We start from the raw sequence: 217,275 nt of genomic DNA on the forward strand, positions 1-217,275 counted from the left end.
TGTGTGTATTGCAGGATTTGCTGCCTGCTTACATTGCAATTTTGCTGTCTGAAACAGCATTTATATATTATGCCTGTCTGTTGCATGTCGTATAATAAACCAACTTTCTCTTTTTCTTTGGTGTGAAAACTTAACACTTCTAAGCAAAGAAGTTTTATCTCCTCCTATCAAGCATAATTTTTTTGCCCAGATGTGGGAGGAAAATACCAAAAGTATCCACTTCCTTTTGAAAAGAGATGTCTTTCTACTGAGTTTGTTTACCTGTGAGTAAATAAAATAGCAAGAAGTGTGCATGCATGCCATGAGACCAGTGCAATGTAGCCACAAGCCCTTTCTTCTGCGTTGTGGTGTCCCTGGTCGGAGCTTAGGCACAGCAACTGCAAAGGCCTTCTGCTCCGTTCCGTTCCCGGCCAATCTGAACCATCCAAGGCACACCTGATTTGATCTAGAGACCCCGATGGAAGAAGCTCAGCGCCTGAGGTCTGCCACCACAGGAGTCCCATTAGTGCTTAGCAGCATCCCTCAAGGTTTAGAACCTCCGCCCCCCAATCCTGTGCACAGAAACACCCCCTTTCACTCATCTCATTTTAAGGGAAGCATAATCACCTAGAGTCGGAAAGTTAGATCCCATGGTATGCACTTTTAGATTCCTATGTAAACCCCTCCTCAAGGTGTCCAAACCGAGGGATATGAATATATTTAGGTTCAAATTCTGTGGGGAGGACAAGGAAGAGCATACATGTCAGAGAACGGCCTGTGGGGTTATCGCCATGTTCATTGTTTCTCCTTCCACCCAATGTTCTATTTTAGATAACGTTATTTCAGAAAGAAAGAACCACAATTGGAGGCAAAGGCACATTCAAATGTTATTTTTTGATTTAAATTCTCTTTCAAAAATGCATATAATGCCCTTTGGGATCTGATAGTTTATCCATGGTTTTCACAGGAGTTTTATGTCTAACCTTACATGATAGGCTTGCGGAAAGCTAGGGTCTGCTAGGCTTGTCTATTCAAAAAAGAATTTATAAAAGAATATTCCTATTTTCTTAGCTGTGTTTCTTGTATAATTTCATTATTGGGTATGTTGCTCCAAGGGGACACGGGTGGCGCTGTGGTCTAAACCACAGAGCCTTGGGCTTGCCTATCGGAAGGTCGGCGATTCAAATTCCCGCAATGACGGGGTGAGCTCCCGTTGCTCGGTCCCTGCTCCTGCCAACCTAGCAGTTCGAAAGCACGTCAAAGTGCAAGTAGATAAATAGATACCGCTCCGGTGGGAAGGTAAACGGCGTTTCTGTGCACTGCTCTTGTTCGCCAGAAGCCGCTTAGTCATGCTGGCCACATGACCCAGAAGCTGTACACCGGCTTCCTCGGCCAGTAATGCGAGATGAGCGCCGCAACCCAAGAGTCGGACACGACTGGACCTAATGGTCAGGGGTCCCTTTACCTTTTACCATGGGGATTAGCAGCTGATAAAAGTTTGAGTTCTCTTTTGTTCGGCGCTTCCATCTTGTTTCACCTTGGAGCAGGTGGGAGACCTGTTGCAACAGAGGGTGCCTTGAGTGGGAATTTGATAACCCTGCAATGCCTGGAGGGCTACGGGTCCTCCATCCCCGGTGTAATAATAGTTAACAGGGGTCCTTCTCCGGGAGGGAGCCCGGACCTCCGGCAGAGCACAATTGGAAGCCCTTACCGGCTAGTAAAATGACAGAGACCAGACCAGAATTCTAGTGAAAAGCAAGCCTGATCTTTATTAAAAGCTTTTGCAACAGTAGGGACCCAGAGCCATGCGTGCAAGCCCTTATAGAGACATTTTATTTGCCCGCCCTGGAGTCCAAGACCACCACCAGAAACAACATACATACACCATAGAAAAGGCGATCTACAACAGAAATCTGAGTGCGTTGTTTATCTCCTGTCTGGCAAGTTACCTGTTTGCATTCTCTGGGTTTTGGCCACTCTTTTGTTATTATAACTACTTAATTCCTGAATGCAGGACACAGGTCACAGGCTCACCCCCTGTTCATATCTTGAATATGCCCTCAAGACAGGATTTGTGAGGAAAGAGACAATGGGGAGGTTTCCCACTTTGATCTTTCAGAGAAATATTTGAGGTCAATTTGTTCAGGGTCTAATCGGTGGGGTTTCAGGCATGTGGTTTATATATACAGTTATGAACATTTAATTTTTTATATGTATGACCTTAAAATTCTTATAACACAAAATGATCAGCAATCCTGTTTTGCCGACAGTTGGGCAGCTGCTTCCGGTCTCCGGAAGCTTCTAGGAGCATTCCAAGGCCTGAGGGGCAGAATTCTCCTCAGCCAGAGGCCGCTTTGGGGTGAATTTGTGGCCTCCAGGCTGCACAGCTGAATGCCCCATAGCCGTCACCCCACCCACTTGACACTTGCTCCCCTCTGAGGCTGAGCTGCCCAAATGGGAGACTTCTGAGGAGATGGGTTTGCTTCTGTAATGGTGCCGGAAGATTCCGTGATCAGGGATTATTTTACACTCCCATGATGCAACTGGGTGCTACTGTTTAAACTTTGGGTTTTCGTTTTGCATTGTAGAAACAGACTTGTTTTATTGCCTCCCCCCCCAAAAAGGTGCTATTATTAAAACAAGGTGTTTGAATCCCTATCGGTTTTGGCTGTTTTTCGTTAAATATATTTTCCTTTCCTTTTTTTTTTAAAAAAAAACATTTATTTACATACAAACAAACATAAACACACAAACGCTACATACCAAGAAAAAATAATAGAAACATTGAACAACATACAAAAAATTAAATTTACCTATACCCATGTGACTTCCCTCCACCAGTGCTCATCTTCACTTAGCCTATAATTTTGTTATTCACACTGCAATTTTTATCTCTGATCCTTAAACCGCTTCTTTTACTATTGTTTCTTTCTTTACGGACTTAATCTAAACAGATCAATGTGTTCTTTTTGGAGCAGTGTTTGCTCTTATAGTCTTCAAACCATTTCCATTGTAGCCTAAAGTTCTGGTTTGTTTGATATCTTATTGCTGCAGTTAGTTTTGCCATTTTGATGAATTCTGTTAATTTGTTTAGCCAATCTTTCCTTGCCCAGTATACTCAATAAAATAGAGATTTTGAGCATCTGTATCAATTGCTCATGAATGCAACCCCCAATTTTTTCAACTCTTCCGCAGCCCCACCATGAGTGCATCACAGTACCCTCCGCCTCCTTACATTTCCAACAAAGATTGGATTTTGACTTGTATATTTTGGCAAGCTTCGTTAAATTTATTTCCTTCGCCACGCGGTCCGAGGGGAGGTTACAACAATATAAAAATGCAAGCTTGAAATAAGTGAGAACAATTTACAGTCGGAAGAATAGGTAGCACCTGGTTCCAGCCTATCAGGAGAGGGGCGTTGACCTGCAAAGTGGGACACCTGCTATGGAGACCCTCTCTGAAGGTAGAGGCCTCCTGCTCTGGCTGCCCTGCTAGCAGTGAGGGCACAAAGGAGCCATTCTGGGGGGTTGCCAGGCGTGGAGGGCAAAAGGCTTTGGTTCCACCAGGATGCCCAGAAAGCCTTGGAACTGGGGTGGTTGTCTTGCTGAGATAGCCCCCACCCCACCCCTCCATCCTTTGGCATCGGGGTGGGTGGGTGGGGGCTCTGAGCAAACTGACATTTCAACTAATGAACCAACGAAGGCCGAGGAAGAGAAACCAGTGGAGTGCTGTCCCCAAATCTATGAGGGAATCAGTGGAGTTGGAGAAATACTGAGTCTATGCAGCTAACTGAAGATGGATCCCAAACTCCTGCCCAATTCGTCATCTCCCACGGACCAGGTGGAAAAATGGCCTTGTGGGCCAAAGTTAAGCAGACCGCTGGAGAGGTTTTCTTTGACCCACGAAATGGAGGATCCCCGTTTGGCTGCCTGGGATTTGCAGCCATTTGTGTCACAGGGCCTGGGTTCCAGTGTCCCTGGAGACGCCACAGAATTCCAATGCGATGCTTCAGAAAAAAAGAATGTTGAGGCAATTGAGCCGACGCTGCGATGATGGAGGTATGCATTATAAACACATCACCTCAAAATTAGCATTTTCCCTAGGACAGGGGTCCCCAAACTAAGGCAAAGGGGCCAGATGTGGCCCAGTCGCCTTCTCAATCTGGCCCGTGGACGGTCCGGGAATCAGCGTGTTTTTACATGAGTCGAATGTGTCCCTTTAAAATCTTTGGGTTATTTGTGGGGCATAGGAATTTGTTCAATATAGTCCGGCCCCATACAAGGTCTAGGATGTCCCTATTTTCACTGGAGATTTTATAATAATAATAATAATAATAATAATAATAATAATAATAATAATAATAATAATAATAATAATTTTTATTACTTTTCATTTGCAGACCAATAATAGTCTCATGATAACAATACCAATATATATCATACAATTATTACCAATCATTCAAATATCCAATTATATAATTTAGATAAAGTGGGGCCCCGTGTGCTAGATTTGATATTTGGATGGTCTTCCACACTCCAAAATCTTATTCATTTCAATTACATCCTGGTCATATTAATAAGGTCTATTTGTGCTTTTGTCTTCTCCTAGTCTGAGACCATCCAGGGGGCAGAGCCCCCAAGAGTCGCTGCCTCGTGGGGAAGCCTTGGGCTGCAGGTGAGTTGATCCTGAGTGGTGCAGGGAGGGGAGACAGGTTACGGGATTCCATAGAAACATATCACCTGTAGTTTCCCAGGGCACCAGGGCATTTCTTCTCTCTGCGCTCCTCCTCCGGTCACTTCTGTGGATACATGACTGCTAGTTTTCCATGCGCTGCAACCCAGTTCACCTCAGGGCTCTCCATAGCCAATTGGTGCGGGACACAGAGTCACAAAGCCTTAATCGGATGAGGAACAACCCCTGTCCATTGGAAGAGAGGGCGTCAGTGGGAGCTGCAAAAGCATTTCCTCCTCCTCCTTACATTCTAGATGTTGACTTTGGTGTTTCCTGGTCACAATCCCGCATTTGCATCCAAGCGAGGGACAGGTAGCACACCAGTTCAGCTCAGGTTCTGAGACGATAACAATTGTGGGGGTTAAGGTAGCCATTATTTCTCCTTTGGTCCATTGACCGAGAGGTGGATGCACCGGCAGGCCACAGTCAAAACAAAATAAAAAATAAAAAAATTCTTTCCAGTAGCGCCTTAGAGACCAACTACCGGTAAGTTTGTTATTGGGATGAGCTTTTGTGTGCATGCACACTTCTGCATGCGCACGAAAGCTCATACCAAGAACAAGCTTAAGTTGGTCTCCAAGGTGCTACTGGAAGGATTTTTATTTTTATTTTTTATTTTGTTTTGATTATGGCAGACCAGCACGGCTACCTACCTGTAACTGCAGGCCACCGAGAGGGATGTCTGAAGAAGTGGGGATCCTCTCTTGAGGTTCAGCCAAGGCAGAAAGGAGGCTGGGGAAACCCAGCCAGGTGGGCAGGGTATAGATAATAAAAATAAAATGCCAGGAGATGGTCAGGGCTGGATTTGGGAAGCGGGAAGCAGGCATAGGCAAAGTCAGGATCCAGGCATGCTTCTAGCTGCAGAGATTTTACCCCAGAAATACTCAAAGGGTGTGTTTCCCCCCCTCTGTCCCTTCTGCTTTCCACAGGAAAATACAGCATGGAATTGCCCGGAAACCCTCCATGAACATGTCTCCCTCCCCCCTCCCTGAATATATCCCCTCCCCCCAAGTCCAGAAGATATCCCCCTCCCCCCCAGCCCTAAGGATATCCCCCTCCCCCAGCCCCCCAAATCCTGAGGATATCCCCCTCCAACCAGCCCCCCAAATCCTGAAGATATCCCCCTCCCCCCAAAGTCCCCCTCCACAATTATTCAACCCTTCTGCTCCTTAACTCTTCAGCCCACCCCTGAATTTGCCCCCTACCCCCCTGAAATCACCCCTGAATTTGCCCCTACCCCCTGAAATTACCCCTGAATTTGTCCCTACCCCCTGAAATCACCCCTGAATTCGCCCCCTACCCCCTGAAATCCTACCCCTCCCCCAATGTGCCCCCTCCCTCCCTGAAGCTTTCCCACCATATGCCCCCTTGCCCCTGATAACCTCCCTCAATCCACCCCCTTGCTCCCTCAAACGTTCCCGCCCAATGCCCCCTCCCCTTAATCCCTCCCCATTCTGCCCCCTCCCTCTCTCAAACGTCCCTGCCCAATGCCCCCTCCCCCCTCACTCCCTCCCCCAGCCTGGCCCCTCCGCCCCCCATTCACATAATCCGTCTCCCCCCCAACCACCAGCCGGAACATTGGGCCGAATACGGTGAGTTTCAACAGTAAGCTGGCAGAAGTTCTGCCAGGGGAAAAGAGGAGCCAGGAGGGGTATTTTCAGGAGAGAAAATCCTTAAGCGCTTCTCTCCAAGGGGTATGGATTTCACCTGCAGCACCCTGTCATGTGAAATAATCAAAGGGTGTGTTTCCCCCCCCCCCCTCTGTCCCTTCTGCTTTACACAGGAAAATACAGCAAGGAATTGCCGGCACCTTCCCCCATCCCCCCTCCCTGAAGATATCCCCCTCCCCCCAGCCCCCCAAATCCTGAGGATATCCCCCTCCCCCCAGAGTCCCCCTCCACAATTGTCCACCTCTCCCTTCAGCCCACGCCCGAATATGCCCCCTACCCCAGCCTGCCCCCTCCCAACCTCAAACGTCCCTGCCCAATGCCCGCCCCCCTCCCCCCCTCACTCCCTCCCCCAGCCTGCCCCCTCCGCCCCCCATTCACATCATCCGTCTCCCCTCCAACCACAAGCCTGAACATTGGGCTGAATACGGTGAGTTTCAACAGTAAGCTGGCAGAAGTTCTGCCAGGGGAAAAGAAGAGCAAACTCTTCTGCTCCCTCTCCCTTCAGCCCACGCCCGAATATGCCCCCTACCCCCCTGAAATCATACCCCAATATGCTCCCTTTCCCCCAGAAATCCTCTCCCAATATGCCCCCTTTCCCCCAGAAATCCTCTCCCAATATGCCCCCTTCCACCCCGGAAATCCTACCCAAATATGCCCCCTACCCCCTGAAATCATACCTGAATTCGCCCCTACCCCCCTGAAATCATACCTGAATTCGCCCCCTACCCTCCTGAAATCATACCTGAATTCGCCCCTACCCCCTGAAATCATACCTGAATTTGCCCCCTGCCCCCTGAAATCATACCTGAATTCGCCCCCTACCCACTTGAAATCATACCCGAATTCGCCCCCCACCCCCTGAAATCATACCCCAATATGCCCCCTTCCCCCCAGAAATCCTCCCCCAATATGCCCCCTTCCCTCCCGCAAATCCTCCCCCAATATGTCGCCTTCACTCCGGAAATCCTCCCCGAATATGCCCCCCCAGAAATCCTCCCCGAATATGCCCCCTTCCCCCCAGCAATCCTCCCAGAAAATATCCCCCTCCCCGCTGAGTCCCCCTCAGAAATTGCCCCACTCCTCTGCTCCCTCTCTCTTCAGCCCAACACGGAATATGCCCCTCTCCCCCCTGAAACCCTCCGCAAATATGCTTCTTGGCCCCTTGAATCCCTCCCCAAATATGCCCCCCTGCCCCTTGAAATTCTCCCCAAATATACCCCCCTGCCCCTGATACCCTCCCAGAATATGTCCACTTCCCCCTTAAACTCTCATCGATCCTGCGTTTAAGCGCAAATGGGACTCTATGGGCCTTGACGCGGATGGGTTGCACCGTGGGGTTGAGCAGTCGGGAAATTGGGGGTCCGTTGTACAGGCCCAGGGTTCCTGCAAAGATCGATTCCAATTCTGTCCCTGGGGAAATCTGATTAAGCCCTGAAACGCCTAAGCCTAACAGCCCCAACCATGCTAGGCCTGGAAGGCTAGTGAATGGGCCTTCAGGTACGATGAGGTTCAAATTCTTGGTGTACTTCTTAAACTGGACCTTGAAGGTGCCCATACTCTTCAGCTGGATTCTCTTTCTCCGGAAGTCCCGCAGCGCTATGGGGGCAGGGCGGGGAGGAGGACCCCCATCAGGGCAAAGCTCTTTCAGAGTCTTAGCAGATATTATGGAGTAGATTGAGCCGGGATCCAGCTCCATAGTACACGGGGTTCCCTCCATCTTGAGTTGCACCCGAAGCTTATTGGACCCTGGGGACGGAAGTTGCAGTACCCTGGCTGAAGAGGTGGACTGTAACTCCTCCTCTTCGTAGGCCTCGTGGTCACATTGCTTGGGTCGTGCTCCGCAGGTCTGGGATGTGCGCAGTCTTCCCACAGCGGCGACATGTGGCGTCCCGAAACCTGCATGTCCAACGCTCATAGTTTTCTCTGCAGCTGGCGCAGGTCCCTCGAGGTGCGTCAGACGATCGCTGGTTCGATGATGCGCTCCTAGCTTGGGAGCGGTGGTGTCGGTCGGATGGGTCCAAAGTTCGTGGACATTCTCATTGTGGGAATCTATGGAAGACGACCGGCCTCGCTGGATGTGGTGCGTTCTCCTTCATGGGAGTCATCCTTCTCGAAGGCCGTGGCCATATTCATTGCTTCCATCATCGTGATGTCGTCTTTTGCCAGCTGCTTGCGGCGGAGATGTCTGTCTTGCACGCCAATGATCAACCTTTCAAGAAGTTGTTCCTCCATGTCAGGGAATTGGCAATACGTTGCAATCGCCCGGAGCGCTGTGATGTATTCACTCGCTGACTCTTGTGCTTGCTCTCTGTGCACAAAGTCGTAGCGGCGGTGGTTCTCAGTTGGCTGAGGTGCGAGGTGTCTTGTCACAGCCTGCGCCAGCTCATCGAAAGTGCAGGCCTCTATGTCCCTGGGTGCCATTAGACCTTCCAGTAGGGTGATGGCGGAACTTCCCAGCACCATCAGGAGCACATCCACCTTGTCTGCCTCCCTAGTGAAGCCTTGTAGTCGGGCGCAGCTTCTTATTCGGCGGAGCCACTGTGGCCGTTCTGCAGGATGGCTCATATCAAAGTCTGGTGGTGGCCGACTATGGCTGGTGGCCATCCTTGGACCTGAGGCAGTCGCTTGTGTGATTATGGGTGGTTGCGAAGACACGGCAGGCGCGGTCTCGTTTCCGGGGCTTCTTGCTGGGTCCAGCGTGGCGGGGAGGTCGCGTTTACTGCCAGGCAGCAGGCGGCGGTTCTGCGGTTCTGCAGTGTGGCCTCGGGCCTCTGGTAGCCGGTGGGAGCTCATGCATCCCAACCTCGTTGCCAGTGATAAATGTTCAGAAAAAGTCGGAAGCCCAAGGCAGGAGAAGTTCCTCAACTATGTTTATTCAACATTTGTCCAGGGACAACAGCTCACTCCTAGAAAAACAAGAACGTAACCCAGTGCAACAAGAGGACGCACACACTAGAAACCCCAGTAAGAACTGGCAGTTGGCAGTTGGCAGTTGGCAGTGCCTGCCTGCGCTTACTTGCCACTAGAACGTTCGTCTACCAAGGCTTATGCGATTGGTTAGAACGCGCCTGGCAACATAAAGTGTGTTAAACCCAGTACATAACAACTGATTTCCCAAAATTCCCCATGGACGCCAATTCTGTCACAGGGATCCTGGGCATGTCTGGGAAAATCTGGAACGTACCAATCAATGTATGGCAATGTATGGCATATGGCAGGGGTCAGCAAACTTTTTAGGCAGGGGGCTGGTCCACTGTCCCTCAGACCTTGTGGGGGGCTGGACCATATTTTCAACAAAAAAAAATGAACAAATTCGTATGCCCCACAAATAACCCAGAGATACATTTTAAATGAAAGGACACATTCGACTCATGTAAAAACACGCTGATTCCCGGACCGTCCGTGGGCCGCATTTAGAAGGCGATGGGGCCACATCCGGCCCCTGGACTTTAGTTTGGGGACCCCTGGAGTACGGCAACCCCATTATACATCACAAGCTGCCATGTGCTCCCCTGTTAATACAGTAATCTTCTTGGAACTACTGGTTTACGGGGTGCCCGCTATAGCCAAGGGAGTTCAGCAGAATATGGAATGGGCAGAGAGAGGCAGGTCCCTGCCCCACAGAGCATACAGTATTAATTTCAACATTGGGGAGATAGGAAAAGAAAAGAAGGCCAAAAGAATAATAATGGCTGAATGTGTGTTTCTCTCCCAAGGAGGTTCCAGGGGCTGACCCTGTCTCTCCCCCCTCCTGCCCCCCAGTGCTAAGGAAGGACTTAGCTCTTTTCTTGCATCCTTTTGCTATACAGTAGATCCTGCCTTCCATGGCAAGTTTATCACTTTTTCTCCTGCTACCTACACCAGAAACCCTCCCCCAATATGCCACCCTGAAACTTTCCCACCATATGCCCTCTTGCCTCTGATAACCTCCCGTAATATGCCCCCTCCCTCCCTCAATCCCTCCCGCAATATTCCCCCTCCCTCCCTCAAACATTCCCGTAATATACCCCCCTTAATCCCTCCCTGAATATGCCCCCCTTCCTCAAATGTTTCCGCAATCTGCCCCCTCCCCCTTAATCCCTCCCGCAATCTTCCCCTCCCCCCCTTAATCACATCCTCAATCTCCCCATGATTATACCCCCAGAATATTCTAATCACTCCTCCTCTTCTCTGCCCAGTGGCCACCCATCTGATTGTGCAGCACATCCAGGACATTCGGAACGGAGGCCTCGGCAAGCGCCAGTCCCAACGGCTGCCTGAATGGCTACACTCCTGCCCGCCTGCAGCAGCACTCAGAAGCAAGCAGCCGGCCACATTGACCTCAGGGCTGCTGCCTTAGGAACTGAATGCCCTTGCTTCCTGCCCTGTATTTACAGCCCCATGTCCAAACACACTTGCTGGGCTCGATGGCTTCTTTTCTGTCTGATGGATAGATGGAGGAGTCTGTGCCGAGGACTCTTGCTTCCGTGCTCAGATTTTGCTGGCTCTGCTCCAAACTCCAACATGAACATGAGCACAGAATTTGGCATGGAGCTACACAGAGTGGAGTTGTGGAGGGCTGCTTTCTCTGGGCCATGTATATGAATAGGTATATGAATATGGATATGTTTTACATGGATTACTATATTATACAGATAAGATTGGATTGTTATAAATGTACAAAATATAATCTAAAATGTACTGCAAAATTAATGATAAGAATAATATATATATATATATTGTACCAATGAATAAGAGACACGAAAGTACTCTAATATAATGTTCTTTATTATTGTAAATAATTGTATATTATTGTATATAATTGTATATATTCTTTATTATTGTATATAATTGTATATTGTATATAAGTTTAATCAATAATAATAACAAATTATAAAACATAAATCAAAGCTCTGATAATGCTACCAAAGTACTCCCTTCGGGGGGAAGGGGGGAGGGGGGGAAAGAAAATAAGAAATAAAAAAGGGGGGAAGGGGAGGGAAAGTACTCCCTTCGGAATAAGTATAATTCTGAATATAAAATTATATTTTATACACATGCACACACATATATATGCATATGTGTGTAATCTATTTTGTCGGAGAACCTGCTCCAACAACTGAGAATAGGTCGTGAGGGTGAAAGAAACGGAGGTCGTGAGGGTAAAAGAACGGGAGACTTGAGAGTGAAAAAACAGGAGACTGCAGCCGGGTATCTGGTGCACACAAAGAACAGCGGACGAATCCTCCCGCTCACACCAAGGTGGGGACTTTTATTTTTTACCCTCTTGCCTACGTAGCCACATAGGTCATACACAGTCAACCAATAATAACAGGACACATACAGGCATTTCCTGGCGGGAACAACTCTGTACATGCGCAGCACCGTATCTGACAGATCGTGCCGCGTCTACTTCCGTCACTCGCGGCAGATGCAGCAGGCTCGTTTCCCGCCAATGGCGGTCGTGCGCAGCAGCGCCAACATGAACATAATCCTACACTATTTATTCGTCTAATTATTTTGAGTATATATATATGTGTGTAGAACCTATTATCTTTACTATTTATTACTTTCTGATTCAATAATATAGAAGTAACCAGTATTGATATTGCCCACAGTCCTGGGCAAACAATGCAATTAAAAGCCAGGTGCTAATTGCTATAAACACGCATTGATTTGCCCCACAGTAAATGCACTTGCAGCGGGCAGTAAAAGAAGGAAAGATGGTTCACCCAGGTCACGGAAGGGGTGGAACAGAGCATGCAAGCTGAAGCCATGTGGCGGCCCAATGGGCGGTTACTATTTTTTTACCTTACGTATTTATTATGTGGTGTCAATTCTGCCCTTATAGCAGCTGCCCACCGATACCATGTGGCTCACACCAAAACAGCGATTTCCACAGGACCACGTGCAACCAAAAGACACTGGGCTGGAAAAGAAGAAAATAAGGCAACCAATAAGAAATAAAACAACATGCGCTGTGGGTTGCTTATTCTTGGCAGGCATTGTGAATGATAAGCCCACCACTGAACAAGACTTAAAACCAGCTGGGTCACTAATCAAATAGAAGAACCAGGTAGCAAGGACACCAACTCCCAAGCAGTTAGCAGTTAGCCAGTAAATCAGTTAAATGCAGTATAGGGCCAACGCTGTAGTGATTTATCAAAGAAAGTGATGGAGCTGACTCTCAATTCCCAATTTACCGCTAATTAAATTTAATTAAATGTGAAATAAGAAAGCAGGCGGTAAGTAATTAATCAAGTGCTATGTTGTTGTCGTTTAGTGGTGTCCAACTGTTCGGGACCCCATGGACCAGAGCACGCCAGGCTGTCTTCCACTGCCTCCCGCGGTTTGGTCAGACTCATGTTAGTATGCAAAGCTCAAGATGAGTTGTCCGATGAGTTCTTGTGGAAATCACCTTAGGGCCAGGCAGTAAGCTCACTACCCACCCCCTAGCCCCGCAGTGAGAAAACAAGCAGCTCAAAAGAGTTTCAAAAGTAAAATTTTCTAACAAAATCTGTTTGAATCTGTTTGCAAACATTTTTGTTTCGTTTGAGCAAGTTTACACCCCTAAGCAAGCCCCATTGGTTGGGCTGAAGGAGACGCGGCCGGGGACCCTGCTGACCTGAGTGGCTTACCTCTGCCCACTCCAGGGTCGCTAGGGAGATCCGGTTCCCGCCCTCAAAGCAGCCCCTCCCTCGTGGGATCCTGCAGATCCACAATGCAAAGTGGAAGCTTATCAGGTTCCTGGATGAGAAGAGAAGCGGTGGACGGCAAACCATCTTTTCTGGCAGACAGCTTGTCAACATTATCTTCCTTCAGATAGAGATGATAGAGCTTTAGCCCTTTCCATGTTGTCCCAGACAGCCTAATCAGTAACGATGGATGATGGGAGCTGCTGGAGTTGGAATGCAACAACATCTGGAGGGCTCTACAATAGGGAGACTTGTTTCCTAGAACCATATTGTAAGTAAGAAGTGATCCCAAGGGTCATCTGGTCCAACCCCCTGCAATGCAGAATCTCAGCTAAAGAATCCATGACCGATGCACCCAATCTCTGCTTAAAAACCTCCAACAAAGGAGAGTGCACAACCTCCTGAGACCAGTCCACTGTCAAACAGCTCTTTCCCGGTGCTTAGTCGGAATCTCCACTGGTTCGGGTCCTAGTCTCCAGAGCAGGAGACTAAGAGACTTGCTCCATCTTCCATGTGATAGCTCTCGAGATAAGGTAAGCTTGACCTTAGTACAGCTGAAGTGTTTGAAATGCACAATATACTATAGAGGTCTCTCTACATCAAATGCCAACAGTGCCCTTCAGCTCTCCATATTGGACAAACAGGCCAAACCCTACGCCAAAGGATAAATGGATCTCCCAGGACATTCTATGCAAGATCTCAAAGTAGCTGTCTTATTAAAAAGGAATTTCAGAAATAGACTGGAAAGAGAAGTTGCTGAATTGCAACTCATTACCAAACTTAAAACCATGGAGAGACCTGGTCTGAATAGAGACATTGGATTCTTATCTCATTATACACGACAAGGCTATTTTTAACCTTCTCACCCCTTGCTTTTTCCTGTAAGACCAATTGCAGTCGCTAAGTGTTGTCAACAGGTTTACCACAGTTATCAGCCTATCACCCATTCCTGCCACCCTTCTGAGTAATACCCCTCCCCACTGGCATGAGTTTGGCCAAACTGCGGGAGGCAGTGCAAGATAGGCGTGCCTGGCGTGCTCTGGTCCATGGGGTCACGAAGAGTCAGACACGACTGAACAACTGAACAACAACAACAATGTGATTCTAGGCTGCATCAGCCGATGTCTAGTGTCTAGATCAAGGGAGTATTACCCCACCTGCCTTGGTCAGACCCCAGCTGGACTACTGGGTCCAGTTCTGGGAGCCTCAAGTTGAGAAGGAAGCTGGATCAGAAAGATAAAGGGTCTGGAAACCAAGCCTTATGATGAACAGCTGAGGAAGTTGGGTATCTTTAGCCTGGGTAAGAGGAGACGGAGAGGAGAGGTGGCAGCTATCTTCTAATATCTTCCAGCCTCTGGGCAGCTGTCCACAGCTCTAGGCTCTGCGGAGCAGTTGCAGCAACAGAGGGACCCTGATGGGTTGTGCACCCATAACCTGAGACCTCCTGAACGGAAGGCACCACTGCTCTTCCCGCTTCAAGCCCCTCCTGGTTTTAGTAGACAAGTGGGGCAGGGAAAGGCGAGGCACCTGTCAGCTGAACCACCTCTTCTTCTTCTGCAGGATCTGGTGCGCCCTCCTCTGTCTCAGACTGCCCTGACTCTGCCCCTTCCCCTGGTTCCTGGCTTGCGGGCGGCATCAACCCCCCCCCATCACTGGCCCCTTCTCCTGGGTCACTCTCCTGGCCCCATGCCTCTGCCCCACAGAGTGCTGTCAGTGTATTCCAGGACTGGTATCCACATGTCATCTTGTCCCGCTGCTTCCCCGCCCCCTGGAAAACTGCTCTTTAGTGCTCAGTCGGAGCGAACAGCAATCAGTTTTCCCGTTTAAAATGAAAGAGCATGTTTTCCTTGGCAAAGAAGCAAAGCAAAGGGCAGGGCCGTCTTAAAGGGATCGGCCGCCCTGGCGCTACGATCCCTCGGTGCCCCCGGTGGGCCACCTCTCTGCCCACCTCCCTGCCGCGCTGGCCGCCCCTCGGGAGGGGGGGTGGGGGAACGGGGTATGAGGGGTGTGGTGCTGCAAGCCGGCTGCCCTCCGGAGCCCCAGCTGGAGTGCTGGGAAGGGCGCGCAAAGCCCCGCGCCGCTCCAGTGCCATGCCCCTCATCCCCCGAGGGGCGGCCAGCGCAGGAAGGAGGTGGGCGAGCGGGGGCTGAGGGGCGTGGCGCTGGAGCGGCGCGGGGCTTTGCGCACCCTTCCCAGCGCTCCAGCTGGGGCTCCGGAGGGCAGCTGGCTTGCACTTCGCCTGCCAGCACGGGGGCGGGCGCGGGTTGGGGTGGGGGCGCCCGGTATGCCGGCGGGCTCGCGGGGGTGCCCTTGGGGGCCTGGCGCCCTGGTGTACCACGCCACCCAGCCCCTATGACGAGACGGCCCTGGCAAAGGGGAAACCGCTCGGATCCATGCCTAGAGAGTGCGAGTTGAGCAGAAAACCTCTTGGACTTGTGCTTCCTCTAAGCACGGGAAAAGTATAGAAGTGTGGAGGAGCCCTGAATCAAGACTGAAAGCAGGTTCTTGAGGACAAACAGGAATGATTCCAGATTGGAAAAGAACTGCATCTTTGTGTTACAAATGGCTTCCTCAAACTTGGCCCGCCAGATTTTTTGGCCTACAACTCCCATGATCCCTAGCTAGCAGGACCAGTGGTCAGGGATGATGGGAATTGAAGTCTTGTTATAAGGAAAATCTGCTCCTTTCCCTTATGGGGTACCCAAGAGCCCATCTAGAGTCCTCTTTTTAGGTTCTCTATCGGTAGGAGAAAATAACAGGCAAAACAGAGAATACTGAGAAGCAAAGCAGCTAGTAAGCCTGATCTTTGTTAAAGCTGTTGCAACAGGGTGCTCCCCCCACACGCAGGAGGGGGGGGAGGAGACCTTGAACAAAGGTGCGCAAGCAAGCCCTTTTACAGACGTTTTCAATTGCCCACCCTGGAGCCCAAGACCACTCCCAGAATCATCATACATACATCACAGAAGGAAGGGGTGTAGCCCAAGACCACCCCCTAATACAACATACAAACATCCATATGTCAGAGAAGGAGCGGTTCTACAGCAGAAATCTGAGTGTTTTGTTTTCTCCTGATTGGATTACCTGGGCATCCTGGCCACTCATTTGGGTGGAAAAGCAGTATATACATTTAATAAATAACAATAATGCTGGGGTCTTTTGCCTGGCAGGTTTTCAAATGATTCTTCACATCCATGAGGGCTAGAAACCTTCCTTGAAACAGAAAGAAATCTACAGCTCTTAGGAATTATGGTTTGGAGATGCCTTGCTAGAAAAATATTAAAGCAACAAAGACTAGTGGCCACTTCTATGGGGCACGATTCTCTCTGGGGGCAGAGCAGCTTCACTGTATAGGCAACAACCAATTCCAATTTAAACTGGAAGTGGCAACCAATGGCTCTGAACGTGTTCTGTCCCTATAGTGCAAATATAATTTAGAAATAATACAGTGCCATGTATCCAGCACAAGGTGTCCCTGTGTTCTCACCTAATCTTTAAAGCACAAAGGATGTCAGTTTGCAGAAGGGCCACCTGGAGGCGCCGCAAACCCACGGACAGTTTTACGACTGCTCTGTCCTTTTTAGGTCAGCTTTGTATTGTTCTTATGGAAGGTCATGCTTCATCTCTCTCGTTCGCCAGCAAAGCATTTCTCCTTCCCAGTGCTGGACGACCCAACTGGCAGGCTAGGCACATGACTGGGGCACCAGCAAAGCAGGAGCACAAAAATGCTGAGAGATTTTTAACCAAATAAACTAAAACAAAACTGCTGTCACCGTTTTTACTGGCTCTGCTCTTGTGCCTTTAAGAACAGCCAGGAAATCTATACCATGCTGTTAAAGGCACAGGAAGAAGAAAAAGGAGGAAGAGGAGACCCTACTTAGACATACTATTTGGTAGGACTGTTCAAAGTGTGGAGACAGGAGAGGTTGCGGCTCAAAGATGCCATCACAAGTAGGAGTCAGAAGGGAAAATGACAGCATGGAAAAGCTCATTTGAGACATTTGGGTCTGGCGATTGTGAAGATATTGCTTAACAGGAAGTAGAATAGTGAATGTTTTGAGTAATTTCTTTTACATACAGGCAGCAATCATTTTGTGTCTCCACTTGACACACGACTGCCGAGTGGGGGTCCTTTTAAAAACTTCCTGATACGGGACTCTTTCATCTTATTGTATTATGACGAAGCTTCAGTCAAACCTTGAGCCTGGCTCAATAGCATATAGGCACCCATCTGTAGCTCTCAGGGGGTTCACAGCATAAAAATACAAGATAAAAACACAAAACACACAATAAAAAAGAACAAGAACAAAACGATAGAAAAGGCCTTCCCCACTCCCAGAAACGTATTTAAGAGGATATAGGATGTTGTAAGGGACGCGGGTGGCGCTGTGGGTTAAACCACAGAGCCCAGGGATTGTCAATCAGAAGGTCGGCAGTTCAGACGGGGTGAGCTCCCGTTGCTCGGTCCCAGCTCCTGCCCACCTAGCAGTTCGAAAGCACGTCAAAGTGCAGGTAGATAAATAGGAATTGCTCCGGCAGGAAGGTAAACGGCGTTTCCGTGCGCTGCTCTGGTTCGCCAGAAGCGGCTTTGTCATGCTGGCCATATGACCCGGAAGCTGTACGCCGGCTCCTTCGGCCAGTAAAGCGAGATGAGCGCCGCAACCCCAGAGTCGTCCGTGACTGGACCTAATGGTCAGGGGTCCCTTTACCTTAGGATGTTGTAAGCCAAAGCTCTGGTTGAAGAGGAATGTGCCTAAAGGTGTATCACGAAGGTGCCGGGCACGTCCCGAAAACATGAACCCGCAAGACAGATCAGAATACAGTTTCAAGAAACTTTCCACCTTCCCCCAACCAAACTGACCAAGAACTTGCACAGCTGATTCATATGTTGCAGAAAAAGAGTTCCGTGCCCTCAGCATGCTGAGAACACCCTGCCCAAGCCCAAAGCCCATGGTTTCCTATAGATATGGAAGAGTCCTGGGAACAACTGGCTTGGTGTGCTATTTCAGGGTGTGCAAGCCTGCTTGGAGCTGATGGTGATCTTGAGTACCATGATCTGTTGTACAGAAGTATTCTTTCCTTTCTTTTGGAGGGTCATGGCATCCTTTACTCGGCCCCAAACCCGTGCACTCAGGGCTATGGTTTCATCATAGCCTGCCCCTGTAGCGAACGCTGCATGGTCTTTTTGTGTCCGAATATCTCCTGGAGATATGCCCTCCCTCGCTCCTCAAAGGTTCCTGGAATATGTCACTTCCCTCCCTTAATCCCTCCCTGAATATGCCCCCTCCATATGCACGCTCCTGGAATATGCCCTTCCTCCCTCAAAGGTTCCTGGAATAGGCCCTCCACCCCTCAAACATTCCTGGAATATGCCACCTCCCTCCCTTTATCCCTCCCTGAATATGCCCCCTCCACCACTAAAATTTTCCTGGAATATGCCCTCCCTCCTTCAAACGTTCCTGGAATATGCCAACTCCCTCCCTTAATCTCTCCCTGAATATGCCCCCTCCACCACTGAAACGTTCCTGGAATATGCCCTCCCTCCCTCAAACGTTCCCAGAATATGCCCCCTCCCTCCCTTAATCCCTCCCTGAATATGCCTCCTACCTCTGTCAAACATTCCTGGAATATTCCCTTCCTCCCTCAAACGTTCCCAGAATATGCCCCTGTAACGGAAAATCCCAGGTGTGGAACTGCCCAGGCACCTGGCCCTTGGGGATAAGCCCATTGGTTTCTGCGGAGTTAAATAAAAGAAGTCCAGCCACTGGAGCAAGGACAAGACAGGGTTTATTGCACAATAGGTTACAGTAAAACTGCACACCGAGAGCAGCGTCACAAGAAATTTTAAAAACTCCTACCATATCGCAGAATACAGTTTAGAAACATCATCACTACATCACGAAAGGGGAGGGTTATACATGATTAACGTATAGGAAAAACAAGATTAACATATGTGGAAAATGGAGCAATATCAGGGAGATAGCCCTGGGCCAATGTGAATGGGTGTTAAGTATTGGCAAGGATACCTTGAGCACTTATCTGGGAGAGAACAATGGGATTCCAGCTGAGGGATATTAGCCCAGTGGCTTCCTGAAGCATCCAGAGATTACCTGCTGAGGCATTTCCCTGTGTGCGTGGTCTCTCGCCTACTGGGTCATGGCAGAGAGATGGGTTCCCTTAAGGGCAGCACTTCGTACCCCAATGACTTTACTTGGGAGGAGACTTTGCTTAGGTGACCCCTCCTGTAATTTCCGTAACAGTTCCCCCCTTCGGAGATAGATTTGCATCAGGTTCTGAAAGAACCGCAAATCCTTTCTCCACACTTAACTATGGTTCAGAGATAGACATATTTCCCACCCCCCTTTTGTCCCGCATGTTATATACACTAAATATTATCATGGCATCCACCATCCCAGGTGTGGGTGTATGTAACCTGAAAGGGACTTGCATGTCACGCCTCTTAAGGCCATTTGGAAGTGTATCAGTGTACCTAGCTAGACATAGGGTATTTCGTAAAAATAACATATGCTGCATTTTGTTACCAAATTACTATTCTAGCACTTTGGGAGAATCATTTCCAATGGTGTTTTATGCTTATTTACCAGAAAGGTCCGCCTGTGACTGAAAATGCAGTTTGTTTTGTTTTTGTCTTTTTTCTGTTCCCAGGTGTCAAATCTAGCTTTCCTATGGTCTCATGGCACAGAAGCAACAATTCCTGGGGAATCCCCCTTGGGGCTTTCCTGTTGACCAGTCGCCTAGCACTCGCCATAGCCGGCAATGGTTTGGACATGTCATGAGAGAGATGCCCTTGCCTTGGCCTTCCTATGGAATTTTATTCTTATTTTTGGCGTTGGTCTTGCACTCTAGGAAAGTTGCTCAGTTGTTCTAACGGGAGCAGAGAAAGTTCATTGCACCTGGGATAGAATGCCCAATCAGAACTGAGCTCAATTAGAATTTATTTAGCCCTATGGTTGTTAACTTTCCAAACTATCTGTTAATAAACCATTCTTAAAAGGGCATGTGTCCAAATTAATCAATTTTAACATATGAGGAACCATTCCTGGTAAATCAAGGCATATAAATATTCATGTATCTGCTTGTTTAATGGATCCTGAAGCTTCTTCTTGGTAAAACAAGTTAAAACAACTTTCCAACAAAGGTTGGAAAACCAGGTGGGCCAAGGAAATGACGTCATAAATTAGTCTAACCTAAATATTAGACTACAAACTAATAGATCTATTAGAAGCATAAAACGCATGAAAATCCTCCATTGGGGTGCAAGCAAAAATACACTATACACTGTAGATTAAAACACTATACATTAGTCATAAGAACAATTCATACAAAAAATCCCTTTTGCGGAAATCACATATACTCCGATATAGTTCAATGTTTCTGCATGATATCACACAACATAAAACATAATGATTATATATCAGTTGCATATCTTGTTGCATATCTTGGAGCAATTGTGACTTTTGAGACTACCGAGGTCAAAAAGAGAGAAAACGTCCTTACAATTCAACTCCCCCTCGCCTTCTCAGCAGCCGCCCCCCCCCATCAGTCCATATCCTTTTGGAGTGAGATAGATCTGGCCACTTTTGATGCTGTTCAACTGCTGAAGAGTTGGACTGTAGGTTCATTGTCCAGTTTTCATAAACACATCCTTTGAATGAATAGCCTGTAAGGGAATAAGAGTAACAGCTCCCTCCCTCCCTTAATCCTTCCCTCAATATGCCCCGTCTGCCACTGAAATTTTCCTGGAATATGCCCTTCCTCCCTCAAACGTTCCCAGAATTTGCCCCTCCCTCCCTTAATCCCTCCCTCAATATGCTCCCTACCCCCCTGAAATCACCCCCGAATTCGCCCCTCCCTCCCTTAATCCCTCCCTCAATATGCCCCCTACCCCCTGAAATCACCCCCGAATTCGCCCCTCCCTCCCTTAATCCCTCCCTCAATATGCTCCCTACCCCCCTGAAATCACCCCGAATTCGCCCCTCCCTCCCTTAATCCCTCCCTCAATATGCCCCCTACCCCCCTGAAATCACCCCCGAATTCGCCCCTCCCTCCCTTAATCCCTCCCTCAATATGCCCCCTACCCCCCTGAAATCACCCCCGAATTCGCCCCTCCCTCCCTTAATCCCTCCCTCAATATGCCCCCTACCCCCCTGAAATCACCCCCGAATTCGCCCCTCCCTCCCTTAATCCCTCCCTCAATATGCCCCCTACCCCCCTGAAATCACCCCCGAATTCGCCCCTCCCTCCCTTAATCCCTCCCTCAATATGCCCCCTACCCCCCTGAAATCACCCCCGAATTCGCCCCTCCCTCCCTTAATCACTCCCTCAATATGCCCCCTACCCCCCTGAAATCACCCCCGAATTCGCCCCTCCCTCCCTTAATCCCTCCCTCAATATGCCCCCTACCCCCTTGAAATCACCCCCGAATTCGCCCCTCCCTCCCTTAATCCCTCCCTCAATATGCCCCCTACCCCCTGAAATCATCCTTGAATTCGCCCATACCCCCTGAAATCACTCCTGAATTCGCCCCTACCCCCTGAAATCACTCCTGAATTCGCCCCTACCCCCTGAAATCACTCCTGAATTCGCCCCTACCCCCTGAAATCATACCCCAGTACGCCCCCTACTCCCTGAAATCCTCCCCCTCCCCCAATGTGCCCCCTCCCTCCCTGAAACTTTCTCACCATATGCCTCCTTGCCCCTGATAACCTCCCTCAATCCGCCCCCTGCCCCCCTTAACCCGTCCCTCCCTCAAACGTTCCTGCCCAATGCCCCCTCCGCCCCCCATTCACACCCTCCGTCTCCCCCCCCCCCCCCGGATTACAAGCCAGAACATTGGCATGAATATGGTGAGTTCCAACATTAAGGAGAACATGTTAAAGATCCAACACAGGTGGTATCTCACTCCTTTAAGATTATCCACCTCTTCTGCTCCCTCTCCCTTCAGTTCAGCCCCGAATATGCCCCCTACCCCCCCTGAAATCATACCTGAATTTGCCCCATACCCCCCTGAAATCATACGCCAATATGCCCCCTTCCCCCCAGAAATCCTCTCCCAATATGCCCCCTTCCACCCCGGAAATCCTACCCAAATACGCCCCCTACCCCCCTGAAACTCCTGGCAGATCGATTCCAATTCTGCCCCTGGGGAAATCTGATTAAGCCCTGAAACGCCTAAGCCTAACAGCCCCAACCATGCTAGGCCTAGCAGGCTAGTGAATGGGCCTTCAGGTACGATGAGGTTCAAATTCTTGGTGTACTTCTTAAACTGGACCTTGAAGGTGCCCATACTCTTCAGCTGGATTCTCTTTCTCCGGAAGTCCCGCAGCACGATGGGGGCCGGGCGGAGAGGAGGACCCCCATCAGGGCAAAGCTCTTTCAGAGTCTTAGCAGATATTATGGAGTAGGATGAGCCGGGATCCAGCTCCATAGTACACGGGGTTCCCTCCATCTTGAGTTGCACCCGAAGCTTATTGGACCCCGGGGACGGAAGTTGAAGTACCCTGGCTGAAGAGGTGGACTGTAACTCCTCCTCTTCGTAGGCCTCGTGGTCACATTGCTTGGGTCGTGCTCCGCAGGTCTGGGAGTGGCCGACTCGCCCAATGTGCGCAGTCTTCCCACAGCGGCGACATGTGGCGTCCCGAAACCTGCATGTCCAACGCTCATAGTTTTCTCTGCAGCTGGCGCAGGTCCCTCGAGGTGCGTCAGACGATCGCTGGTTTGATGATGCGCTCCTAGCTTGGGAGCGGTGGTGTCGGTCGGATGGGTCCAAAGTTTGTGGACATTCTCATTGTGGGAATCTATGGAAGACGACCGGCCTCGCTGGATGTGGTGCGTTCTCCTTCATGGGAGCTATCCTTCTCAAAGGCCGTGGCCATATTCATTGCTTCCATCATCGTGATGTCGTCTTTTGCCAGCAGCTTGCGGCGGAGATGGCTGTCTTGCACGCCAATGATGAACCTTTCAAGAAGTATCTGAAGAAGTGTGCATGCACACGAAAGCTCATACCAGGAACAAACTCAGTTGGTCTCTAAGGTGCTACTAGAAAGAATTTTCGATTTTCTTTCAAGAAGTTGTTCCTCCATGTCAGGGAATTGGCAATACGTTGCAATCACCCGGAGCGCTGTGATGTATTCACTCGCTGACTCTTGCGCTTGTTGCTCTCTGTGCACAAAGTCGTAGCGGCGGTGGTTCTCAGTTGGCTGAGGCGCGAGGTGTCTTGTCACAGCCTGCGCCAGCTCATCGAAAGTGCAGGCCTCTATGTCCCTGGGTGCCATTAGACCTTCCAGTAGGGTGATGGCGGAACTTCCCAGCACCATCAGGAGCACATCCACCTTGTCTGCCTCCCTAGTGAAGCCTTGTAGTTGGACGTAGCTTCTTATTCAGCGGAGCCACTGCGGCCGTTCTGCAGGATGGCGCATATCAAAGTCTGGTGGTGGCCATCCTTGGACCTGAGGCAGTCGCTTGTGTGATTATGGGTGGTTGCGAAGACACGGCAGGCGCGGTCTCGTTTTCCGGAGCTTCTTGCTGGGTCCAGCGTGGCGGGGAGGTCGCGTTTACTGCGAGGCAGCAGGCGGCGGTTCTGCGGTGTGGCCTCGGGCCTCTGGTAGCCGGTGGGAGCTCATGCATCCCAACCTCGTTGCCAGTGATAAATGTTCAGAAAAAGTCAGAAGCCCAAGGCAGTCGAAGTTCCTCCACTATGTTTATTCAACATTTGTCCAGGGACAACAGCTCACTCCTAGAAAAACAAGAACGTAACCCAGTGCAACAAGAGGACGCACACACTAGAAACCCCAGTAAGAACTGCCAGTTGGCAGTTGGCAGTTGGCAGTGCCTGCGCTTACTTGCCACTAGAACGTTCGTCTACCAAGGCTTATGCGATTGGTCAGAACGCGCCTGGCAACATAAAATGTGTTAAACCCAATACATAACAACTGATTTCCCAAAATTCCCCATGGACGCCAATTCTGTCACAGGGATCCTGGGCATGTCTGGGAAAATCTGGAACGTACCAATCAATGTATGGCAATGTATGGCATATGGCAGGGGTCAGCAAACCTTTTGAGCAGGGGGCTGGTCCACTCTCCCTCAGACCTTGTGGGGGGCTGGACCATATTTTCAACAAAAAAAAAAATGAACAAATTGGTATGCCCCACAAATAACCCAGAGATGCATTTTAAATAAAAGGACACATTCGACTCATGTAAAAACACGCTGATTCCCGGACTGTCCGCGGGCCGCATTTAGAAGGCGATGGGGCCCCTGGGCTTTAGTTTGGGGACCCCTGGTGTACAGCAACCATATTATCTGCCGTTAATAATCCAAGAAGATTATTAACAGGGGAGCTGCCATGTGCTCCCCTGTTAATACAGTAATCTTCTTGGAACTACTGGTTTACGGGGTGCCGGCTATAGCCAAGGGAGTTCAGCAGAATATGGAATGGGCAGAGAGAGGCAGGTCCCTGCCCCACAGAGCATACAGTATTAATTTCAACATTGGAGAGATATGAAAAGAAAAGAAGGCCAAAAGAATAATAATGGCTGAATGTGTGTTTCTCCCCCAAGGAGGTTCCAGGGACTGACCCTATCTCTCCCCCCTCCTGCCCCCCAGTGCTAAGGAAGGACTTGGCTCTTTTCTAGCATCCTTTCCCTCTAGATCCTGCTTCGATGGCAAGTTTATCAATTTTTCTCCTGCTACCTGCACCTTCCCTCTTTGTGGTCCTTTGCAGGTGATAAGAGTTTGGCCAGCGGGCTCCTGGGGGAGAGAATAGCCTCATTGCACTTTTATTATTAGCTGCAATTATTTATTAAAAATGGTTTTAGACTGCTCTCCCTGCACTCCAGGGGGTTGGACCCGATGACCCTCGACCCCCTCCCAACTCTACAATTCTATGATTCTATACTGTACAGTACTAGTAATAGGCAGTAAGTAACTCAGGGTGCGCGATGGGAGCGGAAGAATTACGGCCGGGAGCTGCGAAACCAAAAAGCAAAACTAATCCGTAAAGGATTGTCTCTGAGGTTGGCGCGCGAGGGACGGCTGGCAAAAGCGGAGCGGGCGGGCGGCTCCAGGAGCCATGGCGACCTACGTGAGCGAGCTGGAAGCGGCCAAGAAGAACCTGAGCGAGGCTTTGGGCGAGAACGTGAAGCAGTGAGTGAGGAGCGGGGCCCTTTCACCTTCTGTCTTTCGGCCCCTCCGGCCGCTTAGCCGCCGCGCCGCGCCCTGCGCGAGGGGCCTAGTAGGCCGTGCCCGGGCGCCGGCCTCGATTTATCTCTCGCACCCGCGGGGCGGGCGCTGCTGGGGCGGCTCACAAATAGGTGGGTGGCTGGGTGGACGGGCGGCTGCTGCCAGAGTCCTTTCGCGCCTCCCGACCTCACTTCGCTTCTGGGCGCGCCTCCCCACATTTCCAATTATTTGTGGACCCCGAATCTCTGCTCGCCGATGTATCGCTCCAGAAACGCCCTTCGTTGCTGTGGGGATACAAGTGCTGCCGACGTTTGGGTGGCAGGAGCGGTCTTTCGTTTTATGTTCTCATTTTATTTATTTCATAAAATTCATATACCGTTTACCGTACAAAAAGCAAACAAACCAAACCTCCAAGCGGTCTACCTACGGAAGAGAGAGTGAAATCGAGGGAAATTCACAACCCCACTTACTTAAAAGTTAAAATACCAACACAATGGATTAAAACTCACTTCAGCATTTCTAGTTACAGGTGGGTAGCCGTGTTGGTCTGCCATAGTCGAAACAAAATAGGAAATTCTTTCCAGTAGCACCTTAGAGACCAACTGAGTTTGTTCTTGGTATGAGCTTTTGTGTGCATGCACACGAAAGCTCATACCAAGAACAAACTCAGTTGGTCTCTAAGGTGCTACTGGAAAGAATTTCCTATTTTGTTTCAGCATTTCTAAACGTTTGGGTCTAAACTTGCCCAAACAGGTATGCTTTGAGCAGGTGGCAGAAGAGCGCAGCCTGCTAGGTCTCCAGAGGCAGGGAGTTCCAAAGTGTGGCCGCCACGCTCAACCATCAGGTTCCTACAAATCCGGAATGGGTCTTATGGGGGCACCTACAGTCGTGCCAATTCCACCAGCTGAAGTGGGCAAGCAGGTGCACGTGAAGTAAGGCAAAATTGTATTTCGTAAAATTTATATGCTGTTTGATGGGACTCTCAAGGTGGTTTAACAAAAGAAAGGTGAAAACAATAAAAATCAGCACTTACTTTTTTTTTACCACCCTAATTAAAAACACACCAAGGGGGGGCAGAGAACTAAAATGGAATAGCATTCCCCTATGAAACTCACATAAACATCAAACAAAGTCAGTTATGGCTTGTAATGTAGATCAGTTGTTGAAAGACCACCTACCTGTTTTATTTTTCTCCTGTGGAGGTGAGGCGAGCAGGCAAAGAAGAGACGTCCTCCCCTCTAAAAAATGGCCAACAAGTTCCAGCACCTCTTTTTCTTTTTTAAAAAAAGCCTTTAATACAACCCCGGTTTAATTGCAAAGAGTACAATTTTTAATTACCCCAAGGGAAGCATTGAAAAAAGCCAGCATAAATTGAATCGCTTCCATGGCAATTTCCAACTGCTTTCTAAGGATTGTCTAATTAGTACACATAGGATTACTGTATGCTGGAACCAGGCACTTGAGGTGTAAAATTCGACTTTATTTATTATTTTCAGATTGAATATTGCAGTTACATAATTTTCCAAAGTGCTATCTTCTGTTTCCAGGCTCTGATATTCAACAGAGAGTCCTGATGGTCAAATTGTTCCTTAAATTTATTAACTCTTGTTTTAAGTTCTGCTCGTCTTTGGACTAGATAACCCCTGAGGTTCCTCTAATGTATGAAACTGCATGGTAGTCTCTCCTAAAGGGTTGAAGAGGGAAGGAGTAGATTGTTGAGAAGCGAAGGCTAGTATTGAGGGTACATTATTTATATATTTCACAGATACTGGGCTAATTTGAAGCTGTGGTTTAAGCAAAAGATCAGCAAAGAAGAGTTTGACCTAGAAGCGCGGAGGCTCCTCACACAAGACAATGGTAAGAAAACTATATGTGAGTTGCTCTATGTGGCTTCCATGAATCTCACCCTGAACTTGGGGGTTAGCTGCAATACTGTGCAGTAATGAAATGATTCAGCTATGAGCAGGCCATGGGGTGGGTTGAACTATAGGGCACTGAGATTGCACCATGATCAATGAAGGCAGTGTTTAGCCACCCCTTTCGTTTTGGAGATTGAATCAGACATTGTGCAAGCACCTCTAGTTCTGAATTTACTGTGTAGACTCAAGGGGCATCTTCTATGCTACTATATGATGCTGAGGCAAGTGCATGTTTTCTCGCAAGATGGCCTGCTGACATCTTTATGTGAACTTCTTTTCTTTTGGCAGTCCATTCTCACAATGACTTCCTGTTGGCTATTCTCACACGATGCCAGATCTTGGTTTCTGCACCTGGTAAGTCGACTGTAAAAACGCTGATGCACCTGGACTTTAGGAGAAAGAGCTGTAGTGTGTTTACTTCAGCAGCAGTTCTAATATTCATTTCATTGTGTCTTACATATTGCCACACGTTTTAGTATTTGTATGGCTGACATTTTACCGTGTTTCTCCGAAAATAAGACACCGTCTTATATTTATTTTACTCAAGAAAATAAGCCTATGGCTTATTTTCAGGGGTGTCTTTTTTTTAAAAAAATTAAGTATGGTTCTGGGCGCCTGCCTCCTCCTGCCGCGGCTGGCTTTGCTGCTGCTGGGTCCAGCTGTCTCAGGGCGCGCGACGCGGCAGGCCTCCTCCTGTTGGCTCCCAGAGGCTTGGGGCACTCCGTGCGGCGCTGTTGGGCACCGACCTGGCAAGCCTCCTCCTCTTCCTGTCGCGGCTCGGCGCCCGGAACTGGCCCCCCCACCCCAGAAGAAGCTGGAGACTTTCATCCTCTCATCAGCCCCACACTTGCTAAGTGCAAACTATCTGGGTTGATTTCTCGTTTAGCTAATTGTGAGCAGCCTGCCAGCTTCATCATAACCCTGTACAGGTTTGAGCAGCATACTTACTTTGTAGGAACAGGTTGAAATGCCCATATTTTGCTTGTCTTAAGATTAAATAAACCTTATGTTGAGCATAACCTACACAGTAAAGGGGAAGTCTGGATAGTGGAAGCAATTCTGTTTCATCAGACCTACAACCACAAATCTGATTCCAAATGTGTTGGGAAATAAGACTTGTCTTGATCCTGTCTAATTGGGTAGATTTGTGAGCTGCCACACACAGAACATTTTCCAGAAGTCCTTCAGGGAGTGAGGTAGAAGACCTATTGTGGAAGTGATTAAAATACCGTTTGGAGCTTGCAAGAGAAGATGACAATTTGCTCTTCTTTGACTCACAAGAGAGTATCATAAGTCAAGGGGGTCTATTTTTATCTCCCTTAAAAAATGCTTTTGTTATGCCCTGAAGCAGCGCACAGTATCACTGAGATCCATGTTCTATCTCTGTGTTATCATTGCTCTTCCATGTCCATGGAGTTTTTGCCACAATATGGTGCTGTAGGGAGCCCTGGTGGTCTTGTGTTTCCCCTGGTTCTCCTCACCCCAGCTTTCTAGCAGTTGCACTCTCATCAGGGTCACCCTGCTGTGTTCCTCATTTTGCCAAACTTTGTGCTGGACTTCAAACTTTATGCTGCAAAGTGTTGTTTTAAAGTATGCTGTTCTTCAGTATTACAACCAGTTAAGTGCCCCACTGATGTAAGTAATGTATAAACACATAATAAAAAGGAGTCTTTTTTCTCCAGAGAGCACACTATAAAATATATTGACAGTAGCTCAGAGACATGAGTGTGATGCTGGGTGTGAGTAGCAGAAAATAGCTCAGCCCAGAAAAGTGGAAACTGTAGTTTGGGAAGCTGAGGCTGCTGGAGCAGAGCTTAAGCAACCTCTGGCACTCGTGATAGACGGTGATGACCAGGATATTAAAATTGGACAGGGTGCAATGGAGGTTTAGATCATTGCCAAATCTAAGACTTAACTGTTTTCTTCTTTTTCCATTTCCAGAGGGTGCTGGCTCTTTGCCATGGACAGGAGGTTCTGCAACAAAACCAGGGAAGCCCAAGGGAAAGAAAAAGTTTTCTTCCGTTCGGCAGAAGTTTGATGTAAGTTTGTCCATTCTTACATGCATTAGAAAGAGGAAAACTAAGCCTAGATGCTGGAAACCAGCATGTTAAGAAATGCAGAGCTGCCATCATAAATAGCAGCCCCATCTCAAGTTCCCGACACACTCTCCAAAACTTTCAGTACAGTTTACCAGGCGCATCACTACACTATGCATTTCCACACCTCCACCAGTGGTAGCCACTGAGGTGGTTTAGCAGAGTGGAAATGTTTCAGATAATGATGTTGGGAGAGCAGAAGGGAAGAACTCGACCTGGGACTGAAATTTAGGCCAACAGTTACTTGGCAGACTTCTTAGGAAAAAATGTTAAAATATGAATACCCCACTTTTTGCCATTCACAAAGGAGTTGCTCAAAGTGGCATACAAATGAAATGCAAACACAAAAGCAACAATGACCCAGCTATTAGAATACAAATTATGAAGCCAGAAACAGCAGCTGAAAGCAAACACCAAAAGAGCAGCACCAGCAACCAATACAGTTGAGCAGCAGTAAAATCAAAAGTGGAACAGGCCCTGTTATAGGTGCCACTTCATAACCATTCTGCATTTGTAAGAACTCAGTCTTTTAGTATGGCAGCACCTGCTCTCTGGAACTCCCTGCCTGTTGATATCAGGCAGGTGCTTTCACTGTTCTCTTTTGGGTGCTTGCCAAAACATTTTTTTTAGACAATCCTACCTAGATGCTTAGAAAATTGATGCAAGTTTTAATCTGTTTTTAGTCTATTGATATTTTAAAAGTTTAGGAAAGTCTTAAATAATTGTTGTTAACTTTTCTTACTGATTTATCTTTTTTTGTAAACCATTTTGATATTATTTTACAATCAAGTGGTGTATAAATTGTATGAAATAAATTAAATAAATAAATAAACGCTTGTTTTAAAAGGAAAGTTTTCAGTTGCTGGCCGAACACAAATAAAGGTCTTGGGTCAGGGAGTTCTATATATGAGGTGCCGCTACAGCAGAAGCCCTCAGAAGGCCGTCAGTGGCACACATAAAGAGAGATGCAATAGCCAACCTTAAAGGACAGGCAGATTTGCATAACGTAATTTCAAAGGCTTTTGCATGAGCTTGGATGGAGGAGGAAAAGGGAAGGAGAAGAGCAGAATAGCTTCGGGAGCCAGTAGATGTCACTATTAGCAGCAGTTCTAAAGATGTATGGGGTATTAAAGATGCACGTTCCAACATGCCAAGTCATGCTTTGCCCCTTCTGGTTTTTGAGGTGTCTTCTGATACAGTTTTAATATTATCAATCTCTTCTCCACTAGCATGAAGGCTAGGGACTCTTAAAAGTGCAAGAGAAACAATATTCTCTGCTTTTGGTGCAAAGAATGGGCGCTCAACTATGGAGAGTCTTATGTCAATTCAAAAGTAGAAACATTACAATATTTTTTGTTTTATTTATTCCTTTTTAAAAACAAACAAACAAACAAACAAACAAACACTAAAAGTAGCCTACAAACCAGCATAACCATCCATATGGTTAAAATTGGTAGAGTTCTATCTCATACTCAAATAAGTGGAAAAAATGCTCAAGAGGCCTCTTGTCTTTCATAACTTGCAACTAATAAGTTTATTTAATGTGCAAATATATAAAAGAGGCTTAGACAGAAGATTGTTTTGAGAATTAGTAACAGCTGAATAGACTAAACTCGTGTATAGTACATGCTAGTGATAAAATTGCAAAAACATAATAAGAATGCATATATAAATAAACAGGGTAAGAATAATTGTGAAAAGCCCAGTAAGAAGTTGGATACCACACTGTTTTTGTGTATTTCTGTGGAGCTGCAGGATACAGAGTCCTAATTAATGTGATCTATATCCTTAAGGGGACGTGGGTGGTGTTGTGGGTTAAACCACAGAGCCTAGGGCTTGCCGATCAGAAGGTTGGCGATTCAGATCCCCGTGACGGAGTGAGCTCCCATTGTTTGGTCCCAGCTCCTGCCCACCTAGCAGTTCGAAAGCATGAAGTGCAAGTAGATAAATAGGTACCGCTCTGGCGGGAAGGCAAATGGAGTTTCCATGCGCCGCTCTGGTTCGCCAGAAGTGGCTTAGTCATGCTGGCCACATGACCTGGAAGCTGTACACCGGCTCCCTCGGTCAGTAAAGCAAGATGAGCGCCGCAACCCCAGAGTCGTCTGCGACTGGACCTAATAGTCAGGGGTCCATTTACCTTTACTATATCCTTGAGACTTCAATCCTATATGCACTTATCCCAGAGTGTGTGCTGTTGAACTCTGTAGGGCTTTCTTCATGTATAGGATTGCAGTTTAGGGGGCTACTACGATAAAATAATGTGTTTAATTTCTCTTATCTCTCTGAAGTCTTAAGAAATGGCAGGTTATGTGTCCAAATGGAGCATTATTTAATCTTGCTCAGGGTTTTAGCCTAGACAGCTGAAATGTATTGTTATACTTAACAGCACCGATTCCAGCCTCAGAATCCATTATCTGGAGCTCAGCAGTTTGTGGCCAAGGACCCCCAAGAAGATGATGATCTGAAGCTCTGTTCACATACAATGATGCTTCCCACTTGGGGCCAACTGGAGGGAAGGATGATTGTCACTGCTTATGAGCACGGACTGGATAATGTCACTGAAGAGGCGGTGACAGTTGTTGTCTATGCTGTGGAGGTGAGATAACACAGAAGGACAAATGTTGTCCTGGTTTTGCTGCAGGCAGAAAACGTATTTTGTGTATGGTATGGAATTAAAACTAGCTACCACTATAGAAATAAACAAAACAAAACCAGCCCTTGCAAGCATATATGATATCACTTTTGGTGTTATTTCTCAATGTATGAGTAAGGCAGGCTGAGCTTTTTTTTTTTGCAAATCTGCTGGCATACAAACTTGTACTTTATAAAGCATTTAATACTGTCTTAAGTGCTGAATAAAAGAAAACCAAGCCATGTCTGGTTCTGATAAAAATCTGACTCCCTGCCTTGGATTTCTAAGCATCTCAAACTTTTTGTTTTCTCTCTCCCTTTTTTAGCTTAGTTGTACATATGTGCACTGGCCATGATCCAAAGATCAACCAGGCTCTACCACACTCACAAGTACAGGGACTGACTTGCCTTCTGTTTTTCCGTGATGTGTGAATACAGAGAAGAGGCAGCGCCTACGTGTGCATTAGGCCTGTGATTTGCAAAAAGTGTCTGCAGAATTCAGGACCTTATGCTTGTTTCTCACATGCCTACCCCATTCAGATATAAAACAGAGAATGAAGGGGCTTGCATCCTGCATCAGACTGTGGGTGAGGTTAATTGAACCCTTCTCCACCTGAGGTTCCCATTCTCTTTGCTTCAGGCACCTCTGGAAGTGAGCTGGGCTGGAGGGTAAAAGAGTGTGGGTAACATTGTGAGGGAGTGAATTTGGGGAAGTAAAGATGGGGATGCCTCTCCCCTAGTTTATTATCTGCTTTTGATGTTAACCTTGGGGCCACTATTTCTTCTGCTCCTCTCCGCCTTTATAGTGGAACACGACAAACATGAATTAGCAAAAGTTCCTAAGATCCCTCAATCTAAAGGGCTTATGTCAGTTTCCAGCAACTCTAGTTCCAGTGCCGCCAGTCCAGTAACTCTGACTCATAACTGAAATGAGGAGGGATGGCCAGAGTCCCTGTTGCTGCTTAGAGTGGGGTTCCTGACACCAAGTCTGCCAGAGTCTTCTTCTCAGAAGATAAGTTGTGGAGATTTGGATCAGGCTGATGTGTGGCTACGCTGATGAGATGCATTGATTCCCTAGGTTGCTTCTGGGTAACAATTCAGTCTGTAATTTCTTTGGCAGACTTGATAGTGCAGGGCATAAAGCTCTGCAGCCTGACTAGTGGGCGTTCTGGTTTCAGGCTTGGGGGTCATGCAAAGTATTTACAATGTCATAATCACAGGACGCGAACTAGAAATTGTTCTTGGGAACATTTTGCATTTTCCAAAGTACTCATCATGAGCAGTAAATATGAGTTCTATCTCTGCAGAAGCATCTTAAAGATATCCTTGCATCTATAATCTCAAGGAGAAAGGCCTACCGTCTCAGAGATGGTCACTTCAAGTATGCCTTTGGAAGCAATGTGAATCCACAGCCTTATCTGAAGAATAGCGTTATTGCTTACAACAACTTAACTGAGTGGTAAGAAAGTACCTATTTTAATGTGATGCAGGACAGAACATTAGAATATGAAACTAATGTTTTTCATTCAAAACTCCTATTCCTGTTCCTTGGAGACCACACAGTTTCTCTCCCAACCTCCTCTGCCTCACTTTGATGGCTCGTTGTAGCAGCTACATGAGAAGACGAGAGCAATTAGAAATATGGAAGATTGCTGGTGCAATCCCTGCCCAGTTCCTCTTGGTTGGCTCTTTGACATTCTTAATTTAAGGCTGCCACTTCTTCTTCTTTTGTCACCTCCATGTATAGCTCTGGTATGCTTTACCACACATTGCCACACCAGCACCTCACCTTTCAATTGGCTCCCAGCCAAATGGCCGTGTCAACTTACCTAGCTGTTGCTAGATGGTTCCAAATGTTGCGTTCAGCTGGCCGTTGGCTGTGAAGCCTTTGGGCTCCTTGGCCCAGTGACGCATTTGCTCAGGTGTCATCGTCCTCCTCCCCTGATCGTGACACCTGCACTGGCACCTGTAATGCAAAACCACGCTGATCTATACAGTAAAGCTTTGCCAAGCTTTATATTGGCACTTCCACAGGATGCTGAACGCTGAACGGGTTGTCTTCTTCATGGGATGCACTTTCCCCGTGACAGATGTTGTTCACCATGGCGGGAATGTTCTGTGCCCGAGAGTGATTGCTGCAGATTCACGTAAACCAGGTGGAAGGAAGGGGCAGCTGCTGGTGTGGCAGTGTTACCCATGTGCAGGGGAGGCTGGAGCAGCTCATGATGGAAGGGCAGTTGCATTGCCAGGGGTGGTGGTGGTGGTGGTGGTGGAAGAAGTCTTCTTGATCCGCTCTGAATGCAAGAGTAGAAGTAGGCCCTGACTCAGCTGAAGCCAGCAATGTGACCCAGATTGGGGACTTCTGAAACCCATTGTAGTAGATGACGATGTGTTCATTCCATGGGGGTCACTGAATTTAACGTGCATGATTAAACTTCTCCTTCTGACCCCTAAAAAAAAAAAAACTCCTATTCCTCTTTTCCTCCCTATTTCTCTTTTTCTAGCCCTCCCACATGCTTAGCTCCCCCTCCTGGTCAAAACCTTGCTTCCCACCCACCTCCTGATGATGCTGAGCAGCAAGCAGCCCTCCTCCTAGCATGTTCTGGAGACACCTCTCCAGCAACTCTGCCACCAGTGAACATGTATGACCTCTTCGAAGCTCTGCAGGTAACTTCCTTATTCTGCTAGTTATTTTTTGAAGCTCTGCATGTAACTTCCTTATTCTGCTAGTTAGCTTGGCTTGGAGAGAGTGTTTTCTGGCAAAACCCTAACGTAAGTAACTTTGGGACTGTAGGAAAGAAATGCTCTTATGCATATGCACTACATAAACTTTCAGGTTGTGTCTAGCTGTTAACCCATCTAGCTGTTTTAGATTTTCCATTGAACTAAATTTAATTTCCTACTGAAGCTCCAAACATTTAGGCAAACAGGCCCAGTCCCCACTCTATGTACTTCTGATCTTACATCCACTTATCAAGCCATCTTTCTATGAATCACAAACATTATCGGACAGGGCAACAACTCACTTTTTAGCTATGCATGTTGTGTAAACACATGGTCATATTCACCTTACAGTTCTTGGTACAGTAATTCCCAAACTGTACAGTGAGGGGGGGAAAGTATTTGATCCCCTGCTAAATTTGCCCCTTTGCCCTCTGACGAAGAAATGACGAGTCCATAATTTTAATGGTAGGTCTATTGTAGCTGTGAGAGACAGAATAACAACAGGAAAAACCCCAGAAACCCAGAAGACAAAAGTCAGAGATTGATGTGCATTATAATGAGTGAAATAAGTATTTGATCCCTTTGCAAAAGATGACTTAGTACTTGGTGGCAAAGCCCTTACTGGCAATTACAGGTCAGACGTTTCTTGTAGGTGGCCACCAGGTTTGCACACATCTCAGGAGGTATTTTGTCCCACTCCTCTTTGCAGATCCTCTCTAAGTCACAGGTAGGTAGCCGTGGTGGTCTGCCATAGTCAAAAAAAAAAAAGGGAATTTTTTATTTTGTTTTGTTTTCTCTAAGTCAGTAAGATTTTGAGGCTGATGTGTAGCTACTCGAACCTTCAGCTCCCTCCACAGATTTTTGATGGGATTAAGGTTTGGAGACTGGCTAGGCCACTCCAGGACCTTAATGTGCTTCTTCTTGAGCCGCTCCTTCGTTGCCTTGGCCGTGTGTTTTGGGTCATTGTCATGCTGGAATACCCATCCTCGACCCACTTTCAATGCCTTGGCTGAGGGAAGGAGGTGCTCATCCAAGATTTGACGATACATGGTCCTGTCCATCTTCCCTTTGATGCGGTGAAGGTGTCTTGTCCCTTAGCAGAAAAACACCCCCAAAGCATAATATGTCCCCCTCCACGTTTGACGATGGGGATGGTGTTCTTGGGGTTGTAGGTAACATTCCTCCTCCTCCAAACACGGCGAGTTGAGTTGATGCCAAAGAGCTCGATTTTGGTCTCATCTAACCACTCACCCAGTTCTCCTCTGGGTCATTCATGGGTGCATTGGTAAACTGCAGATGCGCCTGTACATGTGCTGTCTGGAGCAAGGGGACCTTGCGGGCTCTGCAAGATCTCAGTCCTTCACGGCGTAGTATGTTACCAACTGTTTTCATGGTGACTATGGTCCCAGCTGCCCTGAGATCATTGACAAGTTCCCCCCATGTAGTCCTGGGCTGCTTCATCACCGTTCTCATGATCACTGCAACTCCACGAGATGAGATCTTGCATGGAGCCCCAGACCGAGGGAGGTTTACAGTTATTTTGTGTTTCTTCCATTTGTGAATTATTGCACCAGCTGTTGTCACCTTCTCACAAAACTGCTTGGCAGTAGTCTTGTAGCCCAGTCCAGCCTTGTGCAGGTCTACAGTCTTGTCCCTGACATCCTTGGACAGATCTTTGGTCTTGGTCATGGTGGCTACTTTGGAATCTGCTGGATTGATTGCTTCTGTCGACAGGTGTCTTTTGTACAGGTACTGTAACAAGCTGGGATTACAGGTAAGACCTCTCCCTTAAAGCAGGTGCTTCTAATCTCAGCTCCTTACATACAGTGAAGATACCAGGTAGCCTGACATCTGGCTGGTTGATAGGGGATCAAATACTTATTTTACTCACTATAATGCACTTTTGTCTTCTGGAGTTTCTGGGGGTTTTCCTGTTGTTATTCTGTCTCTCACAGCTGCAATAAAACTACCATTAAAATTATGGACTGGTCATTTCTTCGTCAGAGGGCAAACGGGCAAATTTAGCAGGGGACCAAATCCTTTTTTCCTCACTGTATATCTTAAAAAACTAACTAGCACATGCATCAAGCACTCTTTGTCCCTTGGACTGGGACTTATGAAGTGTAAGAAGCACTAAGAATAAGAAATACACCATTAGTTCCAGTTGGACAGTTTAGGCCCTTTAAGCTGAGAATGCGTTGCTAACAAAGTTTCCTCATCTGTAACCTGTAGGTCCACCGAGAAGTGGTTCCCGCACACACAGTCTATGCCCTCAATATTGAAAGGATCATCTTGAAGCTCTGGCATCCAAACCACGAGGAGCTGCAGCAGGACAAGATCCACCGGCAGCGGCTGGCTGCAAAGGAAGGGCTCCTGACATGCTGAGGCAGAAGCAGTGCCCAGTGCTCACTATATAGGCTGAGCTGGTATCTCCTGGACCTGCCGGTTGGGCATTTTGACACACACACACAAAAAACCCCACAGGACTTGCATTATTGTGCCAGCTTTCCCAAGTGGAAATGTGGACTTCTTTCCTATGGAAATATTACTTGAGAAACCAGAGTGCTTGGTGCTTGCTTCTAGAAAGGATAAAAGAGCAGAGCCTCGGCAATGCTCATGCTTTGCCGAGGCACCCTGCACGGCAGTCATTCCAAAAGTAGTTTTGTGTCACTGTGGAAAAGAAAAAGTGACACCGTTTGCTGTGGAGAAACCTGTTCCTGTTATTATTCCCTTCATGGAATGAAGGATTGTGGCCAGAGATTGACAGAGGCTGGTTCCGAGAGTTGCCAAGTTTTAGGGCTGCACTTTGAGCCGCTGCCCTGGGCTGCCTTTGCAACCATAGCAAAGAGTGTTGGGTTTATATCATGTATGATAAAAGGGAGAAATATTGATCCACGTTAATAAAATTGGCTGTAAGGCAATTCTCATAAAAGAGAATCTTTTTTATCTCATTTTTTTTTGTTTCAAATTTGAGTTTTGTTCAAGTAAAAAACATCAACAGCAAGTCTCCCAGCTACTGCCAGAGTAGCAAATCACCAGTGCATTCCCTTGAACATGAATTTTTCTTTACAGTGTTGCTGAAAAGTAACTTAAGCATAGAGAATTCATAAAACCAAAGAACAATCCGACCCCTAATGTAGCGCTAGACTGCCCCAAATTAACCATGTTTCCTTTCAGCGCTATTGTTAGATTTATTTGCAAGCAAGTCTCACTTTCAGTGGAACATGCTTCCATCAGCCTTTCAGCCCAAACCTTGTGTATGTTAGCTCAGAAGTACAGGTGAAACTCGAAAAATTTGAATATCGTGGAAAAATCCATTTATGTAAGCAATTGTTTTCATTAGCTACTGGAGTTTAATATATGAGATAGACTCATGACATGCAAAGCGAGATATGTCAAGCCTTTATTTGTTATAATTGTGATGATTATGGCGCACAGCTGATGAAAACCCCAAAGTTGAAATTGTTAATTTGGGGTTCTCATCAGCTGTACACCATAATCATCACAATTATAACAAAATAGACTCATGACATGCAAAGCGAGATATGTCAAGCCTTTATCTCATCTATTAGTTTCACCATTTAAGTTGAATCACTGAAAGAAATGAACCTCTCCACGATATTCTAATTTTTCGAGTTTCACCTATGTTCAGTGCAGCTTAATTCTCAGTACACATGCATAGAATTAAAAGTTTTGCTCTTGATCCCCATTAAACAGGTGGGAATTTGCAGCTTGGTAATAGTGTCTTGTTGAAATCCATTTGCACTGGTGTCATGTAGTAGCTAATAGACTTAACCTGGGATAGCTCAGTCAGTAGAACACGAGACTCTTAATCCTTAGGGTCATGGGTTTGAGTCCCACATTGGGCAAAAGATTCCTGCACTGCAGAGGGTTGGACTAGATGACACTCATGTTCTCTTCCAACTCTACAATTCTGTGATTCTGTGAATGAGTTACAAATGAAAATGTTCCTAGTTTAAATCCCACCTCAGCAATGAATACTCTGGTGGCCTGAGGCAAGCTACACACTGAGCCCTCTATTTGCAATATGGGGATGTTAACCAACTTGCCTTTCAGGATGTTGTAAGGATTACTAGCTAATGTGCATGAAGCTCTTTGAACAAGCACCCCACACAGGCTTGGTTTGTTTAATAACATGGTTAACTGGGACCTGAGCTATGCTAGATCTACTTTGGATTCTATGTCTGGTAAGACTAGTATAAATTTTATTTCTTCTTCTGATGTGAAAAGGACACGAAAACGATGTATCCTAGACTCAGGGTCTGCTAGGAAGCTGTATCCCTCTCTCCTGGGAAAAACACACTACTGTATGGGCACCCAAGTGTTTTTTTCTTCTCATGACTGAGCACTTTCCTGCTGTTGTAGGTGGTGGGTCTTTTCTGTGGTCATCTTCTGAAATGGTGAGTGTGTCTCAAGCACTTGACAGAGTTGCTCCTAAATGCTCCCACTTGGTAGTGCCTTGGTTTGCTGAGGGGATGGATGGGGCAACAGCTGGCATGAAGTATTCCTCACTTGAGACAGTGCACGATCAGGGGGCAGGATCGTGCAAAACTAGCTCCCTGTCACACTCTCATTCTGTGGCATCAAGTACTCTGGTTGCCCTGACATCCATGTGTGTGCATGGTGACCATCTTCAGCCTTCATGCCTACCACTGTGCCCCTGAAAACTTCCCTGCTGCAGGTGTTAGCGCTGTACTTGCAGGTGCCAGAGGGTGGGGCAAGCAGAAGTGTCTGCTATTGGGAAAGACTGATTATTCTATTTATTTATTCGCCACTCTCCCCCACTCAAAGCAACCTACAAAAAATAAATGGCGTTTCCGTGCGCTCTGGTTTCTGTCACGGTGTCCCATTGTGCCAGAAGCGGTTTAGTCATGCTGGCCACATGACTGGAAAGCTGTCTGCAAAAAATGCCAGATCCCTCGGCCTGAAGCGAGATGAGCACTGCACCCCATGGTTGCCTTTGACTGGACTTATCTATCTATCTATCTATCTATCTATCTATCTATCTATCTATCTATCTATCATCATTTCAGATCCACTTCTATCCCACCTCACTAAATGATAAGGTCTGGATGAATAAGAGAGAGAGCACACTATAAACGGAGTCGCCACAGAGAAGGCCCATCCTTGTGTTGTCACCCTTTGTATCTCCCTTGGAGGGGGCACACAAATAAGGGTCTCAAATGATGGGTGGATATTCCAGGGTGGGGAAGGGAACTGCTTGGTGTGCATTGGCTCTCAGCTATTGCAGGAATGGTGTTCTGCTTTACTAAGAAAGAAGATTCCACCTAAACATTAGGAAGAACTTCCTGACAGTAAGAGCTGTCCGACAGTGGAATTTGCTGCCAAGGAGTGTGGTGGAGTCTCCTTCTTTGGAGGTCTTTAAGCAGAGGCTTGACAGCCATCTGTCAGGAATGCTTTGATGGTGTTTCCTGCATGGCAGCGGGTTGGACTGGATGGCCCTTGGTGGTCTCTTCCAACTCTATGATTCTATAATTCTAAGCTAAGGCTGCACACCTTTTGTGCTGTGTCATCCAATTGTGCCTGCACTAGCATCCCTAGGTTTGAGTCTACGCCCTCGAGCAGCAGAACACAAGAGAACAGAAGAGGAATGCACAATGGTTGTAGTTACTAGTGGTAGCTGTCAATGTTTGCATGTCTAGGTTTATTAAGAACATTCAAATGGATGTAAAAACACGAGTGATTTCACTCGAATGCCCTCAGTTTTGTAACTTTAAAGATGTGTAGAAAAAAAGAAGAAAGCTAAGCAGGGGTGCCAGGTAAGCCCCACGCCACATAACTGATCACAAGACACAGCGCACACACCCCATTTGAGTAGCAGTGCCCATCAACTGGGGTGGGTGGGCGAAGGGACCTCAGCCCCCTAGGAGTTTGGCAATGGTAGTCACCCCCAGGGGCGGAGCAAGGGGGGTGGTCCGCCCTGGGTACCGCCTTGGGGGGTGCCACTCTGGGGGCGGGCCCCACCCCCGCGATCAATACCGGTGGCACGGCAACTTTTAAAAGGCTGCAACACGCAAACAGCAGCACAGCGCCTGTGCTGCTGTTCGCGCGCTGCAGCCTTAAAGGTTGCCGCACTGCACGGAAGGGGTGCCGGCGGATCGCGCCCGCCATCTTGGGTGGACTGCGCATGTCCATACATGCGCAGTCCATCCAGGAGGCTGTGCATGCGTCGTGACGCTAGGGAGCGGCACACCGCCCCCCGGGGGGTGCCTTCAAGTTTGCCACCCCGGGCAGCAAAGCGGTCGCCCCCTCTCCTCTGCCCCTAGGCAGCCCCTGGGACAGAGAACCACCTTACTTCAGCACTTCTCTGGGGCCTGCCATAGTGAGAAAGAAGGGAGATATCTAAGCCGCTGCTTCCCCTGACACCTTCCCTCCCTTGCTAGAGAAGGGGGCTGGCCTTGCAAGCTGAGGTGAAAGAGGCCTGCACCTTAGAAATGGGCCATGGGGTACATGGAATTGTCAGGTTGCCAGCTGCTCACGGTGTGGATTTTTTCACAAACTATTTTTCCATTGTAAGCCAGTTCACATGATGCAGATTTTAAAGAAATACGTCTAAAATAAAAGCAAATACAGATGCTCTACAACAATCAATGGTTCTGGGGCACTAATGGTTCTACTTGGAAGGCATAAATTACAGCAACAGTGAGATTTAGAACAAAGGTCCCAGATCATGCACGTTATATCTATCCGATTTATAAAACCTTGTTTATATTGCCTTTATCTGACTCCCTGTCCAGCTCTCTTCCCCTTTCTTGTTCCCCTTTTAATTGATTATTTGCATATTTATGCTAGTAAGTACTGTGAACACTGCTATAGAACTTTAAAATGTAATATATATATATTTAAAGTGTGTGTGTGAGAGAGAGACAGACAGACAGACAGACAGGCTAATGGAAAGCTATTATTATATTGGAACTGTAAATAAATCCTGCAGGATTTTACCCCACAGATTTGGCGAAGGACTGGGTTGTCCATAATTTGCAAGGTTTAATGCTGTCGATGCTGCTTAAGAACTCTGGCCAATATAAGTTTCAATAGTGGGAGTAGTCCCTACTCGCAAATCAATAGTCAATTATGACAAAAACTAATCCATTCAAATACATATATTCAGACAGAGATTAGAAACTCAAACAGAGATTACAAACTCAAACTCACAGGGATATGTACAACACAATAATCCGTTACAGTATTGGAAACCAGTTCATGTTAGTCCATAGTTAGGTTTGATATGAAGATCTTAGTTTCAATCATTGAGCAGGAGTATGAAGTCAGTTATGGATCTGAAACCACGGCAGGGCCCTGTTTCGATGTATTCGCCTTCATCAGCTAAGTTTTAAGGGGTTGTATAAGTTTGAAGAAATCATACAAGTATATCCTGTTATTTTCTACGTTTCTCAGAGATAACAACTAAGTGTGTGAAGATCGACGTTTATCTTGAGCTTTTCTGTGCGTTTTGAATCCCACTATTGAAACTTACATCGGCCAGAGTTCTTGGTGTGTTTTTTTTCTTGGTGCATTTAATAACAAGAACTCCAATTTATTTAACGTCAATGCTGCTTAAGCAGTCTTGAGTCAACAGCAGCTAACTTGGGAAATGCAAAGAGGAAGGCTCCATCTTTGCCTCATGAGGAGGTCTCTGCCTGTCCGGCTAATGCTCCTTCGCTCAGCATCACCACGTGGGACGTGATTGGCCAAAGGGGCTGGCTGGGATCCAAGGCAGCCTCTATATATTTCTGAAAGGAAGCAGGCTGCTGCGTTCCAGACAGAGTCTCGGCCTCCCCACACACAATTTCGTGGCATCAAGGACACAATAACCACACGGCAAGATGTGCAAAGGACTGGCCGCCTTGCCCCACACATGTCTGGAGAGGTGAGAGAACCACTTTGTCTCTTTAAAACAGGAAAATTAATGGGTTGATGGGCTGAAAAGGAACATAGCAGCCTTTTCTCAGAATGAGAGTTGGCGTACATTGAAGACAGAAAATATATCCCTAGCATGTTAGGATGTTCTCCTGCTCTCATTCATTTTAGTGCAGATTGTGCAGGAGAAGTGCCAGGTGGGCGTCAGGATGGTATTAGAATGAGTGTCATCAACACAGTAAAGAAATAAGGTGGCTTAACAGAACAGAAAAGTATAATAATTAACTGAGTTGATTTGTTTTCTATTATGCATGTATGGAACCAGACAGCTAATTAAAATTTGGATTTATAGAGGTGAACTGTTACTTTGAAGGATGTTCTGTTAAGGCAAAGCAAGAACGTGGAGAGTGAGCCGAGTTCTCCACCGTCTATGCTTCCCCACCCAAACTACCTTTTTATAACTGTTTTTTATCCCAGTAGGATTTATTTCCATTTTTAAACCCATACTGGGAGGGGGGGAAAATGCCTTAAGCAATAGGAGTTTCCTTGAGAGGGACTGTGGGTGGGGAAAGGGCTTAGATCTTACTCTGTTCAACTTTAATGCATTTTAATTCTCTCTCTCTTACACACACACATCCTACTTCATATGGATTCGATACAGTTCCCATTTTGCACATGGCCTGCTTTTAATATAGCCCTAAGGCATGAGCTGAATGATAGATGGCCTTTGGAAATATACTGTGCCCCAAGCCTCAGTTGGCCACCTGAAATATCAGGATAACAATACATAAAAATATATTTTAGGATTTCCATTAAACCAAATAACAGCCGGAAGATAACAGATGAGATAACGGTATAAACATTTATTTTATAAGCAGCTGATAATAACCGTAGAGATCCTAACTTAAAACAAAAGCAAAGAAGCGTCTTTGTCTCTTGATGAAACACACTGGAGGCCTGAAGGTTTCCAGATTTGCTGCTTTGCTTACATGGTTTCCTTTTCTAAGAGTTTACCCCTCTGGGTGAATCCAAACCATCAAGCCCAGCTAAACAGATAATTTCTGCACAGGAATTGTACCGGCTGCAGTCATCCTGATACTCTTTGCACAGGTCGTCATAAAGGTTAGAGAAATCATGAATGAAGTTCTTTCAGTATTCTAAGTGCTAAGGATTCTATACTGTATGTTCGTAGCTAAAGCTGCAGTCAACCTCACTTACCTGGGAGTGAGCCCCATCAAATTAATGGGACTTACTTCTGAGCAGACATGGTAGAATTGCAGCAGAAGTATATCCTTATGTAGCCAAAATGGCACCATCCCTACACAAGGGAGAAGTATCAGAGGGCTGGGTTGTTTTTGTTGTTGTTGTTTTGCTAATGAAGCAAAACAACAAAACAAAACCCTAAACAACCCCGCTAGATGTCTGTTGGTGGGAGTGGAAAGAGAAATATATGTTGAAAAAATGATGGAAAGCTGGAATGCTGACTGCCTGGAGCGCTGAGCGGAGAGTGCGCACCACACTGCAACATTTTGTTGCAGGTCTTCTTATTTAGTAGTGAATCTCTAGTTTCTAGCTTGTCATCACAAGCAAGGCAGTGGGCTACTGGTCATTCTTTAAACCCAGGATTTCTGTGTTTTGTTATTACTCAGGAGTGGGGTCAAGCTATATTTGGATTGTGGGGGGAGGGCAATCCCTAAGCATGCCGTGTGAAGCCCCTTCTTGGGCTTTGTCATGTAGTGCTGGTGCTAGGTTGGATTTCTTAGTAAAAGTGCATACCTTTCAGGATGTGTTGGGTGTCAATGGGTTTTAAAAAAAGAAAGTACTACACAGGAAAGCAGTTCTACATAATATGGAATACAGTAAACTAATTCTGTAGCTTTTTCTTAAGACTTTGGACACCTTAGCAGTCATTCCTAGCATTTATAACCACGCAGCTTTTGACTTTTCAACATCACTTATTTACACACATCCCCTATGACAAATTCTTTATGGCAGTGCTGGCCCTTTCTTGTATTGCACTGGGCGTGTGGTGCATCAGACAGGAGGGGACACCCAGCGAGAGAAACAAAGGAGTGAAAGTGCTGAGAAACAAAGATGGCGGAAAAAACATGGATGGCAACATTGGGGAGGGGGGAAGACTGAGGGAGGTGAAAGGAGGAGGAGGAGGCAAAAGCTGCATCCTCATTCACACACTTTTCTCCAGTTTGCCATTCTTTCACTTTTTATGAAGAATTCAGATTACATTACAATCTTGCATTTCAGCATTTTCTGTGTTATCTTTCTACCTCTATTTCATATGTGATTGTTGAGCTGGGGATGGAGGTTGTCAGAAAGCAGTAACCTCTCAAGTGTGGCCAGGCAAAGTGGCATTGAGAGTTTCCAGGGCTCCTGTGTCTTTAATTAAAAGCATCCTGTTCGCTAGTTCAGCCTGTTTTCTGTAGCGCATGACTGGGGGTGGGTGGGTTACTGATTATATTTGCCTTTTTTTTTTACTGTTTGAACAACTTTTCAGTAACTGCCACTGACTGATCATTTATTTTCCTTGGTAGTGGAGAATTATTTATCTTCCGTTTATTTTTTTATATAGCATTAGTGCTATTTCACTGTGTGAAAATGAAAATATTAAAGAGGAGGAAATCAGCAATGAAAAGTCCTCCACCCCACCCCACCCCACCCCACCCGCTTCTACAATTCACAGGAACTAGAAGTGACAATGTGGCAATTTAGAAACGGTCTTCAATCAGCAATAAAAAGCTTTTAATTAATCATCAGCCTTGCTCAATAGGAAGAAATTAAATGAACTGGATCAGCAAACAGCATGTTTTTAATTAAAATTAGCATCACTCTTTGCTAAACGGGCCTGGCACCTAAAAGTATGGTTACCAGATTTTTTTCAATGGTAGTGGGGCTAGTGAGGCAAGAGACCCCAAGCACACATGCATATTGTATAAAGGTGCAAAGCCCTTCTTTGGATATTAGTTTGGATTCTAAAACAAGTTACATTAATAAAGTTTATGAAAGGAAAGTTTCCCTTCTATTCCTACTCCTAGCAGCTGCTTGCAGACCCAGAAAGGCATTATTTTTGGGGGGACGGGACTCCTCCTGGGTTGGGGCATGGTAGGGGTGCTGTTGGGTGGGGAGCAGAGAATGGGAAATATTCCTTCCCTGAACTCCTTAAAGTGATTTTAGGAGCCAAGCCCAATTTGTAGTGACTCCCCCTTCCCGCTGTAGAGCCTCATGCCCCCCTCCTCCATTATTTGGGAGGGCCCTCCCCAACCTCCAGAGAGACATTTTGAGGGGTGCAGGGAGGAGAAGGAGACCCCCTGAACTTTCTAAAATCAACTTCAGTTCCAAACTATAATTGAGCACAAAGTCATAGACCAATATATAAATAAGTTAAGAGAACTGTGATAAACATAATGTGCTCACACACATGTAGCTTACTCTTCCTTTGAAAAAGAAAAGAAAAGCAGAGGATGATTCTTGTTTGTTAATCAGCTGTCAGAGGAGAAAGATTCTGGCTTGGGCTAAGGGAGAATGCAGAACTAAAATGTGGAAACCCTAACCGGCAGACTGAAGTAATATAGCCCCAAAACCAGTTTGCCTTGTCAGTGAGCTGCCCTTTGGGCCAAATTTCCCTGTTGCTCGAGCCGAATCCTGGCTTCTCTCCTGTGCCCGTCCCACACCTGCTGTGCGTCAACACCTTCTGCTTAGCTGTGCTCGCCATCCTTCAATTCCAGCTTTGCTTGATAGCAACTCTGGGCGCAATGCTTTGGTGTGCCTGGTGATGCGATGAAAGAAAACAAATGGGTGCTGTCCGCGAATTTTATTAGCCATCGGCCGTGGCAACAGAGGCATCGTGATCAAAGAATAAAACAACAAGGGCAGGGGCCCAAATCTGTGTGGAAAGACACAAGACAAGAACTATCAATCAAAGAAAAAGCCTGGTTTTCATCTGATGAAACAGAATAGCAAGCCAAAGATAATATGACAGCATGAAGACTTAACCAATGAAAAACCACAGAGGCCCCAACTTAAAAGGGGGGAAAATAACGCTCTTTATTTTTTATTTTTTGTGGGGATGGTCTAAATGGCTTTGGGGTCTGCTGCTTTATATATGTGTCTCCTTTCTACAGTTTTACACTACTGGTCACTCAAATCCCTGTCAGGAGAAAGATAATTTCACAAAGCCCACAAGGAAGGGAGCAAGACAGTGTTAGTATCTGTGGCCTGTGCTATTTTTCCAGAAAAAGAGGTGCCGGAACTCACCATGAACACCTCCCTCGTTCTCTTAGAATGGCAATGGTGCCCACCTGAGAGGAGTTGGAACTGAGTTCCAGTGAGTTCTACCTGAAAAAAGCCCTGGCCGTAGGGAATTTCAACACGAGTGGCTCCACGTGAGGTGGAAAGGGAATGGCACCAGTCCTTCCTAGAGTATGTCCCAGGAAACCAGCTGGTGCAAATACAGCCTCAAAGCGGAGAATAAGCCAACAATTCCCTTTATTGCGAATGCCATTTTATTTTGCAGAGCCAAACAAACACACCTCCCTTTGGATGTCTTCCTGATCATGGGATGGGATTAATTGATTTTTTTTTTATGTTCTAATGGATTTTTTCCATAGTTGCTTTTGGATAAAACCGGACCCTTGGTAATACAACTAGATGTGATTTGTTTTGACAACCACATTTTCTTATCTTCTTTTACCGTTTGGTTTTTGTCTGGACACTTAATAGTTATTTCATCATGTGTTCAGCAGCACCAACTTAGCATTGCTGATTTACAATAAACTGTTAATCTTATTTCTGTGACTGAGCTGGATGGTGTGAGAAAGGGGGCATGCAAGACTCAGACTCTCACGGGTCGCCATTGTTACTTGTTCCGCAGGCTGTGTGCCAAAATAAGGTCTGAGTTCCTCCCCTGGGGGAAATGTATTTGGGATGGGGCACAATGGAGACGGTGGTGTCTTTATCACATATGGTTGATTTACACATATATACAACCTGAACCTACGATGGAGGGGTTCACAGCATCAACACCCCAAGAGGGTCTTGCTTCTCCCATAGCTGCAGCCTTGGATTCAGACAGACCTCCACCACTGCTCTCAAACATTGCTCTGCCTCTCCTATTTGCTGCTTTGTTTCTTGGTCACAAAATATCTAGCTCACATAGCCCCCCACTCTCTAAATCCTGGCAGTATCTGTTGAGGGAGGGGTCCCACCTATTTGCTGTCCCACACAAAGTCTATTTGTGTCTTAATGGCTTGTCAACCTGCAGGCTTGTTGTTCAGTCGTGTCCGACTCTTCGTGACCCCATGGACCAGAGCATGCCAGGCACGCCTACCTTGCACTGCCTCCCACAGTTTGACCAAACTCATGCTAGTCACTTCGAGAACACTGTCCAACCATCTCATCCTCTGTCGTCCCCTTCTCCTTGTGCCCTCCATCTTTCCCAACATCAGGGTCTTTTCCAGGGAGTCTTCTCTTCTCATGAGGTGGCCAAAGTATTGGAGCCTCAGCTTCAGGATCTGTCCTTTCAGTGAGCACTCAGGGCTGATTTCTTTAAGGATGGATAAGTTTGATCTTTTTGCAGTCCATGGGACTTTCAAGAGTCTCCTCCAGCACCATAATTCAAAAGCATCAATTCTTCGGCGATCAGTCTGCTTTATGGTACAGCTCTCACTTCCATACATTACTAATGGGAAAACCACACAAGGCTAGCCTAGCTTAATTAACACTTTTAACACTTGGTAACTTGAGGGAAGACTCCCTGGAAAAGACCCTGATGTTGGGAAAGATGGAGGGCACAAGGAGAAGGGGACGACAGAGGATGAGATGGTTGGACAGTGTTCTCGAAGCTACTAACATGAGTTTGGCCAAACTGCGAGAGGCAGTGAAGGATAGGCGTGCCTGGCGTGCTCTGGTCCATGGGGTCACGAAGAGTCGGACACGACTGAACGACTGAACAACAACAACAACTTGAGGGATTAAACCAGTATCACTCAGTTTAACACCCAAGGGTTTGATTAGATTTTAACACGTTGCTGAATCCAGGGCTTATAGTGGTCTAGCAAATTCCTGGAATTAGAAGCTTTTGATTAAATTCTAACACTTACTGGTTCCAGGAATTTAGAAGTGTCTAGCACCCACAAACTTAATTGCAGCGCCACAGTGCCAAATAATGACAAGACACCGAGAGATGCATTTCCCATGTTTACTTGTTTTTAAGTTAAAACCAGCTGGGAAAGAAGGATCATAAGCTACTCAGGTAACTTTTGTTATTGGGCACAGCATAAATACAGTGGTACCTCTGGTTACGTACTTAATTCGTTTCTTAACCTGAAACTGTTCTTAACCTGAGGTACCACTTTAGCTAATGGGGCCTCCTGCTGTGGCTGCGCTGCCATCGTGCGATTTCTGTTCTCATCCTGAAGCAAAGTTCTTAACCTGAAGCATTATTTCTGGGTTAGCGGAGCCTGTAACCTGAAGCGTATGTAACCCGAGGTACCACTGTATTGAAGATAGATGAAAACATGGCTTACAGCTCGGGAGAGGACATTATCCTTTACTGCCTACTGCTGATAAGGCTAATAGTTGCTTCATCAGGACTGTGGCAGCTGGTACTGCTGAACCCTCCTCCCCATCCACCAGAATCCTAATCCTGCTTCCTACCACCTCACAGCAGTCACTTAAAATTAAAAAAAACTTTGTGTGTATGTTTACTGCATTCTTGCAATTAGTGTCATGTTTCATTTGGCCTTCTCGTGAGCATTAGGCCTAATCCCATTGCATTCTGGCAGCCACACCTCTACCTGCCCCACACCTGATGTAGAGTTGGGGCAGGAGGGCATGCTTTGGGTAAAAGACTTCGTGGGCCAAATCTGAACCCCTGTCAGGCCAAGTTTGGCCCACAGGCTGGCGTTTCCCCACCCCTGTCTTCATGAGAAGAAATTGCTGGACTGAGCCTCTGCTCACAGTCCTTCCGTACTGGGGTTACTGTGTCTAGAATCAGTTTGCTTGCTTGAACTAATAATGCTCCTTGCCTCTAGCTCCCATCCTGGCTTGCTCCCATCTGACTTTTGGGCTTGGGTCCTGTTGCCACCTGAGATGCTGATTGCCAGTGAGTTGTGATCTAAGCAGAAATTCAGCAGGTGCAGCCTTACCTGGCATAGAGCTAGGACAATACTTATTTATAAAATAGTTACTTATAAAACTGACTGAGCAACTGCTGTGCAGGTAGAACCGGGACCAAACCGAGTGCAATCTCCTTGGCTAACTTTCTGGGGATGGGCCAGCAGGAAATGTACCCGTCTGAGTCCATGCTTCATTGTACACCCAGTTGTGTGTGGTATCAGTAGATGTCTGAAGCACAGGAAGGCAACATCCCTAGGTTCTGTCATTTCAAAGAAGTTTTCAGAGCTTCCCCTTCTTATGGTTTTTAAGCTGCATTAATTGCAGAGGAGTTCTGCTTAGCCAAGAAGTCTTTGCTTTGATATAGGAGATTCATTTGATAATCTGAGGATAAGCAAATAAAATTGCTTAAGAAATTTTGGTGAAAGGGAAAACCACTTCAGGTGAAATTTGTCCAGAACTGAAACAGGCTTTAGTTCCCCTTCGGAAGATTCAAAGCAGTTTTTCCTTTGTTTTGAGAGGATGAGCCTGCAAGAACCTCCCTTGCAGTGAGGCAAAAATAGTCCGGCACAACCATAAAATATATCCCAAAAAAGGCAGAAGAAACTGCTATTCTTGCAAGCTAAAACCTTGCAGACCGAAAAGTATTATTTTCTTTGAAGTTCTAAAGCAACTAATGTGCTTGCGTTTATTTCTAGGCTCGGGGGCTCCCAGAATACAGAGTATTCTTTCTCATATTGGGGGCGGGGTGGTGTGTGTTCAGTTTGCATCCACTCTCAGTATGCGCTTCTAATGAGAGTATCCTTACTCAAGAGACACCTCGGTCAAAAGAGAGCATGGGGACTAAGCCACCCTTTGGCCTATGGAAAAGGCTTTTCCCAGGTCAAGTGAATACATTTCTTGGAACTGCTGATTATGGAAATAGCCTTAGCATCTGTTGACGTCCTCCAAAGAGACGGATGAGTAAGATTTTGACTCCGGGGTCCAAAAAGCCAAGAACATAACGGTCAGTCTTCAGAACTCTTGAGATTTCCTGCCTATGGAGAAAGGGAAAGAAAGAGAAAAACGGAAAGGACACTGCGCTGGAGTGGCCTTTTAATAAGGCAATAGGAAAGCAGTCCACTCTGGGCAGCAGTGGATTGTGCACAACACAGCCATCGCCACTGGAGATGTGAGGAGAAGTGGTGTGGTGGCTTTTCGGGGAGATAACGCAAGAGCCCTGCAAAATCTCCTGGACTGCTCACGAGGTCTCGCCCAAAGCCACAGCCATGTGAAGCAAGGCTTTGGCGTGGAGGTGGGGGCAGGGCACACAGGATGGCACTTTCCTATTTTACCTCAGGTGGCAAAGCAGGCCTGGCTGCCCCTGACACTGTGCCATTTGATAAACTTTCAAATTACCTAAGCCACCGATACAGGATATAGGCGCTTACACACCTTCTTCCTCCTTCTCCCACTGGTTCCCTTGCCCACCCTCATCCTTCGTCTGAGCTCTATAGAGAGCAGAATCATTGTGGTGCAGTGTCTTAGTGCGCTTTTCACAATTCAGGGAGATGTGGGTTTCATTCCTGCTTTCTATGGAGCTCACTGGGGAAGTTTGGCTCAGTCACAGCCTCTCTCCATCTGCTGCACAGGGCTGTTGTGAGGATAAATAGGGGAGCCTCCACGGTCACCCTGCGCTCCTTGTAGGAATAACAGAAGAGTCCAGCTCAATGATACCAAAAGCCCATCTCACTCAGTATCTTCTGTCCTACAGTGACCAGCCAGATGCCTTTGGGAAGCCTGCAAGCATGACATGGAGTGCTCAGGCTCCCCAGGAACTGGGATTCAGATATATCCTGGAAATAGTATAAAGCCACCATGATTAGTAGCTATAACTATCAATAGCCATTGTTGTTGTTGTTGCTGCTGCTGCTGCTGCAGGAATCTATCTAATCCCCTTTAAAAGCTGTTGACATTGGTGGCCATCATGACATCTTGCGGTAGTAAGTGGCATAGTTTTACTTACATATGTGCTGTGAGAAGAAATTGCTTTCTTTTGTTGTCCTGGATCTCCCAACATTCAGCTTTAATGGTGAAGTACAGAGCCTAGGGCTTGCTGATCAGAAGGTCGGCGGTTCGAATCCCCGCGACGGGGTGAGCTCCCATTGTTCGGTCCCAGCTCCTGCCCACCTAGCAGTTTGAAAGCACGCCAAAGTGCAAGTAGATAAATAGGTACCACTCCGGCGGGAAGGTAAACGGCGTTTCCGTGCAATGCTCTGGTTCGCCAGAAGCGGCTTAGTCATGTCGGCCACATGACCCGGAAGTTGTCTGCGGACAAACGCCAGCTCCCTCAGCCTATAGAGCGAGATGAGCACCGCAACCCCAGAGTCGTCCGTGACTGGACCTAATGGTCAGGGGTACCTATATATATAATATTGCAAAAATAAATAGTGGAAAATAACTCCCCACCACCACAAGTAGTAATTGTTGGCACCTGTCTATCTTGAGAGACAATGGAGTGCACCTCCAGGAGTGAGGTCAAACCACTGCACTAGCAGCACCGAAGTGGCCTCTCCGGGGCGCAAGCCTGAGCAGTGTGTATGATGGTCCTGGGCTGCCCAGACAACAAGACCCCCTCTCAGGCTTGCTGATGTGGTTGAAAGGAAAGCAGAGCAATATTTTTGGCACCAGGTTAGCTGCAGGAGTTGCTGGAAGGACGCATACAAGGTGTCACCCAACTGCCTTAGGCACTCCACTATGAATCTGCGTAGGGTTAACTTCTTAGCCTTTTCTTTCTTCCGTTCTGCCACCACTTTCCATTCTTGGTAACATGGTTGTAGTAGTAGAGTCCTTTAAGTTCCTGGGCTCTATAATTTCTTATAACTTAAATTGGTCAAGCAACATCAATAGTATTATTAAAAAGGTCCACCAGAGGCTGTATTTCCTGCGTCAACTAAGGAAATTTAAATTGCCCCAGGAAGTGTTGATCCAATTCTACAGAGGCATCATTGAAACTGTTCTCTGTAATTCCAGAACAGCTTGGTACGGTACAGCCTCCAAGAGAGACAAGAAAAAGCTCCAACGAGCTGTAAGAATTGCAGAAAGGGTAATTGGTGTTAGCTTGCCTTCAATAGAGACAATTTATGCTACCCGAGTTAGGAAGAGAGCAGAGAGAATTGTAGCAGATCCTTTACATCCCGGTCATCATCTGCTTGATTTACTTCCATCTGGACGTCGCTACAGGACTTCATATACAAAATCGGCCAGGCACAAGAATGGTTTTTTTCCCTTGTGCCATTAAATTGTTAAATTCGTAGTTGTATAGTTTAAGGGGAGGTAAAATATGGGTGGGGTTTCTTTGCTTCTTTGTATTGTGAGAGGAACAGTGTCTGTATGTTTACATTTCAATGTAGCCAAAACAAATTCCAAGTATGTTGGAAAATGTACTTGGCGAATAATAAATTATTCCTATTCCTATTCCTAGATATTCCTCAAGGCAGTGGAGGTTTGGGATCAGAGTATTCCTTCTCCTACGATGGGCTGCCTTCCCAAGCGGATGAGCCCCACCTGCCCCTCACTTCCTTCTACAGCGTTTGCAGAAGCCACCTTCTACTTCTAGGTAGTGGTAGGAGGGAATTGTAAGGGTGCTGAGAGTAGTTAGGAGACCCTTCTCACCATGCTAAAGTTTCCAGCACCCTTACAAAACTACACTTCCCAGGACTTTGGGGGAAGACACAACTATTAAAATGGATACAGATAGGTAGCTGTGTTGGTCTGCCGTAGTCAAAACAAAATTTAAAAAATCCTTCCAGTAGCACCTTAGAGACCAACTAAGTTTGTTCTTGGTATGAGCTTTCGTGTGCATGCACACTTCTTCAGACACCTGCTATCTGAAGAAGTGTGCATGTACACAAAAGCTCATGCCAAGAACAAACTTAGTTGGTCTCTAAGGTGCTACTGGAAGGATTTTTTTTAATTAAAATGGAATAAGAGTCTTTTAAAGGTATGGTGTGAATGTGGCCAGTAGACTGGATGATACCCAGGATAAAAGGGGAGGTGTCTACACTTCCCCTTGCCCATGCCTAGACAGCACAGATCCAAGAGGTTTCCTACTTGTCCTGTGCTTTCTAGGAGCAGGTCAGAATGGTTTTCCATTTGCCCTGTCACTTTCCCTGGGAAAATCTGCTCTTTGCCACTGAATCAAACAAATGTAGAAGCAACTTGAAGAACTACCTCTCATAAATTATATACAAATGTATTCAACTGTCTCAGACTAGCATTTATTGAATACAATGGCAGCTACACTTACATATATATATATATTTCATAATCTCTCCCTCCAGAGCCAAGGAGATCAAGACGAAGTTGGGCACACTGCTCCAGAAGCCTGACTCGGCTATTGACTTGATTATCCCTTACCCAGAGAAGCCGGAAAAGCCAACAAAGGTCCAGAAGTAAGGATATAATAATCGGTCCACTCTGTGACCCAGTTTTCTGCTGTTTTCGTTTTTTTCCATTTTCTAGCAATGTTACTTTTGAAAAGTGCGGTTGGGTGAACTTTTGCAAAACATTTGAAGCTTATTACTCATTATGATACCCTTGTCAGCCTTTTTGAACTCTCGGAAAGGTGGGGCCAAAGTCATGCGCTAGTGGGAAAGTCGGAGGGTAGTGCCTAGGAAGTCAGAGGAAAGTGTAGGGATGGGCCTGGTGTTTCAAGCAATGTGGATCCTGGTGATGACAGGGCAGGGTTGAGATACCTGACAAAGAGGGTTGCGTGTGAGGGAGGAAAATATGAATTCCTGTGACCCACGTGTGGGGTGTAAATAATAAAATAATTGGCTGGGTGCATTGATTCAAAACACAAGGCAAAACTCACTCTCCAGCAAGAGAAAGCCCCCAATAACAGAGTTTAAATTCACAAAAGTCAAACAACAGTAAACGTGAGCATACAGTATATAGACCTCCTTCATATCCTGTTTAGTCTGCTTGCAGAACATCCCCCTCTTTCTACCCTTCTTACAATTACAGACCTCACAGTGTTAAGTAAGTTTAAAAAGTTTTACTTGCAAAATGTTCCAAAGGTCAGGTTCATGCATTTATCCAAGCAGCAGCCAGGAGAACACAGGCAGAATACTCTTGGGTAGAAAATACAGAATGATAGCTTCAAACACATGCTCTAAGCTTGGAGCAAAGCTCAGACATGTCTTCCTTGGTTGGTTACATATTGCAGAAAGGGAACAGGAACAGAAGGCTTCACTTCCTCATCAGCAAAGAGGGTGTATGATCTAGTTGAGTCTAGGAATCTAACTCTGTGGTGTTAACCCCTTCATGCACTAACTAGCACTCATGCATAGCTATGTTTGACTGCAATTTCCCAAAGTGGTGGAACAGGTAGCAAGCCCGGGGAGAAGCTCTCTGGAAGCTTCTGGCACCAGTGAATTGTCCTTTTCCAGAAGGCTGATGAACTGGGAGGGAAAGGGAGAGAAAGAAAAGTGGGTGGCAGAAAGACCAGGCAGAAACAGAGAAAGAGAAAAGGCTACTTTGGTCTCTTGTGCTACCCAGCACTGGCTTCCTACCCTTTATATAGAGCCAGGCCCAGGGCATTAGATCTAAGCCAGTGGGACAAATCCAGTTACAGGTGGGTAGCCGTGTTGGTCTGCCATAGTCAAAACAAAATAATAATAAAATTCCTTCCAGTAGCACCTTAGAGACAGTCTCTAAGGTGCTACTGGAAGGAATTTTTTATTTTATTTTGTTGGGACAAATCCAGTTGAACTTCAAGGCCCAGCAAGGATTTAAATCTGGAGATTTCTTGTCTAAATCCACCATTTCAGCCACTGACTCTTACCTCCCTCTCACTACCACACATAATGGAAAAGGCAGTTCAGGAAGTAACAACACATGTTTTCACTTCACTTACGACAGTGGCTTTGTTTGTCTGTCTGTTTAAAGCAGTTATAGGCCACCTTTCCAAAGTTCTCTCAAGGTGGAGTTCAGCTGAAACAATATAACGTTAAACTTTTAAAATGACAAAATCCAAAGGTAAGCAACACTTTAAAATAAAACGAGTCAACATCAAAATAGCACAAACCACAGCAGCCAGTTAGCAGTGCATCTAGTGAAAGCACATGACTTAAAAGTCACTTGGAGCAAATAGACCTTCAAAGCATTTTGCAACAAGACTGAAGGGGTCAAGCCAACTATATACCTCTTGAGAGGGAATTCCAGAGTCGAGCCACCACTGAAAAGTCCCTGTCCTTCAATCAATCTTAGGCAGGCCAGCAATCTGGGTCTCCTCTCCTGTGCTGAACTGAAGGCACAGGCAGGTTTGTAGAGGCACAGGTGGTCTCATGCAACGTGGTCTCAAATTACGTATGGTCAGCTTGGGAACTGGGGCCAGAAATCAGTGCAACTGGTACAGAGTCAGTGTAACATGTTCTGACTACCTAGCCACAATGAGCAGACTCATTCTGTACAAGTTGAAGTTTCCAAGTCGTTTTCAGCAGAAGCTCCACATTCTGAGTGCATTGCCATAGTCTAGTCTGAATGTAACAACTGCTCGCATAACCAAGACTAGATCCGATTTCCCCATGTAGGAAACAACTGGCTTAGTGGCATGGGCTGGTGAAAGCATACCTGGCTCTGTGTTTCCACAGACAGTGCTAACCCTGGAGGAACCCTCCCCAAAGCAGTGAAGGTGGTCTTTCAGAACACAACTCCATCCAGGATCAACTGAAGACTTAGTACCTCTTTCGTGTCAGGATTAAGCTTCATCTTAGTTGCCCTTCCATCCCAAAACGTCCTCTAGACACCTGTCCGGGAGCGCCACAGCCTTCCTGGAATTTATATGTGGAAAACAGAGGTAGAGCTGTCTGTCACCAGAATCTTGATGACACTGCACATTAATACAGGCATTAACAGGGCTTAGAAATAAGTGTTTAAACAGGAAATTAAATGCCCCTGTGATATATGAGGGAGTTAAACTTCATTTTACAAAAGGGGAAATAAAATCAGCTTGAAAGTTGATCCCATGGCTTTCACAGCTTGTCAAAGGACTGTGAGTCGATATATCAATTCCCTGTCAGTTAATTAAACTTCAGGTGTATATTAGCAGGTTTAGAAGAATAAGAGTTTTATAGGAAGTGTGCAAAGAAAAACAATAGTGAATTTTATCAGCTGCTGGGAGGCATATTGGGGGTGGGTGGCTCCGTTTATGCTCGCCTTGGAACCCTGTTGGCACTGCTGCCCTGCTGATCGACAGCATTAATCACTGTCATTTTTATCTGAAGGAAAACAGTCTCCCATCTGTACTGAAGATAAATCAGTTCCAGGAATTGGAACAAAATGAACACCAGTAGCATCTGCTTTTGTTAAGGAGGAGGGGTGGCCTCAGTGGGAGAAGGGAAACTACTGTATATTGGCTTTTTGGCCCTGAATCTGTTTCCAATTACTTCTAACGAAGGTTCTGCAGATAGACTGATCTGAAGATTGCATTGTGATCTGCATGGCTGTTATTGGCCTAGTTTGAACAATCATTAGAGACAGAAATTAGATAGATTGTGCACTTTTCCTTTTCAAAGTCATTAAGAACAAATTAGGCAATGTGCTTCATCTTGTCCTGATAATGGGAACAGCAGTCTCATGTTGTCAGCCAGCGGCTCCTCTGAGTTTCTGGAAGGAGGAAAGCGTTCTGTTTTCTATTATTCCTACTGGAATGAAAGTTTGCTTATTTTTACTATTTGCTATTTTAGATTCCTGATTTTGTGCATCATGCAGAAACCCCCACCCCCATTAATTACTGCCAAAGTAGATGCATGCTTAAATACGCAGATACTTAGCAGGCAGCTGCAGATCTTGTTTTTCTTTAGCTGACCGGGCAGCCCGATTCTCACTGTGAAGGCAGCGGTGGGAAGCAGCAGCTTATCTCTTCAGATCAGAATGGAGCCTTAGGGTGCTTCCAGATGGAGGTCTATTGTGGAATCAATACTGCCCTTTTGCGGCATTCAGACAACATCAAAATGTCGACTTACACTTTTTTTTACATTTTATTTGGATTTCTTCTTACTGGCAAAAACCAGTTAGATAAAAATCACCCATCATTTCTCTGCTGTCACTGCTAGTGTGTGGAAGCTGCATTTTGAGGGGTGGGCAATTTGGTGTGTGTGCTTCACGCCCCCCCCCCCCCCATTTAGGAAGATAGACTAAAGGATTCCGCCCAAGGCCTGAAACTGCCAAAGTTGTGACATTTTGCTACAGGAAAGGCAAAATCTGCCAATGCAGGAAAATTCCTTTCCGGCCCTTCAATAGCGACCTTGACGTAGCAGCACCTGCGTACCTGTGGAGATGAGGTTAACCTGCAAAAGAAGACTTAAATGGGGGAGGGGAGGCGGGGAGAAGCTCTGGAGCCAACTGCCGCTTTGCAGGTAGGATTCACCTTCTGTTCTGTTGTGTGGACAGGGCAGTCCCTCCCCATACCTGGCCATTCCCCCGGCAACACCTCCCCAGGTGGGATTGGGCAATTGGCTGAGGTAGGCGGAGACCTCCAGGTATCCAGCCTGGGGAGGATGAAGCCAGCTCAAACTACCAGGAGCCGCCCTGGGATCCGGGTGGGGGGCTGCGTGCAACTTCGCAAAAGGCGCCCCCCCATTTGATGTGGGGAGCGGCCATTGCCTTGAAATACTCTAGATATGCACCACCTCTCTGAACCAGGCAGGTTTATGTCACAGTGGCCTCACTCCCCCCCCCCTTGAGTGATGTTGCCAGCTTGCATCCACACTCCCCACATAATACATGGCCGATGTTGCTTTTGTCTGAAACTAATCACTGAGGGCTTGTCCACACTTCCGCTTGTCCGGTGCCCAGAAAGCACAGATTTGATCGGTTTTCCTTTTGCCAGGGAAAACCTGCTCTTTAGCTTTAAATCAGTGGTTTTCTCCAGGGGGAAGCAGTGAGACAGTAAGAAGTGTCGACAGACTCTTAATTTCAAGCCCTGAAGGTCTGAGTGAAATCAGATCATTATTATCCATTTTATTGCTGTGAGAACCCTCTGCCATGTCTTGCCTGAGAGACAAAGGGGGGGTCATTGACTACATCCCTTAGGAGGGCGTGGGAACTGATGTTGGATCTCTGGGAGGGACAGAAGTAGACCCCAAAGCCACAGCCAGAGCAGGGGAAAGAGTTCAGCCTTCAGAGAACTTTTGAGAATGAATGAATGAATGAATGAATACTCAAGGGAGATGGATGGAGATGGATCATTCCCCGCTCTGCTCCAGACTGTTTCTGCCTAGTTCCACACAAAATGAACTGGGGGTGTTAGAAATGGAAACATTGGAGCCCCTACATGGTACTTCAAGGCATCAGGGAAGAACTTGAGACAGGACTATGGTCCAATACTGCTACCCCATGTAGAATTCCTTCTCCCTCGCTCATAGAATGTGGGATCATAAAGTGCCTTTCCCCAAGCCTCACTCCAACGAGAGAGAAAATGTATGGTATGATTGTCATGGTTTTGCTCCATAACAATCCACAGCAAGTCACAACAAATAGTTAGCAGAGTAAAAACGTTTAAACTTGATGCAGGGTTCCAAAAAAGATTCAGATGCAATCAGCTTCATCCAGTAATATTTACTGAAGGCAAATGAGCATAACAGTCGCAAATCAAGTTGCAGCAAAACCTTAACTTACACTTACAATAAGACTAAAAACTTAGCACGTAAATAGCACCACGAAGGAACGAAGTAGAGAAAACCAAGAAGGAAAAAGAGAAAGAGAAACCAGGCTCTTTCGGGCCTGTTCTTAGAGGCAGAATGACCTTCAGAAAGAAAGATAACGGGATCAGTTTGAACCAGCTTAATTTTAGGGTTGCCATATTTCAAACCGTGAAATCTGGACGGAAAGTTAAGCTTTGTTTTTGGAAGGTTGTTGAGCTTTTTGGACAAATTCATGAAAAAAGAAGTTTTTGAGCTATTTTTAAGGAAGATCGCCAAAAGCACTGCCGACACGCCATGCGCCCGGATTTTCCTGGACCTTTTTAGTGGTTTCTGCCTGGACCCTGCTTCTGACTGCAGTATTCCAGATATGTCCAGGAAAGTCAGGTTGTATGGCAGCCAGTGGTGGGGAATCTGTAGGGCTCCATTGTCCCTGTTGACCGTGTTGGCTGAGACGGATGGGAGTCGTACCTCAAGTCTGCAGTGTCACTCAAACCTGGAGCCTGAGGAAGTGTGGAGTCTGTGCACACATAAGTTTTACCTAATTCCAAATCTCGTTCCCCAGGTCTGTTTTTTTACATATGTAAACAAACAAACAAACAAACAAACAAACAAACGGAGATGTTAGCCTAGATCAGGCTTCCTCAACCTTGGCCCTCCAGATGTTTTTGGCCTACAACTCCCATGATCCCCAGCTAGCAGGACCAGTGGTCAGGGATTGATGGGAATTGTAGTCTCAAAACATTTGGAAGGCGGGGGTTGAGGAAGCCTGGCCTAGATCTCCATTGCCTCATCTGTTTGAGCCATGAGCTACAAACCAATAAGTCCTTAGGTCCCTTCTGGCATAAACTCAGTTGCTGAACTGAGTCACTACTCGTCTGCGCATCAGCCTGTCCATATGTCGTATAGGGATCTTCCTTCTAGGGTTGTAGTTAAATTATGCGTGTGAAGTGCCTCAACTAGGGCCAGGGCCTTCTCAATATTGGCCCCGACTTGGTGGAACAGTCTATCACAAGAGACCAGGGCCCTGCGGGATTTGGCATCTTTCCGCAGGGCCTGCAAGACAGAGCTGTTCCACCTGGCCTTTGGGTTGGTTTCTGTTTAATATTTATGCTTCCTTCTTTTATTGGTGGGTTATTTTGAAATTGAGACGCAGTTTTAATTGAATTTTTAAATTTGTATTTTAATCTGTTATTTTAAATTGATTGTGTTTGTGTTTGGTTTTTTTTGCTGTGATTTTAATTGGTGTTAGCCGCCCTGAGCCCGGTTTTTTGGCTGGGAAGGGCGGGGTATAAATAAAATTATTATTATTATTATTATTATTATTATTATTATTATTATTATTATTTGAACAAGAATAAAGTCAAAATGCTAAGTGTGATTATTCTCAATCCTTCTCCACTGTGATGCCTTCAAACGCCGACAAAATCTTTCTGCTATTTTTTACCTGTGACTGTTTTCACTGGCTTTAATGGGTTTGCTTAAATATCTCCCCCTCTCATCTTTTCAGACCATCACCGGAGGAGGCTTGGCTGTGGCGCAACTCTCTGGAGAAACTCCTGCAAAATCCATGTGAGTTTGCTGTGGGATCTCCCACTGCTGGGAGCACCTGTTCTAGCAATGTTAGCGTCCTTGCAGGTTGTGGGTGTGAGCAGGTTAGATCATTCCTTGGGAATGGCAAGGTAGAAGTGCAGTCGTAAGTATATAATAAGAATGACACTACACAAGGGCTTTGGATGAAAACTGAATGGTACTGTGCCACAAACTAGAGACATGGAGGAATCCAGATATACAGGTCATAAAGGTGTTGGTAGTAAGGCAATATGACAGAGGGGGAACCCAGGATGCTTCAAGCAATTCATAGGCATTTGACATGTGCAGAAGTTGAATCGCAGCCACAAGTTAGTTAGAGCAATTAGACTCTTAAGGACATAATGATGTAAATGCCATTGTCTCCATTCATAAGGAGCACAACAAATTCCTCCCTCTCCCATATAGCTAGCCTTCATGTGAGCTGGGGCTTCTGTGTCTAATAGCCCCTTAGTATGGCTTGCTAGAATCCTGCTACATTGTTGTTGTTCAGTTGTGTCCGACTCTTCGTGACCCCATGGACCAGAGCACGCCAGGCACGCCTATCCTCCACTGCCTCCCGCAGTTTGGCCAAACTCATGCCAGTCGCTTCGAGAACACTGTCCAACCATCTCATCCTCTGTCGCCCCCTTCTCCTTGTGCCCTCCATCTTTCCCAACATCAGGGTCTTTTCCAGGGAGTCTTCTCTTCTCACGAGGTGGCCAAAGTACTGGAGCCTCAACTTCAGGATCTGTCCTTTTCCTCCTCCAAAGACGACTTCTTATTATGTGATAGATTCAAACAAGAGAAAATGGAACTGGAATAAGAAGTTGGGGTAGAAATATATCGTTCTGATATAATTTGTAGGTACGATGGAAGAAGAGCGATACAGATGTTGAATAGGGGAACCTGCATTTTCCATTTTCAAAAGCCAATGTTCTCTCTTATTTGAAAGGATTATGGTGAATCCATTATTTTAAATGGTGACCTTTCCCCATTTTTTCTCTGTGCAGATGGGCTTGCTAGCTTCAGGGCCTTCCTCCAATCCGAGTTCAGTGAGGAGAACATTGAGTTCTGGATTGCTTGTGAAGACTATAAGAAAATCAAAGTGCCTGCTAAAATGACTGAAAAGGCCAAGAAAATCTATGAGGAATTTATCCAAAGTGAGGCTCCCAAAGAGGTCAGTTATTTACATTGAAAGGAATTCATAAATTTGCTGTATACTAAGAGTTGTCTCTTCTGAAATGATCTCATGAAATGATCTTAGGACCCAGGTGGCGCTGTGGGTTAAACCACAGAGTCTAGGGCTTGCCGATCAGAAGGTCGGCGGTTCGAATCCCTGCGACGGGGTGAGCTCCTGTTGTTCGGTCCCAGCTCCTGCCCACCTAGCAGTTCGAAAGTACGTCAAAGTGCAAGTAGATAAATAGGGACCGCTCCAGCGGGAAGGTAAACGGCGTTTCCGTGCGCTGCTCTGGTTAGCCAGAAGCGGCTTTGTCATGCTGGCCACATGACCCGGAAGCTGTCTGCGGACAAACGCCGGCTCCCTCGGCCTATAGAGCGAGATGAGCGCCGCAACCCCAGAGTCAGACACGACTGGACCTGATGGTCAGGGGTCCTTTACCTTTACCTTTAAGAGTTGTCTCTTCTGAAATGATCTCATGACATTATCCCCCAAATCATGAGACAATTCTCTAAACTATCTCCTGATTGTATATCATAATGATTTGCTTTTGCAGTGACAGTTACAGTATTGCTTCCTAGTCATCATGCAATATACTTGGGGAACTCTACTTTTACACTTTTAATTTTAAGAAATTGAATATCTAAATTAAAGTTGTAATAGAACTTTGCTAATTTCAACAGGCTCTGCTAACATTTTCAAATTAAAATTTGTATCCTTTGAAATTTTGCATCTGCCACATACAGCCCACAACCAAGACTCATGTACTTATTCTAGGGAAGAGCCAAGAGCTCAATGTTCAGGCACCTGCTTCGCATGCAGAAGGTGCCAGGTTCAATTCCTGGCATCCCCTGCTAAAAGGATCTCATGTGGCAGGGTGCAGAAAATGCTCCATCTGAAAGTCCAAAAGACTGACTCAGAATGAGGCAGCTTCATAACTGGTATCTGTAGCAAAAATTCACTATCTACAATGCAAATAAATTCAAATATTTAATTATTTCTGCATTTGTGTTTTAGATGTTCACTGCATTACGGCCCAGATTAATTTCTGATATTCCTGCTTTGCCATTGTTACAAATTATTATTGTGTTTGTTTGTTTGTTTATAATTTGCACTCCACCCATCTGACTAGTTTGCATGGGAGAGGCATGTTGGCAATTCTGCCATAAATCCAAGTGCAAAAAGTATTTTTGCAGCTCCCTTGCTTTAAATAGCACTGTGAAGGAACAGGATTGGTTCGATTTCCACAGATAATCACTTCCCCCCTCCTTCTTACCTAGGTGAACATTGACCATTTCACCAAATCTGTGACCATGAAGAACCTGGTGGAGCCATCTGTGAGCACTTTTGACCTGGCCCAGAAGAGAATCTTCATGCTGATGGAGAAGGATTCTCTGCCCAGATTTGTGCGTTCCAACATATATCAGGAATTAGTAAAGTAGCAATGTGGCAATGCTGTGCGGGGAACTGCTACTCCCACCCCAAGCAGCGTTGTTACTTACTTTACTCCAGTTATCAGTAGCTAACGTTTGCTAATCATCTGGGTAGTTGTTTTGCTTTTTATATACAGTATATATATTTCAAGCTTCTAGAATTCAAAGGCTGTGTTGTTAAAAGTCTTGCCCACACTGTTTTGGTCTCTCTGCTGTTCCAGATGATTTCATATTACAATTTCTCAAATTTCTGTTCTTCTCCATGAATATCACTGTTACAAAAAAAAAGTAATTAGATGGGTATACCTACCTAAAAATACAACAGATGTCAACTGTTGAAACCTATGATACTTGTATTTATTATCCCAACACCTATGCATCGCATGTCTGTGTCTAATCAAAGATAAGGAGGTTGTGGGGTCTCGAACTGGTGCAGTGGGACCCACTGGTGACTTGCGGCTGGACCTATTGGTTGGTAGCAGCAGCAATACCATTCAGATATATGGTGTGGCAATAAAAAGTGGATCTCCAGTTGTCTGATTGGGCTAAGGGTGGGTCCCTGGTCTGAAAAGGTTGGGGACTATTACTATAGAAAACAGGTTTTGACCAGCATAGGTCACCCTGTCATTTCTAGTAGCCGTGAGGTTATAGCATGACTCAGCTATATAAGGAAGATAAGAAAGGAAAAGTGTGTCCACAAAAAAATAACATTTGCTCTCTTGTGCATTTTTACTTAATTCTTTCACTGAGATCATATTCATATCCTCCCATGTCAAAAGTTTGTTATCCACTAGGTCATTTTATTACTGCAACTTCATCCAGGGAATGTTACTCAGATATATTGTCATCGGGTGAGAGCAGGCATGCCTCAGTAAACCAAACAAGGAATATGACAGAAAATTACAGCTCTTAAGGGAGCATTCAAACAACGTGTATTTGTATTTGATTTTTGTTGGAAGCCACCCAGAGTGGCTGGGGAAATCCAGCCAGATGGGCGGGGTACAAATAATAAATATTATTATTATTATTATTATTATTATTATTATTATTATTAACAACACACATTTGCCACATGAAATTGATGGTATAAAAATTCAGCTTGCAATAATGATCTCTATGTTGACATGGGGGTGTGGGAATTAGGCAGGAGAGCCAAGAGGTTTATCGAGCTTCTGGTGGGTTACGTGCAGCTTGGTGGATCATAAGTTACAGAACAGCCTGCTCTGCTGTAAAGAAGGCTGAAGAGAAAGTGATAGTTTTTCGGTCAGCAACTGATGTCGCTCCAGCATGTACTGCTGGAGTTAAGGGAAGGGATGTGCAATTATATCATTTTCAAAATACCCACCCCAAGTAGCAGTTACTAAAACACACTAAAACACTTGGAAATGGAGACAAAGAGGTAAATAAACCTGACCATTCCAGCCTAAGCAGTGTGGCTTGTTTTAGCAACCCAGGCCTCTTATCTACTTCCATTTCTTACGTGTAGCTTTAGTGAGGTTATAATAACTGTAACTGACCTACGTAATTGCCAGTGCCAATGCACAGCCCGTGCACAGGAGCATATGCAATGTTCCACAAGTATTGTGATGATGAAAATACCTGTAGCAAAGTCTTGCCTTTTCATTCTCTCGGGGGAAGGCTTGCTTGCCAAAGCGGTATTTGAGCCTAAACACTTAACCTCAAAATTACTTGTATTCTAATTATAAGCTGTCTAGATTTTTGCTTTCTGTGAACTGCATGGAAATAGAAATGCATCTGAACCCAAATGAAGAGAAAAGGAGATGCAGCATGGGAGAACTACCCTAAATCCAGCCTCCCATGCCAAACACTGGCAGGGGCGAAACTAGGCTTTATTTCACCCGGGTCAAAGACCCAGTTTCGCACACACCCCTCACACATTTCCGTACACACACACACACACAGGCTGGGAGCCTCAATGGTGCCTCTCTGGAGGCTTCACCCGGGGCAAAAATACACAGCTAGGCGCCCCCACCCCCCGTAGCTACAGCTCTGTGAACAGCCATCTGTGCTATTCAAAATATGTGATCAGGGCTACAGGCATAAACACACGCGCGCGTTAGTGGGAAATTAACAACAGACATATTGTGCCAACTTGCCTGGGTGTGCAAAAAGGCCTGTTTGATATAGATCGTTCCATCACCCAGACACAGGTATTGAAATATTGCATGCTTATCCCTAACATCATAGAATCATAGAGCTGGAAGAGACCCCAAGGGCCATCCAGTCCAACCCCCTGCCAAGCAGGAAACACCATCAAAGCATTCCTGACAGATGGCTGTCAAGCCTCCGCTTAAAGACCTCCAAAGAAGGAGACTCCACCACACTCCTTGGCAGCAAATTCCACTGCCAAACAGCTCTCACTGTCAGGAAGTTCTTCCTAATGTTTAGGTGGAATCTTCTTTCTTGTTTCCCTCCTTTATCTGTTTCCCTCCTTTATCTGTTGAACTACTTCAAATACAAGGAAAGTTTGAATTTTTAGAGAAAAGAGTTGAATGTGCCTCTGATCTTTTTTTCCCTTTGAAGGTTTCGCAAATGAACATTGTTTGTTTAATAGTTTTGTTAGAGTGATTCCAGAGGGATCTTTTAGTGGGGTAAGTGCTGCTCATGCATTCATGTTTTTTTTCACAGCATCCACACAATGCTGTCGACATCAAAATACCAGCTCATTTCCCCCCGCATTTAATCCAGATTCACCTTTTCCCACAGAAAACCCTTAAAAAAAATAAAATTAAAATAAAACCCTGCTGCCACTGACCAGTTCATGATATCTAAATGACTCATTTGCCATACTAAGCCCCTTGTTTTTTTAAAACTCTGAGATCTGGGCAATTGTCAAGATGGAGAAATTAATCCTAAATGCAAAAAAAAAAAGGAAAGGAAAAAGAAGTCACAACAAAAAGTAGGCTGCCAAACTCTTTTAAGTTCAAGATGAAAAGAAAATATAAAATTTAGACAGCTCTAGCAGGAGGATAGATTGCTTTTCTGTATAAAGATTTGGTTCATTACATTCTTGCTGGTCAGACTCCACAGGACAGACCTAACTGGGTCACTAATATTCTATTTCAAAGTAAGGTTAGAACCATTTCCCACTGAATGTACATGGCCACTCCACTACTTAAACCAGCCTTGGCCAAAGAAAATATCTTATTGCGGCTTGCCTGTCATGAAGAAAGTCTTTGGTCTCACTCCAATTTCAAGATGGCATGTGCTGACATCCTATGAACAGACGTTCCTTTCTAGCCAGCCCTAATAGCTTCATTTTTTTTCCTGGTAGCAGTAAGTCACTAGTTATGTCCCTTCACAGACAGGGTAGAACGTCCTTTAGGATTAGGCCCCAATCCAATCCTATTATTTCTATATGGATACAGAAGAGGGAAGCAAACTAATGACTGCAACGTTTGTATAAGCAACCTTAATAAACAGAGTAATCATTTCTAAGGGCTTGACTTAAAGTTTCAGGGAATAATAATAATAATAATAATAATAATAATAATAATAATAATAATTTATTTATACCCCGCCCTTCCCCGCCAAACCGGGCTCAGGGCGGCTAACACCAATAAAATCACAACAAAAACATAAAACAATTCATTAAAATACAGATTAAAATACAATTTAAAATTAAATCTAAACTGCAGCCTCATTTTTAAGTAGCCCACCAATCACACCAAAAGAACGAAACATCAGGGTTAAACTGAAACCAACCCAAAGGCCAGGTGGAACAGCTCTGTCTTGCAGGCCCTGCAGAAAGATGCCAGATCCCGCAGGCCCCTGGTCTCTTGTGCCAGACTGTTCCACCAAGTCAGGGCCAGTACTGAGAAGGCCCTGGCCCTAGTTGAAGCCAACCTAGTATCCTTGTGGCTCGGGACCGCCAACAAATTATTATTTGAGGACCTTAAGGTCCTACCCGGGACATACCAGGAGAGGCGGTCCCTTAGGTATGAGGGTCCTAAGCCGCATAGGGCTTTAAAGGTCAAAACCAGCACCTTAAACCTGACCCTGTACTCCACCGGGAGCCAGCGCAGCTGGTAAAGCACTGGATGAATGTGGTCCCGTGGCAAAGACCCCGTGAGGAGCCTCGCCGCAGCATTCTGCACCCGCTGGAGTTTCTGGGTCAGCTTCAGGGGCAGCCCCGCGTACAGTGAGTTACAATAATCAAGTCTGGAGGTGACCGTCGCATGGATCACTGTGGCCAGATCAGGGCAAGAGAGGTAGGCCCCATTCACCAGGTCTTCTAGGCGAAAAGGCTGAAATCTTGGAGTCAGGGATAAGAACAGGCTTCTTCTTCTTTTCTTTTTTTGCCTTTTGGTCCACCCCTCTATATGCACCAGGCTCCAGGCACAGCCAGTCTCCACCTGCTGCCACACCAAGTGCAGTCATTTAACTTCATCTGACACCACTAGGCTTTGTGTCCACCATGTTCTTTTCCTCTGACCTGCCAACTAGAGTGTAATTGTCTGAGTGCCGGGGCTGCCTGGCCATTCTTCCCTTACCCCATCAACCCCAGCAAGGATGGTGAATGGCCAGAGGAGGCAGAGGCTATAGTTCAGCAACCTCTGGAGGGCCAAAGATTTCCACACACCAGCTTTACAACCTATTTCATTACAATGCAATTATATAGCTTTACATTTACTACAAATAAGTCCTGGGCTACAACCATCATCCCCAGTTTTCTTAAATTTCTCAATAAACGAATTATTTTCTTCTAAATTGTAAATGCATACTGTGCAGTCTTTAAAGAAAAAAAAAGTCAACACGAAGGGAAATTCCAGGCAATAACTAATCTAAGTTGGTTAAATAATCTTATTTTCCTGGGAAATGATATGACAGTGATTGATCAACCTTGGTTTTAGCCCATGCTTTGCGGCGATCCACCAGTTATCCCCTGGTGTTATGTGCACTTGTTTGTGGGGAACTAGTATGTGGGAAAGGCTGACTAATCCCCAGGGACCATTTTTGGGAACACACATTTCCTTGAGATGCTGATAACAGAACAAGCTGTCAAGATTCCTCTCCTCCTAGAGGCAGATTTTCCAGCCCATGATGTATGAGGGAGCCTGCATGGTTGCAGCTGAACCTGTTCTGTTTCTCTCCCTCTGAAATTATGAAGAGCTTGTCAAGATGTTTAAACTAGCAGCCTGCTCTCTTGGGTCCTGGAAAGAGAGCTTAACAAGACAGCATGTGACATACAATGAAATAAACAAAGGCTTGACAAACCTGTTTTCAAAAGAGTAAGAAAAATAACTTCTAAAAATTGTTTCCATGCTGACAATATAAAAATATAGCGCATGGCTGAAGGGTCAAGGCTTAGTCTTCCCAGGAGAAAGAAAAAACAAATCAATTTGTTTTTATTGTTTAGCCTCAGGCAAACATCTAAAGAACCATTACAGCGTGAGAATGAGGATTTTATGCTTTTTTCTGATTTCCCAATATAGACCTGGTTCACACACCAATTTAAGCCATAGTTAAAAACAAATTATGGTCTGTGAACAAGCAGCATGCTAGCATACACTACTGAAAACTTTTTGCCGCACTCCTCTGCTTCTCTCTCCTTGCTGGGAAAGAAGCAAGAGACTAAGTTGTCGCGTTTCTCTTGCAACAAACCGTGTACATTTGCTCTTGGCTTCCTGCTCATGGTTTGTTTGGATGAAACAAACCATAAGCATTCTGGTGAGGGAGCAATTTTATCAGGATTGCAGTGCATTCTGGGTGGTTTGGAGAATACCTGAATCAGTTGTGGTATGGCGGATTCTGTGCAGAAATGCTTAGAATTTGGACAGAGTGACAGTAAACTAATGAGTTTACTGTCACACTGTCCAAATTCTAAGCATTTCTTACCAATATTTTAAAGCAGGTTTCAACTGGGTTTTTTTTTTGCTGCCTATTGTTGAAGAAAGATGAGTAAGAGAGAAACAGGAGCTATGACAACGACAACAACAACAACAACAACAACAACACAAGTTCCCACACCCCTGTGACTTTCCCGTCCCAAGCAGAAAACAGTGATTTCAGAATTGGATCAGGGATGGTTGAGCCCAGCAGCTTCATCTAAGGAAGAATTTAGTCTGTCTGTGATAGAGAAGCAGTTAGAGCCCAATGGATGCTCAAGGCAAGTGCTTCTCAACATCATCAAAACTTGTCTTGGAAGATGCCTCTAAATGATCCAATATTTTTAAAAAATTATTATGTCATTTTCAACCTGTCCCTCTTTTGAGTCCATATTATCCTCCCAAATATGTGTTGTCTCCCAAATATTTGTGGGGGAGATTATGCTGAAAAAGAGTTTCTGGTCCAAGGCTGCCTGGTGAGTTCACTGGTTGTCTGGTTTCCAGAATCCACAGCCCAATAAAGTGCATTGGAAAGTATGAGAGAACAATTGGTTGACAAAACATTGTATAACCTTCGCACAAGCAAATCAAAATGAATGTTCAGGAAACATATTGTGTCATCTAACCTCCCTACAAACTTGATACAAACAAATCAGGTTTGAATGCTAGGGAGTCTGGAAGAGACCTTAGATTCAAGCCCTCAGACCTAAACCTATAAACTCGTGAAACCACTGGAAGACCCTCAAGATCCTTTGTTTGTGGAATGGCAGCCCATCTGTTTCTCTAAACCTCTATAGGTGTTAAATGTAAAGAAAAAATATTTGCCTAATGATCAGTTATGTAGAATGTCATCAGGTGATCCGTTCTCTTTCTAGCACCTGGGTCTCCCACATTCAATACCAACCATGCTTTAGTTTTAGTTTTTAAAAATATTTTTTAATTTTTTTAAAAAAAATATTTTTAAACACATATTTTTTAAAAAGCTGATGTTAACATGATTGGTCTCTCTTTCTGAGCATGTTCATACCTTGCCATATCAGTGGTTATCCATTGACTTGATTAGACCAATTAAAATACTGAACACCCATTTTGCAAAGCATCATTGCTGTGTACAGCACAGGAAGTCCTTAGGAACCAAAGCAAGAACTCTGGCACTGTGCATTTCCATTTATTACCCAGCTTAGAGGGGCTTACCTTGAATTACTTGAGCTATTCTTCAATGCTGCCTCAACAAATGCAAAAAGTAATCTCCTTTTAGGCACATTTTTTTAACAACGTGCCTGTGAACCCAGATTGTTACAAGCCACTTCATACCACAGAAGGCTTGGCAGAAGCCCATGATTTCTAATAAGGTGCAGTTATGCAGCACCCCCTATTTAATCTTTCTGGTATGCAAATCAGGTGGAGGGAAAATGCAATTAAAAACAAACCAACAAAACCACCAACGTTTGGGGAGCCTTCTACAGAGTTGTTGGGGTAGTGATAGCTTTATTTTCAGTTAAGTTAGATTTTTATCCTACCTTTGTTATTACCCGCTAAATAAGGCACATGTTATTGGTGATATCATTATATTTCTCCATTATTATCTACAGGCTTATACAATATATAAAAATTATGGGCAAATTCCACTTAGAACTTCTCCTCATTGGAATGAATGTGATTTACAGTCTCCTGAGACTTGTTTTCATTTCTTTGGGAGGTGTTCCCATTGGATTTTTCATATTCATATATTCCTATACAGTATACTCATATATATATATATATTTCTACAATGCTGTAATTTGTGTTTTGGATTGTGTTTTGGATTGCACATAGACTGAACGACAGCAAATTTAAAGATGACTAGTTAAAACTATTTACTCTGCTTTTTATCCAGTATGAAATAAAGTGTCCCTGAGTGTTCTCTGTGACCTTCCTTCTTTTGCGCAGTTCTGTTAGACAAATGCCTTTTGAAATGTTAGCACCTGCACTACTCACTGAGCACCTGTCTGGTATATGGTGACTCTTTGCAAGATCACGGGACTCAAGACTTCGCTTTCTCCAGAGCCTCTCAAGTTTCAGATTTGTGACAAGGGAGTTATGTATAAATCACTCACCTCTATAAATACGGTTACAGGTGGGTAGCCGTGTTGGTCTGCCATAGCCGAAACAAAATAGAAAATTCTTTCCAGAATTTTCTATTTTGTTTCCTCTATAAATACGGTTGTTTTGAGACTTTCCCCATTTCTCTTCTTGTGGCTATGATTGTGCTAGATTCTCAAACAGGATCATGCTCAGTTTAGTGAAGGGCTGTAGCACTCCAGATGCAGGTAAGCATACAACTCCCATCATTCTTACCATTGCCCATGCTGATTGGGACTGATGGGAGTTGTAGTCCAACAACATCTGGAAGGCCACAGGTTTCTCACCCTTGGCTTAGTGCCAGATTTCAGACTCACGAATTTAATTTTTTTTAATGCTGCTTACACTACTTATCATAAATATACAGGTAGGTAGCTGTGTTGGTCTGCCATACTCAAAACAAAATGAAATTTAAAAAATTCCTTCCAGTAGCACCTTAGAGACCAACTAAGTTTGTTGGTCTCCAAGGTGCTACTGGAAGGAATTTTTATTTTATTTTATCATAAATATAGTCGCTGGTCTTTGGGTTTAGTCTCTTTGTTACATTCTACTATCTCGCTTTGCATGGTCAGGAAACAGGATCCCTGCAGGTGAAGGGGCGGGAATATGTACGCAGACAGACAGTAGCAAATAAAGAAACTGTAATCAGAAATTTTAAAAAATTGCTGCCTTTGGTGTCCCTGAGTACACCCCACTGTTTTGGTTTGTCATATAAAATGGTCCAGAAACAGAGAATAGTGTTATATTTCCTCCCAGAGAGCAGAAAGCACTTCGAAAATGATCACTCTTCTGGTGGGTCCACTCTCCCCACCCTGCCATCTCTACCTTATTTCCAGAAGTGTAAGTGGGACGAAATAAATATGTGCGTGTACACCTTGGGAAGGAATGCCTTTCTCCTCCTGCTCTCACCATTCTTAAAAATTATTGTCTTTATCCAGCTGTGAATGGCGGCCATTTCTGGGGGCAGAGTATTAAGTTAGGCTACAGTGAGGAAGAGTGTTGAGATGAGAGCAAATCCTGCCCTTGAAACAAGGTTGCTCAGCGTCCGATGAGGAGGACCCCATGGAATTTCAGTACGTCTGTGTTGGTGGCCATCACAATGACAGGCATGTTCCTTGTTTCTAATATTGGGCAAACAGCATCCTTTCCACCAACACATTGGGTAATCCTGCTGAGAGTAGACCCATTAAAATTAATGCACATGACTCAAGTTAGGTTCTTTAATTTTAATATGTCTCCTCTGAGTAAGGCATCATTGAAAATCATTGAGTATTGGGGGTGGGGTGGGGGGTGTCCTGTGGTGTGAAACTGCCTAGATGTATCCACTCAATGGCCAGGTAAGGCTAAGGGTCAAACCTATGTTGTTGTTGTTTTAAAAAACATTAATAATGCTAAACAGGGACCACAGCCTCCAGAGGAAGGGAATTAAATCATTTATCTGTGTCATGTTATTGATTAAAATTGCTGCTCAAAGCGCTCTTTGACAAAACAGGAAGAATAGAATAGAATAGTAATTTATTACGACCATTGGTCCGTATCAAAACAACAATAACAACAATACATCATGTAACATTTGAACCGATACAATTTAAACAGTTTTCCAATTTAAAACAGCCTCTATATATATATACAAAACTTCCAGTTGGATAAGACAGTTGTATTCAATAAAATTCATTCGTCCATCTAAAACTTAATTTAGACTCTATCAAATAAAATATAATTTTACAGCTAAGTTCTGGTTCCCATTAATGGTTATTTGGTTTAGCTGAGCTATCAAAATCATAAAGTGATCCATTTCTCTTCTTTTGAAATAAAACATTAACCAGAAAGACAAAACAGGAAGAAACTTAATAGGTGTCACAAAGACACCTGATCTTATTCCACAATGCAAAGAGCAGCTTTGCAGGGTGATTTTAATCAGGGAAGCAGTGCAAGAGAAGAGGTTAAAAACAACCATCACCACCACCACCGAGTGCTGGGACATACACCATGGAGGTGTGTGTGTGTGTGTGTGTGTTGCAGGAAATCCTCCTCATGTTTCCTGCCTCATCAGATCTAACTTTGCCTGCTGTCTCCTTCAGCCATTGAAAAAAATAAGGATGTGCCCCCAAAGGCCTGTCAGCAGCACTTCTCCCTGGAGAGCTACATCAGTTTATCAGACTTTGTGGGAAAATGAATGAACAAAGAAGTCTTAAGGGGATTTAAGGCAAGAGACTCTTGAGTGTGCCTGTTGTGCACCAGCCACATAACCTCAGGCTTGGACGTTTGCCAGCTGGAAGTCTGGCTGAGGAAATTGTCTGTATTACAAACCACAGCTGTTCTCTGACAGCGATGCTCTTCCGGATACACGCAGGGATGCTCATTGTTATGGCGACTGTTTCTGCATTCCCCTCCCCAAAAAGATGAAACATCTCACCAAACTAGAAGACATAAATGAGGTTTATATTTGCATATGGTAATTTATATGTATAGGTGCAGATTTAGAACCGACTGCTATAGTTTACCTGGAAAATCAATACATGTGAGCCTGCCCAGTTTGCTGTCCAGGTGTGAATTGCTGATGGTCAGTTTCAAGGCCCTCCCCACCCCCACTCATGGACAGCCTTTCGGATAATCAGCACCTTCAAACAGAGGACTCTGACAGCCCTTCAAATCTGTAAAGTAGTACACACGGCCACCTTACTCAGTCATAATACAAAGCAAATAATTTGGGGGCAATGGGCACTTTAAAATCTAGATGGTTTATTGTGTGTTCATTTTGGGGGGGAGGGGTACAACTAGAGGCCTCTTTGCCAGACCCATGAAGTACTACTCTCAAGTGGGAAAGAAGGGCAAGAATTGTAAATGGTGGGATGAGAGGGCCGTTGGCTCTCTGATGCTTCTCTGCAGAGCCCAAACCTCAACAAATCTGTTCATTTTTGAGATGCCAAAATATATTGTTGATTATCTACCATGGACAGAAATCTAAGCCACATGACATGTGGGAGATCTCCCTTGGTTTTTTTTTAAACAATAATACAAACTTTTGATTGGAACCCTTGCAACATGCTGGCCAAACATGGGGATGGTAGGACCATGCCAGCATGGTGGGACAAGGCTAGCCTGCTTGGCTCCATGATGCCCTTCATGGGGGATGTCTTTCAACACATTAGGGGGGGACCCTTTTGTTTTTCACCATCACCACTTTATGACAGAGTCTAATAACACCAGGGGCTCCTTCATCTGCTCATCTTCTGGCCTGCCTTCCTCTGACAACAATGCTCTTCGGTTGTCTAATAATTGTTTGTTTGTTTTATTGTGTTTATATCCCATCTTCCCGTTCCCCAGGAGCTCAAGGTGTTTCTCCTCTTCAGTTAATCTGCACAACAACCCTGTGAAGGAGGTTAGGCTGAGAGGCAGTGGCTGCCCCAAGGTCACCCAGTGAGCTTCATGGTTGAGTGGGGTTCACACCCTGGTCTCACAGAACTGCAGAGTTGGAAGGGATCATGAGGGTCATTTAGTCCAACCCCTTGCAATGCAGGAACCTTTTGCCCAATGTGGGGCTCACAACCCTGAGATTAAGAGTCTCATGCTCTACCGACTGAGCCATTCTCGGGGACTCCAGGTCCTTAGTCCAACACTTTAACCACTGCACCACATTGACTCTCAATAAATCACAATTAGTGCCTTTAGTGTGTTTGATGTGAGGCATGTAACATTATACAGTCATAACCTTTACGGCAACTGTAGTATAAGGCATCATTATTGTCTCCCTATTGCAAGTGTGCGTGAAAGAGATGGAAAGTAGATGACGACTCAGGTGTTTTGGCTCCTTAGATTTCCAAGCAGCATCTCTCTTTAACCTACTAAGCTAAGCTAATATCCTATTTTTCCTATATAAAAACATGTAGGCGAAAGAGCGTAAAGAGTATAGAAGAATAACAGATGCTGCCCATGGCTGGTGGCATTTATAATTATAAAAGCATGTTGTTGCATTGCCTTAACTGCCTCATTCAACTTAGTATTCGAAACTGCTTTTGTTGCCAAACTCCATGGTTACATAGCATGGCTCTGTTAATACAGGATGTTCCATATAAGTTACAACAGCTATTTGCAAAGCCAAAGTGGATATGCTACACAAAGGTGCTGGCAGATACAGCAATAAAGGGGGGGGGGGAACACAGTGATTGTCACAACCCTTTCTGTAAATGTGTGACTTGACCTGGCTATGCGGCTTGCAGTGCAATCCTATACAAGTCTACACAGACATTAGTCTCTCTTGAGTTCTGTGGGGCTTATTTGTCTCAGGTAAGTGGATACAGGATTGCACCCTTGAGGCATCTGTTCTGCAGCCACTTATTTGCACATTACATAAAGGGACAGCTCTTGTACTGGGCTGCACCGCTTACTCTGGACAGGCACCAGATCTTCTGATCTGAAGAGATGGGAAAATCCAGTGAAAATATGAAAATAGAGGCTTTGATCTCCCCCCACCCACACTCCACTGTCCTAGAATGTTTAAAACAAGCTTTTAATCCCTATAGAACTTTTCATCAAGCTTCAGCACTCCAGTAAAAATAAAATAAAACCAGCAACTCATGGCTTGGCTGATGTTTACCCAGACATGCCTGTTGCCTATTAGAACAAAGAAGCAGGAGGTTAATGCAGCCGCCGTTGCTAATTAGATTACAAATCAATAGGCCTTGCTGTTTGGATCCAAGTTCTACAAGTCCCTTCAGGGGGAAAGTGGCTAATATAATAAAACTAAAGAGGCAAGTTATGTTTGCATTCACCAGCCTACCATTACGAACCCTTGAAGTCTAAAGCACAAGTACACCCACTGGATTTCTCTTTCCATCTAGTGGTAGTCAAGAACTGCGTTTCCAGTCCACCTCTTCCATGATTTGCTGCATTCACCTACAAAGTGATGCTACTCCCTCATCTAGACAAGGTTTTAAAGCTTAGTGGCCATGTAGACGGATCCATTTGGGTGAGCCCAGTGTGCTTTGCCATCCACACCAGGGGGTACAACTTGATAGAATGGGCTCTGCTTTTCTTTTATATATATATATATAATTTTTATTATTTTTTTCAGAATAAAATACAATTATTATCACATTTAAACAAATTTTTTTTTCTTAAACTCATCTTTGGCTAACAAACCATGACTTCCCTCAACTCCTTCACATGGCTTTCTAATTTATATCTTAGCATTATACTTCTTAAGTCAACCATTGCTTACCACTATCAGACAAAAAAAATTTTTTTTTTTACTTCTATTCTACTTACAATGATAACTCTACAAATTAACTACAAAACTTCTTGAAATCCTATTAACGTATTCAATTGTAAATTGTCTTTTAAATAATTTGTAAACTTTGACCAGTCTTTGATGAATTTCTGGTCCCGCTGCTCCCGGATTCTTCCTGTCAGTTTGTCCATTTCTGCGTATTCAGTCAGTTTCACTGTCCATTCTTCTACCGTCGGTAATTCCTCTTGTTTCCATTTTTGTGCTAGAAGGATTCTAGCTGCAGCCACAGCGTATTGGAAAAGTCTAGTATCCTTCTTTTCAATGTCTGTACCTACCATACCTAGTAGAAATGCTTCAGGTCTCTTAACAAAACTATATTTCAACATTTTTCTTAACTCAAGATATATCTTGTCCCAATACATTTTCACCTTTTTACATTCCCACCAAACATGATAAAAGGTACCAACATTTTCTTTGCATTTCCAACACTTATTATCTGTCTTATACATCTTTGCTAGTTTAACTGGGGTAATATGCCATCTATACATCATTTTTAACAAATTCTCTTTTATTGATGTACTTGCTGTAAACTTCATTCCTTCCCTCCACAATTTTTCCCAGTCTTCTAGCATAATATTATGTCCAATATCTTTTGCCCAGTGAATCATCACCGACTTAGAATGGGCTCTGCTTTTCAATCCTTTTCCCTGTCCTCCACTAACCTATTTCATTCTGGGCATGTGCACAGGTGTCCATGTTCCAGCATTTCTGTGTCTGCAAGAGCAAGCATTACCAGTCTTATCCTTTCACGTGATCCAAATAGAAGCTTACACTCTTTCTGCTTTGCGGGGGACATATCCATTTTCTCTTGGGTTTTTTTTCTGTTAAGTAAACATAGAGGAGTAGCAGCACAAGAGCGATCAAGAAATCTTGCTCAATAACTCTATATTAATGCTCATTTTTTATTTTAAAGCTTGATGTATGCTCTGCGATGACAGCCTCCTGGAGGATCCCTCACATCTACCGCTCAGAGGTCTTTGAAATAATATCTCATCCAAACCAAGTGTGTGGCAATAAGTGAAAATAGTTCTTTCTTTGGTATTTCCAGGGAGTGGGCACTGGAAACAAAATGGGTAGCTTGTGCTCCGGCAAGTAGTGAACGGAAGTGGGGGGGGGGATGGCAATAGAGACCACCTACCAAACCACCATCAAACAAATGGCAAACTGCCCCCAAATGCTAACAAGCTCCCATATCATTTGTGACTGCATTTTCGCCTATTGAACCATAGAATTGTATAGTTGGAAGGGGTCCCGAGGGTCATCTAGTCCAACCCCCTGCAATGCAAGAATCTCAACTATATCATACATATAGAATCACAGAATATTGGATAAGGGGAAATCTGGGTTAATTGCAAAGAAAGTATCGGCTGGCATTTTGATGATGACAATGTCTTGTGGATGCCACGGGACAACTGAGGACATGAGCAAGCAGTGTCAGTTCCACAAATAACTCCTATCAGAAGCTGCAACTTCTTCTATGGAGGCTGGGGTGGGGTGGGGGCGTGCCTCAGTTTGCCTCATGGGTGAACCGACCCCAGTGAGAACGAAGCCTTCGTTATTTAAATGTCCTGATCTGTACTATGCATGCTCCTGGACTTCATGATCAGAGGTATATCATTGACAGATACTTTCGGGGAAAGGATTACAGAGTGTGTGCAGAATAAATCCTACAGTTTGACTGGCAGTGAACAAATGGACAGGGAGGGGAGGAAGTCATGCTTCTTAGGAATTCTCCCCTCCAGCACATCTCCCACGGGGACAACTGACTGCTCTCAGCTAGAAATCAAGGAAAATGGCCCCATTGTACTGAACGGTGGGAGCTTCTCTTGCTTGCCTGACCTGCAGCTCTCCAGGGGCCCAGGGCCAAAGGGGCGAGGAGCAGCTCTCCGGGGGCTCTGTCTCTACTGCTATCCAACGTATGCTCTGATCTTCTCTGAGAACGATGGAAACAGCACATTTCTGGCACCAAGTCTGCAAGGAAAACAAGAAAAGTGCTTTGTTGCCAAGCTAGTGCCGACCGACACTTTGAACAGGGACATGGCGTAGGCACAAAGGACCTGTAAATGCAATGGGGTCAGATCCATATTCATTCCTGGTGCCACAGGGGAGACCTGAGGCATCTGGGGGAAAGTCTAGTGAAGTTTCTTGAAACAAATTACATTGACACAAATTATATTGGCACCTGAGACTTGTGTGATGAATTGTTTATTGCCTCAAAAAATATTGTCATAACCTAAAAAAAAAAGTATGGGAAAGAATTGGGTTAGGGTATAGCTTAAGTACTAGATGGATATTTTTAGGGTTGTTTTTTTTTAAAGCTTGGTTAGACAAGCTCTAGCTTTGCATGGCCTCCCCTCCCCCCTCCATGTTTTGGGAGCATCAATAATTTTGTCTGCTGTTTTATAGAAATAAAAATCCCTTGGTTTTGATGTCCAGGGCTTGGATAAAAAAATATATGGTTCTTAAATGTGCCTTTACAATTGTTTATACAGTAAGGATTCTTTTTCCGATTTGTTTAAAGTTTGGCCTGTGTGGTTCTTTGCAGGGGTAGTCAGCTAAACAAGCAACCTAAATTTCACTTCCAGAAGTGCATGACTGGTTTCCCACATCACTGATGCTCACATGACCACTGACTCATTCCCAGCCCTGTCTACCCAGCTATCTAGATGATGCACAACATCGGCAGCCTTTGTACCAGGCAGCCAAGTCACCAGGCAGTCTGCATGCCGTTGCCCCTAGCAATGCAATCCTGCGCTACCAGAATCCCTCCATATCCTTGGCATGAGAGGGCAACTGCTTGTCCCCCAAGAAAGGGGTCCCTTCTAAGACATCATATTTCCCCATTTATTTCCCATTCATTTCCCACAGACTGGTGCCCTCTTTTCCCCGAGTCCCTCATTCTCCACAAAAGCAGAGCAGCTGCCACCTTGGGAGAACGACACAGCTATCACACCCCTGAAGGCTCTGTCCATCTGCTTCTCTCTGCTTCTCCAGGCCAACCACCATGGTCTCAAGGGAACAAACTCATTCCCTGAGGGTGAAGAACTAATTGCATCAAGCAAACATCCACAACTTCTGTACAGGAGGCAGATAGTCAGACATGAAGCATTACGTGCAATGCACTGGCTAGCCCCACTCCAGCTGGCTGAATGCGGCTGTCGTTTTTTATTGAGTCGATTTACTTGGGAGATTTGAGATTTGTTAGGTCACCAAGAGTAGCCTGGCCTGGTGTCTTCCTTCTGCTGCCAAACCTGCTTGCTGCCTTAATGCTTTTTGACTCGGGCCGAGGCTTTTCATCAGCTGGGGCTCCCCTCTTGCTCGTGAAAATAACCTTGTAATAGCCTAAGCTGTTAGAGAAGTGGGGGAGCACAAAATATGGGAAAGTGAAGAGCAATGCTGAATCCTTCACCATGTTTGTTTTGTGCACTCCATTCCTCCTTCCTCTCAGCTCCCTGTATCAATATACTGTAAATGTAGGCAGGTGATGTTATCTGAAACCTGTGCAGATCTGATAACTAGCAGGCAGCACACACATCAAGGCAGCCTAGCTCCTTTCGGAGGACAGGGCCGATGGTTTGGGATGTTGATCAGGTACATCAGTCCATGCTCAGTACATTATAGGCATATTTGTTGGTGAAGAGGGTCATAGAAATAGAAATACTTTATTGTCACTGTACCACATGTTTACAACAAGATTAAACACCCTAAAGGGAAGGCTGAACATCAGTGCAGAACCCAAGCCTTGCAACTTGGGATAAGCCAGAAGCAGATTCCCCAACCAGGGCTCTCCTGAGGTTTTGGACTACAACTCCCATCAGTACCACAATATTTAGGGATGGTGGGAATTAGGGGTGGCACCTCCAGTTTCACTGCTTGAGGCGGAATGGGAAACGCTGCTCTGCCGACACTCCCGCTGCCACTACCATACCTGTTTGCTGCCACCTCTGCCTCCACCACATGCTCTGCTGCCGCCACTGCCACCACAGACCCTGCCGCATCGGCCGTGGCTGGAGGAGTCTATTTCAGGCAATATGGTGCCCACTTGGGGTGAGGTCTTATCCCACATGGATGTGATCTCACTTGAAATCTGCGCCAATCTTGGTGCCATTTCTTCACCACTGGTAGAGGTGATGGGACAGGCAAGGCAGTGGCCTCACCTTTCCTAATAGCAGAGTTGGCCCTAGAGGGAGTTGAGGTCAAAAGAGTGCAGGTTAGGGAAGGTTAGGTTAGGTTGAGCCAGAGTACGAATATCTTGCTCGTGGGAGATCAGGCACATCAAGCTTTCAAGAAGGGCGCATTCCATCCACTCAGCTAACAACACGGACATAAACACGCTCCCTCTGTCAAGAACCAAGTGGGAAAAGAAACAGCGGTGTCCCACACAAGCAAAACACCCATCCATCCTCTGATGTCTGAAACGAAATAATCCCACCATCACTGCAAAGCTTCACACAGCTCTTTGGCTCAGCTCACATAAACAACCACATTGTTGCTTCAATTTTCTAAGGGGAAATAAGTCATATGAGAGTGGTCATAAAACTGACATTTTTATTCAAGGCTGCAGTGAGAGGAGGAGTGAATAGGTGGTTTCTAGAACCAGCTGGGGATTTGAGGGCTCGTGTGTATCCAATGGCCCGGGTTAACAGACCTGGCTCAAGATCTGGGCCTGGTCTGGAGTTATAGGAACTGGTGGAAATCAAGTGGAGATCAAGTCAGCAACCAACCAAGACACACCTCTATTGTTGTGGTTTTCAAGCAGTGCTCCAGAACAGTGGTTCCCAACCCTTTTGGTATGGTGACCCAGAGGTCCAAATGTGCCTGGTATGGTGACTCTTCAATTTATTGTCACATGAATCTTGGCTCTCAGGTCTTTGGTGGCCGTTGGTTTCATGCATTTTATCTGCATGCTGCCTATTTTATAACCATTACTTGAGGCATCCAAGCAAAAATTTACTTAACACCCCAATTAATATGGAACCTGTTGAAATATTTATAGAATTGAGAGAAGTTTTTAAAAGGGCAACCAAAATATTCAAGGGGATAAAGCAACCTTGATCAGCTGACTACCAGGTATTGCAAAGCACCTGACATGGAACTGCTTAAGTCCTGTCGATCAGCTGATTCTTGGTGCTTGGAAAGCTCTGTGCACAGGGCTTTGTTGGTGCCACCCATCAGCTACAGCCCCCCCCCCTTTCGCCCAGCTGCATATTTACCTGCCCCACACCTGAGGTCAGGTACTGTGTCAGGTATAGGGCATATGACCCATGACTTGGCCAAAATGGCTCCACAAGCCAATGATCATAGGCCCATGGGATGGAGGTTCCCCATCCCTGCTGTAATCGATGGGGAAAATAATTTCTCATCAGTGACTGAGATCCTGTGCATTAAACACATATTGTTATGCATTTCCTATCAGATTTCTGAGAATAGGACAATCACTGTGCACATAAGAACCTGGAGTTCTAGGGGGGGAAACAAAGGAGAGATCCCACATGATCTGTCCATCCCTGTTTCAGGATATCCATTTCTGTGAGTCACACCCTTTCCACAGAAATTGTGATCTCAGAAGCCTTTGACATCCCTTCTTAAGCCAAGAGATGCAAATCTTCAGCCTTGCTCCAACTGCCTGGGTTGAAAGAAATGAAGAAACCAAGGTGATAAGGTGGGGTGCCACTCCTGACAAAATTCCTCCTGTATCTCTAGCATATTTACTTTCTCCTTACATGGTCTGGTGAAAGTAGAACAATGTGCCAGCCAAAATATGTGACCTTGTAAGGAAAGTGGCTTGCAACAATACTTTAAAAACATCAAAATCTAGACTGGGTTTCCTGTAGTTACTGTGTAATGGAAATTCTCAACTCCAACAATTAGTTATTCTCCCTTGTAAACAGTCCCACAACATTGAGAAATGGGAGATATTTGGCGGCAGAAAATAGCTTGGATACATAGAAGTGTCTTTGTATATGCAATTATAAGACCCAACTCAACCATGTTTCATTCAGAGTAGAAGCATTGAAATTTATGGACCTAACTTAGCCGTGCCCATTAATTTCAATGGGTCTACTCTGAGTAAAAATCAATTGGCTAAAACCTGCTACTTTCTCAATCTAACTTCCCAGACATCTCTGGTTCTTTTCCTGAAAATCGTGGGCACGGTTTTACTGTAAGTTCACTTCCATTGAAATGACTGGGAGCTTGAAAGGCTCTGCCAACATGGCTGGGATTTACAGTCCCCATCGAACTAAACACAGCGCAAGAGAGACAGGTGGGGCAGTCGCTTAATTCTCTTTGCTTTGACTACATTGCCACTGCAGGCTCCTCCAAATCTGACTGGAGCAGTGGGCTGAAGGGTGGTTAACCCTTTCCGCACGGGCAGGAGCAGTACATCCCTTTTTGCTGCTTGAGGCAAAACGCAAAGTGCCGCCTTGCCCTGTGCTGCTGCCACTTGCCACTGCCACCATACCTGCTGCCACCAGCGCAGGTTCTTCACCCACCCTCCCATGGCTGCCACTGGCAAAGAAGTGGTGCCAGCATCAGCACGAATTTGGGGTGAGATCACGTGAAATCTTGCATGATTTCAGCTGGCGCTGGTGTCACTTCTCCACCAGAGGTGAGGGGATGCCCAAAGGGCTGCTGCCTTGAGGGCTTCTGCACCCCTGAGTCTGCCAGAACGGCTGAGCCAGCACTGCCCACAGGCCATTTGTACTAGTAAATATCATCCTTCCTGACCTGCTTTCCTCAATGCATGGGATAAGATTGGTGGGACCAATATCTTTTCTTCCAGATGTGTGAGATATTGATTGAGGAAAGGGTTAAGCACACACACACACACACACACACACACACCCCAGCATCACAGATCCAATCAATTCAGAACCTTCTACACCAGGAAAAAACAAAGTTATGGAGATATTCCATGTGTCTTTTTGGCAATCAGGCTTGTGACTTGCTGGGTGACCTTCAACAAATGGCTCATTCTCAGCTCAACCTACCTTACAGTTCCATCTCTCTTTGTTTCTCTTAAAACATTCTGCAGTCTGAATCTCTTCATCTTCAAGCTGCCATAGTGCTGCACGGTGTAAGACATCTGGGGCCAGGGACCATGGCTCAAAACCTGCTGGTGATTGAATACACTCCCTTTCATTTATTTATTTTTGCTGCTTTCAGTGGATGGTATATAGTGGCTTGTTTGTTTAATTAATTTACGAGTAACGTCTTACAAATAAAGAAGTATTAAAGAGACTTACAACCGCTATAAAAAAAAAACAAGACAACATATCAGTTAAAAATACCAAACCTTAGTCCAGATCCTGCTTAACTCCAGGTGATGGCTATGACTCAATGAAGCTCTGAAGGGCTTCAAATCAAAATATCTCAGGAGCTGCATCCATTACCCTCCATTATCATTCTGACTGGGACCTTCACTCCACTTTGGAAATATCTCCTTTGTGATATTAATCAACACTTAGAATCATAGTGTTTGAAGGGACCCTGAGGGTCATCTGGTCCAACCCCTCTGCGATGCAAGAATCCTGCCCACGGCTGTCCCTGGGTGGGCTTGAACCGCCAGTGTTCTGATTAACAGCAAGATGCACGGACCTTGTGCCACTGGAAACCCACCTCTTTCGATGTGGATAAGCATCCCATTCGGGGGTCACATAATGAAGCCTGCATTGGAGTGTGACTGACTTATATTTTTTCTTTTTTATATTATATTATTTTTTATACTATGGGATGAACTCAGAAGCAACTGGTAAATAAAAGATAGGTAGGTTAATTCCTTTCCTCTGCACACTCCCATACATGACCTGACTGCCTCTTTCTTCCCTTAATTATTTTGTTGTTGTTGTTGTTCAGTCGTTCAGTCGTGTCCGACTCTTCGTGACCCCATGGACCAGAGCACGCCAGGCACGCCTATCCTTCACTGCCTCTCGCAGTTTGGCCAAACTCATGTTAGTAGCTTCGAGAACACTGTCCATCCATCTCATCCTCTGTCGTCCCCTTCTCCTTGTGCCCTCCATCTTTCCCAACATCAGGGTCTTTTCCAGGGAGTCTTCTCTTCTCATGAGGTGGCCAAAGTACTGGAGCCTCAACTTCAGGATCTGTCCTTCTAGTGAGCACTCAGGGCTGATTTCTTTAAGAATGGATAGGTTTGATCTTCTTGCAGTCCATGGGACTCTCAAGAGTCTCCTCCAGCACCATAATTCAAAAGCATCAATTCTTCGGCCATCAGCCTTCTTCATGGTCCAGCTCTCACCTCCGTACATTACTACTGGGAAGACCATAGCTTTAACTATACGGACCTTTGTCGGCAAGGTGATGTCTTTGCTTTTTAAGATGCTGTCTAGGTTTGTCATTGCTTTTCTCCCAAGAAGCAGGCGTCTTCTAATTTCGTGACTGCTGTCACCATCTGCACTGATCATGGAGCCCAAGAAAGTAAAATCTCTCACTGCCTCCATTTCTTCCCCTTCTATTTGCCAGGAGGTGATGGGACCAGTGGCCATGATCTTAGTTTTTTTGATGTTGAGCTTCAGACCCTTAATTATTAACAATTGCTTTATATCCTCAAGATCTAAAAGGTTGGCTAAGAGGAAAATTACTTCCCCTGATGCAGGGCTTTAATGTGATTTTAACAAGCAGAAAATCATTTATATGAGAAAGAGGGGGCAGGGAGGGGGGTCACGCTGGCCCTCACTCATGGCACACCGCCCTCCCATTGGGAATAGCAAGCACAGAAGGGCTCAGTGTTGATGGGGGGGGCAAGATGTAAACCAACAAACAAACCCTCCCCCCACACCATGGTCCCAATCCAGCTTGGCCCCCTTCCTCACGCCAGCTATTTGCGTTAAAACAAAAACAAAAAACCACCACCCAAGGCAAGCTGCATAACAAAATCCATCTTATCCTTACCCCACCCTGGAAAACATTTCTAGTTCTGGGAGGGAAGCAAGCAGCTGTGTCTAAATGCCAAACTCCTCTTAGCCGCTAGATGGCGACACCTAAACACCACAGCCCTTATTTCCCCTTCACTCGCTGGAGGTTCATTTCACTGAGGGAGAAGCTAGACAGCTAAAAAGCTGGTGTGAACTGGGCTTTGTCCTGGCATTGTAACTTAAAAGATATAAATACACAGCAGTGGATTGAATGCTGCTTCTGCCATCAGTTTTGCCAGCCTCCCTGAGTTTCAAGCAGCTGCCCATCGCTCTGTTGACATGTTAAATAGAGGACTTTTTTTAGGTCTGTTCCCAGTTATCATGAAGAGGAAAGACAAAGTACTTTCCAATTATTTGTCTAAGGGAGAGAAATTACAGATATTGGGGATCAGTGTGTGCCATTTAGACATGTCTGGATGGACAGTAGAGGAGGCAAGACATTTACTGGAAATGACCAATAAATCTCACATGAAAACAGAAAAAATCAGGGTAAAATACTAAATGTGTGAGAGAGACACACACACAGAGTGTGTGGTGCATCCTGTCCTCTGCCTAGCTCTTGCCCACAGGGTGGGGGTAAGTCTGGTGCATCTCCCTTGTGCTTCTTCCTCTCTGCTTTTCCAGTTTTTTCTTCCTGTAAATATTTCCCTCCAGACCAGAATTCACCAGACCAGCTCAAGGACTGGAGGAGAAAAGGTAGAAGAAGACGAGGACCCCACACTAAACCCTGGATGTGGCAACCTTGGTGGAAGATGAGAACCCACAGCACAGTCCTGCTTGAGTAGCTTATTATGCCTGGGGCAGCCAGCCGCTGGGTTTCCCCCCTGGTTTGGGGGCATGGCAGGGAGCTGGGAGCTGGGAGCCATGAGATCCATGCCTCCTTCCAGCCCAGGCTGGGCATGTCCCGAATCTGCCCAGGCACACCAGCTTTTCAGTCCTACCCAACTTGGCATATCGATATCCATGAAATTCTAGGCTGTCCTGTCTCCACATGGGTCACGGCCAGACTCCATCTCATCCTGTTTTTGTGAAGAAATCTGGAAAACTCCTTTGGAAAAGTTCCATACAAAGAAGCAAACTTCAGAAAGGAGCTGCGAGGTTCACCTGGGATTGATGGGATTGAACAATACGTGGTCTCTTTGCACTGAAGAAACATGGCCACCCCCATGGCTCCATCTGGGCTGTGGGTTCTTTAGGGAACTCTCATCTGTACATGGGTCTCGCCAGAGCAGGTCCTGCAAATCCACTTGGCAGAACCCATCTCCATTATCAACACCAGTAGGGCAGGGGCCACAGAAGTTTCACTGGTGGCAAGGAGAAGGCATCTGACACTGGACTCCCCCCACACTCTGGGGTTGGATTGCTCTCTGCCACACTGCCTCCACATTGGTGTTGCAAAGATAGCTGGTATCAGGAAACCCATTGTTCCCTTGTTACACCAACATGAACCAAGGAAGGCAAATTTTTGAAATTCAGTCCCTTGAAATGTGTGCAGTTCGCCAGATGTTGCATGTGCTCAAATACTGCAGTTTCAATTCCTCAAAGTCCTAGGACAACTGCTACTTTGTTCCCAGGAGAACAATGTAATTCTGGAAGGTAAATTGGCTTCTCCCATGCCTTAGTGCTTAAGGTAAACCTTTGTCTTCCAGCTGAATTCCATTTGGGATTTGACGGAGAAGTGGGGCAGCTGCGCTGATGGCAAAGGAAGGGGCTCCAAAAATTCAGGATAGGAAATGTAATTGGTGTGGTGGAGCAGGACAGGATGTAACAGAGTATTGCAAACCACACAGGAAGCCAGTCAGTGTAGCGATGATTCTGCAAACTTTGTAGTACAATGATAACAAACTTTGTTCCCATGACCTTGAAACCCAGATCCATACTACGCTTTTTATATTATATACTAGTTTATTGCAAGGCCAGACCATGTCAGGGCTGAACATGTTTGCTTCCATATTATAATCCAGTGCATAATGTAGACTCTTGAGAAAGGAGTACCGGTAATATTCTAATTTTCATAGTTGCAGCGACAAAATGCTTAACAGAGAAGGCAATATAAAGGCATTTTCAGAAGAGACACTTCATATTTCTCCAGTGAAAAGAGAGACACACTAAGGAAAAGCGTGACCCCATGGACCAGAGCACACCAGGCACTCCGCCTTCCACTGCCTCCCGCAGTTTGGTCAGACTCATGTTGGTAACTTTGAGAACACTGTCCAGCCATCTTGTCCCCTGTCATCCCCTTTCCCAACATCAGGGTCTTCTCCAAGGAGTCTTCTCTTCTCATGAGGTGGCCAAAGTAAACAACAACAACAACCACAAAGGAAAAGTGGGACATTCTAGGATCAAATCAGAAACCTGGACGGCTTCTCTAAATCAGGAATGTCTCTGGAAAATAGGGACACTTGGAGGTTCTGACACTTGTCCCAGTGGAGCAAGAGACTAGGGCTGGGGAGATCTAGAATCGGGCATGAAGCTTACTTAGTGACCCTGAGCCAGTCACTACCTCCTCTCAGGCTCAGTCACTTCACAGGGTTGCAGAGAGGACATAGGAGCCAATTCCTAGGAGCTGGGGTCCCTTCAGCCCCCCCCCAACTGTTTGAGGGGCCCAGGGCCCTTACAAAATTGATGGGCATTGCCATTCAAATGGTGCATGTGTGCCACAACTTGTGATCGATTATGTGGGATGGGGCTTACCTGGATCCCCCCCCCACACATCCTTTATATATGCGCACTGCTTATGGAATAGAGGAAAAGAGTAGAGCTGGCTGAGCTGCCCCAGTGGAACTTACTTTTAAGCAAACACACATGGTTCAAACTGTGGATGGTTCAAATTGTAAGCTCCACCAATTTCAAATACAAGTGTGTGTGCTCAATCTGAATTCTTATACACATGCTGTCCCATTCAAGTCAGTGAGAGCACACAAAGGGATCTCTGCAACCCTTTTAAACTGTTAAAAGTGGGAATTTAAATCGCATAGGCTTCCAAGACAGAGCTCAGTTTCATCCTTTACAAGATGGCAGTGAATTATGTGCTTTGTTTGAGCACAGGAGCATGGTCAAGCATAGTGCTCCATGCCAATAATATTGTGATGTGTTTTTTTGGGGTGGGGGGTTGCAGTATGCCTGAGTCCCTTCTAATTCCTGGATCCAGCAAAGGTTAAAATCTAATGGAGAATTCAATTGTTGGAAAAGCCAGTCCAGCTTCATGGTGTGTTAATGGTCCCTAAGTATTGGTCCTTAAGGTAAGTGGCTTTGTGCCAGAGGGCAAATGGATGGGCTCCCTCCCTCACCTGGCTGGTAGTGAGAAGCACAATAAGCAGAGCTGTGTGTGTTTGAGCTGGGCCAGAAGCAAGCAGAAGCCAGAGAGAAGGACATGCTTTTGGAATCCAAGGATGTGGCTATGGTAGAAGCAAAGGTGTCCCTAGGCAAACTTGGCAAGGAGATATGCCAGCTGCCCAGAGCAGCGAGAGGAGGTGCGTGAACAGGCAGGCAGGCAGGCTCCTAGCCAGTCTGAGTGGAGAAGCACAATTTTTGCACCCTCTGGGAAGAAGCAAGTCCTTATGTAGGCTCAGGGTGTATATATGTGTAAATAAACCTTATATGCCAAAGACACCACAGTCTCCACTTTCCCTGCTTCTGAGGAGACCAAACTGTCTTCTGGGCAAGTGCCTGCAATGCTTGGAATCTTGCACTGCTCAGATACTGGGGTGGCATTCAGCAATGCGGAGAAAAGAATAAGGAACTGGAAGTAAAATGAGCACTGGGCTATCGAAAGTAAAATGCAGCTTCCCCACAATGTCCACTATGGTCCAGTGTTTGGTTTGGGTTCAAGATGCTGCAAATCAGGAATAGGGAACTTTTTTTCAGCCCAAAGGTCACATCCCATCATAGGCAGCCTTCTGGGGGCTGCATGCCATTAGTGCCATTGGTGGGTGTTATTGGCATAAGCCACACCCTTGGCAGTGTCTTCTGTCCAAAGTGCTCAGCCAGGAACAATTCACTGCCATCTTGTAGAGGATACTCTCCTGGAGATACCATATTTTTTTAACGTTTTGGCCACTGTTGACATTATTCTATTACAATAATAAACTGGATGGAATTCACCTTACCAGTCCCATCAGTGGTTGGAGGATGGATGGAGGCAAATGGATTGAAGTTGTATCCTGACAAGACAGAAGTACTGTTTCTGGAGAACAGAAGGTAGGCAGGTGTGGGGGACTCCCTGGTGCTGAATGGAGTAACTGTGCCCCTGAAGGAGCAGTCGCGCAGCCTGGGAGTCACAACTGTCCATGGAGGTGCAGGTTAGTTCTGTGTCCAGGACAGCTGTCTACCAGCTCCATCTGGTATGCAGGCTGAGACCCTCCCTGCTTGAGCCTTGTCTTGCCAGGACAGTACATCCTCTGGTTATCTCCTGCTTGGACTACTGCAATGCACTCTATATGGGGCTACCTTTCAATGTGACTCGGAAACTACAACTAATTCAGAATGCGGCTGCCAGAATGGTGACTGGGAGTGGCTGCCAGGACCATGTAATACTAAAGGATGTACACTGGCTCCAGGTATGTTTCTGAGCACAAAGTGTTGTGCTGACCTTTAAAGCCCTGAATGGCTTCAGCTCTGTATACTTGAAGGAGTGTCTCCACATCCATCGTCCAGCACCAACACTGAGATCCAGCTCCAAGGTCCTTCTGGTGGTTCCCTCATTGTGAGAGTGATGTTATGGGGAACCAAGCAGCAGGCCTTTTGAGGATTACCTTTTTGGTAATCCCAGCAGATTTCAACCGGACAGCTTGTGATTTTTAACAGACATCTGAAGGCAGCCCTGTTCAGGGAAGTTTTTAGTGCGTAATGTTGTATTGTGTTTTTACTCTTTTTTTGTTGGGAGCCAGCCAGAGTGGGCGGCATAACAACAAACAACAACAACAACAACAAATGCAATGACTTTTGCTTGCGTCCCCCTTTCCTCCCCTCTGCACCCCCAAATAGATCTGGAGCAGTCAGGAGAACCCCCAGAATGGTTCTTGGGGCAAGACTGGGGGTATCACTCTATCTGGCAAGCTGGAACGCTTGCAAAGATAGAAGAGTGCAATGTTGAATTTCCCCTCGTGTTGTACTGGTGTTTATTTAAAGACCCCAAAACTTACACCCCAAAGATACATGTTAAACCATAAGTTCCATGGTTCATAAAATTGTATTATCCAGTAGGAGGGTGGCTGGTGGGCATTTTGGAAAATGGCGTTGGCAAACTAACACCCCCCCTATGCAATATCCACCCTTAAAAAAAAACAAATTATGTCATCAATATTGCTTTCAGTAATGACTTATCTATCAAAGTCTGTTACAGGGACTAGAGGACTACAGATCCCAGACCTCCATCATGCATTGTCCCCACAAAGTTTCCATTTGAAATTCCAGCAACCATTAATAAATGAATAATCATATCCTTTTTGGGGAATTTCAGCCTTCACATATCCAAATAAAGTAACAAGCAGGTCATAGGTTAAATCATATCCTGTCATTTCATTAATATTTTCCAAAACACTTTCCCAGAAATCGTGTGCTATATCTGTCCTCACATATCTGAACCTCCAAAATCTGTATTCTGCTCCTGGATATAATTATATACAACTTAATTTTTTATGTGTAAAATACTACCTAATTTTTTTCTTAGTGGTAAAAAAGGTAAAGGGACCCCTGACCATTAGGTCCAGTCGTGTCCGACTCTGGGGTTGTTGCGCTCATCTCGCTTTACTAGCCGAGCATACAGCTTCCAGGTCATGTGCTAAGCAGCTTCTGGTGAACCAGAGCAGCGCACGGAAATACCGTAATTCACTTATTAGTGAGTTAATAGCATGCCTTATCTAAAAATAAGGTAATGTATATTCATGCACTAATATACACTATTAAATGTTTTCAACATTGCTGGCTTCTTTCCATATCTTAGTATTATCTAGTATAGTTTGGGACAGAGTTACTTGAAAGTCTACTTGAGGAATTAAGATCTGCCTCAGGGGCCTTGCTTCCTACCAACTTGTGAAATCAACCCAGTTGGGGAGCATGAGAGCTAGGGCCTTTTATGTGGTGGCTCCCAGATTGTGGAATTCTGTTTAGCTGTTCTATTAGGGAGGAATTCAGTGTAGCACTAAGCAGATTGCTCTGTCAACACAAGTATTTCTGCTTGTCTGAGAGAATGATCTGCATTCCCCTCCCCTCGGCCTTGCTGTTTCAAGGGTTCATCCAACCTCTTCCTTGAACCAGTTTGGAGGGCATGGGAGGAGTAGAGTTGGGGAAAGCTTGTATAATAGCATCAATAGAGGATGGGTGATCCCAGAGTCATGAAGGAAAGCAAAAATAACCAAAATGTTGGGCCCCATGGGAAGCAGATATTAAATGCACAATACTGTAGAACCCAACAACTGGAAGAGAGCCTTAGGCAGAAGACAACCTTTTAAGACTAACTTGGCAAAAGTAAAGAGCCACATTTAAATTGGTGCACTATTTATACTATAAACCCTGGAGATTTCACAGGATGAACTAGCAATAGTCTTCCCAATGTTGGCATGGTTGGAATCCTATTACTTTTGTGATCAGAATGCCCCAAAGACTTTATGGACAGAGGTTTTGGGGCTAATTTCAGGCACTGTTTCTACTATCATTGGCCTGACCCAGTTCTAGCACTTTTGTCTATTATGGAATGGGCAAGGCCATAAGGCCTTAAGAATATCAGAGGCCATAAAGAGGCTATAAGCTTCTTGAAGGTTGCAAACTGAGTCAACAGAGCATGGGAAATTGTTTTATTGGAGAAGTAGACACACCACAGTAGGCTGATTGCCAAAAGTGAGTACAGTGGTACCTTGGGTTACATACGCTTCAGGTTACAGACTCCGCTAACCCAGAAATAACGCTTCAGGTTAAGAACTTTACCTCAGGATGAGAACAGAAATCGTGCAGTGGCAGCGGGAGGCCCCATTAGCTAAAGTGGTACCTCAGGTTAAGAACAGTTTCAGGTTGAGAACGGACCTCCGGAACAAATTAAGTTCGTAACCCGAGGTACCACTGTACTTAACTGAAAATGTGAGCATTATTTGTGTTTATCAGCAAATGAACACTCACCCTCAGACCCCTGAAATAATGCAACCACTGGTTTTTATTGTTTAAATAAAGTTTATAAAGAGAAAGAGAAGGGATATTTAAATGAATAATCTGCTAAAATGGGGAGCCCTGAAATAGCCAGCCATCAGTTCAGGTGAAGAGGCACAACTTGTACTGCTAAAGTAACTAGTTATATGGAAACATGTTTGTGCTGTTTTCTGGTTGTTTTTAATGCCCCTGCTGGTCCTTATTGTAGCTTACTTGGAAACATGTAGTAACCATTATATATTTTCTCTCTTAATTTGCTTGGCTTCAATCTGGCACAGGGCCTATTTACATTTCTGGACTGCTGGATTGAAAAGGAGCTTCCTCCTTTTGTTTGCTGTTGGATTTATCTATGGCGGGATGAGTGTATTGGAAACGAGAGCTGAAGTGTGTGTTTCTTTTGTTGTCATTGGAACAAGCAGTGTAAATTTTTTTGGGGGACGGACGGACGTGGATTAAATCAAAGACACATATAGGAAAAGCCATCCAAGTAAAAAGAAAAAGCCAGGAAGACTCATGTTTCACTCTCGCTGCTGTAGTAAACCTGACTGTAGATCAGTGTTTTTCAACCTTTTTTGGGCAAAGGCACACTTGTTTCATGAAAAAAATCACGAGGCACACCACCATTAGAAAATGTTAAAAAATTTAACTCTGTGCCTATATTGACTATATATAAAGTAATTCTCTTGAATAGGAATCAAATAAACAATTTTTTCCCACGGCACACCAGGCAACATCTCACGGCACACTAGTGTGCCGTGGAACTGTGGTTGAAAAACACTGCTGTAGATGACAGCAGAGTTCAGGTGACCAAATACTTCTCCACAGAAAACAGTTCCCTCCACCTTGAAAGCAAATGCACCAGAGAAATATATGACTTTCCAAATATGCAGTGGACGTGCACCAGGGACATGCAACTTCCTGCAGCTCCCCAGCTCCTTCCTCTGCCCCTCCCCAAAATTGTTTAGGGCATGCATCTCCGCATTAATAAATGTGCCATGGTAAACATCCATGCAACCCAGCTGCTGTGTAAAATGTGGTGTGTTTGGTTTTAGACAGCCACATATTTGGTGTCCAGGCTGACTTAGAGAGAGACCCCAGGAGGTGGGTTCCTTGGGCCTTCTCTTGTAGCATATGACATCATACCCTCCAAGTGACATATGACATCATACCCTCCAAGTGTCATGACTCTCCAGGGACAGGCCTGTGTGGTAAGAATTTCAAAGTCATATACACATATATATGTATGTATATGTATATATGTTATTCATTTACCAAACAAATAAGGCCACATGTCTGAAAACAGCACAGAAAGACAGGCCTCACTGCATTTTGACTCCTAGCTGGCCAAGTGTTTTCAACTGCAGGGAGGAGGTGAGAAGTCTCTGCCTGAATGCCAGACGATGGGCCATTTCCCTCACAAAGCCAGGGCAGGAAACCTTTGTTTTGCAGAAATGTGTGTCTGGGAGGGTCAAGGAGAGATGGCACAGGTATGGAAAATCCCCAAGTTACCTCCTCTGACCACCCCAATTTGTGATGTAGCTCTGATGTATGGGGGGGGGGTAGTGGTCTTGGGTTACATCTCTTCTGTTGATTGAATGATGTTTCTGGGGGTGGGCTAGACTCCAGGAGGGATTTTGAAATGTCTTTATAAGAGCATGCCTGCATTGTTCTGGGTCTTTTCCCCTGAGAAACACTGTTGTTGCAACAGCTTCAATAAAAATCAAGCTTACTAGCTGCTTTGCTTCTCAATCTTCTCTGGTTGGCCTCTGTTTTTTTACTCCTACCAATGGAGAACCTGCAGAGGACTTTGCAAGGGCTCTTGTGTACCCCATAAGGGAATAAGGGCAGATTTTTGCTTATTGCACCTGGAATTAAAAAAGCCGCCCTGGCTTCTGATTTGTTCCCAGAATGTCCCTGTTTCCCCTGCAAGTGCTGCCACCACTGAGCTGTGAGGGAAGACCCCCGTTGCCTCGCCAGGCTCTCTCCATAGCTGCTGTTCCTGAGCAGCTCATAGCAGCCTCTGGAGAGCAGGTGAGGAGGAGGCCCAGCCCTGCATGGCTCTGAGGGGAAGGCGGAGGGCAGGCCTGCCCTGGGAGGGAAGAAAAGGAGAGAGCAAGGAGGCTTGGTTTCTTTATTTTCTTAATGCTTTATGCCTCCATGTCTAATATTTCCCCTTTCAAATTTTTTTTTATTAGTGTGTGTTTTTCTTTTTTATAAATCTACCAAAGAATAAAATAAAAATGGAATGAAGAGGTTTTCTCAGGACAGCGGAGGGTGTTGGTGCTGTGTCCCATTGGTGTAGCGGTGGTGGCACTCACCCTCCTGATAGGAAATGCTCTATGGAGGGGGGAGAATGGGGGTTGAGGAGGGTCAGTTGGTGGGGAGTGAGAAATGTCCCTATTTCCATCTGTGGAATGTTGGAGGGTATGGTATAATACAGTGTTTTTCAACCACTGTTCCGCGGCACACTAGTGTGCCACGAGATGTTGCCTGGTGTGCCGTGGGAAAAATTGAAAAATTACTTTATATATAGTCAATATAGGCACAGAGTTAAATTTTTTAACATTTTCTAATGGTGGTGTGCCTCATGATTTTTTTCATGAAACAAGTGTGCCTTTGCCCAAAAAAGGTTGAAAAACACTGGTATAATACATGGGTAGGCAAACTAAGGCCCGGGGGCTGGATCCGGCCCAATCACCTTCTCAATCTGGCCTGCGGACGGTCTGGGAATCGGCGTGTTTTTATATGAGTAGAATGTGTCCTTTTATTTAAAACGCATCTCTGGGTTATTTGTGGGGCATAGGAATTCGTTCATTTCCCCCCCTTCAAAATATAGCCCGGCCCCCAGGTTGCAGCACAAAAGGGAGCAGACAAAATTGTCTGAAGCAATGCAGGGGCATGTATCATTGCATGCTCCATTTAAAGCAGTGCTTTTTTAGAGGCAGCACACACTTTCTCCAGCACCACCATCACACCACCACTGTCACTTGCCCGCCCACCCACTCCCTCCCCATCTGCACCTTTGCCACTTCCTCTGCCACTGCCACTTCCCATGGCTGCAGGCACGGCCTCCCGGAGGCGCTTTGGCCTTCCAAGAAGGTGCCTGACTATTGTAAAACGGTCCCACCAGAACATGGGACATGGGTGGCGCAGTGGTCTAAACCGCTGAGCCTCTTGGGCTCGCCGATCAGAAGGTCAGCGGTTCGAATCCCCGCAACAGGGTGAGCTCCTGTTGCTCGGTCCCAGCTCCTGCCAACCTAGCAGTTTGAAAGCACATCAAGTGCCAGTAGATAAATAGGGACTGCTCCGGCGGGAAGGTAAACAGCATTTCCGTGCACTGCTCTGGTTTTGCCAGAAGTGGCTTAGTGATGCTGTCCACATGACCCGGAAAAACTGTCTGCGGACAAACGTCGGCTCCCTCGGTCAGTAAAGCGAGATGAGCGCCGCAACCCCAGAGTCGTCCGTGACTGGACCTAATGGTCAGGGGTCCCTTTACCTTTACCTTTTTACCCACCAGAACAGAGGCACTTTGGCATGACCTACTTACAATTATCGGGCACCTTCCTGGAAGGTGATATGGCGATTGTAAAAATGGTCACAACAAAGCATCTCTGGGAGGCCATGTCTGCAGCCACAGCAGCAATGATGGAGGAAGCAGCAAAAGTGTGAGTGGATGGGTGATGGTAGAGACATGGTTGTGTAGCGGCACATATTTTTCTTGGGGTGGGGAAGCTGATTTCAACACATATATTTCACCCCAAATCTGATTTTGGATGGTGCCCACTCTACTAGCCTTTTGAGGGGGTGGGTTCCACCTTGCCACCTGAAATAGGTGCCCCTTACTACTTCCAGTTTCTTGCTGTTTTTACTGCGGCGCTACTGTTTTTGTTGCCATATGCCAGCATCCAAAAAGGGCACTGCTACATGCCCAAACCAACAGCTGACAAGGAGTTAACCGCATGTGGTTGTGACAGGACGGCACAGTGAAAGCAGGCAATAGGAAAAGGATGCAATCAGCTCCAGTCTGCTTTAGAGGAAGTGTTAGCCTGGCACAAGAAGGCTGCGGGGAGGAAGGAGGTGTTTCATACTCATGCCTATCCACATATGAAGCAGCACAGAAAGGAGAAATCAGAAGGCTCTGCATTAAACGTGGTAGGTGCAGTTTCTTCATGGATATGTGGCAAATCCATAGAATGGAGGAATAAGGGACAGTTGAGTATGCTCTTAGCTTCCTATGTAGTTTACCTCTATCTTTGGCAAAGTAATGGAAAACAAAATTATTGGGGAGAGTGGCATCTCCACTGGTGACCATGTGAATGTGAAAAAATGTGAACGTTTGAGGAAAAACTCAGAAGCTGTGTATGGGGCTGGGGCTGGGAGCTGTGATGCCCCCAAGTCAAAACAAGGAAAATTTGGGGAAGGTTGGGGGTTAGGAAATTGAATGAACAGTGAATGAACATTGTTCACAATAATAATATTACTTCGGCATGCATGCCAGAGCCCTTGTAGCAGAAATAGTGGGACTATGATTTAGAAGTCTAGTGCTGTACATACAATTCAGGGATCACATCCACAAATGAAGAACCTAATGGGGGAGTTGCAAAAGTTGTAATTCAATTTACTAAATCAAATGATTTGCATGGCATAATTATGACAATGTAAACTTATTCTTTTATTTAGCATATTCTGTATTCCTTTTCTGTTATTCCTTATACATGCTTTATTTCAATGTATTTAATCTGTTTTTTTCTTTTTTGATGGCCTGTTGCCACATATTCCAGTTTTCTCATGTATTGAAAATTCCAGTAAAAATAGTGTGTTTTTTAATAAAAAGGTTGTTCTTAAAAAAAAAACTGCATTCAAATAATACACTACTACAGTATAAAGGTCATAGCTAAATTGCTTTAAAAGGAGTTGGCCAGTTTATTTATGCCTAATTTGGGTGTCATGGATTTTAATAGGACAGCCTGGTTTTTATTGGATTAAGTATACAGTTTGTGGAAATGACATGCCAGAATCAATTCTGATTTAAGTTAAACAAGGAAAAACCTATTGAGATTTCATTAGTAACAATTAAAATTATGTTAGAAGTACATGCAATGGCTAATTTTGACTATGTTTTATTATGCAGTTGCAGCTGAAGCCAGTATCTAAAAATCTTTCATTATAATTTGTATGAATAAAAGAAATTATGTGTATTTACTTCATATACATATATACATATAATAAATATTTCTTTGGTATGAGCTGATGGGAAAGCCCCCTTCATAAGTCCCACTGAAACACATAGAATTCATGCTCATACATTTCCCATTGAATTGGACAGCAACCAAGTTGTATATAGCAGGGGTGCTGCCCTGCTTCAGAGAGTACATTAATTAATTAATTAGTCTCTTTATCTTGTCCAGGGCAACCCAAAGTGACTTACAACCAAGCCAGCAGTTCCAAATCCACACACACAGGCAACCTGAAAGGCCAGGTGAGGTCACAGTCCAAAAAGGCAGGTTCCAGGAACGGTCTAAAGGCAACACAAGAGACAAGATCCAATAATGGTCTGAGGTCAAACCCAGAGCAATCGAAGCACCAGCTAACCAACATACAAGAATGTTGTTCTAGCCTGCTCTGAAAGGAACTGAAGGCTTTTGGGCATGTGCCCCAGAGCTTCGCCCTGACCACAGCTGCAGGCCACCTGGGCTGCCTGAGCTTGGTCTACTTGTATGGAGTAGCTTCTTCATGAGTAGCACATCACTCTCCAGGTCACCTTGGTCTTCAAGCAGGCAGTCTGGCAGCTGACTGCTTCTGTGCCTTCACAAGCAAATGCTCTCTTGGGTTTGGGGGAAGCTCAATCCTCACCTCTGCATCTGAGCCAGAGCCTGCTATGTCTTGGGAAAGAGGCTGAACCACCCTGAAGGGTCAGGTTTGTTTCCTTGTCCCCCTGTAATGTTGGCCTTGGGATGCACCAGGCCCTCCTCTGAAGGGGACTCCACCAGTGGGGTCATGACACGTGGCTTAGGAAGTTGGCGGTGGCAGACATATGCTTGGAATTAAGGAGCAGGGCAACTCAAAGTGCACCTTAGCACTGGAATCTTTTTTCAGTACAAGAACTGATACCGGGGGGGGGGAGGGGGAATCTGTTCCAAACATTCTTTATTTCAGCAGCCTGATTTTCAGGTGTGTACTGTTAAACAACTGGAAAGCATAAATCCTTGGAGGTGGTTTGCTGAATATCCCCCAGAGACCTACCAGCAGATTCTGAGCTACCTTCCACCCACCCTGGTATAGACTGCAGCCCCATCAGCACTATGCAGTTAAACCTGTGTCATACCACTTTAAACAGTCATGCTTTCCCTCAAGAAAACTTGGGAACTATAGTTTGTTGAGGGTGCTGAGAGTTGTTAGGATATCACTATTCCCCTCACAGAGCTACAGTTCTCAGAGTGGTTTAACAAAAAAAATCCCTCTTCCCAAGTGTGGAGTCAGGACTGTTTAAAGTGGCATAAGACTATTTTAAAGGTGTTGTGCAGATGGGACTTGCACCCTTGAAAAATATGTGCAGTCTTATTATTTATACTGTAAATGCCTAGTCTTACTGCAGATGTTTCAACCTCTTCCTAAATTTCTGGAGAGAAAAATTAGGTTGCTGGGAAGAAAGATGCAGCACGAGGTTTCCTGGGGGCCTGGTTGAGTGAAGTTTTAGAACATAAGAACCTAAAACGAGTCTCCTGGATCAGGCCAGGGCCCCATCTAGCCCAGCATTGCTGTTGTGCTGCAAGACGTCCCTCCTGTCCCGAGGACCGCCTAAATTCCAAGAATAAAAGGAACAACAACTAGTGTTTGGGTAAAATCAGGTCACAACTTTGTTGACCAGAGATGTAAGAGGTTTGGCATAGGCATTGGGTAGAACCCACCACTTCCGGCCTGCCTGACAGAAGGATTTGCATTTGGCGTCAACCAGAAGTGAAGGAGTCCTTGGCTTACTTCAAGGAGTAGCTGCCCCAATGGCGTGCACCTGGAGAGAGCTTGGCCCCTCGCCCCCACCTGGGCGTCCAGACAGAGGCTGGATCTAGACACATCAAATAAGTGTTTCAGTTTAAAGCATTGTAATTTTAAACAGGGAAAACAGATAGAGCAAAATGGAACTCCACATCAACATCTAGTGGCACAATGTTATATCGCATACACAACTCCTATAAATTGCTTTTTCTTTACCAGTCTAGCTGAGTCCAGAAGAATCTCTCCTGGATCCCCATTTTCAGAGGGGCTGGCAGGGGCTACAACCTCCCCTCTGTCCTCCGTCCAAGACTATGCCTCACCCAGTGCCTATAGCACCAAAGTTGTGATGTTTGCTGTGAGGGTGGCAAAAACCAGAAGGGAGGAGCCCGTTTGCCAGCTGGGAAAATTCCAACCTGGCCCCAAATACAGCAACTGACAATGCCATAGGAAGGTCCAGCAGAACAACATGCAGCAACAATATAGGGAGCGAGGGAAACAAGTTTTTTTTTTTATAATATCTGGTTCTATTGCTGTGAGGGATAACCGAAGATCACCTCTGTCCTTATGTTCAGGCTAAGTAAATGAGTAACACGACTGAAACCTGATTCTACCAAATACAAAGTAGGAAATACCATGAAATACAATTTTACTTTATCCCAAAGCTGTGGAAACTTTTTAGATATTGTACTCTTTATCCAAAAATGGTGTTTTTCTTGACTGAAAGTTACTTTGGCTGCTATGCTGCTCTGTAACTCTATGAGCGCTTCTTGCAAAGAAACATCAGTGTCAGCAGAATTCACAGCACTTGTTTCTGGTCATCATTGATAGATAGAGAAATACTTAAAAGTATAATTTTTTATGTAATTGTATTTTGTATAAATTATAAAAAAATTAAATAAAACATGTCCTATTTACACATGGAACATTTAAATAGCCCCTGTGGACCGGGGGGGGGGGCACAGAAAGGGGCCAGGGTTGGAAAAAGGTTGAGGAAAACTGCCTTAATCCTTTGCACCACCGGAGCCCACCTGAGCCACATTAGCTCCTCACATGTTTGCTGCTTTTAAAAAAGCATCTGCACAGCACAGTTGCTAATTGTGTGGATGTTGCTACATATAGTTTGACCCTTGAAAGGCAATTTTGGATGGGTTGTATAAGGAGGCTTATGAATTTGCATTTAAAATTGTATGCACAATGTCACTTTAACAACAAATCTGCATCCTCAAATAGGGTGTAACCAGTAGAAGATTGTGGTCTAGAGGAACAGCTGACCACATGCTGCTGTTTACTATCATTAGTTGTGGTAAGTATTTATGAAATTTACTGGAAAAAAAGTCATTTTGCTATTACTTTGATCTTGCCAAGGAAGGATATGAAGCAACGCTGGGGGTGAGAAGAGTTGTGTAAGCAGAAATGTGTTTGAGGCTGCTTGGGTTCTGCTGTTCTCACCATTCCAAATGGAAACTAGAATGCTTCATTGGCAATCCCATAAAAACAAGTGCCCTGTAAGGCCATGCCAAGAAGAGTCTCCTGGTATAGTCACAACAGGAAAATATTGCAGGTGGCACAAAACCGTAAAAAGTTCCGATGTAGCCCTTTTGAAGAAAATACTCACTTATTGACTAATGTAATGTTGCTAAGTTCTTTGTCCGAAGTAGTTCTTAATGGGGTTTCCAAGAGAAAATATTAATGATTCCCTCCACCAGTAGAAGATCCTTGTTACACTCCAAATACGTCTGTCCAATAGGCTAGCTGCTCCCTCCTTCAATTGCACCTCTTTAATTTCTGTTTGATTTTCAACTGTTAGGATCAGTTCAAAAGTGCCACCTCTCCCTTTTGAGCATGGAGTCTGTTCTGTAGAATGCATTGTCCTCTGTGATGGTTGGACAGTGTTCTTGAAGCAACTAGCATGAGTTTGGCCAAACTGCGGGAGGCAGTGAAAGATAGGCATGCCTGGCGTGCTCTGGTCCATGGGGTCACGAAGAGTCGGACACGACTGAACAACAACAAAGTGCTTCTAATAAGAGCAGGCCAGCTGTATTCATCACTATCTGTGTACTCAGGATGCTTGTTTGCAATTGCAGCCTTTTCCTAATGCGTCTTGTTGTTCTGGCAGGGCTCTTTTCTTCTGTGGGTGCCTGGACTTACCACTATGGGCCGATGCCACCGAGGAACTGGGAAATGGCAAGAAGATATTGCCAGGAGCACTATACTGACCTGGTAGCAATTCAGAACAAACAAGAAATCACCTATCTCAATGCTACCATTCCATACTTTCGCACGTACTACTGGATTGGGATCCGGAAGATTAACAATGTTTGGACCTGGGTGGGAACGGGCAAGATCCTGACAAAGGAAGCAGAAAACTGGGCTTCTCGGGAACCCAACAACAGGCGGTCTGGAGAGGACTGTGTTGAGATATACATTAAAAGGCCTGTCGAATCTGGAAAATGGAATGATGAACGTTGTACTAACAAAAAACTGCCACTGTGCTACCAAGGTAATGAAAGCATTCCGTACTGGGTCATAGCTGTGGAATACCAACAGCTAGGAATGGAAGGACTGATCAGTTTCGGTTCTCTTAGGACTCAGCTAGTTTGGTAAAGAAAAAGTGATTTACATGCATTATACACTGTGTGTGTGTGTGTGTATATATATATATATATATATATATATATATATATATGATATAACATTGCGCCACCTGATGGCGCTGTAGAGTATCATTTTTCCCTTCTGGATTCCCCTCTTTAGATTTACAACATGTTTAACTGAAATGCTTCTTTGATGTGTCTAGATCCAGACTTAGTTTCTCATTTTTCCAGTCTAATATTCAGTTCTCCATATTTTGCAGCAATTTGTGAATTTTATTTTTTTTAAATTGACCAGCATTTCAGTGAAAATTTATCATAATACTGTGAACACAGTTTTATATGCAGAGGTACTGAATTCTGCAGAATGGGCCCAAAGCTCCCTTCTGTTACGAGAAGAATAGCTGGTTAGAGGAGGAAATTTTTTATATGTGTAACTTTGTTCACACTACATGGCTGACCTGCTCTCACCCCATACTTCCCTGTTCTGTGCAGTTATTAAAGTCCTCCTTGGCCTCTAGCTAGTTTTTCATTTTTACTTGAGTTTACATGGCAGCATTAGAATTCCTTGTAGGCAGGGGTGCCAACTTGAATGAAATATTGGGGGGGGGGCAGGTAAGCCTCGCCCTACGTAATTGATCACAAGATGTAGAGTGCACACACCATTTGAATGGCAGTGGCTATCAATATTTTATTGGGGGTCCCCTAGGAGTTGACTCCTATGCTTGTAGGGACTGATTGCAACTGGACTAAACAGAGGAGAAACTGGCCTCCATTTTCTCACATCAACACTACAGAATGAAATAGGCTGCTAACTAGTTCAGCCCTCCTCTCTTCTCCAAAGAGATCCTGGCAACTGCAGTTCTGTGTTCCCTTGGGAGTAGAGCTCTAAGTTTCAAGAGATGGTGCAACTCTAATCCAGTTCTGTCTTCTGTGCAGCTTCCTGCCATCCTTTGTCCTGCAGTCAGCATGGGGAGTGTGTGGAGACCATTGGGAATTATTCCTGCCAATGTTATCCTGGCTTCTATGGGCCTGAGTGTGAATATGGTGAGTCCTCTAACAACCCAAGGACCAGAATCATGGATGGGTGATGGATACTTGTTACGTGCAGACAAAACATATAAGAATAATTAGCGCTTGAGTTACATGTTCTGACAGACCCTCCAAGTGCCCCTATTTTCTTTTTTTATATAATTTTTATTAAAGGAAATTGAAATCCATACAGTTTATCAGCACTACAACCAATTACATTTTCCCCTTTCCCCCCTCCCCTCCCTCTCCTACCCTCCTCTGACTTCCCTCAGCTCCCTTATCTGATTTGTTTATACAATTGTACATATCACTTAGACTCACTGGCAGGTTTTTTATTTTTTTATTAGTTGAACATGAACATGAACAATAGGGAAATGATATGTACAGATGCCCCTATTTTCCAGGGATGTCCCTGATTTAGAGAAGCCGTTCCAGTTTCTGATTTGATCCCAGAATGTCCCACTTTTCCTTAAAGGTAAAGGGACCCCTGACCATTAGGTCCAGTCGCGGACGACTCTGGGGTTGCGGCGCTCATCTCGCTTTACCGGCCAAGGGAGCCAGCGTACAGCTTCTGGGTCATGTGGCCAGCATGACTAAGCCACTTCTGGCGAACCAGAGCAGTGCACAGAAATGCCGTTTACCTTCCCGCCGGAGCGGTACCTATTTCTCTTACTTGCACTTGACGTGCTTTTGAACTGCTAGGTTGGCAGGAGCAGGGACCGAGCAACGGGAGCTCACTCCGTCACGGGGATTCGAACTGCCAACCTTCTGATCGACAAGCCCTAGGCTCTGTGGTTTAACCCACAGTGCCACCCGTGTCCTTACACGTTTCCTTAGGATGTCCCTATTTTCATTGGAGAAATGTTGGAGGGTATGGAGTTATCTGACCCCTGAGCCATCTGAAGGCAATCCTGTATAGGGAAGTTTTTTTTATGTTTTATTACGTTTTTATATATGGTGGAAGCTGCCCGGAGTGGTGGGGCAACCCAGTAAGATGTGTGGGATATAAATAGTAAAATTATCATTATGGAATGGGACGTTCCTATTTTCATTGGAAAAATGTTGGAGGGTATGGTTCTGAGTGCATCACGTACACTTTCCATGTAAGGAAGGCCAGTGTGGTCCCCATTTGAGAGTGAGGGGGACTTCCTTCAGGGCCTTCTTGTGAATTCATGACTAAGCTGAATTTTGATTTTCTGCTCAGTCTCCTGAGCACCACAAAAATACAAAAATTACATTTATTTCTATTGTATATCTTTTAAGAGGTTTTCCTGTGAAAAACTTTTTGTTGAGCAGGAGAAACTGCTTCTCTTCTCGGCTGAGGAATGCTTCTTTCCAGTTCTTGGCTTTTGTTGAGGTTTGAACTGGTGCTACCTTCTTTACTTAAATGACATTTAAGTAAAGGGCTCTGTCCATTCACAGTATGAAGCTTATGTGATGAAACCAGTAGCATCTTTTGCAAATGCTCCTATTTTGTCAGCTTTCTTCCTATGTAGATTATTGTTCTATGCTGCTAATTTATATTGTGTTGTTTTTTTTTTTTAAAAGAAAGCTTAAGTGTTTTGGCTTCCCCCCCAGAATCCTGCTGACATCCCCCCCTGCCCTTCATGAAACTACAGTAGCCAGAATTTTCTGGAAAGAGGAAACTATTTTTAAAACTAGTTTACATTTGTAGTGTAGCTATGCCCCAAAAAGGAAGCACGCCGGAATGTGATAACAAAGATTGCTCTGTGAGAAATGTTTAGCCCTGTTGTGTTGACTGACATGCATCACAAATAACATTACTGCTCTGCTCAATATAATTTTCCTTTGAAATGTCTGTGTTGGAAGCCATGCCAGGGGTTTTAAGATTAAGGTTACCAGATTTTTTTCAACGAATCCGGGGACACTTTTCAACTTCAATGGATTTTGTTATGGGGGCTGATTTGTAAATCCGGGGACTGTCCCCGGGAAATGGGAACGTCTGGTAACCTTATTTTAAGTCGAGCAACAAAATGTACAAACTCTTTTCAGCCACTCTTGGGATGTAATTTAAAAGTCTGTGGCCCTGGTTTGGGGGAATCAAAAGGGCAAGTTTGGCCCATTTCCATAAGGAGAAAACTCACCTCTGAGTTGTACTTCATATTGTGAATGGGGGCTCACATGACTGGTGCCTCCTCCGCACAAAATATATAGAACTAGATACTGGATTCTAGCTGAGTCTTCTCCCTGATGTTTTCTATAGGAAGGGGTTTTTAAAGAATATATCAGCCTTGCAAGTCTTAACCTGTAGTTTGAAGTGGTATTGCTTGGAGATGCAGGTTTACTGTTTTGGTGAAAAGTGTGCCTCAGTTGTGTGAATAAACTTGTGCACCTACCGCCATGCCTTTAAAGCACACTTGAAGCACACTCCCCACCCTAAAAAAAAATATAATTCTGGGCACCGTAGTTTGTTAAAAGTTGCTGGAATTGAAACTCTTTGTAACTATACTGTTTATCATTCTTCGAGGGAAAGGATGTACTTTGAATGTATTTCAAAGGTATTGTGTGTATGCAGCCTAAGAGCTAAACCAGAGGAACTAGGGTCAAGGAATCCAAATGGGAGCAGGAATCTACAGCAGGCACCCCCAAATTTGGCCCTCCAGATGTTTTGGGACTACAACTCCCATCATCCCTAGCTAGCAGGATCAGTGGTCAGGGATGGTGGGAATTGTAGTCCCAAAACATTTGGAGGGCCGAGTTTGGGGATGCCTGATCTAGAGGAGAGAAGCCTTAGGAAGGGCTTTAACTTTTCTCCCATCCACCCTTTCCTACCTGCTGCTCTGGCAGACACACATATGAGAAATCCAGCTTTCTAGACCTCAGGATTTCCAGCTTACTACTGTTTCTGCTCTACTGAGTTTAGCTGTAGTCTGATATTCTGAAAACAACAAAGCTTTTTTTCAGAAAGCTGTTCTAGAGACACTGAATCTGAAGTGGATGTACTAATAAGTGATGAATATAACAAAAGCATTTCTCCCCTCCTCATTTTGCGCAAGGTGTCTGCCTTGCATCTGGTAGAAATGGGCAGAACCTAAATTATAACCTTGTTGCTTAGGCTCTGTACAGATATTCCAAAAAGATAGCATGCTGTCAGCATCACTGAGATGCAAAGTGCACATTTGAAATTAAAAGGAGACTTAGAAATGGATGGGTGGAAATGCTGACCTAAATACTCATGAGCCGACTCCACAGCCCACTGGAGCCATTGCTTTCCTTATCCCCTTTCCCAGGGTAAGCGCCATTGAACTGAATACAGGTTGCTTCCTAGTTGACATGCATGGGATTTCTCATTCTCACACTTGCAAATGTGTCTTGTAAGATTTCCAGTTAAATGTATCTGTCTTTTAAATATAACTTTTATTTGAGTTTGAGGGGTGTGGTTTGAGGGGAAAGGGGCCAACCCCCCCCCCCAATACACTGTTGTTCATGTGCCCAGAAAAACTTGTCTGGTCCTGCACCTAAGGCAGAACAGGGCCACCATGATAAATTCCAGGTGGTTGAGTTAGTCACTCATCTTTACCACCACTAAGAGGTACTTTAACTCAAGTTGGCCACACCATGCTTTGGCTGGGAGAGAATTAAATTCTGGTTGCCGTTTTGGCTCCAAAGAAACACAAGATCTGAAAGGATTGATATTATAAGTGAGTGAGCAAGGGTTCAGGAAACAAATGTTTCGGCTCCACAATCCCTTTCAAAAGAGAGGTTAGAAACACATTTGCTTATGGTAATGTTGGCATAACCTGGTATTTCAATGTCTCCCTTTAGTTGTGAAATGCAAGGACTTGGATGCTGTACTTAGACCACTGCGCATGAACTGCAGTCATCCTCTGGGGAACTTCCGTTATAACTCCAGCTGTGGCTTCAGTTGTGATGAAGGCTTTGAAGTGAATGGCCTGGCCACTTTGCAGTGCTTGCCATCTGGGAGCTGGTCAGCAGAGATACCGCAGTGTGTAGGTAGGTGCTATTATGGTGTGGCAGTTGCCAAGGTCCAGAAACTAGCAAGAGGCCCACTGAGCCAAGCACTGTTGTAATTTATTCCACACACCCCATCAACCCACACACTTTGCCCAGAAAACAAACAAACAAAAATGCCGTTTTCATTTTTGCATTGGTCAAAACTGAAAAGCAGTAAGCACAGGATGGTAGAAAAACTCACCATTTATTATGAATTTATAATTTATTATAATAAGTAATGCAGCAATGTTACTACAAAAATATTTGCACCAGATTCACAAAATACAAGTGAAGTAACACTTTGGGTTACATTAATAAATATCATGTGCCCACATTAAGACGTAAGACAATGACTGTGCTTTCTGTATGCCATTTGGCTGAAGTTGGGTGGGGGGAGTGAGAGAAAGGTCAACATTAAAACAATAAAAGTGAATGGTGGTTAATGGCTAACATAATCACCCCAACTGTGAATAAATGAGACAGAAGTTAATGTGAATGTACCTTTCAGCAGACAGTTAAGATTAAATGTTGTTGATGACAGCAGCAGACTAAACTGTATAGGAACAAATGTCATCATATTAAAAAAAAAATTACCTACCCCCTGAAATAAAAGAAGCAGTATTAGAGGAATCTTCAGAAAGTCACTGCAAGCAAGACCGCTTCACAAAAGAGAGTGGACAAGCAGATTACAGGCCAGTTCAATGCTCAGTACGCTTGTAGTGCATTTCACCACCATCCCTAGTTGCAGGAGATATTCCTAGTGAAGTTGTTGTGGTGGTGGTAGGCTGTGCTTGTTTCATGTGTGCAAGCTGTGTGGCGTGCGCACAACACATCAACAGCATGTGGGGTGCTGACGTCGCTCAGCCCCGGCCCCCTAAATTGTGGGGGCTAGGCGGCGCACTTGCAGATAAAACGAGCAATAAGCAAGAAGTCCATCTTCAATCTATGTCCTTCATAACCAAAATCCTGATCTTCTAGTTTTTAATGTTTGATGTGTTACTGTGTTTTTAATATTCTGTTGGGAGCTGTCCAGAGTGGCTGGGGCAACCCAAACAAATGGACGGCATTCGTAATAATAATAATAATAATAATAATAATAATAATAATAATAGGCAAGTCCCATCATGCATAGCGTACACATGCCTGATTGAATCCTCCCTTCTCTGTTCCTTAGCCATCCAGTGCCGGCCATTAAGAACCCCTGTTCATGGAGAACTCATCTGCTCTCACAGGAAATTTCAGTACCAGACTAGCTGCAACTTTACCTGCACAGAGGGCTTTCTGCTAAGTGGAGTAGAGACCACTAGATGTGAAGCATCTGGAGAATGGAGTTCCCTGGAGCCAATATGTCAAGGTTCAGTTTCCTTCTAAATTCCATTCCAAATACCGGTATTATTGTCTCAGAACTCTGTAGTACTTAGGGTGTACGATGAATATATTTGGAGATCCAGCTGTTGGCTATCAAAAGCCAAGACCAGAAGTACTGTATATACTGACCTGGAAAACTAATTTAGATGCATGGAATGAACATTTTGTACATCACTTTCATAAATTTGGATGATTCCAAATTACTGTTGGTGGTCATATTGCATTTAAGGTTGTTAGCTCCCCCCCCCCCTTGAAAGTTTCAATTCCTTGTTTTCTGTGTATCCGGCTGCTGTTTTAAGGCACAGAGCAAGTAAAAAGTGAGAACCTTAACTTTTCTGATTCTAAAAATTAATCTATGTATATATATCTTCAAAAACAAAGGAATTATGTAGTAGGATTTGACAGAGGCTGGCTGAGCTACCCTAATGGCAAGAGGCAGGGCAAGCAGGAGCTTCCTGCCTGGTATGGGATCAGCTGTTGTGCTATAGTGAGTTTTCAACTGCCAACATTTGCTTACTTATTTGGGGGTATTTTTACCCTGCCTATTAACCCGAGACCACTGCCTTGAGCTGCACAAATCCTGCAAAGGTTCAGAGAATGCGTGGCCTAGGCGAGGAAGGACAGAGGAAGCAGAAGCCTTGGGAAAGAGAAGGTGGGACAGTAGGCCACAAAAACCTAGTGACTGATCTGATCTGTGGCTAGCCGTATCTTTGGCGCTGGGTCTCAATTCTGAAGCTGCTGAGTTGAATAACATTTTAAGCAGAGGCTGGATGGCCATCTGCTTACGATGAGATTCCTGCATTGCAGGGGGTTGGACTAGATGACTCTTGAGGGGTCCCTTCCAACTCTACAATTCTGTGATTCTAAGATCATGAATGTATTTGTTGCTAATTGTTTTAGCTGATTTGTGACTAATTCTAAACTATCTCTGCACCCGTGAAGGCTAGAAATCCATGGGAGAAGAGCAATCTGATTTAATGTTACTGTTGGAGATTGGCAGATTGTCCCCCTGTCAAATTAAGTCAGACATCCATCTGTCTCTAGCAAGACTTACTAAAGCAGAACTGGGAGGATGGGTGCCTTTGGTGTTGGGAAGGAGATAGGCTGGCATCATGCGAAATGTAGTATGTGAGGCTCATGGTTTATAAACCCCACATGCTAAATAAATCTAGTGCAAACATACCCCTTGCATCGTGGTTTTGAAGATATCTGTTTCTAGTTTACCCCTTTTTCTTTCTTTAGTTAAGCAATGTCCACAAATTGAGTTACCCACAAGAGGAACAATGGACTGTGTAAATCCAGTGGGCGACTTCGCTTACAACTCCACCTGTGATTTTGGTTGTGAAGCTGGCTTTCAACTCAGTGGCCCCAAGACGTTGCTTTGCAGTGCATCTGGCCAGTGGACATCCTCTGTACCTGTTTGTCACGGTATGCCATCCATATAGACTTTTGTGGGCCTCCAGAGGAATTTAGTGTCTCAGTTTGCTGTTACTGGTCTGCTGCAGCTACCTTGTACAGTTGTCCACTTGACCCTGCTGTGCAGTGATTGGAGGACTGGGCAGGACCCAAGGCCAAGAACTTAGTCAGTGAGCCCAGAGAGATACTATGTTTTACAGTATGTTGCTGTCCAGAATTTGTCAATACACAATCATACACAATACACAATATGATCGTGTTCCAAGGGCTTGGTAACTGAGGGCATCTACGGACTGTTGTGGGTTTTTTTGTGGGATTCATTCACACATCAGCAAGTTCAGATTGCACAATTATTAATTTTTTGTTTTTCTTAATTCTCATTTTAAAACTATTTAACATGGTTTCACTGAGCTACCTGTTTGTTTACAATAGAGCATATGGCATGCAGCAATTACTTGACATTAAAAAAATAAAATAACAATAAACCATCAGATAATTTTGCCTATAACAACAAAGTTGATATAGTCCAGTACCTAATATATGCCAAAATTATTAAAGATATGAAGTGATGCATAGCAATGTATGTTGCCTGATTAGTGACCATAAGTAAAAGGTATTTTGTATCAATAATTATTAGAATTTATAAAGTTGAAAAGGAGAAAAGTGGAGAAGGAAAGGGGGAAAGAGGGAAAGAAAGAATTACAATATGTATGTCATGCATGCCAGACTGGGCTGTAAATTGTATTCTTCTATGCCTCATAATTTGTATAATCAAGAAAGTCAGTCAGGTTGCACAAAGGAAAATGCACTGGAAAGTGTGCAATAACATTTGCCTTGACACACTCGGCTCCTCCAGACATCTTTTTCATTGTGCATTCATGACTATTTGTGCTCATGATGCTATCAATGCAGTCACACACATTCCATCTTTCAATACTGTTTGCGTTTGCAAAAGTTATGGGGCAGTTGCACTACTTCACTTCCAATTAGTGCATATCCTGTAACTTCCTGCTGAAGCCCCATAACTTTTTGTAGCACAAATGTTCTGGTTTTTGTTACGCTTTTATTGTCCCTTGGCCCCTCCTGTCAACAATAATGTGACAGCATCGCGAAAGCATTACAGAACAAATTGAAGCAGAATAAACCCACCACTAATGTGCTACTCTTGTCTCAAGAACATGTTGTAGAACGTATCTGCAATAAAACACCAGCCTGGAGGGGCCCACCACCATCTAACCTCCCTGCAAACAAATCATGATGAATGCCCAATAAACAGGTCATCTGGCAATGTCCCAAGAATCAGGCTAGTCCCAATGATGGTAGTCCCTAACTGGTTGCTGCCAAATGTACATAAAATGCATGTGGGGTGGTTGACTGGAAGCAGTTGAACCCTCTCTTACTTTCACCTCCACACTTGATATGGACCTGATGTCAGATCCACTTTTAATTCAGAAGTGTTACACTATTGCATGAATCATAGACTCATAGAACTGGAAGGGACTCTGATGGTGCTTGGTGTTTTATCGTGTTTTTAATATTCTGTTGGGAGCCACCCAGAGTGACTGGGGAAACCCAGCCAGATGGGTGGAGTAGAAAGAATAAATTATTAGTCCAACCCCCTGCAATGCAGGAATATGCAGCTGTCCCATATGGGGATTGAACCTGCAACCTTGGCATTATCAGCACCGTGCTCTAACCAACTGAGCTATTTAGTTTCACCCTGAGACTGAACACAGACACTGTTTGCTTTCACCTCTGCTAAACTGTGTGCAGGACATGAGAAGCAATCGCACCAGTTCCAACTCTTAACTATTCCCTCTTGCCTGATTTGCATATCTGCTTTCCGTAGCTGTTCAGTGCCAGCTGCTGCAGCCTCCTGCTTATGGTAACAGCACCTGCTTTGATTTCCATGGGAAATTTCAGTACCAATCTCTCTGCACCTTCCACTGCACTGAAGGGTTCCAGTTACTTGGAGAAAAGGTGACGGAGTGTACAGCATCTGGAGAATGGACAGCAGCAGTCCCAGCTTGCCAAGGTTAGGCCACCATTCTTAAGTTTCCAGAAATCTACTTCTTTGGGTATAGGAGGTGGTGGAATAAGGATAAAATGACATATTTCCTGACTTCTTCCAGAAGCCATAGTTCCTAGAGAAACGCATCACCTGAATATACTAGCTTATAATTTGCAGTTTTCCTAACGATTGATGTGTTTCACACCTTGGCCTGCTGGCCACCAACACATTTGCAGCATACAAGACCTGAATAAACACCAATATGTGCAAGGGGTAGAGGTTGGGTCAAAGGAATAATACTCTGCAACAGCCTCTCTCTCCCCCCTTCTCCCCCCTGGCTTTTCTCTCACAGCCAGTGTGGTGTAGTGGTTAAGAGCGGTAGACTCATAATCTGGGGAACCGGGTTCGCGTCTCGGCTCCTCCACATGCAGCTGCTGGGTGACCTTGGGCTAGTCACACTTCTCTGAAGTCTCTCAGCCCCACTCACCTCACAGAGTGTTTGTTGTGGGGGAGGAAGGGAAAGGAGAAGGTGAGCCGCTTTGAGACTCCTTCAGGTAGTGATAAAGCGGGATATCAAATCCAAACTCTTCTTCTCTTCTTCTTATCCTCTTCTTCTTCTTCTACCATCATCACCATTGTCATCTTCAGCCATGCAGTGCCACAGTCTGGAGACCCCCAAGCAAGGGAGGATGACCTGCTTTCATCCAAATGGAGAGTTTGCATTCCAATCTACCTGTGAGTTTGCCTGCGAACCTGGATTTACCTTGGCTGGAAGAAATGCAACCCACTGCTCAGCAACTGGGAACTGGACTGCTCCGTTGCCAACATGTCAGGGTAACTAAGGACTTTTCACTGCCTGTTTTTGTGATTAAACTCTGTCTGGTCAGGGTCTTTCAAGTCTGAGCACCTCCAGCCTGGCTACCTTATAGGAACCTGGGTTGCTCCCAGGTGGCCCTTTCTTATAGCATTTTGCTCAGACTTCTTATGGAGGTATACACATCACAGCAGCACCATTGTTTTGAAATTATCTTCCTTTCATCAGTTTCTCCCCTTCTAATTTCTTAATGATAGGAAAGATATAGAACAGCAGTTCAAAAAGCCCTTCGGTGTGGGTGTATGTTTGTGCTGCTTTGCACTTTTACCACTAGGACTTGGGGGGGGGGACGGGACTGTGGTTTTTGACACAGGAAGGGTCATGTGCCACAAATTTGGCTTTTGCTGCCTGTATTGTAATACTGTTTGTCATGGGTTGCGGAAGGTTTTCATGAGAAGAAAATGTGGGTCCTATAGCATGGAAAATCAGGCACTTCTTCAAATGCTGCTTTCTCTTTGCTTGGGGGGGGGGGGAGGCACCACATTGCCTAAACATAATGTTAAGTGCATGTGATGCCTTTTTTCCTGAGCATGAGAAAGCAGAATGTGAGGAAGTCCTGATGAGAAGAGACAAAACACAAGGCTGTTTTTCAAAATGGCAAAAGTAAGGTGCTTCTTGGCTTCTGATGGAAAACATATTTTTTAAATGTGCCTATGGTTTTCAGTTGCCACCTTGCAGTGGTAAGTGACAAGGGGGATTGATGGGATCAATCTCTACATTGGTCAATGAGACTTTTGCTTTTTTTATTTCACACTTGTGGGATTGGTTTATTTAAAAAAACAAAAACAAAATAAGGAACACATGCAGATATATGAACCACCTGCATGCATGCACGTGTGCACATGTTTCTGTGAGAGGAATGAGTTAAATACTTTAATTCCAGACACATCCTGTCATGATCCATCCACTGGTGCAGATGAGAAATGGTGGGGTCAAGCCAAAGAATTAAATGAAAAAAGAATGGAGGTTTGTTGAGCAGAACCTACCTTATATGCAAGGGAGGACTTATATCTGGAAGCACCCCTGAAATAACTGCCTTCGCTTTTTTTCCAGAAGAATAGGTCTCATTTCATGCCTGGACTTGCCTCTTCCAGTGGCTGGTAGAATCTGGGCTGAATACAAATAGTTGCTCCTTTCACCAGCATTGAACATTCTCTTTCATTCTAGCTGTTAAATGCCCCAAACTGGATGTCCCAAAGAATGGAGAATTTGACTGCTCTCATCCAAATGGAGACTTTGCATATAGCTCCAGCTGCACTTTCTCCTGCAATACAGGGTTTGTGCAAATTGGAGCAGAGCATCTTCAGTGCACAGCTCTGGGAATGTGGACGGAGAAACCACCCTTATGTGAAGGTCAGTGCTGAGTATACTCTTGGGAATCAGCTGGGAAATGGATGGTAGCTGAGTATATAAAATTGAGATGTTGCTTTTGCTAAATTGAAAAACAAACTGGATCCTCTGGTGTCATACTTCCACTGATAGCAGTGGGAACAGCAATTCTTGATTTTTCTCCAGTTTCATACAAGATCTTGCTCTGAAACACTGGCGTAGCAAGGGCGGGGCGATGGGGGCGGGGCACCCCGAGTTCCAGGGGAGGGGGTGACACTTGGCGGCCCCCTCCCGCCACTCCCCGCCGCCCGTGCTGCTCCACGGATGGACGGGGCAGCCCCATGAGCCGCTGCTCACCCAGCGGCTCCCCCGGTCGCCGCAGGAGCAGCAGCGCTGGGCGGGATGCACTGTGCATGCCTGGAAATTCCGGGCATGCACAGTGCATTTGAGTCGGCGGCGACTGAGCGAGCCGCCGAGCGAGCAGTGGCCCATAGGGATGGGGCAGCCCCACCGCCTGCTTGGCGGGTCGCCCGGTCACCGTGGGAGCAGCGGTGCCGGGCCGGGATGGACTGCACATGCGCAGCCTGTCCTGACGTGCGTTGCGACATTGCGACGCCCCGCCCCCAGGGGGATGCCTCCGCTACCGCTCTGAAACTTGGGAATATAAACAAAACTGACTGGGTGCCCTGCAAGTAGCGAAGGAACAGGGCACAGATTGAATACCAAGAACTGGGTACTTATTCTGGAGTGATCACAGGGGCAACCTTCCTTAACAAGGTCACAGACTGATGTGGAAATAAGGACACTAATCCATGGTGTCTAAAGTGAATTACTGTAGCACACCCTCCTCCTGAAAAGTATGAAACCTGAACTTCGGGTGTGTAGAACAACAACAGTTGCCTGCCTTGATGCAGGCTTTGGGTGATGGTGACTGTGGCATCTGCTTGGCAGCTCCTCCGTATGTGTTCTATGTCCTATGTTGTACCTCCACTGTCAGAAGCAGTATGCTGGGAATCACGTGGGGAGAGTGCTGTTGTGCTTAGGCCCCATAGTCATCACGTCAGTCACTGTGAGAGCAAGATGTAGGACTAGATGGGCCTTTAGCTTGATCCAGCAGAGCTACATCATCTGTATCACTCTCCAAAATGCTCAGAAGAGGTGCAGAACACATTCACTCCAGACATGCAGACAGCACAGCCCCAGATGCACCATCCATTTATTTTTAGCGCACCCAATGGAGATGTAATTGCCTTTGACTAAATACAATTTAGGATATAAGTGAATTAAATTGACATAATTTTATTGGCCATTTAGGACACATCTCTGTATGGATCTGTGTTTCTCTGGTGCTTTTTTATGCTTAGAGTAAGATGTGGAGCTGGTTGGCAATTTACTTGCCGTTGTGTGTATATCAAGAGGGCAGACCCTTGATGTGAGCAGGAAAGGCCATAGCTCAGCGGTTAAGACCACATGCGTTGCATTTTTCCATTTCTAGCATCTCCCAATTAAAAGGCTCTCAAGCAGCAGCTGCAGAGAATAGGACCTTTGCTTGAAATTAACTTTGGATAGCTACTGCTGCCAGTTGGAGTACAACTGGACCTCATAGATAATGATAGTAATAACAGTTTATTATTGATATGCCTCCTGACTGGATTTCCCCAGCCACTCTGGGCAGCTTCCAACAGATTAAAACACAGTGAGACATCAAACATTGGAAACAGGGCTGCCTTCAGACGTCTTCTAAAAGTCAGATACTGTAGTTGTTTATTTCCTTGTTAATTTTCAGATTTTTTTAGCACTGATGTCCTGGGTGTCAAAGCTTCAAAATGTGCTTAGTTGCTGTAGTAGCATTTCAGGAGGTGCCACATGAGCACACAGTTCATCAGGGGGTGGGGTGGGGAGGTGGAATTAACCGCCATCTATCTGCAGGCTGGCCCCAATCCCAAAGTTAGTACCTTTCACTTGATATCATAGAACGCAAGCTGAATTGGAAGTGACCTATTTATTTGGGGTGTATATTGAGAAATCTGTACTTTCCAATTCCAGCTGTCCAGTGTCCATCCCTGCAAACTCCAGGCAATGGCGAGGGAAGCTGCTCTCATCCATATGGCCACTTCGCCTATCACTCCAGCTGCATCTTCTCCTGCAATTCCGGCTTTGAGCTGGTTGGTTCAAAGAAGCTTGACTGCACAGATCAGGGAAACTGGAGCAGAGATATGCCTATTTGTGAAGGTAGGGCCTCCACGCAGCCTTGGACCCTCGTCAACTGTTCTTTGTACCGTGTTTAAAACTATTTTAGCTGTTTTTATGAAACATTTGTAAATTGCCTTGACACAAATGTAAAAGGAAATACATAGATTAATAAAACAATAGCAACAAATAGTAATAGATATTTCATCTGCGTTAAGCTGTTCTGTAGCATAAATATTCCCTTCATGGAGGCATTGCCTTTGCAACACGTTTTGCTATATAAATAATAAATGCTTTATTAGTAATAATAATAATATGCTCATCAATGGATTTTCTTCAGTTTACCATATTTATAACTTTGGCTTTGTTGCTTACTTGTCCTTTCTGCTTCAGCTGTTAAGTGCCCAGGTCTACCTAAGCCCGACAATGGCCATTTAAATTGCACCCACCCTCTTGGGCACTTTGCCTATGGCTCCAGCTGCAACTTCTCCTGCAGTGCTGGGTTTCAGCTGCTTGGACTAGAGATGCTTGACTGCACAGCTCAAGGCCGCTGGACTGAACAAATGCCGCAGTGTCAAGGTCAGTGCCAGCAAACCAGGGGCAGCCAGTGTGCTACCCTTCAGAGGTGACTGAACTCCAACTCCCATTCTCCTAGCCAACATCTGGAGAGTGCCATGTTGGCTGACACCTGCAGCAAATGCATTTCCCATAACTCCTCAGAGTTCTATGCCTATGACTGGAAATTAAAGTATACGACAAAAATGCCACAAGTCTCCCATTCCTTGTAAGGAAACTGTCAGGGATCGAGGCGGTTCGGGCCTGCTGATTCTTTTAGATTTGTCAGCAGCCTTTGATATGGTCGACCACGATATTTTGGACCACCGCCTTGCCAATGTGGGGATTCAGGGCACAGTCCGACAATGGCTGTGCTCCTTTATCTCAGGTCGGGGACAGAGAGTGGTGCTATCTTTTCTCCCAGCTCTAGCTTTCTCCTCTCTCTCTCCCTGCTCCTCCCGAGTGGTCCCTCTTTCCCTGACAGAAACTGACCCTGTAAAATGCTCTTTCAGAAGCTTTCTACATTGAAGGAAGACCAGAACATAAAATCATACAGTTGCATTTTGATACCTTGGGTACTTGCAATATGGTCACTAGCCAGGGGAAAGAAACACTTTATAATTTGAATATGGGTCTGCTGCAGTGTATGTGACTCATCCAATATTCATGTACATTAAATAATCTGTTACATTCCTATTCCAGCTGTCCAATGCCCATCCCTGCAAACTCCAGACAAGGGCAAGGGAAACTGCTCTCATCCATACGGCCGCTTTGCGTATCACTCCAGCTGCATGTTCTCCTGCAACTCTGGCTTTGAGCTGGTTGGGTCAGAGAAGCTCGAGTGCACAGACCAGGGAAACTGGAGCAGAGATATGCCCATTTGTGAAGGTAGGGCTTCCAGATAACCTTGGTTCCTTCTGAGATAGGCTTGGGCAAACAGTGGGTGCTGCTTGTCATAAGGTTGCTCCCCAGAATTGGATCAGGGCTTCTTTCCAAGGGTGTGTTGTGTGTGGCTATGACGGTGGCTTCAGAGGCCAAAATATATACCTTATTCAACACTGGAAAAGTGATACAAAATGCTTGCTGTAGGCCAGTGATGGCCAAACTTGGCCCTCCAGCCGTTTTTGGACTACAACTCCCACCACCCCTAGCTAACAGGACCAGTGGTCAGGGATGATGGGAAGGGCCAAGTTTGGCCACCACTTCTGTAGGCATACCCCACTGACGAGATCCTTGCATGTCTTATCACGCTTTCAATTTCTGCCTTGGTGTTTTTATGGGAAATTGCAGTCAAATATAGGGCCAGTTAGCAAGTATAGGGCTAGTTAATGCATTAAGGGATTAAGATCACAGAATATTAATCATAATCATAATTTATGTTTTATACCCTGCCCATCCAGCTGGGGTATTGCTAGACTCTGGTCATGCTCTCTCACCTCCTGTGAAGGAGGAAATGAAGCTTCTTTCTTCATTCTCTTCCACCGTGTGAAGCTTTAAGCCCAGATTGCGTGCTCCAGAAATTTTTTCCTGTGTTTTGTAAACCCAATATTTCTACTTGCTGCTGCATGGGATAATGCATGAACCTGACACTTGGAGTTTGTAAGTAAAGCATTTAAACTTACTAATAGTGTGGTCTGTTCATTGCAAGGGGGTAGAGGAGGAAGCACTGAAAGCAGACTAGAATGTTTAAAAGGTCTAACAGCCTATTATTCCCATGCTTTACTATGCTGCATGATTCTTTTATTTTAATACTCTCCTGGGGGCTCACTCTTGCTGGAGAGTGTGTTTAGCCCCACACTTTGGAGTTAGAAATCCAGCCAAGTCTTTAATTATTACCCCACATGGGTGAACTATATTTTTCTCCCCCCCCCCCCCGTTTCACTTCTTATTTCACTGTACAACATCAGGGTATTCCATTTGGTTTCCCCAGATAGCAGCCAAATATTATGTCCAGCCTGGTGTTTGACAGCAACATCTGGTTTTGGGTTATTTTTCTGATGAATAGTGAGCTTCACCCACCACAGGTTTTATATTATTATTATTATTATTATTAGTGTCTATATCACTTTATATTTTTAAGAAAAAAAATCTCAAAGTGGCTCACAAGCTACGTTAAAACACCAAATTAAACAATCCAGAATAAAACATTGCTGAAGAAAGTATATAAAATATAAAGTATAAATTCAAAGCAACCTATTTAACAGAAAACTGAAATATTACATTACACAGGAGGTCAACAACAGAATACACATTTAATGCAGCATAATTAGCAAGAGAATAAAATATTATTTCAAGCATGGAACATATCTGCTGCTGCCAGTCCTGCCGATTGTGGTTCCTGGAGTTTGGCAGCTGTGGAAGCTCAGACTCAGATACCTGGGTCTGCACTAAGAGACAGCCAAGACATATCACATAAATACAGTTGCCTCTGTCACTTGTCAGCCTTTATTAAGCCGTTTATCTAATTCTTACAACACTATATTTAGAAATAGCATAACATTCCTTTAATCCAATGTGTAAAGCAAGTTTGTATTCATGTTTTCTTCACATCCCCCCAACAGCTATAAAGTGTCCCCACCTGAAGGCTCTGGAGAAGATGAAGATGAATTGCTCTGGTCCCTGGGACTCCTTCAGATACGGGTCGACATGTCTCTTCCAGTGTGCTGAGGGCTACAACCTCAATGGAACAAGCAGCATTGAGTGCCGGGCCGATGGCCAGTGGTCTCCCGAGATGCCTGTTTGTCAAGGTACCTGTAGCCCCTTTTCAAGGGGGCTTCCAGATGGGTGGCTTCTAGCCCTATGTAATTATTCTTCTTCCACTGTAAGCTATAATTACCGATTGGCTTTCCACACAACTGGAAAGACTTGTGATTTTCCTGTGAATAGTTTCTGCTAAAATGCTTAGCATAGAAGCACCCTTGTTTTTTTGTTTTTTGTTTTAAAAAAGAAAATAATTCCCAGAAAAGTTGCAGAACTGTCCTGGGGCTCAGGAGGAAGGAAATATTCTGCTGGCATCATGGATGGTAGCCAGCTGGTGGTACCGACAGCTTGGTTTGCTGTACATTTGCAGAACTATTGCAGTTGGTGGCACTGCGGACACGTGAAACATTCCTGTTAGAAGTAAGACATGCACTGATAGTTGAGGAGCGTTCTTGGGTGGAAGGGTTGCAGGTGGCTTCTGGGGTCAGCTGATGGTGTCCAGGCTGGTCTTGGCCGCTAAAGCTAAATCCACCTGGGTTGCTGGGGGAGCAAAGTGCTGCTGGTACAGCAGAGGTACCATCTTCTGGGGAACATTGAGGGGGTTCTGTGTTTGGCCTCAGCCAAACTTTTAAAAAAAAGATAGAGGGGGCCCACAGAACCTCGACCCGCTGGAGCCAACGCCTATATGGTACAGGAAGGAAGGGACTCTGAGAAGACAGAGCATCATACAAGTGACTATATTGCCATGAAGTCTCTCTGGCTTGATCACAGTCTGCAGCACTTGGGTTTGTCATGCTGAAGGTGCCACTAGGCAGCAGACCATAGAACTGGAAATGAAGAACCTGAGAAGAGTTTAGGTGACTCAGTCTCCAACCGTTATGTTTGTTATTCATTCCAGAAAATGTTGCCCCTTATTACACAAAAGCTCTGCTTTATACTGGTGGAGCCACAGTATCGGCTATTGCCCTCGTGCTTTCTGGGAGTCTGATCACTGTGGCTATCAGACGCTTCAGGAAAAAAGGTAAGAAAACCCAGGTGCCCCAACTTATTTGCTTCCCCGAACCAGGTCATGTTTTCAACTTTTTATTTTGATTAACATCTTCTTGAGGAGCTACCGGTAGATATGCAGAAAGTGGTGGTAAAGTGGTAAAGTTATGTTCCATAGCACTTCAGGCTGTGTGAGTGTGTTTATTGTCCCAGGGTGACTCTCTCGTGTAAAAACAATCCTCCTCTCGTGTTGTAAATTTGAGAGATGTTTTGTGGTAGACTTATTTCTGATATGTTTGACATGCAGGCACCTTTTTGCACGGTGGGGCTGGGGATTTAAAAATGACTCCCCACTTACATTCAGAAGTGGTACAGTGGCATTCTGCTACCACAGTCCCCACTTAGAATCATAGAATCATAGAGTTGGAAGAGACCACAAGGGCCATCCAGTCCAACCCCCTGTGCCACAAGCAACACCTGCAGCTTATGCACCTTGTGATATATGGGTGCTTTAAAATGGGGGACTTATATCAAATAAGTCATTTATTTCCCCTACCTTGGAAATTAGATTTTTCTCTCTCTGTGTGCATTAGTTTCTACACGTACCCTTTTTTCAGTCATGGATATTCATTACTATTTCACTATGTGAACAGAGCTTAGCAAAAGGTATCTGGGTTGTTGTTGTTGGTTCTCTCCCCCCCCCCCCCCGGGTCCCCTCCTCCTCCTACCTCCTACCTCCTACCTGTTGTTCTGGACATGCATGCAGGCATTTCTGGACTGATGCATCTGCACACTTTCAAAAAAGGAAAGCACGCAAGAGTGCGAAGCCAAATGTCACCCACCTTAGTCATCATGTTTCACAATGGGGGGAAATATAGTGTGGGGAGTTTTTTGGGGGTGAGGGGGTGCAGTATCCATTTCCATTTAAGAAATGTTTTAATACTGAGGTATGGGAATCATATAACCAGTTGACTTGCTGCAAGTTTGTTAGCCAAGGATCTTTTATAGTCAGGATGGCCATAGCATTGTTTGCTGTACATATTTCTGTATCTGGAACTAGGGGTGAAACTCAATGGGGAACTTCGTGCCAGGAATTCTCTGTCTAACCAGTCTCTCAGGATTGTTTTATGAAGAAAAACCCATCTGACTCCCTCTGCTTTTTGGTGGAGTGGCAGAATGCAAATGGAATTACTCCATCTATCACTACTTTGTATATTATCTGCTGCTTACATAAATAAATGACAATAACTGAATCTCTCTCTCCCTTTCTCAAATTCTCTGCACCATCCAATGGCAACTTTGACTCTGTCAGGGGAAAAGAAAAGGCTCCTTGACCATACCAGGTACTATGAATTACTACATGAAATTAGACCATCCTCTTTTTTCTAGTATTCAAAAATGATGACTAATAATTTAATGAGGCATAAGATTTAATGTACCAGAGTCCATTCTGACAGATTTGCAAGCTGTTTTGAAAAGAGAGGCAAAGATTAACAAACACACAGAGACAGTAGATCTGTCATTCAGATCTGGTCAAACAATTTTAGTTAACAAGATGTGTAGCATGATCCTAAGCATATTTACTTGGGAGTAAGTCCCATTGAGACAAATGGGGCTTCCTTCCTTCCTTGTATGTGCATGGGTTGCAGCCTCAGTCATTCAGCATCTGAAAGCTCAGGTACAGCTGTGTTCTGGCACCCTCAATCCTTGCAGGCAGAAAAATACTGTACTGTACTTCCTGTGATATGGCCAACCAAGATTCTGATTCAAGCCAAAGTAAATGGTTGTCCAAATGATCTCTGTCGTCAGTCTTGTTCATCTGCCCCACCCCAAGGCTTCTTTTGTTTCGGTACAACAACCTCTCTTCATAGCTGAAATTACAGTTAGGAAAGGCTGAACTTTTGGTGCTTTTCTCACCAACTCTTGTTACTCAGAAACATAACTTTAGGCAACAGCATTTGAAAAGATGAACACTTCTGAAATGAGGGCCACATTGCTGCAAGGGCAGGCAAATTACAGGTTGGGCTCATCCAGATGATCTTTTTAATGTGTTTTCATGATTATTTTGCTCTTGATGGAATTGGAATGATAATACACGCTCCCACATTCAAGCCAATTTGCACCTTCTTCAAACTTACCAGGCGGTCACATGTCAGCAGCAGCAATCAGTGTATGGTCTATAGCTTCTTGCCGACTTTTTCATTTCACAAGTGTTCCTATTTTTATAAATTTTGGTCCTACTTCTTGTGCTATATTGCTAGGCCTGGCAATATGCCAAATAGAATTTGCTTAGGTATACTTCTTGTTGATACTGGATACTGGCTTTCTTCTTCTTCTTCTGGGAATGAGAGAAGGTTTAGCGCAGCAATCACAGCCTTTAAAACAAAAATAGGGTGGGAGGGGGAGAGAAACTTGAGCTAGGGCATCCTGACAATTTGCTTAGTTAAAATTACTTCCTGCGGGAACAGAAATGGAGCAAAAGTGCCTTCTGAGCATTGGGCCCTTTGTTCTCCAGGCTACACCATCTCTAGAAAAACAACCCTCTGTTTGTATTGCCTTTATAGTGATTTGGGAGCACCTGGTGTGTTCTCCAACGCAGGATTCAGCTCTGCTTTTTAAGGTAAGCCTGCCATTATGTTGCTTTGATATGTTTCAGACCCACTAGCCCAGTTCTCCTTTCTGAATTTGAGCATCTTGTAAATACTCTCCTTACAGAACACTTTTTAATCCACTGTGTTGCATTAATGTGATGCTTAGGATGCCCGTACTTTTATGCCCTCTTGTGGCTGGTTTATGTGTGGCAACTAACTGAACTAGGTTGCTTCTGTACCAGGGCTCTTTAATGCTGTATTGCTCCTCTTAACACTGTTAGGTGGAAGCGCTATTGTTAGTGTGGTTCCACATTGCATGCTTAATCCTCAATGTGCTCTATGTGGTGTTGTGCTCAAAGATTACTCAGAAACTTCAAGTGGAGCAAAATGCAGCAGCTGGATTACTGACTGGGGTTCCACTTAGTTCTCATATAACTTCTGCTTTAAGATAGCTGGATTGGTTGCTGGTTTGTTTTATGGCCCAATTCAAAGTGCTCATGTTAATGTACATTTTTAGAACCTACCTTATTTCTGTGATTGTAAGCTGTGTTCCTGCATTTCATTTGTATCCACACAGAACTCATCTGGATCGTGTCCATGGAAGAAAAGTGCTGATGCAATGGGACTTTCCTGCAACCTCATTAATCTGTGCCACCACCGTCAGTGAGAGCTTCTGCTGCCTGGTTGCTGGAGATGGAATGAATTCATGCTTCAGAATACCATGGGTTGGCAGGGAACTGTTCTTGTGCTCAGGTCCTGCTTGCAGGCTTTCTGCAGGCATCTGTTCTGCCACTGTGAGAACATGATGCTGGACTATTTGGGGCGTTGGCCTGATCCAGCGAGCCCTGCTTACGTTCGTATGCTTGAAGCATCTAGCTCTCCCCGATATCCTGCTCTGTGCTTCCAGTCATCATCCGCACTGTAGTATTTAATGGGTTTCAAATTGTCTCATCATTTGCCTTCATCACCAGTCTATCTTAGATGACCTGCATTCTTCTTATGCTGTCAGACTCCTGCCAACTCTCAACCTTTATCATTAAAAGGTCTTGCAGAGATGCTGTTGCTGAAAAACTCTGTCAAAAGCTGCTGTAAAATATTTCTGGACATACTGATTTATTTTCTTCACCCAGACTTGGTTTCAGATCCTGTTGTAAGGCTGCCTTTAAAAAAAAAAACCCAAACATTAAAACAAACATGGGGATCACTGCCAAGATAGGACTAGATCATGTAATATGCACATACCATGCTAGTAAAACCTACCTTTGCTTTGCTGTCCAGACTAGGAAAACGTTGTTAATTTTGGGGCACAAACTATACTATGGAGAATGCCAGCTGCCACTCAGGACAGGAATCTCTTTTTTTGCATTTTCAAAAACAGGAACAAAGAGCATATTTAACTCCCCTCCCCTTCCCCTTTCCCACATACTGTACCAAATACAGCATATATACATATACCATATGACTTCCCTTCCTCACCTTTCCTGGTTCCTTTGCTTTTCTACTACTGCATGTAATCCACATTGTTTAAATCATCCAATGTTATCTATTAAATACTCCATCTATTTCAACTCTACTGGATTAACTCGAGACCTGCTAAGCTATGTATCTGTCTATACTGGTTCTTGAAATAGTCAATAAACATTACCCATTCCTCCTTATATTTCTTATCATCATTTTCTCTTACCCTGTTGGCAAGACCAGCCAGTTCAGTACATTTGAACCATTTACTCTGTCATTCTTAGTGGGGACTATACTTGTTCTCCACCTTTGTGTCAATAAGGTTATAGCTGTGGCGGTGGCATATAGTAATAAACTCTTTTTGGGGGGGGGGCTCTGTTGTTACCACCCCCAAGAGGAAAATCTCAGGTGTTTAGGGGAAAGGGTTTTTTGAAGTATCTTTTTAAATTCATTATATATAGTTTCCCAATACTGTATTCCTTAATTATTTTACAGGACCACCACATATTAATAAAAGATCCCAAATTTTCATTACACTTTCCACATATACCTTTTTCTTTTTTAGACATTTTCACCAACCTGCTGGGTGTTAAATACCATTTGTGGGCCATTTTCATCATATTTTCTTTTGTCGCATAACATGCTGTAAAATTCATATTTATTTTCCAGTACCTTCCCCATAATTCATAATCAATACAGTGACCCACATCTTTTGCTTGCTAAATCATGCTCAATTTCACAAATTCCTCTTTAGTTTGCCACTCCAACAGCAGTTCGTACATTTTTGATAATACTTTTATATTTGTATCTAATAAGTTTTAGTAAACTGACACTTTTGTTCTGCAAAGCCATTTTTCCTATCTATCTTAAACAGTTCATTAATCTGATGTACCTGTAGCCAGTCTGTAACCAGATTTCTTAATTCCTCGAGATTTCTGAGTCTTGGTTTCTGTCCTGTAAGATCTAAAATTTCACTGTGCTGCCCTGATGGGGAGCTTGTTTACGGCACTGCTGGGGATTCAACCAAGCTTTCCCGGCCTCACCCCAGGATTTTAGATAGTCGCCATTGAAGTGTGCTGCTGCACATCTCTCGACCCTCTTCCCTACGCGACAAAAACGGGAAGTGGAAAACAGCATCATTAAGAACACTGTAAATATCTAGGGAAGGAATCTGATTTGTTATTATATATGATCTTGCTTGTTGCATATTAATATATGATGGATTATTTTTCTCTCCCTGTTTTTTACCTTGCCTTCTTTATGGATTGCATGAAATTTTGATGTATTCCTACAAAGCCATCCTCTGTGGTGAGGAAGATGGGATTCTGTTTCTCTAGTGACTGGTTGGGTTTTCCTGCAGGGGCAAAACTAGGGCTTTATTTCACCGGGGTCCAAGACCCAGTTTGGCACCCCCCATGCACATTTGCATACACACACACAGGCTGGGAGCCACAATGGTGCCCCTTGGGAGGCTTCACCCGGGCCAAAAAGCAAAACAAAAAACAAAAAACCAGCTAGCCCCTCCATAGCTATGGCTCTGTTTACTGCATCTCTTTCAACACCTGTTTCCAGTTTAATCAAATTGACACAGATGCATATGTTTCCACTTGGCTGAAAGGATAACCACTGCAGCATGCCAATTTGTGAGCTCATCACATTGCATTCAATTGTATACCTTGAGATGTCAGTCTAGGGTACCTGAGAGAGGAGAGGTATAGTGACAGGCACAGCTGAAAAAGACAGCCCCGATGTAGTAGGGAATAGCAGAAAATAACAATTGATCCACCCACCCCAAAAAACCCCAAACAAACCACCTGCAACCCTGAGACCAATTTCTCATTTTTCAGATTATTTCTAAATTGGGTAAATCAAAATTTACGGGGAGAAAGAACCAAGGTTGGTGTTGTTTGAAAGTAATGTCATGTGGACTATACAAATTAAATGGGAATGCAAAGAGCTACAAATAGTAAACTCTGGTGTGGATAAATCTGTAGTCTCTTTCTACCCCCACTCCACCCCACCCTACCCTACCCTGTGTACCTGAAAGTACACTTCCTGCTTTCCCTTGGGGTTATAGTGAAACACTGGGTGCACGGTCCCTGCTTGCTCTGTTCCATCCATCTAGGCTGTGATCCTCAATAAGGGGGTGAGGTGGGAGTGAGCTTTGATTGTGGAACTAGTGGGTGGGTGCCATGAATATGGATCAATTTACACAGGTTTCTGGAATCTTATGCATGTGGCAATAAAGACTAGGGGTGATGGAGAATAATGCTGAGATTGACCTTGTTTTTCTAGTAACATTCAACAATCATTAGAATAGTATTAAATAATAATAACATAAAAAAGTTAAGCAGAAATCCACTCAACAGTTACAATAAATAATTTCTAAACTATAATCAATAAAACAACAGCAAGCAACGGTACATAAAATACAATACAAATTGAGAAGCAGAGAAGAATAAGAAGAGTTTGGATTTGATATCCCGCTTTTCACTACCCGAAGGAGTCTCCAAGCGGCTAACAATCTCCTTTCCCTTCCTCCCCCACAACAAACACTCTGTGAGGTGAGTGGAGCTCAGAGACTTCAGAGAAGTGTGACTAGCCCAAGGTCACCCAGCAGCTGCATGTGGAGGAGCGGAGACGCGAACCCGGTTCACCAGATTACGAGTCTACCGCTCTTAACCACTACACCACACTGGTTGCGTGGCTATGTCCCTCCCCTCCCCGTAGAAGTAATGACACGGACACGTTATGCCAATTGTAATGGGCGTAAAGGCCACAACTTTATTGGTTACGGATGATGAGCAGTATTGGCTTAGGCATTGGACCCTATCAGCTATATCCAACCCCAACCCGTGTGTTGGGAGTCAGTGAAGGGTTAACCACCAGTAAGGAACCCCAGTGGTGAACATCTCCCAGAATTCCCCCTGTGATCACCATAAGGGGCGTGGCCAGAATCCTTTAACGGAATACCCGGAATACCCTTCCGTTGAGGGGCAGTTGATGACGCTACCTCCCCTCCCCACTTTATCTGGAAATTTCCAATGCCTAACTGCCACTCGAGCCTAATGGGCTCCCTGCCAATACCTGCTACCAATTCCTAATACCCCTTACTATATCTGCTAACCAAGCAGCATTTCCTGCATCTGAAAGGCGCACACCATCGTCACGATATAGGGCGACCTCAGAGCGCCTAATTCCCGGGTGACTGATCACTTGGCCCCTCATTGTCACCACCTTGCGCACCACAGCAGAGTCCAAAAGCCTCCTTGCATTGTCTAACGCTTTAGGGCAGCGCCCGCCGCGCCACATGCGCCTCTGCAGCATCGAAGACCATAAAAGCTCCACACCTGGAAACATGGCCAGCAGTTCGTTAAGGTCCTCGAAAATCTTCCATTTCAAATCGACGGATTTCCGGTATGCCAAGTCGTTTTCCCCTAGCTGTATGGTTAGCGCGTCGGGGAAACCCATTGAAGCGGCCCTGGTGGCTGGTAGCAGTTCGTCCCAGCGCATCCCCCTCCTTGAGACCCAGGACACTTTAATACTCTGCTGAAGGCCGGGGTCAGGACCAAGACCAGAACTTATTGCCCGTTCGCGCGCTCAGTGGACTATGCTGTGGCCGCATATCCACACCTGAAGTAGCTGAATATCTGAAACAGAGGAAGGACAACAGAAGGTCAGGAGAATCACTACTAGGCTATTGGGAGGCCCGCAAATACCCCTTATAGGCATCTGACTTCCACCATGATTGTGCTTAAATACACTTATTTATTTATTTGTTTGTTTAATCAATAGTTGCAATTAATATATTGCAGCTAACAGTTATCTTTTCATACAATTTATATGAATGCAATTACCAAGGATTTGTTGTTAATTGTGTTTAATTGTAATTAATTAAATAACCAGCTGGGAAGCAGGACAAAGAGGGCGTCCGCTAGTTTAAAGGGACTTAAACCTGTCGTCGTCCCCCGGCCGACCTGATTGTGGGGAAGTGCGGGAATCAGCTTACCAATCGCTCAGGGGCTGGGTTCAGCCCCTACGCGCGTGTTCGGGTCATGACGCCCGCAAAGCAACCTCCTGATGATCCGGAAGTGGGCATCTCATACACTAGAGGGTGGGGCAAGGCAGGTGGAAGGAGGCCTTGCCTGATGGAGTCTCTCCCCTCACAGTTCTTCCTCCAGGAACAGCTTCCTCATCATTTCCCAGTAAGCTTTAACCTTACTACAAGACCACCACATATGATAGAAATAACCTTTTTCTTTACACTTCCAACTTACTTGATTTTAATATACACATTTTTGCCATTTACTCGGTGTTAGGTACCATCAATATAACATTTTCATATAATTTTCTTTCATGCTGTAAGTTTTATATCCATATTACACAATCGTCCCCATGCTTCCATATCTATATTATAACCAATATCTAGTGCCCAATGTATCATTGAGGAATTTACTTGCTCATCCTTTGTTTCCCATTCCAATAATCTTACACATTTTAGTTACAGGTGGGTAGCCGTGTTGGTCTGCCATAGTCAAAACAAAATCGAAAATTCTTTCTAGTAGCACCTTAGAGACCAACTGAGTTTGTTCCTGGTATGAGCTTTCGTGTGCATGCACACTTCTTCAGATTCTTCATCTGAAGAAGTGTGCATGCACATGAAAGCTCATACCAGGAACAAACTCAGTTGGTCTCTAAGGTGCTACTAGAAAGAATTTTCGATTTTGTTCTTACACATTTTAGATAGCACTTTTACATTACATTCCAACAGATCTCTCTCCAGCTGTGATATCTGTTCCCCAAACCCTCGTATCCTATCTTTCTTAAATACTTGGTTCAAATGATTATTTGATATTCATGTTGTTAAATTTCCTGGTAATTCCTTAAATTATTTTAATTGTTATTCTCCTCTCTCTTGTTTTATTAAATTTTGATAAGTTGTCCACCCATCTATCATATCCTTTTTATTTACTACTATAGCTTCCAACTCTTATAAAACTGCAGGTTATTACAATGTTCTTATCTGTTTCTAGATTATTTGTTAATATTCAATATACCATTTCCATTCTTTTTTAAATAGAAAAAAGCCTGAAAAGCCTGGCGGCACCCCACTTGCCACTTTTCCCCAGAAGGACGAGGAACCATTCGTGGTCGCTCATCATGTCCCAGCGGTGAGCGACATTTGCAGCCTGGCGCACTGCACCACCATCTTGGAGGCACACTGCTCCTGTGGCCGTTGCTCTGCCTCCCGGGGTCACCGCCTGCGAGTTCCCGCCAGAACCCGGCCGTTTGAATCGGCCAATCTGCAGCGGTCTGGGGCAGAGCTAGGAGGAGTGGACCTTACCGATGCAGGCTTCCCTCTGGTCTGCTCCTAGGATTTATAAAGGAGGCCAGAGGCCTCTGGGCTAATCTATGGGGGGCTGGGCTAGATGACCCAGGGCCCCTTCTAACCCTGTTTTCAGTAACACGAGGGGAGGATACTGTTAATTAGTTATTAATTAGTCATAAGGTCATAGGCATGCGTGCACATGCGGGGTTACAGTGTAGGGCTAGTTTGCAGGGGATCTATGGTACTCTTTATGTGGGAGCATGCACTCATGAATTCTCTTCTTCAGGGCCTGGGCAGCTCAGCTGGTTTAAACCGGGTGCTGATAGGGCCACGGTTGCATGTTGGATCCTGATGGTGGGGTAGTGGGATATTTCTGCCTTGCCGGGGGTTGGACTGGATGGTCCTGAGGGTCCCTTCCAACTCATCTCATCTGTGCTGTGCCAGCATGCAATCTTGAGGTGCTGCAGTTTACTCCGCTTGTGGGGCTGGGTGCGGGGTGCCCCTTGTGAGAATTTCCCTCCCACTTGGCAAGGTGGGTCGGGGGCAGCCAGAGCTGCGCAGGTGAATGGTGACAGGAATGCTGGTGATCTCTCACTGCCCTGCCCTTCTCTTCCTTATAGTTCATTTATGATTTTCAGTTTTATACATTTCAATAATTTTGCAATCATTTTAACATTTCAAAACTCGACTTCCTGCCCCCTCTTTCTGCTGTCCCTTAAATTTATTTTTTTATATTTTCTGCATACCCAAATTAACTTAATTTGCTCATTTATTCATCTACTTTAAATACTCTTATAAAACTGCAGGTTATTACAATGTTCTTATCCGTTTACAGTTTATTCCATAAACCATTTCCATTCTTTTATGAACAGTTGGTTATCCTGCTTTCTTATTATTCCAGTAAGTTTCACCATTTCTGCATATTCCATAAGTTTTTGTATCCATTCTTCTTTTGCTGGGACGTATTCTTCTTCTTCTTTCCATTTTTGGGCAAGCAACTTTCTTGCCGCTGTAAAAAGAACCCCCCCCCCAGATAAAAACATGATCAAAGACTAGCATATTTGCATGACAAACTTTATTTGAACAATTATTTATTTATTTATTTATTTAGAAACTTTTAATTATGGGGAAGGGGGAACTGGGGGTGGGAGGGGGGGTAGGAGCTCCGCTGGAGCTGCTGGTCTCACTGCTGCCGCTGCCTGGAAGAGAAAAGAAGAAAAAAGATTCTTAGCATTTTTATGTTGATAACCCATCTTTCTGCTCCCTCCTCAGCCCCGCAGCCAGAATTTCTCTGGCCTCCCTGTTCCTGATGAAGAAAGATCAATACTCACTATCCACGTTGGTATCGGTGGACTCCATCCCCTGGTCGCATGGTCTAACATATATTGATCTTATTTTCACCTTCTCTTCTCTCCCGTCCTTCATAACATTCACCTCCTCCTTCCACTCCTTTCCCTCCTCATTGCTGACCAGGGGATGTATCTTGGGCAATCGGCAGCAGGAAACCAGCAGCCCGCGGAGCCTTCTCAGCCTTTGGAACCTAGGGAAGAAGAGGGGGGAAATTACTAGAAGCGTTCTAGAGATCTCTGTGCTGAATTTGGGAATGAGAAGGAGAAATCCTACTTACACATTGGATGACGTGAGTCGTCTTATTCCCTTTGGCAAAATAATAACTTTGTCACTTGCCATCTTGCTAACTTCAAATGCTTGCTCTTCCCAAAGTTCTCAGCCAAGTCACTCAGCAGGGGGACGTGTCAGTTGGTTATCATGCTTTTTTATTATTCCAGTAAGTTTCACCATTTCTGCATATTCCATAAGTTTTTGTATCCATTCTTCTTTCTTCTTCTTCCCGCTGTAGATGAACCCATCCTCACAACGGCTGGAAAAAGAACCCCCAGGGATAAAAACATGATCAAAGACTAGCATATTTGTATTACAAACTTATATTTGAATCCAAACAAACATTATTTATATATTTGTTTAATTAAACACTTGGAATTGTGGGGAAGGGGGAACTGGGCGTGGGAGGGGGGGTAGGAGCTCCGCTGGAGCTGCTGGTCTCACTGCTGCCGCTGCCTGGAAGAGAAAAGAAGAGAAAAGATTCTTAGCATTTTAATTTATTATTATGTTCATAACCCATCTTTCTGCTCCCTCCTCAGCCCCGCAGCCAGGATTTCTCTGGCCTCCCTGTTCCTGATGAAGAAAGATCAATACTCACTATCCACGTTGGTATCGGTGGACTCCATCCCCTGGTCGCATGGTCTTACATATATTGATCTTACTTTCACCACCTCCTCCCTTCCATCCTTAATCACTTTCACCTCCTCCTTCCACTCCTTTCCCTCCTGATCGCTGATCAGGGGATGTATCTTGGGCAAATGGCATCAGGAGACCAGCAGCCCGCGGAGCCTTCTCAGGCTTTGGAACCTAGGGAAGAAGAGGGGGGAAATTAGGAGATGGTTTCTAGAGATCTCTGTGCTCAATTTGGGGCACCTGGCAGCTAATCCTACCCTACGTTTCTAAATCTTGAGGGATCGTGAAAGAAGCAGAATCCAGCAAGAATTAGAATTCCTACTTACACTTGAGATAAAGAGTCTCTTCATTTGTTCTCTGAACATCTCAACTTACTCTTCTACTCTTCTCTCACTTGCTATCCTCAAATGGTTGCTTTTTCCAAAGTTCTCAGTCAAGTCACTCAGCAGGAGGACATGTCGCAATGGAGGACATGACCCTGTTACTTTAGCTATCTTGCTTAATAACTGGCATTGTTCCCCTTACCTTTCACTTTTCAAATATATATTTCAGTGGGTTAAGCGGTTTTATTTGATTTATTTAGAAAATATCTCGAGCTAGCTTCATCCAGCACGGTGCATTCTGAACAGGACTGGAAACGCACCTTGTAAACACCCCCCCTTTTCAACATGGCGGGGTCACCAAGGGAAAGCAATTCTTGCCTAGACTACGGCTGCAGTTTCTCACTTAATAGTTCAAAATAACCCCTCTCAACACCCTGTAGTAGTCCAGTATTATGTTTAAATGTACCCCAACCTCTACATTTGATTATTGGCTATTAAAAAACTGGTTGAAACCATTTTATGTAATTCACAAAAGAAAATCTGGCATGTGATTCTGATAAAGGTTTATAGACAATGAGTGAGACATTTATTGATCCTTTTTGTAAGTTATTATTTGTCTACTTTAATGTAATAATAATAATAATATTTATTATTTGTACCCCGCCCATCTGGCTGGATTTCCCCAGCCACTCTGGGCGGCTTCCAACAAAAATCAGATACAAAAATATCACACATTAAAAACTTCCCTGAAAAGGGCTGCCTTCAGGTATTTTCTGAATGTCAGGTAGTTGTTTATCTCCTTGACCTGTGATGGGAGGGCGTTCCACAGAGCGGGTGCCACTACCGAGAAGGCCCTCTGCCTGGTTCCCTGTAGCTTTGCTTCTTGCAGTGAGGGAACCGACAGAAGGCCCTCGGCACTGGATCTCAGTGTCCGGGCTGAATGATGGGGGTGGAGATGCTCCTTCAGGTATACAGGACCGAGACCGTTTAGGGCTTTAAAGGTCAGCACCAACACTTTGAATTGTGCTCGGAAACGTACTGGGAGCCAATGTAGATCTCTCAGGACCAGTGTTATGTGGTCCCGGCGGCGACTCCCAGTCACCAGTCTAGCTGCCGCATTCTGGATTAATTGCAGTTTCCAGGTCACCTTCAAAGATAGCCCCACATAGAGCGCATTGCAGTAGTCCAAGCGGGAGATAACCAGAGCATGCACCACTCTGGTGAGACAGTCCGCGGGCAGGTAGGGTCTCAGCCTGCGTACCAGACGGAGCTGGTAGACGGCTGCCCTGGACACAGAATTGACCTGCGCCTCCATGGACAGCTGTGAGTCCAAAATGACTCCCAAGTTGCGCACCTGGTCCTTCAGGGGCACAGTTACCCCATTCAGGACCAGGGAATCCTCCACACCTGCCCTCCTCCTGTCCCCCCAAAACAGTACTTCTGTCTTGTCAGGATTCAACCTCAATCTGTTAGCCTCCATCAATCCTCCAACCGCCTCCAGACACTCACACAGGACCTTCACGGCCTTCACTGGTTCTGATTTGAAAGAGAGGTAGAGCTGGGTATCATCCGCATACTGATGAACACCCAGCCCAAGCCCAAATGTATTATTTATATATAGTAATCAAGAAGGGGTTGGGGTGGAAAGCAGTTTTGAATATGAAACTGGTGGATGGCTGTCATTAGTTCAGATCCATTTCATAGAATCTTAAGAGTTGGAAGGGAGCCAAGGGTCATCCAGTCCAACCCCCTGCAATGCAGGAATTTCAGCAACAGCATCCATGACGGATGGCCATCCAGCCTCTGTTTAAAAACCTCCAAGGAAGGATGGATAAGATGGAAAAGAGGCACGCACTTAAGAGAATGTCTCTTCAGGTCCAATGCAGAAAGGGATTTAACCACAATTTTCTCTACCAAAAGTTCACCATGGTTCCCACTTATCAAAACGGAGCACATCCGAGCTAGTTATTTGACAAAACTCCCACTTGCCATACTATAAGATTGCTTTTACAGAATTACGATTCCAATCGATGCCCTCGGTGGTGGTGGATGGTCGGTACGGCAAAGTACAGTACAAGGAGGGACTTTGTCTGTGTGGGCAACCTTGTGTAGAGGACCTGTACCACTATTGCAATGCCCGCCATATATAGAACCAAGAGACTGATTTATAAAAACCCCTGCTCACGAATGGAACACACTTGAACAGGGTGGAAAGGGTGAAATGGCTGCTGGGTGATACTGATTTATTTAGAAAAGATCTCGAGCTAGCTTCATCCAGCATGGTGCATTTCTGGACAGGACAGGAAATACTTTGCAAACACACACCCTTTCCAACATGGCGGGGTCACCAAGGGAAAGCACTTCTGGCCTAGACTACGGCTGCAGATTTAATAGTTCAAAATAACCCCTCTCAACACCCTGTAGTAATCTGTCCAGTATTATGATGGACAGGAGCAAGACTTCACCCTTAGACCGCCTCATCCCAGTTTCTTTGAGTTTCTGCCCATTGTGTTCTGCTAATAAACAGCTTAAACAAGGTTGAAAAAGAAAATAAATAAATAGAAAACCTAAAGCATACTAGGACGAACATATTTGGTACAGCAGAAAATGCAGAATCCTATACAATGAAGAAGAGAAGACTCCCTAGAAAAGACCTTGATGTTGGGAAAGATGGAGGGCACTAGGAGAAGGGGACGACAGAGGATGAGTTGGTTGGACTGTGTTCTCGAAGCAACTAGCATGAGTTTGGCCAAACTGCGAGAGGCAGTGAAGGATTGGCGTGCCTGGCGTGCTCTGGTCCATGGGGTCATGAAGAGTCAGACACGACTGAACAACAACAACATACAATGGTTCCAGTTACAGGTGGGTAGCCGTGTTGGTCTGCCATAGTTGAAGTGTGCATGCACACGAAAGCTCATACCAAGAACAAACTCAGTTGGTCTCTAAGGTGCTACTGGAAAGAATTTCCTATTTTGTTTCAACATACAATGGGTTGAGGGGCTGTGGTTCAAAGTATGGTAGAATGGGAAGGGGCCTCGAGGGTCATCTCCAACCCAATGCACGAATCTCAAGTGAAGCATCCCTGACGGATGGCCATCCAGCCTCTGCTGGAAAACCTCCCAGGAAAGAGATGGACGGCATAAGGAAGTTACAGGTGGGTAGCTGCGTTGGTGTGCCATAGTGAAAACAAGACAAAATAAAAAATTATTTCCAGTACCACCTTTGAGACAACTAAGTTTGTTCTTGGTATGAGCTTTCGTGTGCATGCACACTTCTTCAGATACACTTCAGAACCACAAGACGGAGAAACCAGTAGGAGAACACTTCAATCTCCCAGGACATTCTATACAAGATCTCAAAGTAGCTGTCTTAATACAAAGAAATTTCAGAAATAGACTGCAACTCATTACCAAACTTAAAACCATGGAGAGACCTGGTCTGAATAGAGACATTGGATTCTCATCTCATTATACATGACAAGGCTATTTTTAACCTTCTCACCCCTTGCTCTTTACTGTAAGACCAATTGCAGTCGTTAACAGTCGTCAACAGGTTTACCACAGCTATCAGCCCATCACCCATTCCCGCCACCCTTCTGAGTAATACCCCTCCCCACTCCCTCACTATATTTAAGGGTCTGGCACACGAAATCTCATACCAAGAACAAACTTAGTTGATCTCTAAGGTGCTACTGAAAAGAATTTTTTATTTTGTTTTGTTTTGTTTTGGCATAAGGAAGGTTACGACACGAAGGAGGAGGAGGAGGATTTTAGGTGGTGTTGTTTTGAAAGCGCGGGGCTGCGTGGGGATCTGCAAGAGGGCAAGAGCGAAGCACAGACCCTTCGAGGGGGAGATTTGGTGTGGTTTTTATTAAATGTGTTGATGGCGGACCGGTTCGCACGCCAGAAAGCCCGCATGACGTAAGGCGGCCCTTCCTCCTCCTTCCCTCCCTCCGCTACGATTCTCCGACTTCTGGCTCCGGCTCCCGGGCCTCGCCGTCGGAGGCGGGGCGCTTCGCTTACAGGAAGTACACGTGTGTGAGATTGTAATCCCACGAGCTCTGCGTGCAATCCCGGAAGCGGGCGGGCGGGCAGGCGGACGAAGCGAGATGGCGGCGGCCGTGGCCGGGTGGGAGCCGGGCGGCGAGTGGGGTAAGGAGGCGCGCGCCCCCCACCTGGGGCAGCTGAGGGGGCAGCAGGGCTGCCTCAGCACCGGGCCGGGGCCTGTGTTCTTCGTTGCCCTGTCTGTCTCTCCACCCCCCCACCCCCGCCAGCCTCGGTTCCTTTCTGTGTGTCCATCCTGACGTACAATGCCCCCCCCCCAATCCTGTGAGGGGCAGTTTCGGCCCGGGCGGGAGCAGGGCCAGCAGCCCACCCAGGCAATGGGAAGCGACTGCCTGGGGCGGCGGGCAGGACCTCCAGGGGCGGCAGATGATGCAGCACCCTTCAAGGGCCGCCTCACCCCTTGGGCAGCGCTGCCATCTATCTCCACAGCAGCCTCTTGGCAGATGTCCGTTTCCTCCTCGCTTTGCTCCTGCTGTAGACTTTCCCTCTGGCGGCGGGGTAGAGGGTGGCACCATTTTGTGTTTCGCCCCTGGTGCCGAAAGGCCTCGGGCCCATTAAGAGTGACTGACTGGCATAACCCAGGTTTCCCCTGATCCCTCACCTCACAGTCTTTTATTCTTATTTGCTTTGCTTATTAAATGCACATGCTGCGCTGCCCTTCATCCAGGGATAGAGGAATCCCCTGTACTAGTACAGCATGACCTAACGTTAGTGTTGTGTGGAAAGATTCAGGACACGAGGAAAGGAAGTACGTCAGCACTGCAGCGCATAAACATGTGGAACTCCACCCCACAGGAGGCAGACCTGGATAGCTTTAAAAGAGGATTGGAGGAGAGGCCTGTCAGGGGCTGTAGTAGTAGTAGTAGTAGTAGTAGTAATAATAATAATAATAATAATAATAATAACAATAACAATAACAATAATAATAATAATAATATAATAACAACAACAACAATAAATAATAAATAATAATTTATTATTTGTACCCCGCCCATCTGGCTGGGTCTCCCCAGCCACTCTGGGTGGCTTCCATCAAACATTAAAATACATTTAAAATATCACAGTTTAAAAACTTCCCTAAACAGGGCTGCCTTCAGGTTTTTTCTGAATGTCAGGTAGTTGTTTATTCCCTTGACTTCTGATGGGCTACTAACCAGGATGGCTATGCTCTGCCTCCGCAATTTCTTCTGAATACCAGTTGCTGGGAACTGTGGGAAGGGAGAGTGCCCTAGTGCACGGATCCTGCTCACTGGTTTCCCACAGGCATCTGCTTGGCCATTTTGAGTCCGGGATGCTGGACTAGATAGGCCATTGGCTATTCTTACGTTCTTACAGTAGTACTTATATGTTTTCGTATGAATTTCCTCATAATCCCCCCCCCCATGAGAATATGCTATTTAAGCCCTGCAAGGCATCTTTCTTTGGTTTACATAATCAATATACTGTACCGGCTTTTAGAGTGGGGGCGGAATTAAGACTGCAATCCTGAACATCTTTACCTGCAATTAAATGTTTCTAAAAAAAATCAGTGGAATCTATTTGAAGTAATCTTTGTACATGAACATTCTCTTGTTGATTCTGACAATCTGTTTAAGCCCCCTAAGGTCTCTTTTAAAGCTCGTACTGGCACTGAAGTGTTCCTTCTTGTGTCTTTATGTCTTTTATCCCATGGTAAATGAGATCTTTGGAGTGAAATTAAATTGACAAATGGCATGTAGGAAAGGTGTCCATCCTTCTCTCTTCATGCTGAACACTGATCCAATTCTGTCGTCTCCAGTCAGTCATAGATCACTTATTCTCTCATAGCTTGACCCAAAGAGTACTGCTTGAAGAATAATCCTCTGTAAATTGCAACACAGTCATGCTGTCCTGTATATTTTGCCTGCTTAGTAAACAGTTCCTATCTGGACAAGTGTATATCTTTTAAAAAAATAATCCTGAACTTTGGAAGCAGTAAATTAATCATAGTAAACAACTTGAGTCATGTTTACCCACTGCAGAACTTGCAGGATAGAGAATTGGTGGTTTCTCAATTCTGGGTAACAGGAAAACTGACTCTCAGTACCTGCTAAGCTTTGACTTGCATGCCTTAATGTTCTCCCCCCTTCATGTTGATTTACATCCCACAGAGTCACTTCTCTTCACTGAAATTGGTGATCTGATAGAAGATGAATTGCAGCTAAATGCAGAGAATGAAACTTCTGTAAGTCGTTGTAGTATGGATAGTTGCATGACCCTATAGTGTATTTAATCAACAAGTAAAACTCCCTTGGTTTTAGTTAGTATTTGTTGCTTGCACACGTTACAATTTTACCTAGTGCAATATTATTTCTCTCCTGCACTAGCACAAATTTGGAAGCATTTTGTTATACCGGACGTTCTTTCTACTTAATGCATGCTTGCAGCTTAATTTAGCAACCAGTGACACAACTGTATTCTGACTTGCACTTTCAACAGTGTGTATTATTACCAGTGCACAAGAGACCGTAAGTGAAGCTTTGTATTTTTAACATTTTATGTGAATCCCTTTGGTATGAATTTACTATTCAACAAACTCCTTACTTACCTTCAGTTGCAATCTTGCTGGTGCTCATTTGTATTTAAAAGCTGAACTATGTTCATAGACAGTGCCTGTAATGTTGGGTGCTTTTTATGATAATACTGCAACCTTAAAATGTGGCTTTGAAACCTGGGACTTTGTGTTTTTCTGGAACTGGAGAAAAGTAAAAAATTAACTTTTAAAACATTTAAGCTGCTGTGTAGGCTTAAAATGATCTTGAGAAGTGCTCCATTGATAATTTTTTTTGAAAAACTTTTTCTTTTCAGTAGCACATAGATGCTTTAAAAAACAGTAGGTTTGTTTTTTTACTTTCTGTATGCAAGAAAAGCATATTAATGTATAAATTCTGTCTCCAATTTGTTCATATGTAACAAATGTTCTACATGTGCTGACAGGTATGTATTGGATGTTTTAGGCAACCAGCTTTTAGCTTTATGGCCCTAGTATGTTGTTTTATCTGATTCTATGTAAACCTTTATTTCAACATTTGATACCCAGAATGTGTGCAGCATATTATCTTGGAATAACCATTTAAGCACACAATACTGTATTATTAATGTTTGGACAGCCTGAAATTTCAAACTCAGAAGTCATGGAATGCTAATGAACATAGTGGAAAATGTACAGAAAACCATTTCAGGTTCAAGTAGGCAAGGTGTTCTGTAGCTCACCAGCCATATCTAGAAAGGCCTGACATATGCATCTGGTGAACAGGTGATCTAGATTCTAGGAATCTAGACTTAAGAGATGTAAAGGGAATAAGTAAAGGCTGAGGACATGTTGAAACTGATGCCTCTCACAAATGCCTGAGCATTTTCAGACAAAGAACCTCATTTAACTTCAGCCTGCTTGATAGATTCTTGTTAGCAAATGTAAATGAAGTAGTGGGTGATATTCAACTGTTTTCTCATATTAGAACTATTTAAATTTTGGAACATGTCTAAATTATGTTTCATTTCAGTGGGTCTACTCCAAGTCAAACTTAGTTGAATACCCAGTATTTTTTTAAAAAAATAATTTTTATTGAGTTTTCAATTTTCTACAATTCAAAATAAACATTTTACAAACTTTAAAATATCCAATGACTTCCCTTCCATAGTTCATATTACATATCATACTTTCCTGCATATTTTACTATAACCAATCAAATCAATTTTCCACTTTTATATCAATCAAATATTGTTTTCTCTATTGATTTTATCTTAATACTGCCAGCATTTTCAGCTATGTACAATTGTTTTCCATATATTCAATATTTTCCACTCTTCTTTAAATATATGTTCTTCTGCGTGTTAAGCCTGTAAGTTCTGCATATTCTAACATCTTAAGTTGCCAATCCTCTTTACAAGGGACTTCACTCACTTTCCATTTTTAAACCAGACAACCTTTCTAAAATTTTTTTTTCTAAAACATGTTTTTGACCAACATTTTGGTTTTGTCCATATTTATTTTAAAACCTGCCACATCCCCAAGCCTTTTAATTTCTTCTAGTGCTTTGGGAACACTCTCCAGGACCTTCTTTGGGGTGCTTGTTGCCTCCGAGCTACTCCAAAACTCCAAAAAAGCAGCAGCTGGGTCACTGCAATAGCAACACCAGCTTCCTTCCAGTATTTCTTGAATATATTGCTTATTCAGTTTGCTTCTCTCACTCTTTCTAATTTTGCTCACTTTAATTTGTAGGAAAACAATCTTTGTGACTTTGACTTTGACTTGGATCTGATACCTTGGGACTTGGACTCCTGTGATGTTTCAAAGCAGATTCCTGCAGGTAATCTCCGGTTGAGTTGCTCATCACAAAATATTAGATGCTGCTTCTGAAATATACCCATTTTTCACACAGCTTAAGTGCTTGGCATTGACACAGTAGTAATGAGACCTCTTGCATAAGATAACATTAGAGGAGCCCTGGTGGATCAGACCAAAGGCCATTTTAGTCCAGCATTCTGTTCTTGCAGTGGACAACCAAATGCTGATAGCAAGCCCACAAGCAGGACCTGATTGCAACAACACTCTGTTTTGCTGATTTTAAACCATAATGAATTCTCCCTAAATCAATGGAAAATCTCTTTGCTCATATCCTGATATAACAAAGGGTTGGGGAAAGTAGTCTGATCCAAGGGGAAATGATGGATAAGGTTCCTAACTTCATGCTATGTTTTAATTTTTCTAAAGAAGGGACATTGGGGAACGCAAACACTCAAACCAAAGAGGATATTATCTCATTAAATCTATTGCAGCTGCATACTTACAATCCAAATTTCTACACATATGCACCTAAGGTAAAATGTACAAATTCAACAACAGTGTTCTATGGGAAAAATAGATGTGGGCAAAATCCTGTTTAGTCTTAACATTCATTTACATCCTCATTTTGCAGATGTAGACTGTGAAGTGGAGCCCCCCTCGCCAGCCACTTCAGCCGATTCAGTTCCTTCTCCTCTATCTGTGGATTCTCCAGTACATGTACCTGTAAGCAGCTGAACATTTTGTGCTAGTCACATGCAGTGGGGTAGCATTTGACAGAGTTAGAATTCAGAGCTATATGTAGTTGGCTTTTAAAGTTGCATAGAAGCGATTGCTTTTCGTCTCTGCTATGTAACTCCCATGTTCTTCTACCAATGTTTTCTAGAAAATACCTGGGAGTAAACCAGAATTAAGGCTCTGCTGCAGTAGGAATGGTGCAAGGAATAAATTATTGTACTCTCTCCTTGAGGTTAAGGGCAGGTGACTTGCCCAAGGCCACTGTGATGGTTGTGTTTGCCCTTCACAATAAGCACCCTCTGCTCACTCAGAGAGATATTTACAAGCCTTTATTTACACATGTACAGACAGGACTGTGTAACTCATGCACCCAAATCATCAGGGTCAGGTCCGGGGAGTGGTCTTCTGCTTCTTCTCCAGCATAAGAGGCGGGGAAGCTCCTTGCATTTTAACTCTCTCCTTTCCTATGCTGACGGGACAGGCACAGCTTCTCCGTCAGTCCCTGAGCTTGCTGAGCGGTGCTGAGGCTCTGCTTCAGCATCGGAAAGCCTTGTCACCTCCTGGCTTCCCCCTGCCCGCTCTCCCATCACTTCCTGACCATCTCCTGCTAGCTGTTCTGGCTCAGACTCTCCTTCTCCCCCTGCCTTAAGGTTGTTCCCCAGCTGTTCCGTCACAGAGTCTTTGACTGATTTGATATTTGCCTACGAATTTTCCAAACCTAGAGACTGATGTGGTTCATTGCAAGTCCTCATCTATTACAACTCATGGCTTTTATGAACTGAAATTCTATTTGGGGCTGCTGTTCATTCTCCCCCTCAACCTCCTCACCCTTTAACAAACCATTTCCAGCTACTGTGATAACTGCAGGTGTTCCAAGATACTGGGTATAAATGGCTTACATAGGACTTAATGAGCTGGGTTGGAATCTTGAAGATTTGGCATAGCATGCTGTAGATAGCGTGTGAACAGAGTGCAGATTTGAAAATGGACTTTTTATTAGCATGTGTTCATATTCTACTTATTTATTGCAACTGGAATTGACTCGTTTTGTTTTTGTTTTTACTTTCTCAGGAAGGTGTAGAGCTGGGCTCCAGTTCCCACCCATCGCCTGTGTCTTTGTATGACAGGGACTCTCAAAGTCGTTCCTCACCTGTAGGACGAAAGGAGAAGAAGCCTCCACCTAGAACAACAAATCGCTCAGGTATAACAGATACGTTTGCTCTGGCCATCTGCATTATGGGAGTCATAATCCTGGCCTCTTCCATTAGAAGTGTGACTGAGAATTAGGGCTGTCACTCAGTTTAAAATAGCTGAGAAAACGAATTGTATGAGTTTTAATTGATCAGTATATTAGACATGTGTAAGTTTGCGTATGTATAAACAGTAGTTCTGAAGGAAGAGTCATTCTTCGTTTTCAAGAGATGTATCAGAAGCATCAGCATCATAGATGAGGGATTATCTCCTGTGTCAGTGATGATTCCTACTACCTGCAGCTTTTGTAAATAATTGTATTAAAAATCGTTATCAATATTTTAAAATTTTGACATGCAATTATTTGGCATCATTAGAAACCTTAAGACCATTCACTAAGCCCTATGTATTGCACACTTGAAATGTGCTGTATAAATTACTATTGATGTTAGTGATCTGTCCCCTTTTTCATCTAGTTTCCTTTTCTGGTTCTTGATTCTTAGGGGCTTGCAGTGACCTCTTGATGTCACAAACATTTGGAATTAAAGGATGGTTGCTTACACAGGTTCAACATATATAAAGCTAGTTTGAAATGTAGGAATAGGAATAGGAATAATTTATTATGTACACGTTTTTACTAGTTTTAATCATAAGTAGCTTCCAGGCTTTGTTGATATTTAAAAGCAGATTTTGTGCTTATTTTGTGCTTTGGCTATCTTGAATGGTTCCCTTCATCTGGTGCATTTTCTATTTGAGGAGGGACTCGTACCTCAGTAGCAGAGCATCCAGATAGGAGATCCCTTGTCTGAAACCCTAGAGAATCGCTGCTAGTTAGTGTAGTCCCAAAAAGAAAAAGCTCAACAACTCTGACAATAGGTAGATCAATGCCAGTTTTTTATACTGTGAGTAGATCGCAGTCTCTTGGAAGCTGGACGTCTATGGTATAGACAATACTGAACTAGATCAACACAAGAGTCTGATTATATAAAGCAGCTTCCTGTGTTCCTGCGTTCCTCCCTGCTCTCCTGCCCATGCTGTCACCTCTGTTGAGGTCCATGACTGCTTATCTTCATACTAATGCATGTCCTGGATAAAAAGGAACCAGTAATTGTAATCTTTTTGGAAGAGCACTTCAATTTCAATCCAGTTTCATTCTGTTCTCCAGCAAATGGATCTTCCGTGACCTCCAGCCGATGTAGTCCGCTAGCCTCCAAACCTTTGGTTCAACCTAAACGTTTGTTGCCTGCCTTTCGGGAGCCTCAGACCAGCCTCAGTGTTCATGCAAAAGCTATTGTCATTCCAGCTCTTCAAACACTCTTGGCACTGCCAAAGCAGCAGCCAGTTGTTGCTATCCAGCCAGCACCTGCAAAAGGTATGTGAGCAGTTGGTGGAGGGTGGAAAGCTTGGCTCTCATTGTGAAAAGGAAACTGGATCAGTGCCAGTTTTCTTAAGCAAAGTGGGTTGCCATTGTTTTTATATTGCTTTTATATAGAATTACCTTTAATGCCAAAACAAAATAAAAAATTCTTTCCAGTAGCACCTTAGAGACCAACTAAGTTTGTTCCTGGTATGAGCTTTCGTGTGCATGCACACTTCTTCAGATACACATATCTGAAGATATCTGAAGTGTGCATGCACACGAAAGCTCATACCAAGAACAAACTTAGTTGGTCTCTAAGGTGCTACTGGAAAGAATTTTTTTATTTTGTTTTGACTATGGCAGACCAACACGGCTACCCACCTGTACCTTTAATGTGTGCAATTAAGCAGCTTCAACCCTCAGGCTCATTATGCATGTTCAATTTTGGCACCCAGTGGTGAAATGGTCAAGTACTACTTTGTAGGTGCTTTCTATAGTAAGACCAAGGATGCAAAGAGCCATCTATCTGCCCAATCATAGATGACTTTTAAAAGCATTATGAATTAATGGAGGATGCAAACTTTAAACCAGGGGTCCCCAAACTAAGGCCTGGGGGCCGGATGCGGCCCACTCGCCTTCTAAATGCGGCCTGCAGACAGTCCGGGAATCAGCATGTTTTTACATGAGTAGAATGTGTCCTTTTATTTCAAATGCATCTCTGGGTTATTTGTGGGGCCTGCCTGGTGTTTTTACATGAGTAGAATATGTGCTTTTATTTAAAATTCATCTCTGGGTTATTTGTGGGGCATAGGAATTCGTTCATATTTTTTTTCAAAATATAGTCTGGCCCCCCCACAAGGTCTGAGGGACAGTGAACCGGCCTCCTGCTGATAAAGTTTGTTGACCCCTGCTTTAAACATTTATTAGTTGTCTTTCAACATTTTTTTTTAAAAAAAGATCTCAACATGATTTACAAAGAAGAACGTACCCATCAATTACCATATACATTAGTACACTTCAGCAGCCAAGGTGGAATATCTGGCTGGTAAACATTCCTGGGCGACCACACCCTCCTCTCGGGTTCTTCCTGCTCAAGGAACCATCTACATACAATAGCTTAATAATGATCTCTAAGTGACACCTCTGTGTTCAGAGGCAGTATTTCTCTGATTACCTGAAACTGAGTCGTAATCAATAAGAAATACACTTCCAGCTTTCTTCTGCTTCTAAGCTTCCTGACAGTATTTGATTGGCCACTGCTGAAAATCTAGGGCTGGACTAGAAGACTCTTTGGTCTGATTTGGCAGAGACTGTTAAGCAGCTTCTTTCCCACCTTGTAACTTTTTTAAAAACTGAAGGTAGTATCCAAAGTGATACAGTGCACACTTGGGTTGCGGATGTAATCCGTAACGGAGGCACGTCAACCCGCAGCGTTTGTATCCCACAGCGCCGTGTCTGCGCACACGCGTGACGTAATTTGGTGCTTCTGCACATGCGTGAGTGCCGAAACCCGGAAGTAACCTGTTCCAGTACTTCTGGGTTCGGCGCGGAGCACAACCTGAAAAAACAACCCGCAGTGTTCACAACCTGAGGTATGACTATGGCCCAGAGTGTACTGCTTAAAAGGAGGGAGGGGATATCACCGGACAACTGCAACTCATTGGGCATTACTAAAGGAAATCTTTGCATCCCATCCTAGGAGACTGAGTGCCTAAGATTTGAAATGTTTTTCTAGGTCTGGCATCAGTGTTAAGTTTCAGCTTTGGGCAATAAATCAGTTCTCCTCTTTTTACAGCTGCCAAGGGACAAGACGTAACATGTTTCTTTGGGGGATAAATCAGTTCTGCAGTGCTGTTTCTCTCTATTTCAGGTCAGCCGGTAATGCTTTCTCAGCCGGCCGTGGTGCATTTTCAGGCACCCGGAATCCTTCCTGCCACCAATCCAGCCATTGCTGTCACTGGTGGAGTCACACCACTACCAGGCCATGCTGTCAGTGTATTGCCACAAACTGTAGGAAAGAGTTTGACCACCGGAAAACTTACAGAGGCTAAGCCTGTTCTTCATGCTGCTTCCCCAAATACTAGCATGGATGTAAGTTCTTTCTAACAAATGTTTGTAATTGGCCCTTGCACCTAGAGAGTTTTTGCTGCAAATCATCTTTTAGGATTCCAAGAAAATTTGTAGAGCGCCATTAGCAACAATAGTACAGTATCATCCAGGGCTCTTCTAGGGATTATAGAGACAGAAGTTAAAAATAATAATAATAATGGTTAAGTTATGTATGTGACAACAGCAGCTAGGATTCTTTATGCACAGAAATGAAAAGATGAAGTTCCTACCAAAGAAGAATGGATAGGCAAAGTGATAGGCTATTCTGAATCAGCAAAGCTGACACTTAATGATGATTGTTTTATGGCGGAATGCAAGCCTTTTTGGGGCTATTTAAAGAGCTATAATATGATGAATTCATGAGCAGGATTTGAACTATGAGCAACAGAAAAAATAAAGATTATTGTATTATGGTTATGTGAAATTTGTGGAAATATAATAACAGTTATTTTAAAAGTGATCCCACCCACACATTAGAATTATGAAGGAAACGCAGAACTGGATACACTGTTTCCACAATTATGCCTATTTCCTATTTCCACTGTTGTGTCTGATCTGTTTTCCTGACTTATTCATTTCCTGATTCCCCCCTCCCGGAGGTGGATGTGGCTCCAAGGATGCCCCAGTTTGAGCCATCCTCTTCCCTGCCCCAAGATTTTATCAATCCTCTTAAAAGAAAAACTCTTTTTCCCAGTTATGCTGAAGTTATTGTTGGAACATTGAGTGTGGTTGCAGGGCAGAGGAGCAAAGCTTTGTTGAGTTGTTTTTTCTATACCAGGAGACACAGTCCCCACCCCCACCCCCCTGGAAGTTGCAAAGAAGGAGACTCCACTACACTCCTTGGTAGTAAATTCCACTGCCGAACAGCTCTCACTGTCAGGAAGTTCTTCCTAATGTTTAGGTGGAATCTTCTTTCTTGTAGTTTGAATCCATTGCTCCGTGTCTGCTTCTCTGGAGCAGCAGAAAACAACCTTTCACCCTCCTCTATATGACATCCTTTTATATATTTGAACATGGCTATCATATCGCCCCTTAACCTTCTCTTCTCCAGGCTAAACATACAGGTAGCTGCTGGTGCCATTCACCTGGTGCCTTGGGGTCATTGAAGCTGACAGGATCCAAGAGTGCTTCCAGTTCCAGGTTCCCCTCAAGCCAGGGAGACTTGAAAATTTAGCTTCATTGAGCCTCTCTCTTCATCAGCCTGCTGATTCAGAAAGCATAGCAGTGTGTCCTGTCCCCCCTCCCCCCCAAAAAACCCTGGTTTTGTCAATTGTCACCAGATTGTAAACATAATCAGGCAAAATGTCTCTGACTAAGCTAGATAGGAAGGAACCCACAACACTCCCAGAGAGGAGTAAAAGCTCCATTTCCCTTAACGAAACACAAGCCAAAACACTGGGTGCTTCCCAGCGGTGTTCTGTGGGAATAAATTGCAAGATTATTTGCAGAGCATTTAAATGCTAGATTAGCCAAGGCTGAAATACAAGCTATAAAACATTGTAAATAGCCAAGACTGAAATACAAGCCTTCAAACATTTCTGGAGAGTTTGGCTTGTGTATTACAAATAAATAGGATTATTAAATAAAGCTGTGTCTGACTGAAAAGAACACGTTGGTTTAAAATGCAGTGTTGCTTACATGGTGAATGCATCTTAAATCAAATTTAGAGAAGGTTGAAGTTGAAATAAGAGTTCTGGATCAAAGCAACAAGAACCATGGTAAGAATCTCCTGAATTTCATGTTTCTTTTTTCCAATAAACAATTTTGTTGGCTCCCTTCCCCCAACTTCTCCCCCTCCTCCCCATATAAAAATTTGTGACTTTTTTGCTTATGTAATGACGTGCACCTTTCTTTGCAAGTATGATAGCATTCTTGCATTTTAACAAGTTCCCTCTCCCTCATTCATAGGTGAATGTTCTGAGACGGCAGCAACGTATGATAAAGAACCGTGAATCGGCTTGTCAATCACGCAGGAAGAAAAAGGAATATATGCTGGGTTTGGAGGCGAGGTTGAAGTCAGCCTTGTTGGAGAATGATCACCTTAAGAGAGAGAACAGCACTCTGAAGAGGCAGCTGGATGAACTGGCAGTGGAAGTAGGTGTGGGGTTGTGAGAAATAAGCATGTTGAAGGAGATTGTTTACTGTGGTAACGTGCTGACAAGGGAACCTGGATTAATAAGCATTTCTTGGCTGTGGAATCTGCTGATCATTGTAACTTTTGCTTTCTATGGATTCAGATGTGGTTGATGACTCTGCATCCTCTTCTTCACTTGCCCATGTACCACTTAAGAACCAAGGCTTTGGGACCTAGATCAGTTGAAGGAGGCCATTGGGGGCATTGCCTTCCATATGTATGCAAAATATTGTACAGCAGTATTTTATGCTATCTGAATTGGAGGGTAGACATGTTCAGCCTTGAGGATTCACATGTGCTCTTCAAGGCCCTCTCTGCCAAGAATATGGGGTCACTTAAGCAATCTTAAGAATGTTGAGAAGGATGCCATTGAAAGATCAAATAGAGTGCTGTTTTCCCTGTTGGTTGTTAATCAAGATCACAGCTCATGCTGTATTTGGGTGAATATGTGAGGAATGTCAACAATATTAAGTCACTATGATTGATGCTGCTACCCGCTGCTACCCCCTTTTGGCACAAATAATAATGGCATTCTTAATGTTGGAAGGAGTGGAATAATGCTGTCTGTATTCACTCTTACTTTTCTCTAACGCTTTTCTTCTTTTCCAGAACCAGAATCTCAAAGGCTCCCCTCCAAAGAGAAGAGCACTCTGTGTGATGGTGCTCCTAGCCTTCGTAATGCTGAATTATGACAGGCTAAGGTGAGGCTCCTTTCCAACACCCTCATCAGGCAACAGTATACCCAGAGGTGGTTTCAAAACAGAGATGCATCCTTTGATTTTTATTCTCAAGCTCTCTGGTGGCTTAGTGAGGTCAAAAGGTAAAGGTACCCCTGACCATTAGGTCCAGTCACGGACGACTCTTGGGTTGTGGCGCTCATCTCACTCTATAGGCCGAGGGAGCTGGCGTTTGTCCGCAGACAGCTTCCGGGTCATGTGGAAAATCTCCTAATTGCTGATATATCACTACAGCGTGCGTCCACAGGACAGCATTTTCCAGTAAACCTGGCCAACACTTTGGGTGAATCAGTTGCTCATAGTAGAATCTGCAACAGCATCTATTGCAATGTATGGTGACTGCAAGGCAGAAGCACAAAGGTTCTTTGCCATTTCAAACCAGCATGGAAAGGGCTCCCTGATGACAGAAAGTTTGAAAATAAAGTTAGGCAATGACAGTGTCAGGAGCAAGCTTTTCTCTTATGTTTATACTGGAAGATCCAGTGATAACTTTGAGCCATCACATTAAAAAGGGTGTGGCTGTTGTTTTCCCTCACATGGACTAATTCTGTATTTGTCAGTAGCTGGATGGATTATTCTTCTGAAATGCAGATCTCTCATTGGTGCCTTTGCCATCCATGTTGGTGCCCTTCCATGGAAAGTGAGGCAAGGTTGTATGGGAAATGCATCTTGAGAATGTTATATATGAGAAGTAGCACCAGCCAAAGGAGCCACTCTGAATTTCTGCCCTCTAATAGTGGAAAAAGGATGGCCAGACTCACTCATTGAACTGGGCCAGTTTATGTCGGACACAACCGCTGGGCTTGTGAGCTGTCAGAAAAGATAATATCACTTGTGGGATCTCTGCTTTTCAAGAAATCAAGGGGGGAATTTGGACAGAGAGTGATTTAATGTTGAGAGCCATTAATTTAGCTGGGGAAAGACAGAGAAGTTCTTCATACATGCCACTGTGAAGTGTGGCAGTCTACAGATGTTGATCTAAAAACACTTTGCAGACTAAGGCTAACCCTATGCACACTATTGAACATGGTGAGGCTCACTTTGAGCGACTATAGAATCACAGAATCGTAGAGTTGGAAGGGATCCTGAGGATTATCTAGTCCAGGGGTGGCCAACTCCCAAGACACTGCAATCTACTCACAGTTAAAAACTGGCAGTGATATACCCCCTTTTTGAGGGTTCAGGTCAAAGTTGTTGAGCTTTTTTGGGGGGAGCCAGTATCTACCACAGACGTCCAGTGATCTACCGGTAGATCATTATCTACCTGTTGGACGTGCCTGATCTAGTCCAACCCTCTGCAAAGCAGGAATATGCAGCTGCCCCATACAGGGATTGAATCTACAGCCTTGGCATTATCAGCACCACGCTCTAGCCAAGTGTAAGTTTGTGCTGCGTGCTGTTTTATAGCCAAAGCAAAAAAATCAGGTTGCCCTATACTGGGAAATGAAGCAGTGACCACTCTCCTTCCGAAAATAGAAAGGCCGGCAGTTATTTGCACCTGTATTTAGCCCTGATTGGAAGATGAAAGATTCCAATGTTTATTCTAAAGTGGCCCAGTAGATGGTGCCTTAACCAGGTTAATTTGCAAGAATGGGTTGGCTGGAGCAAGTGTTGTGGAAGTTCTGTCTGAAGGGGGAGCAGTCTCTGCTCCTGGCATTTGCCAGCCCTTGTCAGTTTTTCATTTATGCTGTTGGAAGCTTCCCAGCTCTAATTCAAGGATTATCCTCAGAAAACTTTTATAACCAGGCATATGTTTCAGATGATATCACTGTTGGCTGGAGCAGAACAGTTACTGTACTGCTTAGATTTTAAAAAATCAAAAAATCTGACATTTTAATTGCACAAGGGTTTGTTTTTTGGCCAGATTTACAAATCAGGCCCAGTTAAGTTTGCTGGCATAGATAGATTTCCAATCCATCAATTTGACATGCGGCCCAGAGAAAGTGTCACTGAGCAAACGTGTGTTTGCTAATCAAGGAAGATGGAGAGCAGGCTCTCTGCTGCACCCATTCTCTTACTCACCGTCTGATATCACAAGGTGGCTGATTATCCTTTGCTCTCTCCTTGAATTTCACCAATTCTGATAACCAAGTGTAGGGAATAATTATATTTTTACCCTGCCTTTCTTCCAGGGGGCTCAGGGAATGCACATGATATTAATTTTATATCCTGCCCTCCTACCCAAGTGGGCTAAGACAACTTTTACCAGCCTCATATTCCTTTCCTGCTGCTAACCATAGCTTTGTATTATTTGTGCATTGGCAGGAAGCATGTCTGCAGGATCCTCTGCATACTTGGTTTGCAAATATTTTTCACACCATGGTTTCTGTCTATGAGGAAACAATAGTTTGTTTTTGAGACACTGGCTAATTTTAGGAGGAAGAAAATGCCTTTGGAGAAGTGTGGAGTAATGTATTAATGAGTCTGGCTCATGATGTGCAGAACATGGCTTGCAGGAGGCTGGTGCTGTGTCTGCAATGTATCTGTGTCATGGGCTATCTTCTGTTCCTTGCAGTTATCTGTGGAAATCTTAAATGCATGTTTTTGCTGTGAATTTGGCTCAAGGGACCAGTATAATTGCAGGTCCACAATTTATTGAAAGGCTATAGAATGAGGCCACAATTTGTGTTGTGATACGCATCATGTGGTGAATGAAGTCATTGACCAGGCATCCAAATAGGCTCATGCATGGGTTTTGTGCTGTCTAGTGGAATTTTGTTTGGATGGGGACCAATGATCCCTAAGCTTTGTTGTTGTTATTATTTTTAGTGGTTGTAGTAGTAATACTGTAGAACTTATTAATTATTTATTACCTAAAAGGTCTCCTGGACGCGGGTGGCGGTGTGGTCTAAACCACAGAGCCTAGGGCTTGCCGATCGGAAGGTCGGCGGTTCGAATCCCCGCAACGGGATGAGCTCCTGTGGCTCAGTGCCAGCTCCTGCCCACCTAGCAGTTCGAAAGCACAGTTCGAAAGTGCAAGTAGATAAATAGCGGGAAGGTAAACGGCATTTCCGTGCGCTGCTCTGGTTCGCCAGAAGCGGCTTAGTCATGCTGGCCACATGACCCGGAAGCTGTCTGCGGACAAATACCGGTTCCCTCGGCCAGTAAAGCGAGATGAGCACGCAACTCCAGAGTCGTCCGCAACTGGACCTAATGGTCAGGGGTACCTTTACCTTTACCTAAAAGGTCTCCAAGTGACGTACAGTTAAAAAGATATATCAGTACATTGCACAGGTGGAAGAAAAGAAAAAATAATTTAAAACATTAACATTTTATACAACCTATAAAAACAGAAACGCCCCCCTCCATAACAGCCCCTCCAGGGCTAAGCTGAACTAGCTGTATAAAACTGCATGTGAACCAGTTCCGAACAACTATGCCAATTTCTAATTTGATTGAGGCTAAGAATGCAAGCCACACCCAAATACGCTCTCTCTGCATTTTGATTGCTGGTACTTGAACAGAGTACCCTGAAGCCCTGAACAGAGGTAGTTAATGACCAGTAACCATGCCTTCTAGCAATATGCCATCAATATTTCAAAATGCCAAAAAATCCAAATACTTAATGACAGAACTCAACACCACACTAAAACCAGACTCGCAGAATACTGTTTTTAAGTAAATAAGGTAGTGTTTAGTAGTCTCTTAAAAGAAGACAATGCAGTAACCATATGGCTTTTCCTAGGCAAGGAATTCCATTGGTGAGGCTTTGCTATCAAGAATAGTAAGCATTTTATTGGGGTAGTGAAACCCGTGGCCCTCAAGCCTTGCTGGCTGGAGCTGATGGGAATTGGAGTACAACATATGGAGGAGCAGAGGTTCCCTTATTCTGATTTGTACAGCAGTTTTCAATGTAGTTTGCATATTATATCTATAAACCTTATAATAACCATGTAGCCATTGTGGGAAAGTGCTACGGCAAAGAGAATAGTGTCTTGCTTAAGTGGGTTGATATTTCAGGTGAGATGGGCAGGGATTTTTCAGTTATAGCTACAGAAACTTTTTCAATTACTGCTCTTCATTTGGAACAACTTTCCTTGTTTTATTTGTTATAATGGTTCCGTCTGTTTTTATAATTTTGTGTGCTGTTAATGTAACCCAGCCTGGGACCTTACGGTGAAGGGCAGGTGAGAAATTGTACAAATGCTGTAAATCAATTTAAGATCAGCCTTGGCTAGTTAGGAGTTGCCAAATCTGAACAGTGAACCAACTCAAATGTTCCAGGCCTAGGTTCAGCTAAGCTATAGTATAGGTAAATGAATGGGGCAATCTGGCTGTGGTTCACTCCTGAAACTCACATCTTTATCTTTTGCTTTCAGTGTGCTGGAATGGGGCCCCAGCTCTACTGAACTTGGTAGTTCTGCCCACCAGAGCAGGCACCTTCTTGAATTCTCTGCAAGTGTACCTCAGGAAACAGATGGCAGGAATAATGATGGGTGAGTATTAAAGCATACATTATCTTGGCTTCCTGTTTCCAGCACCTTATACATACACAGGCAGTAAATGGGCCGGGTTATGGTGCTTTACAATTCCACTTGGACCCAGAGTCCATGATTGCTGGGTGTATATTATATTTCTGGCTTGGAGATGCTTAGAAAATAGTGAGTCACTGTGCTTCCCAAGCACTTCTGCAGCTAACATAATGGCCTCATCCCACTCCCTTCTCATCTTTGAGTTGTGAAGGAGGTCAGGGCATTGCCCCTGCAGTTTTTCTTAAGATAGTGTGACAAGGACCAGTACTGAACCCCACTTCATCCCAAGTCAGAACTGAGAAGTGTATAGCCCTTTGAGCACCTCTGATGTTCAGTGTGGCAAGACTCCCCTGCTATTCTTTGTTGAGAGGGGCACAGTCTGTGTTGGAAGTATGCTTTTGGAGGGAGTTTGACACTGAACCTGCAATGGCAATGTTTGTCTTGGTCACATCCAGGTTGGACTGCTGTAATGCTCTCTTTGTGAGGCTGCCTGTAAAAAAAATATACTGTGGGTGCAAAATGCAAAAATTCTGACAGGCTCATTTATTAGGATAATATAACACAGATAACTACCAGATTATCTTTGTCCTGATTTGATCTCCATAGCCAGTTCAATGTACATCTGAATCTGGCCAAGACCAGGCAGAAAGATCAAAGCTGGAAACAAACTTCAGGTTGTAGATGGTGGTGGTCTGGGTGCTTGACACTGGAAGTAAGAGAGCAAATGGGCCAACAGTGCAGGAGAAGAGCCAGGATAGGTATTGGGGTGGGAAGGTGCATGGAAGTAGAAGAACTTAGCAAAGAATAGGCATGAATTGGAGAAGCAAGTGTCAGGGGAACAGAGGAACAGCAAGACCAGAATCCAGACTAAATTAATAGGGGTGTGGGGTTTAAGCCACATTCATTTGATAGAGGACAGGGTTTGACCTGGTGGATGGGACACATGGCCAGTCAGTGCTCTTGGTTATTTTTGGCCAGTTGCATGTGTTTGAGTGTATGTGGGGTGAAGAGCTGCATTTCTGAACAAAATTGCTTTCCACTTTTCATGTTAAATCGGCACAAACCAGCTTTCTGTGTCTGTAACAGGCTTCAATGTCTGGCTGCATCCTGTGTGCTGACACCAAATAATAATTTAAAATAGTATTGTTGATTGTAGCAGTAGCTTTTTGCTCCAGTTCTTTGGGGCTCATTAGCTATCCCGTTTGCAGAAAGCATGCTGCTCATCTTTCCCCTTTCAGCTTCAGTGTAAGAGATGCTTCATTTCTTAGTAGGGTATGTAGATGCCAGCAGAGGCCCCTCTCTTAGTTTTTAGCTCATATGTGCTTTTGTGAAGCACGTTCTATCCTGGTTTCTGTCTTTAGCCTACAGCCTTCCAGGGCATACACTGTTCCAGCTCATTTTCATGCAACTTGATGTTTTTCCATTATGAATCTCTCTAGTATTGCTGAAAAATGTCTCTGACCATCTGGGGCTGCTGTTCTGGGGTATTGGGTCAACATACATTTTGTTCAGAGAAAAGCCTCCAAAAAATAGCCCTGATTTCAAATAGCTCCTTCAGCTGTAGCCTCCATCTGGAAAATGTGTGCTCCAAACATTGCAGCAACATCTAGGAGTGAAGTTGGAAAGGCATTTGTAGGCAGGTTAGTTTTCCTTCTGCACAGGGGCAGATTGACACACTTTATAGCTCTGGCATGAAAAGGAATTCAGTTCTCAAAATTGTAGTTTGAGAAGTCCTTGTCATGTCAAGGCAAGTCTGGGATTGTGAAGAACTGTCCCCAAATCTGGAATGGGGATTACACACACACACACACACACACACACACACACACACACACCAACTTCTTGCTCTCTGCTGCTGGAACCATAGTTGAGGACTTAAGCCTGAAGAGTAGTAGGTAGAAGCGACTGCTTTGACCAGGCAATGATAGAAGGCCAAACTCCTCGTATTTTGTGCTAGGTCTGACCAATCCAGAGGCTTCATACTGCTTGCCCGTCCTTGTTAAACCATTTCCCCTCACCCTTCTGTGCCTGAGGAGGACCCTGAAGCTTGAGTGTACACAGTCCCAGGTGGCTGAGCAGGCTAGGTCCCAGCTATGGGCCATGAAGGCGCTGCTGTAGAGAGAGGTGGTATGCTTGGGTGTGTTCGGCTCCATCTTAACATCCAAGTCAATAAACAGCACCCACACAGATAAAATCCTTTGAAAATTATTAAGTTGTGGAATTGTAGATATCAGCCAGTGAAGTGTAGTGGTTAGAGTGTTGGGCTGAGACCTGGGAGACCAGGGTTCAAATCCCCACTCAGCCATGAAGTTCACTTTGTGACCTCAGGTCACTCCTTCACTCTCTCAGCCTTCTCCTCACAGGGCTGTGATAAGGATATAATGTAGAGGCAGAGTATTTTAAACCATTTTTAATATTGTGCTGTAATGCTGTAACCTGCCCTGGAATCTTAGGGTGAAGAGTGGGTAATAAATTAAATAATAAAAATAAATGCTGGTTATAGTCAGATTATCTAGTTCTTTATAAAATTCTGCTTTCTGCATTTCTCTCGCCCTGCCCCACTCCCAGCAGCTCAAGACAAGGTTCTTTCCTGTGTCTGGCTGTCTGAGCATTTCAAGGATATGTTTGCATCTCTTCTTAGGCTGTTTCTGTGTGTGTGCATTTGGTCCTGATGCCCCAAGTGAGCCTGTGGCTTCTGCCTGCTCCATGTATAGCCTGAAAAGCATTTGCCTTCTTCTCTGCTAATGCTCTTGTTGGCTTGTTACAGAGGTTTACTTTAGGCAATAGATGAGATGAGCATTTAATCATCTCCAGATTGAAGCTTTGGCTTTTTCAGCTAATAGGTTGTTCCATCCTATTGGAGCCTTTCCTTTCCAGCGTTTTTTATTTTTTATTTTTTTATAGCCAGCCACAGATGTGCCGAAAGCATGAATAGCTGAGAATGTTTTGGAAAGCAGGCAGCAAGACAAGAAGCTTTGTAATGTCTTTGCAAGAAATATTCTGTAGGCACAACCGCTTGAAGGAGTGCTAGCTGTGTGTCTGCTTGAGCTCTGCAGAATAAATACCATTTGGAGAGGAGCTTGGAGAAGTAAATTGTGCCATGGATTCCTGACCTGTTTGGATCCTGTATCTGCTGTCTTGCCTGCATCTTAGATCACAGAGACAGAGAGTCATGATGCCGATGGAGGTGGTGTGGGTTTGGCCTTCGCTCCTGCCTAGCCCTTCCCTTCCTGTTGTTGTCGTTGCCTCATCTGTCTTGCCTCTCTGAGCGTTGGTTGGCTTGGCATGGTTTTATTTCATTTACACCTGCTGCCTCTAGTTCTCTTCTGTCTTCTCTCCCCTGCCCTCCACCCTCTCCAGTCTGTCTTTTTCACATTCCATTCCACTGAGACTGCTTCCCAAGGCCTCTTCTCAGCTCTAATCTGCAGCCAGGCACCATACACTCCTCGCCTCACGCTCCAAACTGAGCTTTTGTGAGATCACCGTCCTGCCAGTTATCCTGCATCCTGACTGCCCACCTTGTGTCTCCTCCCTCTTTCAGTTTGCCGTATTTAAGGCCTCCTATTTGGTATCTTGCAGTTCTTCCATTCCTTTTTTTTCCTCAAGTGCCAGCTTTAGGACAATGACTTCCTAATCTACTTTTGAACCATTATGACTACTGTTTCTCTCCCTCACCAGCCCCATTTCATGGACCTAACTGTTCAAAACAAACAGCATTCAAAATGGTTAGCATCTGCTGCACTGGAAGGGAGTAGTTGGGTAGCTATTCCTTAGGGTTTTTCTTTGAAATATACAGAGGTAGATCATTTGGTTGAGCATGTGAGCACTTTCTCAAAGTAGCAATGTAACTTAGATGAAAATAATGGTGCAGGCCTTGATGGGGAAGGAGACAGGTGTATTCCCTATTGTGGGCAGTGACACATGACTGTTGCAGTCCTGCAGTTCCATGCCTAACAATAGGACAAGAATGAAAATAGCCTTTACGGAGTATTTTTATTGAATTATGTATCTCCATCAATGTATATTTAATGTATATTTTATATACATTTAATATTTAATATACATTAAATATACTTAATACACACACCCAACACACTTAATATAGAAAGGGTGGCTCCTTGCTTGAAATCTACATTTTCTGGTATTTCCTATTCTTTCTTTTTGCAGTGGGGAGCAGAAAGAGAACCAGAGGGACTAACCAGGGTTGTCATCTCATATTGTTGAGAGCTGTGGAACCCCCTCCCCTCCTCCCTGGTTAATGCACTGCACCTGATTCATGTTTTACACTCGCCACTGCACAACCGTAGCACACACAAAAAATTAATCTGGAAAGTATACTGCATTTACAGTTTCCCTCAGAAGCCACAGAATGGTCTAGCCAGCGTTGTTTGCGCAGGTTCTCCCCAGCCCGCCCACCTCTTTCCCCCTGTTCTTCCTAATGTCTCAACAAATGAAACGGATTTGTAAAAATATTACATGGAAAAAATATGAGAGAGACATTGCACTACCTTTGTAAATCAAGAAAATCTCGTGTGTGTGTGTGTGTGTGTGTGTGTGTGTGTATATATTAAAAAATAATGGTCTAGCCAGAGAACCCAGCCCCCATCTTTGTCCCTAAGTGTTATTTCCCACACTTTCTTTCCCATCCTGGACAAAATGTCCTAGATTCTTCGAGCAAAACAGAATAATTTTTGGCAAATGAAACTTTCTCATTGGTTGCTTTTAATTCCATTTATGAATTGCATCCCATTGCACCTCCAATTTCACAAAGCAATTATGCAGTCCCATATATAAAACAATTTAAAACTCTTCCATTCGTAAAAAAAACCCCAATTAAAATCAGTTTCAGATTATGCATGTCTTTATTTTGGTCACTTGAGTTATTGAGACAAATTTGGACCGATGTTATCTTTTTTGCAGTTTGCTTGTTTTTAAATGAAGATAGTGTAGTCCACCCCCTCATTGCAATGACAGCTAAGATGCACTTCTTTGCTTTTCTCCTGGGACATATTTGTGTCCTGAAGTATGGGTGGTGGTGGTGGTGAGATGAATTCCATTGAACATCTGTTGTGTTTATCAACTCTTTGTCTTCCAAGATAAGTAAGCCACCTCACACATGTGGGATCTAGAACTGGGGCATCTCTCCTTTCCACAGATGGTTGCAGCATCCTTGTATTGTGATATGGCTTTGTATTTTTGATGTTTTATGTTTGAAATCAATTTATTATACAGGCATGCAGCCTATAGAAAGCTATTCAAAGGAATACAAAATAAAACTATCCTATAATAAAGGTTAAACTAAACAGCATATATATAGATACACAATCTTCACATTTCTTTTCTTCCAGGTATGTCTCCTTTGAACAAATATCTAAGGCTTTGTATTCCCCCCTTCTAGGTATAAGCATTCAGTTTCGACTAATAAAGCGTTGATGGTAGTTACGGAGGAACCAATAATATACATTTCTCCCCCTCCTTGCCAGCCAGTGATCAATCGCACAGAGTCACTCAGGTAAGCAACATGGTCTGTCAGGATGGTGGTGTTTAGTGTCTGATAAGCCCAAGGACTTGTAACCTGTGGCTCAGTCCCAGCTCCTGCCAACCTAGCAGTTCAAAAGCACGTCAAAGTGCAAGTAGATAAATAGGTACCGCTTTGGCGGGAAGGTAAACGGCATTTCCGTGCGCTGCTCTGGTGCACCAGAAGCGGCTTAGTCATGCTGGCCACATGACCCGGAAGCTGTACGCCGGCTCCCTCGGCCAGTAATGCGAGATGAGCGCCGCAACCCCAGAGTCGTCTGCGACTGGACCTAATGGTCAGGGGTCCCTTTACCTTTACCTGTATCAGTGTCAAAACAGCTTTTTGTCTCACTTTTCAATATCTTTATCAGTTGTAGAGAGGGTTATAATGACCCTTCCTGCAGCATATGTTTGTTTCTCAAAAAAAATATAACTGTAGTATTGCATTTTACAGGTTGAGGCATGAGCTGCGAGGCTGGGTTCATAGACATGAAGAAGAAAGGACAAAATCAAGGATGTTAAATAGTCAGCAGCTAAAAGCTCAGCCCATCCAGGTATGTTTATGCTGCTGCTTGTTACCTTGTGCAAGAAAGTGGTTGAGGTGGCCAACAAGATGTAGGAATTATTGGGAACCAGGAGCTGGACTGAGGAACAGAATGGAAGCTCCCCAGGAGTGGATTGGACCTTGGTGCTTCCAGTTGCCTTTCCAAACAAACATACTATATTCAAACATTTTAGGTTTAATTTATGCTGATCTCTACTCTTCCAACTATTCAAACACTGTTATCAGACAGTAATGATAGAATCACTTCAATAGTAGCCGAATTTTTAAGCTCAGTCCATAAAGAAAGACTAAGCCATTACAAAGAGGATTAGGGTATCTTAACTAAATAGTAATGAGGCATTATTATATTGTTATATCATTTATACCAATGGCGCACGGGGTGGATCTGGGCGGTGGCGGGCGGCGTTTGTCACCGGTGGCGGCAGAAATAGCAGGAGCAGCGGCACCGGCGCAAGGTCATAGTTGCAGAGATGGCTGAACAAGAGCCTGCCCCCGAACAGCTGGCCCAGATTGCAGCTGAAAATGAGGAGGACGAGCACTCTGTCAACTACAAGACCCCTGCCCAGAAGAGCATACCAATTGATGTTTTAACTAAGGATTATTATGAGGAGTTTTAAGTTACTTTTTATGGACTAGCATTGAATTTTAGAGTTAAAGATTTAATTAATACAAGTCTTATTTTGTTGAGCTCATATTTTATATATTTTATACATAATATCTGTTCAAAAATGTTTGGACTGTTATGCCTAGTAAAGGTTATTGAATTGCTTTATTTTTAAGATGCAGTTGCCACTCCTGTAATCAGATTCGATGATAAAGCAATCATGATTAAATTTGTTACCTTCCCTTCACCAGTAGGTCCCAGGGCAGATTACACTATTTAAAATACATAATTTAAAATATTTAACCCTATTACATTCACAGGAATTATGTGGGTCCTGAAAGCACACATCTCAAGCGCCAAAGGCGAGGGTAAAGAGGTGTGTCTTCATTCTCTGAAAGCTGCATAGTGAAGAAACCAGACACATCTCTGTGGGGAGGGGGATTACTACAGAGAATGCCCTATCCTGGGCTGCCGCTCCCCAAACTTCTGAGGGAGATGGAACTACCAAGAAGGCCTCCTCTGCTGGTCATAATACCTGGAAGACTCTGTAGGGTAGGAGGTGGCCTTTCAGATATTTGGGGCTTAAGTTATTTAGGGCTTTGAACACTAACATGACCACCTTGAATTGGTCCTGGAAACGAACTGTCAGTCAATGCAGCTGTTTTAGAACAATTGTAAAGGCATCCCCAGCCAGTAATCTGGCTACTGCATTCTCAACTAGTTGAAATTTCTGAGTCACCTTCAAGGGCAGTGCCACATGGACTGCATTGTGATAACCGGTGTGGAAGTTAGCAGAGCAAGGAGTACGGTGGCCAAGTCAGGGTGATGTCTGAAGTTCTGCATCTTGTGCATTGCTTGGATTATATTGTGTAGTTTCCCTGTAGCCCAAATAATTTGATATATATAAAAAAGTTTTAAGCGTTAATTGTTTTAAAGGATTAGTTGTGTAAAACACCCCTATGAACATTTTTGTGCACAAAACTTTGTACCTTCAGTGGTGATATCCATTAAAAACTGCTATTGGAGTGGGAGAGCAAAGATGAGATGGTAAAGGCGACAATGACTAAATGGGCTACAGTTACAGGTGGGTAGCCGTGTTGGTCTGCCATAGTCAAAACAAAATCGAAAATTCTTTCTAGTAGCACCTTAGAGACCAACTGAGTTAGTTGCTGGTATGAGCTTTCGTGTGCATGTATCTGAAGAAGTGTGCATGCACACGAAAGCTCATACCAGCAACTAACTCAGTTGGTCTCTAAGGTGCTACTAGAAAGAATTTTCGATTTTGTTTTAAATGGGCTACAGACATTGATTACAATATAGAAATGTCTGCTTGAGAGAAAATGCGGGGAGGAACTCTGCCTGCTATCTTATTAAGGAAAACTTAGAAAAGATCATGTACTGGTGGTACTTGAAACCCAGCAAATTGGTGAAAGTGCACAGAAAATCATCTAATTTATGCTGGAAGTACCACAAGGTAGAAGGAACCCTGATGCACATGTGGCGGTCATGTAAATATGCTAGAGAGTATTGGGAAATGATCCATACAGAATTTAAAAAGATTCTTAAATTCACATTCCCCAAAAGACCTGAGGCCTTCCTACTAGGGGTACCAATTGATGATATCCTCAAGGAGGCACTTAACCTCTTTTTATACGCAACTGCTAAAGCTAGAAAAAATGGAAAGAAAAAGAGATACCCACGAAAGAAATCTGGCAGAATAAATTGATAGAATATACAAAATTAGTAACTGTGACTGCAAAATTAAGAAACAAGGATGAGTTACGGATAAGACAAGAGTTTTGGAAAATATCTTAGAGGGTACAATATTCAAACTAACCTACAAGTAGGAGTTAACATATAAAGGAAGACTTGAGATGCAAATGGATAGAATATCAGGCTATGCAGCCAATCAAGGTTTGCTTAGAATACCATCGAGAGATGGACTAGGAAGTGGCCCAGAGTGCCTTCTATCAGCTTCAGTTGGTGGCCCAGCCACACCCCTATCTGGACAGGGATAGCCTAACCACTGCTGTCTATGCTCTGATAACCTCAGTCTTAGATTACTGCAATGCATTATACGTAGGGCTGCCTCTGAAGATGGTTCGGAAACTTCAGCTAGTGCAGAATTCAACGGCCAGGCTGCTCACCAGAGCAAGATGGTTTGAGCATATTACACCGATCCTGGTCCGACTGCACTTACCTATAAGGCCTTAAACAGCTCAGGAGCGCAATACCTCAAGGACCGCCTCTTTCCATATCAACCTACCTGACCCTGAGATCATCTTCTGAGGCCCTTCTATGTGTGCCTCCTCGAGAGGTCCGGAGGGTGGCAACACAAGAACGGGTCTTCTCTGTAGTGGCTCCCCATCTATAGAATGCTCTCCCCAGGGAAGTTCGCCTGGCGCCTTCATTATACACCTTTAGGCGCCAGGCAAAAACATTCCTTTTTAACCAGGCCTTTGGTTGATTTGATTGACATCCTATGCCCCTTTAAAATGTGGGTTTTTTTTGGGGGGGCTATTTGGTTCTTGTTTTTATTTTGGTTATGTATTTTGTGGCTTTTATATTCTGATTTTGTTCTGTGAACTGCCCTTCGGGTATAGAGCTTGTATAAATTCAATAAATAAATAAAATAAGTCCTATGAAAAAGGATATATTATGGATACTGTAGGGTGTTTATGTAAAAGCTGCATAAATGCATAAAAGAAAGAGCAAACTATGGTGATATCCAGCTAAGTCATACACAGAGTAGGTCCATTGAAATCAGTGTACAGTACTTAAGTTTATTGATTTCAATAGATGTACTCTGACTCAGTTGGATTATGACCCTGATAATTCTTACATCTATGTACCTGATTACTGAAGATGATTTTATATTTTATAGTATTTAATGAGCCAGAAAATTAACTTTGATTCCGTGTTCATATATACAACCTCCACAGAGGTTTTTTTTTAAAATAGATCTGGCCCTTTGCATGCACACCTCAATAAGATCATGTTCAGTTGAGTGAAGAGTAATTTCTCTCTGTGTAATCACACTGTCTCTCCACACCCTCCCCACCCCACAGAATGCTTCAGGAGAAAAGGTGAATTCTGAGCTGATGGCTCTTCCGTACACAGACAACAGTGTTGGGTGAGTGAAGATGGGATCTTCCATCGTAATATTTTGGTGGCATTACTCTTCCATTGGACGCAAGTTCCAGCATTTTCCCTAGAGAAGAAAATTCCTTGGTCTCCCTTGCCCCAGCGCAGCAATAATAAAAAATAATAAATCTAAACCAAATCCTACTTGTAAAGGACCACTAAAACTTGAAATCATAGTTGTTTGCTGAAGGCGTCCTGGCTGACATGATTGGCAGTTCTCCTCGAACTTAGCTTTCATCCATTGTCTTCTGAGAATCATTGAGAGAGGCTTCTTCTAACTGGGAGCTATCTGTTAGTTGATTTGTCCTCCACAATTTTTTCCAGCTCCTTTTTTGCAGGAAATTAATATTGTGTCTTTCACCATGATTTTGCAGGAGTCAATTTTATAAAACTGAGCATGTGTGTTTCAGATTGTATTTGTTTGTTTGTTTGTGGCATTTAAATACTGCTTAATCATTAGCATTTCTAAGTGATATGCATAAAAATAAACAATGCAGAGAATTAAAAAAATACAGTGGAACCTCAGTTTTCGAACGTTTCCATTGACAAATGTTTCAGAACCTGAACCCAGAAGTAAATGCTTCTGTTTTCGAACGTGCCTCAGAAGTCGAACTTCCGGCTTCCGTTTTGAGTTTCCCTATCGTATTGAGGCTTCTGTATTGAGTTTTTGGTTTTCGAATGTTTTGGAAGTTGAACAGTCTTCCAGAATGGATTACGTTCGAAAACCGAGGTTCCACTGTAAAAAAATATTCATGAAACCAAACAGAAACACTGCTTTCAAAGGCCTTCTGCGATAAGAAAGTCTTTGCCATGTGCTTGGAGTTCAGGAAGGAAGGTTTTTGTATAATCTCAATTGGGAGGGAATTCTACAGGCTTGAGCCTATGACCCTGAATGCATGGCTTCTAGTAGCTACGAGCCATGCATCTGAGGCCTAACAGAGACTCCCTCAAAGACCTCAGTGATCAGGCAGGGATACAAGTGACCAGGTGATCCTTAAGAAACCCTGGACCCAAATTGTTAAGGACCTTGTAAATTAATACAAGAACCTTGACCCTGGCCCAGTAACAAGCCGCTGCAAATTTTTAAGCACATTATTAAATAATGTCCTGTGCTTCATTAAATATAATGTCCTGTGCATGCAATTCTTCTTGGTTCTAGCATTTTATTCTCATGTATTTCAGCGGGAACTCAGGGAATGAGCTACAAGTTTATTATGCTTCTCCACAAAACTACCAAGATTTGTTTGAAGCAATTCACAGAAGGGGAGATACATTCTATGTGGTATCATTCCGTAGGGTAAGTGTTATGGTTTAATGCAGAATGTATAAATGAATTCATTGCAAATTTGGATGGTATCATGTCCCCCTCCGAGAAATCTTGATAATTATTTTTAAGGATGCCATCATTACTAATCTCGTCCAAAAACTGCATCTCCTGTGGTTCTTTAGTGGGAAGAAGAGGCAGGGATCCATTTATATTATTTAGTCATGATAGTGAAACTGTTTTATAGGCTGGTTTGGGAAGGATTAGGCTTTGGCTAAGCAGCAGAAGGTGAGATTTTCCCTCTTCCTATGGACCTCTTCACAATTAATAATTTTTCCAGAGGAAAAGAGGAGAACTGTCCCTCGTGGGGACAAGATGCGAGCACATAAATTACCACCTCCAGGCCTTTATATCAGAACAATTAGGCATGCACCCAATTTTCCATTGCACAGATGGATCCTTGCTGCCCTGTCCATTAAGAAATCTCTAAAAGTTTTTTACAGATTTTCAACACTGGTAGTTTCTAATGAATAGACAGTTCAGTCCCAGGAAGGATAAACACAGAAATATGAAACTCCATTTTGTGCTAGTTCCAGTGTTCTTGAAAATACCTTTAGGCTTCCTTTCATGTAGACCATTCTAAGCAATGTTGACTAGTTGTCAGTGCTGGTGGCCTGGAGAGAGTGAGACAGGCAGGAGGTCATAGGAAATCATCCTGTAAGCAGCTCCACGTGCACCTCATAAATGAGTTGTTTAAACTGAAGAGTTAGGCTCAGCTCAATAGTTTTATGGGTTCAGATGCAGCCTCATTGACTGACCTCTAAAGCTGCAGTATGACTGGTCATCTTGGGTGGTGCTGCCCTCTGCTTGCAGGCTGCTGTGGTAGGGTAGAGAGCAAGGCCTGGCACCTTAAGCAAAGTTCCACTAGCATGAGCAAAGCTTGATTTTTGCAGGAACAAACACCTGGTGGAATGCCTCTGATTTTATAGTGAATCTCCTTCCCCCCCACACCTCCACTCATGTTAATCTCAAGAGTAGAGCTTGAGTACCAATTACCGTATTTTTCGGTCCATAAGGCGCTCCGGACCACAAGACGCACTTGTTTTTTAAAGGGGAAAAACCAGGAAAAAATATTTTCCTGGTTTTCCTCCTCTAAAAAACACGGAGGGGAGCGCTGGAGGGGAAGCCCCTTCTCCCTTCACAGCGGCTCATCCCCGCTTCCTTAAAGGGACATGGGGATGAGGGGAGAAGGTTTCTCCCCTCCTCCCCATGTCCCTTTAAAGCAACAGGGGATAAGCCTGCTTTTGGCGTCGGGGAGCAGGGTGGTGGAGAAAGCAGCAGCATCCCCGCTGTTTCCTCCACCATCCCATGCCTTGCACCGATCCCAAAAGCCTGCTTTTGGGATTGGCGGGCAGCGCGTGGGGTGGTGGAGGAAATCCTCTACCAACCTCCCTGCCGCCCACCGATCCCAAAAGCAGCCATCGCAGCTGCCTCCCCCCACCTCCCTGCCTCCCCCCACCTCCCGCCGAAGGCAGCAGAGATGTTGGTGGTTCACGGAGCTGCTGGCACGATCCACCAACATCCCCTTCGCTCCCCGCCGCCTCCCCCCATCCCCCGTCGCGTTCGGCGGGACGTGGGGGGAGGCGGCGGAGGTGTTGGTGGATCGTGCTAGCAGCTCCGTGAACGGAGCTGCTGGCACGATTCACCAACATCCCCTTCGCTCCCCGCCGCCTCCCCCCATCCCCCGTCGCGTTCGGCGGGACGTGGGGGGAGGCGGCGGAGGTGTTGCTGGATCGTGCTAGCAGCTCCGCTCGCCGAAAGAAGCTTCTTTCGGTGAACGGAGGTGCTGGCATGATCCAGCAACATCGCTGCTGCCTCCCCCCACCTCCCGCCGAACGCGGCAGGGGATGTGGGGAGGCAGTGGGAGCGAAGCCTTCGCTCCATAAGGCGCACAGCGATTTCCCCTTCCATTTTAGGAGGGAAAAAGTGCGTCTTATGGGGCGTAAAATACGGTACATTTCCTCCCCTGTCTCTGAGAGCCAGTTTGGTGTAGTGGTTAAGAGCGGCAGACTCGTAATCTGGGGAACCGGGTTCGTGTCTCCACTCCTCCGCATGCAGCTGCTGGGTGACCTTGGGCTAGTCACACTTCTCTGAAGTCTCTCAGCCCCACTCACCTCACAGAGTGTTTGTTGTGGGGGAGGAAGGGAAAGGAGAATGTTAGCCGCTTTGAGACTCCTTCAGGTAGTAAAAAGCGGGATATCAAATCCAAACTCTTCTTCTTCTTCTTCTTCTTTTCGCGAATCACCAGTTAATCCTCTTTTAAGCTTCCTTGACGGTTTTTGTTTTGTTCCTCTGCAAACAGATACATTTTCCCATGGAGAAAGCATAAAAGTGCATGTTGTTGTTGGCCTCCATCTGTCTCGAGAGAGAATGGAGTGCACCTCTGGGGGTGAAGTCCACTGTGTTAGCAGCACTGAAGTGACCTCCCTGGGGCACAAGCCTAGGCATTGTGTACAGAGGTCCTGGGCTGCGCAGACAATAAGATCCTGCTTTTAGCCTTGCTGATGTAGCCCAAAGGAAAGCAGAGCAAGCTGTTTGGCACCAGCTTGGCTGCAGGAGGCATACAAGGGACCATCCAACTGTCTTAGGGACTCCACTCTGGATTTGTGTAGGGTTTACTCCTTACCCTTTCTTCACTCAAAGATAGCCTGCAAAGCAGCAGAGGCTTAGGATCAGAGTTTTCTTTCTCCTAGATGGGCTTCTTTTCCAGGTTGATGAGCCCCATCTGTCCCTCACTTCCCTCTGCATCATGTGCAGAAACTGCCTTCTTGACTTTTGGACCCACTACTGGTCTCAGCTGCGCAATCTGCCAGAGCTTATATTCGCATGCAGGGGAAATCCTTAACTCACCAAGGGTTTGAGACCCATTGGCTACTCTCACCTGGCCAGTAAAATCTATTTCCCAGAGTGTTAGGGAAGGGGTTGTACCTTTGGTGGGTGACACATCATGCTCCTTGTGTGGTATTTTGTCCACCTTTGGTCCCCACCCTGCATTCAGCTCTCACCTGTAGCTCCTAGAAGCTGTCAGCATGCGACAGTGTCCACACTCTGGGAAATGGGGTAAAAGTGCATAAGAGTTAATTAAACCACATTAAAGTTGCATTGAGTACTTATACCACTGCCTTCCAGCAGATGGCATAAATTGCTTAACTGCTATTAAGACAATGGTTTTCAAATGCTGTACCTTCAAGGGAACCCTTTCCCTCAGTTGGTCTGCAGATGAACCCTTGTCTTGCATGTTTGCAGGAAACATTTCAATGCATCACTACCTCACATGAATAATGCCCTCCCCGTCCAACTGTTGCTTATACAAAGAGAGTTCAGTAGTGGTGAGAGATCTGTCTTCTAGAGAATCTTGTTCTCCATTACTGATCTCCTCATAACTGTATTCCAGTAAGTGTAGGTCCTGCAGGACTTGTCCTAGTAGTTCTGCCCCTCCCTGCATCCTATCCCATCTTGTTCTACAGCTCTCTACTTTCTGGAAGAAAGTCACCCTATCTGCAGTGACTTTGTTATTTCTAAGCATAGAATTGGGCTGTAAAAAGTGTTAAAATTCAATGTCTAAGAAGAGAAGAGGAATGGTAATTTTGACTTCGAGTTTGCAGGGCAGAAAATGTTTTTAAAGAAACTTGGCATTTCCAATCATTCAGAATTGCTTGAAAAAAGCCATTGTATTCAATAAAACATTTCTGAGAACCCTCTGGAACTTCATAGCAAGGATTGTTCCTAAAAAAAAAAAAAAAAAGTATTGCATATTGGCAAACTTGAATGATCTGGCAAAGTTGACTTACGGCATTCTCTCATTGGCAGATAATGGAGAAGAAATATTATCTTGTATGTACAAAATTACAAAAAGCAGTTGGCATTCAGTGGAGCCAAACAAGTATGTTTCTTCCTGTCCAATTCATAGTCTCTCTCTTACTCCAGAAACAGTTGGGACTAAATTTTTTTTTTCCTTTTTGCAGATGAAAAGCAGGCAGCTCCAATGCTATGTGGCATATATTTTTGCTCTGCTGACATAAACCCAAGCTGGTGAAATAATTTCCTCAGATCATATTCATATGAATTTCCTCCTCCCTGACTGATTGTCCTAGATCATGGGTAGGCAACCTAAGGCATGGGGGCCGGATCCGGTCCCATCATCATCTAAATCCGGCCCGCGGAGGGTCCGGGAATCAGCATGCTTTTACATGAGTAGGATGTGTCCTTTTATTTAAAAGGCATCTCTGGTTATTTATGGGGCCTGCCTGGTGTTTTTACATGAGTAGAATGTGTGCTTTTATGTAAAAATGCATCTCTGGATTATTTGTGGGGCATAGAAATTCGTTCATTTCCCCCCCCCCAAAAAAAATACCGTCTGGCCCCCTACAAGATCTGCGGGACAATGGTCTGGCCCCCTGCTGAAAAGGTTTGCTGATCCCTGTCCTAGATGCAACACAAGCAGGGACACAGTCACTGTCAGATGCTGCTGCAAGTCCTGCCTCCTTAGAAATATTCCTAAACCAGTCTTAGGCATCCTTTTATGGAAATATAGCTTATGTACTTGTTCCTTGTATCCTGCCCAGTTCCTTAGCAAAAAGTAAATCTCCTGCCTTTTGTTCTGGCTGATGATTAGCACTAGGCACAACTTTTACATTCTTAAACTTATTGAATAAAACAACATCTTTAATTGTATAGACCTTTTCTGCCTTACAAGTGTGATAGCTGCCTCCATCCCAATGTAGCTTTAGATCCACCACCATAAAACATTAGCCAACAGGCCTGCTAGTTGCCAGGGGCGTAGCAAGCCGCTCTGCCGCCAGGGGCCGCAAACTTCCAGGCACCCCTCCCCGGGGGGCGGTGTGCCGCTCCCCAGCGCGCGCGCCCTGACATCATGATGCATGCATCGTGACGTCATGACGCGTGCGCAGCCTCTTGGGTGGACTGCGCATGTGTGGACATGCACAGTCCACCCAAGATGGTGGGCGTGATTGGCTGGCACCCCTTCCAACCGGCACTGCGCCGCATCTTAAGGCGAACATTGCAGCAGGCGAACAGCAGAATTCTTTAATATAGAAAAAGGGACTAGGCAGGGATGCCCACTTTCTCCTTTATTATTCATTCAAATTTTGGAAATACCTAATCATGACATTCGAAGTGATCAGGAAATAAAAGGGATAATTTTAGGTAACAAATCATACAAATTACGGGCATATGCAGATGATTTAATTTTAATGGTTGAGGACCCAAAAGAGAGTATCATCAAAATCCTTGAAAAAATGTCAGATTTTGGCAAACTTTTGGGCTTTAAACTTAATAAAGAGAAAACAAAATTAAAAATATGGGAGATCAGGAGAAAAAGGAACTACAAGGAAAAAACAGGTCTACAAATTGTAAAGAGACGCCTGACCATTAGGTCCAGTCATGGACGACTCTGGGGCTGCGGCACTCATCTTGCTTTATTGGCTGAGGGAGCCAGCGTACAGCTTCCAGGTCATGTGGCCAGCATGACTAAGCTGCTTCTGACGAACCAGAGCAGCGCATGGAAACGCCTGCTTTATCTACTTGCACTTTGACATGCTTTCAAACTGCTAGGTTGGCAGGAGCAGGGACCGAGCAACGGGAGCTCACCCCATTGCGGGGATTCGAATCACTGACCTTCCGATCAGCAAGCCCTAGGCTCTGTGGTTTAACCCACAGCACCACCCGCGTCCCATCTTTAAATTGTAAAAGTAGTTAAATATTTAGGAATTCAGGTGACAATTAAAAATATAAATATCTTTGAAGATAATTACAACAAAATTTGGAAGGAGATAAAAAGAGATATGGAAAGATATTGGGCAAGATTGAAACTGACACTATGGGGTAGAATTTCAGCAATAAAAATGAATATTTTACCAAAATTATTGTTCCCTTTTCAAATGATTCCCATAATAGGGGAAATTGATTGTTTTAATAAATGGAAAATGGACTTAACAAAATTTATATGGCAGGGCAAAAAGCCACATATTAAATATAAGTTATTAACAGATAAAAAAGAACGGGGAGGTTTTGCTCTTCCGGATTTAAGAATTTATTATGAAGCCACATGATTTTGCTGGATTAAGGAGTGGATTATGCTAGACAACACAGACATTTTAGATCTAGAGGGTTGGAATTAATAGATAAAGCTGGCAAGCGTATTTAGTTTACAACAAATTTGCAGTTCCTAAATCATACAATCATACAATTCACTGTATAAAGTTTGGACAAGGTACCAAAGGTTGTTAGAGCCCAAAATACCATGGTGGGTATCACCCTTGGAGGTAATCTCAGTCAAAAAGAAAAATATGGAACAAAATTGGGCAACGTATAGGCAACTTTTAAAAGAAGAGCAGGACCAATTCAAGCCCTATGTATGGAAAAAATATTTCTGCATTGCAGGGGGTTGGACTAGATAATCCTCGGGGTCCCTTCCAGCTATACAGTTCTGTGGTTCTTTGGGTCAGAGTCCTCAAATGAGGAAAGATTATATCCATTTGTAAAACTAGCTGTAGTGTGTGGGTTTTCATATTAATAATTTCATATTGAACAAAGAAAGGGAATTTATAGGTGCAGTGCTTAAGAGGTCAAAGTGTAATACTTAAGCAGAAATTGGTTTGTTTTATTGTTCTGTGTTTTTCAGTTGAAATCTGTTCCAGTGGGAGATCAGATTATATAATTTGGACTTCTAGGGCCATTAATGCTAAACACATACAGCAATTGTTCTCAAGTGCCTGGGAGTTTATTCCAGAAATCGATTTCCCAAGGTGCAGAATATGTCTGCGAGACATATTTAGATATTTTTAAAAGTACAAAATCAGTGATTAGTTTCACCAAGAAGGGAAATGATTTCTCAAAGATCTTCTATTCTGCTTAACATACAGACCATCTTCCTCAATGCCTCATGAATTTTCAACCCTCAGATTCATAATTCTTTGTTCTAGTTTTGTAGAAGTGGCAGGAAATAGGGTAGCTGAAAGAATCTCTGTAGCAGAGAACTTCAAGATGGAGTTGGGGTTGGATTAAGTTTACAGTAGTACCTCAGTTTAAGGACAGCCCTGTTTAAGAACGATTTGGTTTACAAACTCTGCAAAACTGGAAATAGTGTCCCGGTTTACGAACTTTACCCTCAGTCTAAGAATGGAATCCGAACGGTGGAAGGGCACCGGTGGCAGGAGGCCTCATTAGGGAAAGCGCGCCTCGGTTTCAGAACGGGCTTCTGGAACGGATTAAGTTCCTAAACTGAAGTACCACTGTACAGTGGTACCTCTGGTTAAGAACTTAATTCATTCCGGGGGTCTGTTCTTAACCTGAAACTGTTCTTAACCTGAAGCACCACTTTAGCTAATTGGGCCTCCCGCTGCCGCCGCTCCGCCAGAGCACGATTTCTGTTCTCATCCTGAAGCAAAGTTCTTAACCTGAGCTACTATTTCTGGGTTAGCAGAGTCTGTAACCTGAAGCGTCTGTAACCCGACGTACCACTGTAGTGAGTACTATCTCTAATGACAGTAATTCATATAATCATTGCATGCTTTTATCACTTTTTAACACTTTTTATGTTAGTGTGGCTGCAGTCCAATGCATTTTGATGAAAGCTGCAAAGACAGGTGGAGAGAGGTGTGAATCAGGGATGCCACCAGTTGTATCTCGATTTGCAGCTGATGAGCTCACTCCGGTCAGGGATTTAGCAGAATCTTCTTTTAGGTTCTGGCACTCCAGAAGGCAGGAATGGAGGCCTTGAGCATATTTCAGCTTTTCACGTGCATTCTGATACTTGTGCTGTCATCAGTTTTGAAAGCTTTTAGTTGTGCATAAAAGTGTGTTCAGTTTTCTAAGCAGTGGTTGCCAGGTGGGGCTGTATTGCTGACCTGCACTGAGCTACCTGCTGCCTTCACCACTGCCACTGGCAGTGGCATGTAGCATTGGGAAGTCCCACCCACACGAACATGCCAGCCTCTACTATTCCTAAGAACCTGCAATCCAGACATAATGGAGGATTGTGGGCTTAGGTCTGGGCTCAAGTCCCATCCTTTCCACTGCTCTGTACTTATAAAATGAGAATAAGGGTGGCACGGGGGATTTTTACCCTGTTTCACCCACCTTCCCCCATCAAAAATACTGTTTGATAACTCCAATACAACCTTAATTTTGGCTCTGAATATGGTTGACGATACTGAAACATATCGGTAGGAATAAATTGAAAAGCTGTTCACTTCTTCATTTTCCAAGCAAGCTCCTTAGAGATGTCTAATAATGTCTTTTTTGATAAATGAAACTGGTACAGTATGTACAGGAACTACTATCTATAGATCTACAAAGAGAGAAAATGTTTATGAAGATTGTGCTGTTTCTCCAGCATTGTAAGATTTTCCTCCTTCGCTCCCACTACAGTCATACGGTGGGAATGCACCAGTATCCTTACATGACTTTACACGTTGACTGCATAAGTCCACAATTGTGTTTTTGACCATTTCCAGCTGCATTTTGTCTGGCTCCCTTGTGTACAATTTGAAGTATTGATCTCACTAAGAAGATCATTGTACGTTGGTTAAGCGCACTTAGCACCAGGCAAGCTGTAGGTTTCTCTTGCATACAGCTGATTTTTCTTTTAAGAGCTAATTCCATACAGATGAAGCCATTCCCCTCCCATGAAATTTGGAACCATGTGTTTTGCCAAGTCTACAATTACACAACAGACAGCATCTATAAAAATCCAGGTGCAGCAGTTAGGGGTGTGCCAATTTTCCTGATCAGCAGATCACAGCACCTCCTGCTGGCTAAAAGAATAGATCTCCTCAATTACTGTATTTTTCTGTGTATAAGACGTCCCCATGTATAAGACAACCCCTATTTTTTCGAACCCCAAATTAAAGTAGGCTATATTTTAAACATCAAACAGAACAACTTTGAGCTTTTTGGGGGAGGTCACCCAAAGTTGTTGAGCTTTTTTGAGGGAAGTTGGCCAAAGTTAGGGTTGCCCAAACCCAAGCCCAGGCTGCCCACCAGAGCCTGAGCTCACACCTCTGTGCATTCACCATCCATGTATAAGACAACCTCCAGACACCATTGTCTTATACACGGGAAGATATGGTATATAGCTTTTCCCATGTATGCAATCTTCATTGAAATCCGTTTGGAAGCTCTTTGTTGTGCTTAAGTGTAGATGTCCAAAAGTATTTTCAGTTTTGTAGGATGCTATGTAATCCAGGCAGGATAGACTATTGGGGACTTAAATCTGGGGTTAGTGTCACTTTTTTCCTGTGGATAAAAGTTCTTTCCCTGTAAAATTAAAATATAGCATAAGGATAGCACAAGACTTGTGAAGCAAAACACATTTTTATAAAGAGTGCGCCTTTGGTAGGTCTGCCTCTTGACCCAAGAAAAACAGAAGTGCTGTATTCTGTTTCAGATATAATTCTATGTGATCTGAGAGCTTTCATATTAAGCCCAACAAAATATTATATTTGTTTTTCATACTCCTTGACACCAACTATCTCTCATACAAGGAGCACAGAACAGTTTCAATAAATCAGGTGTTGCTTCCTCTCATGTGTGGTTCATTGATGTGGCCTCCAGACACAGCCCATAACCTCTCCTCCCCCCATTTCAATAAATGTTATAGGCTGCACCATGGCAAGAGATTGAGGAACACTTGACAATGACAACATCAAAAACCACCTATAAAATAGTACCAAAATTTTAAACAATGCTCTGGAATCTGGCACTTGGAATTATGCCAGGAATGCCAACGAGGAAAATCCAAGAGGAAGATCTTATTTATCCCTATTCTTTATCAGCTGCAGCTTCTGCAGTGAAAAATAGCTCTGTGAAATGCGCATTCCTATGTCTGCCCTTAGATTGGCCTCCATAAGGTCCACAGCAGTTAGCATCATGTGAATGGGTTCAAAAGCTGATTTTGCCTTTTCCTCTCTAGTGGTTACATTCTGGAGCTCTTTGGGGTAAGGTTACGAGACATCCTTGTTTCCTGGGGACAGTCCCTGGATTTACAAATCAGTCCCCTGACAAAATCCATCTACTTAGTAGGAAGTTGAAAAGTGTCCCCGGATTCATTGAAAAAATCTGCTAACCTTACTTTGGGGTGCTCTGTGGAACATCTGGGTGCTTCGGCACTGTGGGTGCCTGTTCCCAGTTGGCAGCTGGTTGTGACATAACCAATACCCCAAAAAAGTTTTATGAAAGCAAGGCTGCTTCCTTTTGACTTAAGTGCATGTGGCTGGGTAGGGACGAAGGGAAGGGAGCAAGAACATTTCTGCAGGTGCTGTGCTTTGTTTCTGGCACATTGAGATGGAACTGCAAGGCTGATCTAGTGCTGGGATATACAGTCATACCTCAAGTTACAGGTGGGTAGCCGTGTTGGTCTGCCATAGTCAAAACAAAATCGAAAATTCTTTCTAGTAGCACCTTAGAGACCAACTGAGTTTGTTCCTGGTATGAGCTTTTGTGTGCATGCACACTTCTTCACATACCTCAAGTTGCGAACACTGGGGGTTACGTTTCTTCGGATTGTGCTCGCGCCTAACCTGGAAGTACCGGAACAGGTTACTTCCAGGTTTTGGTGCTAGTGCATGAGCAGAAGCGCTGAATTGCAACCCGCACATGCCCAGAAGCGGCGCTGCGGGTTGCGAATGTGCCTTCCGCATGGATCACGTTCGCAACCCGAGCATCCACTGTAATTGGAGAACTTGGAGTCAAAACAACTATGAACAGCTGCCTCTTTTTCAAATGAGAACAGGAAGGACTTCTGTTTTATTTCATGTATCTTTCTTTTGAAAATTGGACAACTGCATGAAGAAACAAAACCAATTTGTTTTTGCCTCCCCCTGCTTTGAATCTGGGATTTAGCAGATGAGAGAAGGCATTCCCAGCAGTTTTCATGGAAGTTGGCCAAGCATTTAGCTATGTGATGGAAGTGGTTGGTGTCAGCACCCAGGAATTGGATATTACTGGCTAGGGGCACCTTTTAAATCTCTCTCTCTGCTTCTGCTGCTGTGCCTGTCCCAACCTCTTGTTTGTTGTGGGTGCCACTTGTCCTCAGCCCCTGTTCCAGGAAAGGCAGAAAGGGTGATGTGTGTGAGTTGTACTTCCTTAGTGCTCTCCTGGTGCCAGAGATACAGGAGAATGAAGAGTACAGGGTATCAGGAACTTCTTGCTGGCGTCTTGAAGTGTTTGTTTGGGGGGTGGGGATATGACATTGGCAGTGTTCCCCTCACAATTCTTGCATACCCACATACAGCTTGTTTTAAGGCATACCTCTTTAATATTAAAACATTTAAAAGTGTTTCTTGGGAAAGATGAAATGTGTAAAGAAAGAGCCCCTATTTGTCCAGTAAAACTTTCTCTTGTTTTTAAATAGTTTTAGCTCTTACGTTCCTTCCACATCAGCATCATGCTATTAGTCTATATCTTCAAGGCCCTCCACCCCATTCCAGGGATGCAAAAAGAATACACGTTGCTTTCTCTTTTCAATTATTCAAGTTAAGTGAGACATGTTTGCTTCTGTATGTTGACATGACTTTGTGTAACCTGAAATTCATTGGTTTACAACTTTTTTTATCCTGACTGATGGGTGGCTTGCCTAGATAGATACCGATAGATAGATAGACAATTGTAATATAGACATTAAAATCTAAAACAGAATAATATAGCAGCAGAATAAAACCAGTGATGGGGAATAAGAATTGTACTTTTTTTAAAAAAAAAAGCATTAAACATTTTTTGAGGAATAAAGAGATATTTACCTGTCCTGAAAAAATATTAAGATAGGTGCCAGGTGAGCCTCTCTGAGAATAACATTCCACAATCAGGCTCCTTCCTCCAATTCTACCCCCCCATCCCCTCTGCTTGCTCCTTCTGTACCCTCAAACACTTTCTGTTGTCTTTAATCTCTCCTTTTTACAGGCCTTCTGCCATACTGTTCCTTTTTTGCCCTCTTGCCATCTCCACCCCGCACCCTGGAGACTGGAAAAGCTTCTGCCTTTCAAACTACCGTAACTGCTGCTGCTCCCCTCTCTCCCACACACCACTTTTTGGGGGCACAGTAACTTTGTGATCCATGTTGTGTACTACTATTTATGATCCATGCTCGTGACTCTTCCTTATTTTTTCAAGGATTTGTTGTTGTTTAGTCGTTCAGTCGTGTCCAACTCTTCGTTACCCCATGGACCGGAGCACGCCAGGCACTCCTGTCTTCCACTGCCTCCCGCAGTTTGGTCAGACTCATGTTAGTAGCTTCGAGAACACTGTCCAACCATCTCGTCCTCTGTCGTCCCCTTTTCCTTGTGCCCTCCATCTTTCCCAACATCAGGGTCTGTTCCAGGGAGTCTTCTCATGAGGTGGCCCAAAGTATTGGAGCCTCAGCTTCAGGATCTGTCCTTCCAGTGAACACTCAGGGCTGATTTCCTTCAGAATGGAAATAGAAGGTCTTAAAGATAGAGATCTGTGGCTGATGTGAAAGGTAAATCTGAATCCTGCACCACCATCCTCTGGAGCAGATTTTTTGATCTGTTTCATGCTCAATACAATCAGCTTCATGCTTGATTCGGTAGGCACACTTAACAGCACGTGTAATGAGGTGTTTTTGAGTGGAACACATTTTATGGCTTTAATGGTTTTCTCAGCGTTTTATGTGAACCAGCTCTGTGTCCCTTCTGCATTTGGCAAATGCAAAACAAGCAATCGTATCATGCTCAGTTTGCTTTGACACTAAAAGTTTGTTTATGCAATCAACTATTTAATGAAAAAGGATTTGAGGCCAGTGGGATTTTGAGAGTGGGTTGTAGCCAGACCACTGCACAGACACTAGGCTTCCTAGGAATATTGCCCAAACTCCCTGCCAAGATATATAGGATGACCCATCCAACTTGGAGCTTAAGTCACTGTGGAGAGCTGGCTTGGTTGTGCTTGGATGATTAGAAAAAACAGCTATTGTCAGTCACCTTGTTTGCTTTCATTCCATTTTTGCCATCAGGATTGGTGGGAAAACAGTAAATTCCAGCTTCACTTGTCCAGCAGTTCTTGGAAAGAACTCTGTAAACATCCCAAGTGAGTAAGAGGCAACTAACTGCATCTCCCTTTCTGAGAGATGAGCCTCAGCCTAAAATTGAATAGCTTTCTATTACTTAAAAAGTATAAGCTGCTTTTTCTGTACAAGGAAACCCACAATGTGGCATACAGTAATTATAAAATAAAAGCACATTTTTTTAAAAAAAAAACCTCAACAATTCACATGTTATTGCCAGCTAATTTTTGTTGCTGTTTCGGAGTTATCTCTTCATCTGAGCCTGAAACTCATGGCTCTGAGACTTCTTTAATGTTCTGAATTGGTGGAATGAGGTAATCACAGTTTTATAATGCTCTTTTGCATTAACCCGCCCCATCTCCCTGCAATTAGAAACTAGCACCATAAAGTGTGGGCTGGGCTAGAACCTTTCTACCTGGTGTAGTAGGGTTCCTTCCCACAAGGAACCATTAGAAAATTACATTCCCTACCTGCCATCTGAAGTGCATTCAATTCTGCTGCATGTGTAGACCTGGTCTTACAGCAAATCTGGGGTGGTATTCAACTGACTTTTTGCACTAATGCAAGGAGATTTCCCCCTCTGCTGCCCATGTGTGCCCTCTGCCACCCCCAAATTTGCTCTGGAGGGTTAGTGGAAGCCCTATAACATATTTAGGAGGCACACACGGGTGAGAGAAGGGAAGCGTGTTCTACAACACAAGGAGAAACTCTTGTGCTGATGAAATGTACCCCTTAGCTCTACATTGAATACAACTCCTGTACATTACAAAGAATCTGGTTTTGGAATTCGGACTAGATTACTTTAAGGGTGCCACTGAAAGAAGTCCCAGGGTTTTGTTTGTTTGTTTTGCAGTAAATTGGGACTTGTAATTTGCCTGTATCTGCTTATCCTTAGGGCACTGTGGTTGTACAATTTCTAGTATACGGCTCCAGGAAGAGTAATCAATCTTTGGCATGAAATTTCACACACACACACACACACACACACCTCCAAGGAAAAGAGTAAAATTTTAGGTGGGAGCTGCCTCCCCCTTGGCTTAAGAAGTGTTGTGATTTGCTCTTGTATCCTGAGTTATCCAGCACAGATAGGCTCTTCAGTCTCCCACCCTTAGATACTGACTGTTAGGCTGTACATCTGTTGGTCATGACCCTTCAGCCTTCAGGCTTGGTCCCCTTAATGTTTAGTCTGAATCTCAAGAGACCTGGTAACCCTAATTTCAGGTTGAAGCCAGAGTGGTCAGTCTGAAACAATGCAGAGCATTTAGGGACTCCTCCACATTCTAGTGGTTAGTCATGCCTTATAAAAGCCTGTCTGGGACTGTCAGAAAATAGTCATCTGAAACATTACACCATTTTATTAACTGTGGAATTTGAATGTTTCTGTTAGAGTGCTTAAAATAAAAAGCCCATCTTGCTGTTCTTTCGTTCTTTTAGAAACAAAAGCTATAAAAACAGACTGGGTAGATTAGCTGAGGTATTGGACCATGATCAACACTATAGAGAGTGGCCTCTGAAAAATAAATTAGGCAAATTGATTACTTTTGCTCTCATTTGGATAATCTTGACACTTTTTATAGAAATGCTGTTTATATGTGGTATTCTAAATTTTCTGACTTGAACTACCTTATTTAGAACTTAAAGAAACATCTTTGGCGAGGAATGCTAAAGTTTCAGGTCACAAAAGAAAATATAACTTGAGTGGCACTACTGGACATGGTAACAGGTTGTTCTATAGTCATAACTGTCTCACACCTTCCTTATAGGCTGCTCTCTTGGACTGGGAGCAGATCCTTGACTACTTAGAAATCTGTAGGTATAAGGTATGCTTAAGAACACTTTATCTGGAGTGAGCTCTTCCTAAGAGCTGGAACTGTTTGGCCCAGCTTCTTATGTGACTGTGAGTCTGTTTATAACCAAGCTATAGCTGAAATCTTGTGTTCTACTAATCGATATAGCAAATAAGAATGAAACTTTGGGTGGTACAGGGCAGTAAATATATCCATTTCTGTTTTTCTTCCTTTTTGTCACTGTATTTTCAAACATATATTGAGACCCATTAAAGCCAGTGACTTGCATTAAAACAACAATAACAACGACCACAACCACAACCTAAGATCCTTTAGGCTTCTAAGAGCCAGTGCCTTGAAGCCTGCTTTAAATAATTTCATGTGGTCTGGTGGTTGTGTTGCAGTGTGGATCAGATAAGTCTCCCAAGCAAAGATCTGGAGAAAATTTCCTGATCTGTGCTTGAGGGAATTACCAGATTAACTGGCAGGAGTCCCAGAACAGATGGTCATGATGGTGTTTTCTGAGCAGCATCTATGGAACTCGATATGTTTTTACAAATGGAACCAACCCCCTCCTTGAAATAATTTCCCCCTCATATGGCTACCATCATTACACAGATACATCAATAGTAAAATTATACAGCTATCTCCTGAACAAACTAAAAATAAATAAATCTACATGTTTTCTGCTGTTTGCTCTTAAGAACTGATGAGCTTAAAACCAATCAGACCCACAATGGCTTTATCTTGCCCTACATTAAGGCGCCTCCAGTGCCTCTTTTAAGGTTACTGATGCTGATGCATCAGACAAGACATTTTGCCCACAAATACTTGTAGACTCTTTGTTACCAGAGCAGCATCACTGGACATTGGTACAAAAAGAATTCAAGTCTCCCTCATCTTCTTGCAAGAGCTTCTTTGCTGTGACCTTGGAGAGAAGTGGTCTGTCTGTCACCTGCAAGTAGTCTGTAACATGATTTAGTTACATATTTAATTGACCAGCACCCAGAAAAAGTTTTCACATCTCTGAAGGTAGCTGGAATCAATTAATCAGAAAACTTCAAAGTGTGTGACACGACGATGAAAGGAAGCATAACACTTTAGTTGGCCACAGATCAGATGGTGCTTGTTTCCAGAAAACATTTGGTCTCTTCTATTGTTTCCAGTGAAACACATGATGGAGCCTTCCATTTCTAGCATTGTCAGATCAATGTGTTTCCCCTTTGTATGTTGTTGCATTTTGGGTGGTCACCCAAGCATGGGATGACAGTAGAGGGTGATTTACCATTGCTGTGGCATCTAGATTCTGTGTAGCGGTATTGCATGGAGACAACAGGGAGCCAAAAAAATGTCCACAGTCAAGAAGAAAATTAAGATTTAAGGAAAGGGCCAGAAAGCAAAGCTTAAGTAAGTATTTTAATTTGGCATGCATGACCCTTCGCAGTAGTTCATGTGTTCCTACCCAAAGTGAACAGCAGGGAAAAGTTCATGTTTCTGAGAGGGCCTCACTTAGAAGGCTCTCAGCCCAATGAGGGTGTGGTAACATGCAAGGTTGGAGAAGAAATGCATGTCACAGATTCCACAGCACCATGCAAGATTGTGTGTTTCAGGCCACCTTTTCCTACTTCCCACGCCCCACCATGCTTGCCTCCCATTTGCCTCTATAATGTGCCGCCACTGCTACCTCTTCTCTCTTCCAATCTTAAGATCTTCTCTTTCCCTTCCTCCTCCCATGCTTAAGCATGCACTGTTCATGGCAAGACTTTTATGTACCACAAGTACAGTACTAGATTGCTCCACTGTTCCATTTCAGCTTACATGTTTGATTTCTACCTATATCTATAATGTCGGAACCACCATCATTACTAAACAGTCCAAAACAGCTGTGTCTTGTAGCCTGCTGTCTGGGTAGAAAAAAAAGGAAGATTACAGGTAGAACATGTACTAATTTTATACTTGCTGCAACATTCTCCAAATTCAGCAGGGCTCAGCTACCATTTCAAAGCAACACTTTCCACTAGGCAACAAATTTGGATATGAAACAAATTACTTTGCCCTCCTGTAACCTACTGCAGTTTTACTGAACTCATTTTGCAAATACAGGTAGGTAGCCGTGTTGGTCTGCCATAGTGAAAACAAAATAAAAAATAAGAAAATTCCTTCCAGTAGCACCTTAGAGACTTGGTATGAGCTTTCATGTGCATGCACACTTCTGTGCATCTGTGTATCTGAAGAAGTGTGCACGCATGCACACGAATGCTCATACCAAGAACAAACTTAGTTGGTCTCTAAGGTGCTACTGGAAGGAATTTTCTTATTTTTTATTTTCTTTTCATTTTGCGAATGCCATTCAGTAAGTGAAATTTGAGGGGGGGGATTTGGAATAAATTATTTTTTTACCCTGGTGTGTACATAATCTAAAGATGAAAAAACCCATCTACTAAATGAGTACGGTATCCTTCCAGCAAAAAACAACAGAACATGCTGTGGAACCTTTAAAGATTTTATTATGACATACACTTTTGTGAACTAGAGTCCATTTCATTAGATCAGTCTGTAATTAAACCCCTGTAGTGTGCTCAGTTACTGCCAAAACGAGGAAGAAAAAACCCCAAGCTATTCATTGGCAATTTTAACACTTGAGATATAAATAACCAAAATGTGTTATTAGTAATAGTAGCAGATGTAGGAAGAGATTGAAATATGAACCTTAAAAGCCCACCATCTGCTATTTTCATGTGATGTGTCAGCTATAGACTGAATAAATCACAACACTTTAGACACCAGAACAGACGACAATATAGCTTTGAGCCAAAATTTACACTTTGATGAAATGACAATCTAAGGAGAAGTCTTAGGCCCGAGTGCTTGGCATGATGTCTGGAAAACTATCAGCTTGGAAAAATGAGATTGCCAAAGTTAGCCCCTGACTCCAGCAGTTATGTTTTTTTCAAGACTATCTTCCTCCTAAACCAGTGACCTCCTAAACCAGATGTTCTATATACATTCTAAACTCAACCCAATATGCTTCTTTAATCAAGCTGAGTATATAGAAAAAAACTTCTTATAACTATGGAAAACCAAAGAATGAGCACTCTTTTCAGGGATAGGGAATGTTGGCTTTTTGGATGTTGTTGGACTCCCAACTCTCATTGACCACTGCAATGTGGCCAGTGGTCAGAAATTATAGGAAGCCTCTGGAGGGCCATCTTCCACATCCTTGCTCTAGTTTCTTAACCACAGCTACAGCTAGGAAGGGCATTGGATATCTGGCTTGTGAAGAAGCACCACTAAGCAGGAAGCCCTATGGTGGTATTTACTTATTTTTTCCAGATTTGTACCCTCACTTTTTATCAAATGAATTATATGGCTTTCTGAGACTGAATGATCCTTTGTTTATAATGTGGCTTTGTCTAGCCAGCATTTTTTTTTTACTTATACTGTGTTCAGATGTCTCTTCTTGCCACTAAATTTATTTTTCAGCTGCCCCAAGAAAGTCAGATAGCTCTTAAGTTTCAAGCTTCTCTGCCATTATAGAGAAGCCAGTTTTGATCATTTTGCTCCTGTCTTCATTGAACAGCATCCAAAAACAGGGCCCTTGCCATTGCCAAAAGTTTCTGTAGTAGTGGGTTAGAAGCTTAAGTGTTTGCCATAGCTATTCTTTAAATTGTAAGATCTTTGAAGCAGACTACAATATCTGCCATGACAGAAAAGGCAACTTAGGGGAGTCATGACACTCTTAATACCAGGCTTGATTTAAAAACATTCAGTGTGCCCACCCCATCTTAATCCAAAGCAGTCCACTGCTTCTTGTTGACACAAGCAAACCACTGGGCATTCTGAGTAGGATTCCTATGTTGGGTTGTCTTGTGATTTATTACTGATCCTAACTCTGGAAATGCAGTTTGGTATCTCTGGACTGTATGGGGAAATAGTGGTATTTCAGAAGCTCTTTGGCTATGAACATCCGTAAAGGTAAAGGGACCCCTGACTATTAGATCGAGTCGTGTCCGACTCCGGTTGCAGTGCTCATCTCGCATTACTGGCCGAGGGAGCCGGCGTACAGCTTCCGGGTCATGTGGCCAGCATGACAAAGCCGCTTCTGGCGAACCAGAGCAGCACACGGAAACGCTGTTTACCTTCCTGCCAGAGCGGTACCTATTTATCAACTTTGACGTGCTTTCAAACTGCTAGGTGGGCAGGAGCTGGGACCAAGCAACGGGAGCTCACCCCGTCGCAGGGATTCGAACTGCCGACCTTCTGATCAGCAAGCCCTAGGCTCAGTGGTTTAACCCACAACACCACCTGCGTCTCTATGAACATCCTTAGCCTTGCCTTAACTCTTGATTTGTTATGATGCTCCTACAAATTGTGCATGCACAGTCTTCACGTGCACAGTTTTCCCAGTGCAACATAATACATACTTAGCAATTTAATGCATATTTAAATATTTTTCAGGATCACCTGTTGTTGCCTGCTACCACCCATAATAAGACCAGACGACCAAAGATGTCAATAGTATTGCCAGCAATAAACATCAGTGGTGAGTGTTAAGTTTAACCTGTTGGAGAAGTTAATTACAAAAGTCCAGTTGACTATATTGCTTATGGAAATGTAAGTCATGATGAACAAAGCTTGAAGTGTTTATTTATAATGATGGTGTCATGATAACTTTTGTATTCTTGAATAAGGGCCAGCAGAATGAAATGCTTTTCCTGCACCAGGCATCCCCAACCTGCGGCCCTCCAGATGTTTTGGCGTACAACTCCCATGATCCTAGCTAACAGGACCAGTGGTCAGGGATGATGGGAATTGCAGTCCAAAATATCTGGAGGCCCGAAGGTTGGGGGTGCCTGTCCTGGACTATGCCACTTCAAGAGACAAGGGTGAGGAACTGAATATTAGAATATTTCAGAAAAACACCCAACCTAGCCCCTTTACTTCCAAATTTAGCATGTCAAGTTGAGGAGGGGGCAGCAGGGGGGAGGCTTCTGCTTAACGTTCTTCCTGGCATGCCATTTCATTCAACAGTACAGTGGTACCTCTGGTTACGTACCTGATCCGTTCCGGGTTGCCGTTCACACCCCGAAAAGTACGCAAACAGAGCGGCGATATCACGCATGCGTGGAAACGCGACCTGCGCAGAACGCTTCTGGGCATGCCCAGACCGTGCAGAGTGCTTCTTCGCACGCACGATGAAGCGGGTTTGCCGCTTTCGTAACCTGCACCATTCTCAACCCGCAGTGAACGCAACACGAGGTACGGCTGTACATAAAATATAAAGGCAAACCAGCATGCACAGATTAGTTTTCTCAAGAGTTTTTATTGGGCAGTGCTAGTCTGCTAGCTTGGATGCTACTGTTTGTTATTGATGTTGTTTGTTCTGTTCTATTATTTAATTGTTCTTGGACACCATTCTGGCTATTTCATTGCAGAAACCCAGTTTTTTATATATAAATAATGAATAGAGGCTAAACGTTTCTTTTAAGCTGACCATTTGGGGAGGGGGTTGTGTTACAAAGCAAACAAAGTAAACAGATAAACAGGGAATGGTATATCTATTGTCTCCACTTTTAATTCAGTTTGTTTATGTTTATAGACATTTTTGTTATAGACATCTTGCAGTTGGGGGAAAGGAGAGGGCGGGTTGTGTCAGCATCACATGGGTAGGTCCTTTGTTTGTGTACTTATTTGTTTTTCTTGTTACTGTGAAAGGTTAGGTGTTCCCAAGCTTGGTTGGTTTCGTTTAGTTGATTGCAGTGTGGCTCACTTGTGTGAGGGAGGCAGGCCAGGATGTTGGGTCAGGTTAGCCGTATTGGAGGGGGTAGGTCATTGTCCTGTTGTGCTGTGTACGTAATGAAGGGAAACCACAATGGAACCAAAATTGTTTTCTGACCAGGAAGAATTTCTGCAAAAGGAATGAACAAGTCTTAATCCTAACAGTTACATTTTCCTAAACTTTATGGCAATGTAAGGGCAACAATCCAACCACACTGTAGAAAGGGAAACAGTTATGAAATGGATAATACTTTGGTTTTGGTATTCATTTGCATGAAGAATGTTTCCAACACCTATGCAGTGGGAGCCATTTCTTAGTAGAGCTCTGACTTTCACACCTGCAAGCATGTGGTTTATCGCTTGCAGGCTGAATTCTGATATGGAAATCTTACAGCTTCTTTGGAAAACTGCCTTTGATTGCAAAGGGGAGCAAAGAGTGTTTCTAAAGAACGTGAAAAGAATGATACTGTTGTAGCATGTAAGAAACAAAGATTTGGGAGGGAAGGGGGATCGTGCAGCTTTGTTGTCTGATCTTTAAAGTCGTCTTGTGTATTTACTGGGAAGCTTGGACAAGAAAAGGTATTGGGTGGGGTAAGGGAGCCAAGGGCTGAGACAACAAAAGACATCAGTGCACAAGGGTGAATATTAGTCAATCTGTTTAATAAAGTAGTTACAGGTAGGTAGCCGTGTTGGTCTGCCGTAGTCGAAACAAAATAAAAATAAAATAAAGAAGTTCCTTCCAGTAGCACCTTAGAGACCAACTAAGTTTGTCATTGGTATGAGCTTTTGTGTGGTCGGCAGTTCGAATCCCCGCGACGGGGTGAGCTCCCGTTGCTCAGTCCCTGCTCCTTCCAACCTAGCAGTTCGAAAGCACGTCAAAGTGCAAGTAGATAAATAGGTACCGCTCCGGCGGGAAGGTAAACGGCATTTCCGTGCGCTGCTCTGGTGTGCCAGAAGCTGCTTAGTCAGGCTGGCCACATGACCCAGAAGCTGTACGCCGGCTCCCTCAGCCAATAAAGCGAGATGAGCACCGCAACCCCAGAGTCGTTCGCAACTGGACCTAATGGTCAGGGGTCCCTTTACCTTTAAGGTGCTACTGGAAGGAATTTCTTTATTTCATTTTTATTTAATAAAGTAGCTAGGGATGGTTGAGATGGTTGGACGGTGTTCTCAAAGCGACTAGCATGAGTTTGGCCAAACTGCGGGAGGCAGTGGAGGATAGGCGTGCCTGGCGTGCTCTGGTCCATGGGATCACGAAGAGTCGGACACGACTGAACAACAACAACAGCTAGTGATAATTGATTTCATCTCTCAGCTGAATGAAAAAATTCTACATGCATCTCTGCCTCATTCCAGTTATGGAATAAGAATACCTCCTGGTGTGAGGATGAAGTGGGGACTTCTGCCACTTTTGTGCAAAGGTTTGTCTCTTGGAGAGATTTTCCCTTTTTCTTTCCTCTACCTGCAGGTTATTATAGCCTGGACAGCAACTAGTTGTAGTTGTTGGTTTTTGTTGTTTTAAAGGAGAGTCACATTGAGGTTGTGAGAGGCTTTGGGTTAGCCACCTCCTTCCCAGTTGGTAGCAAATTTGCTGCCATAACAATGGCAACCCTTCTACACATCCCTCTAAATAACACTTAAAAAAAAAGCCTTTGGGTTGGCGGTTGGGGGTGGAGAGGCAGGTGGTTTAGCTGAGGCAGCCAGATTTGGACCTTGAGCTTCCAGAGACTGATGTAGATACTTGGAACAGGTGTTTTGATCGCAGAAGTGGATAGTAGGGCTTGATTAGATGTCCCATAGTTAGATAGTAAGGCTTAGTTAGATGTTCCTGGTTAGATACCCGGGCCCCATGTTCCTCTCTATAGCAATGCAACCTCCTTCATAATTCCCTTGCCCATTCCCAGAGTCAGCTCTGGGAATTTTATATACATTTTGTTGTTGTTGTTGTTCAGTCGTTCAGTCGTGTCCGACTCTTCGTGACCCCATGGACCAGAGCATGCCAGGCACGCCTATCCTTCACTGCCTCTCACAGTTTGGCCAAACTCATGTTAGTAGCTTCGAGAACACTGTCCAACCATCTCATCCTCCGTCGTCCCCTTCTCCTTGTGCCCTCCATCTTTCCCAACATCAGGGTCTTTTCTAGGGAGTCTTCTCTTCTCATGAGGTGGCCAAAGTACTGGAGCCTCAACTTCAGGATCTGTCCTTCCAGTGAGCATTCAGGGCTGATTTCTTTAAGAATGGATAGGTTTGATCTTCTTGCAGTCCATGGGACTCTCAAGAGTCTCCTCCAGCACCATAATTCAAAAGCATCAATTCTTCGGCGATCAGCCTTCTTCATGGTCCAGCTCTCACTTCCGTACATTACTACTGGGAAGACCATAGCTTTAACTATACGGACCTTTGTCGGCAAGGTGATGTCTTTGCTTTTTAAGATGCTGTCTAGGTTTGTCATTGCTTTTCTCCCAAGAAGCAGGCGTCTTCTAATTTCGTGGCTGCTGTCACCATCTGCAGTGATCATGGAACCCAAGAAAGTGAAATCTCTCACTGCCTCCATTTCTTCCCCTTCTATTTGCCAGGAGGTGAGCCTTTTTGTGTGCTAGGCTAGCTAAATTTTCTGAATCAAGCCTGCAGTAGTTCTTCACCATGAGTGTGAGTAGACAGAGAAATCTTACGGTATTTATTTCTATCCTCCCCCCTCCCTTGGCCAAAGCTGGGCATTTTTTCCCTTTGTACCGAGGAACATGAAAAGTTATTCCAGTTCTGTTCGGCAGCTGTTTGTGCAGTTGCAGATGTTACATTTCTATCAACGCTTTTATCCCAAATCATTTAGCTTTTTCCAGCTCCTGGTTCTAGGCTCCAGCAACGCAATACTGTAAAAATTGAGTTGGTTAGATTATGCTGTCAAATACCTTGGGTAGTGGTTTTATAAGGGAAGGAGCAGGGGCCATGTCTTTAGAGGCTTTCTATACCATAGGAAGGATGTAGCTGCTTCTTGAAATACTTTCAAAGCCACAGTAAGTTTTCCCACTGATTTATTATCAGGCTTAGTGTAGTAGCATCTAGTGAAGTAATTGCCAAACTGTGCACCATAAACTGAACCTAATTTAAATACAGCAGATTAGACTATGAACCTAAAATACCCACCCACAGAAGAGGCTGCCCAACTGTGCATCTTGACAAGTACCAGTAAATTAGGTTTCATTGAAAGATTTGGTTTCATCTAAATAAATTAAATTAGACTTTGAGCCTATGAGCCTAAAGTACCCACCCACAGAAGAGGCTGTCTGTCACATCTCCACATGATTCTCCAGCCTAGCCTCTTTCTGTTAAGAGCATGAAGACAACAGAATGAAGAATAAGGAATGAAGAAAACAGCCTCTCCTCCGCATCCCCATTTATCACCAACTGTTGTCTTTAAGAAGTGCAGTTCCATTTAGTTACCATTGGTAGACTTTTCATCCATAAATTTGCAGAATCCCATTTTAAACCTGTCTCTACCTATGACCCTCACCACAACTTATAATCATAGAACTGTAGTGTTGGAAGAGACTCGAGGGTCATCTAGTCCAACCCCCTGCAATGCAGGAATCTCAGCAAAAGCATCCATGACAGGTGGCCATGCAAACTCTGCTTAAAAGCCTCCAAGGAAGGGGAGTCCACAAGCTCCCCATGGAGTTCATTCCACTGTTGAACAACTCTTACTGTTAGAAAGTTATTCCTGATGCTTAGTTGGAATCTCCTTTCTTGTAACTTGAAGCCCTACAGAACAGGAGAAAACAAGTTTACTCCATCTTCCATGTGACAGTCCTTCAGATATTTGAATATGGCTATCATATTTCCTTTCAGTGTCCTCTTTTCCCGTCACATACCCATCTCCCTCAACCATTCCTCATAAGGCTTGGTTTTCCGGACCCTTGATCATCTTGATTAGCCTCCTCTGCACACATTCCAGCTTTTCAGCATCCTTCTTAAACTGTGGTGCCCAGTATTCCAGGTGTGGTCAGATCAAGGGAGAATAGAGTGGTACTATTACTTCCCTTGATCTGAATTTGTTGTTGTTCAGTCGTTCATTCGTGTCCAACTCTTCGTGACCCCATGGACCAGAGCACGCCAGGCACGCCTATCCTTCACTGCCTCTCGTAGTTTGGCCAAACTCATGTTAGTAGCTTCGAGAACACTGTCCAACCATCTCATCCTCTGTCGTCCCCTTCTCCTTGTGCCCTCCATCTTTCCCAACATCAGGGTCTTTTCTAGGGAGTCTTCTCTTCTCATGAGGTGGCCAAAGTACTGGAGCCTCAACTTCAGGATCTGTCCTTCTAGTGAGCACTCAGGGCTGATTTCTTTGAGAATGGATAGGTTTGATCTTCTTGCAGTCCATGGGACTCTCAAGAGTCTCCTCCAGCACCATAATTCAAAAGCATCAATTCTTCGGCGATCAGCCTTCTTTATGGTCCAGCTCTCACTTCCGTACATTACTACTGGGAAAACCATAGCTTTAACTATACGGACCTTTGTCGGCAAGGTGATGTCTTTGCTTTTTAAGATGCTGTCTAGGTTTGTCATTGCTTTTCTCCCAAGAAGCAGGCGTCTTCTAATTTCGTGACTGCTGTCACCATCTGCAGTGATCATGGAACCCAAGAAAGTGAAATCTCTCACTGTCTCCATTTCTTCCCCTTCTTTTTGCCTTTTGGTGATGGGACCAGTGGCCATGATCTTAGTTTTTTTGATGTTGAGCTTCACACCATATTTTGCGCTCTCCTCTTTCACCCTCATTAAAAGGTTCTTTAATTCCTCCTGCTATTGATGCAGCCTTAGAATAGCATTAGCTTTTTTTGCTGCATCACACTATTGACTCATGTTAAGCATGTGCTCTACTAAGACTCTTGGCAGCAAGTTCCATAAATTAATTTTGCATTGTGGGAAGTAATGTTCTGCTTTTTTTAAAAAAAAGGAAGTCTTGCCCTAGGGGGGTGTTATTGGGTGGTTGTTTTGTTTTGATCATGTATTTTATCATTTTATATTTTGATTTTATTCTGTGAACTGCCTGGAGACCTCCAGGTGTAGAATAGTAGAATAATAATAATAATAATAATAATAATAATAATAATAATAATATAGGATCTCTGCCCATTAACCATATTGGCATCCTCTCAGACATTTGGGGACCACCTTTCTGTATTTGAGGTTCTGTCAACTTTTCTTCAGAAGTCAGTTCTAGAAAGATTTTCTGCAGTCTTTTTGTTGATAATAAGCTGGGATTCAAATGAAGTTGAAGCCTGTATAGTCTCAGTGTGTCTCAAAATGTTCCCCAATGCTTTACAAATCTGAATGCTTCCTATGCATGAAGATCCCTCAACTCTGCCTTATCCCATCAGTCTTGTGCATGGAAAAAAATTGTGTTTCCAAGAACGCTACCTTAGAAGCCCTGTCCAACTCTAAAAGTCAGCTGATTCTGCCACCTCCCCCCAAGAATGGTCAGATTGTAAAAAAAGCTGTGCCCTGTTCACTGTTCCAGGATACACTCTGAACATGGACTTGTTTTTATCTTTCCAGTTCAACTCATACTGATACTTGTGCATACAAAACCAGATATGAATCAATATTTCCATCTCTTGGTTATAAGATACACTTGCAAGGCCATGGAAGCCCAACAGCTAAGGGTGTTGTGGCTAGATTGACATTTATTTAATTTTTTATTTTGTTTGTTTGTTTGTTTGTTTGTTTGTTTGTTTGTTTGATTGATTGATAAGGTGCCTTTTATGGTAAGTGGAGGTAGTGATCTGCCCTCACAAGATCAAGTGGCCGAGCTGACCTTCCACAAGGCAACCATAGTAAGCTCTGGTGGAAGTCTCTATTTCACTAAAGAAATCCAAATGTCTCTTCTAATTTTAAATACCAAGCCAGAACACTTGGAAACAATATGAGTGTGCTTTCAGACTTTAAAATGCACTTTTGGAAGATATTTAAAGGCAGCATTCTGTTAGAATCCATAGAGTCCAAAAGCAGAGATGGGCCATCTTGTCCATTATACTTTTACTCTCGTGCATCATTAAAAGTAAGTGGTGTGTAAGAAAAAAAATGTAAAACATGCCTTGGGCAGAGGGAGCACTGGTGGCCAGGCTCCTGGAATGAGTGGTAACAATTTAATAAGACATATTCAGAAGAATATGTTTTATTTTAATATTTTAATGTAGGCCATACCCTACATTAAAAGGAAGGAAGGGCCTCCTCCAAATGTAGGAAGTTATATAATGGTAAATGTTTTGTGTTGGAGTGGGTTTTTGCAGATCAGTGCAATGTTTAGCATATGGAATAATTTAGCAGAATAAGCTACTGAGTCACAGAACATCATTGGATGTAACAGTGGACTGAATAGTACATGCAGAGTGACAAGGCGGCCAAGGGATCCTTAGACGTGTGCAGCACAAGAAATAGCTTCTCTGCTTTCCTCTGCATTTCTCCCCTTTATATATGGAGGCAGGGGGTTTAGAGGCTGCTTCCATATTTAAAGCAAATTCCGAAAGAGAGTAACCACAAGTGAAAACAACAATTCTACAAACACATGTAAAAAAGTAGTTTGTAGTTTTTAAGCCCTGGCACCCCTGACTGCATCCAAACAGCACTTTCTTGCCCCTGTAATTTTTGCACTATGAGGGTGGGGTTCCTTCTCTGCCCTTTACCCAAGTCTCCACATATCTGCATGCATGATTCAATCACTTGCATGATTCAATCACTTGCAGCTAAATGAAAAGCCACTCTTCATTGCAGTCATCCAGCCAGGGTCAGCTGCTAAAGATTATTGTATACAGCAAGAAATTGGGAGTTTGCCACCCACTCAGAGGCCACTGGCAGGGGCATCTTTTTGTTCTGCTGAGATTCCTTGAGCTTGAAGGAGGGCAGGAGAACTCTTAGACCTTGCACTGAGCCCCAGGGAGCCTTGGAAAGCAGTGAGACATCTCACTACTTTCCAAGCAGCTTCTAGACACAAATAAAAACGAATGATCCCTCTCCTCCCAGCTCAGAGGAAGGCAAGGGGTTTCTCCCTGCAGTCACACTGGGCCGTGGAAGCACCTTAACTTGCAGTGTGGCAGCACAATAAAACCTCTGGGATGAGAGGAGCAGCGTTGACAAACAAGGAATTCGGCTGACTACCAAGGCCAGCCACAATTTGGTCATTTTGCAGTGTGTGTACTCTTGACAAGGAGCTGCAGCAAGTGTCCTGAGTGCTTTGATACAATACTGTACACACATTTTCAAATAATTGTTGGCCACATTTGTATATTCCTTTGAAGTATTGGGTATCTAACCCAAAAATGTAATGTGGTCTCTTCACACAAGAAGGTGAAGAGAGAGGGCATTTCTTGATAGTTGAAATGATTTGTTTCCTGCTTGGCAGGGGGTTGGACTGGATGGCCCTTGTGGTCTCTTCCGATTCTATGATTCTATGATTTGGTCCTTAGTTGAATGCTATTTAACATGATTTGAAGGAAGTTGATGTACCATGTTCCAGAACGTTGAGGAGTCTGGGATCTTGCCATTCACTGTTGGTTGTCAGTCACTCTGGGACTGCGGCGAAGGATAGGCTTAAGAACGTTACTGAGGAAGGCCAGGCTTGGCCAGATGGGAGGATGCTCTGAGGGAGCGGAAGGGGCTAAGGGAAGGTCTGGGAAGGGTGTGTTTGACTGTTGGGAAATTGGGAAAGGGTGGGTTTGGCTGGGTGGTTCTCAGTTTATTAAAGCTCACTCTCGTTCTTATGGACCACTTTTAAAAATGTTTACATTCCAAGGTATATGCATATGAGAGCAAAATATATTTTTTATTTCTAAAACAAAGAGGGCCACCCTTGATTAGGAAAAAAATGGCCTGAGTCTTTTTATATATAAAGGTTATTGAAACTCTGCTTGAGAGTTCATATGTGTTTAGTCACTTGGACAGGAAACAGTTGAGAAATTAAATATAAAAGCAAATTCTTCAGGGATTTTACATCCTGCCTTGTTTTTCTAAGTTGCCGCCTTTTGTATTAAAGCAACAGAACATCCCCCCTTTTTTTAAGAGAGAAAGAGAAAGAAAGAAAGAAAGAAAGAAAGAAAGAAAGAAAGAAAGAAAGAAAGAAAGATGATAGAAGCTGGCTAGAATGAGAGAATTATTTGCCTCTTTAATGTTCTGGGGAATCTGGCTATAGTTCTCAGTGTTGAATGGAACAGAATCTCTACCCAAAAGCATATGAAATTGAAAATAAAATGTGCAATTTGAGTGAGCTTGCTGTAACCATAAGCAGATCTGCATAAATCTTATTGATTTGCATAGTTCTTTGAGCAATGATTGCGGTTTTTCTTGGCAGAGAATTAAGACTTTTCATGTTTAGCATTATCAGCTGTTTTACACATATGGGTTCTAATAGTCACATGGCTAAGTATATCCCATAGAATTTTTCTCTGACTAGTAGGAGTGTGGTTTGAAAAAAATGTGGTATATAATTACCGGTATGTTGCTAAAGCAAAGGGTATCTATTCCTCTGCACAGACTGGACGTGTGATGGCCTATGTTAGGCACCCATTGAGGAAAAACAAATATTATACACAAACATCTCATTCTGCCCCTGCAGTTGCAGGAATTTTATTTTCGAACCATTTTTTTTTGTTTCAGTATCAGTAAGCAGAACATAAATTATGGTTTAGGATTAGTTTGTTTTAATCAAATACTTCAACTCTTGTACCTTTTGAATGATTTTTGTTAATATTTAGGTCTGCTAACCCAGCAGCGTAGTATGGGTTGCCGGCATCCGGGGTGGGCAAGCCGCCAATACTGCCAGAGTGCCTCCCCAGAGCCAAGCAGGACTGTTCTGCACTGCACTGCACTGCACTGCACTGCACTGCACTGCACCACCTGCATCCATGCATGCACAGGGGAGAGCCCTGCTGGCCAACGTGGCGCTTGGTGGGCGAATCCCCCCCAACTCCTGCAGAGAGGACCGCTGGGCTGGACTACACTGGGGTCATCTCTTGCCCACTTCCCTCTGTGCCCACTCACCATGGGCCTGAGCTGCTCTGCTGCCTTTGCCAGGGTGGGGCAGGGATCCCTTTGGAAGCCAGCACCTGCATGGGAGTGCCTGATTGTACCCCCCATGCTACGCCACTGTGCTGATCTCTTTGGTGGTGGCGGCTCTTTTAATCTGCAGCGGGAGGTTTAAGGAAGTCCACTTCTCAACTGATCAAGCCCCCTTCCTCCAGCTCATGTGAGTCAGAGGCGGGGTGGGGGCCTCAGGTGCCTTCACCCAGGAGAAAGAGGGAGCTCAGATGAAGGGAAAGGTGGCAGCAGCATCAAGCAGCCCTGGTGTCTGCTTTTCAACACAATGTTGAAAAGCTGACATCACCCAGCCCTAGTCTCCACAAAGAAGAAATAAGCATAGCATTAAGATTATAATGCTTATAATCTTAGGGCAGTTGGACTTTTAGAACTTTTCATGTGCTGGTAGCTTCTGTGGATTTATTTTGTATATGCCATTAGAGGAGAACAGTCAGGATCTTTTTGTAACAAGGAAAACTTACTTAATATCTCAATAAGACCATCCAATATCTTGAACTTCAAAAGGAGTAGGTATGTGCCAGGACTCATTTTTAAATTTTTAATGAAACAGTTCACAGATTTATGATAGGTGTCCATCCTGGCTGTAGTAGACTGCTTGCAAGAACTTTGCTGTAAACCATGCATTTCCTTGAGCTTTATATCATCCTTAACTTGTACTTGTAAGTATAAACCTATTTCTTCAGCCAGTCCATCTACAGATGGTATCATCTTGTCGCAGCCTGTCCTGTTCTCTTGCAGAGCAAGAGTTGACAGGCAATGTTTTTAGGATCATGGGAAGAGGGCAAATTTGGTGCCTCTAGTTCACAAGGGACAGATTGTGGTTAAAGCAGCCTTTTTACAAGAAAATACCAATCGTAGCATGTAAATAAATTACATCATTTTTATGTAGCCAAGTTAAAACAGGTGGAAAATTTGGGTAATCCTTGAGTGCAGCTCACTGCTGTAAAGGCATTTTGAGTGCACATGATCAGACAGCAGCTTTGATTGTAGAACTAATTGGTTTCTTTAGAGTTTCTTGCTCTCCGACTCATTAGGATTTAAATATTCCAGGATTTATATAATTATTATAGTGAAGAAAGGGGGGGGGGGTTGCCTGATGATTTATTTTCTCTTACTACTTGTTAGACTGAATAGATACCATGATTTTGTGTAAGGAAAGGCAGATGTGATCATGGATATCCAATGCAGCTTCATCCCTGAAATTAATCATGTCTAGGCTTGGCTATCCTCTGTTTGGAAGATGAACACAGTTCTTAGCAACTTGGGAGGAGGGTGGGTGTTACAAATAATTTTTGTTCATTTATTTTGGGCCAAGCAGGAATACTTTCTTATCTCATAATTTACAAAGAGCTCAGTGGATGTAGACATCTAAATGACTGTACCCTAGAAGAGTTGGCCATGGAAGTTTTGTAGTTGTGTGGTTAGTGCTCATACAGTATTGTGATGGCCATTGGCTATAAACAATAAAATCTAATGACTGGTCATTGAAGTGGCCATATGGGCAGCAAGCCTGAAGATTAATCTTAATTAGTGTCCAGGACCTGATGCCACATGTAAGCGTTGTTGAATCAGTTGGCAACTGTGACCATAGTGCTATCAAGTTCAATAAGCGGACAGTTGCCAGGAAAATCCAACACAGTCATATTCGACTTTAGAAAAGGAACTGAGGCAATTGTCATTGTAGGTCTGAATGACAAATTAAAAACAGACAGATCACCTGGTCCAGATGGCATACATCCGGGGTCTTCAGAATTCAAATGCAAAATTGCTGATCTTCTAACAAAAATGTGCTACTTTTCACTAAGATAAGACTCTGTTCTTGAGGACTGGAAAGTCACCGGTATAACACCAATTTTTAAGAAGGGGTCTAGGTAGGATCTGGGAAATTATAGGCAGGTTCTTTCTGCAAAGGTCCCTTCCAGATCTAGGATTCAAACATTAGATCTCTTTTAGCCCACCGATGTGTCATTTTTCAGCTCTTTCTTAGTTGGTTTTTTTTTTTTGGCATAGGTTTCAAAGTTTGTCTCTCTAGCAAACTCTACCAGAGCCATCTAGCTGAATTCACTATCATTGAACCAGATTGAAGCAAGTTGATACAGTGAACTTGTTCTCAGAATCGTAATACTGCACCTTCAAGGGTGCCTGCCTCTACTTTTTCCAGAAGGAAGGGACCCCTTTAAGGCCAAAGATTTCAGAGGTCCCTCCTAAGGTTGTCTAATGTGCCATTTCTCCCAAAGACATGTCAGCTTTGCAGCAGTAGCCTACCTTGGACTTCCATAGATTAAAATGAACGACAAAAAAGAGGACCTCTAGAGGTACTAGCAAATTCCAGTTCCTAAGTATGATCCTTGTGAACAGAGATTCAAGAATGTCCCACAGGAGTAAAACATTAACTTTTTGAATAATCTTGTATTACAAATTGAATCTCTCATATTAAGTAATAATCCTTTGTACATTTGTACAAAGAATTTGTACATTTTAAATAGAGACTTTCATTATTTTCTACCATTTTTGTTCAACATTTTAGATTCTTGTAATTTAATAATAATAATACTTTATTATTTATATCCCACCCATCTGGCTGGGTTTCCCCAGCCACTCTGGGCGGCTTCCAAAAGAATGTTAAAATACAATAATCTATTAAACATTAAAAGCTTCCCTAAACAGGGCTGCTTTCAGATATCTCCTAAAAGTCTGGTAGTTGGTTTTCTCTTTGACATCTGGTGGGAGGGTGTTCCACAGGGCGGGTGCCACTACCGAGAAGGCCCTCTGCCTGGTTCCCTGTAACTTGGCTTCTCGCAGCGAGGTAGAAGGCCCTCAGCACTCCCTTTGAAGGTGACTCGGTAACTACAATTAATCCAGAATGTGGTGGCTAGACTGGTGACTGGGAGTGGCCACCGAGGCCACATAACACTGGTCCTGAAAGACCTACATTGGCTCCCAGTACGTTTCCGAGCACAATTCAAAGTGTTGGTGCTGACCTTTAAAGCCCTAAACGGTCTCCACCCCCATTGTTCAGCCTGGACACTGAGGTCCAGTGCCGAGGGCCTTCTAGCGGTTCCCACACTGCGAGAAGTGAAGCTACAGGGAACCAGGCAGAGGGCCTTCTCAGTAGTGGCACCCACCCTGTGGAATGCCCTCCCAACAGATGTCAAGAAGATGAGTAATTATATAACATTTAGGAAACGTCTGGATGCAGCCCTGTATAGGGAAGCTTTTTAGGTTAATGTTTTACTATGTTTTAATATATGCTGGAAGCCACCCAGAGTGGCTGGGGCAACCCACGTAGGGCGGGGTACAAATAAATTGTTGTTGTTGTTACAAATCTGAAAAAGTTAATTCCCACATATTGGTGCTACTTTTTCTCCCCACCCCACCCTTTCTCTCTCTGCTTTGATTAGCAGTTTACTTAATCTGAATGAATGATGGTATCCTTGATCAAGTCTCCCCCCCCCCGCCAGTTTTTATTGTTTTACAGCAGTCTCTGGGATTCAGCTTTCTGCTTTTTCCCATCACATTTCCTTCTGCAAAAGCGTGGGAATAAAACAGGGTCCTAGAAATGAGTCAGGGCTGTTCTTGAGTTATGAAATCAGTCTGTCTAGGCTGAGCTCTCCATTCTCTGTCCATAATAAACTTTATCTTTCTTTCCATCTTTCAGTGATCTTTTCCCTTGCATATTGTTTTTGGGTAGTGAGGAAAGGGAGATCATGGCGGATATAACATCTGCCATGAAAGAGCTCCTCCATGATATAGCTGTCTTGCTGCATCCCAAGGGAAATTGCAGATTTGCTCTGGTCAAGGGACTATTGGCTTCTTTCCCTCTCACACCTGCATTGTGAACACCCAACCCTAGTTGTTCTGTGCTTTAAAAAAAATTGAATCACATTCTGTCATACAAATTCTGTGGCAAGAAAAACTGAATTCTGTAGCTTTTGTAAATTACGCATATCAAGCAAATTTGCACAATTTTCTTTTAGGATGTATATTTTTTTTTCTACTAGTGCATTGTTTTACTTGACTTGACTTGACTTGGGCAAATATTGGAGCATCGAAGCTCAACTCACAGACTGGAAACTTAGCCAACTTCTTGGCACCTGATATTTCAATAGGTGTTACTTACACACTTTCTAGCTATATCTTCACACTCACAGGAGCTGGAAACCTGGATCATTTCAAACGACAGTTGCGATTCTCAGAAAGTCACATTTTGTGGCCAATTCCACTTTCGTTGCTACCATGAAATTGTGGGGTACACTAGCCATATTTATAACCTGCTAAGCTGGGGGTGGGGAACCTGCAGCTCTTCACGATATTGTTGAACTACAAGTCCCATCATCAGTGACCAGTTGACATGCTGATGGGAGCAGGCATCCAGCAGCACTTGCAGGACCACGGGTTCCTGTGCTAAGCCAAGCACAGCCCACCTGGTATGAGTTGTGACCTGCTATTCCCATGCAAGCAGCAAAATAGGAGGCTTATTGAGCCCTTGGTTCAGCTTAGATGCATCTGGACAGCTGTTTTCCTTCCACTTGTAGCGACACTACTGGAATAGCTCTTTCACAGCGAAGGTGGGACCAGGATGTGAGGAAAACAGATCAGCGATATGCCCTTTGTTTCATGCCGTGTGGCACATTAAGGTCCCAACTCTACAATTCTGTGTTTATACATAAGTAGCAATGGGATCCAAACAACTCTTAATCAGATTTCTTTTAATGTTTTGCAGAAGAAGCCATCTCTTTTAATGGTGGTTGGAACTGGTTTTAAAATAGATTCTTGCATTGAAATGAAGTCCCTGGTTTCATAAGGCAAAAATATTCTTTTGTGTTAGGTCAACAAATGAAGCACTGAAGGGAGATCTGTCAAAAGGTTCTGGTATGTGCTTAGAACATACTGTAGTGTATTTTTAGCTATTTTTTGCTGTTACAGCCCCATGGGTGTTTATAGTCTTATTTGGTAACACTTAGCAACTCTTCTGATGGAAACGTTGTCCAGACCACACTGGATGGTAGAGCTAGAACAGCACAGTTTAGTCTGAGTCACGGCATTTGCAGGAATTGAGCTGTGGGATGAGATACAGCTGCGCTGCTCAGATGCAAACAGTCCAGCCTCAGTCCTTGTTAGCTTGCTGCACACCTCCCCCATCCCTGTCCAGTCCTGAGGGGTAAACTGAAGGCCACATCTGCTCTGCTGTATTTCATTTTGCCCTTGGAAAAAGATGCAGCAGATGAAATGTGTTCAAACAGAAGAGGCACATTGAAGAAATGCAGGTGAAACTCGAAAAATTAGAATATCGTGGAAAAGTCCTTTTATGCAAGCAATTGTTTTCATTAGCTACTGGAGTTTAATATATGAGATAGTCTCATGACATGCAAAGTGAGATATGTCAGGCCTTTGTTTGTTATAATTATGATGATTATGGCGTACAGCTGATGGAAACCCCAAAGTTGAAATTGTGAATTTGGGGTTCTCATTAGCTGTACGCCATAATCATCACAATTATAACAAACAAAGGCTTGACATAACTCGCTTTGCATGTCATGAGTTTATCTTGTATATTAGTTTCACCTTTTAAGTTGAATTACTGAAAGAAATGAACCTTTCCACGATATTGCCAGGGTGCATAGGAAGGGGTGGGGGAACTGGCTCACAGGCTTCATTATGAATGGGACAAGAAATGAAATCCTGTGGCTGAAACCCAACAGAGGTAGTGAAGGTAGGTGAGGTAGTGGCTGGATTTTGGGTGCCAATCAGTTGCTAGACGTAACTGGAATATTCTGCAATAGGATTAGGACCCTGTGACCCTCTAGGTGTTGCTGTGCCATAGTGGCCATCGTCACAAACCTTTGGCCACACTGGCTGAGGCTGAAGGGAGTTGAGAGTCCAACAACATTAGAGGCCACCGTTTCTTCACTCTTATTCTACAATATCTGATCATCGCAATCAACATACCACTTGTTTGTTTTTTAATTTTGAAATCATCATTATTATGTTACGTTTCTATTGTTGGGATGTTATTTGTAAATTACGTTTGATGCAGCATTCGAAACTAACTAGGCGCTATTTGCCTTTTGCGACTCAGGAGTGCCTCCTTGCAACCAAGTGGAGATTTCTGCCGCAAGGTTTGTGACTGAAATCTCCACCATGGGAGAGGACAGCAGTGTCCCTGGCTGACCACAAAAGCTGAAAAAGTGTTATCAGCTATAGAACTGTTGGAATTCCCTTTCAACCCTACGCCCCAGGATTGAGCCTTTTGACGTGCTGAAGAGGGAATCTAACTCCCTTGTCATACAGTTTGCACAAGTAAACAAGCTGCAAAACTCTTTTCTGTGGTTAGATGCATTGCTTCTCTCTTGGGTGGGGAGCAGGAGGGGAGATCTGAATTGCTAACTTTGCAGGTAGCAACTGAAGACAAAGTGCATAGGAGAGGGTGGATTGGTGTCCCTCGATTTCTTTCTTCTCGATTTCTTTCTGGTCATCTCCCCCACCCTCTTATTTCAGAAGAGAAGGGGGTGTGTGGATGTGCCTTTAAGCAAAATGAGCTTTGCTTTTGGGGGGGGTGAGAGGGGGGGAAGGAATCAAGGAAGAATGGGGGGCTGCTTTGTTGTTATTTTGGCAAGAAATTTACTTGGTTCCATTTGTGGGCATTCCTTTCTTCACATAATGAGGTGCTGGAAAGCTGTTTTGGACATCCTCTCTTCCCCCAACCCCCGTTATTTACTAGGAACTCTCCTAGAATTATATTTCTACTGTCCCTCCCTCCTCTTCTCATAGCCCCTCTCCAAATGATCTACTTTCCCATCTCCATTCCACAGTACTTGCACATTTGTTTCATTTTCTCTCTCTCTCTCTCTCTCTCTCTCTCTCAGATTTCTTTCTAGTTCAGCATCATAGTAATAATAAACTGCAGTATTTTTATTAATGACTTCATATGCTTCTTAATTGCCAAAGTTGGCCTCTAAGCAGCAAGTGTTCAGATGCTGTAGGTTTATATTCTGTGTTAATCCTTATGACATCCCTGTCAAGTATGCCAAGAGGCTTTGAAACTCCATTAACAAAACCATTAAACATAGTTAAATGTATAATTATAGCAACATGGTTTTGTTCTTATTTGATAAACAAGCTCCTACCCAGAGTTACAACTTTTTAATGTCAGGGTTTCTGTACCTTTTGACAGCTTGATGACAGCCAGCTGGGACCTCCCCATTTCATACAGTGATAAATAAGCATCCCCTGTTGAATTTCTGCCTGGTGTGCATATGCTGCAGCCATAGGTGCTCACCAGGAGAAAGATGGCAATCCTATACAGTACCCAGCTGATAAGCTAACCAAAAAAGTTAAATTCAGAATGGGCATTCTGAGAGATATTAATTAAAAAAAATTCTATTCTACAGTTTTTACTTACTAAATGCACTTGGCATGATCAATAAATTCCAGATGAATAGGCTTATATTATATTATATTATATTGGTTTGTATAGCACCCTTTAAACCAAAGGAATATTACGACATTTTAAAGACTTAACATATTTAAGCCTACTTTGTCAGATTGCTGAATGCGTCTCATGAGGTGGCTGTAGCCTACAAATGTTTGTCTTGTTGATGCCGCAGCAGCGTAAGTCTGACATCTTGTTTTATTGTGATGAATCTTTAATATTGGAATCCCATTAGCTGTATTTACATAATAAAATACTCATGAGAGGACATGGCACCCATCAAGGAATAGAGGGAGGATTGTGCTTACATTAATCTTTTAATGTTAAGAGATTCTCAAATTATGGATATTAAAAGGAAGGTCTGCAAAATGCATTGACATTTAGTTAGTTTGCATGGTAAATGTAGCATCCCAAGTAACCAGAACCTTTCATGCAACAGAATTTTGAAGGTTCAGTCCTGCAAAAAAAAAAAAAATCTTACAAATTGAGTGTTCATAAGCATGCTGTTGGAGTTGTACTGCTCAAAAATAATGAATAGACATACAATCGAACCTTGGAAGTCAAACAGAATCTGTTCCGGAAGTCCATTCGACTTCCAAAACCTGGCTTCCAATTGACTACAGGAGCTTCCTGCACTCAAAAATAATGAATTAGGTCAGAGGTTTTCAACATTTTTGAGTCCACAACTCCCTTGAACAACTACATTTTTTTCTGCGGTACCCTTGTGGGGCTCAGGAGCCCAGTTATGTCACCCCTTGCCTTCAGAGCTGGCAGCCTCTCCCTGGGAGTCCCCTGGGCAGCTGCTGCCGCCTCTGGTCCCTGAGCTGCCCCTGCCCCCCCCCCGCCTCAAAGAGAAGTGCCCCCTCACACTGCCCCAGAAGGGCCTGGGTCTTCTCTGTCCATTCCTAACAGCAAGGCTGGTGGACTGGCTGGCTGGCTGGGCTCCCTTGCCTGCTTTCTTGCGTACTCCGAGGCCACCTCAGCTCCTGGCAACCAGCACCCCCTGGCCAGCCCCAGAGACGCCATTCGCCTGCAGAGCTTCTAGCCAGGGCTGCTGCAACCAAACAGTCACACAAGCCTTTGGGAGGCAGAGAAGCAAGAGGGCATCAGAGGAGAGGGGAGGGAAGAGGGACAGAGGCCAGTGTTGCATGCAGCATCCCTCACCATCATTCAAGGTACCCCAGGGTGCCACAGCACACTGGTTGAAAACCATTGAATTCGGTTGCAATCCCAATCCCCTTTGCCTTTTGCATTCAGTAGGATCTATATCTGTGTAGAAATAGTTAGGAATGCACTGTTTAACATGTTCTTCCAATAATTTTGGTATAATAGACATACAGTTGAACTTTGGAAGTCAAACAGAATCTGTTCCGGAAGTCCATTCGACTTCCAAAACCTGGCTTCCAATTGACTACAGGAGCTTCCTGCACTCAATTGGAAGCCTCAGAAGCCCCATCGGACATTTGGCTTCCAAAAATAGTTCACAAACCGGAACAGTCACTTCTGGGTTTGCAATGTTTGGGAGCCAAAACGTTCAGGAACTAAGCTGTTCAACTTCCAAGGTACAACTGTATTTAACTGTTACAGGTGGGTAGCCGTGTTGGTCTGCCATAGTCAAAACAAAATCAAAAATTCTTTCCAGTAGCACCTTAGAGACCAACTGAGTTAGTTCTTGGTATGAGCTTTCGTGTGCATGCACACTTCTTCCGATATATTTAACTGTGACTGCAATACTTGCTGAAGTTGCAACATAAGATATGGGGGGGGGGGAGAGAGAGAGCGCACGCGCGTGCGCACACACACACACACACACACACGTACAGTGGTACCTTGGTTGTCAAATGCCTTAGTTGTCGAACAAATTGGCTCCCAAACGTCGCAAACCCGGAAGTGAGTGTTCTGGTTTACAAACATTTTTTGGGACTGCAGCTTCCAATTGAGTGCAGGAACCTTCTGCAGCCAATCGGAAGCTGCACCTTGGTTTTCGAACTGTTCTGGAAGTCAAACGGATTAAATCTGAGAACCAAGGTACCACTGTACATACTTACAAAAGGTAAAGGACCCTTGACAGTTAAGTCTAGTCACAAACGACTTTGGGGTTGCGGCGCTCATCTCACTTTACTGGCCGAGGGAGCCGATGTTTGTCCACAGACAGTTTTTCTGGGTCATGTGGCCAGCATGACTAAGCGGCTTCTGGCGAACCAGAGCAGCACATGGAAACGCCGTTTACCTTCCTGCCGGAGCGGTACCTATTTATCTGCTTGCGCTTTGACGTGCTTTCAAACTGCTAGGTTGGCAGGAGCTGGGACTGAACAACGGCAGCTCACCCCATTGCAGGGATTTGAACCGCCAATGTTCCAATCGGCAAGCCCAAGGCTCAGTACTTTACACCACAGTGCCACCCGCATCCCTACTTAATACTTATGGTTTGCCACTATTGCTGAGCCTGAGTCCCATTTATGTTTGTGGTGTCCAATTAACAGTTGCTATTAAAATGCGTTACTGATGTGAACTGTGTATTAGTTCACATCTTTCCAATTTTTTTACTGTAATAATAATAATTATTATTGTAATAATACTGTAATTGTTAAAATGTGCAACTGAATTGTAAAACGCTAAATGTTTATAATACGCACATTCAGTTGTTGTACCCATAACCTAAATTTAAGGAGCCGTTTGGTGAATAGTTTACATATCTAACACTGCTTTAATGAAAAGAATTAGTAAAAAAAAAAAATCAGCAGGCTGCATCCTATTTCTTCCATGGAGAAATATTGCCTTGCCATATGCTCCCTTCAGAACCAGAAGGGGTTGTACTCCTGCTGGCTTTGTTCCTATTGATGACAAGGGCTCTTCTTACGGGCCTTTGGCGCCTGAGACGGCTCTGCTTTTTGTTACTGCCTCAGACGTATAGGCTACGTGGGCTCTGATGGTTTGTGCAGGTGACTTTGGCTATGCAATGGTGGCGCAGTCTGTAATTCTGAACTTTCCAACAGAGCCGAACTTTATCCAGGGAAGCAGTATACTGGGTTTAATGTATATCCCATATCCTGTGATTCATGTTTCCATTAGACGGCCTTCTGTTCTTTAGGCTTAGAAAACATATTGTACAGACACTGACAAAAAGTAAGTCAGTAGTTGGCTGCCACTTAGAATCAAAGCTGGCTTTGGTTTTTTCCCTCTGGCAAAATGTCCATAAGGACACTGGCAGGCATATTGGATATCACTACTTTAGAGTACGTAGGAAGCATTGACCTGTTTGCATTCAACAGGCAGCTTCAGTATTGAGAACTTCTCTCTGCTAACACTAAGCATGGAACTGATTCAGTTCCAGTGTAGGAGAGCTCAAGGGGAAGGAGGTTGCACTGCATTGATAGCCTCTAGTCCTGACATTTAGTCCTAATGGTGGCACATTGGGTTGTTAACTATGCTGTATAAGTGTCATGGATGCATATCTCCTTAGGGAACTTGGAGATACTAAATGCTTTTAAATAAATAAAATACTTTTTTTAACAGAGAGACCAGAAACAGAATTAATGAAATTACAGACTTGTTCCTATATTGAATTTATGATTCTCTGCTGAATGTATGAAGTGTCTATTCTTGTGTGTTCACATATTCATTCTGCCACTACCCTGCTGTCCTTCAAAGAACTCAGAGTGGCTTGCTTATGGTTCTCAAGTGGTCTCTTACCCGGGCAGCTTATGGCCCTAGACCTGTTTAGCCTCAGCAGAAGACTTGTGTCATCTATCTTCAGACTATTCAGGAGCGATGTATGAATCATTAGCTTGAGGCTACACTTAAATATGAATGAACATCTCCTTAGTTTCTGGTTTGGGCCAGTCAGTTGTTTCTGGATATTTTGCAGCTCTCCAGTCTTTAGGTTTTGTAAACAGCAATAGATTTTCACTGATTGCACCTATAGGGTAAAACAGGGCTCTAGTACTGTGTCTGTTTATTCCAGATATAATTGCATAGAGTAAGATCCTAGATTGTAGGCTCTTTTTAAATCCCCACCACCACCACTGCCCAAAGTTCAGTTTCTCAGAGACCCTACCCAGGAGGAATGATATGCTTCACACACGTCAAGAGGCATTCATGGGTGTGATCCATGCAAGTTGTTTTAGCACTATTAGGGGTATGATTATTGGGAGAAAAGAAATCGGGTAAGGGGGAATAGTTCTGCTCCCACTCTCAAACAATGCCCCATCCACGTAGCAGGTCAGGGGAAGACTGTAGAGAGCCATTGCCTGTTCGAGTATACAGCACTGGTTTAAAACAGACCAGTGGTGTTAAATGATGTTGCTGTGTTGATTCTCCACCTTAGAGAAGGTGGCTTTGGGAGACTGAAAGATAAAGACATTTGATCGTCTCCTCTCTCCCAGTCAAATGAGGGAACTCCAGTCCACCTACAGTAGTTCAATTATTAAGGGGCAGTACATGCTGTCATACCTCTGTGCCTCAGAGTGCAACGTGAATGATTCATTAATGGGCAGTCATAAAGAGTGAGAATTAGCATCCAGCATGGTCCCATCTGGGACAGCATTACACTTTCCCCCACCCAAATGTTGAAGTTAGATGTGTTCCCCATTTTGTTTTGTCAAGAAAGAAAATGAAAAAGGTTGTCCTTGTGTTTGAACAGCCCTAATGAAGAGCATCATTTAGCACACAAGAGCTCCCAAGCAACTGTTCCACAACAGGCATTTAGCCGGTTCAACCACCTGGACTTTGTGGGGCAGAGAGCAGGAAGCAGCATCCCAAGAGCCTTGATAGCCACACAATGGCTGACTGTGCAGAAACCCCTGGAGCAAGCTGCTCTCAGCTCTGCACCCTTGATGAGTGATGAGAAGCTGACCACCCACCAAGAGGTGCTGGGGTGGGGCTGGGGCAAGCTTCAGGGCAATTTGGCATGAATGCAAAAAGAAAAGAAGCTGGAAGCTATTGTGGATGGTAGGGAGGTCAGAGAGAGACTGCTTATGTTATTATAAAAGCTTGGGAGATGCCTCATAATATGGTCAAAACATTTTTGCAATGAGTAAGAGTATCCTAGGCAGCGCTACAAAAGCTGATTCCTCGCCTGCCTCTTAATTCCATATCGGTCTCAGTGTATAAATTCTAAAAAGCATCCAATATTGAGGGCGCAAGCTTGAGTACAAGTTTCAGAGTGAATAAATTTAGAATGGCTGCATTCACACAGAATGCTAAGCCCCAACTGTGTGGTTTGTTTCACAGTCCTGTTTCTCTTCTCACTTAGTGGAGTGGAGAAACAAGCCTGTTATCATCTAAACTGTTATCATCTGAACCAGCACTCGGGTTTGTTTTCTCTCCATCTTGAATTACCATTATGTGTAAATACATCCATAGTAAGTAAATTAATCCCCACCCTGACTCCAATCCTATGAGCTTCAAAGGTGTGTGGACAGCCTGCCAGGGTTGAACATAGGAAACTGCCCTTGTCAGGCCATTGATCTGTCTCGTCCAGATTTTCAGGATGAGAGAAGTCTTTTTCAAAGAGAAGCCTTTTTCAGCTCTGTTACCTGAGGTAGCTTTATGTAGAGATGTCAGGGACCGAACATTGGACCATCTACCCTTGAAACATGTGTATTCTCTTTGTATGTGCCCACATGCCATTTGAAATCAGGCCAGCAGATACTGCCCGTGATGCCAGTAACATGGCATTTATTATGGTCTGTCCTAAATTTTGAAACCTGGATGTCTCTGGAAATTGACATACCTGTATTTACTGGAGTGTTAACAGGTGTAAAATATTTTTCCCACTGGTCATTTGGATAATTTACTGTGTATCACTCCCTTTTGAAGTTTGTTTTATTTTTAGTTGTTCTTGTTGGTTCTAAGTGTGGTGGGGTTATTCCTGTTTGTTTATAGACTGTTACCTGCTTTGAGTTTGTGGGAAAGCACTCCACAACAGTTTGTTTGTTTGTTTGTTTGTTTGTTGTAATACACATTTATAGACCACTACCTGGCATAAAGCCATCCAAGTAATGTACCCAGTAAAAATGGAAGCAGAACACTGCTTTCTGTTTAGTTCATACAAAGTGTTGTTCATTTCATATGAATTAGTTTGTAAGAAATGTCAGAACAACTTTTCTGTACAGCAGCTGCATGTATATTGTTCTGTTCTGTTCTGTTAGATTATGTTATAACATACATACACTTAGGGAAATGTTTTCCCCATGATGACTCTTTCCTTTCACTTTTGTAGAGAAAATAATCAATGGCCAAGACTACGAAGTTATGATGCAGATAGACTGTGAAGTGATGGACACCAGGATCTTGCACATCAAAAGCTCCTCCATCCCTCCTTACCTTCGAGACCATCAGAGGAACCATACAACATCCTTCTACAGCTCTCCTCCAACAGTCCCAGAGGCAGCTCCTGCTGTGAGAGCAATCACAGAATCACCACACTAGGCTCCCAAAGTCAGTCTGAATACCCTGGAATGACCAGTTGTCCTGGTTGCTTCTTAATGGGTTTGCCATGGCAGCTTTATGGGCAGTGTCCTGCCTCAGTCAAGAGCCCACCACAGTCAACATGAGGCTATCAAATAAGACTCTAAGACTACTAACCCAATCCGTCCCCACTGCTTTGTACCATTGCCACTGTTCCAGGAACATGCAGGATGCTTTTAAATCATTACTTGGTTGTATAAAAATAGGCGAGGTGGGCTTTTCGTTGTTTTGATTTGATCGATGACAAAAGTAGAGGGGGCGAGAAAACAAGGAGCTCCAAGCTGTGGTGATGTGGATTGCAGGTGAGCGTCTCCCAAGGCAGCTTGCTTCTAGTGCCTCAGATGTTTCATTCAACCTCAAGACAACTGTGGTATCATAAACGTGGACTTTTGATGCCACCAGTTATCCATCCCTCAAGTTAATGATGTATAATTGATGGGCAAGCAATTATTTCCCTAGCTAGTGGGGTTACAAAGTTGTAGTGCTGTCTGGAATGTGGTTGGACATGTCTTTATGAGCATCTGTTGGCTGGCGCTTGTGACCTCACTGTTGCAGACCCAAGTTTTGCCTCAGCCTGCACAGAGGAAACTGAAACTGACTTTGGAAGAGCTCCTTGTCAGTTACACACAGACTCACAGAGAAACACACACACACAGTGGCCAATCTTCAGTTTGCTAAACTTTGCTTAGCAACTATAGCTAAATGTACTTTGGGCCTTAATGGATATGAGGCTTCTTCTCCAGAATTTGCTTTAAGGCTGTGGTGTTTCAACTCTCCTGTGAGTGTTTCCTTTGCATGTTCTCTCAAATATCTGATTTTAGATTTTTATTTTTAGCCTAAGAAAGCACTTTCCCTTCTCCTAAATCATTACCTGGGGACATGGGACATGGCAAGGCTGTCCTGCAAACACTAATACGTAATAAGAACAATATTTGAACAGATTGTCTGGATAAGGCCATAGAACAATGTGTAATGGCCTTGGGCTTTGCAGAAGGAAGCCAAAGCAAAGCTGTGTTGGGGAACAATTGTAGCTGTGCAGATCCCTACACTGTCGGAAAAAGGGGATAGCTTCTAGGCAGCTGGGAATGGGTGTTCCTCTTCAAGAAGCTGCAGAGGCTCCCAAAGCCAGAGCCAGTTAAATGTCCACAGTCAGTGAGAGCAGGTTCACTGCCTTCCCCCACCCACTGCTTTGGAGCACTTGGACATATTGAGTACCCATATTGGGCATATAGAGCACCCATATTGGGATGTGCTTTGAAATTGTCAGGAATAGGAAAGGAGAATGTGCTGCTATTGTAGAAAATTGACAGATCATGCAAAGGGAAAAGGAAGCTAAAGCCAGGAGGCTAAGGTTTGTATTTATTTTAAATATATATATATATATATATATATATATATATATATATATATATTTGCTGTCTTTCCATATAGATATGCTCAGGGTAACTTATATGATAAGGATAAGTCAGGCATGATGTGTTGCGCATCTGTTAAATGCATGTTGAAACAAATAGGGCTTGCAGCAAGAATGGCGGCCTTCTCCCAAGAGAAAAATAACCTTATGCCAGAAGCACTCTCAGCAGAGAAGAACATGTCGATATGGCATGACCAGTGCAGGTGTTACAGAACCAGCAACCTCTTGCTTCCTTTGCTGCCTGTTTCTAAAATAGAAAAAGGGAGTCAATTCAGACATTGTACGGTAAAGGTAAAGGGGACCCCTGACCATTAGGTCCAGTCGTGTCCGACTCTGGGGTTGCGGCGCTCATCTCGCGTTACTGGCGAGGGAGCCGGCGTACAGCTTCCGGGTCATGTGGCCAGCATGACTAAGCCGCTTCTGGCGAACTAGAGCAGCGCACAGAAACGCCATTTACCTTCCCGCCAGAGCGGTACCTATTTATCTACTTGCACTTTGACGTGCTTTCAAACTGCTAGGTGGGCAGGAGCTGGGACCGAGCAACGGGAGCTCACCCCATCGCAGGGATTCGAACCGCCGACCTTCTGATCACCAAGCCCTAGGCTCTGTGGTTTATTTTTTATTTATTTTTATTTTTTATAAAGATTTTATTGGTTTCTTTTCAAAACAAAGAACAACAAAACACATAACACAACACATACACAACATTCAAAACATAATGAAAAACAAATACAAACCACCGCCAAAAACACCAATAATTCTTTTTCTTGCTTATAAAACAAACAAAAAAAAAAATTCTTGTTCGAATCTAGGTGGGGTGACTTCCCCCGTTTTCTCTCCTTTGGTTCCAATTCTAATTTATTTTAATAACTTCTAAAATTCAAATCATCCAGAAAATCTAAACAAACTTCTTAATATTTACTTTTACTTCAAAACACATCCTATTACTTCTTAACTCAAATCTTATATCTTATTTCACTTAAACTGCTGCTAAATAAACATTCGCATATCTCTTCACTAGTTCAAATTCTTAAAATCTTAACACACTGACTTCAGGGTACCATGGTGAGCCATCCAAGTTGTATTTTAAATATTCTCACCCTATCCCTTTTCTAGCCATTTTGCTTCGCCATCTCGGGGTCTCCCCCCAGACATTTCTCCATCTTTCTCCAACCACAATGTCCAGAATGTCCTCTCTTTGTCTTTCCATAAATCCACAGGTCCAGACATAGTCCAAAAATGTCCTTGCAGGGTACTTCAGGGTACACAGATCATCACCTTCCAGCATCTCCGTTTCAAAATTCCGGTCATCTTCTAATTGTAGATTCACAAATCTTCTCCCCATCATTCCTGGGCTCTCACCCCAGAAATTGGATATAGATTGTTTTCTAATCCTGGGTCTCTCACCCCCACAGGATTTTCCTTCGTCTCGGAGTTGCATAGTCATTGTACTTTGTTTCTCAAAAATTCCCTCAAGTTCTCTGCCAAAGTTTCCTTCCAAATTGACCAAAGTCTCATAAGTCTTTCCTGTGGAGTATAACTTCTCCTCAACATCCTGGTTCAGCAAAATTAATTTCTGATTTAGCAATTCTAACTTCAAAAAAAATAATCCTTTGTTCATGAGTCAATTCTGAATCCAGAGCCAGTTTAAAAACACAACCAATCATAGTGGAAGCAGGCATAGGGTATCAAGTTTCAGTATTTTTCCGTCTTAAACCATAAGTTTCCGCCGCCATTTTCCCCAGAGTCAGGGTGAAAAGATTACATTCCAGCAACTTCAAGAAGAAATATTTCCATCAATTTAGTTTCCCTTAAGGGAATTCAATCAGTCTCACTTGTCAGAGAAAATTTCCATCGAAACTTTATATCCAGTACTGCAGCAGCAGTCACCATCGGAAACAATGTTATTTTCTCCGTTTAGCAAAGGGGAGGAACGGGCTTCCTTTTTAACGTCCCTCCCGGAGTGCCAATTGTCAAATTTAAATCCAATTAATCCTGTACTCACGGCCTCCGTGTTTCTTCATTTTTTTTCCCTGATCAGGTAGAACGACGCGCTCATGCAGGCGGCAGCCGCCGCATCGCCGCCCGGTTGGGGCATTGCCTCCACAGCCCGGCGCTGGGGACCCTTCACTCCCTTTCCCCTTTTACAAGGGGATCGGGAGAAGAGCCCAGCGCCATAGCGGGCTCGCTGGAGAGCCCAAGCCGCGGGACGCTCTTCCCGCGGCTTATCGGAGCCCCGCTGTGCGGTAGCGGGGCTCCTACCCCCGGGCTGGCCTGGGTCGTCTCGCTACCGAAACGACCCACGACCGCCCAGCATGGCGTCCTCGCCGGAAGTCCTAGGCTCTGTGGTTCAACCCACAGCACCACCCGCATCCCTGTACATACCACTACATTTGTGCAAATAACACTTGCACAAGTAGTCTACTCGTGATCAGTGTAATGTCAGGTACACATACCTGGGAAGTAACAGTAGAAGCTCCTATGAATGGGATGTGACAAGGGTAGAGAAATCCTGGCTTATAGATGCAGTTGCTGTAACTTCTGTGGCTATGTACACCCTTTTATGACTGGCAGCAGGTGGTGTTAAATTGTCCCACAGCATTTGAGCTGATTTGAAAGTGGCATTGTCAAGTTAGGTGCAATCATGAAGCTTATCTGAATTTCCCCTGCTCACTGGGGTCCACCACTCCTGTGTTCAATTATTTTGTGCAAGTAAGCTGGTAGTTATAGCTAAAGCTCAGTGTATGTAACTAAAGTGAATTGATTTTTAACTGAAATAACTTACTGGTTAACTTTCTGCCAAAGTATCAAAAGTGACATACATAAAACATAAGGAAAAACCCAAACTATATAACAAAATGGCAACGAAAACGGAAAAGCATCAACTCTAAACAAACCAGCTAGCTGGTGCATCAGCTAAGAGTTTTTTTTTACTGGTGCCTAGAACGGGTCGCTCTGTGGGTTAAACCACAGAGCCTAGGGCATGCTGATCAGAAGGCTGGCAGTTCGAATCCCCACGACAGGGTGAGCTCCCATTGCTTGGTCCCTGCTCCTGCCAAACGCCGGCTTCCTCGGCCTATAGAGTGAGATGAGCGCCGCAACCCCAGAGTCGGTCACGACTGGACCTAATGGTCAGGGGTCCCTTTACCTTTACCTAGTAATCAGCAGGAAAGATGCTCCAAAGGAGAGAGGCCACCTCTGACAAGTCCCAATTTAGCTTGTCTCCATCTTCTCCTGCCTCTGTTGTCTCCCATGTTTCATTTATAAGCTCTTACCTGGTAAGGTGCCATGCACATTGATGGCACTATATAAACAACAACAGCAACATATGCACCATCTCTTGTCCATTATGCTGAGAAAATGCTTTGCTTTGCCAAAATTTTACCATGCAACAGGTGAATTTGCCTCTTACAAAATGTGCTTATGTGACTGGAACTCTACCATATATTGTCTTTACCCCTTCACAGCATCTCCGGGTGTGTGTGATAAAGAGCCTTTGAGCATGGAGGGATTCTGCTGCATTTTTCCTTCAGAGGAAACTTGCTGGCTCCTAGTGGGAGCTGAGTAATGGTTCATAAGCATTATTTTATTAAGGAAGGCATTGTTCTCTTGGATGCTGCGCCCCCATCGTGGCACAAAGTACCGTAATCTCAGTATCCTGAAAGCAGTTCCCTGTATAAAGCCATATTTTGCACAATTTGATATTAATGGAAATATACACAGAAACATTTTTGGAAAGGTGTTTTTTTTGGGAAAAGTGCAAGATGGCTTTACAAATAGGGGGCACAATCCAGTACAATCCTACAATGCTGGATCTGTTGCATAGTTGGAGGGTGAACCGTTTTGGGGTACTTTCCTCTGCTTTTCCGACTCATCTGGTCCAACAACACAGTTTGAAGCAAGCAGTTTTGGTATAGCCAAACGTTTTCTGTAATAAAGGATATGGTTTGAGGGTGCATTTAGAATCCTGCTGAGCTTTTGGCCCTGCCAAGCAAGTTACCAGCCCAATCAGGCAGTACCTCCTTCCCCACCCCTAGCTTGGTTTTTGTCAAGTTTTGATTTTCCATTCACCCAACATGCTGGCCTAAGTTGGGCAGACGTGTCCTAGCTATACATAATACAGGGTTCCTTGGGGATGCCCAGTGCACCAGGCTCACATCATTCTCCTAGTATTGGCCTATTGGGGGTGGGGGGAGTAAATGCAAGTTCAAGGAGCTACAGTATGAACTAGAGCAGTGTCCTGTTTGGTTTGCTAGGGCACTCCTCCTTTGTTAGGGATGCTGTGCTTTATTTTAAAAGCCTCCCCCTTCTTGAGGGCCTTTATTAATCTCTAGTCTAGCCCATGTGAAAGTCACGGCTTTCAGCTGTCCTCCTGCCAGCCTCAGCACTGCCTGTCTGCAACTGGCCAGCTGCCCTTGGCTTAGGACACAACTCTTGCAGAACACTTTATTAAAACTGAAAACCTCCCTTTCAGAAGAAGCTAAGCAGAGGCCATTTTCTGAGAAATTGATCTCATTTTGATTGTCCTCCCCCCAAGCTTAGACCAGTTTTTTTCTGCAAGCCCAGGTGTGTGTGTTAACATCCCACAAACAAGTTAAAGGCGGCATTGAGCACATTTCCTTCTTCCAGGATTGTGTTTATTTGTTTTCAATGTCTGACCCAGAAAGTAACTTCTTCTGTTTGTATGAACTGGTTTTTTTTGGGGGGGGGGGATAGGGTTTTGATCTGTGTGTGTTTTGTACCTGAGGTGATAAATCTGCCTTGGATGTAGCCTGGGCTTGAAGGAATCATACAGCCAGGATGTCAGAATCAGGGACTACTTCTGTATCTGTTCTTTAGAACATAAAAAAATAAATTGAAAACCTTTTAAGTGTAGTTCAGAGATGTTTGGTTTTATTGTGTGCATTCAGTTCAAATGCTATCTTGCAACACTGGCCCCAATATCTCTGTGTATGTGTGTGTCATATTATATAATTTATTTCCCCCCCAATAATGCCTATGCACTGTTAATAGCAAACTTGGGTAGTCGAGTTGCTGACCCGAAAATCTATGTCTCCACTGTGGAAGGATGTGCGGATCTGGACTTGGCCTCCACAGTCACCTACAGACACACAGTTAAGATCATATCCATGGAAGACAATCTTACTCGACTACACGTGATAGCAAAATAAATGAATAAGATAAAATATAAAAGGTGTATTGAAAGATTTGATAATGGTAATAAAAATTGAAAATGGATGTAAAAAATAAAAAGCTGGTGATAATTAAGAGATGTCAATGAAAGTAGAGTAGGAATAGGAGGGTAGATAAAGTTAAAAGGTGATCCCCCCCCCTAGAAAAAAGGAAGAAAAGGGGGGAAATTGACTAAAAATACAAAGCAAACCAAAAAGGGTGATTTATTAAAAAATAAGGATGAGTATGGTTATTGCCACATCTGGAGGTCGGAGCCATTTCTGAGAGCAAAGGTAGCCTCATCAAGGGGAAGCCCTCATCAGCTCAGGCCTCCCCTGTGGGTGCTTGCATGTTCGATCTCCTCTGCACTTACCCACTAACAACAACAACAGGGACCAAACCTCGGTTGGGCTGGGGTGAGTCTGATCCGCAGCAGCAGGTTCCCCGAGCTTAACTGTCTGGGGATTGATGCAGCAGCTAGTCCTGGGGGGGGGGGGGGGGAAGCAGTGCCAGGAGCCACCATGCTCCCTCTCCCACACCTTTGGCTCCAAATCACAAGCTGGCCTTGCTGCACCCAGAGATGGGCTGAGGGCACCCCATAAGCCTCTTTCTCACTGCCTGTCAGTGGCTGAAGGGGGTGGTGCTAGGCAGAAGCACGCAGGAGCTGCAGCACACTGGCACAGGACAGCCTTGTGGTTCCAACCCTGCATGCACACCAGATTTGCTCTAGAACACTAGGCGGCCTGAGCCAGCCTCCTCCGCTGCCTCTGAGGCTTCTTGGTCTCCAGAGAGGCCTGGTCCTTCTCCTCTGTCCCACAGGGGGTGCTCCCTCCTTTCCCCAGTGTCAGGTGGCTTGTACGTGGACAAGGTGGGTGGCGGGTGGGGATGGAAGGGAGCGAAGCACGACCTACAGGCTCCAGGGGTGTTGCTTTGGACCTGGCTGCCGTTCCTGAGGTGTGCTCCCTTATCTTGCATGCTGCTGACTCTCATGTGCGCCACCTAGGACCTGCCGCTGCTGGAGCCAAAGCCAGGCCAGGAGACCCAACCCCCTCCCCATCCCATGTGCTCATCCTTGACTCTGTGCCGAAGCTCACCTGCCAGCAGGGAAGGCCCTGGCAGCCCTGGCTCCCGCCGGGTCCTGGTGAAAGGAAACACTGGCCAGCCTGCAACGTCAACGCAAGCGTTGAGGGTAAGCTGATATATACAGCAAAGAAGATCTCACAATTTACAGATATGTCAACCTAATTGGTAGAATGCCAGAATTACAAGAAAATGAGCAGGAAATGGTTTGCTGAAAAATCAACATGGCTTCTGGAAAGATAAGTCTTGCTTCACCATTTTATTTTATTTATTAGTTCTTAAAATGTCAACGCACACATACATACAAAGAAGGGATCCAGTAGGCAGTATACATCTGGAGTTTCAAAAAGCTTTTGATAAAGTCCCGCCCTATAAGCTACCATGGGATAAAGGGATAGTTGTCTAACAGATCCAGCAGCTGAATAAAGCATGTTTGGAAGGAGTTCTACCCAGTTACAATGAGTAAACAACGAAGTGATGGCCTGCACTCGTCTCCTTCCAAGTTTTCTCCAGCACAGGAGTGAAATCATTTTCTTGCAAGTCTGCTCTGTAGAGATTAGCTGGGGGGGGGGGGGGGGGTTTCCTGCTATGTTCAATGGGGCTTATGTCCTAGCAAGTATGTTTAGGAATTCAGCCTGATTTGTCCCATAAAGAATCCTCTGGGTAAAGCAAGGAAATATCTTGTGGCAGTCCATATTTTGTTGAACTCCCATCAGCCCCGCCACAGATGGCTAGTGCCCAGGGATGATGGGAGTTCGAATCTAGCAACATCTTTCCCAGCCCAGGGTTCAAAAGACAGCAACTGGGCAGGAGCAACAACAGTTATAGGGTCTTTGGCCCAGAGTATACAATGTGACTAGACAAATACAATAGTGACAAGCAATGACAGAAGGAAATGTGAGCAGGACTCTGGTTTTACTGA

General features: G+C 44.3%; 4 protein-coding genes across 5 annotated transcripts; all 4 read left to right on the forward strand.

The window, feature by feature from the left end:
• Positions 1-25,094: 25,094 nt before the first annotated feature.
• Positions 25,095-37,176, forward strand: TADA1 (transcriptional adaptor 1). The gene is made up of 8 exons (XM_033151221.1): positions 25,095-25,219; positions 27,021-27,112; positions 27,463-27,528; positions 29,116-29,213; positions 31,657-31,866; positions 33,209-33,360; positions 34,406-34,568; positions 36,858-37,176. The coding sequence occupies exons 1-8, from the start codon at positions 25,146-25,148 to the stop codon at positions 37,008-37,010; spliced, it is 1,008 nt and encodes a 335-aa protein (XP_033007112.1). The 5' UTR covers positions 25,095-25,145; the 3' UTR covers positions 37,011-37,176.
• A 5,245-nt stretch (positions 37,177-42,421) lies between these two features.
• RGS5 (regulator of G protein signaling 5) lies at positions 42,422-63,811 on the forward strand. The gene is made up of 5 exons (XM_033151222.1): positions 42,422-42,537; positions 53,978-54,088; positions 60,852-60,913; positions 61,924-62,090; positions 63,371-63,811. Exons 1-5 carry the CDS (start codon positions 42,494-42,496, stop codon positions 63,530-63,532), a joined length of 546 nt encoding a protein of 181 aa, XP_033007113.1. The 5' UTR covers positions 42,422-42,493; the 3' UTR covers positions 63,533-63,811.
• Positions 63,812-96,835: 33,024 nt separating this feature from the next.
• SELP (selectin P) lies at positions 96,836-124,821 on the forward strand. The gene is made up of 18 exons (XM_033151224.1): positions 96,836-97,008; positions 101,080-101,152; positions 101,966-102,349; positions 103,380-103,487; positions 107,259-107,447; positions 108,622-108,801; positions 110,058-110,243; positions 112,081-112,266; positions 112,891-113,076; positions 114,284-114,469; positions 116,492-116,677; positions 117,029-117,214; positions 117,893-118,078; positions 119,752-119,937; positions 120,789-120,911; positions 122,190-122,220; positions 123,442-123,497; positions 124,046-124,821. Exons 1-17 carry the CDS (start codon positions 96,961-96,963, stop codon positions 123,494-123,496), a joined length of 2,679 nt encoding a protein of 892 aa, XP_033007115.1. The 5' UTR covers positions 96,836-96,960; the 3' UTR covers position 123,497; positions 124,046-124,821.
• A 12,103-nt stretch (positions 124,822-136,924) lies between these two features.
• Positions 136,925-208,903, forward strand: ATF6 (activating transcription factor 6). 2 transcript variants are annotated; one of them, XM_033151225.1, is made up of 16 exons: positions 136,925-136,982; positions 139,025-139,098; positions 141,136-141,223; positions 141,833-141,924; positions 143,008-143,137; positions 144,293-144,499; positions 146,358-146,578; positions 148,505-148,690; positions 149,340-149,431; positions 153,787-153,903; positions 159,338-159,451; positions 159,911-160,010; positions 163,694-163,758; positions 164,952-165,066; positions 184,378-184,462; positions 208,440-208,903. In XM_033151225.1, exons 1-16 carry the CDS (start codon positions 136,940-136,942, stop codon positions 208,646-208,648), a joined length of 1,938 nt encoding a protein of 645 aa, XP_033007116.1. In that variant the 5' UTR covers positions 136,925-136,939; the 3' UTR covers positions 208,649-208,903. The 2 variants fall into 2 exon arrangements, with proteins under 2 accessions (XP_033007116.1, XP_033007117.1); XM_033151226.1 differs by having other exon boundaries at positions 164,955-165,066.
• The last annotated feature ends 8,372 nt before the right edge of the window (positions 208,904-217,275 follow it).

The sequence above is a fragment of the Lacerta agilis genome, chromosome 6 (assembly GCF_009819535.1).
Source record: "Lacerta agilis isolate rLacAgi1 chromosome 6, rLacAgi1.pri, whole genome shotgun sequence".
NCBI lineage: Eukaryota > Metazoa > Chordata > Lepidosauria > Squamata > Lacertidae > Lacerta > Lacerta agilis.

Bases quoted from the DNA above. Each gene is read 5' to 3' on its own strand.
- TADA1 (XM_033151221.1), top strand. From the start codon at position 25,146: ATGGCGACCTACGTGAGCGAGCTGGAAGCGGCCAAGAAGAACCTGAGC. The intron at 29,214-31,656 runs GTAAGTTTGTCC...TATACTTAACAG, and splicing joins CCGTTCGGCAGAAGTTTGAT to CACCGATTCCAGCCTCAGAA. The intron at 34,569-36,857 runs GTAACTTCCTTA...TGTAACCTGTAG, and splicing joins ACCTCTTCGAAGCTCTGCAG to GTCCACCGAGAAGTGGTTCC.
- RGS5 (XM_033151222.1), top strand. From the start codon at position 42,494: ATGTGCAAAGGACTGGCCGCCTTGCCCCACACATGTCTGGAGAG. The intron at 42,538-53,977 runs GTGAGAGAACCA...CTCTCCCTCCAG, and splicing joins CCCCACACATGTCTGGAGAG to AGCCAAGGAGATCAAGACGA. The intron at 54,089-60,851 runs GTAAGGATATAA...TCATCTTTTCAG, and splicing joins AAGCCAACAAAGGTCCAGAA to ACCATCACCGGAGGAGGCTT.
- SELP (XM_033151224.1), top strand. From the start codon at position 96,961: ATGAAGCAGCACAGAAAGGAGAAATCAGAAGGCTCTGCATTAAACGTG. The intron at 103,488-107,258 runs GTGAGTCCTCTA...GTCTCCCTTTAG, and splicing joins TGGGCCTGAGTGTGAATATG to TTGTGAAATGCAAGGACTTG. The intron at 110,244-112,080 runs GTATGCCATCCA...TGCTTTCCGTAG, and splicing joins CTCTGTACCTGTTTGTCACG to CTGTTCAGTGCCAGCTGCTG.
- ATF6 (XM_033151225.1), top strand. From the start codon at position 136,940: ATGGCGGCGGCCGTGGCCGGGTGGGAGCCGGGCGGCGAGTGGG. The intron at 160,011-163,693 runs GTATGTTTATGC...CCCACCCCACAG, and splicing joins TAAAAGCTCAGCCCATCCAG to AATGCTTCAGGAGAAAAGGT. The intron at 184,463-208,439 runs GTGAGTGTTAAG...TCACTTTTGTAG, and splicing joins GCCAGCAATAAACATCAGTG to AGAAAATAATCAATGGCCAA.